The 218,724-nt window shown below is 38.1% G+C and overlaps 41 protein-coding genes, 2 long non-coding RNA genes, 5 other non-coding genes and 1 pseudogene across 77 annotated transcripts in view; 26 read left to right on the top strand and 23 right to left on the bottom strand.

Moving 5' to 3' along the window:
• LOC103320849 (Maf-like protein) overlaps positions 1 to 2,858 on the bottom strand; it is a 3,193-nt gene extending 335 nt beyond the window's left edge. Inside the window, exons 1-9 of one of the 3 annotated variants that reach the window (XM_089045077.1) lie at positions 2,701 to 2,858; positions 2,265 to 2,336; positions 2,106 to 2,180; positions 1,877 to 1,960; positions 1,394 to 1,492; positions 743 to 812; positions 569 to 660; positions 333 to 374; positions 153 to 233 (exon numbers count right to left, since the gene is read on the bottom strand). In XM_089045077.1, coding sequence (XP_088901203.1) covers positions 153 to 233; positions 333 to 374; positions 569 to 660; positions 743 to 812; positions 1,394 to 1,492; positions 1,877 to 1,960; positions 2,106 to 2,180; positions 2,265 to 2,336; positions 2,701 to 2,730 — 645 coding nt within the window. In that variant the 5' untranslated portion in view covers positions 2,731 to 2,858. The remainder of the gene's footprint in view (positions 1 to 152; positions 234 to 332; positions 375 to 568; positions 661 to 742; positions 813 to 1,393; positions 1,493 to 1,876; positions 1,961 to 2,105; positions 2,181 to 2,264; positions 2,337 to 2,700) is intronic. The other 2 variants (XM_089045078.1, XM_089045079.1) reach the window with 2 other exon arrangements.
• Positions 2,859 to 5,374: 2,516 nt separating this feature from the next.
• LOC103320848 (protein RADIALIS-like 3) lies at positions 5,375 to 6,353 on the bottom strand. Its single transcript, XM_008222584.2, has 2 exons — positions 5,981 to 6,353; positions 5,375 to 5,801 (listed from the first exon to the last, which is right to left on the bottom strand). The coding sequence occupies exons 1-2, from the start codon at positions 6,253 to 6,255 to the stop codon at positions 5,777 to 5,779; spliced, it is 300 nt and encodes a 99-aa protein (XP_008220806.2). The 5' UTR covers positions 6,256 to 6,353; the 3' UTR covers positions 5,375 to 5,776.
• A 5,368-nt stretch (positions 6,354 to 11,721) lies between these two features.
• Positions 11,722 to 16,078, top strand: LOC103320847 (putative LRR receptor-like serine/threonine-protein kinase At2g16250). The gene is made up of 5 exons (XM_008222583.3): positions 11,722 to 12,267; positions 12,384 to 14,414; positions 14,815 to 14,940; positions 15,075 to 15,097; positions 15,226 to 16,078. The coding sequence occupies exons 2-5, from the start codon at positions 12,433 to 12,435 to the stop codon at positions 15,810 to 15,812; spliced, it is 2,718 nt and encodes a 905-aa protein (XP_008220805.2). The 5' UTR covers positions 11,722 to 12,267; positions 12,384 to 12,432; the 3' UTR covers positions 15,813 to 16,078.
• Positions 16,079 to 16,544: 466 nt separating this feature from the next.
• On the bottom strand, positions 16,545 to 21,827 carry LOC103320846 (HAD-superfamily hydrolase, subfamily IG, 5'-nucleotidase). 2 transcript variants are annotated; one of them, XM_089044785.1, is made up of 18 exons: positions 21,373 to 21,408; positions 21,027 to 21,111; positions 20,333 to 20,649; positions 20,039 to 20,116; positions 19,675 to 19,895; positions 19,508 to 19,600; positions 19,326 to 19,409; positions 19,090 to 19,206; positions 18,664 to 18,769; positions 18,511 to 18,570; positions 18,264 to 18,317; positions 18,059 to 18,116; positions 17,838 to 17,914; positions 17,668 to 17,738; positions 17,512 to 17,572; positions 17,351 to 17,410; positions 17,160 to 17,222; positions 16,545 to 17,004 (listed from the first exon to the last, which is right to left on the bottom strand). In XM_089044785.1, exons 3-18 carry the CDS (start codon positions 20,624 to 20,626, stop codon positions 16,882 to 16,884), a joined length of 1,620 nt encoding a protein of 539 aa, XP_088900911.1. In that variant the 5' UTR covers positions 20,627 to 20,649; positions 21,027 to 21,111; positions 21,373 to 21,408; the 3' UTR covers positions 16,545 to 16,881. The 2 variants fall into 2 exon arrangements, with proteins under 2 accessions (XP_088900911.1, XP_008220804.1); XM_008222582.2 differs by lacking the exon at positions 21,027 to 21,111 and having other exon boundaries at positions 21,373 to 21,827.
• A 5,775-nt stretch (positions 21,828 to 27,602) lies between these two features.
• On the top strand, positions 27,603 to 29,792 carry LOC103320844 (plasma membrane fusion protein; the record flags this gene model as incomplete). Its single annotated transcript, XM_008222578.3, has 6 exons — positions 27,603 to 27,828; positions 27,911 to 28,018; positions 28,145 to 28,275; positions 28,916 to 29,016; positions 29,322 to 29,381; positions 29,597 to 29,792. Coding segments are annotated over 6 exons (711 nt in total), but the record flags the coding sequence as incomplete, so codon positions are not given.
• Positions 29,793 to 30,221: 429 nt separating this feature from the next.
• Positions 30,222 to 32,630, bottom strand: LOC103320845 (Leucine carboxyl methyltransferase). Its single transcript, XM_008222581.3, has 2 exons — positions 31,634 to 32,630; positions 30,222 to 31,172 (listed from the first exon to the last, which is right to left on the bottom strand). Exons 1-2 carry the CDS (start codon positions 32,094 to 32,096, stop codon positions 30,544 to 30,546), a joined length of 1,092 nt encoding a protein of 363 aa, XP_008220803.1. The 5' UTR covers positions 32,097 to 32,630; the 3' UTR covers positions 30,222 to 30,543.
• Positions 32,631 to 34,789: 2,159 nt separating this feature from the next.
• LOC103320937 (methyltransferase, putative (DUF21)) lies at positions 34,790 to 38,739 on the top strand. 2 transcript variants are annotated; one of them, XM_016792491.2, is made up of 12 exons: positions 34,790 to 35,101; positions 35,607 to 35,683; positions 35,765 to 35,848; positions 35,939 to 36,052; positions 36,185 to 36,271; positions 36,465 to 36,604; positions 36,700 to 36,787; positions 36,913 to 36,986; positions 37,158 to 37,348; positions 37,561 to 37,784; positions 37,956 to 38,002; positions 38,250 to 38,739. In XM_016792491.2, the coding sequence occupies exons 1-12, from the start codon at positions 34,924 to 34,926 to the stop codon at positions 38,476 to 38,478; spliced, it is 1,533 nt and encodes a 510-aa protein (XP_016647977.2). In that variant the 5' UTR covers positions 34,790 to 34,923; the 3' UTR covers positions 38,479 to 38,739. The 2 variants fall into 2 exon arrangements, with proteins under 2 accessions (XP_016647977.2, XP_016647978.2); XM_016792492.2 differs by lacking the exon at positions 35,939 to 36,052 and having other exon boundaries at positions 34,799 to 35,101.
• Positions 38,740 to 40,321: 1,582 nt separating this feature from the next.
• On the top strand, positions 40,322 to 45,155 carry LOC107880270 (S-adenosyl-L-methionine-dependent methyltransferases superfamily protein). The gene is made up of 8 exons (XM_089047223.1): positions 40,322 to 41,894; positions 42,002 to 42,151; positions 42,548 to 42,818; positions 42,930 to 43,022; positions 43,505 to 43,679; positions 43,888 to 44,130; positions 44,233 to 44,427; positions 44,583 to 45,155. Exons 1-8 carry the CDS (start codon positions 41,070 to 41,072, stop codon positions 44,779 to 44,781), a joined length of 2,151 nt encoding a protein of 716 aa, XP_088903349.1. The 5' UTR covers positions 40,322 to 41,069; the 3' UTR covers positions 44,782 to 45,155.
• A 462-nt stretch (positions 45,156 to 45,617) lies between these two features.
• On the top strand, positions 45,618 to 49,727 carry LOC103320843 (flavodoxin family protein / radical SAM domain-containing protein). Its single transcript, XM_008222577.2, has 8 exons — positions 45,618 to 46,724; positions 46,834 to 46,949; positions 47,314 to 47,489; positions 47,895 to 48,085; positions 48,172 to 48,258; positions 48,588 to 48,745; positions 48,828 to 49,038; positions 49,126 to 49,727. The coding sequence occupies exons 1-8, from the start codon at positions 45,873 to 45,875 to the stop codon at positions 49,264 to 49,266; spliced, it is 1,932 nt and encodes a 643-aa protein (XP_008220799.1). The 5' UTR covers positions 45,618 to 45,872; the 3' UTR covers positions 49,267 to 49,727.
• Positions 49,728 to 50,656: 929 nt separating this feature from the next.
• Positions 50,657 to 52,845, bottom strand: LOC103320842 (uncharacterized). 2 transcript variants are annotated; one of them, XM_089046729.1, is made up of 2 exons: positions 51,928 to 52,845; positions 50,657 to 50,881 (listed from the first exon to the last, which is right to left on the bottom strand). In XM_089046729.1, the coding sequence occupies exon 1, from the start codon at positions 52,355 to 52,357 to the stop codon at positions 51,944 to 51,946; it is 414 nt and encodes a 137-aa protein (XP_088902855.1). In that variant the 5' UTR covers positions 52,358 to 52,845; the 3' UTR covers positions 50,657 to 50,881; positions 51,928 to 51,943. The 2 variants fall into 2 exon arrangements, with proteins under 2 accessions (XP_088902855.1, XP_088902854.1); XM_089046728.1 differs by lacking the exon at positions 50,657 to 50,881 and adding an exon at positions 50,890 to 51,480.
• A 2,205-nt stretch (positions 52,846 to 55,050) lies between these two features.
• On the top strand, positions 55,051 to 58,643 carry LOC103320840 (Erythronate-4-phosphate dehydrogenase family protein). Of its 2 annotated transcripts, none has more exons than XM_008222574.2 (3): positions 55,051 to 55,353; positions 56,232 to 57,043; positions 58,080 to 58,643. In XM_008222574.2, exons 2-3 carry the CDS (start codon positions 56,336 to 56,338, stop codon positions 58,311 to 58,313), a joined length of 942 nt encoding a protein of 313 aa, XP_008220796.1. In that variant the 5' UTR covers positions 55,051 to 55,353; positions 56,232 to 56,335; the 3' UTR covers positions 58,314 to 58,643. The 2 variants fall into 2 exon arrangements, with proteins under 2 accessions (XP_008220796.1, XP_008220797.1); XM_008222575.2 differs by lacking the exon at positions 55,051 to 55,353 and adding an exon at positions 55,395 to 55,664.
• A 240-nt stretch (positions 58,644 to 58,883) lies between these two features.
• LOC103320839 (Sec14p-like phosphatidylinositol transfer family protein) lies at positions 58,884 to 62,001 on the bottom strand. Of its 3 annotated transcripts, none has more exons than XM_008222571.3 (6): positions 61,749 to 62,001; positions 60,705 to 60,819; positions 60,429 to 60,605; positions 60,248 to 60,346; positions 59,918 to 60,163; positions 58,884 to 59,478 (listed from the first exon to the last, which is right to left on the bottom strand). In XM_008222571.3, the coding sequence occupies exons 2-6, from the start codon at positions 60,765 to 60,767 to the stop codon at positions 59,179 to 59,181; spliced, it is 885 nt and encodes a 294-aa protein (XP_008220793.1). In that variant the 5' UTR covers positions 60,768 to 60,819; positions 61,749 to 62,001; the 3' UTR covers positions 58,884 to 59,178. The 3 variants fall into 3 exon arrangements, with proteins under 3 accessions (XP_008220793.1, XP_016647681.1, XP_008220794.1); XM_016792195.2 differs by lacking the exon at positions 61,749 to 62,001 and adding an exon at positions 61,152 to 61,310; XM_008222572.3 differs by lacking the exon at positions 61,749 to 62,001 and adding an exon at positions 61,008 to 61,143.
• Positions 62,002 to 63,884: 1,883 nt separating this feature from the next.
• Positions 63,885 to 67,432, bottom strand: LOC103320838 (uncharacterized). Of its 2 annotated transcripts, XR_001677398.2 has the most exons (4): positions 66,898 to 67,432; positions 65,058 to 66,807; positions 64,648 to 64,933; positions 63,885 to 64,085 (listed from the first exon to the last, which is right to left on the bottom strand). It is a non-coding gene; the product is annotated as an uncharacterized LOC103320838 (long non-coding RNA). The 2 variants fall into 2 exon arrangements; XR_513366.3 differs by lacking the exon at positions 63,885 to 64,085 and having other exon boundaries at positions 64,556 to 64,933.
• TRNAL-AAG (transfer RNA leucine (anticodon AAG)) lies at positions 64,204 to 64,280 on the bottom strand. Its single transcript has one exon. It is a non-coding gene; the product is annotated as a tRNA-Leu (tRNA).
• Positions 67,433 to 69,930: 2,498 nt separating the features above from the next.
• On the top strand, positions 69,931 to 74,171 carry LOC103320836 (uncharacterized). The gene is given in 6 exon segments (XM_008222570.3): positions 69,931 to 70,161; positions 70,722 to 70,783; positions 70,891 to 70,935; positions 70,937 to 73,051; positions 73,178 to 73,271; positions 73,356 to 74,171. Coding segments are annotated over 6 exon segments (3,042 nt in total). The 5' UTR covers positions 69,931 to 70,052; the 3' UTR covers positions 73,973 to 74,171.
• A 1,015-nt stretch (positions 74,172 to 75,186) lies between these two features.
• Positions 75,187 to 77,774, top strand: LOC103320835 (Glycosyl hydrolase family 17 protein). Its single transcript, XM_008222567.2, has 5 exons — positions 75,187 to 75,411; positions 75,564 to 76,228; positions 76,329 to 76,652; positions 76,919 to 77,276; positions 77,380 to 77,774. The coding sequence occupies exons 1-5, from the start codon at positions 75,327 to 75,329 to the stop codon at positions 77,415 to 77,417; spliced, it is 1,470 nt and encodes a 489-aa protein (XP_008220789.2). The 5' UTR covers positions 75,187 to 75,326; the 3' UTR covers positions 77,418 to 77,774.
• A 104-nt stretch (positions 77,775 to 77,878) lies between these two features.
• On the top strand, positions 77,879 to 80,216 carry LOC103320834 (protein LIKE COV 3-like). 2 transcript variants are annotated; one of them, XM_008222566.3, is made up of 7 exons: positions 77,879 to 78,173; positions 78,475 to 78,527; positions 78,850 to 78,959; positions 79,178 to 79,345; positions 79,427 to 79,651; positions 79,752 to 79,874; positions 79,980 to 80,216. In XM_008222566.3, exons 1-6 carry the CDS (start codon positions 78,024 to 78,026, stop codon positions 79,856 to 79,858), a joined length of 813 nt encoding a protein of 270 aa, XP_008220788.2. In that variant the 5' UTR covers positions 77,879 to 78,023; the 3' UTR covers positions 79,859 to 79,874; positions 79,980 to 80,216. The 2 variants fall into 2 exon arrangements, with proteins under 2 accessions (XP_008220788.2, XP_016647430.2); XM_016791944.2 differs by having other exon boundaries at positions 77,914 to 78,173; positions 79,983 to 80,216.
• Positions 80,217 to 82,142: 1,926 nt separating this feature from the next.
• TRNAE-UUC (transfer RNA glutamic acid (anticodon UUC)) lies at positions 82,143 to 82,214 on the top strand. The gene has a single exon. It is a non-coding gene; the product is annotated as a tRNA-Glu (tRNA).
• A 134-nt stretch (positions 82,215 to 82,348) lies between these two features.
• On the top strand, positions 82,349 to 90,187 carry LOC103320936 (Sugar isomerase (SIS) family protein). Its single transcript, XM_008222674.2, has 24 exons — positions 82,349 to 82,775; positions 83,528 to 83,606; positions 83,692 to 83,768; positions 83,928 to 84,009; positions 84,103 to 84,150; positions 84,347 to 84,502; positions 84,581 to 84,677; positions 84,826 to 84,868; positions 85,499 to 85,566; positions 85,663 to 85,747; positions 86,066 to 86,114; positions 86,622 to 86,694; positions 86,773 to 86,833; positions 87,335 to 87,401; positions 87,759 to 87,815; positions 87,902 to 87,955; positions 88,034 to 88,162; positions 88,383 to 88,446; positions 88,545 to 88,618; positions 88,889 to 88,942; positions 89,016 to 89,084; positions 89,369 to 89,458; positions 89,612 to 89,719; positions 89,893 to 90,187. The coding sequence occupies exons 2-24, from the start codon at positions 83,556 to 83,558 to the stop codon at positions 89,941 to 89,943; spliced, it is 1,707 nt and encodes a 568-aa protein (XP_008220896.2). The 5' UTR covers positions 82,349 to 82,775; positions 83,528 to 83,555; the 3' UTR covers positions 89,944 to 90,187.
• Positions 90,188 to 94,676: 4,489 nt separating this feature from the next.
• DUT1 (DUTP-PYROPHOSPHATASE-LIKE 1) lies at positions 94,677 to 95,904 on the bottom strand. Its single transcript, XM_008222565.2, has 3 exons — positions 95,540 to 95,904; positions 95,348 to 95,439; positions 94,677 to 95,229 (listed from the first exon to the last, which is right to left on the bottom strand). Exons 1-3 carry the CDS (start codon positions 95,875 to 95,877, stop codon positions 94,985 to 94,987), a joined length of 675 nt encoding a protein of 224 aa, XP_008220787.1. The 5' UTR covers positions 95,878 to 95,904; the 3' UTR covers positions 94,677 to 94,984.
• A 2,610-nt stretch (positions 95,905 to 98,514) lies between these two features.
• On the top strand, positions 98,515 to 106,863 carry LOC103320831 (GYF domain-containing protein). Its single transcript, XM_008222564.3, has 10 exons — positions 98,515 to 98,678; positions 99,683 to 99,771; positions 99,954 to 100,877; positions 100,968 to 101,079; positions 101,173 to 101,364; positions 101,805 to 102,575; positions 102,716 to 105,359; positions 105,568 to 105,761; positions 105,843 to 105,902; positions 106,201 to 106,863. The coding sequence occupies exons 1-10, from the start codon at positions 98,609 to 98,611 to the stop codon at positions 106,569 to 106,571; spliced, it is 5,427 nt and encodes a 1,808-aa protein (XP_008220786.2). The 5' UTR covers positions 98,515 to 98,608; the 3' UTR covers positions 106,572 to 106,863.
• A 1,203-nt stretch (positions 106,864 to 108,066) lies between these two features.
• On the bottom strand, positions 108,067 to 109,559 carry LOC103320830 (uncharacterized). 2 transcript variants are annotated; one of them, XM_008222562.3, is made up of 3 exons: positions 109,112 to 109,559; positions 108,779 to 109,009; positions 108,067 to 108,499 (listed from the first exon to the last, which is right to left on the bottom strand). In XM_008222562.3, the coding sequence occupies exons 1-3, from the start codon at positions 109,397 to 109,399 to the stop codon at positions 108,422 to 108,424; spliced, it is 597 nt and encodes a 198-aa protein (XP_008220784.2). In that variant the 5' UTR covers positions 109,400 to 109,559; the 3' UTR covers positions 108,067 to 108,421. The 2 variants fall into 2 exon arrangements, with proteins under 2 accessions (XP_008220784.2, XP_008220785.2); XM_008222563.3 differs by having other exon boundaries at positions 108,397 to 108,513; positions 109,112 to 109,535.
• Positions 109,560 to 111,256: 1,697 nt separating this feature from the next.
• LOC148919687 (small nucleolar RNA R16) lies at positions 111,257 to 111,338 on the bottom strand. The gene has a single exon (XR_016124839.1). It is a non-coding gene; the product is annotated as a small nucleolar RNA R16 (small nucleolar RNA).
• Positions 111,339 to 111,406: 68 nt separating this feature from the next.
• Positions 111,407 to 111,493, bottom strand: LOC148919686 (small nucleolar RNA R16). Its single transcript, XR_016124837.1, has one exon. It is a non-coding gene; the product is annotated as a small nucleolar RNA R16 (small nucleolar RNA).
• Positions 111,494 to 112,014: 521 nt separating this feature from the next.
• Positions 112,015 to 113,639, bottom strand: LOC103320829 (DUF620 family protein (DUF620)). The gene is made up of 3 exons (XM_008222561.3): positions 113,208 to 113,639; positions 112,774 to 113,118; positions 112,015 to 112,657 (listed from the first exon to the last, which is right to left on the bottom strand). Exons 1-3 carry the CDS (start codon positions 113,505 to 113,507, stop codon positions 112,151 to 112,153), a joined length of 1,152 nt encoding a protein of 383 aa, XP_008220783.2. The 5' UTR covers positions 113,508 to 113,639; the 3' UTR covers positions 112,015 to 112,150.
• A 1,023-nt stretch (positions 113,640 to 114,662) lies between these two features.
• LOC103320934 (uncharacterized) lies at positions 114,663 to 115,937 on the top strand. The gene has a single exon (XM_008222673.2). It carries the CDS (start codon positions 114,809 to 114,811, stop codon positions 115,814 to 115,816), a length of 1,008 nt encoding a protein of 335 aa, XP_008220895.2. The 5' UTR covers positions 114,663 to 114,808; the 3' UTR covers positions 115,817 to 115,937.
• LOC148919685 (uncharacterized) lies at positions 115,868 to 120,623 on the bottom strand. Its single transcript, XM_089046646.1, has 7 exons — positions 120,417 to 120,623; positions 120,146 to 120,211; positions 117,915 to 119,510; positions 117,748 to 117,835; positions 116,499 to 116,872; positions 116,293 to 116,391; positions 115,868 to 116,207 (listed from the first exon to the last, which is right to left on the bottom strand). Exons 3-7 carry the CDS (start codon positions 119,433 to 119,435, stop codon positions 116,034 to 116,036), a joined length of 2,256 nt encoding a protein of 751 aa, XP_088902772.1. The 5' UTR covers positions 119,436 to 119,510; positions 120,146 to 120,211; positions 120,417 to 120,623; the 3' UTR covers positions 115,868 to 116,033.
• Positions 120,624 to 123,064: 2,441 nt separating this feature from the next.
• On the top strand, positions 123,065 to 125,343 carry LOC103320828 (outer envelope pore 24B-like protein). Its single transcript, XM_008222560.3, has 3 exons — positions 123,065 to 123,353; positions 123,440 to 123,799; positions 125,114 to 125,343. The coding sequence occupies exons 1-3, from the start codon at positions 123,156 to 123,158 to the stop codon at positions 125,192 to 125,194; spliced, it is 639 nt and encodes a 212-aa protein (XP_008220782.2). The 5' UTR covers positions 123,065 to 123,155; the 3' UTR covers positions 125,195 to 125,343.
• Positions 125,344 to 125,838: 495 nt separating this feature from the next.
• On the top strand, positions 125,839 to 130,345 carry LOC103320827 (DNA ligase-like protein). Its single transcript, XM_008222559.3, has 12 exons — positions 125,839 to 125,943; positions 126,169 to 126,836; positions 126,925 to 126,979; positions 127,123 to 127,222; positions 127,335 to 127,488; positions 127,773 to 127,826; positions 127,914 to 128,053; positions 128,209 to 128,797; positions 128,983 to 129,094; positions 129,182 to 129,231; positions 129,468 to 129,611; positions 129,868 to 130,345. Exons 1-12 carry the CDS (start codon positions 125,934 to 125,936, stop codon positions 130,219 to 130,221), a joined length of 2,430 nt encoding a protein of 809 aa, XP_008220781.2. The 5' UTR covers positions 125,839 to 125,933; the 3' UTR covers positions 130,222 to 130,345.
• A 347-nt stretch (positions 130,346 to 130,692) lies between these two features.
• On the top strand, positions 130,693 to 133,518 carry LOC103320826 (putative membrane protein At1g75140). Of its 4 annotated transcripts, none has more exons than XM_089044888.1 (2): positions 130,701 to 132,734; positions 133,241 to 133,518. In XM_089044888.1, the coding sequence occupies exons 1-2, from the start codon at positions 130,967 to 130,969 to the stop codon at positions 133,252 to 133,254; spliced, it is 1,782 nt and encodes a 593-aa protein (XP_088901014.1). In that variant the 5' UTR covers positions 130,701 to 130,966; the 3' UTR covers positions 133,255 to 133,518. The 4 variants fall into 4 exon arrangements, with proteins under 4 accessions (XP_016647936.2, XP_088901014.1, XP_008220780.2 ...); XM_008222558.3 differs by having other exon boundaries at positions 133,197 to 133,518; XM_008222557.3 differs by having other exon boundaries at positions 133,194 to 133,333.
• Positions 133,519 to 134,049: 531 nt separating this feature from the next.
• Positions 134,050 to 137,863, bottom strand: COP8 (Proteasome component (PCI) domain protein). The gene is made up of 14 exons (XM_008222555.2): positions 137,580 to 137,863; positions 137,335 to 137,480; positions 136,965 to 137,068; positions 136,809 to 136,869; positions 136,381 to 136,473; positions 136,181 to 136,281; positions 135,769 to 135,877; positions 135,616 to 135,660; positions 135,428 to 135,496; positions 135,247 to 135,338; positions 135,115 to 135,157; positions 134,954 to 135,013; positions 134,543 to 134,602; positions 134,050 to 134,368 (listed from the first exon to the last, which is right to left on the bottom strand). Exons 1-14 carry the CDS (start codon positions 137,707 to 137,709, stop codon positions 134,294 to 134,296), a joined length of 1,188 nt encoding a protein of 395 aa, XP_008220777.1. The 5' UTR covers positions 137,710 to 137,863; the 3' UTR covers positions 134,050 to 134,293.
• Positions 137,864 to 139,569: 1,706 nt separating this feature from the next.
• Positions 139,570 to 142,818, bottom strand: LOC148919684 (uncharacterized). 4 transcript variants are annotated; one of them, XR_016124157.1, is made up of 7 exons: positions 142,599 to 142,818; positions 142,452 to 142,499; positions 142,114 to 142,268; positions 141,954 to 142,028; positions 140,897 to 141,117; positions 140,390 to 140,619; positions 139,570 to 139,803 (listed from the first exon to the last, which is right to left on the bottom strand). It is a non-coding gene; the product is annotated as an uncharacterized LOC148919684 (long non-coding RNA). The 4 variants fall into 4 exon arrangements; XR_016124154.1 differs by having other exon boundaries at positions 139,570 to 140,619; XR_016124155.1 differs by having other exon boundaries at positions 139,570 to 140,619; positions 142,114 to 142,227.
• A 181-nt stretch (positions 142,819 to 142,999) lies between these two features.
• LOC103320824 (alpha-1,6-mannosyl-glycoprotein 2-beta-N-acetylglucosaminyltransferase) lies at positions 143,000 to 148,943 on the top strand. Of its 2 annotated transcripts, XM_008222554.3 has the most exons (16): positions 143,000 to 143,261; positions 143,859 to 144,070; positions 144,396 to 144,532; positions 144,619 to 144,729; positions 144,838 to 144,939; positions 145,115 to 145,223; positions 145,319 to 145,519; positions 145,968 to 146,136; positions 146,312 to 146,393; positions 146,483 to 146,576; positions 146,747 to 146,843; positions 147,037 to 147,130; positions 147,286 to 147,358; positions 147,604 to 147,777; positions 147,872 to 147,994; positions 148,384 to 148,943. In XM_008222554.3, exons 1-16 carry the CDS (start codon positions 143,249 to 143,251, stop codon positions 148,561 to 148,563), a joined length of 1,971 nt encoding a protein of 656 aa, XP_008220776.2. In that variant the 5' UTR covers positions 143,000 to 143,248; the 3' UTR covers positions 148,564 to 148,943. The 2 variants fall into 2 exon arrangements, with proteins under 2 accessions (XP_008220776.2, XP_088902144.1); XM_089046018.1 differs by lacking the exon at positions 143,000 to 143,261 and having other exon boundaries at positions 143,825 to 144,070.
• A 2,964-nt stretch (positions 148,944 to 151,907) lies between these two features.
• LOC103320932 (zinc finger protein GAI-ASSOCIATED FACTOR 1-like) lies at positions 151,908 to 155,399 on the top strand. Its single transcript, XM_089046458.1, has 4 exons — positions 151,908 to 152,399; positions 152,490 to 152,886; positions 153,001 to 153,218; positions 154,135 to 155,399. The coding sequence occupies exons 1-4, from the start codon at positions 152,345 to 152,347 to the stop codon at positions 155,007 to 155,009; spliced, it is 1,545 nt and encodes a 514-aa protein (XP_088902584.1). The 5' UTR covers positions 151,908 to 152,344; the 3' UTR covers positions 155,010 to 155,399.
• A 749-nt stretch (positions 155,400 to 156,148) lies between these two features.
• On the top strand, positions 156,149 to 159,111 carry CYP721A1 (cytochrome P450, family 721, subfamily A, polypeptide 1). Its single transcript, XM_089046459.1, has 5 exons — positions 156,149 to 156,330; positions 156,541 to 157,397; positions 157,580 to 157,824; positions 158,080 to 158,443; positions 158,595 to 159,111. Exons 2-5 carry the CDS (start codon positions 156,912 to 156,914, stop codon positions 159,012 to 159,014), a joined length of 1,515 nt encoding a protein of 504 aa, XP_088902585.1. The 5' UTR covers positions 156,149 to 156,330; positions 156,541 to 156,911; the 3' UTR covers positions 159,015 to 159,111.
• Positions 159,112 to 160,335: 1,224 nt separating this feature from the next.
• On the top strand, positions 160,336 to 163,664 carry LOC103320822 (putative protein phosphatase 2C 55). 3 transcript variants are annotated; one of them, XM_089046640.1, is made up of 5 exons: positions 160,336 to 160,736; positions 160,956 to 161,914; positions 162,059 to 162,383; positions 162,686 to 162,835; positions 163,042 to 163,181. In XM_089046640.1, exons 2-5 carry the CDS (start codon positions 161,160 to 161,162, stop codon positions 163,090 to 163,092), a joined length of 1,281 nt encoding a protein of 426 aa, XP_088902766.1. In that variant the 5' UTR covers positions 160,336 to 160,736; positions 160,956 to 161,159; the 3' UTR covers positions 163,093 to 163,181. The 3 variants fall into 3 exon arrangements, with proteins under 3 accessions (XP_088902766.1, XP_088902767.1, XP_008220774.2); XM_089046641.1 differs by having other exon boundaries at positions 163,045 to 163,171; XM_008222552.3 differs by having other exon boundaries at positions 160,345 to 160,736; positions 163,148 to 163,664.
• A 374-nt stretch (positions 163,665 to 164,038) lies between these two features.
• LOC103320821 (arabinosyltransferase RRA3-like) lies at positions 164,039 to 166,552 on the top strand. Its single transcript, XM_008222551.3, has 2 exons — positions 164,039 to 164,666; positions 165,105 to 166,552. The coding sequence occupies exons 1-2, from the start codon at positions 164,481 to 164,483 to the stop codon at positions 166,218 to 166,220; spliced, it is 1,302 nt and encodes a 433-aa protein (XP_008220773.2). The 5' UTR covers positions 164,039 to 164,480; the 3' UTR covers positions 166,221 to 166,552.
• A 471-nt stretch (positions 166,553 to 167,023) lies between these two features.
• On the top strand, positions 167,024 to 171,000 carry JAC1 (J-domain protein required for chloroplast accumulation response 1). Of its 2 annotated transcripts, none has more exons than XM_016791405.2 (9): positions 167,024 to 167,799; positions 168,088 to 168,908; positions 168,988 to 169,400; positions 169,503 to 169,608; positions 169,799 to 169,854; positions 170,124 to 170,189; positions 170,278 to 170,355; positions 170,512 to 170,688; positions 170,794 to 171,000. In XM_016791405.2, exons 1-9 carry the CDS (start codon positions 167,315 to 167,317, stop codon positions 170,830 to 170,832), a joined length of 2,241 nt encoding a protein of 746 aa, XP_016646891.2. In that variant the 5' UTR covers positions 167,024 to 167,314; the 3' UTR covers positions 170,833 to 171,000. The 2 variants fall into 2 exon arrangements, with proteins under 2 accessions (XP_016646891.2, XP_008220772.2); XM_008222550.3 differs by having other exon boundaries at positions 167,047 to 167,799; positions 168,100 to 168,908.
• Positions 171,001 to 172,715: 1,715 nt separating this feature from the next.
• On the top strand, positions 172,716 to 176,303 carry LOC103320819 (PPPDE putative thiol peptidase family protein). Of its 3 annotated transcripts, XR_513364.3 has the most exons (5): positions 172,752 to 173,133; positions 174,350 to 174,603; positions 174,858 to 175,145; positions 175,694 to 176,066; positions 176,198 to 176,303. XR_513364.3 is itself a non-coding variant. In XM_008222549.3 (4 exons), exons 2-4 carry the CDS (start codon positions 174,393 to 174,395, stop codon positions 175,936 to 175,938), a joined length of 738 nt encoding a protein of 245 aa, XP_008220771.1. In that variant the 5' UTR covers positions 172,716 to 173,133; positions 174,350 to 174,392; the 3' UTR covers positions 175,939 to 176,303. The 3 variants fall into 3 exon arrangements, 2 of the variants coding, with proteins under 2 accessions (XP_008220771.1, XP_008220770.1); XM_008222549.3 differs by having other exon boundaries at positions 172,716 to 173,133; positions 175,700 to 176,303; XM_008222548.3 differs by lacking the exon at positions 176,198 to 176,303 and having other exon boundaries at positions 175,694 to 176,144.
• Positions 176,304 to 176,659: 356 nt separating this feature from the next.
• Positions 176,660 to 180,221, bottom strand: LOC103320818 (Phospholipid/glycerol acyltransferase family protein). 3 transcript variants are annotated; one of them, XM_089046643.1, is made up of 10 exons: positions 180,156 to 180,221; positions 179,396 to 180,089; positions 179,161 to 179,280; positions 178,945 to 178,982; positions 178,722 to 178,786; positions 178,409 to 178,477; positions 177,990 to 178,123; positions 177,417 to 177,557; positions 177,202 to 177,265; positions 176,660 to 176,777 (listed from the first exon to the last, which is right to left on the bottom strand). In XM_089046643.1, exons 2-10 carry the CDS (start codon positions 179,918 to 179,920, stop codon positions 176,758 to 176,760), a joined length of 1,176 nt encoding a protein of 391 aa, XP_088902769.1. In that variant the 5' UTR covers positions 179,921 to 180,089; positions 180,156 to 180,221; the 3' UTR covers positions 176,660 to 176,757. The 3 variants fall into 3 exon arrangements, with proteins under 3 accessions (XP_088902769.1, XP_088902768.1, XP_008220767.2); XM_089046642.1 differs by having other exon boundaries at positions 176,660 to 177,265; XM_008222545.3 differs by lacking the exon at positions 180,156 to 180,221 and having other exon boundaries at positions 176,660 to 177,265; positions 179,396 to 180,134.
• A 783-nt stretch (positions 180,222 to 181,004) lies between these two features.
• PEX11A (peroxin 11A) lies at positions 181,005 to 183,152 on the bottom strand. Of its 4 annotated transcripts, none has more exons than XM_008222541.3 (2): positions 182,265 to 183,152; positions 181,005 to 181,341 (listed from the first exon to the last, which is right to left on the bottom strand). In XM_008222541.3, the coding sequence occupies exon 1, from the start codon at positions 183,072 to 183,074 to the stop codon at positions 182,286 to 182,288; it is 789 nt and encodes a 262-aa protein (XP_008220763.2). In that variant the 5' UTR covers positions 183,075 to 183,152; the 3' UTR covers positions 181,005 to 181,341; positions 182,265 to 182,285. The 4 variants fall into 4 exon arrangements, with proteins under 4 accessions (XP_008220763.2, XP_008220764.2, XP_088902771.1 ...); XM_008222542.3 differs by having other exon boundaries at positions 181,005 to 181,260; XM_089046645.1 differs by having other exon boundaries at positions 181,005 to 181,186.
• Positions 183,153 to 183,537: 385 nt separating this feature from the next.
• LOC103320815 (UDP-glycosyltransferase 72E1 pseudogene) lies at positions 183,538 to 185,454 on the bottom strand (annotated as a pseudogene).
• A 4,089-nt stretch (positions 185,455 to 189,543) lies between these two features.
• On the top strand, positions 189,544 to 192,005 carry LOC103320814 (DNA glycosylase superfamily protein). The gene is made up of 4 exons (XM_089046080.1): positions 189,544 to 190,267; positions 190,802 to 190,943; positions 191,074 to 191,215; positions 191,363 to 192,005. The coding sequence occupies exons 1-4, from the start codon at positions 189,904 to 189,906 to the stop codon at positions 191,702 to 191,704; spliced, it is 990 nt and encodes a 329-aa protein (XP_088902206.1). The 5' UTR covers positions 189,544 to 189,903; the 3' UTR covers positions 191,705 to 192,005.
• Positions 192,006 to 192,228: 223 nt separating this feature from the next.
• Positions 192,229 to 193,729, bottom strand: LOC103320813 (BES1/BZR1 homolog protein 1). The gene is made up of 2 exons (XM_008222538.2): positions 193,307 to 193,729; positions 192,229 to 193,158 (listed from the first exon to the last, which is right to left on the bottom strand). Exons 1-2 carry the CDS (start codon positions 193,547 to 193,549, stop codon positions 192,517 to 192,519), a joined length of 885 nt encoding a protein of 294 aa, XP_008220760.1. The 5' UTR covers positions 193,550 to 193,729; the 3' UTR covers positions 192,229 to 192,516.
• A 577-nt stretch (positions 193,730 to 194,306) lies between these two features.
• LOC103320812 (putative NEDD8-conjugating enzyme Ubc12-like) lies at positions 194,307 to 196,465 on the bottom strand. Of its 2 annotated transcripts, none has more exons than XM_089046082.1 (6): positions 196,228 to 196,465; positions 195,952 to 196,052; positions 195,220 to 195,328; positions 195,038 to 195,116; positions 194,805 to 194,921; positions 194,307 to 194,721 (listed from the first exon to the last, which is right to left on the bottom strand). In XM_089046082.1, exons 1-6 carry the CDS (start codon positions 196,365 to 196,367, stop codon positions 194,581 to 194,583), a joined length of 687 nt encoding a protein of 228 aa, XP_088902208.1. In that variant the 5' UTR covers positions 196,368 to 196,465; the 3' UTR covers positions 194,307 to 194,580. The 2 variants fall into 2 exon arrangements, with proteins under 2 accessions (XP_088902208.1, XP_008220759.2); XM_008222537.3 differs by having other exon boundaries at positions 195,952 to 196,065; positions 196,228 to 196,365.
• Positions 196,466 to 196,612: 147 nt separating this feature from the next.
• Positions 196,613 to 196,684, bottom strand: TRNAD-GUC (transfer RNA aspartic acid (anticodon GUC)). Its single transcript has one exon. It is a non-coding gene; the product is annotated as a tRNA-Asp (tRNA).
• Positions 196,685 to 199,321: 2,637 nt separating this feature from the next.
• LOC103320811 (Methyltransferase MT-A70 family protein) lies at positions 199,322 to 202,519 on the bottom strand. The gene is made up of 9 exons (XM_008222536.3): positions 202,145 to 202,519; positions 201,823 to 202,036; positions 201,458 to 201,597; positions 201,322 to 201,355; positions 200,933 to 201,008; positions 200,257 to 200,434; positions 200,068 to 200,157; positions 199,858 to 199,960; positions 199,322 to 199,612 (listed from the first exon to the last, which is right to left on the bottom strand). The coding sequence occupies exons 1-9, from the start codon at positions 202,424 to 202,426 to the stop codon at positions 199,473 to 199,475; spliced, it is 1,257 nt and encodes a 418-aa protein (XP_008220758.2). The 5' UTR covers positions 202,427 to 202,519; the 3' UTR covers positions 199,322 to 199,472.
• A 1,288-nt stretch (positions 202,520 to 203,807) lies between these two features.
• On the top strand, positions 203,808 to 207,127 carry LOC103320810 (NAC domain-containing protein 96-like). Its single transcript, XM_008222534.3, has 6 exons — positions 203,808 to 203,964; positions 205,018 to 205,233; positions 205,381 to 205,607; positions 205,718 to 205,879; positions 206,080 to 206,404; positions 206,567 to 207,127. Exons 2-6 carry the CDS (start codon positions 205,074 to 205,076, stop codon positions 206,839 to 206,841), a joined length of 1,149 nt encoding a protein of 382 aa, XP_008220756.2. The 5' UTR covers positions 203,808 to 203,964; positions 205,018 to 205,073; the 3' UTR covers positions 206,842 to 207,127.
• Positions 207,128 to 210,887: 3,760 nt separating this feature from the next.
• On the top strand, positions 210,888 to 214,601 carry LOC103320809 (uncharacterized). The gene is made up of 6 exons (XM_008222533.3): positions 210,888 to 211,335; positions 212,802 to 212,928; positions 213,435 to 213,574; positions 213,675 to 213,737; positions 213,818 to 213,886; positions 214,127 to 214,601. Exons 1-6 carry the CDS (start codon positions 211,135 to 211,137, stop codon positions 214,196 to 214,198), a joined length of 672 nt encoding a protein of 223 aa, XP_008220755.1. The 5' UTR covers positions 210,888 to 211,134; the 3' UTR covers positions 214,199 to 214,601.
• The last annotated feature ends 4,123 nt before the right edge of the window (positions 214,602 to 218,724 follow it).

The following is a 218,724-nucleotide window of genomic DNA, read 5'->3' as shown; positions in this document are numbered from 1 at the left end:
AAAGGTTTTGGATGAAAAGACAACACAAAAAACTGTTGAAATGGACACAGGGTACCATAATTATAATTTATAACATGCGCCATTGTGCTTCTCCTGAAAAATGCCTCTATGACTATTATTTACAACTTTGGAACACGGAGTAGAAAACCAACCACTTCTTTAACAAAGGGAAGAATTAGAGGATGTTCTATTATGAGCCCCCCAGCAACTTTGAGCACCGTCCCCTCCTCAATCTGGCGTGGACAAAGAAGAAGCAAAAGGTGCTATTGTCATCATCTCACCAATCAAGGAAATAAGTTAAAGGTCCAAATTGGATACAGAACAACTCTTACCAGCTTCTCAATGATTTCATCTGGTATTTCGTGGAAATAAATCTGCAAGGAATCCCAAATAGATATTATCCCTAGATATGATTGATCTACTTGTAGACATTTTTGGCTAAGCATTGGCATAATGGTGCTAGTAAACTATTCAATTTCATGTTCCAGAAGCTACATGAGAAGAATAAAAACAAATAAAAACACTTTAAATAAAGATAAAAGTTTGATTGAAAAGAAGCAAAACGTACCTCCACTCGATCCCATTCTCCTTTACTGAATCCAGTTTTAAGATTTGTAACATGCACAGATCCCACCGTTGCTGCATGTCCTCCAGAATAGTCTGCAATTCATGTTAGGAAAATTACCCGAGTCAAGAAGTAAAACATCAGGGACATAGAATGTAAATCAACCATTAAGCCCACCTTTCAAAAATTGCTGTGCTTCTTCCTTGCTGGATGGTTTTTCCCTGATCACACCTTCATAGACCACCACCTCCAGATCATTTTACAATAAGAGTAAGAAATAACAGATTTAACATTCACTGCTTCATAAAGGGAAAATTTCTAAATTCCTATTTTAACAAACAAGTCATATCACCAGGGGACCATTTATGTTGAAGGACACAACAAGCCCTGTGGGCACAAAAAATTCATGGTATGGCAAAGGTGATGTTTGGAGGCATCCACAACATAAGATATAATACTACATAAAGAATCAACATGAGGAGCAGAAAGTGAGAGCTTCACACAATTCATGCATAAAAAATCAAAACGAACAAGTAAACATGAGCCAAAAATGAACTTATGCTAAGTGATTAACAGTGTCATGATGTCATGCGTCCTTCTAAGGAAGTTTCTCAGTCCATAGAACCTAAAATAACTGACATCAAAACATTACTTAAATCTATACGTCTTACTTTCTTCCTTACCCTATTCAGGATATTGAGGCAGAGGTAGGTATGGCAAAAGTTCCATATATGCATTTTGGTGTATTCTCCACAAGCTTAAATATGCAAAGCATACATGACAAGGACACCGACACTATAAATATGCTATATAAGATGTGATTTATACTTGATCAGAAGTAATTAATAGCGTTGGTTCGTCATCCTTTATGTAGTCACCAACTGGGAGCCTTTGTGAATTAGCTTCTGCCTGAGAAGTTTCCATCAGCTAAGATAGGTAAGTCAGTTCTATTTCAACCAGAAACCAGGGCTTCATTGAGACAATGCCAATACATTAATAACAGTATGCAGTAAACACAACACGCGCACATGCAGACACTTATACACAAGCAAAACAAACACCTAAACTTACATGGATGAAGTAGTTGAGCATAACAAAATTATAATATTAGGATCAACCAATTAGCATCTTCCTTTATTTTCTCAACCACTATCAAAAACAAAAAAGCCAATGTATCCTCCATAAATGTCACTAGGTGATACCAGTCTTTGATGCGTTCTATTGTTAAACAGGGAGATCATAGCAGATATATAGATGTATATATAATTTAATTATATATATATATAATTTATAAAATAAAAAAAGCCATACTGTGTCTGCTGCAATCACAATAGTCGGTTCAGCATCCTTCTCTTGATTATTGATAGTTTGTAGTTTGGATATAATAGCATCAGCCTGAGATGCAGTTTGCATTCAACCCATAAAAGAGCATCAGTCTGATATCAACTAAAAGAAGAACATTCTAACTTTAGCTGACTAGAATTTTCAGTTTTAGATTCTTAATGGATAAAAAAATAAGGAAAGGAAAAGAAGACCAAACCTTTGCCTGGGCAAGAACCAAAACCAACTCCTCTGGCTTTTCCTTTCTGATGCATTTCTCGTCAATGTCTGCAGTCTAGTAATAAAGGGAGTTTACTTTCTAAATCAGAAGGGAAGATAATTCTGGATCTTTCAGATGGAAAATTAAAATTGGCAGTACCATGACTGTGAATTCGTATCCCATTTCAGCAAATATTTTCCGACGTGCTACCGAAGCTGAACCTAAAATTATCTGAAAAATCGCACACGCACATTAACATCATCTCCGAGCAGCAAAGTTTAGTGGAAACGAGTACAAGTTTCACATTAACGAAACTAATCTCATCTTAAGAGTAACTAATATTTTCAGGTCCATCTGTTCTTCCTAATCATAATACAACACTCTGTTTAGGAGAAGCGTGTTTGGAGCTGAAACCAAACAGTGCCTAATATTCAGCAATGTGACCTCCGTTCAATTTTGTTAACCATTGTTAAAGCTTCGTTATCAACCGCAATTAACTACGAGAAACGCATAGAAACCCTAGCTATATAGTTCGAACTTCAAATTGTGCAACGAGAAGCAAGAAACTGGTACTTTTGCAAGAAGAGTGACGAACCTTGAAAGACGAAGAAGAATTTGCTTCCATGGCAGTCAATCAGTGAGTCACTCCGAGCCTTCGAACTTGGAAGAAGCAGTTGATTTGGGGCTCGGAGACGAGGAAATGCCAAAGCGGGTCTTGGGCTTTTTCACGCCGTTTACTCATTTAGGCGCGTTTTTACGACGCCGTATTGGCATTTTAACCCTAACGCGTCACTGTTGTGCAAAGTACGACGAATACAAATTGGTCGTATTGGCCTTTTCGATTTTTTATTACGTTTTCTTTGGACCGAGCCCAAATCGATTTGAATGGACCGCCTGAAATCGAGTCAATGTGGCCCAATGGATATTGGCGGATCTCAAAAATGTCCGAGCCTTGTCAGCTCAGTTCCGTGGGAGAAAAAGGAAAATCAGGATAACTTTGTAAATAATTTTCTTAATAAGGGTAATTGTTAAATAAAATTTATTGTTTCAGCTAGCTCCTCTTCTTCTAATGGTTCTTCTTCTCTTTTTAATGATTTACTATTTTCAAATACAACTGCTATAAAATAATTGGAAGTCTTGAAATTTTGGGAACTTAGTAAAAATTTGGGTTTAAAATGATATAATTACCTAATCATATAAATTGGATATTTGCTTTGAAAAAAAAAATAGATCTATCACTTAATTATGGAAATCTTGTAAGTCAAGGAGAGAGTGGCTCATCATGTAAGTTTGTATATTCTCTCAAGGATCCCTTACACCACTTTAAAATATAAATCAGTTGTTTAGTTAGCATAGCGAAGAAGCTCCCATTGAGTGTCCATTAATATGAAATAATGAAACAGCTGGCATGGATGAGAAAACTTACCTATACTGGTGTAGAGGTCTTTTTGTTCCAACAGCCTGACGAATAGGCTTGAGCTGCCGTAAGAAGGAAACGAACAAAAATTCCCCAAGTACCTGAGTTCGAGAACCAAGCTCCAAAAAGAGTTTTTGAAGAGTCTAATGAAATTTTAGAAAAACTCTTTTAGGTCATCTTCACTAATAGCCAAAAGACACAACAAATTGATAAATGACTTAGCTTGAGGAGCTTGTGGCATGGGAGCTAAGCTTTCACGAGTTTAACAATTTGAGAGAGAGAAAAGCATGAGTTTTTTTACAGAGGTAGAGGAAAATTAGGAAGATTTTTATCTCAAGAAAAGAAGAAAACAACGGAGGAAGAGGATTGGGTGGCTCGAGTAAATTCCAGGTTGTTTGACAAAGCTTGGTCAAGCTCTGGATGAGTTAGTTTTCTGAATAGCAAAAGCCCTCCTTTATAGGCACAAAGAACCCTAATTTCATCTAACCCTTTTCTCCCTTTCTCGTTGCTTCTTTCCACTTAATCTTTTTTTGTGAAATTCTTCTATCCAAGACGCATGGGTAAGGAACCCTTTGTGGTTCCAAGGGTTTGACACAGCTGGACCTCCCCATGAGGATGAGGCCCTACCTGATTTCCTTCTTCGTTTTCCAAATGAAGCTTGTAATGGAAAAGAAGATGGGTAGAGCTTTTTGTCCAATGGGTATTCTTCCTACCTTCATAGATTTCCTTCGGTCTCTGCCATGGCTCCTTTGTTGACCATCCTTGGAGTTCTAACAGGGGTGGAACTTGGTGCCATATTTTTATAAGTGGTTGGGCTGAGCTTGTATGCAAGGTATTGGATTATTGGCCTATTATTTCCAGCGTTTGATAGGTTTTCGTCAAGCTGCTGGAAATGACTTTATTAATTTTGGACATTCTATTGATGTAGGCTGGTCTAAATGTTATGACAGGCTACTAGGTGTCCTCCTAAGGCATTGGACCATTTTTCCCTTTTTCTTTCATGCTAACACCCATGTATTTGGGCTCTAGGAACATGCTTGAGTTTTAATGCCCCCAAGTGGCTTAAAACTTTTGTTCCTCGAACCCTCAATGGGTCCTGCGATCGCTTGTTCCCATCCATACCACAACCTTCTCAGCAAGCCCCAAGTAATTTTGTGGTTTGGGCCCACTTAGGCTTATAGCGTGGTTGGATGTGACATAACAATTTCTCGTTTGGCGTGGCATGTTGCTTGACATGTTTTTTAATTATGATGCTTGAAGGGATAATTAGCACAGATTTGTAGAACTAACGCGTTTTACAATCTTAATCTCGATTCCTAGCACGATGGATTATTTATTTGGCATAACATGCGAAGTATGATTCGTGCATGGCGAATCTTTGCATGCTCCAAATTGGGTTTTTTCTGAATAATGCTTCATTTTGGGCCATGAATTTATTTGGGCTCATCCATGGATTTTTTGGGTCTCAACAACCGGGGATATCACTGACGTTATCTCAAGTCAATCACTTATTATCATGTATTTTAACTTTATGATATTGTAATGCAACTTTTCAACATGGCATTGTGTGATAAGCTTATATGCCGTCACAGTGCATCTCTATTACATATAAGTTATCGGGACGAAGGGTCAGTAAGTCAAATATTTAACACTAATTTTGTTTGGGGATGACGACCAATATTACAAATTTCCAAGTGCTTTTTCCTTCATGTCACTTCTTTCCGACATTTCAAAAGTGGCCTAGTTTTGATACTTCCACCTTGGACGGCTCTGAATGAACCTCCATGAAAGCAATGATTCTGTACATATTGATGTCATCATGTCAGTAATTAGCGTGAGAAGTTTAAAAACCTAATTCGCACGTTTACGATTTGTGTGAAATAAAAAGAAGGTTTTTCGTACAAACACTCCATTTCCTTCATTGAAACAAAACTAGATATACTTAAGAGACTGCACTCACCACAAGTGAGTAAGGTGACCACCAAAATGACATTTTTCAATTTTCTCAGTACATTTAAAGGAGCTGCAAAGGAAAAATATATATATATATATATATATAAATAATATGACACATTCGACAAGGGAAAATAAACAGCAAGAAATGAAACTAATCACATTTGACTCTTTGTTGTTGTCTTACATAGCCACTACTAGTTGAAGTTCCGCATTTTCTTTTCTGTAAGAAATACGAACTCTGGTTTACTCTCTCCTTCCTTGTAGCATTTTTTTTTTTTTAAAAATGAAAACCTTCATTTCATTGTAGCTTTAGACTCTTCATCCTGCATGGAAAAAAATAGTATTCAGAGTAATGCTACATTTTCCAAAAGTATTTATGATAAAAAAAATAATTAAATAAAACAGAATAAAACCTTAAACAACAAATGCAGACCAAGAAATTAATAGAAAATTGTAATCAAACATTAAAATAATGTTATGAGATTGATATATATATATATACCTTTGTTCTTCAATATCCATGGAGTTAGAGTAGGCTTTGCCGTTCCCAGCAGCAGCACCAGGTTTTCTATAATTGGGCAAGGGCACCTCACCAGCCTCAATCTTGTTGACATCTTCCACAAGCATCTCATAGTGCCTCTTCACTTCCTCCACTGATTTCCCACCCACAGCCCTCGCCAGATTCTGCCAGCGGTCCGGGGTGTCCTTGTCGTAAACAGCTAGGGCATTTTCGAACATCTTGTTCTGCCTCGACGTCCACGATCCCGATGAGGCCATTGCGACAACTGATCCAACACTATATATTATAATGGTTATAATGAGGAGAGGAAATGCGAAATGGGGTTGATTTAGTTTTGAGCAGAAAGAGAATGGCAGCGCTGCTCTTTATATACAGGAGGGAAGAGAGAGAGAGAGAGAGAGAGAGAGAGAGAGTGGGGTCGAGTTGGGTTTTGGTTGCGCAGCTGTTTCTTTCCTTGCAAAACAATGAGGGGCTTTGTAATAACATACGTGGTTTTCTTTTTCACTTTCCAGGTAATATTTATTTCATGGGTTTTCGGATTTTAGGCTTAAACCCCAAGAATATGTAATTCAATGCATGCCATGCCGACTTTCCTTTACACAAGAAAAGTGATGTCCCTCTTTCCATTTCACAATTTCTTCTTGCATATTTCTTCTCGTAAACCTCATATTTTCACCATCCATTACCACATTCTAGTTCAGGAATTTACTAAAGAATATGTAGGTATAATTTCAATGACATTGTTTTGTCATAAAGTATTCTTTTTGTGACCGTTATAGAATGTTAAAATATTAATTTTGAAGATACTCATAATGACAAACTAAGAGTGTGAATAACTGTTTCTCTTATATATAATGTTTGATTAATGTTATGAACTTTCACATCGGTTGATATATCTACCATTAGATTGATGGTCGTTGGATGGCACCTAATCCCAATGTGAATAGGCATGATTTACGTGCAAGAAGAAATGCTTCTCACCCATTATAGGCAAAAATTTCAGTTATTTTGGGGTGTGCCATTTGTAAGTCATTTTCAAATCGGCTATTCAATAAATCTAGCTAATAGATCTACATTCATTACTTGTCAGTTTTTATGATTGGTAGCTTCTCAGTATAGATGTAGCTGCAGCTAGCTAGCAAGAAAAGCACTTCAGTATATATAGATGACCTGGAATGTGTGACTTCAAATTTCCAAAACCAAACTTAAATAGCTTTCAAAGTACTGGTTCTGCAACATTAAGTTTATTATTAATATACTTGCACCTGAAGTTTACCAAGAGGGTACTTTTGCACATGCACCTGCAACTTGATTAATTACTTCAACTGGTATACATTACTATATTAAACAAAATTAAGTACCTCTCTAGACTAGAACAATGCTTGAATCCATTCCTTACAATGTCGGCAAAATGAATACCGCATTAGAGGTGGGTCCAGTCCAGGTAATAAATCCCGCGGCTGTGCTAGTTTTGGCATTCACGGGTTCACCACAACAACACACCATGCGGCCCAGATAGATAATTGATATTCACGAAAGAATGCCATGGAACTGTATGAGGAGGGTACGCAACACACAAAAATCACTCTGCTTTCTATCTTTTCAGGCGTTTTCTGCGTTTGTGGTCAATCTCAACCCAACCCTGCCCTCACTTGTTTAGTCGTTACTTTCTTATCAAACAACCTTCCAAAACATTTCTAGCTGGCTCCTCATGCCACTCTCTCACTCCGTACCTGGATTGCACACCCAAAATAAGCGAAGCATTTTTTTACCATTGATCCTAACTTATCTATAGACCATAGTTTACAGCTTGCATTATCTATATATCATATATATATATATATATATATATGCTTCAATTCAACATTAAAGGATATGATTTCTAAACGTGGCCAAGCACCACATTCAAACTGTTCTGCCCCACACTACAAAAATACCATTGAGAATTTGAGACCATGCTTGAGACACTAATGAGACTAGTTTTTCATTGCCAAGTAAACATGCCCTCTTTATCTTTTACCCTGCAGAACTTGTATCTGAGTGCAGGCAAAATTTCCAATACTAGCTACCAATTCGTACTATTTTCTTACAGACAGTTGGCAATGCTTTTCTTCGGCTTGATTTTCGTAGAATCTGATTGCAATATGTGGCCAGTCTGTTGCTGTTGGTTGACACAGTGCAGCTGTCTTGAAAGCAAATATTTATTCTGTCTTTAGGTTTAAGAGACTCGTTTTAGAAAATGTGATGGATACCAATAAACAATTTGATAAGCTACATATCTGTAACTCAACAAATCTTACTTTCAGTAGTTTATAATGTTTACTTGTATTTTTCTCTTCTTGATTCAATTGCTGTCTCTTACTGCTATAAGGGAAGGAGCACTGAAAGTCATTGGCTTTGGATATGTACTGATATATGCAAAGGCCCTTTGTGGTGACCCTGCCCTGTTGAATACAACAGCTCAGGCAACTTTTTTGAGCAGCACTGATCCCTTGAGTTGAGGTACATATAAATGTTTCTGATGCTATATATTTGGAATCCTTATCATCATCCACGTCACGGTGCAATAAGAATTTATCTCTATAGATATGCCTTTCCTTTGACACTACTGTTTTTCCTTTCCTGGTGGCCCTTGTTGCAAGTTGGAGAGCCTGGTCACCTTTTTGGCTTCCATTCCATGGCCATCATAACTTAGGGAAGATGCGTTTGGATCGATGGATTCTTTCGAAGACTAAGGACTGGATACTGAATAGGTTCTCTTGATCTGACCATAGATGATGGCAATAGCGAATCCATCACCTTTTATTCACAATGTAGACTAGTATGAAAGTAATTTGCCAGTAAGTGCATGCACATGCAATGCAAACACTTGTAGAAAGAATTTAACAGTGCTAATTGCTAATTAAGGTTCTCACTTGTTGATCAAGCTCCTACAATTTTGGCAAAGGAAGTGACATAATATACCCCTACCTGCACAATCCACATGCACAATGTGACCGATCGATGGCAATCTGGAATCCTTATCATTTGGTGCTCATGTTTCCAATGAAAAAGTTGCCTTTATGGGTACCCCTTCTCTGTCCATCAACAGCTTTGCATGAGACCCTTTCTAATTTATTCTCTCTCCATCCATGCGGTCCCTCCTCACAAGTTGGAATTGGCCTAGCTAATAGACTCCTTTGCCAATGTAAGTGCTGATGAGGACTGAGGCAAATGTGTTTGAATGGATTCTTTTGGATTCGACTTGTGATCGATTTTGTTTGTGTCTTTGGATTGTAGAATTGTTCAGAGCCAGGGAAGGCAACCATGAATCTGCATACCTTTTATGAGAAGAGAATAGGGACCTGACCTGATTCAGCTTTGGATAGAAAAGTTTGATAAAAAGGGGGGTAATAATATATATATATATATATATATTATATTCTTGTGCATTTAAAAAGGGAATTTCCAGTTGGTTGGTCCAGTTGCTGAAAAATAATGAGATAGAAAACATCAGAAGCAGCAGCAGGTGAGATGATATCTTGTCACCATGAGCTGTATAAGCAGCAGAAAGGCATAAACTATTCTCCAGTTCACTGATTAGAAACTATACAACTTTCCTCAATCAACTCACATTAACCTGAAACTAGTCTTAAACATTGTTAAACAACCTGTTTTTGGTTCTAATCTCTTAACTGATCAGTCTAGCTTGGGTTTATATCGTAAATCCATTCATGCAATTTTCCCATCCTTGACAAATTGGGCCAACTGAAAATACCCAAATAAAGAGCCCACATAAACATTCAAACGAATAAAAAGCCCATAGAAACATTCAAACGAATAAAAAGCCCACAGGAACAATCGTGTGTTGATTTGATTGAAAAGAACATACAAAGTTGATTGAAGTTCCCTTCATCTCTTCCTTTTTTGGATGACATGTCGTAATTAGCTTGTCATTGCATTCAGATCAGGGAGACTTCAAAGTTGCCAGGCCCCAATTGGTAGAGGTGGCTTCGACGCGGATGACGCGCGGTCCACTTCAGGCTATGAGTCGGAAAGTCCCACGTCGGCCACAATTATTTTTCCGCGGAGTCATTGTCCCTGTAGTGTAGCACTCCCATCATCTTGTAGGTGCCTGTTCTTTCATATTTTGTTTTGACTATAAAATAATGTTGGCCGCCATCAAACTTTTCTACACCCCTTTATGGCCATTGGCCCCAGTCAAATTTATCCCTTTTTGCCTTTATCAAACTCAAATTTGTATTTTCCGTCTGGATGGTTGCCGAGTTTTAATTTTATACGTTGTACATGAATAATCACAAGTCTACTTTGATCCATAATTGCTAAATCAAGTTGAGGACCAATCAAATCAGGGGTTAGTGACAACTCAGGTGTTAAAGTCTTTGTCTCCTCTTTCCTCCCTTGCATACTCTATAATGTTCTGGGTTTGGCGGGAGAAGAACACCTCTACCTATGTATTATGTATACGTGTTATTTTCTCCAACCTGCTAATAATTAACTACAATGAATCTTTTACATTTAATTGAAATATAAGATTTTTATTTTGGGATTCAAAATTTGGGATTTAGTATTATTATACGAAGAGTTAGTTGGTAGTGAAATTTAAACTTATTAATGTATTTGTTTCTCATACAGGGACGGATCTATGCTATGTACAACCTAGGCTATAGCCCAGGTTAGGTTTTTTCTTTTCTTATAGTTAGTGTTAATGTTTAAGCATATACTAGCCTTTTAGCACGCGATTCCGCATCTGCGAGGGGTTTTTTTAAAAAAAATTAAAATTTATTTCATAATTAAAAATAATAATGGGTAGTTGTATTTCATAAAAATATGATCTATTATCTTATTTTTCTTTTAATTTTAATTTTTTTAATATGAAAAAGTGTGAATTTACCATATTATCCTCATTTAATTAATAATTTCAATTCTTAATGTTTGCATTAACCAATGGCATTTTTTGTATTTTGAATGTTTCACCATTATCTGCCTTTTGCTTTATATAGAGAGATGATGAAAAGTTGGTGGCATTGTTAGTATAAAAATAGGCCTTTTAAACAAATAAAATAAAAATGATATGTTCTCAAATTAAATTTATATATATCATGATTAATTCATAAGCCTCCCTTAAGAGTCTAGTTAAGCCTAAAATCTAACAGTCCAGTAGGGTAAATCTAGTCCATCCCATTTTGAAATGTTGGGCCCGTCCCTTTTCTCAGTTGAAATCTGAATAAATCAAACAATTCACCCAATACAAAAATAACATATTAAGTATTATTCATGTATGAAACCAAAAGTCTAAGAATACACAAGAAGAGTACGACCCACACCCTCCTTAACCAAAAAAAATAAAAATAAATTGTTCGACATAATGTCATATCATTCTAATAAAACGACATAAAAGAAAAGTCTCTCTTAAAAGAAAGAAAAGGACTTATCTGACCTTATCTGAATTGGAATTTAGAACAAGGATCATAATTTTCATGCATTACAATTTATACCAGGAACCATTCCTATTATTATTATTTTTATTTGGCCAATAATATTATATGGGAATCTTATGTAACATGAGGCTACTAATGGTGCCAAAATATCAAAATGATATGAGTCCCCCATGGTTTGGCGTTGTCATGCCAATCAATACTTCCACTAGAGAAAAGAGAGAAAAAAAACAAAGAAAAGAAAAATCAAAGCTTATCAAACAGCCTTTGGAAATTGATTTGTCTGATAAAGGTGATAAACATGTCATGCAGAGATAATGATCTGTTGATCTCCCTCCAAACACAGAGTCCCAATCCAAGCACAAAGACCAAAACAGTAATTTGTCAAGTCAACCAAAAACCGTCACAGAAGAAAACGAGAAGAAGCCCAAAATAACCTCATAGTCTTCTTGGTGCAGGCAGATGCTGTTTTCCAAAACCCATTTCAACCACACCTCCATAGCCATAACTATCCCACTGGATATAGCAACCATAGTCATGGCTTCATTAATGGCTCCGGTGAGTCTGAAAATGACTTAGTGCAGGCTCGGCGGTTAGTTGGGCACATGCTGTCATTAAATGTTTTACCTTCTTTTTTGCTTCTCAAAATCTCTACTGCCCGTGCCACTCTCTTTTAGAAACTCCTCTTAAGTTTCTCTCTCTAATCAAAAGCTTATTAGTCATCAAATTCCCATTTTTATTATTATAACGTGGGTTGGGTTTCGGTGAGCAACTTGGGTTTAGGCGCTGGCGTTTCAAGAATGCAGACTCAAAGCTCGTGACTGAAGCTGAGTAAGAATTTTCCCTTTTGTTTTTTGTTCAGTTCCACAGAGCACAAAACAGAAAGAAATTTGCCATTTTGTTTATTGGATAATTCTTGTATTGCTTAAATTTTCATTCTTTGGTAGAAAAAAGAACAATCCCAGAGATGACCAAGAAGAATCTCCATTGACCATCATGAAACTGTTCTCTGTATTGTCACAAACTGAAACAGCAATGGGAGTGACAACCCAAGTTGGCGCCTTTGCAATAGCGCTAATCTTGTTCTTGATTCAGAGCGGTTTTGCCCAGCAAGGTTCTTTAAGCTCCAGCGTACAACGGTCGGCGTTACTAGACCTCCGGTCGTCGTTGGGTCTCAGAAGCAAAGACTGGCCCATAAAGGCTGACCCTTGCTCGTCCTGGACAGGAGTTAAATGCAAGAACGGCAAAGTTATTGGGATCACGGTGTCCGGTTTAAGGCGAACCAGACTTGGCCGGAAGAACCGCCGGTTCGCCGTAGATTCATTGGCCAATTTCACCCTCTTGGCTACTTTCAACGCCTCTGGCTTTGCGCTTCCCGGAACTATACCCGACTGGTTTGGCCAAAGACTTAGTGCTCTCCAAATGCTTGATCTTAGGTCTGCTTCAGTCATTGGTCCTATACCTCAGTCGCTTGGTAATTTGAGCAAGCTTAATACTTTGTATTTATCTGGCAATAATATTACTGGTATTATACCTTCTGCACTGGGAAACATAGCAGAGTTGGTGAATCTTGATCTTTCTCGTAATTCACTTGCTGGGTCAATACCGTCCGGTTTTGCCTCTCTTCGAAATCTTACAAGGCTTGACCTTTCTTCAAATTTCTTATCTGGGCAAATTCCACCAGGTTTAGGTAGCCTTACCAGACTTCAATTCTTGAACCTAGCTGATAATAGTCTCACAGATTCCATTCCAGTTCAGTTTGGTAACCTTTCCCAGTTGCTTGAGCTTGATCTTAGCAAGAATTCGTTGTCTGGGTCATTTCCTGTGGAATTGAGAGGGTTGAGGAGTTTGAGGAAGATGGAGATTGGAGATAATGATCTAGAAGGTCCACTGTCAGAGGGTTTGTTTTCAACTCTTGTTCAGCTACAAGTTCTAGTTCTGAGTCGGAATAAGTTTGATGGTGCTCTTCCTGGTGCATTGTGGTCACTTCCCAGTTTGCGCTTTCTAGATGTCTCCAGCAACGATTTTACAGGAACTCTGCCGAGCCTGGGCCCAAATGCTAGTGTTAGTGGTGCCGTGTTCAACCTCTCTTATAATCTCTTATACGGATATCTGACTTTTCCTCTTGGGAAATTTGGTTCAATCGATTTGTCTACTAACTATTTGCAAGGCAAGGTACTAGAAGATAGTCAAAGCAATGGTACTCTTGCTAGAAATTGCCTTCAGATGGTACCAAATCAAAGGAGTTTGCAGGATTGTAGGCAGTTCTATGAACGGAAGAGATTAATGTTCGATGATTTTGGGGCCCTAGAACCAACTCAGCCACCTTTCCTTCAACCTGACTCGAACAGGAAGCGATTAATATTTATACTGGTTGGGATATTTGGCGGACTTGGCTTCATTGGGATTTTGGTACTAGTTCTGGTAGGGCTCCTGAAAATGTGCAATAAAAACACAAATCAACAAGCAAGTGCAAATGCCGGGCCTGTTCCTGATGGAGATGGCCCTTCAATCCCCAAAGATCTCATCTATGAATCAGGCCGAGGAGATTCATTTACATATGAGCAGATTCTCCAATTCACTAAAGATTTTAGTGAAGCAAATCTTATAGAGCATGGACACTCTGGAGACATATACCTGGGGTCCTTGGTGAGTGGAACACCTGTAGTAATCAAAAGGGTAGATTTGCATTGCGTCAAGAAAGAATCCTATGTGCTAGAAATGGATTTATTCAACAAGGTTTCACATACAAGATTGGTGCCACTTTTGGGGTACTGCTTGGAGCACGAGAGCGAGAAGTTTCTGGTTTACAAATACATGCCAAATCGAGACTTGGCTAGTTCCTTGCACAGAGTTACCAATTCAGAAGATGGCAATTTAAAGTCCCTAGATTGGATTACAAGGTTAAAAATTGCAATTGGAGCAGCTGAAGTCCTAGCTTACCTACATCATGAGTGCAGCCCACCCCTTGTTCACAGGTATTTCTGAACTTGCTTTCAGCTATTCTTGTTCTCTGTTCATTCTATGTCAACCGTTGCTGATTTCCTTTTGATCTGACATCTTATAGTCCTTAATAATAGTGATTTGGAGTCCTTATAGCCAATAAAAATATTTCACCTCAAGTTATTAATAGCTAAATAAAGATTTTGTGATTCTGGTTTATGATTACAACTACAACTATTGCTGAAACTGAAGGCAAATTATGCCTTGTGGTTGATTCTAAGCCATGTTATGCCCCCTCGGTACCCCTCATTCAAGACTTTAGTTCCCATACTTACTATAGCTTGTAGTTCATATTTAATTTTTCTGTATTTGCAAATTTCAGTTTAGTTTATTTAGTTGAATAAGTAATTAAAAAGTTATTTTTGGTGGTTGAAGGGATGTTCAAGCAAGCAGTATACTTCTCGATGATAAATTTGAGGTCCGACTTGGAAGCTTGAGTGAGGTCCGTGTTCAAGGGGATGCTAACCAAAATGTAATCACGAGGTTGTTGCGGAAACAACAGTAAGTGCTCATTCATTTATGAGTTGCCCTGCATTCATACGATCTTTGGCATTTTTCATCAAATTATAGTTCAGTCAGGGATATTTTTATCTGTTTTGTTTCTCATTCCTTTCTGTCTTGTCTGTCTTGTGCAGAACTTCTGAACAAACCCCTTCTGGTATCTACTCGAAACTATTTTCTGCAAGTTTTCATTCCTTTTATTTTATTCCCCCTCCCCATCTGAAGCAAGGCTAGACTGTTCTCTTTTAGTAGATTAACTTGTTTCGTTTCTTTGTTTGTGGACAGCCTCATCATCGGTGGCTTGCGCTTACGATGTCTACTGTTTCGGGAAGGTTTTGCTTGAGCTTGTGACGGGTAAACTTGGCACCAGCAAATCAGATGATGCCTCAACAAGAGAGTGGCTAGATCATACAGTGCGTTACATCAGCATATATGACAAGGAACTGATTAATAAGATTCTTGACCCATCTCTGATAGTAGATGATGATCTACTGGAAGAGGTATGGGCCATGGCAATCGTGGCCAGGTCCTGCCTTAACCCCAAGCCTTCCAAGCGTCCCCTGATGAGATATATCCTTAAAGCATTGGAAAACCCTCTAAAAGTGGTGAGGGAAGATAGTTCGAGTTCTGCAAGGCTGCGGACAACTTCATCTAGAAGATCCTGGAGCGCTGCTTTCTTCGGTAGCTGGCGGCACAGCTCATCGGAGGGTGCCACTGTTCCTGGCCATGCAAACAGAGAGAGCATCAGTAGCTTAAAACAGCCGGGGCTAGCAGGTGGAAATGAGTCTTCCGCTTCCCGTAAAAGGTTATCAAATGAAATTTTCCCTGAGCCGATTGAAATGCAAGATCTCGAGAGGCAAGAAGAACATTAATCGAAAGAGTGCTGAACCCCAGTTTCATTGCTTGGCAACTGGGTTTATGAGGCATCTGGTTTGATGTTTATCTGGCGGAAATGTAAATGTAAAATCAAGTTGATCCATTAAGTTGGGACAGATTCTTATTCATATTAGAGCTTGTTAATTGTAGAAAACAAGCTGCAAAATCTCTGTGATAGATGCTTTTTAAAAAGGTTTATACTCCATTCTAGGATATTTTTTAAAAGGGTTATTATCACAAAATGTCCCTAAGATTTACGAAACTATCAGATTGCATCCTTAATGTTTTTTTGTATCATTCGTGACCCTCAATGTTAGTATATGCGATCACAAATAGTTTTTGCCGTTAGGTTCCGTTAAAAACTCCTTTAGTTTGCTGACATGACATATATATCACAAAACATCCCTGAGGTTTACATACCTATCACAAATGGTCACTACAATTTTTTTTAATTTTTTCATTTAAAATTCATAAAATTTTAGTTTTCTTTTTACGGAACCTAATGACATTGACCATTTATGATCATACATACTAACCTTGAGGACCACGAATGACACAAAAAAACATTAAGAATGCAATCTGATAGTTTCGTAAATCTTAGAGATGTTTTGTGATAATAACCCTTTTAAAAAATATCCCTAGAATGGAGTATAAAATTTGTTAAAGATCTTGGGAAATTATTCTTGGGACAATTTTCCTGACCAGAATTCAAATTTCAGTCGTCAAAATTTGAAGGAAAAAAAAATCATTAATCATTAATCAACGATACATAGTCCGGAAATAATATAAAATATTCCGAGTGAAATTGATATTTAGTTGTAAAACGCAAGAATCTAGGCATCCATAGCAATCACCACCTTAACGGTCGAAAATAGTTTGTACCACTTTCAGGGGCAATGAAAGTGCATTGCTTAAGCACTTGGCTTACAGTTATTCTATTGAAGCAAATCATTTATGGGGGGAAATAAGCTTTGTACAAGCTCTGTTTTGATGCTTCCCAAAGCCGAACAACTAACTATGCTCCTCCCTAAAATGCTTGCCTCTTGTTCTTCTTCTCAAAATGTTTCACAAGGGAATAATATCGAATTCATGGGGCATGTAGTCTTCACTGGGTCTGTAGTATTTGTCTGGGGAGTAGAGGCTTAAGTTGGAAACTTGGCTAGTATAAAGGCAGGCAAATCTCTCGACCTGCATTACAAAAAGCCAAGATTGAGAGCAATATTCCAAAAACGAAATCCAATTGATGAGAAGGGATGAAGGTTAAAAAGAATTTATCTATTTTTAAAAAGTCAATGTTCAACGATTTTTATTTCGCATAATGCTAAGGCAAGGTTACACCTCACCTGATGAGCAAAGCGAGAGTTCTGATAACCAGTCTTCATGAGTTGTCCCCAAATCTTGTGAAACTGCAGTTATAGGCAAGCAAACTAAAAATTCAAAATTCTTGATACCAAATTCAACGGAATTTACATGACACTGGACTAAAGCCCAGGAACTAGGAAGCACGGTTTGTGTTGTACAAGAGAATCACTACCATTTTGTGACATTCTCGTTGTGCATCTTGATGAGTGATCCGAACTCGATCTCTTTCAGACTATAAAATTAAACCATTAAGGAATAATTAATACAAAATCCACAACAGTTAAGCACATATTTGGCTGAAATAAATTTAGCTTCACAGGTTAACAGCCTAACCTCCAAAGCATTGTATTCAGAAGATAGTTTTTGCTTCTCGTCGGCACTGGTATCTTCAAATCTGAACAAAGCAACCTCACTTCTGTGTAAATATTTCCCCCCAAAAGGAAAAAAGGGAAAAAGAAAAGCAATATGGCCATCTAGATAGATACTGACTTCAGAGACCACTTTAAATGATGTATTTTGTCTTCAATGAGATCGCGTTCATTCCTCAACTTTCGAAGTTGCTGTATGAAACCATTGCATGCAAGTTACATTCTACTAACGCTTGTTGGTTATGAAACCTCCCATAATTAAAGCAGTTTAACAAGAAGTTTAAAAAAGACCTTGCGTGTATCTCTCAATTCCCATAGGAGTTCGACCTCCCTCTCTAGCTCCGGAACAACAAGCATTGTTCTCCACCCTGCTCATAAAGACAAAAAAGGAGGACAAAGACAATCACATTAGGAGAAAGAAAATAAAAGAAAGAGAAAATATACCTTGTCTAAAAAGTTGACACATAAGATAACTGAATATCAAAAAGAAGGGAAATTAGAAGATTTAATACCAAGAACCTTTTTGCTGCGCAAAATATCTCCATATATATGATCACCAACATAAAGAACCTACTAAAAATGTGCAAGGTATTAGACCCAAGCATCCAACTTCAAAATGGGACGACACAGCATTGATCTCAATAATCAAAGCAAAAGAAAATGTCAACCAACTATCTAGAATGAAATTCACTACAGCTTCAGGAAAGAATAGTTCACCTGTGAACTTGACTCAATTGAAAGCAGTTTATGAAGATGACCAACACTGCCTCCCTGAAACAAGGCCAAAGGCATTTGTACTCAGATTAAAAAAAACTAAAGTAACATAGTAATTAATCAGCAAAAAAATAAAATAAAATGGAATACTTGTATATAGAAGACAAAGATGGTAGTGAATTCATTTAAAGCAATTCAGATAAGCTCTTAATATGGTTCTATGATGCACTAGATATATTTAGAAGAGTACCTGAAAAACTCTACAAGCCTTAACTCCCTTCAGTGATAATCTAGGTGAAGAACTTCCAACCTTTTTATAAAAATATAAATTAATTATTAAAACTAGATAAAACAAGGGAATACATAATGTGCTAGACATGAACTAACAAACTAGCATACCAACCTGAGCCATAGGAGAACCATTATCAGTATTAAGTAGCATCCCAGACTCATGATCAACCTCAAACAGATTAGCACGATTACCTTCATGGAAGAAGCTTGGCTTTGCACTGTATAGGCAACAGCTTTCAATGGTTAGTATAAAGACAGTAACTATGATACAGATGCTAAACTGTATATAGTAACTTATATCAGTGTGGATGTGAAAAATTAAATGGCCTAGGATAGGACGAAGTGGAGGACCATGATTTAAATGATTATGAACACAAGTATAAACAACATAAATCAAAAAAGCTATAGTATGTCAAAGGGTATGGCAATTGAAATCTACAATAGCATTCTTTCAATTGAAGACTTCATAAATTGAATGGTAATATAGTGCTAAAGAACAATAACAAAGTAAGATTTGAGGAAAAGGAAAAAACATGACCTGCCAGTGATGACAACATCAAAGTATTGAAGCCAGTCGAAATTGCATTTTCTACTACCATCCAATGTGCGTGACCCACAGAGGAAATTCATTACTATGTTTGTGTAGTCCCATAAACTGTAAGAAGTAATTTAAAAAATAAATAAATAAGTGTGATTATCAATTATCAGCAATAATACATGAAATATTTTCAAATTAAATTAAACAAAATTGAAACTTAAAAGAAGCAAAAATACCTGTTTGTCACCAAGAATGTAGCACGGCCAGAATCTCTCAGCATTTTGAGCATGGGAACTATGGTTGTATCTTCATTAATATACCTTGTATCAATAAGCATGCAGACCAAGTAAGATTGTTTTACTTTCCATTATGGATAGATTTGTATTATGTGAAACTAATATACAATGTTTATCCTTACCTTTTAGGGTCTTTTGCTACCATTTGCTTTAAAGTTCCATCACGGTGGCATAAATCAACTGCAGCTCGAACATCCTTATACATAACAGAGTAACTGAAAAGGAAAAGAACAGAATAAATATTGATAAAGCAGAAGTTTATCATCCATATAGCAAGTCGTATTCTTACTCGGCACCCTTTGGAATTTTTTCCAGATTTTTGTCTTTGAAGTCTACCAATTGAGCAAATAGGTAAGCTTCAGCTAAAGAAAAGAGGGTATCAATGAGAGCATAATCAGGCTCGTCAAAGGAATCCCGTATTAATGTATTTCCATAGGTGCCAACTTTATCTTCCTTAGACAACTCTTTGAATCCATGGTAGGCAACTTTCACATACTTATGCCGATCCATCTGCACAACCATAATTACAAGTATTTCACACATAGATTCATGTAAGTAAGAAGGAACAGAAATCCAACCTAACTTGGACTGACAAAAGACAAACATCAAAACACATAATCTGCAAACAAAAAAAATTAAATCAACCGGATTACCTTCAAGATGTTTCCTCTCTTCTTATCCAGAACCAAGCCTCTGACCATATATGTCCAATCAAAGGACCAATCCAGCAACTACATCAGGTAATTATTATTAATCAGCATACTAGGTATTGCTCATTCTACAAAGGTAGTAAAAAATGTTTGCTAAGTGTTTAAAAAAATTGCACATAACAAAGAAAACATTACTGGGTTATTTAAAATATGAAACCAAAATGATTGAATATGTTAAATGTCAGCAACATCAATTTCTCCCTGAAACGGAAGGAACATATAATAAAACAGACAAACCTCACGTGGGTATCCTAAATCATACACCAATTTCCGGATAGTTCCATCATATGCAAGAGACTCAAAGGTTTCTGGCTTGTATTGTGCCAATGTGTAATCCATATCAAACCCTACCGCAAGAATACTCCTCATATTCAACGATCTGTTGCAGAAGATCTGCTTTCTTATGTCAATTTTACATCCTCCTTGGGGAGATGACCATACACATGGCTGTTGACCACCATCACTGGAACCCAAATGTGAAAAACGTGAAGAGTTGTCACGTCCTACAGCAGTCTCGTAGCCTTTTTCCATTGAATAGCTGGCATGCAATTGACCTGACAGAGTTTAGCAGTAGAGCAAAATTTAGAGCTTCTAATGGTGACTGAGAATGATCATATTTGCATTTAACTAAATGAGGTACTACTATATTATAGATTATGACTAAATACTGTACTTATTTAGAAGGCGTCATGCATAAAACATCATAGATATGCAAACACTGTGAATGAAAGGGGCAGTTGCGATATTTCACAAAGCTGATGTGTGTTCAAGAATCAAAGTAAAGGTAAGTCCCCATTACCCCTCGTTCTTTACTTGACCATTTTTGAAAACTTCCCAAACTAGAAGTCGTTTTCTTTCTTACAGAAAATGAAGATAAAGAAGAAAAAGAATAGACCCTATTTCCTATAATCACAGAACCCAGACATGTTACCTGAAGTGCCAAACAAAAGAGCAGCACAGTGCACCAGGCTAAGTTCCAACTCTAAGAATCCTCCAAGCTACGCTCCAAGAGACACCTAAAAATCCAATTTCTCAATTAAAGAAAAGCTCTGTGCTCTCAGTACATACCCCCCACACAACACAACCCAGTACTTATAACCCTATCTACCTACTACTAACTCCCAAAAAGTTTCACGTCGACAACTATGAAGCAAAAAACAACAATCAACCAAGAGCTTAACCACGCCTCAAATTCACACTTATCAGTTACACAACTGGTTCAGCTCAAAACGAAACGAGAAAGAAAAAGGAAAAAGAGGACATGAGCAAACACGAACCTACGGTATGAATGCCTTTTCTTTTTCCGGGAGAGCGGGAGCGATCTGATTTCCTGAGAATGGCGGAAGTGAAGCGAAAGTGGGGAGAGAGAGAGGAAGGGGAAGTGGAGAGGTCAGGTGAAAACAAAGCGAGGCAGAAGGAAGCGGGTTTCTTGGGAATTCGCATGATTGATTTAAATAGGCATTTGGGGAGAGGATGAGGAGGGAGTGAGAGAGAATCGGATTCGGGAATATTAGGGGAGATGCCAATGGTGATGGGATTAGGAAATTGCAGTGGAAGTGTTGGAGCAAGGAACATATGGAAGTTGGGATTATTATTCGCCCACTACATTGGGAAGTGAAGAAGAAAGAAGGGAATTAAATTCCTTGCGACGGGACGACGCTGAGTGAGAGAGCTGATGAGTTGGTTGTTTCCGTTTCAGTGATGTGAAACGGCGGTGGTGGGAGTGGTGGGAAATTGTTCATGGATTAAGATGCTGTGCCACGTAATATTGGGGTGGGGAAATTCTTCTCTATTATTTTAATCTTTTTTATTTATCCAAAATTGTTCCTTTTTGTTGTTTTCCTTTGCGCATATACTGTCAAGTTATTTGGTGACCAAATTCCGTGACTATAAAATTAGAAGGAAAAAATGAGACATAATAGTTTAGGCAATTATGTATTGCCTCTTTTGCCTAAGGAGGGAGTAATAAGGATATATCGGTCCAAGTATATATTAACTCTTTGAAGTCGACTTCTTTGCTCATGATAATCTTCTTATTTTAAGCATCTGAAAATTTATAATTGGGTTTATCGTCATCGTAACTTATAATTTTCCATATTCGAAGTTTAGGATTCATCATATTCTTCGCTTGTTGGGCAGTTGACAATCCACGGTTAGCCAAGCTAGCAAGCAATAATGTCATTCGCATTAGCCTAGAACATGTTTAGAAATCATCACGCTCCTTCAATGCTTCTTTCACATGCCAAACATAATTTATCAATGCCATGTCTTCAGCTGAGTCTAAATACCTAGCAAGTAAAGACCATAACACGTCTTTTGTTGATGATGAAAGACCCCCCTAGACGAAGCCATAGCACCAAAATCAACAAAAGTATCGAGGAAATGCTAAATAATACAAATAAAGAGGTTGGGATGAGAAATTTGGACTAAAATAAGATAGAGGAGAGTGAAGAACATGAAAATTGAGATGTTAAGATGCACACCGTGATATGGTTTGATTTTGTAAATTTGGTGGAGAAAGCGACCACACAAGCAAAAAGGAGAGTAAAATAAGAATTTAGGGTTAGAAGGTGATCTAAGAAATGGATTTAATTTACCATAAATTTAGAAGAAAATAATAAGAGTATTTGTGCCAAGTTAAAATGAAATGAAATGCTATTTTATATATATATATATATATATATATGAATTTTTGTCTTCAATTTAGGCAAGTTATAAAGTCCACAAAACGGTACTTGTGCCGGTTATAAACTAATCACTTAATGAAATTTTATAGTATACTGAGTCAAAATTTCATTCATGTACATCGATGAGAATAATATATAAAAGGATAATTTACATAAATACCACATAAATTTTTAGGCACCATACACGGTTACTACATGAACATTTAATTTATACTATTAACCACCTTAACTTTATAACATGTTGCAATTTACCACATACGTCTAACTCTGTTAACATTTATGTTAAGTCAAGTCACATGTGTACTAGAATTTAAAAACAAACCAACCGAATTATCCAACGACCACTTTCCACCTTTCTCTCCCATTGTCCAACAGCCAGTGACAAACCTATTAAGGCGAAAGGAGGTGCAACTATACCTCATTTCGTCGGAAAAGTCAATATAGGTGTTGCATATTGCACCTCAACTCAACCTGGGAGGTGCACTCTAGGTGTTCGAAGAAAAGCTTAAATGAGGTCTGTTTCTTTGCACTGCGTTGTGTTGTGCATCGCACTTGTTTTTTTTATATATTTAAATCCTTGCCAAAATTGCACATCGGCTGAAAAATTCTAGGTTCGCCAGCCCTTACCCTTTGCATAGATAACTTATATATATATATATATACATATACAGTCCCTTTTTATTGAGGGATCCTTCAAATAATTTTATTTGAGATACACCCTTTTAGGTCCCTTATGGAAGAAAAAAATTCAACAATCCAAACCATCTATTTTTTAAGTCTGTATTCATAGATCATCCTTGCAAAAAATTAGACAAATCATAAACCGTTTCGACATCTAATTATATCCTACAAAATCAATGAACAAAAGTGCTTCAAGAAAGTACTAAAATTTCAATAACTCAATTGAGTGGTCAAATGATATCATATTCAAGTTATTTTTTGTAGAAATTATATTTGAATGATTATATAAAAAATAGACGGTTTAGATTAATAAAATACAATGTAAAGTGGGCCATACAAGAGTGTCCATCAAATAAACTTATTTCAGAGATTTCTCAATGAAAGCTATATATATATATATATATATATCTTCCCAAGAGAGGAAATCATGGTGAATTAAAAATGAATATGAGTTTATGTAATTCTCTGTTTGTGTACAGGTGCAATTTTCCCCATAAATAAACTACGGTTTTTTTTAATCTCCATATTTGGTGTGTTAAATCTACTATAAGATCAAATCATTACCATATTGATGAACAACTTGGCGGCTCTCTCAAGGGATAAATATGTTGGTTGTACAATAATGTTCGGTTGTGATTAATAATCTTACATACTAATTTATTGAAGTCTTTGGGGATATAATAAAATTTTCAAAAAAGAAACTCATGCATGCATAACCATGTTAACATTGAATTCGGTGGAGATATATATATATATATATATATGGAGTATGGAGGGGAGTTATCTATGCATAGGGTGGGGATGAGGTTGCTGGGCAGTAGGGGAGAAAGGTGTTGGAACTTAGAAGGGATTGTGGAAGTCCCTGAATAATTTGTTTTGTTTTGTTTTTTTAATTTATAATTTAGTTATAGTGAATTGATGAAATTACTTTTCAAAAAATATCACATACGACTTGATTTAACAATGCTTATTTGAGCATTTCATTGAATTGTCATTCGTGAACCTATATGAATACATAACAAGGGAAATGGATCAAAGATGTTTTGTTGCCCTCTATTTCCTATTACCGTTTCACTGCTTGTTCTTCCCCTTTGCATGAGAATAATAAATTACATTCGATGGGAGCTTACTAGAAATTTTAACGGAGTTAGACATATGTGGTTAATTGTAACACTTTATAAAGTTCAGATGATTAATAGTTAAAATTAAAAATTCAGGTCGTAACAGTACACATACTTAAAAGTTAAGATGGTATTTATGTAAATTTCCCTATATACAAATGTTGAGGCCCAAAAATTCAAGGGCTAGACCCAGCTTTATTCTTAGCCCAGCAGAAATAATTGATCTCAAAAGAAGCCCAATTGGGACATAAAAGAATTTGTAGGATGCACATGTACGAGCCATAGGCCACGCGTCGCGCCAAGCCAAACGTGCGTGCCTGCCAGGCAAAAGGACCAAAACTCACTGGCTCTATAAATTCACGCTTACTAATCTATTCAACATTACGCGGCCCGATCACAGCTTATAGTAACACGATGAAATTCAAGCATAAGCATGCTAAATAAACACGCAATGCCATGTGAAGGACTGCTATTCTAATACCAAGCCATGCTACAAGCTTAAGTGGGCCTAAATCACGTAATTACCTGAGGCTTGCTGAGAAGGTTGTGATATGTAAGGGAACAAGCGCTTACAGGGCCTATTGAGAGTTCTAGGAATGAAAGTTTTAGGACACTTGAGAGCACTAAAACTCAAGCCCATTCCTCGAGCCCAATCACATGGGTTAGCATGAGAGAGGAAAAAAGTGATCCAATGCCTTAGGAGAACATCTAGTAGTTTGCTGCAATACTTAGACAAACTCACATCAGTGAAGTGCCCAAAATAAAACAAAATGACTATTTCCAGTAGCTTGACAAAAACCCACTGGACTCTGGAAATAGAATACCAATAACCCAATACTGTAAACAAAGCCCAGCCCAGTGCCTTTAAAAATCTAGCATCGTATTTCACCCTTATCAAAACTCCAAAATAGTCAACAAGAAGCCATGGCTTGAACCAAAGGAAATCCACATATGTAAGAAGAGTACCCATTGAACAAACGACTCCACCCATTCTCTTTTCCTTCGTGAGCTCTATTTTGAAAACCAAGGAAGAAAGCAGGTGGCGCCTCACCCCTATGGGGGAGGTCCAGCCACACAAAAACCTTAGAACCCTAAAGAGCATGTGACCTATGTGCTATTGTTAAAGAAATATCACCAGAAAGGGTGAATGGAAAGAAGCAAAGGAAAAGTGGGAATGGATGGTTGATAGAATTAGGGTTCTAAGTGTTTATAAAATGGAACTTCCTCTACCCAGCAAAAATCATCCAGTGTGTGACCAAGCTTTGTCAAGTGACTAGAAATTTACTTAAGACACCTCATCTTCTACCTCCATTGTTTTCTCTCCTATTGAGATAGAAATCTTCTTAATTTGCCTATTCCCCATCTTCAACCTTTTCTCTCTGTAAGAAATTCATGCTTTTGGCTCTCTATCTCTCAAAATTGCTAAACATGCGAAAGCTTAGCTCCCATGCCACAAGTTTCTCAAGCCAAGTCACTTTATCAATTTGTTATGTTCATTTAGTTATTGGTGAAGAGAACATAAAAGTGTTTTATAAAGTTTCAACAAACTTTTCAAAACTCTTTTGAGGAGCCTGGTTCTTAAACTCAGACATTGTGAGAATTTTGTTCTCTTCCTCTTACAATAGCCCGGGATCATTCGTCAGGCTGTTGGAACAAAAAGATCCCTACAACAAATAAGAAATTTGATACCAATAACTATTCGGTCTAGTAACACATAATCCTCTAGTTATTGAAATAAATTATAAATTCAAATATTAAGGGACACAATATTTTAAAAAAATGAATTTGGGTGAATTTTTTAGAGCATCGACAAGACTAGCTAAACCTACGTTTTTAATGACCCAATCTTATTAAAAAAATATTTAAATATTTAAAGTTACTCAACATGATGGATGGGTTTTACTAGAAATCCAGTGGGCATCGCATTAAAAATGCACTCCACATCCACATGCGTCCAAAACTAAAACAATTGATTGATGCGTCAGCTCAGCTGTGGCTCCCATTGCATTCTCTCTCTCTCAATCTCGAGTAATTTTCACAAACAACCTGCACAGCGAGTCCACGTAGGACGACGCGTATCCGCGAAACCATAACAAGGAAAACGTGCACGCCTTCTCCCAAAAAACAAACAAATTCAAGCCCAACAGTGAACGCCTAAAATTATTTTTTATTTATTTATTCTGTTCACTATCACACTCAATGTGCATCAACGAACAGTCGTACTCGTACGTTTGAGACTTATATAAATGTTAAAAAATTTAGGATCTCATTTTATCTATATCTATCAACTCCGATCTCTTGAACCACAGGAATTCAAAAGATTTATGATTACTCACCGTTAAAAAGAGTGCAAGAAGTGGTGAATCGTTGAATTTACATCCAAAGAAATAAATTCCTTGGACCTTGTAGTCCAACAGATCGAAACTGCTATATCTATATATATATAAAGCAAAATGCAGAAAATATTAAAACATTTAAAATATCAAAAAAATATCATTGATTAATGAAAACATTAAAAATTGAAATTATTAATTAAATGATGATAATATGGTAAATTCACACTTTTTTATATAAAAAAATTAAAATTAAAAGAAAAATTAAATAATTGATCATATTTTTATAGAACACAACTACCTATTATCTTTTTTAATTCTAAAATAAATTTAAATTTTGTTAAAAAAACCTCTCGCAGCAGGTGCGGAAGCACTTACGAAGAGACTAGTGAGCGAGAATAATTGAGCTGAAAAAATATTTTTTGTATTTATTTATAAAATTTACATAGGGGACGGAAAGCCCAAGACCAACTAAGCCTAAACGTTTCTAGCCCAGTAAACTTATAAACTCCCCATAAAGCCCATTTACAATACAAATATAGTGGATTACTTTTAATTAATTTGTTCTGGCTAATAGTATCCCGCCACGTCAGAAGTGCAAAACGTCTAGTTGTATAGCGCGCTGACTCACCTCCGCCACACGTCGTCACAAAAGTAAGAAACTGAAACGCAAGAACTATGGTAACTTGCTGGGCACCGCCTTATCTCAAGCTCATCATCAGCTACTGTAACTGCCATTTCATCGTTCCCTCCAAAACCAAAACCCCCAATTTCAAATCACAACTTCTCCTCCAACCATGAAATTCCAAACGTCTTACACAGTCGCAGAGACGTTGCTTTGCTCTCCTTCATCGCTCTAATTCCTTATCTTTCGCGACCCGACCCGGCATTCGGACTCTCCTTCGGCATTTGTGAGCACGCATCATTTTGATTTCTTCATTTACTTTTCTAGTCATTTGCTGTCGAAACCCTAATTTGTCCATCTTTGCGCAGCAGGACCAAAGGATTGGCTCCGAGAACAAAAGAAGAAGGCCTCCAGGTTCCTCTTGGCCCCAATTGATGCCTCTAGAGAAAGCCTCCTCACTGCTCATCGAATACTCAGTCTCTCTCTCTCTCTCTCTCTCTCTCTCTCTCTCTCTATATCAATATATATAAATCTATACACAAATATGTAAGTGTATTTTTTCATATATCCCTCATTGGTGCTAATTTGGTTGTTTTTGACAGCGGCTACCGATTCTAATAGTACAAATGAAGAGATAGAGGAGGTTCAGAGACTATTTAAATCTGCTGCGAGGGATTGCGTTCCAGAAGACAGGAATTCATTTGTTGCATTTCAAGCCAATACAGGGGTTGAGGTTCGGCATTTCGCACCCTTCTCATTGTCTTTTATTTAATCTGAGTGATTACGCCGCTCTTAATTTCTAATTAGTGCATACGGTAAACTGTTTAGCTTGTTACGATAAAAACTGTACTCATGGTGAGGCTTCTAAGGACGTGTTCGAAAAATCGGCCTAGGCGGCGGGTCCTATATTTTATATATATATATTTTTTCCTGACTTTAAAGAAAACCTACCTCACGCTGCCTCTCATTTCAAGTATTTTTCTTTGTAGTACTATTATTTGCTTTATGCTTAACTTTTTCCCTGTGTTTTATATCAATTATGGTACTTTACAATTTATATATCCTTTTATTTTGCATGATTTTGGTATAAATTTATAATTTGTAGTACAAAATATATTTTTTTTAAAGAAAAGCCTAGGCGCCCGCCTAGGCCCTGATTACTCCTCTAGGTGCTAGGCCCCTTCCTGCTGCCGACCGCCTAGCGATTTGTCGAACATTGCTAAGCAGCATATGATGCTAATTTGAAGGAATTTTTAAGACTATTTTGCATGACATTGAAAGCATCTTGTTGTAGGATAATGGAGCTCTTGAACTTTTGCTAATTGACCTCATATTAGCTATAGCTTTATTGTCCAAATTCATTTACTTCACAGGTTTGCACATTCCGTCTGGTTGTAAAGAATGCGGCGTCGTTGCTTGGTGATAAGGATCCTGTAAAATTGGAAGCTGAATCCGTGCTAAATGATCTTATAAGGTAGCCAAGCCAGTGTTCCTTGCCTGTATTCTCCAGGCTGGTGTACATTTTATGTCTGACATATTTTCATGGTCAGGATTACTAAAAAAAAACATGTTTTTTTTTTTGCATATATGTTTGGTTGTTCATACCCTGTTTTTTTTTTTTTTTTTTCCTCTGGCAAAAAGATTATTGGATAAAGCATTCTTCATTTCATCAAATATTATACCCTGGTTATCGAAATTTACTGTTTCTCTATAGAATTGTTGTATTATTTCTAACATTTTCATTTTCTTTTCTGTTTTCCATTGCTTATTGTATTGCAGATCATTCACTTCTCTTAATGTTCTGGTAAATGAGACTGACGTTCAATTTGCCTCTGAAAGGTATGTTTCTTTTGTCAAGATAAACATGGGCAAGGGAGAATTTTCTTGAAAACATGCTCTAGGAATTGCGTGTAGAAGTTTATGTACATTCAGCTTTGTCTCACTCTTTACCCTTAGATGGAATTTTGTGAGTAACCTGTTTGGGCTAATAGGCACCAAGTTGTAGTAGTAACCATTCATTTTTCTATCTGACTAATTTTTTTGTTGGGCTGCAGAAAGAAGGTTGCAGATTCTCTCATGGATACCATATCATCCCTAGACAAATTTGAGCAGGGAATTAAGGACTGCCTTGAAGCTTGACCAATATGTATTTTGTTTTCCTTGCAGAACAAAACTATCTTGTGGATGTCATGTTTGAAATTCTGCAGACGCATGTTTATTCCAGATTCAGAAATCTCCCTTTGCTCTTTCTGTTTGGTGTCTTGATTTTTCCTCTGTCATGTTCTTTGACCTTATTTTGGTGCATTCTTTTTCCTATAAGATAGATCCTTATAATTTAGTATCGTTATTGAAGTAAGTAAATGCTAGTTCTGCTCCAACCGAAAAAAGAAAGTAAATGCTAGTTTTGTTGCGAAGTCTTCGTGTTGCAGTCTCAGTTTCTCATTGTAGAAATATCATTCTGGTCGTTGTTATCAGAATGGGATGCAAGTAGCTCTGTGGAAATGTACATTTCGTCACATCTTAAGTCATTCTAGTCATTCAGTTAATCTAATGGTGAAAACCAATCCACAAACTAACTGTCTGGCTTGAAATGAAGCAAAATGCACACTTATAAATTTTTACTTTGCATACTGAAGGTTACCAATTGTCGGTGAGCATTGTTGATAATTTGCCTAACATAATTGAACAACTGAATATGTATATATTTGTTTGCTAATGAATTTGTCAGACATCTCATTCGAGTTCTCATTCCAATGGAATATATTTTCCTTCGACAGTACTACAAATATTGATGCCTACTCCTATGCTGCTTTAATTTTGAGTTGACACTTGTGGTATCAAATTATAAATGACCTGTTGGTCCCTGTCGAGTGGTCTAATAGGTAATCAGATGTTGCTACACCAACTGGCAGTGAAGTGTTCCATCATCTGGCTGTGTTTGTACTGACCTAGACAAGCTGTGCAGCTAGTTGGAGATATTTATTGAACATCAGCTGGCCATCTATGGAATGGTTTGCTTTGGTGAACCAGAAGCCTCAACCAAATACAAGCGACAACATGGTGTTCCATCATCTGGGTGGGTATATACTGACCTAGGCAAGCTGCGGAGCTTGTTGAACAGATTTAAGGGATCGTGCATGAGCCCAAAATGAGCATCTGGATCACCAATTTGTGAAAGTTTAACATAAGAAAAGCCAAGAGATGGCAGGAGATGATCAGGCCAATCGCTGTAGAAATGGAAGATGGAACTGGAGAGACTGGTTGATGGTTTGTTCATAAAATCTGCCAAGAGCACTGTGTTAGTAAGCGAGCACTTGTCTGCTATGATTTCAAGTACTTGTGTGGCCTCAGAGTGGGATAAGTAGTAGAGGATGCCTTCTAGAACCCACACTGTGTTCTTCTCTGGCACAAACCCTGATATTTGAAGTTTTTCGAGCCAGTCATTGCTTCTGATATCAGCCGCCACTCTGGTTATGGATTTTGCTGTCATCGTTAGATACTGGTGATCGTTTGTAGAATCCATCGCTGCTTGCAGAAGAGTGGCTTTAATTTGCAGGACTTCAGGAAAATCAACTTCGAACACATTGATTTCCTTCAAGCAACTCAATCGGTAAGGCCTTGCATCCATTCCTACAAAAAGAAGTGCATATTTCATTTTAGGCTGAATTTTTACTTTCTATACATGTGAGATTTGAGAAATTTACATTCCATATACATGCTATTAATAATTCAATATTCACTACAATTAGTATCTCGATGGGGCATGGTCCAAAAGTTTGTCCTGGTTTCCTAAAGCTAGCACACATAAATGACCAATAATTCCTGACCTGCATAAGGGGATCAGTTTTGCTAGAAATGGTCAGAGCTCTATAAGGATTCTCCCAGTATATTGTGATAAAGCAATGTAAATGAACAACTAATCCAGTGTTGGGATTATCTAGTACCCAGAACTCATATGCTTTGAAATCTACTTTACAGCAAAAAAGTCCCCAACATCATGCATCGTAGGCACGAAGTTCACCTTGATGCATGCCGCATTGGTTCAATAAATGCTGTTAACAAAAAAAATTTGTGGTAGAGTAGTTACCAACCTGCCCCTAGAAGAACTACTTGTGCTTCTCTGTCATTGAAGGAATGAAGTGCTGCTTCAAGTTTTGAATCAAACCAGAGGGTTCGAACTGCAAGAATGACTCCAGAGATTTCTCGTGCTTTGTTGACACAGTCTTTCTTTATCTTCTCATGAAGATTTTTTAGGTACGTCTCTCCAGCAAGTATGTCTGCCAGGGGGTCATGAATCACATGCTTCCACAAGGCTCTACCAGCTGCAGTTTGGCATGCAGACCGCTGAAGGGGATCCCATTCATTCTCAATTGTTGCATGGACTTGTCGAACAGTGTCCGTAGACAACAAGTCAGGAAGCTTGAACTCCGGCCATGTTGGGTGTTCAGGTGATCCATTTTCTTGACTTGACATGGTCTTTAGATTGCAAGGAAGGGTCTTTAGAGTGCAGGGAAACTGAGAAACTAATAGAAAGGAATGAAGAACATATGGCATGCTATGTGTAGGGATCAAAGGTTGCAGGTGATATAAGGGATAAGAAAAGAGAGCCACACACAAAAACCAAGGGATGAAAAAGGGAGGTACCAATGTAGTCCACGACTACCACAATTCACGTGCCTTCCGTTTGTTTTGCTGTATAGGCTTATTAGTAGTAGGCTAAGTACTTTTTATTGATAATTGACGACTGACGAGGAAGAGCTCCACAGAAAAAGACATTATCTGATGCGAGTGGCTCCCAGGAAACTAATATCCGATGGCTAATAAAGGGAGCCCCAGTACGTGCTCATATAACAAGTACCCGTTTGTTTGTTTGGTTTTTTTGCACACGACGAGAAGTCATCATCTTTGGAGCTTCTGGTGGTACAACTTTTACTTTGCGTTGCAACGAAGGCAAATTGGCGTGAGGCTGTTCGCGGTTCCAAACAAATCCCCGCAATTGATTGGCTAATTGGGTTGCTGCGATTGCAAATTTGCACCACACAAAGATCTTCAGCCGTGCTGGTTAATTTCTCTAGGTTCTTAGAAATAATCCTATTTTAACATGACATGTTATAAATAAAAAAATCGCATATAGAGCTTATTTGGGGAGAAAAATCCAAACTAGAAAATGACAATGACAAGAAGTGGCTAGTTTTGGGTTTTTCTCCAAATACTCTAAGGATTTTTGTATAGTATGTCATGTTAGAATGAACCTATTAATGAAAAGTCATGACCCTCCATTTGGATGAAGGAAAATAACTTGTAATTTAGCTAAAAGTTGGGAATTTAAGGGGAGAACTTTGTTTTGCAACTTAAATGCAGAATTTATTAAATGACGCATCAAAAAAATTGTAGAAATTGGAGTTTCAAATTTTCTAGTTTAATTTCCATCAAAATAGGCATTATTTCACAATTTTCAAAGTAGCATTTATAAAATTATGTTATTTACAGAAGAGATACATAAATCCAAATATTGAAATATTTAATTGCCAGAAATTCAAGTGATAGAAATCTAAATTCTATTATTTTAGAATTTTGTGTAATTTTTATTTTAGTCAGAGTTATTTTATTAGCAAGCCGCTTGGGGACCATACAGTGAAATCGAGAGCCTTATTACATGAGAGCGACGCGAATCTGTTTCACAGTCGGGTAAATCCAACTGTAAAAGTGAAATGCTCAAAGTCAAAGGTCTCAAACTTGTTTTAACAAAATAGAGAACATCTGCGGAAAAAAGAAAATAAAAGAAATGTAGGTTTGGCGCCCTTTTTTTATTTTTAATTTTTTAAGATAAGAGTTTTTAGTATTTTTAATATAATTTGAGATAAAAATGGTTTGGACCAAGGTCTAAAATATTGGTGATATCGGAAATATCGGTAGTCTAAAAATACGGAAATTTCAATGGAAATATCGGGATATTATCGATATCGATAAAAATTGAATAAAAATCACGAAAATTATAAGAAAAACTTGGAAATTTTTATTGAAACTTTGGAGGATGCTTATTTAGTCAATTATTTATTAGTTTATCACAAAAAATTGGAAGGAAATGCATTGCATGATGGATTTAACTAATTTAAGTTGATTATATAGCGAGCTGACAAACACCGTGAGTGTAGAAAATATGTAGTAATTAATGAAAAAAGATTAAACACACCACAATCATTTATATATAATGATTTACTACAATATTTTACATTTTATACATTGCATGGTAAGATACATAAGTGACTTAGTACCACATAGAGTTTCTATGAAAAGTTGAAACTTGAAAAGCAGCTCACAAGTATTATATATACTATATTTCATAGTTTATAATCACAAAGTTATGAGCAGCGTGGTGGTGAAGCGGCTGCAAATTTCAGAGTGGAGAAGGGTTGGAACCCCATTGTGTGCGAGATCGTGAGTGAGTTTAAATTGTTTAATTTTTGAAAGTCTCGCAAGTATTATATATACTAGATTTCATAATTTATAATCACAAAGTTATCAGCAGCGTGGTGGTTAAGTGGCTGTAAAAATTTGAAGTTGAGAAGAGGGGTTCGAACCCCAGTGTGTGCTGAGTTTAAGTTGTTTAATTTTTGAAAGTTCAAGATTTTTGAAAGTCTCGCAAGTATTATATATACTAGATTCCATAGTTTATAATCACAAAGTCATCAGTAGCGTGGTGGTTAAGTGGCTGCAAAAATTCGGAGTTGAGTGGGTTCAAACCCCAGTGTGCGCTGAGTTTAAGTTGTTTAATTTTTGAAAGTTCAAGTTGCGATATTATGACCATTTAAAGCTGCGAATCGAACGAAAATATCTTTCCCGAAATATCTTAGTGGAAACTAAGGTGGACAATCATATCAATTAAAATTATTTAATATATTTTTTTCTTTTATGATTTATTTTTTTAATTGCCTTAATTAAAATACACCTCATTGATTTAATTGATGTAACATATAATATAGTCATACGACATTATGTGATATAAAAATATGGAATAAAAATATATTAAGTGTAACATTACTGATAATGTAATATTATCTGCAACTATACCTAACATATTCGAATCCAGGCTGACGAGGTTATTCTTATTCCCGAATTAAATTATCATCGCTCAAATGACAAATGACAGCGCCGAGTGGATCACACAGCAGCAAGATTTTTTTCATTCTCAGCTAGCGCGCTGGTTAAAAAAATAAAAGTGGTCAAAATGGGTCGTGATAAAATCGAGGGAATGGAACCGGCAAAAAGGTTATCCAAGACAATCATACGGTCCTAAGAGAGACAAAAAACCCACCCGCACCGCTACAAATTTCGGTCTTCCGTCTACGGTCTCCAGCAACCCAACGAGCAAGCGACAGAGATGGCTGTGGAGGTGATCTGTTGTGGGACAAAGTTCTGGCTGTATGTGCTTATCATCATAGGGCTGGTGTGCTTTGCCGGAATGATGGCTGGGCTGACGCTGGGCCTCATGTCTCTCGGCCTCGTCGACCTCGAGGTCCTCATGAAGTCCGGTCGTCCTCAGGATCGCAAGCATGCCGGTAAACTCATACTCACTCTTAATTTCATTGTTTTTACTCTATTGTTTTTTGCTTGCCTTTTCGAGCTCATCTCTCAAGTTTTAAGACGAAGTGACTCATAGAATTTCGCATTTTAATACTTGTTACTTTGGGCCTTCTATGATCATCTGGGTTCTGAGCTAATCGGTGATGACGACTATTTCTCTATAGAATCCATTCAAAGGATAGTTGGTGTTAATATTCGCTGCAATTAGCTCAGTTGGGCTTATTTGTGGTTCTGTGGAGGTTTTAGTTGGAAGGTGTAAATGATCAAGTAACAGATGCAGCTTGTTCAGCCATTTTGCCTGGCTTTAAGAGCGGTTTGTGGATTGAAAATGATATAATTGGTTTTTCAAGATGTCGGACACTAGGCAAAAATAGTAGATGACTGAGTTGATTGTAGACCAAGTCAAACCAATAGATGACTGTATGAATCTGCAAAAACTAGTTTATGTTTAGAGGTCTAAAACTAGTCTGATTTTGGCAGCTAAGATTTATCCAGTGGTAAAGAATCAGCATCTGCTACTTTGTACACTTTTAATTGGCAACGCCTTGGCGATGGAGGTAACTACGTGATTTTGTGTCCTTATATTGGCATTCAGTTCTGTTTTCTTACTAATCAATTAACGGTTCTTCTGATATTAGGCTCTTCCTGTATTCTTAGACAGTCTTGTGCCCCCTTGGGCAGCCATTGTGATATCAGTCACTCTCATCCTCGTGTTTGGGGAGGTGGGTTGTTATAATAGCTTATTATTAATTTGAGAAGGTATATACATACAAAAGATATTCACTTCTATTTCTTTGTACACATTACTTCAGATATTGCCACAAGCAGTCTGTACTCGCTATGGATTGACAGTTGGGGCAACAATGGCCCCATTCGTGCGTGTTCTTCTTATTCTTTTCCTCCCAATTTCTTATCCAATTAGTAAGGTGATCTTAATATGTGAACTCACGTAATGATTACCACAACTAAATGTATGTCAAGTTGTGTTATGCAGCTTAGCTGAATATATGCTAGCCTATCATGTTATTTTCTCTATTCTAAATATGTTCTGTCAGCAGGTTCTGGATTGGATGTTAGGTAAGGGGCATGCCGCCCTTTTAAGGAGAGCAGAGCTAAAGACTTTTGTGGATTTTCATGGTAATGAGGTATATAACTCAACTAAGCTCTGGCTTGTAGCAAGTTCACTTTAGGCACTATATCGTTAGGAACTATACTAGTAGTCTAGTGGCATATGTTAGGAAATTTTATGTTCGGACCTATGTTTTAACTCTCTGAAAGTCCTCCTGTTTCCCATGTTCTCTGATTAAACATCGGATATGCATATGATTTATTATTTAGGCTGGGAAAGGCGGGGATTTAACACATGATGAAACTACCATCATCGCTGGGGCACTTCAATTGACTGAAAAGACTGCAAAAGATGCCATGACTCTCATATCAAGCGCATTTTCCCTTGATCTGGATGCACCTCTTACTTTGTGGGTTTGTGGATTCCAGTTTGTTCTCTATATCATATCTTATGCATTCTTCCATGCTTCTAAACCTTGCTCTCTCTCTCTCTCTCTCTCTCCAGGGAAACACTGAATGCAATAATGACAAAGGGTCATAGTAGAGTTCCCGTTTATGCTGGGAATCCCAAAAATATTATTGGACTTGTTCTGGTAATGTCATTTTGCCTTGATTATATACTTTTGTCAAAGTTGAAGTGACGCTTCATGTCTGACCGAGAAAAAAAAAAAGGTGAGGCTGTGCGAAAACTTATCAGTTCGATCTCATCTACGTTCAGGTTAAGAATCTCTTGATGATTGATCCAGAAGATGCAGTTACTTTGAGAAAAATGATGATAAGAAGAATTCCTCGGTATGATAGTACCACATTATCTTTTTCTCTTTTGTCATCTGATAGAAGACATGAGTCCTGTGATTTTGAGGGGTTCACACACCTGAGATAGTTCATTTCACCATCTGTGTATTATTTCTTGTTGGGCCGGAGCTGGATTATTCTTGACTGAGCTTTTCATTTGTTCCACAGGGTTTCAGAAGACATACCTCTGTATGATATTCTAAATGAATTTCAGAAGGGTCACAGCCACATTGCTGTTGTATATAAGGATCTAAATGGGAGAAAGGAAGCATTAAAGAATGGCAAAGAGGGTGAAACATCTGTGTTTAAGGATGACTGTAAGATGCAAGGAGGCCAATCTGAGGCTTCATTGAAGAAAGGTGTGTGCATACGTTGTATTTTTTTAACCTCAACATCCTCAAGGGGTATTCCTGATATCACTGCAACTTCTTTTACTTGCTTTCTTCCTGAACATCCTCAAGAGATGTGTTCTCCAATGACTTTAATCTGATAATTTATGGCTGCACCACTGCCACTTCTTATTGTGTCTGTCATTTCAACTACGTAATTTGTGTTTTTGGGAAATTACCAGATGGAAAAGTGGGTTCAAACAATGCTCAGATAGCAACGGACAATGGTGACGGAGGTCAACAAAATAAAAAAAGCCCACCAGCTACTCCGGCTTTTAAGAAACGACACAGAGGTTGTTCGCATTGTATTCTGGACATTGAGAATACTCCTATCCCAGTATTCCCAGACAATGAAGAGGTTGTAGGAGTAATAACGATGGAGGATGTCATTGAAGAACTTCTTCAGGTAATGGTGGTGTTTGAACATGTTAGATTTATATATTTATAGGAATAAGTATCTGAATCTGGTTCTGCGGAATTTTAATAAAGTTGCAAGTATTATTATATGGATACTGAATTTTTGTATTCATAATTGTTGCATATGTTGATGCAAATTGTAAATTTTTCCTTATGCCAGGAAGAGATATTGGATGAAACGGATGAGTATGTCAATATCCACAACAGGTAAGATTTAAGTGATTTTCACCTGCACTTATTAGCACCAAGCATTTCCTGTTAAATCATCGGTGCCCTGTCATAGTTTGGGTTTGTCCATCATTCTGCTTAGAGAGCAGGACAGCAAAAGTGCTGAAACTTCCCTGCTTGGCAAATGAAGGAAGAACACATTCTCGTTTGATAATACCTGCTACTTCGGGAAGTTAACACTATCAAAGGTCGGACAGAAAGATGATAATAATTCTTGGACATGCAGGATTAAGGTCAATATGCATGCATCTCAGGAAAAGGATTTTCACTTGAATTCACCTGAACTCCCAGAAGGGTCATCTGCCACACCAACGATAACATCATCAGTGCCTACAGATTCAGGTTCTACTCAACATCAAGACTCTGCTAAGGTGGCTACTATTGGTCCCATGCCAACAAGCTCACATACCCCAACACATCAAGGTTCTGAAGGTGACATGTCGAGGGATCGGTGAGATTTGTCATTGTATTGTTCCTCATATGAGTCAAATTTAGATGCAGAAAAGCCAAATTTTAGTCAGAAGCTCACGTAAAATTAACCAAGACTACATACAAGTATGGTACTCTAATTATGTAGAAAGAGATACTCCACTCCATGTTTGATCAAACCCACGGCTAAGACAGCTCTCTCCGTGTTTTTAAGTTTTTTGAATGTAAATTCTACTTGAAGTGTTACCAAAAGGGAAATTAATGACAGGCGCGGAACATTTTTTTAATCTATGCATTTTGAGAAGTGGATTGGGGTTCTAACAGCAAGCCTGTGATCCAAGAGGCCCTCTCTTACAATAAGAGACCTATAATTGGTGCAAATCGAAGCATGTTTTTTCAAAGATAATAAAACTTCAAAAACATTTTCCCGACAATCGTATTTCATGTTCACGTGTTTGCTTTCTGCAAAAGATAACGGAAAACAGAAGGAAGAAAAACTAGAGGAAGATTGTGAGACCTAGAAAGGAAGAAAAAAATAAGAGATTTTCTATTTAAACCCCACATTTCTCTTAGTTTACCCCATGTTCTAAGTTTATCCCTAACTTTTAATTTAAAATTTCACAATTTCTAAGAAAGCCTCACTATCTTCCCAAACTACCCTTAAATACACCCCAATCTGAAAAAATAAGAAAGAAAATAAATTTTCTATTTAAACCCCACAAGCTACCTTTAGAGGAGGAATGTATACAGCTTTGGGAAGATCATGCTGGAAATTTTAAGCAATGGAAGGTTGATGAATTCAGGAGCAAGCATACAAAGTAAGTCAAAGGAAGTTGTTATGAGAGAAATTTACAATGAGAATGAAGTTGGTACGAACGTTCCGATGCGATAGGAGATAAAACTGGTACTTGAGGTGCTACACTTTGCACTAGGAGTAGGCCATCTGATCAACCATCAATAGAGAATACATTGAAGCTTTTATCAGAGTGGAAAAGAAACAAGAAAAATTACCCAACTATTGAAGTTGCAGCAATAGGATTATGATTTTAGATGCACACTGTAATGCCAGAAGTGATAATAATATTACTGTTCTTAGCAAAAAAAAAAAAAACACAAACAACAAACCCAAATCCGAAATTTAATATTTTCTAGAGAAAGAGAACAACTTTACCAAAACATTAGGTATTTTAAAAAAACAAAAAAACAAAAGCAATCAACAAAGGGAAGATAATAAGATCATTACAACCAAATAATTAACAAGTCTTTCCATTAGCTCCCATGTAGATTTTAAAAAGACATGCTCTTCAATGTTCTACGTTTCTGGCAATACGATGTAGAAGAGTTTGTATTTTTCTAAAACTTAATATGAAGAGTGGTGAGGTGTATGAGGTGTGTGTATAGATGTACTAGGGTTAAGTATTAAGTTGGATGACCTTTTTTGTCTTTTTACACAATAATAAAACTTACAGCTTAATTATTTAAGTATTGAGGTAAACAAAGAGAAGTGTGGGGTTTAAATAGAAAATCTCAAAAATAATTAGTACAAAGCAAAGCATTCCAAAATCTACCGTTAGTTGGTAATGTAAACGATTTTGGTTTTATTTATTTATTTCTAAATTTGATAACTCCTTAAAATATCTTTTGAGAGTTATATCAAGAAGAAAAAGGAAAGCAAACGACTTTTCAAAAATTAAAAGAAGTTAATTTTTCTTTATTTTGCTAAACTTTTAACGACTACTGTATAACAAACAGTCGAGAGCATACCCATTGCTCAAACTCAAAGGAACCATGAATTTGATTGATTGAAGGTCCAACTATGAGTAAACATTGATTTGGCAACTAAAACTTAAAAATACCAACAACAAAAAAGACTTTTTATTTTTATTTTTTGAAGCAATCTTAGAGCACAACGCACGCACCATAGCGAAACTTGACAGAAACCCAAAACTTGTGAAGCTGGTCCTTCCCCTTGATGGCGTTAGCTGCCAAACGCAAATATATCTGAGTTCTTCCACATGTGACATGCTTTCTTTGCTACTCTTGACTTCGAGCCTCCAAACCTTTAGCAGCAATGGCCAGACAATATAATTCTGTCAATCCGACATAAATCTATGATTTTTAAAATTTCAAAAGTTTATTACTTTATACTTGATTATGCTTATTTCCCCAGCTAACTCGTTCTTTCACTTTTCATTTTTCTTTTTGTTTTCTGGGTGACAGATAAATTTCTCCTGCATTCTGTGTTTTGGATAATATACCCAAGTGAAGCTCTTCTTTAATTTCTCGCCTGAAAGAAAAAAGCAAAATGAAGCTAATCTATCCGTGTGCTTCAGATTATAAATTCTTTAAGGGGTGATCTTGATGTGGTTTTTGTTCGGATTTGATCCAGACAGTGACTTTCCCATTTGGGTTCCCTCAGTTTCAGTTTCAGCTTCTCTTGCTTTTCTTTTCTTTTTTTAGAAATACACCATAGATCTATCTTACCTCCTGCTCCAGATTTTTGTCAAGTTTCCGTTTTTAGTAAGTTTTTATACTGCTATCTTCCTTATTTGATATTATATCTCATTTTGGCGGTGTTTTTCATTGGGGGTTCAGATTTCATTGTTTAGTTAGAGTGATGGCCGTAGCTCGGTTTGGCCGCCAAGTAAAACGCCCAGGTGGGTTCTGTATAAAAATGACTGCGGTGGCCATCTTAGGCCTCTGCTTTATATTCGTCTGGTCTATGTTTTCTCCTTCTTCCTCCTCTGTGACTACTCGAATAGAAAGCTTTGACAACATAGGCGCGCCTCCTGGATCAAGGAACACAAGGGTAAACATTCCTGCTGCACAATCTTCTATTAAGGGTGAGGATGAGAAAAAGTTCAATGGGTCTGTGACTTTGTCTGCCCATGAGCATAAATCTGAGAAGAAGGACCAGAAAGAAGTAGCAAATGTGAAAAATGAGAAAGGTAAGAAAAAGTTACCAGAGAAGGTGTCGAAGGAAAAACATGGCTCTGAGGAATCTGAGGGTGAGGATTCAGAGAAGGAAAAAGAAGATGAAGATGAAGAACGAGAAGTAGTGGATGGAAAGGAAGAAGCTTTGAATGATGAAGGTGAAGTAAATGGGGAGGAAACAGGAGGGGAAGGTGCTTTGATTGTGTCACTGGATCAGGAATCTGAGGAGAAGCTGGAAGATGACGGTGGTGAATCGGAAGAAAGGGGGAAGAAGAGATATAAGATTAAGGGTCCGTTGTTTGATCCCAAAGCACATTATCATTGGAAGTTATGTAGCACAAGGAGCAAGCATAATTACATTCCTTGTATTGACATGGAAATTACCACTGGAAGGCTGCAATATAGGCATACAGAGAGGAGTTGCCCGAGAACAGAACCAATGTGTCTTGTACCTCTTCCTCGTGATGGTTATGGTCGCCCAGTCCCCTGGCCTGATAGCAAAATAAAGGTATATGCTTGGGGTTTCGATGTGTTTTTCTCTTGTTCTATTGTAGTGCATTGAGAGTTAAAAATATTTTCTGATATTTTCTTTTTGTAACTTCTCATGTTTTGCAGATATTGTATAAGAATGTGCAACATCCAAAACTTGCTGCATTCATCAAGGAGCATAGTTGGGTGATGGAGTCTGGAGAATATCTTACTTTTCCTCAAAACCAGTCTGAATTAAGGGGTGGAATTCTTCACTATCTTGAGTCCATTGAAGAGGTGAACTTTCCTCGTTGTCATGAATTTGAGTTGTGCTGAATCTTTATGATCCTTCTTTTATTCCAACCTGAAATAAAATGATATAAGTTGGACAGGGTTGTTTGGGTAGATAGACAATTTCTCTTTCAGACATGTGTTTTTATATATGAAATAGCACCTTTGAAAATCTTATATTTCTAGAATAAGGAGTCTAATTGCTTTATGTCTACAATTTTCTTGCATCCTAGTATTGTGAGAGATGGGAATTTTTGAACGCGGCGGCTATTTACAGATAGAAATTAAACTCCACCATACACATATACTGATATGCATATATATGCTTTTTATCTCCTAATAGTAATTTAATGCTGTCAGTCCTGGCATAAATAGCAGTTTGAATTTCATTTCATTTGATAGATGGTACCAGACATTGAATGGGGAAAGAATATCCGTGTAGTGCTGGATATTGGTTGTACAGATTCTGCCTTTGGGGCTTCTCTCCTTGATAAGGATGTCTTAGCATTGGCATTGGGCTTGAAAGATGACCTAGTTGACCTAGCTCAAGTTGCCATTGAGCGTGGTTTTCCTGCTTTAGTTAGCCCTTTTGGAAATAGAAGGCTACCTTTTCCTAGTGGTGTTTTTGATGCTATTCACTGTGGAGGGTGCACCATACCTTGGCATTCAAATGGTTTGAGTTTACCCCTTTTTTTGTCCCTGCCTTTCAATTTTTTTAAAATCTTTTCTTAAATTTTCGTATCCTACTTCAGGTTGCATTCGTGTGGTTTTCTTTCATTTGCAGGGGGTAAGCATCTTCTAGAAATGAATAGGATTTTAAGGCCTGGTGGATACTTTGTCTTGTCAACTAAACATGACAGCTTTGAGGATGAAGAAGGTTTGCCCTATGCTGCTATTTATTTACTTATGCTTGAAAGCTAGAACAGTAGACTGTTTGCTTGGAAAATCTTACTGTTTATACTATTCTTGCGAGGAGTGATTTCCTTAGTTAGTGCATCTAGATCTGTTTGCTTGCCGGTATTCATATATTTTTACCCTGAATGCACCTGTGCTGAAAAATTGAAAGTTTCATTTCTATGGAACTGCAATGTGTTTTATTCCAAGGTTATGGTCCACTTGTACGGATTGACTGGAAGACCTGTCTCTAATTACTCTGAAGTTATATGTAGATCTATGCATTGTATTGTAAGATAGCTCTGAAGCCTTTTTAGACTCAGATCCTCTTTTAATTTGTTTACACTTTTATAGAGTCGTTCATATGAAGTTAACCCGAGACTAGTATTTACACTTGCTGTCTAACAAGGTTTCTGAGGCTCTTTGATTTTGAATAACATGCTGCATTTTTTTTTTCTTTTCCAGTCATGAGTAAATTGGCAGCATCTATCTGTTGGAATATTTTGGCACATAAAACTGACGAAGTCAGTGATGTGGGTGTCAAAATATACCAGAAACCGGACTCAAATGATATATATAAGTTGAGGAGGAAGAAATATCCACCTTTATGCAAGGAAAATGACAACCCAGATGCAGCGTGGTAAGCTTAAACAAACTTGCTTTACAATATTCATTTTCGTGGTTTTAACATAATGTCTGTATTCATTTTGGGTTCGTTAATTTGGTATATGGAATTAATACATTCATTGTTTTTGCATTCAAGACTACTTTTCAATTTATTTGATTTGGAAAGCAATTGTTGTATCTATATATAGAAGGAACACTTGACCTTATGTGCTCCTCAACAGGTATGTTCCTGTGAAGACTTGCTTGCACGCCATTCCATCTGCTATTGAACAGCACGGGACAGAGTGGCCAGAGGAATGGCCCAAGAGGCTCGAAAGGTATCCCGACTGGTTGAGTGATAAAGATAAGTTGGTTGCAGACACCAAGCACTGGAAAGCCATTGTTGAAAAATCCTATCTCACTGGACTGGGTATTGACTGGTCAAATATTCGAAATGTGATGGACATGAAAGCCATCTATGGAGGGTATGTAAAGAAAAACAACTAAATGGTGTCTTTCTCTCTCTTTTCCATAAAAAGTACATCAAACTTTGGTCATTGAATCAAATTGTAATGTTCTGTATGCAGATTTGCTGCAGCCCTCTCGCAACGAAAGGTGTGGGTGATGAATGTGGTCCCTGTCCATACACCTGATACACTTCCTTTCATATTTGAACGCGGGCTTGTTGGCACCTACCATGACTGGTGTGAGTCTTTTGGTACTTATCCCCGATCATATGACCTTTTGCATGTCGATCATCTGTTTTCACGGCTTAAGAACCGGTGAGAGTCAACTTCTCCACTTAGAGTTCTTTCATCTTGCTTATGCCACTAATACATTCCATCATAACAACCAACAAGTTGAATTTGGAAGGTAGCTGCAGCTAGTTTTTCAGATAGGCCTATATCCTTTACTTCTTGAATACTACTATCTGTAGGTGTAAGCAGCCGGTATCGATTGTTGTTGAGATGGATCGCTTGTTACGGCCTGGAGGCTGGACAATTATACGTGAGAAAGTTGAGATACTGGAACCCTTGGAGGGCATATTGAAGAGTTTGCATTGGGAGATCCGGATGACTTATGCTCAGGGAAAGGAGGGCATATTATGCGCACAGAAAACCATGTGGCGGCCTTAAACTGATACTGCAGAGCCTTAGTCATGACACTATGAAAGCCGGCGGCAAAGCCATGCTTACTGCCGGATGCTTCATTTTTCGAGCGAAATATACAACCTGCAACCGGTGGTTATTGTAAACACAGACACTAATTTTGATACACACAACTTGTTAGATTTTATGGGTTCGTGCACTTTGTGTAGAGGATGAGGCTGAGTGTGAATGAGTTCATCAAAAGAGTTGGACATTATTTACGTTTTTGTAACCATTTTCAGTGATTTTTTACTCTGTATAGATTTATATGTTTCCCGTAATGAGATCCTAATCTAATGAATAATTTTCTTTTAGTCAAAAAAATAGGAGAAGCTATACGAAAGAAGACATTTAATTTTAAACTGTTATAAATATATGGGAATGTGGATGACTGCCGTAACACTCATTATTTCTACCTTTTCATGTTTGTAAACTATGCTCTTATTGTTGTATAGTAACTATAATTTGTGGGTAAAATGCCTATAGTTGTATAAGTCTCATAGACGAATGTAACAAGTTTTAGCGAATAATTTTTATACAAATTTATAAATAAACTCAATCCTAGACATGTATTTATAAAAAAATTCAAACACTATTTAAACATAGAAACACACCCAAAATCAACCCCAAAGTCAACTTTTTGGGTGTGTTTATAAATGGATTTTGAGTATGTATAATGATGAGTTTTGAGTGTGTTTATATGTTTAAATAGTGCTTGAATTTTTTTATAATTTCAACCCCCATTTTGGGTGTTTTAGTGAAACTTCCTAATTTTTATTGTCTTCCTCTATTTTTCATTTCAATTTCCCTTCATTATATAACAGGTTATCAGCATAACACGTTATTAGCACGGGGAATAAGGAGAAGAAATAGACCCCCAAAAATTCGAATCATATTTTTGGGCCGAATAAGTTTGCGTACCCAAATTCCGATCGCCGTCTTCTGCTTCCTCTCTCACTCTTCGCGGCTCTGAAATTGAATCACTCTCACGGTCGCGGGCATGACTCTTATTCGCGCCTCCTCCACAACACTCAGGTGAATTTCCTGAAAGGACAAAACCAGAAATTTCATTTCCCGCCATGTCCCTATCCTCAGTCCCAGCACGGCTCACTCTCCTAGCCCTCCTCTCAGCCACCACCTTCTACTGTTTCTACAAATCACGACGCCTCAAGCAACTCAAACTCTCCCTAAACCCTAACCCTAGCTCTTCTCCTCGCAAAGGCAAGCTCTTCTTCATCTCCCAAACGGGTACCTCCAAAGCCCTAGCTCATCGTCTGCTCGATCTTCTCACCTCCAACGGCCTCGGTTTCGACCTCGTCGACCCCAATCACTACGAGCCCGAAGACCTCCCTAAAGAGACCCTCGTCCTAATCATCGCTTCGACCTGGGACGATGGGAAGCCGCCGGCGAACGCCAAGTTCTTCTCCAATTGGCTCGCTGAGAGCGCGGAGGACTTCAGAGTGGGATCACTGTTGCTCTCTAATTGCAAATTCGCGGTCTTCGGCGTCGGAAGCCGAGCCTATGGCGCTACGTTCAATGCGGTGGGAAAGGACGTAGCAAAAAGGATGAGGGCGTTAGGCGCTGCTGAGATATTTTCAATTTGGGAAGGTGATGTGGATGGTGGTGATATAGACGAGGTCTTTGAGGCTTGGAGTGGGAAGGTGCTGAGGTTTTTGAAGGGTGGTGTGGCTGAAAATGGTGGGGTTTTGAGTAATGGTGTTGGTGCTGAATGCGAAGCTGAGAGTTTTGATGGGTCAGACGAGGATGATGAGGAGGAAGATGATTTGGAGTCGGAGGTTGTTGATCTTGAGGATATTGCTGGTAAAGGACCTTCAAGAAGGAGGACAGTGACGGTGACTAAAACTAATGGGACGGTGAATGGTCAAAAAGAGATGGTCACTCCAGTGATTCGGGCAAGCTTAGTAAAACAGGTAAGCTTGTTTAGTCAAACTCTTTCTGGAAGATTTTCAGTTGTGTAATTGCCTTTTAGGATTTGTATCCTGATGTTTGGCTTTGATTTTATTTGTGATAAAAATCCAGGGGTATAAAATTATTGGTTCACATAGCGGCGTCAAAATCTGTAGATGGACAAAGTCACAGCTAAGAGGTAGAGGAGGTTGCTACAAGCACTCATTTTATGGCATAGAAAGTCACAGGTAACTGAAATTGTTCTAGATTTGGAGCAGATTTTGCACCATCCTTTCGCATATGTGCATGTCTGTGTGACTGAATACATGTCTTATGTGCAGATTTTTGCTTATTATTTAACTGTTATATATCAGTTTTCACGAAGTGAAACATAAGGCCCAGCTTACAGTTTTCATAATGTATAGGTTTGTTGTTGTATCTGTATTACATAAGCTTTATGTAATGAGCGTGAATTGCCAGTCTTTTTATAGCTTATAAATTCAAATTGCTTTATATTACATAGTTTCATGTACTTTTATATTGGCAGTCTTTTTATGTGTTTCACATTGCCTCAACTAGCAGTTTAAATTTGTCAACTTTTGAATGGAACAGGTGCATGGAGACAACCCCTAGTTTGGCATGCGCAAACAAATGTGTTTTCTGTTGGAGGCATCACACTAATCCTGTTGGAAAGAGTTGGCAGTGGAAGATGGATGATCCATTAGAGATTGTCAATTCTGCCATAGACCTGCACACAAAAATGATCAAACAAATGAAAGGAGTTCCTGGTAAATCTTTGTGTGTGTTTTTGGGAAGAAATACTTCCTTGGATAATGGACTAGGTGTTTTGAGTTCCACAAGCCTGCCTGACTCAGTGATGAATTAAAGAAATTTTAGGCAGACATGATTTTGTACTGGTGATTTTGTTGGGTTCCCAAACTATTTGGTTATACTATCATCCACTATCCAGTAATTGACTGAAAGCAGTTAACTGTGATTCATAGTTGGTATCATCAACCTCGAATTTCTCCCTAGTAATTCTTTTAAAGTCGTTGATGTCCAACTGCTGAACTAATTAAATCTTGAGTTCTAGATTTGTGATTTCTACTTTGGATCTCTTAATAAATCCTTAGGAAATTTAATACTGTCTAGATCCACTTAAGTTTATTGTTGAGAGATATCTTCTCCTGCAGGTGTTACATTGGAGCGATTAACAGAGGGTCTCTCTCCCAGGCATTGTGCCTTATCACTTGTCGGTGAACCTATCATGTATCCAGAGATTAATGCACTTGTAGATGAGCTGCATCGGAGACGGATTTCTACGTTTCTAGTCACAAATGCTCAGTTTCCTGAAAAGATTAAAATGCTGAAACCCATTACACAGGTTTGTGTGCCCCCGTTTTATTGTCTTACATCACAGTATTTGTGTACTTTTTGGGAATTGTTTGTTGACTTCTTCGATGCATTCAGTTATATGTAAGTGTGGATGCTGCAACTAAAGAGAGTTTGAAGGCAATTGACAGGCCACTTTTTGGGGATTTTTGGGAGCGATTCATTGTAAGTATCTGATCCACTTGAAACTTTGAATTCCCAATTTTTTATGCCTTTCTTAGTTTTTTGTATGCCCTGAAGTACCAAATGTTTTTACCGGGGGTATTTTGGTACATAATATTTTACTAATATAACTGGTTCAGAATTTTGATTCTCATGGAGCTCGTTCTTGGACAAAAAAAAAATATGTTTTGTCAGAGTCTAAATTCTGTATGAGTTTCAATAGTCAATCAATGAAACAGTATCTAAAAATCTTATTGGCACCATTCAGTTTCCTCTGGTATGATTTAGTATTTTCAGTGTTACTTATGTGCATGCTTGAATTTTGTTGCCAGGATTCCTTGAAATCTCTTAAGGAAAAACAGCAACGAACTGTTTATCGCTTAACTCTGGTGAAAGGGTGGAATACAGAAGATATTGATGCTTATTATAACATCTTTAGCATTGGAAATCCTGATTTTGTTGAAATCAAAGGAGTTACATATTGTGGATCGTAAGTTTTCTTTTCTTTGGTTTCTAAGTAGTCTTATCATTTAAAATGGTCGAGTTCTATAATCAGAATGATCTATTGACAGGTCTGCTACATCAAAGTTGACCATGGAGAATGTGCCATGGCATGCTGATGTCAAGGCTTTTTCAGAGGCCTTAGCTTTGAAAAGTAACGGGGAATATGAGGTGGCATGTGAGCATGTCCACTCATGTTGTGTTCTCCTGGCAAAAACGGACAAGTTCAAGATCAATGGCCAGTGGTTCACATGGATAGACTATGAAAAGTTTCATGATCTGGTGTGTGCCTCTAACAATTATATACTCTTAAGAGTGCCTTTTGGATGATAATATTTGTTCATTCATCCGTTCTTATGGAAAATTCAGGTGTCCTCTGGAAGACCTTTTGACAGTAAGGATTACATGGCTGCCACACCTTCATGGGCTGTTTATGGTGCAGAGGAAGGTGGATTTGATCCGTATCAGTCTCGATATAAGAAGGAGCGTCATCACAGATCAAACCAGTGACAACCAGGTTTGGATCAGTATGGAGTTTTAGGAAACAGTTTTGCTTGCAGTTTTACTTCTTTGAAACAGTTTTGCACAACATGAATAGAGTCTACTGATATAGGCACAAGTTATTGTTTAAATGTTGAAATAGTTTATCCTCCTTGTATTCTAGTTATCCTCTGCTTGTTTTTGGGAAAATTTTACTCTCTGATGCTTTATGTGTCAGCTAAGTCTTTAGTTTTTCTATACACCCTTCCAGTCGAGTCGATGAAAATGTTATTCCTGTGCCCCTACCGTGTTGTCAGCTCAGCATCCAATTTGGCTCTATTATCCTTTGAACCTAGTAGTAATATTTGGCGATGTATCCTGCCTCAGTGGCCCTGTATTATTATTGCTGAGTTTTTTTTTACTAATTATGTAATTTTTGTTCGCTGGGTCATTCTATAAATGGAAAATTGTCATCTTCGGACCCCTCCAAATATCGTACACGTCTTTGACAAAAAAAATATCGTACACATCTTGACACATCACCCATCTCGTTTATGATTGCTACAAGGCAAAGGAAATTATGTCATATCAGTGAATTCATTTCACGAGCATGGTACAGTCAATTGTAGAGATTCCCATTCATGAGAATTTTCAGTTCATTTTCTATCGAACAGACCGCCCAAAAATTGAAAGAGAAAAAAAATTATAAAAAACCCTCTTTCAAAAGATTAGCCCGACAAAATGAAAGGCCCATATATTAGTGACGTGATCATTAAACTAAGTGCAATTACCATTCAGATGAAATATATGGTCAATATGGAGGATCACATTTATAATCTATATATGACACATTTTTACACATTCATCATAAAATGACTCGTGTCTTCATCTCTCTCCAGTCCTGTTCTTGTGCGTATAATAATTTTCTTGTACACAATGAAGATGAAAAAAAAAGAGGTTTTAGTAAGTTCAGTAGATCACACGTTTGCCGATTCTGGTTTAAACTGTTGATGCCGATTTTGAAACAGCCATTAATTTTAGATTTAATTATTGTTTTACCCCTTGAAATGAGCACTCAGTCTCACTTTATCTATAAAACTGAAATTTTATCACTTAACTTCCAGATTCTTTAAATATTGACAAAATTTTCTCGCTTTACCACTTCCGTTCATTTAACCCCACAAAACCATTAAATGGTTTTCGACAAAATAAATAAATAAATGGGTTGACGTGACATGTGCATTTAAATAATTTTAGCTATTAAAAGACTTTAATTAAGCCTTGATGAGATGTAAGATCTCCATATGCATAACAATCTGAAATCGGAATGTCTACGGAACTTACCACAAATCTAATCCTATTCAAGCTCTATCATCCTAATATGTTTTTTTTTTTTTTTAAGTTGCTTAAAAATAGATGATGAAAAAAAAAGGCCCACGATGACATTGCGCAATTTAATTTGCTTTTGTAGAAAGTGTCATACAACCCATCGCGCTTCAATCAAACAGTGGCTGGTTTGAGTTTATATTCAGGTGGGCACAACAAGTTGACGAGTGGAAGCAGGAACCATGGACCCCACCCCAAAAAAAAAAAAAACCACGTACAGACGCCCATCCTTCTCCCTCATCTTCCTCGAACAAAGTTTCTGAAACATAAAAGAAAATTACTTTGTATTATAAATTGGACTTTTTTTCTTCTTTTTTTGTTGCCCACAGGAAAATAAGAAGCTGCTTTGTAATTAAACACGTCCTGCTGTAAGCTTATGACCTTTACTTCCACAGTTTCATCCTTCTTTGACTTTGTCCATCATTAAGACTAAATGGACGAGACAGTAAGCTAAGGCACCTAACGCGCCCATGTAACCCCTAACTGCCACGTCCTCCCTATCAAAACCACTTATTGGCTTCCTGAGGCGGCTATAGCTATATTTATAAAAGCAGCTTTTTCTGGTAGCTTGGATTGGAGTGTTTTTCTTTTGCTTCTTAGTATTAGAACGTGAGTATCACGTGCCAGATGCAGCGACTTGGAACTTGGCATCTACTGGGAATGACTCAGAGCTGGCACTGGCAGTAGCAAACTCAGCAAGAATACGATTTCTGTTTCGATCTTCCCCACCTCCAGATTGCAATCTTCTCCTTTCTGAGAAAATCCCAAACGCTTTCTCACTCCACATTCATTGCCCCCTATTCCCTTGTACTTATTTCATTTTCATTTCTATTGTTTTTCTTTCTTTCCCCTTTCAACCTAGAAGTAAAATAACAAACAAACTTCCATTATCCTCCAATCCTCAAATATACACATGTGACAGAAAAAAATAAAATAAAATTTTGATGATAGGAAGCTGAACTAATATATTTTCATCAACCAAACAAGACACAACAAACCCAGTTGCTCAATCTCAATACATGGGCTACTAATCAATATAAAAGTATCAAATCCATGTCTTTTTAATCTTTAACTACTTGGAAAGTTTTTTGCATACAGAAAAGAAGATGATTATGATAAAAGCCAAGTCCACCTCTTTCTCTTCTCACGTGTTGTATTATCAATCAATTATGCAAAAGAGAAAGAAAGTGAAATAATAATCAAACCCAGAAGCTGCAAAACGAAGGGAACATCTCAAAGATCAAAACTTTTTTTTGATGCAGACATAACGTAGAAAGAGGGAAGAACAAGAACAACAAATTTTACCATGAAAGTAACTAATTTAGCTACTCTTTCTGGGTTTGCTTTTCCGCCTAGCTCTACTTCTTGAAGGCTGCCTAGCTTGTCCCTCTTCCTTTTTAGCACCTCCTCTCACAGAAGCCGATGAGGGTTCTTCTTCTTTTATCTTTGGCTGCTCTTGTTCTTCTTCTTGTTGATCTTCATCCTCAGTGGCTTTTGCTTTTTTAGACTGTTCTTCAACATCTTCAGCTGCAGCAGCAGCAGCAGCTTCTTCTGTTTGCGGTGTGGATTGTTCTTCAGTGCTTTCAGTTTTCTCAATGATCTTGCGAGGTCTTCCTCTCTTTCTTGGGGTATGAGGCTGAGGCTGTGATTGCTGCTGCCCTTCATCTCCAGTTGATGGAGCTTCAGCTATAGCTACTGAAAGCTCCTTCGTTTTCTGAGGCTTCTTCTTACCCATAATAGATTTTTTTTCTCTCTATCAAATAAATAATAACAATAAAGCTTTTGATAATTATAATTCCAAGACAAGAACTTTTCCCTTAATCTGAATTCTCAAGAGAAAATTAAACCCCACACCGCCAAAAAAATCCAATCTTGAATAAACCCTTAGCTTCTCTCTGTGTGTGTGTGTGTCTCTCTCTCTCTCCCTGAGGTCTCAATGGGGAGAGCAACTAGACCCGTATCTTTGACCTGCACCTAAATTCTGGAAATCCCATTAAAATAATTTCTTTGAGTCATATCCAAGACCCAATAAAAATCGACCTCCTCCTACTATCTACTGATTAAAATAACCAAATAATCTTTAAAAGCTCAAAGGCCAATGAAATAATTATATTTCCCTTTTTTCCCTTTGTCCATTTTTCTATCTAAATAGAGAAGCTAGAAAAGACAAGGAGGAGGAAATGAGGTCGAAAGGAAGTGAGAGAAAATAAGAGCCTCCATCCATCCATCAGCCTCTTATGAAAATATATGGGGGTGGCTGAGCCTCAGGGTAACCATATATTTACCATGGTTAGCGTCTTCTTTCTTTTTATATTTTATTTTGTTTTTGGGTTCGATTATTAACTAGCTACAGCCTACACAGCTAGGGCTTCAGGGTTGGACCAACGGGCGAATGGGTTGTTTTGTTTTTGTTTTTTTATTATTAATATTAATAATATTATTAGTATTATGGTTATGAAATTTGAAAAGAGGGGGAGGAGGGGGCATGTGCTTTGTATTTTTACGTGGGTAAAGATGGATGCACTTGTACTGTACAATTCAGACTCAGTGTTGCAGTCTGACCACCTGTGTCGCTTCCCCGGGTTTCGCGCCTTTTGAGCTTTGATACCCTACTTCTACTTCTTTAGCTGTACCCTACAGACTACCTCTTGACCTTTGATGTTTGATCTTTCATCTTTGATGGATTGATGGATGGATGGAAATCGATCATCATCATCAATATTCGTTAGAGAGAGAGAGAGAGGGAGAGAGTGCCCCACTTTATCAGCCTTCATCATTGATGCGCGTTTGGCTCCAGTCCCTTTGTTCTTATTTCTATTCCTACGAAATTAATTAATTAAAGGAAGAAAAAGAAACACACAAGATCTACTACAAAATTAATACATGACTATTTGGGCAAGCCTGCTTATCCAATTAGCGAGTTGATTTTTTTACTCTCGTTTTGTTCACTTATACTTTTTTTTATTTAAAGGAGTAAAAAGAGTAGCCGTGACAACGATACTAACAATTCCAACTAATAATATGGTTTGTCACTCATTAATCATGAACCATCATTTGGGTTTTCTTATATGATAAAATCAGAATTTGTTCACACACACAAAAATAAGAAAACCAGAGGGTTTTATTTTTATTTTTTGAAAAAAAAAGGAGGGGGAGGGGAGTTCATGATCTAGCAAAGCTCAAAATGTTTTGTGGGCCTGGCATGCGCGCTATTGATAAAAGAAGGAATTAAATTGAGTTTTCCATACTAGTGAATGGCAACATACCAAAGTACTAATAAACATTTTGCCTCTTTTATGATAATAACAGTACTCAAAAAACATTTCATTTATATCTGTAAGGCCGGGTTGCCGAAAGTTTATGATTTATTTGACCGACCAACAAGGTCAAAGTTCGTAAATAGTCCTCGTAAGTTCGTAACTCGCACGCGACTCGTGGAAAGTTGCGTAGACGCGTCATCCGACTTGTCTCGTAAGCATTTGAGAGCTGCCGACGGCAAATATGTGATGGCCGGTGGGTCCAACGACAGATAAATCAACTTTTACAATTTTAATCCTATAATTTTTCCAAACTGATTTTAATTTATTTTCGTCTAGAAACAAATGGGACTTCACGGATGATTTGTTATCGTGATGTGGCATTATGAAGCTGCCACATGTTGTCAAGGTCAAATGGTCAACGAGAGGTTGAGCGGCTGCCACATTTCTTCTTCCTTAAAGGAGGCTAATCAACAAGATAATAATGTATGACATTCTAATACAACATATGTTATATAAACTAAGCAGGTTGTATTAAACATATGTTACCAAATTCAATCAGGTCAGATTGGGTTTGTTCTTCATCTACACAAACCTGCAATGGGCTATTTCTGGGCCCTATATACGAACGCTTTGAATTTCTTTACAATTTTACTTTAAGCCCAAAGCATTTAGACTAGAAATAGCCATTATGATCCTTAGTTTTTGTGTTATCAGGCTTGTTTAAATTGCACCCACGAAAGAAAAGATAAATACAAAGAGAAGAAGGTGCTTTCATACACCGAATCATTGCAGGCTTAGCCAAGTTGGCTAGAGCGACTGTTCTTCCCATTTTATAGCCAAGTTAGGGTACAATAGCATCCCAATTATTCCTTTTTTATTTTATTTCTTATTTTGGTGCCGTTATTTTTTATTTGTTTATGTACATCATTAGTTTACATTCACTTAAACTAGATTATCGTATATATATACAAAAAGAATACATTGAATCCTTAGTTTTATCCTTCAAAGCCATTAATTTCTTATTTTGGTGGAAATTAAATAAATTTAAAGCCATTAATTTCTCACTAAGCTTTTGGCCATGCCTATCCCTTTCAGAGACAGCAACCTCGTGAGTGCAAATTCTTTGCCTTCCAATCGGATAAGATGATGAAAATGAGTAATGGTCAGAGGAGGCCCATATCACCATCCTCCTACAAAACCCATCACCGCATTTCAGACATTTCTTTGGTGACTTCCAGAATACACACACTTCAACCTATTTTCAACCCAAAAGCAGGAAATAGACTTTGCTTTTTTATTTTGTTTGATTTTTTTGACGACTTGGGTCACTAATATTGGTAGCCACGAATTCTGGGTGAGTATCAAAAGATTCAACCTTGGAGTTAGAGTTGGACACCGGAAAGCGATTTTGTTCTTTTGAGAAGTCAATCTCTTTTGCTGAGATTGTGGATGGAATTGAAACAATTACTTGGTAAGTTTGGTTTATTTCAAATTTCATTTCATAGCCATTTATTTGTTTGTGGCTCTGTATGGTTTGAGAGCGAGAGACATTTGGCTGCTTGCGTGACGTGTGCTTTGATGGCTAATTGCGAGCGGTTTTGCAGCATATATGTTTTGTGTGTTATTTTTCTTTTCAATACTTTGTAATATTTTCTTGAAAATAATTACATAGTTGTATATATTGAGTTTCAGTTCGTTTGCTTTCTTTTGAAACTGCACGAAATTGAATTTGAAGACAGAGATGTGAATTGTTCAGTTCTTGTTTAATTCCAGGAGCTGCTGGTGGGTCTCCCTGTTTCAATCCCCTGAACAAAATATATATATATATATATATATCTTCTTTGCTTTTTTCGTGGAAGATTATGTTAGTGCAGTGTTAAGCTCTAAACTTCAATCTGTAAAACAAGTGTTTTTCCTATTTTCTCAGCTTGTTCAGTCAGTTTTTGTGGATATTTGATTCGAATTGGATTGATTTGCTATATTTTTTGGCTAACTTTCTCTGCTAATCCTATTTCTGTACATATCTTTAGCTTTTATGAAGTTAGATTTCTGTTTATCTTTCACAAGGAGAGTGAGAATGTATATTTTTCTTTTCAGATTCTATTTATGAGCCTGTATAGCTGGATTTTGTGAGTTTGACTTTTTTTTTCCTCATTCCAAGGGTTTCTGTTCCTAAATTTAGATTTCTATTTTTCTTTTTCCCCTTAAAATACGTTTTTGCTTGGAAAGCCAACCTTTTCTTCATTATGTTCTGGTTTCATGGATTGGAGTTGACCATCCGGATTTCTGGGGTTTATTTTTTGGTGTGATTATCTGAACATAGAAAATATTCTTGTCTTTTGTTAACAGGTTTCTTATTTCAGTCTGAGTTCACCTTGTATAGTTCATACTACAATGACATCGCCATTTTAGTCAATATTGAGGGATTTAAGTAAGGATCACCCTCCTTAACAATGGATGGTTTGAATGGAAGAGCGAACAATGGGGAAGTTGAAAATCCTGACCTCCAGATTATTAGATACTCTCCTTACCAGCCTTGCAGTAAATTAGCTTCATCCTGGTTTGATCTGAGAGTCTTCTATGTGAGGGTTAGCAACTTTAAGGTCGATGATTCGACCCCAAAGCATCTTACTCTGAACCACATTCCTCTATTCCCAGATACCCTTTTGGAAATCAATGGTGATAAAAGTAGCATTTTTTCTGAAGGTGTCTCTTCACATCTTAGAAGGGATCGGGTCGATAAGAAATCTGAAGAAGCCACATTTGTGAATACAGACAGCATAAGGCTGACAGGAAGTGCGAAATTTGAAGTGTTTGACAAAGAAGATCTCATCCTGTCTGGGGTGTTAGATATGTCTAATAGCAATGGTTTCACTGGTGAATCAAAAAGCAATGCCAAGCGATGGAGCATGAATTGTGAATCAGAGATTACCGCTGGCACTGGATTTTTGAAGGGGAAACAACTTGGTGGCGCTGAATTACCTGCACCAACCATTGAGGTTTACATCACAGGCTGCTTCTCTGGGACACCAATCATCTTAACCAAGACCCTGCAGCTTAATTTCCGGAAGAAACATAATAGGATGAGCACGCTGGATGCGATCCCCGAGTACGAGACAACTGAATGCCAGAAAGATGTCTCTCCTGGGCTTGATATGGAGGTACATACTGAAATTTGTGTGATAATATGATCTCAGTTTTTTGCCTTAGTTACGTTAATATGGTGTCTTAGGGCAGTGTTGGCATATGCATGATGTAAGGGGCTAGGTTCTGATTCTCCAAAATAGTTTCCTGTGTTCATCTAGTGCTTCAGTCTAGGCTCAGTATTTGTTTGTTATCATGGAGAAATTCGTCTGAAGTTTTGTTCTCCAGTCCTTATAGTCATATGGGTAAATGAGGTTATTGAACAATCTCTTCGTGTGAGAGGCAGGACTCCATGATCTGAAACTATATAGCGATATGGCGAAATTGTTGCTCTTTGTTACCTTTTTGTTGCGGGTCTTAAGACTGCCTGTGCTTCCTGCTCAGAAACATGTTTCTTGTTACTGAAATCCTTGTTATACAAGCAATTGAAAACAGAATATTATCTTAATGGTTTGTCATGGCACATGGGTCTCATGGACAGGGCACAGTTTTCAAGTGATGGGGTTATACTCAATTGCCCATTTTGTTTTCTGTTGCATTGTTTTTCACATCCTTGTTTTTCTGGAGTCAGACATGGATTGGCCTCCTCCAAAGACATGTGCCGATGGCCTGTCGATATGGGGACCACATTCTACTGGGTAGTTGTAGAAAGTGCGCTGAGGTTGGAATGGCTTTTTTTATCTTGGATTGTTCATAAGTTGTGTCCTGTGTCCATTAACAAATCGGACTGAGCTTGTTAACTTTGATCCATAGTTTGTACTCTAACTCTCCCTCTTCTCCCTTTAGATCGGATTGGTAATGAGGGATAGAAGTTAGTAGTTGAGAGCTTTAATTACCCTAGTTAAGATGGCATCCATGAAATTTTTTCAGCTGGTTTCCCTCTTTCTTAAAGAGGGTAAGGAAGGGGTAAATAATTAGACCTTATGTCTTCATTTGTTGGATATCATTCTTTGTAATCCTTATCTGATGCTTTTAACTGTTTCTGTCTCTTTTATTTTCATTATTTATTCTTTGCTTGGGGTGTTGGATTCCCTAATCTTTCTTGAATTACAGGTAGCAGAATACGGAAACTACAAGCCAGAGAATGAGGAAGAGTACAGCAAACTGTACTGGAGGAGGACAGAATATATGGATGGGGAAGATGGCGAGCTCTCATGGTTCAATGCTGGTGTGAGAGTTGGCGTTGGTATTGGACTCGGCGTTTGTCTTGGAATTGGTATCGGGGTCGGTTTGCTGGTCCGTACTTACCAAACGACCACACGAACTTTCAAGAGGCGACTGGTGTGAGTCCTTTAATCTGGGCATACTCAATTCCAAAGGCAGCTAACTTCGTCTATGTCTGACATGCATCTTGATCTACAGATTTTGACTTAGCACTGTTTGTGTAGCTGACAGTTATTTGTTTTTGTATTTTCTCTGTAATTTTCTCCATAAACTCTTGATGAGAGGTTTGTTTAGAAGGGAAGGGTATGATAGATATCTAGTTCCTGTGTAATGGAAAGGGATAACAGTCTTTTATCTGGCCGCCATGGTATATACCTTGCCTAAAGATTGTATTTCATTGTAAATAAGATCTCTTTCTTCAAAGCTAGTAAAGGCAAAGCTATATTGTTTCAATGTTACTTCCGCTTATACTTTCAAGAGATTACATTCACATGAATATCCCGAAGACTTGCTTTAATGTCAAGGAAACTTCATTGGGCAGGGTAGAGATGGCGTAATGGTGGGGGTTCATTACGAAAAATTGATTATGTTGGGATCTGATGAGACATAAAAATGTATTTCAAGATCTGCTTTAATTTCTCAGTTGAAGTCAAATGATCCTATCACTTTGGCATAGGATTTGAGAGGTATATATCAGATAAGGCACAATATCCATATAATATAATAAAATAAAATCTGATTGCTACTTCGTTTTTTAAATGGTAATGTAGTAACTAAACATGTCTAGTTGTATTGTAGTCTCTCTCGCCAAGGCACTCAGATACCTCTCCTGCAAGAGAAAAGGTCCCCAAGGAACTAATAAAATTCCTGCCGGATTGTTGCTTGCAAGGCTCTAAGCTCATGTTAGCTTACCAGCTCACCCAGTTAGTCCAACTCACTTATTCTCATATACTTATGAGCTCCTGCTATGGAGGTTTCCGGTGATGATTCAGCTGGCTACCGGTGCAAGGCACACCGGTTCAGGAGCCACCTCGGCTCCAGAATGCCCATTACCATAATGTGGTAGCTTGTCATCGCGACCCCAAAAGGCAGCTGATCTCACATCATCTTGAGTCATTAATTTCGAGAACTCCTCATGGTCATAGTTTAGTATGGCATGCCCTCCAAACTCAGTAGGGAGATTTTTCTCATCAAAATATTGCTTCATAAGCTCCACGCTGTCTTTATTCTTGGGGTAAACAAACTTGACCTTGTGGAATGTCTTGTTGTCCAAGAAGTACTTGACAATCTGCACCAACAGAATAGGGCAACACAGCAATTATTATAATAGAAAACTCTAATAACATGAACACAAATGCAGAACAAAAGTTACTGGGAAAATAGGAATCTCAGATTCTCAATTGAATTATCTCTCATGAATTTGAATGATTTCAAAATCATAACAGTAATTCAATTTCATATTGTTGACGGAAAAAAACCAAGCGGGAAGCAACTCGTAAAATTTAACTTGGAACAGCTGCTAAAAGATCATAAGTTAATGGAGACATCTGCTTCATATCAACAACAAACACATAGGCCTAGTATTTTGTGTCTTAATTTGTTCTGTCTGGGAGCATGTGAAGGGAAAGACCACAGCGTTAGCATGAACCAAGAAGCATATTGATCCTTGTGGCAGAAGTCATATTAATGAAGCCGTGCGAAGCAACTAGGAAGAATAAAACTCAAACCTTCCAAAATGCTTCAAAAATCCGCGGGGGGTTGTAGAGAAACGCTACAGCTAATCTCTCAGGGTAGTGGTTCTGTAAAATATTGATGGTGTCTCGTGCAGATTTGACAGGCACAGTAGTACTTAGTGTCCACCCGGTGAAGTCTATCAACCACGCCATCTGTTCTTGGCCCTCGGGAAGGTTGAAGACAGCATTCTCTATGAGATAGACAAGATGACGCATTTGATTGTCTATTGATACCGTGTTCTGCGACATTTCTAGCAGCATTAAACTTCAGCCTAATGAAGAAAGCTGAAGGAATTAACTATATGAATTGACAACGCTTAATACCTGCATTCCTGGTCTCAGTATAAGAACAGTCCTCCCGCTACGATCACGAAAACTTGCTCTGTAAACTTTTCCAGTCTCACCCTCATTTGCAACTTCGCGCTGACAATATAACCCATGTAAATAAGTCAGCAGAAATTTAAAGCATGAAACAGAGACCATTGTAATATGGAAAGCCATTTACCCAGCAGATTTCCTCAGGCTTGTAGGTTGATCTCCACTTAAGTGTTTCTTCCAACATTTTCTTGGCTTTGTCTACGTTCCAATTCCTTGCCTCCAAATATCTCCTGAAGCACGCATCAGTGCAGAACTGTAAACTACGCCCAGATAGCGGTCCAATTGCAGCCTTCAGCTCGTTGATCTGCACTTAATTGCAGTATGAAGTCAACTAAGAAAGATTTCTTGGCAAGGTGAAAAGCATTTTCCCTTCAAAACTTCTAAATTTCAAACTTGTCATTACCTTCACTTCATGCTGCAACGGATCATTGTCTTGGTGATGGGAACTGCTCCAGAGGCGAAACATGCTCACAGATTATTTGAAACAAAAATCGTTTGGAAATTGAGTTCAAATTCACCTAGAACATCAAACATCACAGAAGATAAGAAAGTACCATGCGTAATTAAGCAACAGAAAAGATTGAAATCGCATCACAAAGAGAGGCCAGATTGAACATTCAAGTTTGTTAAACAAAACACGAAGCATAACTTCGCTGAAAACCGCAAAATAAAAAGCAGTAATTCTGCATTGAGCAGTGAACCTCACCAGCCAACAAGTAATTTGACGACGAGGTAATACATTGTAGGATGTTTGGTTTCATGTCATCAAAATTACGTAGTTTCCACGGTGAGACTTTGACATCTAAATAGGTTTTAGTAAATAATATAATACTGTAAATCAGAAACTAACCAGAGTGATTCCAGCTTCCAGTATCTCAAGAGGTGCAGATAAAATGATAAATAAATGAAGAGCAATCACGCAAATTGCGCTATACATCAACTAATGAAACGTGATTCAACCAACCCCATCTTCCAAGAAAGAAAAAACAGACAAGACCCAGAAGTCAACAATGAAATAACCCAATGCTCCACAAAAAACTGAACCTGAATGAAAAAATTAATGACCCGAAAGAAAATTAAATGAACAATATTGATTGTTGACCGTTCAGCAGGAGATATTTCCACATATGGGCCCTGGAAACAGGTGGTCTCTGTTTATATGCTTGTCTGCCTATAATAATCAATCCTTGGTAGTCAAAAGGTGAGCGTTCCATTTTCCAAGCTCAATTCTTTTGACTTTTATTAAGGCAATCCGGAAGAATCACAACAAACCCATAAATCAGAATTGCTACCATGCATTATAAAAGACCATCTTATGCATCAAACAATTTTCAAGTGAAATATGCAACAACAAAAACAGAATAAAAGACATGAACAGATTGTTAGAAGGCATACACATGAACAGAAAAACGAGCTCCAAAGAAAGATTTAAACAGAGAAAACTTACCTCTACCTGCAGCTCCAAGGAGAGAGAGAGGGGGGGTTGTTTTGTTCACGACAATGTCATGACTCATACAAGAGGAGAGCCGGTGACCAAAAATGAACAAGAAAAAGGGGGAAGACTGAACCTTTTGGGAGTGGCTTGTGTCCTGTTATGACAGGTCCAGATATTTTGGCCCTCCAGAGTGGGAGAGAGTGGACTCACTCTCGTCTATGCTGCTTGCTGCTTCTCTCTTTTTCTTTCCTTTAGTTGGCGGCCATGTTAAAGGCACTGTCCGGTGTCGTTTCATGCAATGACAGGCGGCCAAAGCCACCCCCACGTGTTATGTGGAACAGCTCAAGACAAGACGCGACAGGCAAGTGGCCAAGTGGTGACCGGTAAGTACGTACGCCTGTCAGTTTTTCAACCTCTTTAGTTGCACGTCTGGACTGTGCGAGAGGAATAACGGTCCTGGTTTGCTGCCATGCAACGTGGCAAAACCTGAGTGGAGGATATAACGATCTTCTTGGAACTCTCTGTTGGGTAAGTTGAAAAAGTGGAGCATATTTACCACAAAAATAAGTGCAGCATGAATTTTTATGAGAACACCGACCCCAAAAAAAAAAAGTTTGTGGTTGTGGAAAACCAAAAAAGATGTGGATTTTTCAAATAAAAATGGATTCTAGAAGGTGTATTATTAATGAAAAGGGGATGACTTTAGAGCATCTCCATTGCAAATGTATAAAGAGAAATGTAAATTTACAACTACAGTGTCGAAAGTTGCTCCAATAATGAGGTGTAAATGAATATAAATATAGTATTTGGCTGAAAAATGTATTAAAAAATTGACATTTACATATGAGTTAAGGCCATCTCCAGTCATAAGGCTAAAAATTTAGCCCTCAAAATATTAATTTTTTAAAGAATGGTGCAGAGCTAAATTTTTCTATCTCCGGTCATGAATGACTTATTTTTAGAGCCTTTCATATTTTATTATTTTGAAAAAAAACAATGGTACAACACTCATATTCCACAATTATGTATTGTTTAATTTAATTAAACTACAATTTAGAGACAATATTTTTTAAATTTATATGTATTTTTTTAAACAAAATGAATTTAAAACATTTTAAAAAGTTTAAAATAAAATAATAAAAAATAACTTTTCAATCAATGGTTCTGACCTCCAAAAACCAATTATATATATATTAAAAACAAAACGAATTTAAAAAGGTTATTAAAAATAAAAATAACAACCTAATGGCCAACTGACGTCATCGATGATGTCAACGCGCCTTTAATATTGACTGTTGGATTTGCAGTTGCACGAGATGTTTCGTGCTCTTGCTCACACGTGATACTCTCTCCTCTTAAAAACACATGCACTAGGCCCACAAAAAATTTGGCATTGGCCAAAATTACATTTTAAAAAGCTAAATGTGGCCTCCAAATTAAATTTTTTTCAATTCGAAATGAGTTTTGCATTATTTAGGACTATATTTGACTTATGGCTCATAACTAGAGATGGCCTTACATCCCCATTTGCTGAGCCCCACAGGCTAAAAATGAGAAGAAATAATGCAAAAGTGGTGGTTCCACCGAACATATAAAAGGAGATAGCTAACAAAATACCAGAAATATCATTTTTCTTCAACTTGATATAAAATCATTTCCATTTCATGTTATTTTTATATCTCCAATTTATATCTATATCATTGGGGGAAAAAACGATATCTACATTTCCCGAATGTGTAAAGGATTGCAATGGAGATGAGTTTTAAGGGTTTCACAATCAGATTCAGAAGGCCGGTCTGTCACGTAGCGGGAGCCCGATTCCCCATTGGTCGTTGGTTAAGATCAAAGGAGAAAAAGTAAAACCTGTGACTCGTCCTTGTTTGTTTGTTTATTTTTTTGGGTCAATGACTCGTCTTTGTTTGTTTGTCTGTGTGGGCGTATTGGATACGTGGTGGATTCTCTGCGTCTTGTTGGCAAGTGACAAGTCAATATCTACCAACTTTAAACTAGAAATATTTTTATTTTCTGTGGTTCATATGTTGTGTTGTGCTGCATAACTTGTTTGAATTTAGGCATCGTACAGCAAGTTAGGTCTGATTTATATTCTGAGGGCGACAAGCAATTTGGTGTTGGCTTTTTGCACCGATGGCAAGAATACGATTCCCATTCCCAACAAAGAAGCCACCGTACTGGAACATAAATCACAAGTAAATAGCAAAGGAATTTTCTTCGCTCTAAAGACTTCCCAGATAGAAAAATACAACCTGTCTGACTCTGCAATGCAATCCCAAGATAGTCCAGGCGCATCAGGTTCTCATTTGCCTGCATGAGGTAAAGGAGGCAAAACCCCTACAAAATAGTGTCATTACCCCGTTACATAAACAGCTGAAATGATTTCATATAGAAAACAAATGAAAAAGTCGCAAGAATTGGTGTCTTAAAAATTGATTTAGTAAGTTGGATATAACGGATCCAGGTGGATTCGAACCACCAACCTCCCAAACCTCTTAGTTTGGGCGCTCTAACCACTGAGCTTATGGATCCACAAAAATAGATAACACCCCTCCACGACCAAGCCACACCCAAATTATATAAGCCCAACAAGGTAATGCCAAGCTTACCACATTTATAATATTAATAATCGCCTCCAATGACTAACAATTTCTTTGGAACAAAAAGCATCAATATAATTACATAATATTTCACAGCCCCCCTCATGGTCACATTAGCGCATTACTTATAGGGAGAGGGTGACGAGGAAGGGCAAAACGAACCTCCAGTCAAGTCAACAATGGTCAACAATGGGCATCCACACAACAGACAACACAATTAGGCTAATTTCAAATAGATGACAAATACGCATGCATAGTGGGTCCCTATGGAGACAATTCCAGAACTCGTTGCAATTTACCTTTGATCCAGACAAACTGAATTTCAATCTCCTTCAATAAAAAAAGACAACACTGCTGGATAATTGACAAGGCGCAAACCAAATTTCAAAAAACAACACGAGTTATGCTGTCTTTGCCTTTTGCTGATCACCAAATACTGAGCACAAAGGAACCGAGCATATCCATTATGTTGTTTTTGCCTCTGATGATCACCAAATTACAAAGGAGCAAGAGCACAGCACAAGAATAGCAGAGATCAACAAATTACATCTCCATCATGTGCTCCATCCATGAATAGCTGAACAGCTACAGACAAAAGCAGATGACATAATATTTAGTTCAGATCAATGACTGGTCAGGAAATTAGTCAGTATAGATGAATGCCGGTCATCAAACAGGAAAATTAAGTAAGGAGTAGCATTTCACTTACCAATTATGTATTCAGCCTCAAAACTGTGTTATTCCAATGCGTCAACCAGCAGGACAGCCTCTGCACTCTTCCACGCGAGAAGTTTGTCGCAAACCCTCAGCTCAGAACTGCATTCTTCCACATCATAGTTCATAAAACTGGCTGGCGCTCTTCCGCATGAGAAGCCCATGGTGGAACATATTGTTTTAGGATTCGTGAAACATACAATTTATATTATGCTTAGAGAGACGACAACATTCCAAGCTGGTAGGAGAGTAAAGTTTTTATAGGTACGTATGTAACAGACTACTCACAGACCATCCCCAATTACAGCACCAAGGATCATGTCTATCACTATCCATCCCCATGCCATTACACAAACAAACCAAACTAATGATACATTTTGCCTTGAATACTGTGATAACATCTCACATTCACAAATTGACAAAATAATCACACTATCAAATATAGCATATGATTCAGGAGAAAATCAAATTAGTAGCACAAAAAACACTCGGCTCCAAGAGATTGAGAATTCTCATAAAAACTTTGATTCAATTTAGTGAGACATTCTCCTGGTTGTCATGTAAAACTCAAATGGGACATAGGTCCACAGTAGAAGTGTTTCTTTATATTGTTATCCACCAGGAAACATGAATACGGTAAATAAATGCGCCCTGAGCATGTAAATTAAACGGAGATCCACACTAGATAATAGTAATTTGAAGGCCTTGCAAAAAATGCTATATCTTCATAATTTATATAATACAATGTTGGAATTTTTTTGTTACAACTATCGTATATGTGCGGGGACAATTTCATTTTGTAGATTATCCCGATTGCTATGATAGACTGAAAAGGAGCTTCCAATAGAGCTTCAGTACCTCATTTCTATCTTTAGCCATTGGGAAACATAAATATGACAAATAAATAGCAAATGCTTTCTTGATGTCAGTGTGCAACTAATTCCTACAGAAGATGAAATACACAGTTTTGGAATGTTTGCTGTTAACCTAACTATATAGTGATAGTGTATGAGAACAGGCGGACCACAAACTGAACCACTGGTGAGAATGTTTCCCCTGATCGTTGTTAAACTAACTATGTTATAATAAGTGTGTGAAACAGGGCGATCATCATCAAATGTACCCTTGTAAGAATGATTTTGTTTTCTGTAGATTTTCTGCACATTGTTTTTGAAATTAAAGAATCAATAAGAGGGTCGAGAGCTATTAATTACCTTCTTTGTGAAGCCAGATTGGTATCCTTGTTGGCCTTATCCGTGCCACCAAATTATGATTGGCGTGCAAATGTAGATATGCAAGCATAGACCAGACAGAATAAACGAGGAGAGAGAGAGGGAGAGGGAGAGGGAGAGAGAGAGCGCGGGCGCACGCAGAAGGGGGAAGAGCCGGGCGGGAAAAGAAAAAAACACCCGTGCCTCTTCCCCCCAAAACCCAAAAAAACAAAATTTATTAGGGCTTTTTTGACCTGCCATGCAAGCGCACCTGCAATGGCAAAGGTCTGAGAACAAACACTCATAATATTAACAGATCATATACCTTAGATCTCACTCTTTCCTAGCTTCCCTCGGTCAGCCTAGATCCATTGTCTTCATGATGAAATTATTATAACAACTTACAAAGAGAGTACAGTTTCATGATTATGTGGATCATCCATCGTCTTCATCACAATCCAAGCAACTTAAGCAGAGAATCGTACGAACAAAATTAAGCAATTGCTCCGTTGACAATTAGCGACGGTTTATCGTCTGAAAAACAATAATAAAAGAATAAAGTATATGAGGAAACAGGCATGCTCAAGAAGCATAAAATTAAATTTAATCGGATCCAATATATACCTTGACGGATTGATGAGGGAGAATATTCCGATCTTTCCCGATCCGAAATGGAAACGAGATTGTTACGTTTCGGTATGAACAGATGCAGAGCCATGACCGGTAAAATTCATGAGGAAGATTTCCGGTCTTTCCCGATCGGATAAGAAATTGAGATTGAGCTGATGTTATGTGAACAAAACAAGAACCAAGATCGGAAACGAAACTGGATTCAGGAGGAACGATTTCCGATTTGCGGATCGGATTATCCGATCCGAAACGAAAACGAGAATCTGAACATGTGACATAGACAATAAATTCATAGCCAATATTGGCCACGAAACTTTAAGCAGGAAAAGAAACGAGTTACCGAAACGATCAAGAAACGGTACGGTCGAAATTTGTATGAGAAAAATCAAGAAGAAAAGATCAACAAGTAAAAAAGAGATGTATGATCAAGGATGCGAGAGGCCGAAAGAAAACAAATGATCTGCCGGCGACTCTATAATACTTGATTAAAAAGACCTGGGGTCGTAAATTTATATTGGAATGTATGCACAATCTAACGGCTGTGGTGATTGGCTTAAAATATCAACCGTCGGATTCACATTGTTATGAAAACACCTGAAAATTTGGCGATTTAAGCCCGTAGATTTGGGCAAGGAATCGACGGCTCTTATGCGAAGAAGGTTCTCGATGGTGAGATATTTTTTTCTAACCGGCACACGTGGTTTGCATGTTGCCTGGTGGTTGGTTTAAAATACGAGACGAACTTGGGTTCGGATTCGGAAAATCAGTCGTGGGCTGGCCTTTCTAGAAAAGACAGCTATCTTGCACAGAAAACTATCTGAGCTGGGCTTTCTCTAAAAGACAACTACCTTCCACAGAGGCCCAACTATAAATTCTTTGTATTTGTTAATTAAGTGCAAGTTTAACATTAATTATTTGGAATAATAAGTGATTTTAAAAAAAAATTGGGAAGCACAGCCCGTTTGGTAAACTATAAGAAAATCACTTATTGTTAAAAATTGTTGTGAGATAAAGCTATAAGAGAAAACGGCTAATGAAGTGCTTTCATTTCTTGATTATATAGGAATCAGTTTCAAAAAGGCACTGAGTTTAATGATTATGTGGCAATCATTTTCTAATTATGTGGGAATTAGTATCAATAACACTTAGAACAAAAAGTTTACCTAAACGCCAAACTATTTTATCTCATATCTAATTTTTCTTACATCAAATCTGATAGCAATTATTTTCACAGCATAGCAATGCCAAACTAGCCCTAAAAGCAAGTTTTTTTGTGTGTGTGCAAATAATAAGGGCCCTTTAATTTGAATGGAAATCAAATTAAGACTATTAATTCCTCAACAGTGGTCTTAATTAAGGGTGAGTATCAATCCGGTTGAACCGATGAAATCAGCCGAATTAAATCGTAATTATTTGTATGGTTTGGTTTTGATTAAAAAAAAAAGAGTCAAACTATTTTAAAACCGAATCAGACTGTATATGGCTTGATTTCGTTTGATTTTAAGTTTTTGTAAACTGGCCTAAACCAAACCGGACCGTTTATGTGTATATTTATTATTTATATTATATTTTACTTGTGTAATACTCTAATTAGGTAATAATCATATATTAGTATTTGAATTGAGCTATATTAATAATTGAAATTTGAAGTTTTATGACATGTTAGGCTTTAGGATGGTTTCGTACTCTATAAAATGATTTAATTATGGAGCAAGTTGTTAATTTTGTTGTTGTAATTGGGCTAACAATATTTTTTTTTAAAAGGCAAAAGAAAAGAGAATTGGGCTTAGGCCCTAACCGGCCAAACCAAACTGAACCAAACTATCTTAAATTGGTTTGGTTTGATCGGTTTTCTTTAGGACTTTTATCAAAATCGAATTGAACCAAACCATTATATTGTAATTTATTTGACCGTGATTTTGAGATGAAACATATCCAATTTGGATTGTGTCCACCCCTAATCCTAATCAACTATCACACACACGTAGGAGTAATGTGATAAAAATTAAGTATGATGAGGAAATATAAGGAATGCGAGATAATTGAGAGTGAATTGGGTTTCTCTTTCAATTAGAAGAGTGTTTGCTTTAAGAGTAAATATTAGTCGGATAATATAAGAAGTAAAATTAGACACTAAATAGGAAGGGTATAAGTTTTTTGTTTTGTTATTATTATAAAGAATCGAATTATAAATTTTTTCAACATTGGAAAGAGAAGGATGGTTAGTCACTTGAGCATGCGAAGGTTATGTGTGAGAGGAGGCAGTCGGATCTGCTGTCTCCATCTTTGCTTTATTTTACTAATGTTATGAGGTTAAATTTGTTTGTTTGTTTGTTTTTTTAAAATTTTAAATTCTATTATTTTAAAATTATTTGTTATAGAAAGCAAAGCATAGAAAACTCGGTGAATGGAGATGACAACACAAACGATGCTTTCCGTGAGTCACGACGGAGAAAAACTAGAAGACACTCAACCAAACGTAGATACCATATTCATTCATGGAATCATGCACTTAATAATAGTCTCAATATTTTTGTTTTTGTCTTTGTTTTTTTGAAAAGTCGTCTCATCCGAACTATCAAGATGTTAATTGCTTATTTAGTTGTCAATTTCAACCCTTCATAATTAATCATCCTTTGTCGTGAGTTATACGTTTCCCATTTTCCACTTTCTTCCGAATCATCATGAAGACTAAAAGTTTCAGAGACTCTTCTCATGGAGAGAGAAGCAGAAGCAGAAGCAGAAGCAGATACTCATACCCATTTTAAGACCAAGCGAAACAGGAAAAAGTTGCTGAAAAAGAAAGCTTGGAAGAGAAGCTTCTTGAAATCTCAGCCATTGCTTAGATTGGAATATAAGTCAGGCACACGAATGTCACACAGATAGAGAGAGAGCTGACGTTCACTCAAACCTTTCTATGCTATTATGATCAAAACAATTTCTATTAATATTAATATTATTTTTATTTTAGCTGGGACTAGACTTCCCACCTAAACCAAACTTTGAAAGGATCCTGCCACCCACAAATTAAAGTAACAGACCATCCCTTCTCATTTCTGTATTTGTAAATGAAATCTACCAATTTGTAGCTGGATGATATTGGAGAGAGCTGAAACAGAGTTGCTGCACTGCAAGTCTGCAAGCACAACATGGCGAAGCGATCGGATTTTGCGCAGAAGCTGTTGGATGATCTGCGCGTCCGGAAGGAAAAAATGGCTGCACCTCAGAGCTCCAACCGTTCTAACTCAATGGCCATAGGTAAAGTATTTATGAATTCCATATTTAATTGTTCATAATTGGCAAAGAGCATGAATTAAGGCTGCAGTTTAAGCTATATTACTTAAAGCAGAAAGAAATACTTCTTGAAGATAAGCTAAAACACAAACACAATTACCTTGTTTGTACTTCGTTTGTGAGAGCTAGAAGTGATCAGGTGATGGGCCAATGAACATCCTTTTACCAGGGCTGCAAGTAATCATAAATTCATTGTTGTTGTAGAAGTAGACATCTTTGGTGTGTTTGTGTTCTCAGATTAAAATAGGTATAAAAAATCAAATATTTAGGCACTGCAACAAATTTGACAAGCTTAGATTTATAAGCAAGCTATAACTCAGTACTTTTGAAATTTGTTAAGGGGTTGGGGGTGAGTTGTATTGGATAGTGATTTTACCAGACAAAGTTTTATCTAAACAAACAGCAAAGCAAAAGAAGGATAAATAGGCAAAAATACTCTGTTTTCCTTTTGCTATTTTCTACTTCTGAGCCAAAGAAGGTGCTTACTCCCATTTCACTCAGTCAACTTTCATGTCTTGATACAGATGCATATGCTTATTCCAAGCAAACTCATAGAGGAAGAGGGGATATGAGGACAAATGGAACAGTAAGAAATCATTACCTGAAATTGTTCTGATCTGATTATTTGTTAAGCAGACAAAATGAACTTCATTTAGTCTAAGTGTTTTTCTTTTTTTTTCCCCACTTATGCAGATTGGCTCAAGAACTGTGAACCCCCAAAACAGTTATAGAGGAAGTGGATAGAACACCTATCATTCAAGAGGCTTCAAATCAGATTGTTGCTTATGGGAGAGATAGGAGCTCAGGACAAGTAGGAGATCTGTCCATGGCCTTGGCTTTTGCACTCGAGAATGGAGGAAAACTCGGCAGAACAGATTCATCTAGCAGAAGTACAATGCTGGGATTTTTGAATCAATTTGGAAGGGGATCCATAGACTTCAGAAAGCTGGAAAGAAAAGGAAGTGTAAATAGTTACTGGGGTTCAACTAACCAGTTTCCAAACCTTTCTAATATCCATATTGAAGAAATATCAAGAGGGGCACAGAAATTAAACCAAATCCTAAGAGCATGCTCTAATGGCATTAATGCTGATAAATTTTCAATAGAAATTGGGAAGAAACTCATGAAAGGAGCCATGGATTTGGAAGAGTCCTTGAGAATGCTTGTAAACCTGCAGGAAGCTTCAGAATACATGGTCAGCTCACAGAGGAAAAATCGGATCACATTACTAGATGAAGATGATGAGGATGATGAAGACAACACTGTCAAACCAGCTGAGCAAATGCAACTGGATCTACCAAGGTTCTCCTTCGACAAGTCCTCAAGACACGCTCATAAAATCCAAGAAGTTGGAAGGACGGGCCTCAAGCAGAAGGTGACCGCAGCTCTCACTTACTCTACTGAAGGTAGTAGCTTCAACCATGAAAAGAAAGGCAAAATAACCTCCACATCAGTTTCTCAGAGGAAATCAGTCAGCTATAGCCCTGGTGTCAAGAACCAATCAATATCTTCAGACCAGAAAGAGTCTAAACAAGAAAAGGAAAGGATTCCTAACGTAATTGCAAAACTAATGGGACTGAATGAGCTTCCAGAAAATGAGAACTTGAAGCACACCGCACAGAAAGTCTCCAGTTCCAAACCAAAAAGAGAAAGCCAGGCGATAGGGCAAACAATACAGGAAACCAGTAAGATTTCTGGAGTCAGGACTAAGGATATTGAGAATTTGGCATCTACGAATAGACAAAAAGTTGTAGAAGGCAATAAGTATCCTTTGTTGCAGAATACTAGTTTTGTTTTGCAAGCAGAAAAAGGCAAGATTGCCAACAATATTAACCTTGAGGTGGTTATTCATGATGGGAAATCACCCTGGAAGGACTTGGAAGGACCAAAACCTGTGAAAGGACCAGGAAAGACATCTGCCAAAACAGATAAGCAGCAGAAATCCCCTCAAATCGTCAAACCAGATAAACCTGTGGGACATAACGGTTTTGAAGCTGAACTTATGATGCAAGAAAAAACAGGGTTCAAGGTTCTCCCAAGCAATCAGCACAAGTCGCAGAACAATCATGAATTTCAGCAGCCATCCATGCTTTGGAGATCGGAGTCACCAGAAGAAAAGCGTATAGGAGAGGTGAAGGAGCAGCAGAGTGCACAACAAAAGATGCAGTCGAGAAAACGAGGAAGTGAAACGATATCCAAGAGTATATCAAAAGGAGCAGGAGATTTGCAAAAAAAGCAGCTACATACAGACCAAGCTAGGGCAAATAAGAAAAGTATGAGAGAAGCCGTTGCTGCAGTGCAATCCAAAGGAGTTCCAAATGGCACCTACAATGGAAATCTGGCCAGAAGAAAAAGTTCTGCTGAGTTGAATTTGAGTATGAAAGATTTTTCTCCAAATGACCAAGGCCCTGAACCAGCAAAAGAAAATTTTGGCATTTCACCAGTTATGGAGGAGAGGCCTGTTCATGTAGCACCCTTACAGAAAGCAAAATCTAGAAGAGTGAATAAAAGCGAAATCCCTGGAAGGATCAACGAAGTAGTGACCAGAAGAAATGGAACGCTGAATAACTTGACAAGGCCACTAAAACGTCAGACTTCCATTTTGCAAGAAGTTGCACACAGAAGCCATGAAAAACTCGGTGGCCATAATGTAGCAGAAAAAGTCAAAACCAGCAGGTTGAAGCAAGCAGAGCCACGGATCATCAAATCCAACAAATCAACATCAAGCATTCAACCATCAGCTTTGGCACAAAACATACAAAAGGAAGCTGAGCAGGCTTCCACTCTGTATGATTTCAATGAACTTGAATGCCGAAGCCTTAAAGAACCACAAAATCTCGTTCCAAATGACATTGTAAGTTCATCTTTACTCCAGCACACATCCAGAATTGCAAATAAAGTGTACTTTTTCATTTACATTACTTCCGCTCAATCCAAAATTGATGGGGAACTCAACTAAGCTTTGTTGGATGCTATGCAGTGTCAAAACACAGTCTTAGTAACTGATAATCAGCAAGATCAAGCACCTGTTTTTGGAGATGACGAGTGCACAACTGGACCAAATACACTTAATGGTAAGTAGAACCTCTGCTTTCAATTCAACTTCCCATCTTAGTATCTTTCAGAATGAAAAATTGTTACTTTCCTGAAAGTTGCAGGAACCCATGAAGACAGCTTAGACATTTCTCATCCAGTGCAATTGGAGCACAAGAAAACTTTCAACTGGAGAAAACAAGAGCCACTCACAGAAAGTGAAAACCGCCTGAAGCAGATAGTGATAAAGAGTCAACTGTTTCTAAACACAGCAGAGGCACTTTTCAAACTTGATATCCCATTTGGCATTCTTCATGACAGTGGTCGTAATTGCAGCCAGGATGAAGATAGCAAGCTCACATTAGACTGTGGCTATGAAGTAATGAAAAGAAAAGGGAGAAGGCAAGAGCTCAATGTTCATCCTAATTGTGTGAAGATATCAATAAGTTTCATCCAGACACAGTCCTTGGATGAGTTGGTTAAACAATTGCATAACGATTTCGAAAAGCTCAAATTATATGGTAGAAATGGGAAACTGGAATGTGAAGCTGAAGAGTATGTGCCGAAAATGCTCGAAAGCGATATGCATAACTTGGAGCCTGACATAAGTTGTATGTGGGACATGGGTTGGGATGAGACCATGTTTGCAATTCTTGAAGTAGATGAAGTTATAAAGGATTTGGAGAGGCTTGTGCTCAGCGGACTTGTAGACGAGCTTACCAGAGACCTCTTATATGCGTGACACTCTTTTCATTGCTGCAACAAGTTGAGAAAAGTTTGTTTCATTATTCAACTGGTTTACTTGGTTTTGTAAGAGATAAATTATAATGCAATCCTTTATTGCAGGATTTCTCGTTCATACGTTGAATTTGTAATGAGTGCACTCTTTTGTTTTGTTACGAGGAATTATTCCAGCAATCAAAATGTTCATCACAGTTTCATATTTGGTTTTTAAATTCCTGAGTACGTTTGCTTCATTGGGTTTAGTTTTTTGCTTCATGCTCTTGTCTGTTTCTTCATTAAGTTCGGGTTTGTTCAGCTTTTTGTTTCATTGGTTCGATTTTCCCTTCAAACCATTCAACTTTTTACTCCATTAAGTTCGACTTTTGGTTTTTTTTCTTGAGAGTTAGGTTTTGGCTTCACATAGTTCATTTTTTGGCATTAGGACTCAAGATCTCACATTGGAAAAATAGCATATCATATAGTTCACGGCCACCCTTCCTTTACAAGCCGAGTTCTACCCATGGTTCTTAACATAAAGTTCGTACTTTTACTGGATTGGACCTTTCAAAGCCGAACAAACCAAACACAATAATGCAAAAAATCGAACTCTATGAAGCGAAAAACCGAACCCAGTAAAGCAGAAATTAAACCCTATTAAAGAAAAAGTCGAACCCTATGAAGAAAAATATCTTAACCCTATGAAGCAAAAACCAAACTCAATAAAACAAAAGACAGAACTTCGTTAAGCAAAAAATCGAACACTCTGAATAAAAAACCAAACACATAAGATTACTTGTGCACCAATTATACCCAACTTCTTAAAGTTGGCTTACCTTTACGTGTTTGTTCCTGAAGTAAGCAATTCATATTCTACTATTATATACGAAGCTTTTTTTTTTCAGTGCTCTTTAATTTGCAAATGCCTTACTTTTCTACGTTGCTCAAAGTTCTTTTAGGCTGGAAATGTCGTCACGTTCTAAAAAGGAAATGCCATTGCTTACTGAGTAAGTAAAATATGGTAGATCATAGATCAACAACAAAAGAGGTTTTTTGCTTTAGATATTGTTGTCTTCTTTTGATTAACATATTGAACTGACTTATAAATCAAATGCTTAACTTGATCCGACAAGTCTTCTTCCTACGTTGGATCCGTACCACATGTCTGATAACCAAAGTGTATTTACGATTTTAGTTAGTTCCACAGTGGAGAGAGACTAGCGGTGGTGCCATTTTTGCTTTTGTAAAGTCGAAGCCCACCGAAAGATCACTTTACGATTTTGCCCCAAGTCCTGTTGCTGCCTGCCATCTATTAATTCCTTTGCACACTGCTTCACTCTGCTTCACCTTCAGAGAAACAGAGCACTCTGTTTACCATGCGAAACAGAGACCTTTCTACAGCCATGGCGATTATGCTTCTTCGTACTCTAGCGTTTTTCACTCTGGCTGTTAACCTCGCAAGTAAGCTCTTAATTCTTGTTCCCATATAATAAAATTCTTTTAAAGAAGAAAAAGTGTATCTTTGTTTGAGGAATTAAACTACAGAAACAAATGCTCTGTTTGGCAGAGCCGCAGAGCTATAAAGTTATGATCCTTTTCCTTTTTAATTGCAGGCTGCCAATCATTTATCGGCGTAAACTACGGCCAAGTCGCCGACAACCTCCCACCACCTTCAGCCACCGCAAAGCTACTACAGTCCACCTCAATCCAAAAGGTCCGGCTGTACGGATCCGACCCGGCCATAATCAAAGCTCTAGCGAACACCGGCGTCGGAATTGTTATCGGAGCGGCGAACGGCGACATCCCGGGTCTTGCATCCGACCAGAATTTCGCCAAGAGCTGGATCGACGCCAACGTGGCCCCGTTCTATCCGGCAAGCAACATCATTCTCATCACCGTCGGCAACGAAGTCTTGACCTCCGGCGACCAGGGCTTGATTTCTCAGTTGGTTCCGGCGATTCAGAATGTCCAAAACGCCCTCGATTCCGCATCTTTGGGCGGGAAGATTAAGGTCTCCACCGTCCATTCCATGGCGGTGCTTAAGCAATCTGAACCGCCGTCTTCTGGAAGCTTCGACCCCGGTTTTGGCGACGTCATGAAGTGGTTGCTCGCGTTTAACTCTGCCACAGGTTCGCCTTTCGCAATCAACCCGTACCCCTACTTCGCTTACCGAAGCGACCCGAGACCGGAGACGCTAGCTTTTTGTCTGTTCCAACCGAACGGGGGCCGGTTCGACTCGAAAACAAATATTAAATACATGAACATGTTCGATGCTCAGGTGAGTGAACCAGGTTTACTCGGTTAAGTAAATTGTCTGGGCCGGTCGGTCCGGTCCAAGACCGTTTAATTGTCAAGTAAAAGTGGCCAATTCTGTGCAGGTGGATGCAATAAGATCTGCATTGGACTCAATGGGAGCCAAGAATGTGGAAATTGTAGTGGCTGAGACTGGTTGGCCCTACAAAGGGGACAGCAATGAGGTGGGGCCCAGTGTTGAGAACGCCAAAGCTTATAACGGTAACTTGATTGCACACCTTCGATCAATGGCTGGGACTCCATTGATGCCAGGGAAGTCAGTTGACACTTACCTCTTTGCACTGTACGATGAGAACTTGAAGCCTGGCCCTGGTTCTGAGAGAGCTTTTGGTCTCTTCAAGCCTGACCTCACCATGACTTATGATGTTGGCCTCTCCAAGACTGGACAGGTGAAAAACTGAAAATCATCATGATCGAGTATCAAATTTTGATCTTCAATGTGTACATTTTAGATATGGTGTAGATTTTTTTGTTAATATCAATTATATCATGTCATTAATGGCGCTTGATAAGAACAATGAATAAGAAAAACTTACCAATCTTAAGGTCCCAATTCATGGATTATGAGCTATTTATATGTTTAAGCAGTTTTTGATCATTGTCATTGGTGTTTTTGTTGTAGCCATTGAATTTAACTTGATTTATTTTGCTTCAGACCCCTTCCACTCCTTCCTCCACGCCGTCAACGCCTTCCACCACGCCTTCCACCACGCCCTCCACGCCCTCTGCAGTACCCAAAACGCCAGTTAATCCATCGGCGCCAAAGCCAAAGAAGGCAGCGTGGTGTTTGCCGAAGGCCGGAGTATCAGATTCCCAGTTGCAGGCCAATATAGATTATGTCTGTGGACATGGTTTTGATTGCAGCCCAATTCAACAAGGCGGGGCTTGTTTTGAACCAAACACAGTACAATCCCATGCTGCTTATGCCATGAATCTCCTCTATCAAACTGCTGGTGGGGATCCTTTGAATTGCGATTTCTCACAAACAGCTACACTCTCATCCAACAATCCCAGTAAGTGTTTCTCTGAATCCCAACTCCTTTTGTGTGTCTTCAAGCATTGATCTTGATCTTCTTTTTTAAAATTTTTAAACTTGTTTTGTTTTCTGTTTTGTAGGCTATGATGGCTGCCACTACCCAGGTGGAAGTACCTAAAGATAAAGAGACGGAGGGGCTTATATGTCACCAGAATTACCAAATAAAGGTTGGCAATGGCATGCAGGTGCTAAACCTGCAGGAACTTAGAAGAATTTTCAGTGTTGTGGCTCTCCTTTTATGTATGCACAGGAATTAGGATTCTTTGTGAAGAAATGTTCTTATATTATTTAGCTCAAGTTAGAAACTTTCCCCCCTTCATGTAAATTATTTGTGATTTTTCTGAGAGCGAGAGTGAGAGTGAGAGCTGCAGAGTTTTATCTTTTATGTTTATAAGACTGAACTCTGTATCTGAATGCTTCCTTGATTGTGATTATAATATTTCTTCCTATATATTATAAGATATGCTATTTGAAACATGGTTTTTCCTATATGCATTGGCTTGGTGTATTTCTATTGACAGACTTTGAGGAAAAAATGAAATTAAAAAATAAATAAATTTATTATAGAACCGGTTCAACCCGGGAGGGATTTATAAGTAACAGGTGAGGAGCTATGATTGGTTAAATTTGATTTTCAGTTATAGTGGTCCTAGTATTTCTGCCAAACTCAAAGGGAGGCAGAAGAGAGAGAGAGAGACAACCCCAACACCCAAACAGCAAAACAATGGCGACAAGAGAGAGAGAAAGGGAGAGGGATCTAGAGCTCCTCATCCCAGTTGCACCAAGTAACGAAAATGCAGATTCCAAATCCTCCTCCCCAGCCAACTCACCACCTCCTACCACATCCCATCCCCACCACACCACTGGCCGCGAGGTGATTCACTTTCTTCCTTTCTTTGCCTTTTCTTCAATTTTAATTTGGATATATTAAATGATCACAAATATGCATGAAATGTATATATATACAGGGCGTAGATTTTATGTTGAATTTGGTTTGATCGATCTTAGCCCTAGCCTGCAATATCGTGATCTCTTTGTCTATGTTCTCGTTACTTGTATTATGATATGTTGGATGAAATGTTTTCTTCTTGACCCAGAAAGAACCAAAAAAAAAAAAAGATTAAATATTTTATTGGGAAAGTTACATGAATTCTATGCTTATTACTTTTGTATAGGCATTTTCAAAAGTCATCCGCAGCTGGGCTTCCAAGAAGTTTATGACAGGATGGTAACTTCTTATCTCTTCTAATTCCAGTTTTGCTTGACTTAACAATGTTTAATTCCTTTCGTGGCATTCTGGAAGAGTTTAGGATGCAAATAAATTGTCCGAAAAATTGATGCGGTATTAACACCGTAATTTCCCATGTTTATGGAGCCATTTCCAGCTACTTGGTACTTGCCATCAAGGCTTAGTTAACTAGTGTTGAACTAAAATTTAATATTTTAAAGCTATTTGGTTCATATTTACCATTGCATTCTCTTGAAATGCATACACTGCAGTCAAAAAATATCGACTTTCCTGATGTTTCCTGATTTTTTTTTCTTTACAGTGTCATTCTTCTTCCAATAGCTACTACATTCTACATCACATGGCATTTCATTAAATTTGTGGATGGTTTCTTCTCCCCAATCTACAATCGCCTAGGGATCAATATTTTTGGTAAGTAGAATTCTTCATTTGTGGGAGGTAGCTTACAAAACAAACACACGCCTGTAGTTGCCAGGAACTTTTCTGTATGGTCGGGGATAGTGGAATAGATTGTTGTTGCATGTTAATGGCTGAATTAATCAACCAGTAACGTGTGATTTAATAGTCTCTTCTTGTCTGAACTCTGAACCATCTTATTGCTTTTTCATGTGACTTGTTTGAATCTGCAGGTCTTGGATTTGCCACCTCCCTCACATTCATCTTTTTCGTCGGTGTTTTCATGCAATCGTGGTTGGGAACGTCTGTTCTAACTCTCTGGGAGTGGTTTATCAAGAAAATGCCACTTATAAGCTATATCTATGCTGCCTCAAAGCAAATTAGTATAGCAATATCACCAGGTATATGCTGCTAACCAACCATATATTGTAGTCTGAGCTTCCGGATTCTGAAATTTTGAGCCATTTGACCTCACTTTACAGATCAGAGCTCTAATGCTTTCAAGGAAGTGGCTATAATAAGGCATCCAAGAGTGGGGGAGTATGCATTAGGATTTATCACTTCAACTGTTGTTCTTGATCAAAGTAGTGTAGGAGAAGAACTCTGTTGTGTTTATGTACCTACCAACCATCTTTATCTCGGAGATATTTTTCTGATTAGTCCCAAGGATATTCTGAGACCCAACCTGTCCGTTCGAGAGGGGATTGGTATTAATTTTTCGTACAGAAAAGATTTGCAAGATAATGTACTATCTGATTACGAATATTGACTTAAACTAGTTTGGCTTCTGCTGTTCATGTGCTGCAGAAATTGTAATCTCTGGAGGTCTGTCAATACCGCAACTGTTAACGACGGTGGATGCACAAGTTCTTACACCAAGAAGAGTTCCTCACTTTGAAGAGCCAAAAGTATGATGATGCTTCGACGATGGTAAGAAATTGAGAATCTACTTCACTGCTTTTTCCTCATAGATTATTTGTCCTTGAGGTTGATGTAATGTAATGATACTTAAACTAGTGTTTCATGTTGCTACAGAAGTTCTCAAACTCAAACAAAGTTTTGCAGACGAAGCTTAGAGGTTTGAATCTAGGCCAGGCCTGGAATGAAGTGAAGAAACCGTAGCAGAATCCTGAAAAGCAGTGAAGCCCCTTTAGAAACAAACTTATATACAGCCACAACTGATGCTAGCTTACATGCTATATTTGTTTACAAGGGAAATACCCCTCTTAAGTACACCATTTTATGAATTTTAATTTGTAAATGTTTTCCTTTTATCCCGTCTGTTTAATTTTGGTCCTAAATATAAGCGATACTGAGAAATGGGAGACTTCGAGTACATAGTAATTCGATTTCATCAAGTCAGCACAGTCACAACTTCACTAAACAATGATTCAAAATGGAAAGTAAGATTGACTAGCAATTGAAATGATAAAATGACCAAATATAAGCATGAAATGGGGGAATTCGTATTACACATGCTACTGTTTTGAATGCATGAAAAGCATGGACAACAATTACAACTTTCTTAGAGCATCTCTACCCACAAGAGCTAAGTCTTGGGAAAGGGCAAGTAAAGGCTGCCACTATTCACGTGAATAGTGTCACCTTATTAATGGTTTCACCCATGAGGGCTAAGTCTATGGCAAATTTAAGGCAAATACTATTCATTGTACTTTATTTCTTATTTTTTTATACTTTAAATCATTAATTTTGATAAGTTTTTTAGATTATATTTTTGGTTGTCACGTGTCACTATTTATTATAAAATTTTCACTTAAAATTTAAGATAAAAATTTTTGGATAAAATTTTGGTTACCACGTGTTCATATTTATTATAAAATTCACATCTCACTCATCATACAATTGAAATACCTACTCACTCATCATACAATTGAAATATTCTTGGTCCTCATAGTCTGACACAATAAAATACAAGGACAACTCCATCATTAGCGGAGGCGGTTCCACTGGATCACGACATGGAGGAGTATTTTCCTTCGGAGGACGTAATAGTGTCATTATTTCTGACACGGAACGCACTATTGGAACTGACTACGGACATTGTTCACTTGAGGAGCCATGTGTAATGGTTTTCCTCTTTTTTGTTTTGCCTTACTAATCTATTAAAAAAAAGAAATTGGAAATGCAAGAAATATATATATATATATATATATATATAAAGACATTACATTGAATAAAAAGGAAATTAATTATTATTTTTACCTCATTGCCAAGATTTAGACCTCTTCGAACATTTGTCCACGACCCTCCGACTTCGATGGAAGATGACATTTATATTTTTGCACAAATGAAATTTTGTAATAGAAAATTTGGTGTGGAAAGTGAAAAATATTGGAAGGAGATGAGTTTGTATGAAGATTTAGTGTGGAAAGTGAATAAAATTGTTATGTATTTATATGGAAAAAATCCAGAATTTTTGGTTTTTTTTTAAAAAAAAAATTGAATTTTTTCTATTTTTTTTGCAATTTTTAAGCCAAAAAATCAAGGCCGTTAGATTTATGGAAAAATTGCATCGGAGCGCCCAGAAGCACCACGTGGCATATTCCCGTTGGGGTTCTGCAAGAATGACGTCATGCCGACGCAAGCTTAAAATCAAATTTTTTTTAGGGAGTTTCACTAAAACACCCAAAATGGGGCTTAAATTATAAAAAAACTCAAGCACTATTTAAACATATAAACACACCCAAAACTCATCATTACACACACTCAAAATCCATTTATAAACACACCCAAAAAGTTGACTTTGGGTTTGATTTTGAGTGTGTTTCTATGTTTAAATAGTGTTTGGGTTTTTCTATAAATACATGTCTAGGATTGGGTTTATTTATAAATTTGTATTTTTTTTACTGTTAGTGTGTGAAATTCACACGCCAACAGAAAAAAATTTGAATTATCAGACAGACATTAGCGTGACGTCCCTCAAGCCAGCATTTAAACTTGCCCGCCTGTGCTTCTTCTCTCACGCTAGAGGGCTCTTGGGCTCGCCGGGAGGCCTTTCCCCCGGTTTGGGTCTGGCGCCGGAGATGCTCTTACATTCACCAATATTATGATGGAAGGGTTAAATAATATTTTTTCATTTAAAAAATAAAAACAATATAGAATGGCAAGGTTACATTCTTGTCTCACATTGTTAACGTAACTATTTAAAAATATTTTATGTTGTCATCATAACATCAATCCGTTGTCGTCCAGCGGTTAGGATATCTGGCTTTCACCCAGGAGACCCGGGTTCGATTCCCGGCAACGGAACTTTTTAGAATTTGCTTTTTTAGTGTGCTGACGTGGCATAAGCATTTTAGTAATTAACTATTAAAAACTTTAACATCAAATTAAATATAAAAAACAGATTTTAAATATTTTACAATACAAAATAATTATAAAAAATCCCTCTTCCCCTTCTTCCCCGTCACCCCACCAGACCCCATCCCCAACCCACTCATCCGTCTGTTCCTCTCTCTCCCCCTTGTACTCATAGAACATCGAAGCCAACCTCAAGCTCCCATCTTCTCTCTCTTTCTGGATCCGTCCTCTCTTGTTCTCTGTTCTCTGTTCTCTCTCCCCTTCTCGAACTCTCTGAAAAGTAATTAAGCCTTAATACAATCGGGTTTGCCACGTGTCAAAACATCTGAAAAGTACCCCCGATTTCACGTGACGACAGACACGTCACCGGGTCACCGAGTCACCGAGTCACCGAAAGTGACAGTTGGAGCCCGAAGCTTCTCTTTTCCCTAGCGTAATTCCAAGGCCTATTTCCATCTACAAATCTATCTTCTTCTACACCAAGGAATTTTGACGTTCTCAAAGTCTCAGGTACACTGACATCGTCTTTATCCTATAGTTTAATCATCTCAATTCTGTTCTCGCAATTTCTTTATTTTCACTCGGATTTGATCTCCTTATTTCCTTCGTTTTCTTGTTTTGCATCGTTTTTTTCACGCCACCTTTTTTTGTCGAAATTTTGGGTATACCATCGAGTACGATGTGCTGTTCTTGTTACGTCTTAGATGATGCGCAGTCAGTAAAAATGTCGATTTTGTCTGTTGTTAGCAAAGAAAGGATCAGCTAAACGAAACAAAAAATGAAGGAGAGAAACATGGCAGCTTGATTATATGTTCTGTTTGGTTCGAGAAACGCTGGGAAAAAAGGATAGAAATATTGTTATATAGCTTAGATTATCCGAGTTTTCTTCGGAAACCAGGGCATTTAAATACAGTTTGATCGGTTTTTCGCATTATTATCAGTCTCTGTCTCAAGAAATAAGTCCAAGCTCTGCTGCTGGCTCCAACTCTAGATTGGACATGAAAAAATTGATTCAGGGAATCAATGCTGATGTGCCCTTTCACTTTGTCACTTTGAGCTTGCTAGAGAGGGAGAGAAAAAGTTGTTCCAAAAATTTAAAGAAAAAAAATCTCTTATTTCTTCCATAGTCACTTTGCTAGATGGCTTAATTGTCTTGAATTTATCTGTTCCAAACAGTGCGTGAGAGTAATTTGCACATATTTGCATTTTGTTACTGTGAAAATGGGGAAATGGTTTATTAGTAATAACGCATTTCAATGCAGGAATTTGGTTGTGAAGTGTTTCAGCATCATGGCTTCATCTGTTCTGATCTCTGATACTGAGCCTTGGAAGGATTTGAAGGTAATTGAGACAGTACCTCTTTGCAATGTGCAGTATGAAAGTTTTCAGATCTCTGTTCTAAATGTGGATAGTTTTCATTGTTCAGGCCCATGTTGCGGACATAAACAAGACCCATTTGCGTGATTTGATGAATGATATTAAGCGGTCCCAGTTAATGACGAAGTAAGTCTTCTGCTGGAACTTTTTGAAAGCTTTAATCTTACTTCATCTCATCCTTGTTTTATATGATACATGAAGTGTATGACATGAATATTGTTGTAGGCTGTATCAACTATTATATGTGAAGTCATGAATAACTTGATAATGTGTATATTCTAATAGTGAGTTTGATGGGATACTATTGGACTACTCACGGCAACGTGCCACACCTGAAACTTTGGAGAAGCTTTTCAAATTAGCAGAGGTGGGGTTGGCCCATTCATAACTAGTCTGTCTTGGGGGGCAAGGGATCGGGTGAATATGTTTTCTAAGTAATGTTGTCTATGCCACAATGCAGGCTGCGTCCCTCAAAGAAAAGATTAACCGAATGTTTGGTGGAGAGCATGTAAGTTCAAGTTTATCTTCCTTTGGTAGCATGCGGATAAATATGGAATTAAAATGCTAATTTGGACACGTTTTATCTGCAATTGTTGAGAAACTTTTTTGTGAGCACAACAATAGACCAGCTTATTTCTGAAACCATCATGTGATTCTTTTGCATTCTATTTATTTTTCCTTTTTCTTCTGGGTGGTGCCTTCAGATAAACAGCACAGAAAATAGATCAGTGCTTCATGTAGCTCTACGTGCTCCAAGGGATGCAGTTATACAAAGTGATGGGAAAAATGTGGTCACAGATGTTTGGGAAGTTCTGGACAAGATCCAAAAGTTCTCTGACAGTATTCGAAGTGGATCTTGGGTAATCAACCACAATTTTTTTAGTATCCATTTTGGGTCCATATTGCCTGAATTCTGAAGTAATTGACAATTGTGGTAGGTTGGAGCCACAGGAAAAGCCCTGAAGGATGTCATTGCTGTTGGTATTGGTGGCAGCTTCTTAGGTCCTCTGTTTGTGCACACAGCTCTTCAAACAGGTTCAGATGATGCATTCCATTTTATCCATTTATAACTCTATTTTGCAGTCTTATTTACTATTTAGTGTGAGTTTCCTTGTGAAAAATGATTAAGCTTGCTTTGGAATAAAGTTTGGGCAGTGTTCATTGGTTTGATTACATCTTACAGATCCCGAGGCTATTGAAACAGCAAGGGGAAGGCAGCTGCATTTGTAAGTACTTACATATTGATTTTTTAATTGATTAATTTCCAGTTCTCTATATCAATGAATTAAAAGCTGGTATGATGCTAATAGTAAGAATCCATGTCTTGAGGCTTTTGAAGTGATTTCCCACTACTGTTGTCAAACATTGTGGATTATCTTTCTTTTAGCTCCTTCTACCTGATTGGTTTGTTTGTGTTCATTAGTTTATTTCTGTGGCATAGTTTTTGAAGGAAGGATGCGTTCATCTGTTAAAGACATGTAGAGAAGCATTTTGTATTTGTTACGGCATATAGGATTTTAGGACATCACATGCTTTTGCTTCTGTTTTCAAACTTTCTTTCGTTTTAATTTTGAAAGCAATCTGTATTCTGTGTGTTTGGTTGTAGTTGTGGTGGTTGAAGAAGCATAGCCCATACTCAGGGACTATGTTAGATGCATTATCTGTGTAAATATTTGGTTGTAGTTTTGGTGGTTGGGTTAAAAGATTAGATGCATTCTGTAAAAGCCAGTAACATGGCCCAGAACGAGTGGCAGTATTCCACTTCTGATAATTATGTGTGGCATAATTTTTTTTATCCAAGGATCGATGCTTCCGGTCTAAGGGTATTCTAATCTTTTGTTTTCCTCTGTGTGCAGTCTTGCAAATGTTGATCCTATTGATGTTGCCAGAAATATTGCAGGGTTAAACCCAGAAACTACCCTCGGTAAGCATAAGTTTACTTATATCACTAAATATTGACTTTTGTAAACTAAGCTCTATGTTGGGTGTCTTATCGTTTGTATTCTTTTGATATTTGCAGTTGTGGTAGTTTCGAAGACTTTTACAACAGCTGAAACTATGTTGAATGCTCGAACCCTTAGGGAATGGATTTCATCTTCTCTCGGGTTAGTGCACTGCTAACACTTCTTCAAGTATATGAACAGTTATTTCAGATTAAGGATTTGCTTCATATTTGATGATTGAATTTAGACTTAGTAAATAATTTTTTTGGGGTGGGTGGAATGAATCATATTTAGAATAGCTTAGTAATGCTATAATTGAATAATTTAGTACTCAAGATAGTAATGATGGAGTGAAGGTTTATTATGTCTTTTTGTAGTTTAATTATTGATTTTGTCAGATAAAATGTGAGTTTTGAAGATCTGCCTGCCCCCCTCTCTCTCTCTCTGTCTCTCTCTCATGATTGAGCGTAACATTTTCAGGCCTGAAGCAGTTGCAAAGCATATCGTAGCAGTCAGCACTAATCTTACAGTATGAGTTTTTCCTTTGCCCTCATGCCTTTAGTTTATTAAACATTCAGTTTATCATTAATTTTAATTAACTATTTTTTATTATTCGTTGGTCATTCTAAATTTCTGTGCTTTTTTTCTTTTGGTTTTTATTCTGATGCTATTTATTGAGTTCATCAGGACTAAGGTTGTTTTTTAAGATGGAAATATTGGCAGATTTAGGTGCTCTATTGAAAACCTGTGAAAAGCGTGCATTCCATCTTCATGTGTTCCTTAATTGTTATATAAATTTGATCTTAGTCCCTCATATAGTTTTATACAAACAGATCTTAGTGCCTTTTATTTGTGATGGATTATCAAAGATTCTCTAATACAAGCCTTTAATTTACAGTGTGCGTATATTTTTTTAAAAGTGGTTATAAAAAAAGATATGATTTTTTTTCCATCTACAATCTTCGTAGACATTGAAGTTTGGTCTATTCGCAAGAAAGCTATCTTTGCGTATTATCTTTGTGTGTTTCTGTTTCAGCTTGTAGAGAAGTTTGGGATTGACCCAAATAATGCTTTTGCATTTTGGGACTGGGTTGGTGGCCGGTATAGTGGTAAGTTATTTGCCCTCTTGTGTATATATTTTCAGCTACCTTGATGTTTAATTATTATTTTTGAATTTCTGGTTGCAGTTTGCAGTGCTGTTGGAGTGTTGCCTTTATCTCTTCAATATGGGTTCTCAGTTGTTGAGAAGTACGCTGCTCATGGTTGTTTCAATTGTATTTGAATCATTTCTGAAGTTTGTGATACATAGATTCGATTTCTACTCCATTAGTCAATGCAGATTAGGTTTAAATTGTTTATCCTGTTTTCTCTATGTAGAAGAAAATAAATTTGTTGCTTTCTCCAGTAAATATATGGACTTGAGAAACAATTTTGAACCTGCCCTTTGCAAAATGACAAACATAGAATGCATCTTTCCAGAAAAAAGAAAAAACTGAAGATAATAATTCAGATAGGGCGCGGCATGATGTTTTAAAGATATTTTATGTTATTTGTTAACAGTAGCTTTGAAAACAATAACTACATAAGCACTGATGCTGATGTAACTCGGTGATCTGATTCCCAAAAGGCAGTTTCCAGTTCTCTGTCAATGCCTTTTTTCCTGAGGAAAAAAGGCTCTTGTTTCGTTTCAATGGTTGGTGAAATGATCTTTGCATATACTAACTAGGATGTTATATTTCCTGCTCAAAGGTTTTTAAAGGGGGCTTCAAGCATTGATCAACACTTCTACTCAACACCATTTGAGAAAAATATCCCTGTAAGTGCCTAAGGTTGTTATCATCATGATTATTGCTAGAGTGATTGTCTTGCATTTCCTACTGGGAATGGCAAGGATGGTACCTGTAACACTGGTGAGTTATAAAAATACCTATAACACCGGTGGGTTACAGAAATATCGGTGCACAATGAATCTCATCAGAGTTTCAGTTCATTCATATAATCATTTTGTTTCACCTTTTAGTGTGATTCTTCTCTAGGTGAGTGACACCTTAGCCACCTCTATATTCAAGTTTGGGGTATATTGTTGTGGTTACCTATTTAGATAGGTAGCTTAGCTGTAAAGCTTTATGAGATAATTATTTTTGTGTTATATACTGTTTCATCCCTGCTTCAGGTTCTCTTGGGTCTGTTGAGCTTATGGAATGTTTCATTCCTTGGATACCCTGCAAGAGTGAGTGTTACTTTATCCTTTCTAGACTTCAAATTTGTAAGTCTCAATCAATTTTGTCTTTTAACTTCTTTCTGCTTATTTTTTAGGCTATCTTACCTTACTCCCAAGCACTGGAGAAGTTTGCTCCGCACATTCAACAGGCAAGTTTATACTAGTCATCTATCTGCATTTTTATATTAAATGCTCTTATACCTTCCTTTTTTTTTTGGGCAATGTAGGTTAGCATGGAAAGTAACGGCAAGGGTGTATCAATTGAGGGTGTAATACTTCCCTTTGAGACTGGAGAAATTGACTTTGGTGAACCTGGAACAAACGGTCAGCACAGCTTTTACCAACTAATTCACCAGGTGACCAACGTTCTATTATTTGTTTAATTCTAACAATTTTCAGTGATCTCATGTATGAAAACTGATTTTACATTCAAAAGTGTTACCAAACCTTCAGCTTTTCAGTCTTATGTGAAGGAACACTGAGCGCATTTCTGAGCTTCAGATAATTATTCTTGGTACTTTGATTTATGTTGTGATGTACATTGATAATTAATTTTTTTCCTTCTTGAATGTTCAGGGCCGTGTTATTCCTTGTGATTTTATTGGTGTTGTGAAGAGTCAACAACCTGTTTACCTGAAAGGTACCTAATTTAAAACTCTTATGTCTTGCTCGAAGTTTTTATTTTGATGTTTGGTTTGTGGGGTATGCAATATAGAATTCCTCACGTGTTTGCTGCAGGTGAAGTGGTGAGCAACCATGATGAGCTCATGTCTAACTTTTTTGCACAGCCAGATGCCCTTGCATATGGGAAGGTATGTTTTATGCTTACTCCTGGACACTGGAAAACTGGGTTTACATTTGAACCAAACACCACCCAAAAAGCTTTATATGTTAAAACAACATCATTTTATACCCTTGCTTTTGAGGTAATTGAGTTTGCACTATGATTCTAGAAACAAAAACAAAAAAAATGATAAAACTAAGATTAGCAAAGAAATTTTGCCATTGCTCTCACTAAGATGAGAGCACATATTACTACCTTGGATTTTTTTCATGTCTAACCAGAATTAAGTTTCTTGTAGCACCCAGAACAGCTGCAGAAAGAGAATGTTCCAAAGCATCTTATTCCGCATAAGGTGAGTTCCTATTGGCTTCAGTCATTGGCTTATAAGTGAATAAGTGGCACTAATTATAAGATATCTCTCACAGACTTTCTCTGGAAACCGGCCCTCTCTCAGCATTCTTTTTCCATCACTGAATGCTTACAATATTGGCCAGGTTTGCTATTTGATTTCATTTTCTACCTTTTGTTATGCGTTTTGGTCATGCCTAATTGTTTGACGTTTCAATTTCAATTGGTTTTTCTGCTTGTGTTAGCATATGCAAAGTCAAACAGTAAATTGCTTGATGAATTGTCATTTACTACATATTTGCTAACTTATCAATTCTAAAACATAACATTCTAGGCCTGCATGTTTAGTCCGAGTGCTTGTTCATGTGCTATGTGAAGTCTTCATTTACTGCTCTTGTATTCTTTCTAATACCTACTTGCCTGTATCCAGTTGTTGGCAATCTACGAACACAGAGTTGCAGTCCAAGGTTTCCTATGGGGGATCAATTCTTTTGACCAGTGGGGAGTAGAATTGGGGAAGGTACAACGGAACCTTATCAGTGTTCTCGCACTAGACCAAAATGAATTTAAGAATTGTATCAACTTTCGTCTGTCCGCTGATCTAATTTGAAGTTTATTTTGTTTTGTCCCCTTCATATATTTTAACATATCCATTTCATGTTTGTTAACGCAGTCATTGGCTACTCAAGTTAGAAAGCAACTCAATGCATCTCGCACAAAAGGGCAACCGATTGAAGGCTTTAATTACAGTACAACAACATTGTTAAAAAAATACTTGGAGGTACGTACAGCCAAAATAAAAAATAAAAATAATGCTTGGGAGGTATCATGGCAAATCACATTTTCATTTGGAAACACACACACACAAATAAAATGCAATTAATTGAAAATACATTTTGATACTTACTACTTATAGGATCTTCCTGACACTAGATTACTGTATCAATTTGGCAGGCAAGTTCAGATATTCCTGCTGATCTTCCTACGCTTCTGCCGCGGATATAGTTACCTTCTTCTGGAAATATTCAACTTTAAAGTCAGTCGAACGAATAAAGTATTAACCTTGTGTATATGAACCCAGTATATAGCGTTCTGGGTCTTGGTTACGCTTGCAGTTTTTCTAATGTTTAACTTTACATTGAGCATCATTATAATTAAATTGAGGCTACTTCAGGGTACGAAGCAATGCTGCCCAAACAACTCAGTGGTAATCCATTTTAGTGACAACTTTCATGTTGCAATTTTTCTACTTTCATGAATCCATTTTGGTCTGTCTGAAAGCATTTTATGAATGTGCAAAACAAAACCAGTTAGCCATTGACTGAAAATATTTGCATTACGTTGAACCAAAAAAATTCACCAAAAAAAAAATGGCGGGTTTAGATAAGCCCCACAACGTTGGGTGGGTGATTCCCACATGACACTTGTTTTCAAAACAAATTTGAAACAACATGCATACAAGATTGTCCCTGTTCTTATCCCTAGAGAAAAGGAAGGGATAAATAAAGGATAATTTGATCAAGTGGGAGAAGGAGTCCAATTTGAACAAGGATTGTTCCATCTCAAAACTCTTTCTGGCAATCACTTTATAAAAGGGGTGGAGGGTTGCAGGGAAAGGGGAGGAGGAGGGCAGCCGGCAGGCTGTGGAGAGATACAAAAATAAAGGGGGAGAGCTGCAGGAACGAAGAGGAAGAGCAAGCACATAAGAGGATTCCTGGCTATGGTGACTTCTATCATCATAAAAAAAAGTTAGGAATCTCTCTATGGCAAGGCTCTGCTCAAAGACTTCCAAGGAAAGCATTCAACATCCAGCACGATTAAACCATGGGGATTCTTGGCTATGATGATTGAAATCATCACATATTAAGTCAAAAATATACTCTAAGGCGTACCTCTTCTCAGATACCTCCAGGACATCCAGCTATGGATTGACAGCTAAGATGATTGAAATCATCGTGAGGTCAAGTCCTGATATGCTCCGAGGTGCAGCTCCACTCAGACGCTTTCAGGATGTGCTCAACATCCAATTCACAAGCATTCCGTAAGGATGGCTTATCATGATGGGCTAACCATCACAAAACCAATTCTGGTGGCTTCGCAAGGAAAGCACGAACTGAGGTTTGTCTCTGACGTGGGTTGTGCCGCAGGGAGATAGCAGACAGAGAAAAGGAAAACATTAACGAAGGCATTCGTTCAAATACCCAGTCATGGTACCGACTGCTTCTTGTCCTCCAATGACAAGAAGACAAGTTAATTGTCTTTTAAATGAAAGCTGCACAAATATCTGAAGTAGGGAAAAAAATTATACAAATTTATAAATAAACTCAATTCTAGACATGTATTTATAAAAAAATCTAATACTATTTAAACATAAAAACACATTCAAAATCAACAATTGTATATTTTTTGGGTGTGTTTATAAATGGGTTTTGAGTGTATGTAATGATGGATTTTGAGTGTGTTTATAAAGTATTTTGGATGTTAAGTTTTTTTATAATTTTAACTCTCATTTTGGGTGTTTTAGTGAAACCCCAAAAAATTATATCTGCTGTTTGCACATCAAAGGTGAGCCCACCACGTGAAAGCTAAAGAAAAAAATCAGCCATGTTGAAGAAGCAAAACAAAATGAAGAGTAAGTGTGGCGGTGAATCCATCACTTGCGAATTCAAAGGAAGAGGACTTCTTCCTCTTTGACTTGAAGCAGAGCAAGAAAAAAAGAAGTCTTGGACTTCGAGGACTTGCATGTCCAAAGTGAATCCAAGATTATGAAAAAGGAATGGGTTGCAACTCTACATGCAGCAAGACATTGAGATTTCTCTCACAGATGCCTTGAGCATCCAAACCCACAGACAAACAGCTAAGGTTGTGCATCGTTAATAAAGTTCCTCCCTGGAAGTCTCTTAGCTTGGGTATGAAACCCACAAACCAAATTATACGGATTATCAATCCATCACGGGTGTGTAACCCTCAATCAAATACTCTGTGATATATCCATTTTGGGCATAAAGCTCATTCACCAAGTTCTCTGGATGACAGATCCAATTTGGGTACAAAACCATGAAAGGGTTTAATCTCACAGCAAATAAAAATCAGCTGTGTGCAGAAAAAAAGAAGGAAACAAAGCTCGAAAGGGGAGACCGCGAGGTGCAGCCCATTCCTTGAATTCCTCATCTGGGGGTTGTTTGCAAACAATCAAAACAAAGGATGGAGGTCTTTAAAGAAGGGAGTAAGGATAGCCACGTTTCTGTTGGCAACTTCTTGCTGTGCAGCAAACCAAAAAACAAAGAAAAGAAGGAAAGATGGACTCACAGCTAGTGGCAATTTCCTCCCGTTTTTTACACGTGGCAGCCAAACAAATTAAAAGTGGCTGGGTGTCAAGAGAACCGTTCAAAACACGTTTATTCAAAGTCGTGTCAACCCGTGTAAATATAGAAATAGAGACACACATATGGAGTTTCGAACCTCCTCCATCCTCATTACTCCAACACCTGGTATCCACCATGCTGGATACAACTTTGTAATTATATACTATGCCTTTTGATATTTATAATGTTTCTTTTTCTTCTTTTGTTTTCTTTTTTTTCCGTCTATCTTCTCCTCTCTCTTTTTTAATTTCTTTTCCTTCTCTCTTTTCTCCTCTCTTTTTTTACTTCTCTTTAGTTTTCTCTCCTCTCTTTTTTATTTTATCTCTCTCTCAATTTTTTTTTGTTTTCCTTCTCTTTTCTCTCCTCTCTCTATTTTTTTTTGTTTTCATTCTCTCTTCTCTCCTCTCTCTATCCTTTTTTTTCTTTCTTTTCCTTATATTTTCTCTCCTCTCTCTGGTTTATTTTATTTAAATTTTTGTTGTGACTTTTGTAACATGCATGTTATTATTTATCAAACTAAAACGATAAAAGGGAACCCGACACGACACGTTTATTAAATGGGTCCACTGGGCTCAGTTGAATATGACACGTTTACAATATAAAAACAAGACCCATTGAGCTTCACACCCGTTTTGTGTGGCAGCCAAACACAAAAGTGGCGTCCAGAAGTGAAAGAAGTCAAAACACTTCAAATTAAAAAGAAAAAGAAAAGGGTAGTGTGAACGCCACCTACTTGGTTTGCTGGATTAAAAGAATATAAATTTATAAAAAACCCAATCCTAGACATGTATTTTGGTAAAAAAACTGCACTATTTAAACATATAAACACACCCAAAATCAACCACAAAGTGTCAACTTTTTGGGTGCTCCTGTTTATAAATGGGTTTTGAGTGTGTGTAATGATGGGTTTTGGGTGTGTTTATATGTTTCAATAGTACTTGAGTTTTTTTATAATTTCAACCATTTTGGGTGTTTTAGTGAAACTCCCGCTATGCAAGTAAAAGCACAAAAGTGTCAGCAAGGGTTCACGAGAACTAAATCAATTGAAGGTCAAGAAGGCTCAATAAAATGCTTATGGCATTCGGCTCTATCTGCTTCAATTTTCAACTGCAAGATGGCTACTAAACATGCCCACAAAATCCCAATATGAAATTACAAGATTTGATGGCCCAAGACATAATGGTCTCATACCCATGGGGCTCGTCTCACATCTCAAGATCAGTCAGTCTCAAGCCGACACTCCAAGTGGTACAAAACCACACCAAATTCCAAATGCAAATGTAAATTGTAGAAAATTAGTGGTTTCATCAAAATTGCTCATTATTTTTTGGGGACATTGACAATAAGAAAAATGGTATCAAACCATCCAATTTTTGCCCATGAGTCATCTACCCATGCAAATTTTATTAAGATTAAATTCAAATCTCTTAAATACAAATTCTCAATTAATGGGTCACACTTACCCATTAATTTCTAATTTTTCTCATGGGTCATCTACCCAGGAAAATTCCAACGGATTAAATTCAAATATCTCAAACACAAATTCTCAATTAATGGGCCACACTTACCCATTAATTTCCAATCTTTCCTATATGTCATATACCTATGAAAATCTCCAAATTGTCCTAAAGATACAAATTCTCAACTAGTGGGCCACACTTACCCATTAATTACCAAATTCTGGAACTACGTCAGTTTGATCCCATCAAGAGTATGTAGGCAATCTAACATTTCAATAGACGCAATCGCAACCAAATTTAAATCTTTGGTTTAACTTAACCAAATTTTGCAAAAACACTTTCCCAAATGCAATTGTCAATTTTTAGGGAAAAAATAATGGGATAATTAAAATTACTTATTATTTTTCTTGGACATTGACAACAACGAAAGTGGTACAAAATCATCCAATTTTTCAGGGGTCATCTACAAATGAAAATTCCAATGAGATTAAATCCAAATCTCTCAAACAGAAATTCTCAATTAGTGGGCCACACTTACCCATTAATTTCCAAATTTTCCCATAGATCATCTACTTATGAAAATCCCCAAAATGTCCTAAAAACATTAATTCTTAATTAGTGGGTCACACTTACCCATTAATTCTCAAATTCCGAACTATATTGGTTTAATCCTTTTGAAAGGGTACGTAAGCAATCTAGAAGTTCAATCTCGATGCAACCATCCCAAACACAATTCCATATTGAATCCCTAGTTTATTAAGCTAAATTCATTCAAACACTCCTCAATCAAATTCATTCAAATTCCTCCAATTGTGTTGAGTCATTTATTTATTGGGAATCTTTGAACTACAAGTGACTTGATTCCCGCAAAGGATACATAAACACCCTAAGATTAGACTTAGGAGCAACCGCAAAACCAAACACACACATTTTATTTCTTTATAATGAAATCAAAGGGTTTTTCCTTGTAACAAAGGATTGTAATTAAGAAACTTGCATCTCGAATGAGTCGAACCTAAAATAATAAAACCCCATTAATTAATTAGTAGTGGTGAAATTATATTGAAAGGTTCATATTTTCCTTCAACACATTACAAGAGCAGACCAGTCACCAACGACTTGCAAGAAAATTAACCCTAACTAGTTTGATTCACCAGTCGCCAATCCCAAAAACACAGTTAAGCCCAGGAAGACATCTCTAGTGGCTGATAAACAGGCGGCCTAGACACCTGTGGATCCGAATCCACCGGCGCCCCTGGCCGTCGAGTCCAGATCCTCAACCTCCACGACATCAGGGGTGATGATCTTCTCAATGATCAGCTGTGCAATCCTATCACCCTCCTTGATTTCAAAATCAACATCAGAATGGTTGAACAATATCACCCCAACTGAGCCCCTGTAGTCAGCATCTATGACTCCCGCTCCCACATCGATCGAGTGCTTCCAGGCCAACCCTGACCGCGGCGCTGCACACCCAAGAGAATGTTAGTGAAACACATTTCTTTAAAAATCTAAAAAAAATCATAGTTTCCTTTTCTTTTCTTTTTTTGAAATTTAACAGGAAATGGGGGATCTGGGTTTTACCAATTCTTGCATAGGTTCCTTCAGGGACAGCAATGCTCAGATCAGTTGGGACCAGGGCTTTTCCTCTGGCCGGTACCGTCGTCTCCGTTGCACTACACAAAATCAAAGAAACAAAGAAAAACCCACATGATATTACAATAAATTTTCTCGTAAAAACCGACCATGGGAAAAAAGGGTGGTTTCTGGGTTTACCTTGAGAGGTCATAGCCTGCAGAGAGAGGTGAGCCTCTCGAGGGCAAGACGGCCTTCTCAGATAGCTTCTTCACCCTGAAAAAAGAGGTGGGGTTTCCCGAAACGTCCCTGTTTTCGTGAAGCTTGGCGATCTTAGGAGTTGGCTCCTTGACTTCGTGGCTTCCGTTCTGCACGTCTTGCTGGCCCATTCTGAGAAGTTGAGAAAGAGTACGACGGTGAAGGGGGTATTTGCAAATACCAGGTTTTAGGGGCAGATAGGAAGACGGGGTTCGCTTAAATATAGAAAGTACCGCCAATAATGGTGTTTCCCGCGTCATGAAACCAAGTTTTCCCGCCATGTAGGTTCAAATTACCCGCGTTGTGCGCAGACATGTAAACGGTCTGTTCTCTCCGCACCTTTCACTCGCACCATTTCCAGCATCATTTCACTTCTTATTTTCGAGGATCTTGGGCTGATATTTAATTGGGCTCCAGTGATAAGCAATGGAGGCCCTCCTACGTTCACAGCTGGACCATAAATTTCAGCCCAATGGTCAAACAAGAAAGATCGAAAGCCCGGTCAAGTTGTATTCACATTCATTTTCAGTCCAACCAAATTTATTTTAAGGTAACGATGCCTTGAAGTTCACGTGGCGATCTTCTAAGGTTCATGTGGATGTGGCTATGAAGTATCAAGTCATTCTATGGTGACGAGGGTTTTATGTGCGACCCTTAAGTGATGTCTTATTTGTTAATTATTCGATCAAATTATTTAATTGTTTGATTAAAGTAGTTGGTCTGATTCAACGGTTAAGAAATAAAATCTCATCTAAAAGCCATATATAAAGCCCTCATTATAAAATTCTTGATGAAAGATGAAACATTTTTTACAAACAAATTTGAATACAATTTCTATATTTTATTGAAGGTTCATGTGACGATATCTTGAAGTCTACCTGACAATTTTCTAATATTCAAGCAATTATTTAACGTTCACACAATTATATATAGGATTCATGCGACATAATATTCATATAACTATGCAAAAATAAAACTAGAGACGAATGATCGATTCTCCACGTAGAATGGAGAGCAAAACTTATCTATGTTATTGTTTTCATTTCATACCACAACGCCACATATTATTATAATTTGCATTTTATTTTATTTTTTGCAAAAGGCCATACAAAGAAATTCAATAAAATCCTTTATTTATGTTCAAAAAATGCATAACCATGTATCTTATTTTCAATTATTTAATTTACAGATCCAAACGGAACAAAGAGAAAAACATAATAATAGGGTTAATCGTTTCATTAGTCCCCCAACTTGGACCGAATTTGCATTTGAGTACCTCAATTTTCAAAATGGTACTTGTGGTCCTTTAACTTTAGTTTTGTTTGGACAACTAGTCTCACCGTTATTTCTGTTAATTTTTGTGTTAAATTTAAGGGTAAATGGGTCTTTTCAGTTGGTTTTATTATCCTCATTGGGTTAATCATTTTATTAGTCCCCTAACTTGGACTGAATTTGTATTTGAGTACCTCAATTTTCAAAATGGTACCTATGGTCCTTTAACTTTAGTTTCGTTTGTTCCCACTATTACTTCTGTCAATTTTTTCATTAAATTTAAGGGTAGATGGATCTTTTTAGTTGGTTTTATTATCCTCATTCTACAACTTGCCTTCCTTCTGAAATAGACATTGGAGGTATACTAATCCCCCATGCCTTAAATATCTGAAGCAACTTCTTACCTTGGCTTGGTCCCACAATCCCCTTACCACCCTCAAGCTCATCTTCAACATCGACTCTATCCGTTTTTGTGACACAAATTTCGATACGACCATACTCTGGCTCCACCAGAACCACCCCAAGACTTCGTTCAACATCTTTCTTGGATCCACGACGACGGCAGATGATCAGGTTATATCCATGGCTGTGTTTCTTGGTGTGGTTCATAAGTTCCCCCGCGTACCAACCTGAAAAGACTCATCTATCCTTAAATTTAACGGAAAAATTGATAGAAGTAACGGTGAGACTAGTTGTCTAAACGAAACTAAAGTTAAAAGACCACAGGTACCATTTTGGAAATTGAGATATTCAAATGCAAATCCGGTCCAAGTTGGGGGACTAATAAAACGATTAACCCAAATCTAAAAGAGTAAAAGTCTTTTTTGTCCCTTAAAACCAACCTGAAAAGACCTATCTACCCTTAAATTTAACAAAAAATTGACAGAAGTAACGGTGAGACTAGTTGTCCAAACGAAACTAAAGTTAAAGGACCACAGTACCATTTTGGAAATTGAGATATTCAAATGCAAATTCGGTCCAAGTTGGGGGACTAATAAAACGATCAACCCCATAATAATAATATTTTTATTTTTTATTGGAGAGAAAAACATAATTTCAAATTTCAAATGAACCTAAAAAAGACACGGTGAAAATCGACCCACCTCCTAAATTGTACAGAAATCCTATTTATATATTTTTATTATAAAAATATTAAATTAATCATGAGTTCGAGTTGGGCATGACCATGTCCCAAATAATTTAGATCGGTCCGCTTACCCCTTCGTTGATGAACCAAGCCGTTGGATCAGCTCCACGTAATGTACAGCAACTCAACTGCAAAACGGTTAGGAACTCAGGTCGTTTAGTCCCCTTCCCCATAACATGCGCGGCTTTTCGGCACAGTACGCACCCCTCATTTGTAAAACCCAAACAAAATGCGAGGGAAAAAACGAAAAAGTCACATGGCATTAGCATTTTGTCACCTTGGTAAACTTCTGCGTAAGCGTGTTTTACACGGCATTATTCAGACGCGTGTGGATAATATCTCATGAAGTAAAAAGCAAAATACGCATTCGTTCAACACCAAAGTAAGGTGAGGTGGGAGACAATAAAACGACGATACGCTAACGTGCGCCTGTAGGTTAATTGTATTAACCTACCCCTCTCACATTTTTTCTTTTTCTATTTTTTTGCCCTTAAACTTATATTCCCACCCTTCGCCTTCTCTCTGTCTCACCTCACTCAAAGCGCAAAAGGGTTTCTTTGCTCGCTCGCTCTCTGCAACTTAACCGATCATCAATGGCCGACCTTACCAACTCCGATTCCCGCCACCACCTCTCCGTCACCACTCCTCCCCAGATCTCCAAAGGTATTTATTCCATTTCCTTCTTCGTTTTTCACATTCGCCTCCATCATCTAATTTTCCACCAAAACCCTAGATTGTCACAGAGACTCTTGCTCTTCTCGCACATTTATAGTTTTCGTTGCCGTTTGTGTTGGTGTTGTTTTTTTAGGTATCTGAGTTTAGGGTTTTGATAAATATTTCGTACTTAGGGTTTTGATAAATATTTTGGGCTCAGGATTTCGATTAATCTTAGTAAATTCAATTACTTTTCTTTGGTTTTTTAAACGCGATTTTATATTTTTCCCGTTTATTGGTTGGGGCAAATAATATTATGCATTTGGTTTTTTAAAATTCTTCTATTATTTTTTCATAGCTTAAGCTGGTTTTTGGTGGAATGTGATAGTGATTGTATCCTATGCCACTGTTCGTATATTCCAATTTTCGATTAAACCCTTCTTCTTTTTTTGTTAATCGCTGCATTTTATGTGGCGTAATTGGGACACAGGGCTTATTTAGTTCTTGTAAAGCTATTTAAGCCATTTTGTGGTAGAATGCCTTTTGCCACTCAATTACAACGGGTATGCTGGAGTTAAATTTTCGCTGAAGGTGTGTCAATGTATGATTGGATTCCTGGGGATTTTAGGGGACATGGTGCTACAATATGTTAAAGGAACCTTGGGTTCATGTAAAGTCTATGAAGAATGTCTTTAGTATTCCCGTAAAAAAAAGTGAGTCTCATTCTAGGAATATTCTTGAATCATAAAATTTATCATAGTTCGAAGTTCTGAAAAAGTATTTTCTCAATTCATATTTTGATTGATTTCGATAAGTAATATTATAACGTTTTTCAGTCAATCATGCTTGGGTGTTTAGGTTTCCCCTCATCTCTGAAATAATGTGTTCTCACCAGATCCACGGTGGTGCTAGTTGGATTTGTTTGATAATTGTTTGGTGGCAGTAATGCAATGTCTTTGCATTATATGTGTATATGACATATTTAATCCAATGCTTATTTCTGATGTACGCAGCTGGATCAGGTTCTGAGAATCCTATTCCACTGTCACCGCAATGGCTTCTACCAAAGCCGGGGGAGAGTAAACCTGGAATGTTAACTGGGGTGTGTTATTGTAACTTTCATGATTTTATATTAATCTGCTTACCTCTGTTGCTGCGTAGTTGCAGAGGAGAAGTTTCTTAAATTGTTTCCAGTTAGCATGTGCTTCTATCTTAGCTCTCATTATTAGTTTAGAATATTGATTCAGAGTTTCTTTGTTATTTATTTCTTAACAAAAAATGCAGGAAAAACCTCCCAGCCCAAATCCATCCTTTGGAAGTCGCTCGGATACCATGAAGGCATCAGGTAATGGTGAGGAGATTCATGATACCCAGAAGAAGAAGGATGTTTTCAGGCCATCATTGATGGATATGGAAACAGGTGGTCGTCGTGAACGCTGGCGCGATGAAGAAAGAGACACCAACTCCTCCGGACGCAAAGATCGGTGGAGGGATGGGGACAAAGAGCTTGGTGACCCTCGCAGGATGGATCGACGAACAGAAAATTCATCTGCAAAACACTTTGGAGAAGCACGCCGTGCTCCACCCGAGCGGTGGACTGACTCTAGTAACAGGGAATCCAATTATGACCAACGGCGAGAGAGCAAATGGAACACACGCTGGGGGCCTGATGACAAAGAGGCGGAAGGTTTGTATGACAAGTGGGCAGAGTCTGGCAGAGATGGCAGCATGCATCTGGATAAAGGTTTGCCTCATGTTGGAAATCATGTAAAGGATGAGAAGGATGGGGATCTCTACCGGCCTTGGAGATCAAACTCCTCCCAAGCCCGAGGAAGGGGAGATCCTTCCCATAATCAGACTCTAGCAGCAAGCAAACATGTTCCTGCGCATTCATCTAGTTGGGGACGTGGGGAAAATACACCACCAACTTTTTCTCTTGGTCGTGGAAGGGCTAGCTCTGGTGGAGGCTTTATGAACAGTAGTCCTACTATTCCTCAGTCTATAGGAACTGTGTTGGACAAAGTTGAAAGTGAACATGGAGAGCCTTCCCCTTTAAGGTATAGTAGGACAAAGCTGCTTGATGTATACAAGAAGGTTGATATGAGATCATATCGGAAATCAGTTGATGGGTTTATAGAAGCGAGTTCTCTTACAATGGATGAGCCGTTGGAGCCTTTGGCGCTTTGTGTACCGAATCCTGAGGAAATGGTAATGCATATTCGTTCATTAAATAATTTTGTGAACATTTCTTATACTTTCATCAGTTCATTTCATTTGAATGGTTTTCTGCTTGAGCAGGCTCTTTTGAAGGGAATTGACAAAGGAGATATAGTAAGTAGTGGTGCTCCTCAAGTCTCTAAAGATGGAAGGAACCCGATAGATTTTACTCAATCAAGAAGACCGAAGCTTGGTAGTTTACTTGTTAAGAATTTTAAAACTATGTATGCATGTTTTTTTTTTCAAGTGGAGATTGACTTGTGTTGGAACTGTTTTGTTTGAGCAGGCAGTAGGGAAGATTTACCCCTTGCACTTAATGATTCTAAAGATGAAAGCACTGGTAGTTCAAAAGGTGGTATTCCAAATTATTTAGAGGGCTCTTCTCATGAAAGGCAAGTTTTCCATCATGGATCCAGCCTAAAAGCAGAAATAATGCAGGATCAGAAGACGTACTCAGAGAACAATTTCAGAGCAGAAGGTATGTTAATTGAAGATGGGAAAAGGATTTTGAAACAACATTTCTTGTGATTGAATTGCGATGTGCATGTTGGTGTTGGTTACTATTGTGTGGGCTGTGGGAAAAATAATATGGATAATATAAATTCTACCATGTTATGTTGATTCAAATGGAATGGGAAAATGGTAACCTCTGGGTCAGTGCTCATGGGGAACTGGTTTATTTGATTCTTAATAAACATTTTTCCTTTTGTTTTCAAATTTTGTATCAAAGTTCCTCTTGCATGTGTTTCTATTTCTATATATGAATCTGGGTGTAAGGATGATGATCTATTTTTCCTTAGATTTTCTTTTAAGAAAAAGAAAGTGAAGAAGACTGGTACTTGAATCGCTACATGCGTTACTAACATGAGATAGCTCTCCCCATTTAAACATTTTACTCAATGTAATTTCTGTTTGCAGCTTTTAGAGAAGACAGTGGTCCTTTTAGAAGGGCCGAGGAGGCACCCGTTAATACAGATTTGACCATGAAGGGAAGTATTACACCCCATTCTGGCACTCCATGGAGATCTCCATCACAGGGAGAGCGTTCGCATGCTGGCTTGCATGATTGGAAAGAGATTCCGGGTGATATCAAGTCAAGAACCCCTGATATGGGCTGGTCACAAAGACAGAAAGATCTTAATAATGAATGGGAAAGTAGAGATGAGGCAAAATGGAAAACCAGTGAGGACCATATAATTAGAAGGCAGCCATCTGGAGTTCTAGATAGGGAACAGGAAGTGAGAAAACCTCAGCAGCTTTCTCCTGAGGATCTACAGCTTTATTATAAAGATCCTCAGGGTATAATTCAAGGCCCTTTTGCTGGGGCTGATATTATTGGCTGGTTTGAGGCTGGATATTTTGGCATAGATTTGCTAGTTCGCGTGGCAAATGCATCAACAGATACACCGTTTTTGGCACTTGGTGATGTTATGCCTCATTTAAGAGCTAAAGCTAGACCACCGCCTGGATTTAGTGCCCCTAAACAAAATGAAGTTACAGATACATCAAGTAGGCCAAACTTTGGTAATGTTGGGAAGATTCATGCTGGTTTAAGTGAGACAGATATAGCAAGAAATGAACCAAGGCATAAACAGGGTTCGACAACAGAAGCTGAGAATAGGTTTTTGGAGTCGCTGATGTCTGCTAATACAAGTGGCTCTCCTCTGCAGAAGTTTCCTTTTTCTGAAGGTTGGTTTTATTAATAAGTCTTTTTTACATTTTGAGTTATAAAATGAGGGAGTTTATCAATAAGCTTATTCATATTATCTTTTTATTTGCACTACTTATCGCATGATGCCTTCTTGTGAATCTGTGTGTTTTATTTTTAGGTTTGCAAGGACTTATTGGAAACAATTCTCATGGTTTGCCTCATTCTGGATTGGATAATCTGTTGGCCAAGAGAATGGCGCTTGAGCGACAGAGGTCTTTTCCTAATCCTTATCAATATTGGCCTGGGAGAGATGCTTCATCTGTAATACCCAAGTCGGAGGTTGTCCCAGATCCAAACCTCCTCTCTTCAGTGGCTGAAAATCAGCCTCCTCAAACCCAAAATGCTGAAATTATGTCCATTCTTCAAGGATTAACTGACCGGTCGTCATCTGGAATTAATAATAGTGCTGCTGGTTGGTCAACTTTTCCTGTCCAAGGTGGGTCAGACCCAACCCAGAGTAAGATGGACTTGTATGATCAGAATTTTCCTCCCCAGGCTCCACTTGGATTCCAAAAGCAGAGGCTGCAACCTCAGAATCAACCGTCTTTTCCAAATCTACTTTCTCAAGCGATTGATAGTTCTAGTATTGCAACACAAGAGAAATTACTCTCTTCTGGTTTATTACAAGATCCGCAACTGATGAATATGTTGCAACAGCAGTATTTATTGCAGTTGCATTCCCAGGCGCCTGTTCCAGCGCAACAAATGTCATTGTTGGATAAGATCATGTTACTCAAGCAGCAACAGAAACAGGAGGAGCAGCAAATGCTGATAAGGCAACAACAGCAGCTGCTTTCGCAGGTTCTGTCAGAGCATCAATCTCGCCAGCATTTTACTGAGCCATCTTTTGGACAGATGCAGGCGTCTGCAATTCCGAAAGGGAATGCATCTATAGATCCTCCCCGGCTTCAGCCATCACAAGAAATGTTTCCAAGTGGTACAAACGTTCCAGTTCCTAATATGCAAAATGAACTTGCTAATAACTTCATGACTTTGCCTCCACAAGGTACCCAAGATATCTCTCAAAATGTAAGTGAGGGAGCTGCCTCGTTACCTTTACTGCATCAAATGTTTGGGAATATTACCCATCAAAGAACTCGGGATGTTACTCCTGTGGTACCCATTGCTATCCATCAGGAGTCGTTGCCAGCGTCGACAAATGTTGAGAGCTCAACTTTGCTTGATGTGATGACCAAATCTAGAAAAGAGCCCCTTGTGCAGAAATCCATACCTGATTCTGACTTTCATGCTTCTAAAACTATGGAGCAGGCATCTGAAAACACTTTCAGAGCTAATGAATCTGGTTTGGTTGCAATCTCTGAGGGTGTTGCAGATTCTATTCCACCTGTAGGTGCTTTTGAGGGAGATATGCCTGAGCATGTCAATGATGTGAAAGTTCAATCAGATAGTCAGGTTGAAGAACAGCAGATTCAAGGGGAAAAGTGCAATGATGAGGTTCCTGCAGTATCTGACGTGAAGAATGTTGAAGCACGTGGGCAAAGAAAGACTTCTGAGAAGAAGTCCAAGAAGCAAAAATCTTCCAAGGCACAGTCCTTGAGTGACCAACCAAAAGGAGTATCCAAATCTCTCTTTTCACAGCAAATAAAGCAGTCTGAAACTGAGAAGCCTGTTGTTGGTGACACAAAATTGGAGACAAGAGGTAACCGAGGCAGTAAATCTGAAATTGTTACTGTAGAGGTTTCAGAGTCACGACAAGCTGAAAGATTAGAGCCACTTTCTGGAGGTGATACTGAACCTTTTGAAGTGAAGGGTGATTCTAAGCTTGTTGAGTCTGGGCAAAGTTCCCAAATACAGATTGGGCAGAGAGCTTGGAAACCTGCTCCTGGTTTTAAGGCCAAATCTTTACTAGAAATTCAGCAGGAAGAACAGAGGAAGGCACAAACAGAAGTGATAGTACCTGAGGTTATCAGTTCTGTCAATTCCTCAAGTCTGCCAACTCCTTGGGCTGGGGTTGTAGCCAATTCAGAACCAAAAGTATCGAGAGAAACTCCAAATGATGCAGGTATTAATGAGTTAAATGTTGGGAAACCCAAAATTTCCCAAAATTCAAAGAGCAATAAGAGCCCATTACATGATCTATTAGCAGAGGAGGTTTTGGCCAAGTCTAGTGAAAAAGATGTTGAGATTCCTAATGGTGTATCAACTCAGCCTTCTCCACAAGTTATGCCCACCCATTCAGAATCTGTAGATGACGATAACTTCATTGAGGCAAAAGACACCAAAAAGAGTCGCAAAAAGTCAGCAAAATCAAAGGGTACTGGAGCTAAGGTCTCAGTGTCAGTTACCCCAGTAGATGTGCCTATTAGTTCAAGCCCCACTGAGAAAGTCAAAAGCTTCCGTTCTGTACAGCAAGAAAAGGAAGTGTTGCCCGCAATCCCGTCAGGGCCTTCATTGGGAGATTTTGTTCTTTGGAAAGGAGAAACGCCTAATCCGGCTCCTTCTCCAGCATGGTCTACTGACTCTGGGAAGCTTCTTAAACCCACATCTTTAAGAGACATCCAAAAGGAGCAGGAGAAGAGGGTTTCTTCTGCTCAGCACCAAAATCAGATTCCAACACCTCAGAAATCCCAGCCAACTCCAGCCACCCACAATAATGTTCCTTCATGGTCACTTTCGGCATCATCTCCGTCTAAGACTGCGTCTCCCATCATGATTAATTCCCATGCTTCTCAGTCGAAACACAAAGTAGAAGATGACTTATTCTGGGGCCCAATTGACCAATCAAAGCAAGCAAATAAGCAGTAAGATATTTACTCTTTTCCTCTATTTGATATTAATTCATTGAGTTAGGTTGTGTAGGCTGCATATCGCTCTGAGATAGAAACCTTAATTTGCCTCTCATAATTGTATTGTGGGATGCATGTGGGAGTTTGCTCACATCTTTTATGTTGGTAGGGGACTAATTTGAGCTGAGCTTGTCTTTTTGTTTGTTTATTTCTCTGTGAGCAGGGCAGATTTTCCTCATCTTGCAAGCCAGGGCAGTTGGGGAGTGAAAAATACTCCTGTAAAAGGAACTTCAGCTGGTTCATCGAACCGGCAGAAATCAGTGGGTGGCAAACCAACTGAGCGATTACTTTCATCCTCACCTGCCTCTTCTCAGTCATCTGTAAGAGTTAAAAGAGATGCCATGACCAAGCAATCAGGTGTGCTATCATGATACTGTTAATTCTTCTCTCAAAGATATTAATTGATGCCTATTTACCCCGTCATATTTTTCTTTGCAGAAGCCATGGACTTCCGAGATTGGTGCAAGAGCGAGTGCGTTAGGCTTATTGGGACAAAAGGTATGTTGACCTTCTGGCCTGCTTAATAATTTATATGCAAGTGCCTTAATTAAATTATGCGTGAAATCCATAGCATAAGGTTGGTATTAGGAGTTGATTTTCCTTGTAGCTTAAAAAGTGAATTTATAGTAATCTTTGCACCCCAAGAAATGAAAACCGGCACACAGCACACACAATTGAGGCATGTGGCTTCCTTGATCAGAGGTGTAATACTAATATAGGCTTCTTTTTTTGTTGGTCCAAATGCATTCTTCTTGCGATATTAATTGTATCACTGATTTTTGTTAAAATTTGCTAGATACGAGTGTCCTTGAGTTTTGCTTGAAGCAATCCAGATCAGAGGCTGAGTCGCTTCTAATAGAGAACCTTGGGTCGTACGATCCTGATCATGAGTTCATCGACAAGTTTCTCAACTACAAGGAGTTGCTATCGGCTGATGTCCTTGAAATTGCGTTTCAAAGTCGGAATGATCAAAAGCTCACCGGGTTTGGTGGTGGAGATGTGAATTCGTACGGTGCAGACGCTGGGGATGTTGACCAAGATGGGTCCTCCAAGGGGGGTGGCAAGAAGAAGGGAAAGAAAGGGAAGAAGGTTAGCCCTGCTGTTTTGGGATTTAATGTGGTGAGTAACCGCATCATGATGGGTGAGATCCAGACACTGGAGGATTAGGGAGAGTGGTTTTAAGAGGCAGGCAGGCAGGCAGGCAGTTGTAAATAGATTTTGGCTTTTGGACTGTATATGGCTTTTTTACCTTTTCGCCCTTAGAATTTTTTGTTTTTCCCTTTTGTAGTGCCACAGCAGCAGTGCTAATTTTATCTGCTCGAGCGATTTTGTGTAATGTTCCTTCCAGTGGTAAGAGTACTTTTGTTATTTTTATTCGCTTTACTTTAGTTGAGAGATCATCCTGCGGGAGACGTTGAATCTTCTTCAATCGAGGTACCCTTTCCCTTTGTTTCATTCATTTGCTTGCTTCCCATCTTTCTGTCATCTGCTATCTTTTATGTTGCAGTTTAGTGATCGATTTGAGTTTTAACTCTCTTTTTATTTTCATCATGCTATCGTGGATTTTACTGCAAAAAATAAAAAATAAATGTTATTTCAAGTGCAGTACTTATATATCACCAAGTATAGAGGTTTTTTGTTTTTTTTGGTTTTTGTTTTTGGGGTCAAATTTTATTTATATTGGACCAGTCAAAAAATATTTAAATAAATTCAAAATTGTCATTAAAAATCAACATTGATCTTTTTTATTACTGCTTCGTTTACCATGAAAAGGAAATTAAATACGGGGTTTTTTCTGATCCAATGGACCAATACTGAAGTTGCGTAACGTCGCGCGGATTTAGTGGTCATTTCCTCTCACTGTTACTTCTGCAGTGGCGTGGGGGCAGTGGCATCGTCTGAAGTTTACGTGGAGTGGGACCCACTGGAAGACAACTTTTGACTGACATTTCTCTTCTCTATTATTTGAAGCTCAGACTTTTCTTTCTTTCTTATATACTAGCCTCGCATGTACTTCGAGAGGATTTTAATTTTTAATTTTTAATTTTTAATTTTTAATTTATTTTAAAATTTAAAAAAGGTTTTTTAGGTTTTAGACATAAAAAAAATTTACTTTTGGAAAAAGACAAAAAAAAAACCACTCAACTTTCAAATTAAAGACATGCAAATGTATTGGATTCCTTAGAAATCTAAAAATAAATAAGGGCATTTTTGTCCATTTTGCTTCTTTTTAAATTTTTCTTTCTCCTTTTGCTTTTTCAAAATGTCCCGGGTAAAATTATCATATTATTCTCAGTTAATTAATAATTTTAATTCTTAATATTTATATTAATTAAGAACAATTTTTTTGTATTTTGAATGTTTCTAGCATTTTTTACCCTTCGCTTTATATATGTAGTCACGCTCGAAACAGACTTCTTTTTTTTTTTTTGATTGAATTGGGGGGAAACCCCCAAGCAACACAACTGTATAAAATCAACACAAACAAGATAGGGACAAGACATCCCAATCAAGTCGTCAATAACTAAAGAACTTATCCAACTTAACTTATCCAAATTAGCTAATCCATCCAGACATCTTTTGATACAGTGCAAAATTTAAAGAAAATAAATATTAATCCTGTGATGCAGGATCGGTTTCACGCTTCCTCTCTTTCTAGCAGTTCAACGCCTAATTTAGTTTATTTTATTTTATTTTAGCAGAATCATACCACAACTTGATTGGGGAATTCAAATAAAACAAAAAATACTTGGTACGTACATGTCTGACTATTTTGTAAAACTCTCCGATGACACTAAAATATAAACAAACAGTTGAATTCACCGCAATCCTCCTTGATATAAAACTTGGTGCATGCATGGGTTAAGATAATAATACAGATCAGATGGGTCTTCGTCTTCCTCTGATGGGTAAAATTATGTTTGTGTATAGTCCAGGTGGACGGACATCTTCTTCCTCCAAATTTTGAGCAGGAGTTGAATGAGTAAGTAGCAAAATGGAAGGCAGGCTTCTAGTTTTCAGCTACTTGCTACTGCTGTAGCTACCTTGTTGCTTTCCTCTTCTTTCTTGGATCTCTTTTTCAATTCTCTATTGCTCTGGAAATAAATAACTAAACAACATAGGTCAAAATTGGAACACTAGTGAATTTTTATAAGGGACTGAAACTTGCTATGACCGTTGAATTTTCTTTATGATTATTATGAAATGCCTATTCTGATTCTAGGATCAAACAGAAGACAACAAAACAAAACAAAAGCAGAGGACCCCTTGACTTGATGTATCAAAAAGCAGAGAGTAAAGTTTTGAGAGATCACACCACCAAATTTATCTAAAATTTAACTTGATGTACATGAACTTGAGGAAGATGGACTGACCGCTGAATGAAGTTGAAGGGGTAAGGGGTCGAGTACGATGGAGCGGATGGACATCTTGGCAATCTCCAACACGGCAGCGTCTCGATCAGGGGCAACATCACTGCTCAAATGCTCGTAAGCTGCTTCAAAAGCCTCCTGCCAAAACCGAGGCAATCGATTGCTGCTACTTCTGCTGCTCTGGGTGTACAAATCCCACATGTGCCGCACCACCTTCTCTCTCTCCTCCACCTCCTGTGTTTATATACACAGATTAATTTCTACTACAGAGTACAGTAATTTAATTTGATTTGATTCAACCATGAAATTGAACAACATATGCAAATTTATTAGTACCAGAATATCGAGATCGTCAAAGGATGGAAGGTCCCAGTCGTCGGAGAGGCGGGTTAAGTTGCCGGCGGACCACCTGAGGGTAACGGATCCGGTGAACATGGACCAGAAAGCCAGCAGGAGAATCGCAGCTAAAACCCAGAACTTGTAGCGAGTCTTGTCCAAAAAGCTTCTGCCTTTGGATGATGGAGAAGAAGAAGAAGAAGAAGGTGAGGCGTCCTTCCTGAAGACCGTTGGTGTGGCTGTGGTTGATGGGATTGTTATGAGTGTCGGTGGATCGTTCTCTTTCATTTTAGAAGATGGAGGAGTTAATAATCTTCAACAGTGCAGGCTAAAGGCTGAAGAGCGGAGGAGACAGAGAGAGAGAGACTGAGGAGAGAAACTATTTTTTGGTCTGGGAGGTTCTGTGGACTTTTTGGTACACTAGTGTGGGTGTGGTGTGGCCCTGCCTGTGGACTTGTTGGGTGGGGGTGAGTAAATGTTTGGGTGTGGAATAGTAAATTAATTAATGGGTGGCATGGAATGGGGTGGGTGGGGTGAGCCATCAATGTATCAAATTCGATCGTCATGCATGGCATTATTAATCACACTGACGAAACGGCCGTGGAAGATGGATGAGCATGGAGTGTATGCAGTGTTTGGCCATCTACCATGCCCAATTTTGCCAGTGGAATTTGTTTTGTTTCTGCTGAATAATGGAGATGTGGGGTCCAGTTAGGCGCGGGCGGGAGGGAGGGAGCATATAGCACTTGCCGACTAGCTTTGACTCTTTGGTTTAAACTAACGTCACCTTCCTCTCACCGTCACGACCCACTCTGGTTTCCAGCATTTCCTCCTTTAGAAATTTGTGCTGCTAAATTAGAATTACTCAGCGAAGTAGCTCTCGTACTAGAAATTGACAAATCTTAAAGCCTCTCATTTTCCCACCGTCCCATCATCATCAATATTTAAAACCTCAAATCAATCCGAAAGCAGCAGGATGGAGGATAGAGGATGGAGGATGGATGGTGGTGATTGTGTTTAATCAGACAACCAAAACACTCTAAAATATGATGGACAAAACGCAACGGCTAGGCAACTTTCGGAGGCCCAATGGGCTTCTCCGGCCTCCGCAACGTTAGAACATACTCAAGCCCTAACACTGTTCTTCCCATTTCTGATTCGCAATTCTTCAACACATCGACCTAACCCACACTTTATTATAAAAGCTAAACCAAGTTCGTTAAAGTGGATACACTCCCCCTCAACTTCAATGTAGTTTAAATTAGGGTTAATTTGTGATTTATCTCCTGAATTTGTACATAGCTTTTGATGTGACCTCATCCAATTTGTCGTTAAATATGAAGGCTAATTGATCATTTTCATGGTAAAATAAAATAAAATAATTTGAACTTCGAAATAATAATCAATAATGATAGAAATAAAGTTTTTATTTAAAAAAAACCAGAGTATAGAGAATATCATCCCTCAGACCAACCCCACTTCTATAAGCTTCAGACCAACCCCATTCCCCAAAATGGAACACAACACATCCCATACAACACCACCAAAACCAGGGGAACTCAAACAAGTAATAGAAGAGAGGAGAGGGCATCTTCTGGTCTTGGTTCCTTTCCGACGTGCAGGCTAGGTTACAAAATTGTTGTATTTCAAATACATTTGAGACACGATTAAAATACAAATGAAACAAGCTTATGAATCCCCCTCAAGAAACAACCGTGTGTAGCAAAGAGATTCTGTCCTTGGGCAAATTCACTGCAACTGAATTCAGCTCAAGTATAATATAATTATTTATTCAACAAAAGAATCATATCATAAATTGAGATGAATTACCAATGCAACCTCAACCAACTTAAAATGACAACACAAAAGTATATGGCGCTCAGAAAGGGTGCATATCATATCATGGATTATCTCATATGTCCAGACATAAATTAGAGCAACCTCATCATAGCAGCCACATTCCACAAGAAACAAGGCAAACAGGTAGAATTATACAAAATTCAAAGATCCTCAGAGCCATTCCACAAGTGGAAGTTGCAGACAATCTACATAGCATCAGATTCTGTCCGCCCGTCTGCTTTTCCTCATCATTGAACATTTTTCTTAACAACTCAAAATCAACGCCAACAGAAAAGAAAAACAGGGCAATGCTTCAGATAATAAGCGGAGTAATTTTGTCCACATTTATTTCGGTGTGTAGTATAAGTGAATGTTGTTTTTAGCATCATATGCGTTGCCTAGAAATCAAATAAACAGATAGTAATTTACAAATAAATAAATAAATAAAATTTTGAAAATGGCATCAGATAATAAGCGGAGTTTATGTCAACACAAACAATCAGTATATCAATAAGCGGAAAAGATTATTCATCACTTGCCATTTGACTCCACCAACATAAACACAAAATCGAAAATCGAAAATCAAAAATCAATCTGCAAAGAAGAAGAAAGTGAGTTTCGGTAGGTCCATTTGACCCCAAAGCAATCCTATATATGCAATGGGCTGGTAAGCCAACCTCTCGCTCTCCGCATCCGTTATAGCTCCTCCAGCATTGATTTTTCGCATGGAAGGAGCGGGTAAACAGATGCACACACAATCAAAACCTAACTACCAAAACAGATGCTCAATATCTAGATCCAGTAAGAACCAAGGCAGCCAAGCAGAAACCAAGCAACGAAATTTGATTCGGATTCGTATTGAAAGCAGGAGAGTGATTGAGAACTGAGAGGAATGAGAGGCGTCAAGCAGAGCTTAAATAGGGGTTTGTGTGAATTAGGGTTTTTTCCCTTTTGGGCTTTGAAATCTGAGCATTTGCATGGGCTTTTACATGGAAAGCCCAAGCCCAAGCCCGGCTTTCAGGCCTGGTTAGTAAACAGAGACACACACCAACAACAAAAAATTAATTTCTCATTGGAGGAGACCAAAATTAGATTAATCTTGACCGATTGCGTTTTACCTATATGTACATGCAGTTCTTTCTTTCTATTTTTTACTTTGCTTCTATAAAATAAATTGAACAAAACGCAATGCCGTACATTCTAGCTCACTCCCACTTCTTGTTGATCCCCAGCGTCTTCTCTCTTAAGATCCGCAGGAGGCAGAAAGCACTCCATGGACAACCCACAAATATTGAAATCAACCTCTTCAATCTTCCACGTCTCCTCAATCCTTCTCTTCTGGTTAAATGCATGCCCGTACCTGAACAGCAAGGCAGACGTCTTGCCGCCGTGTGCTATGTTGATCCCGTCCACGTATCTATAGTCTCCGATCACCGTCTCCATCGTCGTTTCCCAAAACACATTGTCGTATCTTGACTTCATCTTGACCAACTTGGTGTCGTCGAATTGGATGAGCAGCCCCGTCCGTTGGCTGAAGTAGCCCCATATTGTGTGGTGAACAATTTCCGTCTGGGGTGTGCTTTGGGATTGTAGGATCTCTGTGGGGGTCTCAAGCTTGAGTATGAAAGATTCCTCTTTGTTAATGGTTTTCTCCCCTATGCATACTGCGTCTAGGAACAGGTTTGCTATGCTCCGAGGGTCCAATCCCTAAGAATTTAATCATTAGTTATCTTTATGTAGATAATGCTAGAAACATAACATAATATATGTAACATGTTCAATGTGAGCCAAATATGTTAATATTATTCATATGTGATCAATACCTGAAAGAAGCGACGGAGGGGTCTTGGGGGGCCTTTATTGGCATGGCAAGGTTGAGAGCCGGATTGATTCCATGCAACCTTGCCGTCGCTTCCGGCGCTGACCTTGAAGCCGGAAACAACCAATTCCAAGTACCACAAGTCGGGATTCTTTTGCCATAGAACAAACCCTCCAACCTCACTATTGCCTTTGGTTTGCACATGCACAGAGTCATCACCTTGACGCATTTCCGATCCCACCATCTTCATCTCGCCCACGGCGTACATACTATTCACCGAGTTCAATACCGCCAGTCCCCCAGTCGCCGCTACATATTGCTGCACTATATATTTTGCCGTAGAAGCCTCCTGCATGCATGCAAATTTCAATTATATTTCCGTAATAATAATGAGAAATGCACATAAATTGATATTGTTAATGTAATTAGGTTACGTACGATGGAGCAATCTTTAATGGGGCGGGTAAGGGCATTGTCGCAGTGAACCTGGAGGGGAATGAGAGGAGAGCCCACAAGCTTAAGCAAGGCCATGAACTCATTGTTCGATCGTGATGAGAAATGGGATTTACCATTTGAAGACCTGTCGACGTGGGACTGAGCTTTCATGAAAGAACGTAGGTTTGCCCAACGCAACATGGCGTTGCTGCCCATGCTGTTGAACATTTCCTCAGGAATTGGCACCTCGAGGACGGTGTCGAGGCCATCTTCTTTGTCAAGGTTAGGGCACAGCTTCCTCATAGAAATTAGGTTATTAATTAATTAAGGATTGTGGAAACAAGTTAATTAGTAATTTATTGAGAAACATATGCATGTAGGAGGGGTAGAGGAGGAGGAGAGATTAAGTTAGAGAGAAAGAGGAAAAGGGAAACTTTCCCCTTTCTCACCCTAAAGGGGCTTTAGGGTGTTTGAAACTTTGAATGGATAACAGGGTGTTCCTATTTTCTGTCAAAATTTTCAATTTTTAATTAGTAGGAGATTAAGTGGGTATTTGGAAATGAGAAGGGAGAGAGGAAGGGAGGGAGGTTTGCTTTGTTGCCTAGGGTGGTGCTTGCGCGTAGGTGTCGCATATGGCTTTGGTATGATAATTTTAAGGGCACATATATAGTAACCTTATTTTAGGAACCCGCCACCCCTACCGCAACTAAATTCAACAATATGCATAGCAGGACGTCAAGATTATGTTATGTTGACTTTAACTTATGTGCATCGAATTCATTGAGATTACGTATACAAATTCATTATATTCATGTGTAAATTTATTTTATCTACCAACTTACAAATATAAAGTTGTAAGCATGCACATGTGATTTCACTGCTTAAGCTTTGAACAAGTCCTGCATCAAAAAAGAATTTGAAGAGAGAAAACAGAAGGGTAACGAAAGCGAACTCATTCTTTATGCTTTTGTCGCCTCCTCCGGCTCGATCCATAGTGCAAAGTCAAGAAGTCAAACGCGTGTGAATAGTAGTAAAAATTTATTTATTTTGTAAGCATGATTTTGTTTCTACACGTGTCACAAAATTGTATCTTTCTGGCTGTCTGGTCCTCAACCATATAGTACAGGTTGTCCTTGTTTTCTTTTATTTTTTTCCGTGGGAAGTATAGGTTGTCTTTTAATATAATATATGAAGATGTAAGAATGAAATGGTTGGGCCATGACCGTGACTCCATGAGTGATCGAGTCTTTGATGTGTGCTGCATGGAATTCGTCAAGCCTATCACTGGATACAACCACATCCTCTACCTCCTGAAGGGGAAATGAAATTCCTTAATTTGATACGTAGCCTTCAACCCTCATTTGATTATTATAAACCCAGCCATGTATCTAACACACATTTTCGAACCAAACAATCACTAATTAAACTCCATGCATCCTTAATCTCTCTTAATTAACCATCCGATCACTTGGATTTAGCATGATAATCCTACTTTCTGTGATTCTATGGCCGGCCTCAACATACTGTATATATAGAAACCCCAAATCATCATTCTACCATCGCAATTCACAATTCCCAAGCTCAGCTTAATTTAAAGGTAATTAATGGCTAAACACTACTTCAAGCTCAAATTCCCTCGGGTTATTCCTCTGATCCAATTCTGTCGTCCCAAACACCATGCCACTTTACCGGCAATTTACCGGCTGTCTCCCGTCAACTCCAAAGCCTTGGACATCGGCTACCCCAACCTCCTCCCCGCCCCACCACCGTCCACACCCGAACACCCCTCCATCAAGCGCCGCGAGTCAACCAAGACGACGACCAAATCCTCCCGCACCGGCTGCGGATCATGCAGGTCCAGGTCATGCACGCGATATATCTCTGACTGCAACGTCGAGATCAAATCATCTGCAGATTACGAGCGCAACAACAATTATATGTCCCCGATTTCGGAGACCGAGAAGTACTACAAAAAGAAACGCAAGGAGAAGAAGAAGAGAGCCAAAGCGAAAGCCGAGCTTCCTTTTATAACTACTTCTTCGGGAAACTACGGTAACTGGTTCAGCGGCGAATTCGAAGGAGACGAAGAAAACAACGAAGAAAGCGCAACCCCACTTTACTCTTCCAGAAGCTTCTCGAACGAATTCTCACTAGTGTTAGAGAGTATAGCAGAGAAAATGTCAGACAAACAGAACAGCCTGCAAAAGAACAACAAGAAAACTAATAATGTTGATTATAATAACAGCAAAACAAAGAAGGTTCGGAGAGCCAATTCAGATTCGGATTTGAAGAAATTGACGAGTGGTGAGATTGGGAGGATAAAGACGGTGTTGCGGCCGATGAGGGCGTGCAGGGGAAAAGCAGGGAAGGTGAGAGAGAGCATGGCGGTGGTGAAGAAGTCGGAGGATCCGTACGAGGACTTTAAGAGATCGATGATGGAGATGATCATGGAGAAGCAGATTTTCGAGGCTAAAGAGTTGGAGGAGCTTCTTCACTGTTTCTTGACTTTGAACTCCCGCCACTACCAGGGGGTTATTGTGGAGGCCTTTTCTGAGATTTGGGAGCTCTTGTTTTCTGATCCTTCAGACCAATTGGGAAAGTTGAAGAACTGAATATAAATATATATAAGATGCTATATGTTATGAACTTATGATGCTATATCAGAAATCAGAATCATCCATTTTCAATTTATACAAAGTAATGAATGTTCCACGGTAACAGAATTGAGATGAACCTTGCCGGAACTGCAAGCACTCTATAATATTAAATTGTGCAGCCTCAATCATGCAGAAAATAAAATATACATGTACAACAAGCAAGCTTTTCAAGTTATTTAAGCAGAAATTCCTGCTCTTGATCGCCATCAATTCCCGGAAATGATGCCATGTCATTCTCAAAAAATTTGACATGACAGAGCTTTTCCCCAGCTTCATCAGCAAAAGTAATCTTCTTTTCCTTGTTTGCAACGTTCTCAGAAGCATTAGAACCATTGTCAGCCAATTTCTGCAATTGAGGAACGGAAATGATCAAAATGATGCCACGGACCAAGGAAAAATTATACAAAAATAAATCAGGATGAGGAGCAAACCATGATTTTACAAAACCGGTTACAGTCCCTCGACATCATGGAAAGCAATCTTCTAGCAGATGCTTCAACTCTTGTTACATTCTTAATTGCCATCCTCGCCTGCCACCATTCAAAACTCATAGATGAGCATAAAGAATTCATGCGCATTTGCATACTAAAAGGGTGCAGCAGCAAACGTATGTGAAGAAAAAAGAATATTGGTGTACCTCATTTGCATTGTATCTCAAGGATGTGGCAGGATAGGCTTCACGCTGTAATCTTTCTTCCGCAATTTCCTTCATGGTCTTTAACTCATTTGACAGTTTTGTTGCAAGACATTCAATGTCATGCATCTGGCGTTGTGAGAATGCAATGGCACTCTCTGAACAGGCTCGGATAGAAGTGCATCCTGTGCTAAAACGCGGTGCTGCAGCAGAAACATTAGAACCTTTAGGGATGCCTTTAGGATGGGAATGAATCTTCTCATTTTTGGGATTCCTATTGTTTTGCGTTTTGATAGCTCTCCTGATCTGATCAAGGCCTCCAGCTCCACCAATTGTATTCTCGGCTTGTTTTCCAAAACATAGATTCCCCTTGCAAGCTGAAATAATCGGAAACACATGAAAGTCAAATACATGGAGAATGAAAGAGAAATAACAGCAAGAGGAGGGATTTGATATACATTTCAAACCATCTGATAAATGGAGTAATGATCAGAAAACCAAATAAAATTTCAAAGTACCCAAAAAATTTATCGGCATCTCAAAATGAATTTATTCAGAAAGGAAAAAAGAATTGAAAGGAAGTTTAAACATTAAGAGGCTTTAATAAAATTGTGTTTCTTTAAAAAAAATAACAGAAATGAGTAGAAACGGAATCTACGCAAAGTTGTAGAGGACAAGGTGTCGTTTAACAAACCAAACCTAACAGCTACCGAAGAAGGCATATAAGTTGCACTGCAATTAACAGCCATGAGCATGTATGAATTGCAACACAAAAAACAGCTTTTAAATAACAAACTTTAATCCCTGCACCTTCTTCCCCAATGTTATCAAAAGTCCCATTCCTTTCCAGCCACAATATCAGAAACATAGCAAGCTAACCACATCTCCCTGAATCAAATTGAAAAGAAAAAATACACAGCCCCCAATCTGGACACCAAAACTTTTTTTAATTTAATTAAAACGGATGGAAAGAATTCTGGACGATCATAGAATACACCCTGTTGTCTACTTGGCCACACGTCAACAGACTACAAAACCACAGGTGGAGATCCCAATCAAACCATCAACTAGCTTTCTTCTAACCAAAAAATATATATATTCCATGCTAAAGCCTCAATTTTGTTAATAAAGTCAAATATTTAATATACTTTTAAAATTAAACTTCAACTTTACTGTATACTTGTAGCATCCAAGCTCACAGAGTATGTTATGATTGTAAGCATTCGATAGGCACAACATGCTTTGTACTTACTGCGATGTATCTTTGAGATATCTTCGTCCTGTAACTCAATTGACTTCATAGCCTTACACAATTTTTCTTGGGAAGCTGGTGAAATGATCTGAACATGAAAACATTTCATAAGAAACAACCTCCACACTACAATAAAGCTATATAAACAGCCAATAGATATTATGTACCTTTCTGGTCTGAAAGAGCCTTTGAGGAGGACGTTGCTGCTTTAAATTAGGACTCCCACCATTCACCAGTGTTGTAAGCTCGTCATTAGCATCAGAAGAAAAGATCCCCGGAGACAAGTTTCTTTCTGCAACAGCACAGGGAAACGTTTGGGATTGCTTCTCCTCCTCAGCCATGGGAGAATCAACAGCAGCAGAAACCAAACAGCTACCAGAGCCCAAGCCAGAGTCACTAATGGAGCTAGCTCTGGCTTCAACATTAGACGTTACATCAGCTCTGTTCTCAGCCTTAGGCAGGCATCCATCAGTTCCATTAATAGGTCCCCTGCACTGAAAGGAATCATCAACAGCCATATTGGACATTTGGACCTGGGTCTCGCTGTTAGTCTGGTATAACCTTTCATCCTCGGAGGAAAGAGTGTCATGTGTATCAAAATTATGATCTTGCGATGAAGATATTGCTTCAATGAAGATGTCAGGGTGAACCGAATCCGTGATATATCCTTCTATGTTATATTCTAATAAAGGAAAATCGAAGCACTGGTAACTGGTTATCTCTGGATCATCCGCCTTGATAATATCCCAACCTGAGGTAGTTAGAATCTGAATTGGCGTGGGATTATCATACTCCATATCTTCGTACCAGTCATCATCAACACCACAAATCTGACTTTCTTTTGTTATTGAAATTGGTAACTCAGTCCTGGAAACACAATCAGCAGCTGTCTCAGGTAATTCATTAGGCACCACTTCACAAGAACCCACCTGATTGTCACAAGCCAAAGAGGTATTACCAAGAAAACAGGTTGTGTTTTGGAAATCTGAAGAATCAGTTTCAGGAACCTCTACTTTAAGAACAGGTGTAGGCACATCTCGACTGAATTGGAGTGTCTCCGGCTCACTTGGGATGTGTTCCAATTTGGTAGTCAATATGGCACTTTGAGACATAGTGGAGACACAATTTTTCACACGCTTGCTCTTAGTCTTGGCATTTGCCTTCTTTGAGAGTTTAACTTTCCAATTACTAAGAGGCTCTATGAGATCACAATCCTCTTCATCAGTTTGCAACTCAGAATACTCTTGCTTTATAGGGCAGCACATTTCAAGTTTTTTGTTCAAATAAACAGATTTTGAACGTTTTCTTTTCTTGCTCTTGCATGTCTCTTTGATCTGCTTCAGTGTCATATTACCAAAGCCATCCAAATAATCTCTTCCATCATTGTTGTCGCTACTATTAAAACCAGAATCTTCACGTTCAGTTTTGATTGTTATATTTCGCACAGTACAGTTCCTTGTACTTTCGCCCATGACCCAATCCCTGTCCATAAACAAGCCCCTGAACTCATCTTTTGGTGGAATTGCTGCAAAAGAATCACCATTTTTGGCATCTAATGTTTCACATATGTCTATCAACTTCTTGAATTTGAGAACTGGCCTTCCACGAGCCACATTCAGAGTTTTTACCGGTAAACCACCTTTCAGAGCTTGGATGAAATGCAAATGAGTGCAACTTCTTAACTCCATCAGAGTTTTTACCGGTAAAACTCAATTCTTCTTGTTAGTACTGGAATGATCGTTACAGCGCATGAGACACTTTTCCTGCAACAAAGGCCAACTTTACTCAATATAATGATAGTTTCAATAATGGTAACCATCGATTTCATCACATACAAGGTAATGCAATGTAACGCCCAAAGAAAAATAAACAATAAACGATATGAACATGCAGTGAAATTCATATTTACACATATAGTATACAAATAGTATACTGTTCTCAGAGATAAAACAAACTTTGCAGAATTTGATTACATAAGTGGGTCATTATGGGTAATTACAAATTGATCAAGTACGCTTTACATTTTTCAACTAATTCTTAGTTCTCAAACCAGTACTGCAAAATGCACAACAGCCTGAAAACACAGATACCCACTAAGTGGAAAAGCAAAACAAATCTAATTTCAGGAAAGAAGATCATGTGTCAAGCTTAGAAGCAAGGCCCATACCTTAAAAACTTCATATACAGTCCACACACCAAATCACACCAGTGATAAAAAAAAATTCCGAGTATTGAATATTCCAAAACGATTAAATCAAACTATTATATCAACACAAAAAAACATAAAAGTGACCAGTAACTATTCTTATTTAGCAGCACGTAACAGTAATTTAACGAAAATCAAACCCTAAGCCCCAAAAAGATGATGATTAAAAAAACTGAAAGACAAAAAATTTACCAGATTCCTCCACGAGGAGCACCACTGCTGCTAGGTCTTTGCTCCAGCCAATTGAATCGGAGACGCCTGTAGGGAAACAAACACTTTCAGAAGACCCCCATATTCCACAGACGAATTTAACTTTAAATAAATCGGAGATCCAGAATATTAAAAATGAAAACCTTAATTGAAGCCCTAATCAATTAGTGGGCTTCAACTGTTAACAAATCAAAATCAAAACTTCAAAGTGGAAATTAAAATTAGAAACTTAGGTTGGCTAGAGAGAGATTACCTTCTATAAGATCCCTCTGTTTGGGGATTCCACACCAGCGAAGAACGGCAATAAGAATAAGGGATAGAAAGAGGTAGGTGAGAGGGAAATGGCACAAACGGAACCACAGAGAGAGAAGCTGATGAGCTGAATAGGCTGGGCTGCTTTGGAGTTCCAGTGAGAGCGAAAGGAGCAGAAAGTTGAGATCCGAGAGGTAGGGGGCCTGCAAGGGCTTTAGCTCGGGGAAAGAGGTATTTAGACAAAAGAAAGCGCGCCAAATTCTGTTTGGCGGGAACTCAAACGTTCTCTCCATTTAATATTCGGGTGGGAAAGGGGATAATAGGGTACAAAATCAAGTATAGGATTGATGATACGCTGTTCATATCTAGCCGTTGATCTGTCTCTCTCTCTCTTTTTCGTTCTCTTTCTGTTCATATCTAGCCGTTGATCTGTCTCTGTCTCTCTTTTTCGTTCTCTTCTGTTCATATATAGCCGTTGATCTCTCTGTCTCTCTGTCTCTCTCTCCTTCTTTCTAAACAAAAATTCGTATTTTGCAAATACTAGTGGGTAGGGGCAGGATGGGAAATGGAAACATACTTTTTTAAGAAACAAAATCACCTTTTCTACTTACGATATGTTAAATGTTAAATCATTAAAATAAAATTAAAATTTAGTAAGTGTATTAACAAACGAATATGATAAAATTTGAAACAAAACATCATAGCATTTACAATGGTGAAAGTCATTTTAATTTTATTTTAATAAAATTGAATTTTTAACTTGTAGTTGTAAAGTTTAATTAATTTTTAAGATTAATATTTCATTTCAGATATCAATAGTTCATTTCAAATGTCAATAAAATGAACTCTGAAATCAAATTGATTTCAATAAGCTAGCCCACCATAATAACTTTACACCTCTTCTCTTTTTTATTTTTTGGTAAATACCATGAGATGTCCCCACACCCGAAGGGTAGGATTAATCTCCTCCTGGAGTTTGGCCACAAAGTGCTTCCAACGAGTTTTGAACTTCTATCATTGAAGTACTAGGTAGCTCGCCAGTTGGAGGTGGCAATACATGGTAGCCATGCCATTACAACCTCTCTCTTATTAATACATAGATAACATTACTTTTTACTTTTTCTATTACATTTAATTTGTGTAAACTAGCCGTTACTTTTTTTTTTTCAAAGCAACTAGCCGTTTCTGATTTATTTCACTATTAAAAGAAACAAACATCTAGTTAATATATATACTAGCCATTACTAATTTGTTTCACTTTTCAAAAAAAGAATAGCTAATTATATATACTAGTCATTGGTAATTTATTTCACTTTCCAAAACACAAATGGCTAGTTCCCTTTTCAAACATATTTACCCATAAATACATATGTATAAAACAACTCTCCCACAACTTCCTACACCCACAAAAAATTATTTATGTTGAAATTTTATTTTCAATAAAAAAATTGTTTATGTTTAAATTTTATTTGTCAATAGAAAATTTTGTTTAATATATATATATATATATATATTCAACATTGATATCTTTTTAAAGATCTCTTTGAAACCATTTTTATTTTATAATTCTTATCGTAATTAAATTTATTTATTTTATTTATTCAATCATTTTAGCATAAAGCCTACAAATACTAGTTGATTTGAAGATATATCAAATTTTTAATTAAACATTATCACTAACTACCAAATAGTATATTGAGATACATTTATCACTTAGTTGGAATATATTTCTAGAAAAGAAAAATAAAATGATTATGAGAGCATTCGAAATGGTTACTCAACTAAACACTACAAGTAATTAACCCTAATAAGGTGCATGCCTTAATCCTCTTTCATTTTATTGTTTTTAACTAATTTTACAATTATTTATGAGATTTAATTGCAAATCTTAAATTTTCATATATATACAATTCATTCATTTATTTCATAGTTGTCGTTCATCTTTCGTCATCATTATTATTCGTCGTTCATTATGGCTATAATATTTTATTTTAAATGTTTACATAACATATATACGAAAATTTAGTTAGTCATTGTAGAAATGTGACTGTCACCGTACATTACATGTGTATTGTCTCTTTGATAGAGTAGATACAGTGTTGTTGACCATTTCTTTTTTGTTTTTTGTTTCATATTGTTTTTTATCAAAAGTTTTTTTTTTTCATGAGTTATAATTATTTGGTTTTCAATTAGGAGCATAAAAGCTCGCCCACACATTCCTTGAACCTCTCACACCCCAAGTCAATGCAAAATAAATCTCCGACAAAACAAGACTCAAAGTTTCAACACTACATTTATTACAATTCTTAAGTAATAAAATTAGGCTGTAATAAATTTGGGACAATAATTAGGTTACAAATTAATTACAGCCTAATTTTATTGCTAAGGAATTGCAACAAATATAGTGCTGAAACTTTGAGTCTTGATTTTATCGAAGATTTATTTTGAGCCGCAATAGAAAGTAAGGAGGAGTTTCTCTTTATGGGTAGAAAGGGAAGTATGGTCATTAAATTTGACTTCTTTTTATCGTCTTGTTTATTATCGAAAATTATAGATAAATAGGAATGAAAGTTTATAGGTGAAAAACCCGAAAAGGACACGAAAGAGGCGCCACCAACCAAAAATGACATGCCCAAAGTTAATCGGGAAAAACACCAAATAAAACAAACATTTGCGTTCACAAAAAAAACCAATTGAAACCCTCAACAACATCCGTCCTCACCTTCCCACCTTGTTAACGATGAAGGCATCTCTGAAGGGCAAGTACGAGACAGACAAGAGCAGCGCGGCTGCAAACATCTCCGTTTTCGCCAGCGATGTCAAGTTCCGAGCTTCACTTACCGATGCCACCTTCGCCGCCGGACCCAGCTTAAACGGCTTGGTTCTGGCCGTAGAAAAACCGGGCTCCTTCATCGTCGATTACAACGTTCCCAAAAAGGTAAACAGATTTTGACAACTGGGTAGTGTAGGAATTGGGTGCACTTAGTGATTTTAACTGTGACTGTGGTGTCTTTGGGTGTGCAGGACTTTAGGTTTCAGTTCTTGAACTCAGTTAGGGTTGCTGGTAAGCCGTTGAATTTGAATTACATTCACAGCAGAGGTGACAATAGAACTATTTTGGACGGAACCCTGGTGCTCGATTCGGCCAACAAGGTCTCGGCTAATCACGTGCTTGGCTCGAGGAATGGCAAGTTCAAGTACTCTTATCTTCACGGCGGCGTGACCACGTTTGAGCCCTCCTACGATTTGGCTAAGAACTCGTGGGATTTTGCGGTTTCTCGGAGGGTTTATGGTGATGATGTGTTCAGGGCTTCGTACCAGACGTCGAGCAAGCTGTTGGGGTTGGAATGGTCGAGGAATTCAAAAATTAATGGCTCTTTCAGGGTAATTGACTTTTGTTGTTGAGATTTCTTGGTTCTTTGTTTGGTTTTTTCTGTGCTTTATCTACTTGCGTTAGAAATTTGAATTATCAACCAAGCATGCGCTTTGAATTTTGGATTATCAATTTATTGAGGGCTGTCTGTTGCGTGTTGCTTGCTTTCTGATTCTGGTATGAGCTTTCGTTCTGTAATTTAGTGTGTAATAGCTAAATTGTGCTTCAATCTCTGAACGTATATATCTATGTATGTATTTTGTCATGTGGTAAAATTGTTTCCATTGAAGGCTTCCCTGAGTTTTCACTTGAGATCCCATGAGACAGGGAGGTAATGGGGAATAGGATATGCTTTTATCACTTCGAACAGTTAGTTGATGGCGTGTAGTGTGCATGTTTTCGAATTGTTGAGGTTCATTTCTAGTATACATTCAACTTGATTATACCCTCACCTACTGAGGTGACAGGCTAGTTTCGAGGGAAATCTAAATCTGTCAAGGAATTGAGCTAACCTTAATTTGGGGACACTAGGTGACCTTGTCCTTTCCTGATGAGGGTGCTAGAGGAGTTGATGATTGTGAAATTGGGAGTGATTTGTGACACTGGAAAGGGCGCTGTTGAAAGGGCTGCAGTTTGGAACATGAAGGTGAAGTTTTGGGGATTTTATATCCTTTGGTATGTCGGTCAGCCCAAGTACATAGTATAGGCATATAGATTTCTTGTAACAGTATATCCCGTGAATTTACGAGGAATTAGGATCAACAGGTCTCAACTCAAGTCTGTTGTAGAGGCAAGGGATCCAAATTTATTCTCTCTGTTGCCACCTATTATGAATTCTTTTAATCTTGTATATTGCCAACGGGGGTTAGAGGTGTTGAGGTTGTGGTAGTGACGAGGGCGATGTTAGTGGTTTTTCTTTTACTAGTGGTGAGTTGGATTTAGTTGTTGGCGGTGGCAGCATCAAAGGTGAAAGCCACTTGTCCAAAATGGGAGTAGTAGTCTTTGCGTGGCGGAGACGACTGCAATGATCGATAGTGTCTATAGTGTCATTGCAGTGGAGGAGTTCAATTGTTTTAAGTCTAAATATGCGGCCATCCAATTATTGGGAATGTTAAGAAATGCTGTTAACTGGGACAAACCGGCTTGTGATTTTTCTTATGATGGGACTGTATTGAGAATTCAACATGTATGTTTGTGCTTAACTTGTAGCTGTGTGGACTCTGGTGTGAAACTATTTTTAGGTTTTAACTTTTTGCTTTTTATTGTTTTTGAACGATACTGGACTCAAGCTTTTGCTAATAATGGTGTGCTTGCATTTTTTCCAGGTTTTAGCAACCGTCAATTTGGCTGAGGAACAAAAAATCCCAAAATTAACTGCAGAGAGTACCTGGGATTTCGAGATGTGATTGTTATAGTAATTATCTTGTTTCATTTGTCATTAAAATTTCGTAGTCTGATAAACTGCTTACTATTGTCGCCTGATGGCTGTAAACATCATTTTGTCATTGATTAGCGTGTTTTCATCATTGGGCTGATTCACCTGATATCTCCAAAATATGAATTGTGGATCTCTCATGTTGTGAGTAACCATAAATCTTCATTCGATCTCTGAAATAATTCTCTCTTGGAGGAACCGCAGGTTATTTACACCTTTTTATACTGAAATTATACATCTTTATTGGCTTGAGAATGGTCTTCAGAACTTTTCTAAGGAAGTTAATATTGTGATTCAAAATCCCTAAATAAGACAAATTGGATTATCTCCGCCGAGAGACTCGAATGAGGGGTTATAATGAGGGGTCCTTAATAGCCGTTCAACCTAGTGCAAAGTTATTATTGAACTGTTAAATTGAACTCCATCATTGTAACCCCTCAACATAACCTCTCCTTATGGAAGCTTCCATCTTCATTTGGTTAAAAAATAAAAATAAAAATAAAAATAAAAATGCTATTTTTCTATAGCAATGAACTGCTCCGGCCAAACCTGTGGACCGCTAATCTAAAGTGGCCCTTAAAACCCATTATCTGCTTAAGTGGAGCCCAAAATCAAACCTATCATACTTCGGTATCATAGGGCACGATCTCGCCCTTTAATCACAACCGTTTACCAAAACCTAAAGAATATGACGGTCCAGATGTTTCGTCATGAAAACAGGTAATTTTGGCGGTACTAGCTTCACGAAAAGAATTTTGAACCATTTGGCGCTTAAATTAAATCCGAGAAATTCCTACAACCACTAGGCTTACAACCGGACAATAGAAAGAAATCACACTGCGTTTATTTTTCTCAGGAATTAGAGTAGATCCGCCTTAAAGTTCCATTGTCTGATAAACCCTAATTTTTTTTCCTTCAACTATTACGCTGAGAAATTCATTGCAGAGATGGACAGCGACGAAGATTTTGAGCTCTTTTCCGGGGAGGCTGCCCCTCCAGTCCGTGAAACGAAGCTGAAGCGCTTAAAGAAAGCAATTAGGAGGGTTTCCATTTCTGAAGAGCCTCTCCTCGATAAATCTGAAAGTGACCGAGTGAATTCCTCCGAATTTGAAGCCCTCAGTTTGGAGGAATCGAATGAGCCATCGGGGTCAAGGATTGGATCGGAGAGTCTGCGTGGTGAGAGTGAAATAAATCCCGATTTCGATGGTTTTGGTGGCGAAGCTGAAACGAATTCCGGTTTTGATGGTTTGGTCGGCGAAGGTGAATCTAATTCTGGTTTAGATGGTTTGGGCGGTGAAGGTGAAGCTAATTCTGGCTCTGATGGTTTGGGCTGTGAAGGTGAAATGAATTCGAGTTTCGATGGATTGGGTGGTGGGGAAGATGGATCAGGAGCTAAGAGGGTCTTGGATTTTGGGTCTGTAGTTGAGGAATTCCCCGAAGAGGGTGAAGATCGAAACCAAGAGATGCCAGAAGAAAGTGGGGATATGAGGATGAATGAACCGGATAAGAAACGGCGTAGTTCTGATTGCTTCGAGGAAAACAAAGACAAGAAGAAGAGTAAGAGGGCCAAGAGTGAAATCACCGCAGCCAAGGGCAAGAGGAGAACCGAAAAGGTATTCAGTTTTTTCACATTGTATCCATAAATTGCATTGCAATTAGTTTATCTTCTTCTGATTATTTCGTATTGTTCTGATCTTATAGGAAAGACGAGATCATCTAAAGCAACTCCATGCTGAATCTCAGAGACTTTTGCGAGGTATAAACCTTGTCTGGAGCTTATTTTATATAAATTAATACATGTGTATCTTCAAGTAATGCCAATTATATTAGTACTCATTTATAAATTATTGCAGTTATTTGTGTCTATCTACTCACTTTGCACATCTTCCTCCTTGTTAGAAACCAGAGATGCGGCATTTAAACCTATACCACTTGTTCAGAAGCCGATATCTTCAGTTCTGGAGAAGATTCGGAAAAGAAAACTGGAGGTTTTGCAAAAGTTAGTATTTTACTAATGCATCTAGAAATGATCTTAGGCTTGCTGTTTATTCAAATAATAAATATCACAGTAATATGTTATTGAATATATTATTTTTTTGGGCGTGTTGCAGATGCAGTGGTACAGTAATGGGCAGCCAATTGCATGCCATTGAGGAGCCAATTGCATCCCGGACTGAAATGGGTAGTATTGCAAATGGGGTGAGCATGGATCGGTCTAATGATGATGAAGAGCAGTCAAGCAGTGAAAATGTTTCTTCCCAGATGGTAATTGAAGACATGTTTCTTGATCAATTTTGTTTTTGCATATCTAAGAGTACACTAATTGGGTGTTTCTTCTAACCACAAATAGGGGATTTGAGAGAATGTTGCAGTTTTACGAATGAGCTATGCTTATGTGACACCTGAATTATGCTTCTAATATTATGTTCATTGCTGTCAAAATGTTTCATGGAATCCTTTTGATACTTCTTATTATTATGGGAGAGTTTTCTGCATTAGGTTGAGACAGATTTTCCCTTCATTAAATGGTTGTATTTGATGAACTGCAGGATGTTGACAAGGATTCCAAGCAAGCATTTCGAGCACCTATTGATGACACTCAGGTTCTTTTCACATTACAACCAGTGTTATCAGTCTTCCAACAGATTGTGTATTTAAACATGACTGTTTCACCTTTTGCACTGTTGTAGGAGCTGTTTTCGGATTCCCAGACTACTGATTCCAAAGATGATCTGCCAAATGATGCTCCCCGCAGCCCTCTGGAAGAGGTTTTTGCACCGTCCATACTTGCAATGAACTTAAAGCTTGACTCTGCGCCTCCTTATGATGTGTAAGTGTTATTAATATGTCTTCATATCTTGTAAAGGGGAAGCACTCAATTAGTTTGTTTCGTTTTGCATTCCAAATTATCTCTATAATGAAATAAGTTGGATCACTTCTTTGAGTTTTTCTGATGAATGGGCAATGACACTGTTCTCTTTATAGTTCTTCTGACGAGGAGGACGACAATGACAAAGAGAATATTAATCCCCATCCTACTGGAGTGTCTGACTTGCCTTCATCTCCAATTGGCGACCCTGTCAAAGCTTTTGTGGATGATGAAGCCGAGGAAGAAGATGACAGTGATCATGACCTGTTTCGGTTCCAAGATAGTGAAGAAGATGAGGAGGATGGTGATGCTGCAGAGCTTAATGATATGATAGCAACTGGATATGAAGAAAGGCCGATGGATAGTGAAAAGCGGAATGAACTCCATCAAAAGTGGCTTGAGCAACAGGATGCTTCTGGAACAGAAAAAATTATGCAGAAACTGAAGTTTGGTTCTAATCTAAAAGAAACAACGTTACTTGAAGAGAAGGATGCAGATGGAGAGAAAGATGCAGACAGAGAGGAGGATGCAGATGGAGAGGAAGATGAATATGGAGAGGAAGATACAAATGCTGTGCAAATGAGCTTAAGACAAATTAAGCAAATGATTCCTCTAATGTTTACCGATAATGATGATGCGTACTTGTCATCTGATGATGATGAAACAGAAAAGAGACTAGCTAAACAGTGCCTGTCTGAGAAAGCTGTGAGTCCTTAGCGGTTTATTGGATGCAACTTTTAAAATTTAGGTCCATTATACCATATGACGGTGGAAATTCTTTTTACTGTTTCAATCATGGATCCACTCCATTATATTTGTATAACTGCATTTCATGCTATTTTTTCTGGAAATATTATTTTAATTTACAAGAATATTTTGATTCGAAACAGGAAGAGCAGGCTACTTTCTTGTCACCAGCAGAGGATGAAAGTTGTAGGGAAGCTTTTGGTTTTATAAAGAAGCTGAATGTTGTGTCTGATACTAAGAAGGCCAAAACACCTTGTAAGATCTGTCATTTGTCATATAATTTATGGGTGTGTAAAATTTTGCTTTGTACTCTGCTGATTTCGTTGTTTTCCTATTTTGCAGCCTTTTCTAGTGTGCCGCTCATGGGAGGAGACAGGGACATATCATCAAAGGTAACTTGTGGTTCTGGATGTTGAATGCACATATATTCTCTGCATGTAGTCTCCCTTTTGTGTTCAAACAAGCTTGAACCTTGGACACCTTATGCATACAATCATTTCAGTCATTTTCATTCCAATCTTTATATAGAAATTTATGGAACATCAAGGATGATAAATCATGGCTGATTTTAGCAAGGTTTTTGTACGATGATATTGATCATAAGCTCTGCCATTGGTAAATGTTGCAGTCATCCTTCTTAGGCTGGGGATCTAATCATTCTCTGCCCTCATCCCGAAAGCATGGGTTGGGCACAGTTCGCTCTATAATTTTTGGACGAGGTGGCAGCAATAGTAGGAGCACAAGTTCAGTGTTAGAGGATTCTTCAGATACGGTAGGGTCTATATCCGGAATTGAAGTGCATCTAGTTCTTAGTTCTTTCCATATGGTTTTTCTGAAAGTTGCACTAGGTTCTTTAGCAATTTAATTTTCTTCTGGTTGTCAAATCATCAATGGCAAATGGAAATAGGAATTGAAGTGCATCTAGTTATGCCTTGACTCTTCAGTCAGTACTCAGTATTAGATAGAAACCAAAACCATAAATTTTTACCAAATGCTGAAAATGTCTATTGGTTATGGGATGAATGCAGATTCAGAGGGAGAATCCACCAACCAGGACTACTTCAGCCAGGCTTAGCAATTCCAAAGTAATGACTAGTTCTCAGAAATCGTCACCTGAAGCTGTTGTGCAGACAGACTCGTCAGCTGAAGCTGTTCCCAAGGCAAACGCATCTGCTGAAGCTGTTGCGCAGACAGACGCATCAGCTGAAGCTGGTGGGAAGAATACAGGCACATCACCTTCGTTACTCAAAATATTAAGGCAGTCTTCCTTGCATGCAAAGCGCTGCACTGCGGAGACAATGATTGGCCAAACCCAAATTGAATCCGTCTTAGCTTCGTTCAAGGTGGGCAGGAAACCAGTGCAGACAACGAGAAGAACTTGATTGTCAAACATTCTTGAATGATGGTGACGTGGACAAACTTTTTAATTGTAGCTCTTTGTAATCCTTGCCCCCTTGATCCGTTAAAAAATGCATTAATTAAAGCATAGCTGACATTTTACCGTAAGTTGTATACCAAAGTCCCATAAGAGGTGACGAGTTACACCACCTGCCGGTATTACGATACCACACTGTAATTACTGGTGAGGAGGCCATTGCGTTTCGAAGGGACAATTTGTTATTGTTTTGGGGTTTTGGAAAAGGGAAAGAAAATGATGTGAATCCATAATTCCATGCGAGGAGCGAGGGCCAAACTTGTACCCGTGGCCCAAAGCAAAAAGCTTAGGAACCATTTGCGTGTCACCTTGTTAGAGGTCAATGAGCTGGTAACATCTGGTATACGGATAAGTCTGTTGCCACCGAATCTTTCCTATCCATTACATAATAATTACGCCGAAAACTGAAATTGTTGCCCTAAAATCGAAAATCTAAAATCCAGAGTCTGAAATCCAATCTAGCTCCGTACTAAAAAGAGACCCAAGTCAAAAGCTCATAGGTCCCTCAGCTGACCCGCACACGACCGCACCGCAGATTCCTCGAAATCTAACACAAAACTTGATCCAAATCCTTCAAATCGCAGATCCAAACACGTCGCAGATCCGCAGCTCAAGCTCTGCTCCAATGGCGGAACTCAAACACTAGCGAAGCAAAATGATTTCCGAGCTGTAATATAGCTTCTTCTGCTCCAATGGCGATTAGTTCCATCAAAGGCAAGCTCATTTTGCTCTACTTCCTTTTCATTTTTTCTTCTCCCTCCTCTGTTTCTAAGCTTTTCGTGAAATCTAACTCCCACGATCAAGATCCTTACCATGAACCCGAACCCGAACCTGATCCCAATCAACAACAGCTCGTATTGCAAAGGCTCGAAGAAGTGGTGAAAAACCTGACCGAAATAGTTGCTAGATTAGAACATAAATTATCGGACCCTCCGAAAAGCTTAGCAACTGCCGATGAGGGTTTGACTTTGGCTCTTCAAAAGAAGGAAAGATACGATGGTCACAAATTGATCAAGCAAGTTCCAGAAGAGGGCTCTGATCAGCGTAAAATTGGAGAGAGGGCGAGGTCAGTTTCGGTAACCAAGTACAGTCCTTTCTGGTCGGACAGGTTTCAGTTTGTTTCGGCTGTGAAATTGGATTCGCAGGCGACTTGTATTCATGTCCTGCCGTTTCGGGATTTCGAGGGGGTTACTAAGTACGTTGCGGTTGGAGATGAGAGAGGGAGGATTTATGTGTTTCTCAGAAACGGGGACGTTTTGGTTGAGTTTGATACGTTGTTGGGGTCACCCATCATGGCCATGGCTTCCTTCTTGTCTGTTTACAAGAACGAGAGTTTTGTGGTGACAGGGCATAAGAATGGTGCAATTTTGATGCACAGAGTGTGGGAGGGAGTGAGTGGAGAAGAGTGGAGCTCGCTTGTAATGGAAACTGTGAGCAAGTTTGATACTGGGGAAGATGGATTGACCATTGCTATTTTGGATGTGCACCATGTTGGGAGGGTGAGTTATATATTGGCCAGTGATGTTAGTGGGAAAATTACAGTGTTTCGAGAAAATGGTTCGGTTCATGGTTCCACCATGCCCTCCAGTAGGCCACTTGCCTTCTTGAAGCAGCGCCTTTTGTTTTTGACGGAGACCGGTGCAGGGTCTTTAGACCTGAGGAACATGAAAGTCAGGGAGTCTGAATGTGAAGGGTTGAACCGTTCCCTTTCTCGGTACTATGTTTTTGATGCAACAGAGCGGTCTAAAGCATACGGATTTACATCAGAAGGTGATCTGATTCATGTGTTGTTGTTAGGGGATATAATGAACTTCAAATGCAGGGTTAGGTCTAAGAGAAAGTTTGAGATTGACGGGCCTCTTGCTTTTCAAGCAATAAAGGGGTGTTTGCTTATTGTAAGTGGGGAGAAAGTTTTCGTGTATAATGTTTCTACCCAGCATTATGTTAGGGTAGGTGCCCCTCGGATTATTTTCTCCGCCGGTCTTGATGAGATTAGGTCATCTTTTCTTAATTATCAGACCGTGGATGTTGATGCTGAGAAAAGAAATGTGATGCCCTTAATAGCCAGTGACCGGGAAAAGTTTGTTGTTCTTGGTCTTGGTGGAGGGTACGTGGGAATGTATCGTTCCAACCTTCCGGTATTTAAGGGTGAATTTAACACAATGCTATGGACCAGTCCTGTATTCTTCTTTGTGCTTTTTCTGTTTGGAGCATGGCAATTTTTTGCTAAGAAGAAGGAAGCACTCACTTCATGGGGACCAGATGATCCTTTTAGCTCAACCTCGGCTACAACAGGAGCTCCATTGGGGGAAAGCAGCACTGGAGATAGGTCTTTTGTGGACTCCTCATCGAGAAATAGTGACATGATGGAGCGTAGAGTTAGTGGTCTCAGAGGTCCATCAAGGAGGTATGCCTCTCCCCCACGGTATACAGGGGCAGCAACCAGTTCATTTAGGCCAGGTACTGCCGATCATAACCCTAGACCATCGTCTGTTGATCCTAATTTTAGAACAGCTTCAGAACTAAAATTTAGAGGTTCCGGGTTAGATTCTTCGGGTTTTCCAAAAAGGAGAGAGAGTTTGTTTGTAAACACCCAAGTGATGGATGATAGCAGTTAGACCTTTATAATAAATTTCATCAACTTTAACTTCAGAGTTTGTTCAAGGCTTAGTTCCTAGACCATTCATTTGGCAAGTCAGGGCCATTTGAACTTGCACTAGCAGTATTTTGTAACACTACTACAAAGTTTTCAATCAAAAATAAAATTATAGAACACTAAATATATTTATAATTAAGAATGTTGTCACTGTATGTTATGCTTTCGCTCTTCCAATAAATGGCATTTGGTACTGCTGAATTATGTTTGGGTTTTTGTTTTATTTATTTAAATATATTTAATGTATTCAACTGTTTGTTCAGCAGCATGATTCTCTCTCTTTGCACCCTCTTGCATCTTTGGTCTCTAGTTGTTGGCAGTTAATGCAGCAGCTTGAGAATTGCAGCCTGCATCATATTTTTAGGGAGAAAAACAGTGTTGCAGATCGACTAGCTGCTTGGAGTTATAACTTAGATCTTGGTATCTGCGTTTTTGATGAGGCTCCAAGTTGGATTGGGACTTCTTTGGTGGATGATTTGTTAGGGGTGTCTAGACCCCGCTTGATTTGTGTTGGTTAGTTTTGTTTGTTTGGGGTTTTCCCCCCTAGTTCACCAAAAAAAAAAAAAAGTTGCAATCTGCGGCAATAAACAGTGTCCTTATCAACAATTTAATTTAAATTCTGTCTTAAATGCACTCGCGAAATACCAAATTAAAAAGCAATGATAAATTTCATTTCAAGTTGCCTTGCAAAGTAAATAGGTGTAGGAAGTTATGCATAATGGTCACTAGGAAATCTATCTAAAGATCTCCAGGTCCGATTATCAGGAGGGATCTGGTCAGGCGCTTTCCGTTCAACTATTAAAGCGACCATAGCTATATGTCAGCAAAACCAAGTGTTTGAGAAACCTATACTTTCACATAAAAGCCCTGATTTTCTTGACGAAGAGTTCAGGACCAGATAGATAAACTAGATTTGGAGGTCGGAAGAAAGCAGCAATGGGTTCGACGTTGCTTAGCCGTTGGACATTCGAAGCTTCATTTATGGCCGTTAAATTTTGCGCATCAACCACACAACGGAGCGAAATAACTAAGCCATAAAGTTACAACTATATTTAATATGCTCTACTTGAAATGACGGGGCTATGTGACCTCCCTCTTATGGGGGCTGCAAAACAGTGCTTGCCATTAACAGCCATAAACAAGTTATGCACAAATCACCTTCAAGGAGATATTTACGTCTTTTTCACAATATATGGAATTTCAAATTTACGTCTGAAGCTAATCTAAACAATTAATTCTCATAACAAGTAATTCTCAAGAAATTGGAATCGCTACAATATGTAATGGGAAAGGGACAGCTATCAAAATGTATAGAGGTGAAAACAAATTCACTGTTCAATTTCTGAATCAACGTCAAGAAAGATCAGACAGGAATTGGCAAGCCCTTCTTTGCCATGCTGTCCAAGACGTCATTAAGCGCTTGACACAGGCCAACAATCTGCAAATATAGCCCGCAAATAAGAAGAAAATTTGAGCATTTAGATGATACATGTGGTGCTTAAAAACTACCTTACAAAAATGACAAGGCAGACACATTGGCATCAGCATCAGTTTGTGAAATTTGAAATTGGACACTACCATATCTGATGCAAATTAACGCAGACAAATTTACCTGCTGATCCCATTGTTGCAGCTCTTCAGTGTCGTCCTCAAAATGTATGACAGCTTCCACCTGTTATAAACTTATCAGATACATTGCTAAGATGTGCGCTAGAATAAAAGACTGTCAAAAAAGCCACATATTTAGAATGGATTACAAAATCAAACATTAATCTGAATCTCATCCCAATAAAAAATTTCCCTTGCATCAAATATTGGAGTTTTAAGTTCCTTATAGTGGAAGCAGCATTCATGAAAACAAAATGAAACTCAGGGTCATACAGTGGATTGATGAACACTTAACATTCTTCCATATAATGAAACTGGAAGAGGTTCTCACAACTAAGGAGGCCTGATTTCTATGTGACAAGCACTGATGATTTAATGTCCTCGGTTGGCATACACAACAATTTGTAATTCATACCTGATCAATAGATCCCCTCATTCTGTCCTCATAGATCATTTTTGATGCAATCTTCTCAGCCTGCAAGCCAGATATATAATCCATTTGAGAAACATGAATGGTAATATAGGGAGAGACAGAGAGGGCAGCAAAGTTCCCAATTCGACAGAAGAAAACTCTACCTTATGAGGTTCAATTCCCAGCAAAGTGCCCAACTCATCAAAACTGCCACATAACTCGGGATAATTAGACCAAGTTGTCCCCCTAGAATAACATAAATTGAAAAGAAAAATCAACAGCAACATATCTCCAACCTTATATTTGTGTAAAGTTTGCTGGCACTGAGAAGATTATGTTCAATCATTGCACGATCTAAAACCGTAAAGTTGTCCGGCAGAAGTGCTTTCTGTTCAGATAAATAAGACAACTGTTATGACCAGCGAAAAGTAGTTTGCAGATACAATATCTGAAATAGAGGAGAAGAGAGTTTATAACCTGATGCGGCTTTAACTCTTCAGAAAATGCATCAATTTCTGGTTTCCTCAAAATTCTCTCCAAATACACCTAAATATATATCCGTTAAAGCAACAGTTAAAGTGTAATATACCGTCAGAAGAAAAAAAGAAGAAAAAAGTAAAAGATAAAATATATATATATATATATATGAACCAGAGAGCGAGCACCTTTTGTAGTATTGGATAAATTTTTAATTTTGAGCATCTCTCATCCTGAACCAAAACCCCAAGGTATCAGAATAATGTGAAATGAAGAACCGCATTCATCTCTCTCTCTCTCTCTCTCTCTCTCTCTCTCTCTCTCCAGGTAAAGAAATTTACTTTGTACAAAGTGGCAAGAACACGAGAACGTTGGGGTCCTGCTGCGGCCAAAATTGTACACGTAACTGCAGCAGACAGAGCTTGCTCCAGTGCTTCCTCATCAATCTCCCTGAAACAAAATGAATGAACTTCTATGATCCGTCATTCAAATGTTACAGCCAACAAGAATGAAAAAGTGGGGAGGATAATGGGAAGGGGAAAAGCAAACCACAACTATTAACGAGTCTACCAGATAAATTATTCATACACAATATGCTCAATTTGCACTAGTCTAGATCAGTTTAACTTGGCATACTCATGTCCTAATGGCCTCTTTCAGAAACCACAACTATCAAATCAACCAGACAAATTATACTCACATACAAATCAAAAGAAAATTTTGCACAAGACTAATCAATTCAACTTCACATACTCATCTCCTATTTGCCTCTTTTCAATCTGAGAAAATTCATAATAACGTAATGCTGCCTCCAAGAACCTCCTCTTTAAATCTAAAATCCTCGCATAACAAACCTGATAAGAGGGAAACAGGGGGGAAAAGCAATTAAAAAGTGCTTGTAGCATGTAGACTTTGATGCAAATGTTTTCACTAACTACCCAACAATGTCAAACCTTATACTGTAAATTCAAAACTTCATGCTGAATAGTGGTAATCAAGAATGAAGCTTTATGAATAAAAGCTTCTGCATTGACGGCATCATCATCCTGCAAAACAAACATACAAAAACTTCAATTGCAATTACACTATCACCTATATTATTAGCATCCTATAGACAAATCTTTTGATTCCAACATCAATAGCAGAAAATGTGCATAAAAAAAATAGTCATAGTGGATACTGTGGCATATTTCTCCAATGAGAAGGCAACCATCTGGATAAAACAACTCTTAACAATCAGAACATGGGAATGTTACAGTCATCAAATTGTCTCAAGGTTCTATATGCAGACACTCATAGTCCAGTCTGGTATCTTATCAATTGAGGATCACAACAACCACCATTCCAACATTTGTATCAATGAAGAAAAATAAGCCAATACCTCAAGATATAGGCGAGCAATTTGGACACACTTTGATAACTTGAATGTATCATCAACCACTCTGAAGGAATACCACGAAAACATATAGATTGTTAATTCCAGAGTCCATTATGAGAAAAAATACACACTAAAAGCAAAACTATCTTACTATCAGACCTCATTCCAGAGTCTAGATTAATGCCACTGAGCATCTGAGCTGCTTTTGACCATTGTTGCTCAGACTCGTACAATTCCGCGAGTTTCTCTCTTATGATTAGCACCTGCAACACATGAAACCATATGGTACTTTCTAAATCAAAATAACCCCAAAGTTCTAAAATTAAAATAAGAAATATTTCCTTAAATGAATGGATTGGTCACCACCAGCAATCCCTATATTCTATACATGGGAGAATGACATCTACATCATTCCTAACAATGCGGGTAATGTGAAATCCAATCTCAAAGAATTTGAAGAAAATAAATACAAAGAACTGATTCTCGATATTAATATATAGATGGGGACTCATAGAAGTTCCAAACGAACCTGCTCTTCAAATGAAACGGCTCGAATCTGAGAAAGGGCATAATGGGCAATCTCCTTCTGGGTCTCCGGCTCCCACCGCCCTAACTCTTGAGCAAAATTCTGCAAAAGTTGCCGCGAAACCACCAAAGGAACATCCTCCGACAACACTGGAGAGTAGAGCAAGATATAAGGCTCAACAAGCTGCTAAAAGGAAAAAACAAAGTCTGCAAAAGTTAAGAGAGAGAGTGAGAGTGAAGGAATATAACTGTGATCGATGAAATTCTTGGCCTGAACGACGTCGCTTGAGGAAATCACGGTGGAGAGAATGTGCTTGTACTGCTCGATCTTTTGCCTCTGGTCAGAGATCGCAGAGGCGCTCGCGAAGGCACTCTTCATGGTTCTTCGGCTTTGGCTTCGTCACTTGGGGTTTGGTTATGGTGCAAACCCTAAACCCTTTGAGAAAATTATCGTTCGGTCCACTTCTTCTACAAGGCTACGGTGGCGTTGGTTCCGTAACCTCTTTTGACGGTAAGTTTCAGGGGCTCATTGTAGAACAAGGAGCAGTAGTTGGGCTATTTGCATCCAAGTGCAGTATTGTGTTATTTTCCAGCTAATCCAGAAACGACACGCCATGAGTACAAAGGGTAATTTTGTCACTAGATTATTTGTCCATTGTATCGGGCCCGGCCCGGCCCGGCCCTTTTGGGTGGAATATTCCTATTTTTGATTATTTTAGAGGAGTGCCATAATAATTTTCAGATAAAAAACCATAATGGTTAACTAGCCCCTTAGCACACGCTTAAATATGTGCTAATTGGTTTTATTTTTTATTTTATTTTTTGAATTAAGAAAAGATAATATGGGTAGTTATGTTCTATAAAAGTATGAGTTATTATCTGATTTTGTTTTTAATTTTAATTTTTTTAATATGAAAAAATGTGAATTTATCATATTATCCTCCTTTAATTAATAATTTTAATTCTTAATGTTTGAATTAATCAAGCGCATTTTCTAGTATTTTTAATGTTTTACAATTTTCTGCATTTTGCTTTATATATATAAATTAGTACTAGCCTCCTTGCACGCGCTTTCGAGCGTGCGAGAGGCTTTTTTTTAATCGCTACGCACGACTTTCAAAGTTTCGTAAATATTTTTTCACAATTGTATTTATATAGATGTCCATTTCAACAGTTTCACATTTTAATCGAGCGAGTGTGATAAATCGTCGTCTTTAAAATTTTCCTTTATCGCCCATATTTTTCTAAACGTCTATCTTAAAAGAAAAAAAATAAACTGCTAAGATAGATGTCTAGAAAGATATGAGCGATAAAGGAAAATTTTTAAGATGACGATTTATCACACACGCTTGATTAAAAATGTGAAACTGTTGAAACGGACATCTATATAAATACAATTGCGAAAAATATTTACAAAACTTTAAAAGTCGTCGCGCGTGATTAAAAACTCTAACACGCGCGGAAGCACGTGCAGGGAGGCTAGTATAACACTGTAATATATTGAATCTATGGATATAAATGAAAATTTTATTAAATATTTTGACTAAAGTATGGATTACCTAAATTTTTGTCTTCAATAATGCATTGTGCAAACGATAAATTGAGTGAAATGCGTAACAATTGTCTAACATCGATGATATGTTTTGTCATCAATCCGCAAGTGCAAGAAGCTTTTATTTAATCACACGCGTTACACACGACTTACAAAGTTTCGTAAATATTTTTTTCGCAACTATATTTATGTAAATGTCCATTTCAACAGTTTTATATTTTAATTGTGCGCTTGTGATAAATCATCATCTTAAAAGTTTTCCTTTATCACCTGTATTTTTCTAGATGTCCATTTTATGTTTTGCAATTGTATCTTACTTGATGTCCGTCTCAACAATTTATACACGTGATTAAAATAAAGAAATTGTTGAAACGGACATCTAGCAAGATACAATTGCAACAAAAATAAAAATAATACAAATAAAAAATTTGTAAGTCGCCCATAGTGTGTGTGATTAAGAAAAAGCCTCTCACACGCGTTTCCGCGCATGCAGAGAGGCTAGTCTAAAGAATTTTAGGAATTAAGGCGATTTAACTGGTTATTGTTTTAGAGGATGAATTGGAGTTGTTGCTTTAACTTTGAACAATTGATTAAAACAAAAGTAAATTTGAAGTGGATATGATGAAAGTGACATCAATAGTATCCAAAATTAATAGGAACATCTCCAATGGAGGTAAGAAAAGAAGAAGAAGAAAAACGTGTAGCCAATTTTGAAATGCAAAGAATTAATAAACATCCAACTCCAATGGAGTTGTGGCAAACAATTTGACATACCAAACTAAATAAAAACAAAATACTACAAACTCTCGCCCTTTATCAATGATTGATATCCTAAGTAGAAAAATTAGTATCTCCGCCATCCACTCTACTCTCTTTGGATACTCTGCAATGGCATCACAACTTGCCAACTTTGTGCATCCTCTTAGATAAAACCAAAGACAAAAAACATTAACAAAACCAATCATTCTAAAAAGTCAGAAAAATAAAAGAGAACGATGAAACTTTACCTATTATATATGTGCATGGCAATGATGTTGAGTATCAACATATAAATTGGTTGAAGCATGCCACATTTAAAGTGAGTATCCAACAACAATTTTGGTAACCAAGATAAACTAAACTATGGAAAATAGGTTTGTACAAATATGCTAAGAGAAATCACTTACTCTAGGCATTCTCTCTTGCAATATATACACATACTCAAATAAAAAAAATCATAGAAATGTTCCACATAATAGCATCAAATTCACTTTAAAAGAAAATTAAAAAGTTGTCATAGAAAGAGACTGAATAGAAATGTCAAGAGATAAGGGCCAGAAGACTCACAACTCAATTAACAATATTTCATATAGTAGTTTAACTATGAGCTTATATATTCAAGGAGAATAAATCAACAAAAGTGTGTGAAGCACATAAACTAATAATGGACAAAAAGAAGGAAAAAAAACTCTTGAGGGCATTGTTTAACAATTCAATTAATAGGAAAATGCTTAAACCACATATATACCTGTAAGCCATCATTGTTAAGCATTCTAATGGGGACCGCGATTGGATCACTCTTGGCACCAGCAAGGCTTCATTGAACCTTTATAAACATTCATTCCCAAATCCACCTTCTCCAATTTTAAGCAGTCTACTAATATTGTTGGTTGCATGCCTGAGCTCTAGGAGTAAATACACGCAAAAATTATGAGCCTTATCTTCATGCTGTACTGTAATAAATGTGATCTTCCTTTGCTGTCATATGAATGAATATAAGAAAGTATCAACATCCTTATATAAACATAGTTTAAATTCCGAAATGAAACATAAGAAAATCATAAAGAAAATGTTTACTTGACAAAATGAAACGTAAGAATGAAAGAGACAGAGAGAAACCAAGACAAAATTAGCCAAAATATAGAAGATTAAAATTCGGAAATCAAACACCCAAATTCAGAAATCCTAACAAACAATTTAAAACTTGGAAGAGCACGTGTGATGACAAAAAAGAGATAGGATTTGAAATAATAACCTGGTAAATAGCTTGAACATTATCCCTCCTATACGAATTTAAATATTCTCTCTTTCTGAGTTTGAACACTACCTCCTTTATTTGAGCACAAACGGTTTTTAGTTATACCAGCACCAAGAAAAAACACATCATAAGAAGAGCAACAAAAATTGGATGAGACTATATTGAAGTCCAAGCACATGATCCTCATGAAGCTTTTAATTCCTCTACCAAAAGTATTCCTTGAGAAAAGAGGAAAAGAAACAAAAAATCAAAACATAATCTGATTCCTAACATAAAAGAAATGCAAAAAAAGACGTCAATCTTTTACTGAAAGATGCAACAACAAAAAATAGAAAAATAAGAGAAACTAATACAGATAATAAATAAACAGACATGTAAAAGAAAAAACAAATAAGAACTATAGGCAGAGAATCTGGCGAAGTGTGCTTGTGTGCTATGTAGACTTAACACTGGTCTAAGCATCAGAATTTAACATGCATCAACGTTATAGTTCTTGGCAACTAAACACCCAAATGTCACAGAAATGTAAAAACCAAATAATATGCAAAAACCAAAATTCTGCATTATGAACCAACAATATGCAGAAAAACAAATTTCTTGATATGCATTGCACCTATCTATTGGCTAACTATGCAGAAAGTACAACTATAGTAATATGAACATAAAAAATAAGCACACCACCCCTAAATATCATCAAAAACCAATATGTAAACAAAGAGAAAAATTCATAGTAGTTAATTGTTATTAGGGATTTCAACATAAATAAAAACCAACACACATTCCAGTCAGAAACACCACAAAAGTAATAAGGGGAATTACGAAAGGGTGTTTTGTGGAGAGCAATCTTAAAAATTAAATGTCAAAGCCCTCTTCTACGATTTTGTTTTTTTTCCTTTGTCATCTGCGTCCTCCAGAAAGACAGAAATAGAAAGAGGAAATTATTGACCTAAAATTGTATTCTCACATACACCTAGTGTCAAACACAATCAGGATCCTGATGTAAAAAAGAGAGGGTGGTATTTGAATACACTAATTGAACAACCCAATACTTAACCCTTGAAATTGGTAGTTGAACAACGCACTGCCTCATTCTTGAATTTCTTTCTTTGGTCCTTGATATTGTTTGAAGCTGTCATACAATAAATTTGTAAGGATAAGCATTCAGTATGCGAACAATGAAAAAATACAAATATGATTCAGAAGTAGTGATTGACCTATTTTGTGTGAAACTCAGGGCACTGTACATCTATACAGAGCCAAAGCAGAATTGAAATAGAAATGGTTATTGAACCACCTAAGCGCAGATACAGAAAAGATTGTCCAATAATCTACAAATTCATCAACCAAGAAAAGTAAACCGAACGAGGACCTAAACAAATTAAGAGAAAAAACAGGAATGAAGAATCGCAAATTTCAACAAATTTCAACCACACAAAGAAGAACAAAATTCAATCCTCAATTCACTGAATACAAACCACTATGAAATCAAATATGAAACACATAAAGTGCACACACAAAAACCAACTAAGAAAGAAAGATATGTTAGGCTTACCACAGAGCAAGAGAGCATTTGTTGATAGCTAGTGAGGGGAAAGTGGAACTGAAAATTTGAAATAGGAAACAGGAATGAGATCCAAGATATCAATTTTGTTTTTGTATGCTGAGTGAGTAGTTGTAATTGAAGACAAAATATACATACATTGCACGCATGGGCTACCGGTTTTCAGTCGCACGATGGGTTTTTCCCTCTTTGCAGGCGTGGGTTCTCAACTCCCAGCACGTCGTCTTCATTTTTCTATTTTTTTCCTTTTTCAATTTTGTTAATTGGGTGTTGCTTTACCATTTTATCTAGATTCAATATAAATAATGTGCTTTAGTATTTTAGTTAACCAAAAGTATATTCGGAGTTTTCAATTGTTTCACCGTTTCCTGCATTTTGTTTTATATATGGATATGTAAATAAAAAAGACTACAAAATAAGAAAAATATAAAACTTCATCTGTTTCGACTTTCGGTGCTATTTTATTTTTTTGTGCAACAACTCCTCACAGGGGAAAAAAATAAATAAATGAAGAGGCGCAAACCGCCATCAATTATTTGTTTAATTTCTTTTTAGATACAAGAAGTGCATTTAAGAAAGAAAAAAAACACTGGAATACTTGCAGAAACAAAAAGAAACGGAAAATTCTGGTATAGTTGTATCATTTGGCTTTCTGCAACGGGATCGTTTCTCTCAGGCTCAGGCTCAGGCTCAGGCGACCCTTTGCTTCTTTACCTGAAACGTGAAAACGGAGAACGGAGGAAGAGACATCTCGAGCTTCTGTGAATTGCAAATTGTAATTGCCGGAAATGGATGACTCAGGTTAGTGCCGGTGATTGTTTTACCTTTCTCTCTTCGCTTTCTAGAGTTAGTTTAATATTTCCTTCAAGTCGGTGCTGTTTAATTTTTACCGTTATCTTGACGAATTATTCTGTTTCTCGATTCCTCAATGCACTGTTTGGTTCCTGAGAAAAATGACGGAATGAATTAGAAATTATAAGAAATTAAACTTGAAATCTTACGATCAACGGTTATAGTTCGACATCAAATGACGTTTAAAACATTTATTTATTTCACTTGTAATCACCAGGAAATTGAAATTTTTTTCTTCTTTCTTCTTTTGAATTTTTTGGTTTTTGCTTCTAATCGTGTAGGGCCTTTTGCATTTGCGTTACTGTTTTACTTTTAGCTTAGACGATCGACAATGGTTATTTACTTGAAAGCTGTTAGAAACTTCCAATTTTGTTTTGTAGGGTTTACGATTTGATTTTTCTGATTGGATAGAGATTACAGAGTGCCTTTACTTTAAGTTGAATTTACCTTCAAATTGAGTAAATACTTTTGAATGTAGAGATGCTTATGTAATTATTTCATATGAACTGATTTGCTTTATTCTTTGAATGTTGATACACCTACCAGGGAATCCTCAGGACGTCAGTGTGCCACCAGTTGAAGGTGTTGCTGGAGGAGGGACGGCATATGGATGGACGGATGGCGGCTTACAAGGTTCAAATCCACACAAGGGATCAGTTGACCCTACAGAGGTTCCAACTGCTGATTTAGTGCATGTGTGGTGCATGCCAAGTACAGCAAATGTTGGGCCACAAGAAATGCCTAGGAATTTGGAGCCAGTATGTATCGTTCCATGATTTAAATGGTGTCTTGCTAACTAATGTAATTTGGATTACAATCCTTCAGCAAATGGTGTCTTGCTGATTTATTGTATCAATTTGCATTTGCACATCAACATTTTCTTTCCTGGCTCTATGCATATTCACTTGAGACTTACTTTTGTTTGTTCCATTTAGTTTCTGTTAAAATATTTAGGAGATATCGTACATTGTAAACACCGACATATTGGTTACTTATTTACTTACTAGAAAAGGGTAAAGCACATGTCCTTCTGTTTTTTGAGGTATTCTAGTCTTCTGGCTTCTAAGGTGGGCTTATTTGAAGGTTAATCTTCTGGCTGCTAGAAACGAGAGAGAAAGTATTCAAATTGCAGTACGTCCAAAAGTTTCCTGGGGTGGTCCTGGAAATGCAGGGGTTGTGCAGGTCCAGTGTAGTGACTTATGCTCCACATCTGGTGATCGGTTAGTTTTTTAAAGTCATATTTTTCTTGCTTCAGGTTTACAATTAATTTTCCGATTCCTTATTTTTTTATATTGGCTGCATGTAGGTTGGTTGTCGGACAATCAATAAAGTTGCGGCGTGTGGTGCCCATATTGGGTGTCCCAGATGCTCTTGTGCCTCTTGATCTTCCAGTTAGTCAAATAAGCCTATTACCAGGGTACTGACCACATTAGTAAGCTTTATATTTGGCGTGAAATAACGCTATAAGACAAGTTATTGCAAGAGACTGACACAATCTGTTTTGTCTCTGCACTGGTGCCTCCAGAGAGACAACTGCAGTTTGGGTTTCCATTGATGTTCCTAGTGCGCAACCCACAGGACAGTATGAGGGGGAGATCATCATTACTGCTACAAAGGCAGATGCAGAGTGAGTCTATTCACATTTTTTATTTCTGTTGTTTTGAGTGCTGTGCTTTTGTTTTTACTCAATAAGTTATTACTCTCTTAGCTCCCTAGCCATTTAGTAGTATTGAATTCCTTTCCATATACGTTGATAAATGAACACGGAATTTTCTACAATTATTGATCCTGACTTGGACCAGGATCCCTTCACAATGTTTGGGCAAATCCGAGAAGCATCAGATTTATAGGGATCTTCGAAGCTGTCTTGAAATGGTGGAGCCCATTGACGGAAAACCGGTGGATGAAGTGGTTGGTTTCCGAATTGAACTTTGTACATAATTGTATTATTCTATTTAATTTTGGCGGTGTTATTAACTGTTCATTTTACCATTTTTCCTTTTTAGGTAGAAAGACTGAAATCTGCAACAACATCTTTAAGAAGAGTTCTTTTGTCGCCATTATTTTCAGATTTTGTTTCATATAATGGGCCAGTTGATATGATGGAGGAAGATGCTATTTCGAGCCTTTCAGTACGCGTGAAGATTCATATGACAGTTTGGGACTTCATTCTTCCTGAAACTCCATCACTTCCTGCTGTATTTGGCGTATCCTGTGTCTTAATTAATTTTTTTCTTCTTTCTAAAGTTGGAGATTTGTTATTTAACTTCTGACGTATTTAGTGGTAGTTTGCTCATACAAGCAGAGGTCTAGTCAATATGGAATTTAAAGGAAATAGAGGCAAATGTGCACTAGTTGTTTTAGTATAGGCGCACTAGATTTGTAATCTATACGTGACATGAGCTTAAGAGGGAAGTTCTGAACTATATACTATATTAATTCAAGTAACTGGGAAGCATAAAAACTTATTAGTAAGTGTAGAATTTAGAAGTGGAAACTTGAGAATTTCTGTCTGCAAGATAATACCCACATGTGAAGATGTAGATGTGCTATTCTTATGACAAAGGCCAAAGCTCTTTAGAAAATAATATAATGTTCCATGTTCTACCAATGTATGATCCTAATCATGTAATTGCATCTTTAACCATATGTTAGATATCTGATACTGTAATTGAGGATCGTTTTGGTGTTGAACATGGGAGTGATGAGTGGTATGAGGCATTGGATCAGCATTTTAAGTGGCTTCTTCAATACAGAATCAGTCCATACTTTTGCAGATGGGGTGATAGTATGCGTGTCTTGACATATACCTGCCCTTGGCCAGGTACTTATGAGCAAGCCATAAGTTACTCTTCTATTATCAATTACTTATGCTGTTAGCTCTGATTGCTTAAACTTTCTCATTTTGTTGTCTTTAATAAATGCCTCCTAAGAAAGATGCATTAATTGCTTTACTGAATCTGATGTATTTTGGATCTCTTTATTTCTTTCTGTTGTAGCTGATCATCCAAAATCAGATGAATATTTTTCAAATCCACGATTAGCAGCCTATGCTTTGCCATATAGTCGATCTGTCTCTGGGTATACAGCTAGTCATCCAAGTTCACTTCTATCTGGTATATGTGTGATGAAAACTGATGAGGTTGTACCCATTTGCTGATGTGCCACAGCGGTGATGCAGCAAAGGATTACATGCAGAAACAAATTGAGATATTGAGGACAAAGTCTCACTGGAAGAAAGCATATTTTTACTTGTGGGATGAGGTATGAACACTATTTTGCAAACTGATAGGAAAGTGAGCTTTTTTGGATTATGTCGATGATTCCCCCATTTCCCTTAATTCTGCTTAAGTTTTTCAATTTAGAATTATTACTTTTTCCAAATGGACAATTAATTTATAGTAAGTTAATGTGCATGCAATAATATATGCCAGCCACTGAATTTGGAGCAATACGAGTCCCTTCGCAGCATAGCCAGTGAGATCCATGCCTACGCTCCTGATGCTCGTGTTTTAACTACTTACTACTGTGGTATGAATTCATCCGTTCCTTATAATTGAATGTTTTTAATTATTGTATAAAGTTCCATGGGTGGTAGTATGACTCTGACTGTTTGTTTTGTTATGGTGAATGCGGTGTATATTTTACTATATTTTGGCCCCTTCTACTTGGCTAGTCTTTTATATTTGAAGATGTTCTTATCTTGCTCTTTTCTGCCATGTAGGACCAAGCGATGCACCTCTTGCACCCACTGCGTTTGAGGCTTTTGTAAAAGTTCCAAAGTTTTTACGCCCACATACTCAAATTTATTGTACAAGGTAGTGTTTTCCATTTGTTTTGTATGTGTTCAATAAGGAACCTTTTGTATATGAAAATTTGAAATTAAAATATCTGTTGTATTTGACTTCTGTTGCTTTCTAATTTTTGTCAATGCCAATGTCTGAATAAATACAATTTGGTTTGAAATTTGCAGTGAATGGGTGCTTGGTAATCGAGAAGATTTGGTCAAGGATATTATTGCTGAAATACAACCAGAAAATGGCGAGGTGATATGACATAAATTTTGCTTGACTCATCTAATTTCTCTGGGGAACTTTCTTAAATTCTGGGCTCCCTTTATTTTATGATTGTGGTCTTTGTTTTTGTGGTTTGAATTTGTTCTTCCTTAATTATTGCAATTAGGAAAACATGGTCACTGTACATTGTCTAAGAATTATGTTTTGATGCCTAGTTATAATCCTTGCATCTCATTTGTTACCCACTGAAGAATGTGAACTTGTCAATGTTGTAGGAATGGTGGACTTATGTGTGCATGGGACCGTCTGACCCCCATCCCAATTGGCACCTTGGGATGCGAGGTACTCAGCACCGGGCTGTAATGTGGCGTGTATGGAAAGAAGGTGGAACAGGTTTCCTATATTGGGGTGCCAATTGCTATGAGAAGGCAAATGTTCCAAGTGCAGAGGTACTTTCCTGGCATCCAGATGATTTATGACATTAATTAACAATTATAAAAAGCTACTTCCTTACAATTTGCTGATAAATGTGCCTTTGAGCAGATAAGATTTAGGCGTGGTCTTCCCCCTGGAGATGGGGTTTTGTTCTACCCTGGCAAAGTGTTCTCATCATCAAATGAACCAGTGGCTTCAGTCAGACTTGAGCGCATTCTCAGTGGCCTGCAAGTAAGTGAAGCTTAATGTGATAATTAGTTTATCCCAAACCGGTTTGTTTTATTCTTCCTTTTCTTCTTCTTTAACGCATATAAAACAGTCTTGCACAGCAATCCATGCATAGTTCCTTGAAAATGTTGTTTGGTAATATATTTAAATCATTGATCAGAATTACTGAAACTTTTACCCAAGAAAATTCATGCTTTTAACCATCAAATTCATTTTCATTATAATTAACCATTAAATTAGTCTTCCTTAAAATTTTACCCAACGTTTATGGATCTGGAACTCTAAATCCTGATTCTTTTCCTGCTCCAAAAGTTTTGAATTTTAAACTAGTGTGGTGTTTCTTTCGGATAATTCCTGTTTCATACTGATTAGATATTTGTGTGGGTTATCAGGACATTGAATACCTCAGACTTTACTCTTCAAGGTATGGTAGAGACGAAGGGTTGGCTCTCCTTGAAAAGACTGGTCTGTACCAGGGTCCGGAGCGCTACACGCTTGAGCATATGCCAATTGATGCGATGCGGGGTGAGATATTCAATGCATGCCGGTCTGAGAAAATGCTGTATGCATAAGGGATGTGGTACAGTTGTTCAGGTCAGGCAAGATTAGGTCTTGATGCTCGGCACACTTCCAGACATGCCTAGACTTGAGATCAACATTTTTGCAGCCAAGCCTGCACACGATCATAGATGTTTTTGTCTTCCACAACTACCAGTTTTGCATTTTCCTAACTTTCACAATCATTTCATGTTAATGTACAGAGATCATCTAGTGGGATCCTTTTTTTCACTCCTAAATTTGATTGATTGACTGTATAGATGAGAAACATGAAAAAAGAAAAAATGTTTAGAATCTAGAATCTTCTTGCTACATTTTTTTGGGTACACCCCCTTTTGAAAAATATTATGCAAGCTTTCGTCCATAAATATGAGACGGCCTATTTTCTGCCAAACATCATCTCACTGATAGATCTTGCTGGTTCTATGCATTTAGCAAAAACCCAGAAAACAAGAGAGATATGGGATCTTGATCCCGTAAGGGTCAAATAATTCAAAAGGTCGACATATTCTCAAATCACAAATCACAAATCACCCACCCTCCCTCCATAAGCCTTTTTTTAACCTTCAAGAATTAGTAGGCCATTGACTCATGCATTCACAAAGCAGAGTATTGTGGACCCCACACACAGTGCAACAGACCATTATATAACGAAGGGGAAAAAAGGCAAGGGAAGGGAAGGGGGCCACGTAAAAATCAAGATTCAAGGTGGACCTTTTGTAGCATATTGGAATCAGAAAGGGGAGGAAAAGCAACAAGAAGATAATCAAACTGGTGATGATTGCCTCTGGCTGTGTGTAACTGTGCAATCTCATTTAATCTTTTTGATATAATGCGAAGCCTCACAACCTTACAGCTGTGCATTTGCACAATCATTTTTATCTCACTAGTCAAGAATCAATGCATACATAATAAAGGAAAATGTTAAGGAGGCTAACTTTATATACGAACTTGTGTATAATCTTTCTAATAGAGCGTGAAATCCATTTGATTGGTGAGCTCCACTTACATTAAAAAGATAGTACATAAGTTGGTATCTGAAGTTGATATCCCTAGCATGACCCGGAAAGTCTCTCATCTATTAATAAGAGATGCTCAGCCTTTCCTTCCTTTCACCTTGATAAAACTTGTCAATAAAATAAAAGATTGCTTTGAATTTGAACAACATGTTTTAAAATTTCAGCTTTCTATTTGCTTTGAGCCCATAATCATTTCGAATTTTAAACCAAGTCTTTGTTGCAGCACCCTTTGTAGACTCTTGTTTCCTGTCACATCTTGGTGTTTATTATGAATTTAGCCTATGAAGAAATTTGAAACTCCTATCCAACCACTCTTTCCCTTCCCAAAGTGAAAGTTCCACGTCCCCGGTCTTGGATTGGCTGAACCTTAAGAAATGTACTTATCTGAATATGCGTAATAGGATAGGACATAATTAAAACAGATGCGTAGCCGCAGTGGCCTTTTTATAGGAAATGTTTCTCTTTCCAAGTCAAATTTACAAGGATAAGTAGTAAGTTTTCTTTGAACATAATCATTCCAATTTTGATCCCATTGGGTATTGAATTATGATCTGAGCAGAAATTAATTCGTTTAAAATCATGACATTGATTAACATTTTTCTTTATTTGGTAAGCTTTCATCAATCCCACTTGTCTTTTTCTCCATGGATTATATATATGTTTTTATAATTAATTCATTATAAAAACAGCGGAAAGCTCTGCTCGTTTTTGAGGTCAGAAGTCTCCCAACACTATGAAACAAAAAGAAAGAACAAAACGAAACAAAAATAAAATATAAACATCAATGTTTCGGCTGTGAGCCAAAAGCCCCCAAAACAAAACAAAGCAAGCAAACCAACTTTGTTTTGACTCATTCAGTTTGGGAACAAGTTTGCTTTTGCACTACCCTGGTTGTGGCTGCACTGTTTTCTTCCTAAATTGGCAGAGCATAAATGATGAGCTTTAATGTTAGGTGGGATATAAAATATAAAATATAAAAAACAGAGGTTCATAATTTTAATTAAATAATTATTTGGGGCTAACTTGCTTTAGATTATGTTAGATTAGATGGAAATCTGTGTAGTGTGTTCATACTAAGTACAAACAAATAGCAGATCAGATGCAACTTTCTTCACTTGCTTTTCTTTGCTTTACTTGCTTTTATTCATAAAAATAATGTCCATGGTTCTAATTATTTGAGTATAATGACCATCAGGAGATAAAACAATAGCATAAAGTACCTGTCAACGATTTTAAACAAATACTAGGGCTGTGTTCGCTGAATGCATCTGGGCCGTCCATCTCAGCGTTTGTGGGCCCCAAGTTCAACCGACCGTCGACGGCCTGCAACCAGTCCACTGTGTCTATTTCTGATTAGTATATACTGTGCAGCAAAAAGTCCAAATTGCCACTGGGGCTTGGTCTCATGATCAGACTTTTGAAAAAGATGGTGGCCTTTGCGTAGCTGTCCATTTCGGGATTTAGGATCTACTCGGAAAGACAAAAGGGTATTTGCCTTTTTAGGAAACAGTATATTTTTCCATGCATCGCATTACCATCTTCGCTTTGCATCTGCCCCATCAAACGTCCACAACACCAGCAAGTCCATTTTATTACAATGGGCTTTGAAGCAGGGGATTAAACCTCTTTAGTGGCAGACTCAAGCATGTGCTAATGACTCACGAGGGCTTCAGTGACATTTGACCTCCATTTGGTACTGTAGCGTACTGTTTGACTCTGAAGCACAGGTAAGCCCAAACCCCCAAAGGCAGTAATTTTGATGAGGAATATGCCCTATAAAAAATAAAAACAAAAGCAACAAGAATTCAGACAAGGTTTTCAAGAGAATCACAAGAAAGCCACTGAGGTTCGGAGTGTGGGCAAAACGTTTAAATTGTCTTGTCCACATTTCACTTGCTCGTCCTTATCTGCTCAGTGGCATTACTGGTAATTCAAGCATAACGCAACTCACTGGAAAGACCGAAACATCCTGTGTTGCAGAAGCAAGACGGTCGGTTCAGTAGGGTTGTAAATGTCTTTTTAAGGCAATGTGAATTAGGCCAAGTTTATGTCTTTATATAAAAAAGGTTTAGTAATAGGATAGAAAAATAGTTGGGTTTAGCCTTTTGTGCTAAAAGACAAGCACCGCCTAGTCCGACTTCCTCCGACAAATGACATCTGCCAGCTTATTGTGACACGTGGACGGCCAGATCGAAACTATCAGCGACGGGATCAGACTTGGTTCATTGGGCTCAGGTATATTCTCTAACCACGGTTAAAAATGCACTGCTTCAAACCTTAACCATGGTTAACTGCCGCCGCTTCAACCCATTTTTCAATATATTTAATTTTTTTCCACTCCGTTCAAATCTCTCTCTCTCTCTCTCTCTCTCTCTCTCTGTCAGCTTCCTTCATTTAAATTCCAGCTATGGAGCCGCCGCCTAATGGGACTTTGGTTCTCCGTCCATGACCTCGATGACTGAGTTGAATCGGTGTTTCCGTTGGTTTTCGTTGAACGAGCAAAGAGTCCAGTAATTCAGCTCGAGCAATTTGGTCGGTTTTTCTCGGGAATAAATTTATCTTTTCCCGGGAAACAATCAGAAAGTTTTAAGTGTTTGCTTACTTTAAACAATCAGAACTAAAACCCTAAGTAGTTAGCTTGTTCTCGAGGCTTTGAGCTCAGAGATTGAAGTGAAGGGAACAAAAATTGGGGGACCTGGACAATTCCTCATCCCCGTTACTGACAGTTTCAACAGCTTCAGGGGAAGCTAGTTTATCTTCCTCTGCTCACGAAACCATGACTCTTCCAGAGCCACCTCTGAAGAAAAAGCGAAACCTTCCCGGAATGCCAGGTATACAAGATCGGAATTCGATGAGCCTTTAATTTTTGCTAATTGACGCTAAAATAACATCTAATATTTTGTTAATTTCAAAATTTTCAGATCCCGAAGCGGAGGTGATCGCTCTGTCGCCGACAACGCTTCTCGCGACGAACCGTTTCGTGTGCGAGATCTGCAACAAAGGGTTCCAGCGTGATCAGAACTTGCAGCTCCATCGGCGAGGCCACAACTTGCCGTGGAAGCTGAGGCAAAGAACAACCAAAGAAGTCCGGAAGCGGGTCTATGTGTGCCCTGAGACCTCCTGCGTGCACCACAACCCGACCCGAGCCCTCGGCGATTTGACGGGAATAAAAAAGCACTTCTGTAGAAAGCACGGCGAGAAGAAGTGGAAGTGCGAGCGGTGCTCCAAGAAATACGCCGTACAGTCCGATTGGAAGGCGCACATGAAGACCTGTGGTACCCGAGAGTACAGATGCGATTGCGGAACTTTATTCTCTAGGTGTGTGTTTGGTTCCCGATAAACTAAACGAAAAAAATTTCCTCTTTTTTCTAGTATTATTTTCTCGGTAACCGCCGATTATTAAGATGTTGTCGTTTTGTTTGGGTTTTGAAGGAGGGATAGCTTTATAACGCATAGGGCTTTCTGCGATGCGTTGGCGGAGGAGAGCGCAAAGGCTCAAACCCTAGCGATTGACGGCTCAGATGGAAATCAGAATCTCAATAATCACAGTCCGAATCCGAATGCGAAGGGTGTGGTGGCTTCGCCGCCTCCACCGCCTCTGACGCCGTCAAACACTGTGGTGTCTCCGGCTTTGTCCATTCAGAGCTCAGGTAACAATAAATAAAGTAAATAATTATGGTCCATATGATCAAATGCCACATCGCCGCCTTTAATATCGTATATACGTCAATGCTCTTGGTAGTACGTAAAATGAGTTTTGGGTGCATTAATTTTTTTCAACCACATTCTTAGTGTGACTTAATTTGAGGAGTAATTAGTTCTTGAACATGACCAGATTAATTATGAACGTTGAAGTTTCAGTTCAGATCATGTTTTGAAATGCTTTGCCTAGTGATTCAATTCAAGTTTCAACTGCGGCATTTTTAAGCCACTTTATTATATCTTGTATGTGGCTCGTTTTCAAAGAAAAACAATTATTATAGTTTAAGAAATAATGAAGGCCGAGCTTGTATTTTATGGCTGTGTTTTGTCTCTTCTTTGATGTCGTTCTCGCGTGGCTGAGTAGGCTTGGAAAAATGCAACTTTCACATTAGGCATGGATGTGGGGAGAGAGAGAGAGAGAGAGAGAGAGAGAGAGAGAGAGAGAGAGTAGTTGTCCCACGGCGACAGGCAATGGATGGATGCACGATTGATAAGGGAGCTCTAGAATCGAGGGTTTAAAACATAAAAAAAAGAGAAAAAAGTTGAGGGAAAGGACGCCATTATTGCCTGAGCCTCTCCTTTCTTCTTTCTCCTTTTGCGCTTATAAAGCAGGGAGTTTCAGCTTTCAAGTTTTAAGTTGTTTCCAATGAGGACTAGGCAAAAAATTTAAATGAATTATGCGGCCCTATTCATGTCTGCGCCTTGCTTTCACTTTGCTTTTTATATTTGGATTGCAACATTGCCCGTGTATCTTTCAATGCCTGCTTTTGTGCAATTAAGTTTTGTTTAGTTCTTCTTCATTATATATATATATATTTGTATTTTATATTCATAATTATTTAATTATCTTCTGTTTGTTGACAGAATTGCCGGAAAACCCAATAGGCCTCTCGCCGCCAACGCCAGCCACAACGTGCTTAACCACCACAGCAATTAGCACCACCACCACCACCACCACCACCACCACCACCTCAACAGGAAACTGCAACAACGGCAGCAGTGTATTTGCAAGCATATTTGCACCTTCCACAGCTTCAGCATTGATCTCACAGCCACCGCAAACATCATCACCATCCTCATTCTCTAATCAAGTCTCCACCTTGGGACGCCCCGATGGCTCCACCACAATCCCAACCGTTTCCTCCATTAACGAACCCACATCCCTCTCTCTCTCCACCTCTCTTTACCTCTCCAGCAACGGCTCCTCCCTCTTCCCAACACCTGAACCACAAGACCATCGCCACTACGCTCAACCCGCTGTCATGTCCGCCACCGCATTGCTCCAAAAGGCAGCCCAAATGGGCGCTGCCGCATCAAACGCGTCATTGCTTCGTGGGTTTGGCTTGGCCACGTCATCCTCGTCCCCATCTCAAGAAAATAGCACGGCGCTGCAGTGGAACAAGCCAGAGAGTGGCGGTGGTACTACCCAGATGGCAGCTGGGGTTGGGCTCGAACTTCTCTCAACTGCAAGTGCTGCCCATTTGACTGATTTAATGATGGGCCCACCTTCCCAATTTGGGGGCCAGCCCATGACGCGTGACCTTCTTGGGCTCAGCATAGGTGTTGGCAGCAGCGGCGGCGGTGCTTCCACAGGCGGGCTTTCTGCGTTGCTAAATTCCTTTGGTGGTGGGGGCAGTGGCTTCGACGTTGCAGCTGCAGCAGCTACTGCGTATGGAGGAGGAGGAGGAGGGGCTGGGAGTTCTCAGAGAGAGTCATGGGAAGGTGCACAAGATAGATAGTCCAATGGGCCTGCCTTGCTCTAGAACAGCTCATTTTCCTTCCTGTGATTGATTTTGTTGGCATAGGTAAAGAGAGCGACTCTGGGCAACTCGCTGGCGCTCCTGCTTTTGAAGATTCTCCAAGCGAAGTGGCCTTGTGTGTTTTGTGCTGCTGATTATAAATATATTGCTTAAATTTTGTCTTTTGAATCTCTTAGCTGTTTTGAGTATTTAGCTCATTTAAGTTGTAGTCTGTAGGGATGTGAAGGGGAAAAAAAGCAGTGTACAGGAGCTTAATTTTCTAGTTACTAGCTAGCGTAGCAAAGTGCACAGCACAAAATTAAGGGAAAACATGTAATGTGCGTCCAAGTCTGTACTACGTGAAAAGTGAGTGATTCAGTTGTCTTTAAAGTTCCTTCTTGTGCGATTGTTGGAATAGTTTTGTGGGTGTGTTTTAGTTCAACTTACACCGTCAGATTCATCTTATTGCATCTAGAAATCTAAAACAACAAACTTGTGCCGCTTCCGGAATTAAAGATCCATATGGACTGTGGATGGCGGTGTACACGTACGGTGGTCAAATCCGAGAGCTTAGGGTTGGACCAGATATTAATTTGACAGAGAGAGAATGATGTGAAGATGAAGATGTATTTAATTCGTGAGCTGGCGGATGCATTTGTTTCCTCCCGCCTGACTGCTCTGAATGAATCTGATCAAGAGTGGGTCCGCTGGGTTTGATGGTGTGGTGGGGTTAACTCCTGCCGGGTGGTCTCTGTTTGCTAGCTGCATTTGCTAATGCCACCCAGTTGCCTGTACAGTGTATGGCACGTGCTATTCTTCCCGTCAAAACTGTCACGGCGGATAAACTACTAGATTAGTAGATTAAAGACAAACTTAATCTCGACTCTCGAGTGTGTGTGAGTTTTATCTTATGATTAAGAATAAGATAACCCCATTAATGATAGACATATCTTTACAAAACCTCCACGTGTAACTGAGAAGATCCAAGAAATACGTAAATAACATAATCAAGGGTCAGGAGTCAAGAATGAAGACCAAACAAAAAGGTAATCTCTGTTAGATTTTCCAATTGATTTCTTGTCAGTAATGCTATATAATAGGATATTCCAAGACTTTCCATTACTTCAAAACCAGTGGGAAATCAAAGAAAATGTTTCATTCACAACAACAACACGGGGACACTTGCACGGCATAATCCGAGGAAATGAACGAGATCAAAGATTGACATTTAATTAAGTCTCTGGATTTGGTTTGTGTATGATACCAAACCAGGGAAGAAATTGGTTTCGTGGTTGCAGAGAATTTGAATGAGCTTAAGATTGTAAGTTCAGTATTTCAGTTTCTTCCTATGCAAGTATTTCAATGAGTTAAATATACAGTCACTTTTGTCTAATTTGACGTTAATCGCGAGTCTTATCGCTTAATCTAGACGGAAATAACCAAAATCGTTAACAAAATAAAACACAAGGAGCAAAAATAGGTATTTAACCTTATTTGAATTATCGGTGCTCACATGTTTTTGATTGAACAGGTAAACATGTTTTTCGTTGCAACTCAACCATCCGGTCCGGCTATGTTTCTATTAAAGCAAAACATCAGAGAAGGTTAAGCTTGGGAGCCTTGACATCCTTGCTGGCACAATAGGATCTATTTGGCATTTGTAGGTTGTCCGTCACTTAAATTGAGAAATACAAGAAAACTTGGCAAATCTTGTAGAATTGCTTAATATTATTTTGAATTTTCTAATCTTTTGTGTTTTCAAAGATACTTTTGTCTACGTCATGCATGATGTATATGCAGCGTTTAGGAAGTGTAGGCTCACTCTCTCACTAAAAGTAATAATTCTTACCTTCTTCTCAAATCTCCATTTCCTTCACTCTCTTCTGTCTCTGCGATTTCAAGATGCATCTTGTTCTTCTTGTTTTGCTTGTCCCTCCTCTTATCCTCCTCTTCAAATTTGTGTGCTCAACCATATGGGTCCCACTGAGGACACAGAGGCACTTCCAAAAGCAAGGCATAAGGGGCCCGGCCTACCGTCCGATTTTCGGGAACTCGGCCGAGATCCGCCGTCTGTTTGCAGAAGCTCAGTCAAAGCGAGGCGCATTTGACCACGACATCCTTCAACGCGCGTCTCCATTTTACCACCGCTGGTCCCGCATGTACGGAAAGAATTTCCTGTACTGGTTTGGGCCGAAGCCCAGGCTGGCAATAGTAGACCCCGAGATGATCAAAGAAGTGCTTATGAATACGAGCGGGTCGTTTCAAAAGATACCCTTTACCCCATTAACCAAGATTCTATTTGGAGAGGGCCTTGTTGGGCTCGAAGGCGACCAATGGGCTTTTCACAGAAGGGTTGTGAATCAGGCCTTCAAAATGGAGAAAGTCAAGGTAACCTCAAACTCAAATACCCTTCGTTCTCTTCGTAAATTAAATTAATTTAGAGTAGCGACTATCGTATCTAATAGTGTAAGTTGTACTAGGTGTAATATAGTCAAATTTAATAAGTTGTACATCCCAAGTGGTTTCTATTTGATGTTGTTGTTGGGTTATTTTTCTTTTCTTTAATGCAGAGTTGGGTGCCAGAGATTGTGGCTAGTACCATGAAGATGTTGGAGAAATGGGAGGATGTGAGAGGAGGGAGAGATGAGTTTGAGATGGATGTGCACAAGGAACTTCATGAGCTCTCAGCAGATGTTATATCCAGGACAGCTTTTGGAAGCAGTTTCGAGGAGGGAAAGCGAGTTTTCAACTTACAAGAACAACAAATGCATCTTTTCTCCAAGGCAGTCCGGAGCATCTACATCCCTGGCTTCAGGTGACTTTACTTCTCAAATTTAAAGGCAAACTATGACTGGTTTAGGCCTCATATATATGTAAGGCTGACTGAACTATGAAGCATGCTTTCTTTGTTGTTATACTTTTGAACTGCTATGATGTATTTTAATGTGGTAAATGACATGAAATTTAGAGTGTTGGGTTGTTACTTTGAATGTCAGGTGGTTTTCTTTCAATAATTGAAAAAGGGATTCAATATCCATCGTGTTTTCTCATCAAATTCATTTACAAACAGGTTTTTGCCTACCAAGAATAACAGAGAGAGATGGAGACTAGATAAGGAAACTCGCGAATCAATACGGATGTTGATTGTGAATAACCGCAAAACAAGAGAAGATTCAAGAAATCTGCTTAGTCTGTTAATGTCTGCTTACAAGAATCAGGATGGTGAAGAGGAGAAATTAGAGATACAAGAAGTTATTGATGAATGCAAGACCTTCTACTTTGCAGGAAAGGAAACAACTGCTAATCTTTTGACTTGGGCACTTCTCCTTCTTGCGCTGCATCCGGAATGGCAAAGCAAGGCTCGAGAAGAAGTCAATTGCGCTTGTGGAAGCAATAAGCTTCCGGTTGCAGAGAATTTGAATGACCTTAAGATTGTAAGTTCAGTATCTCAGTTTCTTATAAGTTCCAAGACATTGGCAGGGAAATAAGTTATTTTTGTGCTTTGAATTAAAAGTAGTACTTAAATTATACAAATTTGTTGCTGCTTCCCGCACATGTTGTTTATTGATGTCCCCTTTTGAACAGGTAAGTATGATAGTTAACGAAACACTTAGACTCTACCCTCCGGCTGTGATGCTAATGAGGCAAACATCAAACGAGGTTAAGCTTGGGAGCCTGGACATTCCTGCTAACACACAACTTTACTTGGCCTTGACTGCTGTCCATCACGACACTGAGATATGGGGAGAAGATGCCAATGAATTCAACCCGATGAGGTTTTCGGAGTCTCGAAGGCATTTAGCATCATATTTTCCGTTTGGTCTGGGGCCTAGAATCTGTGCAGGTCAAAATTTAGCTTTGGTTGAAGCAAAACTGGTCTTAGCAATCATCGTCCGGCACTATTCTGTCACGGTGTCACCTACATATGTTCATGCTCCAATGTTGTTTATAAGTTTACAGCCCCAGTATGGCGCTCAAATCCTCTTCAGGAAGATTCCAAACTGAAATTTTGTTGGGGTTTATATGTCTTGTTGTACATTAAAGCTCCTTGGATGAAATTATGGAAAGAGAAATAATTGAAAGAACGTTTGTTTATTATGTACATTATCTTAAGGCTCGCAACTTTAGCTAGTAATTCCAACAATACGAACGCTAAATGGGCTCTTCACATGTGGATTGCCAACCAGGCCTTCACTATGGGAGCAAGTCCATAGCCACCGTAATCATATTTTCTTATTGATTTCCTAATTTCAAGCAAATCCACAAAACTCTCCGACTTTTAGTTGGAATAGGCACAAGCATCTTCAAGAAAGACGAAGGCACCATCTTCATTCTGCCAAAATGTGTAAAGGAGAAGAAACAAGAAAATACAAAAGGAACTATCAGAATCCACTTCAATTCTTTTGCGTAGTTTTAACAATATATTGAAATCCAATTATAATTGATAGGCATATATGCCGATTTAACTAAATAAAAATATATAAAAAATTCATCAACATCCCACTTCCAACTATTTTATACTTTTATTCTCATTTTGCTTATGATATATCTTACATTATCTCATTCTGTTTTAATTCTCATTGTACTACACGTGTAAGATCATTATGGGTTTTTTTGGGGGTAAAGTGGAGGGCAAACGCCCAGTAAGAACACCAAGGAACAATTGGTATAAGTAAAGAAACTCTACACAAATCATTCAAAATTAATTTGTTCTCAGCTGGTGGGGCGACATCCCAAATTTGAAGACCCAAAGGCTTGGTGACTCCTATACTAATAGCAAGCATATCAGCAACATAATTACTTTCTCTAAAAACATGTTGAATTTAACACACACCACCAGTCGTTATAACTTTATAACTATAAATACGGTTGAATAAATGATGAAAAGAGTTACAACAAGGCGCATTCACAAACTCCATAGCTAACTGAGAGTTGAACTCCACAATCAAAGGAAAACAGTTAAGTTAGTTAGCAAGATGCAAGGCATAGCCGAAAAACCACCAATCCAGTCCCATTGACCATTATGGTTGATTTTATCTTAAACTGTTTTGTTTTATAAAATGATCACTATAGTTAAAAGATTAAATTTGATTAAGGTCTGGGGTTATTTTGTCATAAGGGTAAAGTACGGGGTTGGTTTGTAAGCATATGGAGGTCATTTTGTAAATATAAGTAAAATCCGACGGCGGATGTATTTTCCCAAAACATAAAGTATATTCGCAGCGCACCAAAGCGAACGAAGACCACCAGCTTATCTTCCTACTATATTGGACAAAATCATGAAAATATGGTAAAGGCTTATGATAAAAAAGTCTTCACGTACCGGTCCAATCTGGTTGTTTAGTTGTCCACATAATTACCAAACCCCCCTCGTTTCAGATCAGAAACGAGCAGACGTGTTCCGTAAATATCAGTACGACCAGTGGTGAAATAGTCACAAAACAATCTGAAGTAAAAACCCTAGCATAAAACCCGTACCATAAGAAACTTCTGGACTCTTACCCTTTTTTAACCGTTGAAGGCGATCGTGAAATTTGTTGGAGTTTGAAGGGGAGGAGAGTTGGATATGGGGGCTCGTGGTGCCACCTAACTCCAAGATTGACATCTAGCCCGAGCTCTGTTTCGTATAATATAAGTGGAGATTTGGGATTCGAAGAACTCGTAGTGGTTTTTGGGTATGCTTCTTGCTTTTTAGGGCCGGAGTTTCGATTCCGATCGATAAGCTTGGTGAGATTTCCATTTTTTTAATTTTTCGGCTATTTTCCATTATTTTAACTATGGCTTTTGGGTTTTTTGATTAATTGTATTTTCATTTTACTGTTTTCCGGGAATTTTGTTATATCTTGATGTTGATAGATACTTGTTAGCTTGCTACTGTATTTTTTTCTTTTCAAGTTTTCTGATTTGTGTGTGTGATTATATATATTTGTCTGTGGCTATGTGCAGATACGAATTGTGCACCATCTTTGTTTATTTCTGAGGTTTCTGAATTGTTGTGATATATTGGTGGGAGAAGGGGGATCACGTATTGAATTAATTTAAGAATAGATGTGCAGATAGTTATGAGATTTAATTTTGCGCACAGTGGAAACCTTTGTGTTCTCTGCGCTAGAGGGGTTGAAGCTAAGCTCTTTTGTTTAAGAGGGTAAGATGCCATCTTCTCATTTGTCAAAGCTTAGGACTGCATTACAGAGATCGATTGTAGGGCAGGAAGGTGGGCTTCAGGACTCACTAGATGGGCTAATTGGGCAAGGAAAATTGTTGTTTGGCAATTCTAAGTTGTTCCAATCCAGACCATTTTCAACTATCTCAGATCTCCATGCGTTTCTTTCACCAGGCACCGTTTTCGCTGCAAGGTCGGATTCGCAGTTAGTTAACCAAAGAAAGAACATATCTGTTGTTGGAGAGATTTCGCGTATTATTTCAACCCCATCTGTGTCGGGGCCTTCACTTCAGGTTTGTGGCTATCATATTGATTGTGCGCTTTCTGAGCCCTGTCAGTTTACAACCAGAAGCAAGTTTCAGAATAAACCTATGGCTGCCTGTGGTTCTAGAACTGTAGTTGGGGGATATTACCCTGATAATTTTACTTCAAGGCGTGGGCTTCTTTCAATGGTACCCGAAAGTTCATGTACATTTTATAACAACAGGAAAGGTTCTGACTGTTTTCAAGCAGCTAGCATGAGTTTGAAAAAAAGAGGTCTATCCAACACTAACGCAATTTATGGATATTTCATATATGAAGTTGGAAAGAGATGGTCTAATTCCTCCCCAACTAAAGGATCAGGGTCAAGAGAATTTCATAGTTCGTCTACATGCTTATCTGCAGGGACTGCCCATGACGTGTCTTTTGATAATTCTGCTCCTGAGGAGCAACTTTCAAGTTCTGCAGATTCATCTGATCAGTGAGTGGCATTCTCTGTTTTTCCATCTTTGTTTCTTAGATTTTATTTATTTGTTGTTTTATGTAGTTGTACTGGCATTTAAGTTTGTATTGAAGTAGTGCGATGAGTCTCAGCATTTGTTAAAGCATGTTACAATGATTACAGGAAGATTACAGATGGAAAGTCCCTAAAACTAACTTCAGGATCATATTACCTGCCCCATCCTGATAAAGAGGAAACTGGCGGGGAGGATGCTCACTTCATTTGTGTGAATGAACAAGCAATAGGGGTGGCAGATGGTGTTGGTGGCTGGGCAGATCTTGGTGTTAATTCTGGATTGTATTCCAGAGAACTGATGTCTAATTCTGTAGCTGCTGTTCAGGAGGAGCCCAAGGGTTCAGTTGACCCTGCTAGGGTATTGGAGAAAGCTCACTCAAGCACAAAGGCCAAGGGTTCCTCAACAGCATGTATCATAGCACTCACAGAACAGGTATGGAACTTCCCTTTATTTTAACCATGTCTGTCAAAGTGATACCCTTGCTTCTTGCTAGTCAAGGGAACACATATCCTTTTTTTCTGAGGCCATTTAATAAATGGCTTATGTTGAACTAATTAACTCTTTATGTAGCGGGATGTAGTAAAACTAACTTCGGAAGTCTAAACTCTTCATTGTTTTCTTTTAAGAGCAGTTTGTGTTGATATTTATTGTATATTCAAGAATCTTGAAATATTGCTATCTTATCATACTGACTATTTAGAAACTTAAATTAACTGTTTGCGATTTCACTGCAGGGTATTCATGCAATTAATTTAGGTGATAGTGGGTTCATAGTGGTTCGAGATGGGTGCACCGTCTTTAGATCCCCTGTGCAACAGCATGATTTTAACTTTACCTATCAACTGGAGAGTGGAAGCAACGGTGATCTACCTAGCTCTGGCCAGGTCAGCAACATATTTTCTTTAGGACTCTTACCTAATGGCTTACGTATTATTCTTCATTACATTCTTGGTTTGTAATGTATCTTCTACTTGTGAGTTTCATTCTTGATTTATTTGCAAATCTTGCTGTCCGATATCTGGTTTTTGTTTCTCAAACTTTTTTACGATGGTTGATTAGTATCTTGAAATAGATCTTTTTGAGTTTGTAGCAGAAACAAGGAGAATGTGATTTCATGATTTTTCAGCAATGTGTCAAATGAGACCTGGAATGATTGCAGTACATATCACAAGCTAAGTTTCCTTTGTTTGATTCAGGTTTTTACAGTTCCTGTTGCACCTGGGGATGTTATAATTGCCGGAACTGATGGCCTGTTTGACAACTTGTATAACAATGAGATTACTGCAGTGGTAGTTCATGCCATAAGAGCTGGCTTGGGGCCTCAGGTGACAGCACAAAAGATAGCAGCATTGGCACGCCAACGAGCTCAGGATAGAGACCGGCAGACACCTTTCTCGACTGCTGCTCAAGATGCTGGGTTCCGTTATTATGGTGGCAAGCTCGATGATATAACTGTTGTAGTTTCATATGTAACCAGTTCGAGTGATGCATGACACAAAATTGGACTCTCTCTCTCTCTCTCTCTCTCTCTCTCTCTCATTTGTATATGCTACATTTCACTCTTTTTTTGTAAATTGTTTTTGTTTAGTTTCATTTCTCTCATGTGTGGATAAAATCCATACGCACTCTTCTTGGTTCTGAGTCCCATTGACTTCCTGTGCGAATGGTATCAAATGAATGTAGAGACATATGGGAGTCCTCTCTTTGGGAATATATCTGGGTCTGTCCTTGTCTTATCTCCCATATACACGGTTTTTTATTTCTTTCAGAAAATGTAGATGAGACAAGTAGGGAATATTCCCTTCCAAGTTGAAAGCCTTGCCACTACCGCATTTCCTTGTGCATTTTTCCTTTTTCGGTAAAGCATTTCCTTTTGCTTTTTTCTTTTGGCGTAACATTTAACTTTTTCTTTATCATATTCTTCTTTTTAGTTTTTATTTATTTGCTAACCGTTTGAAAGGTAAAAGAGTATAATGCTAAGCATTTAGACGGTTTGACCCCCAAAAAAAAAAAAAGAAAAAAAAAAGCCATTTAGACGGTAATTGGAAAATTGAAAAACACCACTTTCGCTTCAAGCACCGAATTGAAAATTTGCGCTGGGCCTGGGCCCTTCTGCATTACTCCCCTCCGTCTGTCGATTTTTTTTTTTTTTTTCTTTATTTTCTGGGTTGTCGGATGTCAAAGTCTACAACAGCATAAAAAAAACACCGAATCTTGGCCGATATGCCAAAAAACGAGAGCAATGATGGTCCTTTAGTTCCTTGTATGCAAAACACCGTATCCTTGCCCGGTCGATCCAGCTCGTCTCTCTGTCAGACTCTCTTGGAGAGGAGAGAGTAAGCAACGAAAATGCCTTCCTCGTAGCTCCGCTTGCATTTTCGATAATTCATAAAAGGAGAGAGAGCAGCTCCACCTTCGCTTCCCTGACTTTCCATTCAAGCAGCAGCACTAGAACCCTAATCAGCGACTGTGATATTCCATCTCTCTCAAGAACGACTGTGTACGGCTCGAGGGAAAGGGAAGGAGGGCATGGCGGGTCGTAGAGACGGGTCGTTGATGCGGGATAAGACCCAGTCATTTCGTGGATCTCGAATAGTGACAGCCATTGTCGTCGGAGTCCTTCTTGGCTCGGTCTGCGCCTTCTTCTTTCCGCGCGGATTCTTCAGCTTGGATCCGCCTATCCAAGGCCGTCGATTCGGGAAATTGGATCTCCAGGTTCGGATCTCGGTTCCAAATTGACTGACTTTTTGCTCCTTTAATTTTAATTTTAATTTAATTTCTTTAACTTTGAATTTGGCGCTTATACAATCTTAATCGCATCAGTGAGTGATTTGGTTATGCCAGTTTGCATTTGCTGGGATTTCTTTTCTTTACTTAGATGTTGTGATTGGCTTTCAATCTTCAACGGCATTAAGCTGACGGTTGAACTTTTATATGTAGAGTTAAACTTATATATACAGCTTACGTTGTGAGCATTTGGGTTTAATTCAACGATCAATTCTAGTCCGTAAAACAATAAGGAACTGCATTATATTTACAGGCTTGTTTCATGATTGGTGTTTTAAAAAGACAGTATTATAAAGCTGATCTCTTTAACTTTCGATATATTATAGTTTATGTTATGGGGCCTTACTTGCCCACCTGCATTTGCAGACTAGCTCATCCCAATGTGAATCAACAGAACGGATAAACATGCTGAGGTCTGACATTGGATCGCTGTCGGACAAGAATGACGAGCTGAAGAAACAGGTTCAAGATCTAACTGAAAAGCTACGGCTAGCTGAACAAGGAAAGGATCATGCACGTGAGCAGTTTTCAGTATTAGGTAAACCGCATAAGGCTGGCCCTCTTGGTACTGTCAAGGGCTTGAGAACTAACCCGACTGTCATTCCCGATGATTCTGTGAATCCGAGGTTGGCAAAGATCTTGGAGGATGTTACAGTTCAGAAAGAGCTTATAGTTGCACTTGCAAATTCAAATGTGAAAGCCATGTTGGAGATATGGTTTACTAGCATCAAGAGGGTTGGTATAACCAATTATCTAGTTGTAGGATTAGATGACGAGATTGAAGAATTTTGCATAGCTAATGATGTTCCTGTATACAAGAGAGATCCAGATGAGGGTATTGATTCAATTGCAAAGACAGGAGGTAACCATGCTGTCTCTGGGTTGAAATTTCGTATCTTGAGGGAGTTTCTGCAACTAGGTTACAGTGTTCTTCTCTCAGATGTTGATATAGTATATTTGCAGAACCCCTTCAATCATCTTTATCGGGATTCTGATGTAGAGTCTATGAGTGATGGTCACAATAACATGACCGCTTATGGATTTAATGATGTGTTTGATGAACCTTCTATGGGTTGGGCTCGCTATGCTCATACAATGAGGATATGGGTATATAACTCTGGGTTCTTTTACATAAGACCTACACTTCCTTCAATTGAGCTTTTAGATCGTGTGGCTGGACGGCTCTCTAAGGAAAAAGCATGGGACCAAGCAGTGTTCAATGAGGAACTCTTTTTCCCTTCACATCCGGGGTACGATGGGCTTCATGCTTCCAAGAGAACTATGGATTTCTATCTCTTTATGAACAGCAAGGTCCTCTTCAAGACAGTCAGGAAAGATGGTAATTTGAAAAAATTGAAACCAGTAATCCTTCATGTAAATTACCACCCAGATAAACTTCCAAGGATGAAGGCAATTATGGAGTTCTATGTTAACGGCAAGCAAGATGCGCTGGAACCTTTCCCCGAGGGTTCTCAATGGTAGTGATAGTTCTACAGACCCATGGATGGGCTAAACAGTACACACGCTCTGTAATTCAACTGATACAGGTAGAGGCGAAATCGATTGCATCTTCTGAGGCCATTTCAAAGTCTCTTTTTTTCTTCTTCTTCTTTTTCCCCCTGAGTTTCCTTTCAAATTTTTGTTTTGTATGGATAGTAACTTTCTGAGTTTCACTAGAGTATCTCCTGAGATGACATTTATTCTGTATCATATATATACACCAAGAAATGTCAGATAAGGGTTTGCCATCTTTGGTGATTGACAATTTGAAAGCTTTGTCATCTGTATATTTACTTGATTGAATTTCTTCTAAAGTGGATTTTGTGTATACAACCTCGTTGGGTTGGAATTATCATCGTAACAGTGAATTTGCTCATGATCAACTTGCATGATTCATGAAGAGACTTTGCTAATGACGTTTCAGAGTAATCAATTTAATCAACACAATACAACACTTGAGCATGAAGCCCGTATAATTCACACCATTTCTTACCTTTTCAAGAACTTTTATCCTATTTTTGATCACCACAAAAGATATCACCAAGAGATCTGGTCTCTTTGTAATCAAGATTTCTCAGCATATGTAGGCAATCATCGCAATTGCTGACCGTGCGTGAATGGGATAACCAAGTTCGTTAAGAGTCACCAAAAAAAAAAAAAAAATCTGAATAATGGTCACCATGAGATGCACAGCAATTAACAGATTTTCCGGTGCATACCAAAACAAAATCCTAAAATCCTAATTGCCCAATAAGGCAATACCTTCCTCTCTAGTCTTTTGGACTCTTCCACTTATCCAAAAAAACTCATATCCACTGTCTTTGTGTTGTGTGGCTTCAAATCCCACTAAAACATTCTTAACCTTAAAGCCCACTCTGTCTCCATCTGAATTTTCCGACACAATATCCTCTGCAACTGTTTCAAGAACTTTCACGGCCGAACCCATTAATTGCCATTCTTCACTTCAGCAGAGAAATTTCAAGAACAGCTGCCCGCCAAATTTTCTCGTTCAAATTGTCCTCTGGTTGCATGCTTTGTTTCAGTGAACAGCTAGTGGGTACTGGGTAGGGACCAAGATGGAGAGATTTTCACAAAGAGAGGGCCTTCTTCTGGGCTACAGTCCTCAAAGTTCCTTCATGAACTCTGCTTCTTCTTCGCCCAGTACTTCCAACAAAAACTCAGATGTTGATTTTCATGACGTGTTTGGCGGGCCACCTAGGAGGTCATCCATTCACGAAAAGAGGTACAGCTTCAGCATAGTTACAGATAACAATGCATTGAAAAGGGTTGTTGATGATGACGACGACGAAGACGATGAAGCTTGGTCTGGTTCCACTGAGAAGCCAGTGTTTGGGGATGAGGCTATGAACAGAAGGAGGACCCAGAGCGAAAACTTCTTTGATGACATATTTAGAGGCAATAGCTCGGTCAGCTCCAGTCCCAGGAGGCTTCAGCGGGATCCTTTTTCTTCAGCACCAGGTTCCAGGGTTTTAAGCCCTGCCCGGCCCCTGCCCCCTGAAGTCGAGCCCTCTGAGGCTGCTTTACTGCCCAGACAATTCAGGTACCATAGAATCTTGAGGGAGAAGAGATACAATATGTTTGAGTGGCAGCTAGTAATTGGTTTAATCTTTTGTTTCAGGTCCTTTTTTCTTTAACTGATTCTTGTGGCTGCAATTTTTGTTCATTGTAATTTGGTATACTTGGCTACTTCACATCACTCTTCTACCAAATCTGTTCTGGCTATGAACACACTTCCATGTTTTGTGTTCTGATTTGCACATGATGTTTTTATGTTTTTTGGGCGTTGTACATGATGTTTTGATTACCTCAATGGCTCTAAATTTCTCAGCCTGCCTACCAGATTAACCAAAGGGGTGGACCTGCCAACATTTGGTTCCACTAGTCGTACTACTTCCCTTTCTAGATTTTCAAGCCAATCAATCCAGAGTCCTGAGGATTTGAAAAATGATATCCGATCCCGGGAGTTTTCTGGTAGTGGTGAGGGGTGCTCAGACTTGGCCACATCTGATAAAGCCGACACAGGAGGCAATTTGGAGCAGGATTCAAAGAGTAAAGAAAGTCCAACCTCTAGCAGTCCGTTTCAATTTCATTTCTCAATATACAAGTGGGCAAGCAAAGGAGTGCCAATTGCGATGCCTCTTAGGCGACGGACTGGCTCAAGAGGGCAGAAAAGGACTAATAATGAGGAACACTCAAATACTAATGAATGCGCTGCTAATGTGAGTATGGCAAGGCAATCACCCAAATCCACTCTGCCTAATATTGATTTTCCCTCCGATGACCATCCACTCGCGGATGCGGATGCGGATGCAGATGCTAGGTCTCCCACCTTGGAACCAAACAAACAAGAAAATGACTTGCTTCTTGATGAAAGCGGTCCTGCTAAAGTAGAACCATGCCAATTTTTTGAGGAAGCAATTCTTCCAGTAGTTGAATCAGAACCCTTCAGCAGGCTTCATAAAACTATTGAAGATGTTTCTGGTAATACGGTCTCATGCCGTAGAAGTGAAGATATAGAGCCTTATCCTTTACTTGAAACAGCTTCTGGCAAAGCCCCACAAAAAGAAAGTCCTGTGCTTTTGGAACAAGTTAGCGAGCCTGATCTAAAACCTAGTAGTTCTTTGTTTTTTGATGATGATTTTCAACAAGGTATGTTGTCTTATGTATTTACTGTTACGGGGTTCATGATACACTGCCTCTAACACCACATTTGTATTTTCTTATGCAGGCAATGATGGGATATTTAAAGTGGGTGGTAGAAAGGAAAGTGTGGTCAAAGGCACCAAAAAATCATCTCTAGATGTTGGCTGTAACAAAATTGCAAAAAATCAGAATGGAAAAAGGAGTTCCTTGACGAATGTTGATGTTGATAAAGCTAGTTTCCAAGGTTCACCAAGGGACTCAAGAGATAATCTTGGAAGAAGCAAAGTTACGGGTAAAGTCAAGGACTTTGTTAAAATGTTCAACCAAGAAGTTTTGTGCAAACCCGCATATGATGGTGATCTTGGAAGTCTGAGATATAAAACGAAGGAGAAAGGAGCTTTCAGAGCAGAGAATGTAGCGAGTATTAGCGCAGCAAGAATGTCCGAGGACTTGCAAAAGTCCAATGTGAAAAGCCCATTTCCAAATGCTTCCATCATGGTAATCAAGTTAGAATGGTTTGAGTTCACATACCTAAAAACTAACAATATGTTTTCTTCAACATTTTGCTAAGTATCTTATTCTGTTTTCTACTCTTTTCAGATGAATGAAGATCTCAAACAGTTAGAGAAAGAATATTGTGAAGCAAAGACTGCTAGCTATGTACTTAGTAATGCTCCTGGGCAGGACGTCTCAGCATCAAGTACTGGTTAGTTCTCTTAATCCTATATAAGTAATGTGGCTTAGCTAAACACTTGAGTAGTGGAAGAAGTGGTAGACAACAACATTAGAAATCTTTAGTCATTATGGGGATATTTTTGAGCTAAGCCTGAACAGATTGCTGGCCTATGCAAACAAAACAACATACATCTTATTCATTAAGTGCTGACACCTGACAGGATCAGTTCCTCACGACCCCGTGGCTATTACTGGAGATGCAGATGAGTGCTTCCTGGTATGCGGTTCTTCTGTAAAACAACTGTTTTCATCTTTTCTTGTATTCTTATAACGTGCACTCATTTGCCATGAACGAAGTTTCGTTCAGTCCATTCTGTATTTTGATTGAAGTAAACAAACTCGGAATTCCCATGCCAATTATGTTTATGCATACTATGCCTAACAATAATATTAAGGAACTAAAATTTGAATTTGCGCAATGTTATACTTTTTGTGAAAGTCATAGTACCTACCAGGTTTTCTGATAAGCTATTACATTGTTGGCAGGTCAAAGAATTGACTCAAGATGAGAAGAAACAGCCACAAGCTGGCGAAAATCATGAAGAAATCCAGGTAAAATACAAAGCAAACAAACACAGCATGCTGCTACAATTCTGTCTTTTATCCTGCTAGCAGTAATGTACTAGTTCATAAAATGCAGGCAATTGATGCGAAAATACGACAGTGGTCAAGAGGAAAGGAAGGAAACATACGCTCGTTATTGACTACCATGCAATATGTGAGAGCATTGATTTGTCAAACTCTCGTATTGTCATTTTTCTGTTTTCTTTGATCAGCCTCTAATACTGCATAATAATAGTATGCTTCAAGGCAAAAAAACTTGGTTGCCACTCAAAGAATGGAACTGACTAAATATTTATCTTATGCATGGCAGGTTCTTTGGCCTGAGAGCGGGTGGAAGACTGTACCGCTTGTTGATGTAATTGAAGGAAACTCTGTGAAAAGAGCATACCAAAGGGCTCTGCTCTGTTTACACCCAGATAAGCTGCAGCAGAAAGGTGCTGCTTCACATCAGAAATACATTGCAGCCAAAGTTTTTGATATCTTGCAGGTACCTAATTTACTAAGAATCACATCATAAACACTCGTGGGGCATTGCCAAATCATACTTTTTTCTTTTGTTTCTCATTTAATTTCTGTGTTTTTGGGCATACAGGAAGCCTGGAATCATTTCAATTCACTTGGCGCACTTTGACAATTTGAAGTTGAATCCGCCCGTCAGAAAATACACTGGTTCAGTTCTTGTTAATTTGAAGTGCACATATCATTTTGATTGCAGATAAGCTATAGCTATATATGATGGGCCGCATGCTGAGCCCATTAACAATTTGAAGAAAGAAAAAAATTGCCTAAATTACCACCACCACACCACTATTGGATTAAAACGACAGTACACTGTGCCCAAAAATGGAAAATTATAAAAGAAAGACAGCAGTCGACACTCTGACCGACTGGGTCCCATCCTAATTTTAAAGGTGATTTGGCTTACCAGCTGTACCACTCGACTCGACTCGACTCGACAGCTTTATTCACATGATGAATACAATACGCTTGTCGTTTCTAGCGTTTCATTTTTTAACTACATTTGTCGTCTCGCGCTAAAACGACACTGCAGTCTGGTGAATACACAATACTAACACCTCACTGTTTAGATGATCGACACGATACGATTGATTGATGCCGCCAACTGTCGCGGGACCCACATACTCATAATCAAAGTTTTTACATGTAATAATTTCTATTAAATTTTATTTTTGACAATAACGATGATTATAATTCTAATGTGCGGAGACTCGAGAGAAATGTAACAGACACGCTAACTCCATCAACTAACATAACTCACATTTGTAATTTAATAATAGATTACTTCTGTCCATTTGTTAGGGATTTCATTTTCAATTTTCCCCTAAAAAGCTATGAAGAATCTGGTGGTGGATCATATTATAAATGAAAAGGATTGTTCAGAGTCTTCAAACAATGGAATTGGGACATATATATTTCACTTGACTCATAATTTAGCGATCGCTGTCTAAGTGTCTACTAATTAATTAATTAAATTATTATTATAGATATTTTTCAGGGCTGGCTGATATTAAATGAGTGGTGTTGAATGTTCGTAGGAGGAGGAAATTAGAAAGTGGACGAAGGCAAGCAGCAAGAACAAGATGTCCGTGGAGGCCTTAATTGATCATCAGCTGCCAATACTGTTGCTCACCCACACATTTGTCAATACTCACTCTCTTGCTATAATCCAAAGACATAAAAGTAGGAAAATTGTTTGAATCGGTAATAATCGTTTTCTTTGCTATTAATGTTTAGGTTCGAGTCTTATTGCAGACAATTTCTCTTTGCGGGTAATTTGTAAAAACTTAAAAATGAGCTAAGACTCTATTTATAAGTTCTCAAAGAGGTCTTAGTATGCTCTGATCCTGGAATGGGTAGCCTCCCCTCCCCTTAAATTTCTTTTCAATTAAAAAAAAAGACATACTAGTGGTAATAATTCAAATTTTAATTCCAAAAATATATGGTTTATTATTATTAAGCAATTATTGAATTATAGAAATGGGTTTTAAAGTCATTAATGATCTACTTATTGCTAGCTTAAAACCATTAGTCTTTTCACAAAAAGAAGCATCTGCTTTTGAAAAGAACACTATGATTTTTCTAATCACGTTCAAGTATAAACTTCATGGCAATTCCTGTTTTCACATGTGTTTAAATCTGTAAATTGTCCTTGTGCTGCTGTTTCTTTTCTACTTCGGTTTCCTTTGAAATTTATTACCCACAAGTCAAATTGACTAATTGTCTCACCGTCTGGCTGCAGAAAAAACTATTATAAAGCCCCCACAATAATTATGGGCACATGTGGATGTGACACCTCAGCAATTGTTTACGTAAAAAAAGAAAGAAAATATCATTAAGTTGTTTATTTAAATTTCTTTTTTCTTTTGATCATTCATATCCCAGAAGAAATACAAACAGAAAACGACGACGCACCAATCCGTTGAGAAAGGGAAGTTACTTTACTCGAGTCTGCTTCTTCAGGTCACGGAGATATATTATCCATTAACACCAATTCAATTTTCCCTGATTATTGTTTTAGTTGGTGATGAGCTTAAATTGAAAAAAAGTTTAAAAATAAAATAAAATGTAGACTTGATTAAGTAGACAGTGATATTTGCGACTGTAATAATAATAATAGAGATGACTGCTTTCTTACACTCTAATAATGATATTCCTCTTGCCATCAGAATCAGATTTTCCAAAACATTGTGATTTAACAGAAACACAGCACATTAGCACACTAGCACACTAGCAGAGAGAGAGAGAGAGAGAGAGAGAGAGTTGGCAGCAGGATACAAAGGCCTTTCATTTCATAGCAGTTGGTTGGTGGCATTCTGGCTCTGAAAAAATACTGAACTGAAACACAGCTGTTTTACTGTTCAGAGAAGTTGGGTTTTGCTCCTCTCTAATGACTACTGCCCTCTCTGAATCTGTGAGTCCCACGATTCTCCATGTTTTCTTAGAATATTTCTTTCCTTTTTTCTTTAAATTACTTTCGCTTTATTACTTCCTCTATCTGCTTGGTGTTGATTTTCTTTTGGGTCCTCCTGTTTGGAATCTGAGAAATCTCGGGAAAACGAACAATTAAGTGGGAATTTTAATGGACTGAGTTTCGAAAAGGCTGTTAAATTCAATGTTTTTTCCTTCTTTAGTTTTTCCCAGAAACCACAAGTCTGCAATTTTCTTTTTCTGGATGAATGACTCTGCTTTTTTCCCTTTGTTTTTGTTTTTGTTTTAGCGTAAGATTAGTGGCTACAATGTTTGTTCTTGGCTGCCTGTTAAGTTGTAATGAAAAAAGCAGGCTCATTTATTTGTTATCTTTCGTTACGTATTTCTCTGCTTCATCACTCGTCAAACTAGATCTGATGTAGATCTCTGTATACTGTGAGATCTGCAATGGAGAGCCTGTTATCTTGATTATCCATCTAAATTGTTCATTTTCTTTGTTGGCTTGAAGATAATGCTGCAACTCTGGTCAAAGCAGCACTTAAAATTCACGTTTAGGGTTATATTTATTGGATTAAGTTTTCTCTTTCTCGATAATAGTTTAGTTAGACAGCAGGAAACTTTCTTTCTTTCTTTCTTTCTTTCTTTAAAAAATAAAAATACAAATTACAACGAATTGTATGATATTGATAATCTGCAATGACTGGAAGGTTGTTCAGAAAACTCTGTTGAGTTTGATTTCTGTTGCATGCAAATGAGCCAAATTTGTGTTGAGCTTTTGGTGTTAATACCACTACATTTCATCCTTGGGTTGTAATACTAATGTAGGGTCATCAACACTACGTATTTGATGCATTTGGGTGATTTCAATTTCAAATGTTCTTGTTTGCCAACTGTAATTAGTTGGATTACTCATTCTTAAGATTTTTGAGTTGACTAAAAAGCCATCCTCTCTCTGCCAACCTCATATGTATTCAAACTAACTAACTAACTAATTTTCAAAAGAAATTAGAATTAAAGTCAACCTGTGCGGTGCTGTGATGGTTTCTGACATGTTAACAAGTCTGTATATGGAGAATAATTGGCTCTGTTAAAATCTCTTCTTCTTTCTTTCTTTCTTGCCGTTTCCTTTATCATCCTCCGGATTTAGTTGGAGTTCTTTGAAACATAACTAATGCCTTTATGTCCACCCATATGCACAGGCTGGAAGCATTGACTGAATTCTGGCTATACTATCAAAGAAACATGAAATTTGAATTGAAGAAAAGATGGAGAGCCATTGCCCCACATCAATTGAAAAACAAATCAGCTGGCCGTTTTTGTTTATTTCCCAAATCAAAGTCAGATCGCTCTGATCCGAGAAAAGCACCAGTTTATCTCAATGTATATGATTTGACACCCATGAATGGCTACGTCTATTGGGCAGGCCTTGGAATTTTTCACTCTGGTGTTGAAGGTAAGCTTATGTTTGGTTTATATTACCTGCCTAATGTACGTTGTGTTCAATCCGAGCCATGCCTCTTTTTGTTCCTGGGTTTGTGGGGGTTTTGAGTCTTATGTTTCTTCTTGTTTTACTGAATACTATATAGGTTTGGTGCTTCTGAAATTCCAAAGGAATAAAGTACCAAATTACTATTGTTATTCTTCTTTTTATGCTGCTTCAATTCAATGTAATTTCAGAGTTTCTAATAGTTCACTTGCATTGTGCAGTTCATGGTGTAGAATATGCATTTGGAGCACACGACTACCCTACCAGTGGTGTTTTTGAGGTTGAACCTCGCCAATGCCCAGGATTCAAGTTCAGGAAGTCTATATTTATTGGGACCACATCCTTGGACCCTACTCAGGTTAGGGAGTTTATGGAGCGCCAGTCTTTGAGCTACAATGGTGATACATATCACCTGATTGTCAAGAACTGCAACCATTTCTGCAGGGATATCTGTCACAAGTTAACCGGAAAATCGATTCCCAAATGGGTAAATCGACTGGCAAAAATAGGTATTCTTTCATCACCCACTCTTTTCAGAGTTGTATGAAATTTGATTTGGTGAATTGTTTACACACAAAAATTTCCATCAAGAATTGTTCTTAGCCATTTTGGGTTTAAGCACTCATTTGACTATACTCGAATCATTGCTAGCTATTTAATCCCTTATTTGTTGTCTACCTCCCCATAAGTTCAGTGAGAGAGATTTTCCATTACCTTTCTTTTAAAGCTGCGTATAAGCCTGCCTGCCATGTCAGCCAGAAAATTCCTGCCATGTCAGCCAGAAAATTTCAGAGTGAAATTTTTAGCAACCTTAAAACATGTTCCGGATGAATTACTAATTAACCCGGTTCTTTACTTCAATAGTTGTTGATTGCTAATTGTATCGATTGATTTTACCTTAAAACATGGAATTCTGATTGTCGTTTGCTAAGATCTTTCTTTGTGTGTATGCTTACAAATTGTGTTTCATCTGGTCCTCTTTGTATATTTTGGAGGAGTGCGTGGAATATCCAAATTAAAATTAACTTTATTCCATGTGATTATTATTATGTGGTAGGTTCAGTATGCAACTGCGTACTTCCTGAAGCCCTAAAGATTTCTTCTGTGCAACACGACCCGAACTGCCAGCCATACGACAGCGAGAAGAGGAGTTTGAGAAGTACGTTCAGTTGCCTGTCTTCTATTTCAATGCGGCAGAAGCAATTGTCATCGTCATCGTTATTTCTACAGTCACCCCTAAAAGGCTGCTTACCGCCATGGGAATTGAGAAGGTCGAACAATGGTTCCTTGAAGGAAAGGTGAGAGAAACTGTTCTACAGTATGATGACTGGCATGGCGTCCATAACCTTTAATGAGGGGAATTTGTTGCTAAGTTTTTGTGCGTCAGCAATTGAAAGCTGCCATCACTCAGATTGTTTTTATTCTCCCAGGTTTGTGGACCGATGTTTGTGATTGTTGTAACTCTAGTTATTCATGAAGAAATTGCTAATCAGTTCTCTTTATCTCCAGTTTTCTTGTTTCTTTTCTTTTTTTAATGCTTGTATTTCCTTTTCTTCCGTAGGTTAGACGTGACAAAACTCCTCCATGTGTAAATTGTGCTGTTAGCGTAGCTTGTAACATCGTTGTCTTGGCAAATGAATGCATCAACGTGCAGAAACTTTGATTCCCATCTCAAGTAAGGCTTAGGAGGCGGGAATGGGATTCACGTTTGATAAAATGTGCACGAAGCAGTAGAAAGGATGAGATTGAGATGGATCATAAAAACAATCACAACTGTTAATGGATATGAGTAATGCAATACAATATAGACCAGCTCGGCAATTACCGGCATAAAGCAACTTCCTCCATCCCATTCCCACCATCAACCGATAGAAGAACATAAAGCAACTTCCCCTATCCCATTCCCACCATCAACCGATAGAAGAACATACAACAGTCAGAAACGAGAAAGTGCCTGCTTTAAGAATGCCATGCCACCATCAATCCACAGCAACGCATCAGATAAATACAAAATCATCTCATCTGACCAAACAAAAATTACTCTTCTGCATTCCATATCCATTTTAATTTTTCCCTATAACAAATAGAATCATACAACGAATATACAGATGGCGATCCGAATTAGCATTGGGAAAACAAACCTGCAGGAACATGAAAGAGATGCTTCAGATTTACAGGTGCAAAGTTTCGACTAAGGCGGTTGCAATGCGTTAAACATGTTGAATATACAAATACCACACGCTATACTCTCTCAGATTATTGGATGCTTTTAGCGTTAAAGATCCACCAGCACATTAAGACCCCGTATCTTTCTTATAAGGGCCACAGTTTCCATCAGCTTGGAATTACAAGTCAATAATGGCACACCATGGGCTTAGCTCAGTAATGGCATATCATTACATGTTAATAATGATAATAACCACCCCCTCACTGTGGCTGTGCAATCATGATCGAATACCAACGAAAACTATGAAACTCAACTGCCACTAGATATCATTTGGGAGCGAGGCGATGAAATTTATCAATCGTCTTTCTGATGCAAAACACTAGGACGGCTATTATTACCATTAAGAGCAGCATGATATACACGCTTCTCAGCAAGTCCAATATCTGATTGAGTCATTTTACCCTGTAAACAAAACAGAAACACAGACGGAATCGAGTTACAAACACCATAAGCTCCCATGATTAATATCTACCTAGTTGATCATCACAATCTCAAGCGAGAAACGGAAGATGTGATCTTATTTTCATAATATACTTTCAAGGGGAACATATACCTCACTGGCCATCAACCTTCTGACATTGGTCGCATAGAGTTTTGGGTCATCCTTTTCTTGCTGTGAGGGGTAATAAACAGGTAACCTTGTGACCTCTATGTGATTCACAAATTGACAGAAAAGAAATATCACATGGCGCACCTGAAAACAAAGTAAATCCAGAAAAGTGTGATAGGAAGTATATATAATGCATTTGACTGGGAACTAAAAAGTAAACACAGTATAATTCATTTGGCTGGATTTTAACGGCCCAAGTAAAACAGAGTATATGCCTCTATAATGAAATAGTTTGCAAGCCTGAGAGTTCTATCAGCAGCACTGACTGCAAGCTCCAGTGCCTAGCCAGTTCTGTATTAAGTAACAACTCAAAATAAAAATAAACAAACCACCAGCTCTCCCAAGATTTTACTGAACTAAAGACCAGACAGTGGTTCAGTAGGAGGACATTGAGAGACACATTCAGTAACTTTCCCAAACCCAAAATTCCTATTATTTGTATTATGTATAAATTATTGTACATTATATATGTATTTCTTTATAGGTAATCATGGAAAATGCTTAAGAAACACTCACCCCAGATATTGAGTCCCATGCAGGACTAAATCTCTGGTAAGGATACCTAAGAATAACTGGAAGCACTGGAGCTTTTGCTAGAAATGCTCCTGTCTTGAATGGCAGAAGAAAGTCTCCATTTGTAGTAGTGCCCTCTGTAGAAAAGATTAAAGATAAAAAGTTAACATCATAGTAGCACACAGACAACAGAAATGCTGCCAGGATAGCTTAGTCATAGTTACATGATAATTCATAGCTTGGTAAATGATGATTAAGACATACAAGAATAAGAACAACACAAAACTCATTATATTAGGAAATCTCTTCTACTGTCATGGTTTGGTTATAACATAATCTTGCAAAGTCGCCCCCAATCCGCCAAATAATCAGTCATGCAAAACGGGAAAAATAGAATGGCAATGGATTTTTAAAATTATAACCTGGGAAAAGCATCATTGGTGGGGCAGAATTACTCTGATGTGCCTCTTTAACTCTTTCAGTCACAACGCCTGCAAATGATACACAAACATTAATCAAACAACATCATCACATAAGTAATATAACATCAGAAAGCAACAGATTTGTTTCAGCAAGAATTTCATGACTTCAATATGTCTGGCATGCTTGTGTCCAGGTCCACTATAGTTATCAAGTACAAGGAACCTTCCAAAAAGAATAGGAGCATCCGCAATGTTCCACAAATTTTGAGAACAAATATTACAAAGAGCACGGAAATATCCACAATTTAAGTACCTGAAACACCCTTGAAGTCAGATGACTTTGACTCCCGCTGAACATAGACACAACCGAGGCACTTGCTGTAAAAAATAAGGATCCGAAACTGAATTGCATTCCATCCCGTAAAATTTATGGTAAACTAATACTATACTAGAAGAAGAGAAATTAGAGAAATTCACAAAGACAAAATGGTGCTCTTATGATGAAATTGAAGGAAGGTAAAACGAATTTGACGAACCTGATGAGGCCAACTAGAGGAAGTTTAGCCACCGATCTCTGCACCAATAAAATCCAGACCCAAACAGAAATGCGTTAGCGACTAGATCAGAATTATTACATATATACATAAGTAAATAGATAAGAGTGGATTCTGTCTGAAAATTTTGATAACGGAGTGATAAATTTTAATTATTATTATTTTTTAAAGAAAAAAAATTTGAAGAAAGCAACAGACCTTAGCAACGAAGCTCGGAAAGGAAGAAGACATGTGATAGAGGATATCCAAATACGAAACGTGATTGGATATAATAGCCCCAGGCCTTTCAGTCCCTTCTTCTTCGCTCTCATCTTTGCACTAATCCAATCAACAACAAAAATGTCATAAATTTAAAAATAAAAATAAAAATCATTACTCAAATTTCACAGATAAATTTTATTTGTGTGTGTGTGGTGTGGAAGAAAGAGAGTACGTCGGTGGTGGGATTGGGTTGAGCATCTGACGGTATCCGATAGGTCTCGTTGATCCAATAGAAGCCGAGGATGAAGAGCATAAGTCTGGATAAGGAGCGGCCGCACTGGACAATTACGGCCCTCCTCCAACCGCCCATGTGCGCGTAATCCTCCTGCTCCTCGTCGCGATTCGGGACGGAGAAGAGCGTGCAAATCCGACAAATCAAGTAATAGATTACCAAGATGGTCATGGCCAGCACCACGCGTATCGGGACCAGAGTCACCAGGGCAAGCCCCAGCAACACCTTCTCCTTCACCGTCAACTCGCCTCGTCCCATGGTGCCGTACGCATCGCGCCGTACGTACGCAGCGCATTTCTTCTCCAGCTCCTGGAGCTCCTCGCTGGAGACTTGTGGGGCCGGGTCAGGTTTAAGGAGCGGGCGATCATCCTTGCCTGAGGCATCGTCGTGGGCCGGCTTGCCGGAGCCGTCGTCGGCGACGGGCTTTGCTGGTTTGGAATTGAGGTCTTTGAGTTCGGACTCCATTGGAAAGTAACTGGGGAGTCTCGGAGGTTTCTAGTGAAGGGCCATCGAAACGATGACGTTTACGAAGTGTTTAGATCTGGAAAGAGGAGTGTCTCTGTCTCTCTCTTTTTTGATATCGTGAAGAAGGTTGTGTTGTGCCGGGGACCGGGGCTGGCTTGCGGGTTGCTTGCTGCACATCAAAACTCGTATTAAAAATTTAATTATAGGCCTTTAAAATAAGATAAAATAAAATTACCACCAGGGAAGATATGAGGAGTCCATATACGAGAATACGAACGAAAATTAGAATTCGAACAGGAACGAAATGGTGGCGAATTATAGCGTACCATGTAAGCCGCTGATGCCCGCGAACTGGAGATTGTGGGTCCCAGTTTCCTTGTCCCATTCCGATCCCAACTGTAAAAACAAAAAAGTATTTTTATATTTATTTCTATTAAAATGCTTGGTCGTCAATGGGTCAGGTTGAGGGGCCTGGCCCATATTGGGTTGGTCATGGTCAACTATAAAGAAAACGCTGCTGATGGATCAATTCAAAGGTTGGGCCTGGACCAAAGGTGAACTATTAAATTTGGGTTGGGTTGAATCAAAAGACAAAGTCAAAAACCAAAATCATCTGTATTAGGGAGGTGTCTTGATTGACCCCAAAAAAAAAGAAGTAAAAACAGAGAGGGTGTCTTGCATATTATACAGTTGTAGTTGTGGCATTTGTACTGTTGTTGCCATTAAAGATGAACATATGTTTTCGGCTTTCTCCGATTCTGGACTCTCAACAAGTCTGCTGGAGATCAGAATCTCCTGATTTTCTTGAATGTTTTGTTGAATTTTAGGTTTAAAGTTTGCGTTTTTTATTTATGTATGCAACACTATGAAAAAGGGATTTATTTTATTTTATTTTATTTCTGGTATGTGATATCTAGTAGAATTCTACAAGGAGAACCAAGGGGCGTTCGGATTCAAGTGAATCGGGAGGGTCAAACGAGAGAAAAAGAATTGTAAAGCCATAGCAAAATTTAAATAGCAGAGGGGCACTTGTTAAATATTTATTCTCTTCTTTTGTACCTTGCAGATAACGGCTTCAAAATGCTAAGCTTAAAGGCAAAATGCTGCATTCTGGATATATTCATCATAATCCAAATAAACAAACAGTCACCAAAGGATCAAAATCAGCTTTTGCCTCTTCAGTCTTCATCATCCGTTTCCCAGTCCAGTTAGAAGAACAAGTGAGTTGCTTGCTGCCTTTGCTGATGAGTTTATGCCTCCACTCTGCTATTACCAAAATAATACAAGTGAGTTGCTTCTGCTCTTGTTCTTGTAGCACACCCGTACTTCAAATTTGTGCACTTGTTAACAACATGAATACGAAAGTATAAGTTGATGCCGAATAATACCAGTCAAGCTGAAACGTTAATGGAAGACCGACCCTAACACATTCAACAGAGTTAGACATGAAAAGATACCAGCACCATTGACTGTGGATGCCAACATTAAGTCGGCTGGCAACTTACACAAATCCACTCTGTTAGTTTGACTGATTAGTTAAACCAATTTTGAAATTTCTTTAAGCACTGTGTTGTTCATGTTCTTGAAAATTAATGATTACACAACACTGCATCAAATCATATGTCAAAGAAAAGTCAAGTCCAGAAAGAACAAAACCTATTGAAAATTATATGAGTACTGTAATTGGTGATCAATAGGAAGGAACTGTGGCAACTGAATGGTAAGAGATTATAGATTTCAGATAAACAGGGTAGGAAGGAACAAGAGGCGTTTCAAGAATGAGTAAAGGTTTCAGTTGCACTTTATCCTCATATTCTTCCACAAGTGTAAAAAGGGAATATTGTTCCTAACTGGTCAAGCCAAGTACGACGACAACGAAGATGCATAAGACAACTAAACATGAAAATCACAAGCTTCATAGCCCATTATTGGTTTTAAATCCCAAACTAGGAGCTTTTGATCAGTTGGTATGAATGTTGTGAGCTTCACAGTCACACATCTCTATTAAAATCTATCCAAAGAAGTTCCTTTCAGTCTCAATTATCTAAAACATTGACATACTAATAAGTTCATGTACCAACTCTTGATTACATACATCCCAATTCCCAATTCCCAATTCCCAATTCCTACAAAGAAACATTTAAAACATAAAAGAAGAATAGCAATATGCACAAATATAAATCCTTATTGAACCACTGCCTTTTACAGCCCCCTGTATGTAGTTTTATTCATGAGAAATGTAACAACCAGAAAAACGAGGACCTCTTCCTTACAATTTGCAGTTTCAAGCTCTAAACTGATCATTCAATAAGCAAATTAAGGAACAAGTTTCCAGCAACCATACCTCGTAAGAAGGACATGAAACTCAGCAAGACACCCAATTTTTGTGAGTGCTAATTAGTGCCGATAGCATTCCGGCTAACGAGATCGAAAGCGGCCCCAAAAAGGGCCCATCGCCGTCACGAATATCAGCTAATGCCATTAACGCGTCGGCCGCATCTTGAACAACAGAAAGCCTCTTCATCAATTTCTTTTCACACAATTTACTTAATCTCTCCTTTTCTTCCTGGCACTTATTTCCCCTCGTAATTGCGATCTCAATGCTCGATTTCAGGCACTTTTCATCTTCGGAAATTCGATTCAAATCCCTAAATTTCAACGAAATGCTACCGACGTACCCAATGAACTCGGCCCAAGCGCTGATTTTTTGCAAACTGCGCGAGTGTTTGCTATCGATCAAACCAGATTTGGCCAACCAAATGAATTGCTCGACGAAGAAATACAAGCCCTCGCCTCCATAGGCGATGAGGGAGAGGACGAGGTCTTCATTCGAATCGAAATTCGAGTTTCTCAGAGCGTTCACGTCCTGGACGAACTTGCCTAGCCTAAAGGCTTTGCGGCTCACCCCTACACTTGACTCGAAGCTCTTGAGGCGGTGAGTTAAGGTTAGGGTTTCGGGGAGGGCAGATGAGGCGAGTATGATCTTGGTGGCGTACCTGGATATCTTGAGGAGCTTGTCCACGCCATCTCTCTTTGCGAGGTACGCTTCGACGTGGTTCAGGAAGTCTCTTTCCTTCTTGGGATTTGATGGAAGATTATTAGGTTTTTCCCGATTCAGTAGAGGAGTGGCAGTTGTTGAAGCTTTGGAATCCATGTGAGTTGCAGAGAGCGAGCGAGAGAGAACCAGACTATTGCTTGGTCAATTGTTCGTTAGGAACTTAGGAGAAAATGAATCACCTACAACCAAACGACACCGTTATGGCTCCTAAAATAATAAATTAAATTTCACGTTTTTGAAGCCCTACGGCGCCGTTCGGCGCGAAAACCGTTCTCCTTCCTTTATTGGGCCGCGTGCCACCTGTTGTTCTATCTTTTCGTTTATTTATTTATTTATTTTCTTTTGTTCGAACATTCTTTAATGGGCCTTTTTTCCGGGAATTGGGCTAACTAAGAGATCGCATTAGTTAGTTCCGAATCAAATTGTTTACAACTTGCGCAAATTACACTTACCCCAACTTGAGCCCGAATTGGACTTTTTGGCAAGTTGGGCCAAGTGTAATTTGATCAGAGATGGACCAACTCCCTTGAAACAAAACAAAGGTTGACATCATTTAAGATTGATCAAATCAGAGATTGACGAACTCCCTTGAAATCTCAAACAACGAACGGATTTACAATATTTTATTCAACCAAGAAAAAGTTGGCAATATTTTCAAGTAGATGTAAAACAGAAAATTCGTAATGGTGTCATCAGTTTATTGCTAATGACAACCTTTAGAATTTGGGCACAACACACACACCTGCATGGCGAGATCAGTTGGACTTGTAATTTTAGGATTTGCTATGTCACCTACGGATTCGAGTCCTTATATTTAGAGGTGGTGCATTTATTCGGCATCCGTTACATATATAACAAATCAAGGTGAGCCTCCCGCTCTCCATTCGTCTGCCAGGCCTGCCAGCGACGCATTAGACGACCCGCCTAAACCCAAAGCTTTGAGTGCAGTACCTTGAAGCTCTATCACCTTCTGCCTCATCGCCTTTCCTTGTTCACCTTCCATAACAGACCTCACCACCCTCTCAACCTCACCTCGCCCCACCACCGCTCTGTCCCCAGCCGGCTTCGGCCACACAGCCACTCCCATATCCACCAGCATCCTCGCGTTCATGCTCTGCTCAGCGTACAGAGGCCACGCAATCATCCCTACCCCTTGAGCTATGCTCTCCAACACAGAATTCCACCCGCAGTGCGTCACAAACCCAGCAACGGACCCATGACTCAGCACCGCCACTTGCGGGGCCCACGAGGATATCACCAGGCCCCTCTCCCTCGTCCTGTCCAGAAACCCATCTGGCAAATACGACGCCGCACCCTCCGCATCATAACCGGCTTCGAAAAAGCTCCCCGACGCACTGACTTCACTCGGGGGTCGCGCCAACCAAACAAACCGTGTTTGGCTCAGTTCCAGTCCCCAAGCCAACTCGCTCATCTGTTCACCAGACAGCGTCCCTCCGCTCCCAAACGACACGTATACAACCGAATCGGGTGGCTGCTTGTCCAGCCACGTCAGCATCTTCTTCGGTTCCAGTGTTGACGTCAGCGGTTCATCTTCATTGCCCTTGGTCATGGGTCCGATGGGATAAATCGGAGGCGCTGGTAGACCAAGAAAGAAAGGATTCTTCCTAACAGCGCCAAGGGTGACCGGCTCAAGTTCTTCCCATGTATTTATGAAAACGCCCTTGACCAACGGAATCTGGTTGCATAGAGGCAGGACTTCTGGCATCAAAACCCCAGGGATAAGATCGTCAAGCAACAAGGGGTTGCAACCGGGGACAACAACCTTCTCGGCGATCTTAGAATAATCTCCGTCAACCTGTGCATGAAGCGTGGGGAAGTACATGGTCAACGCCGTAAACGAAGCGGAAGTCGTCAAGAAAAGGTACGTGGGGATGGAGAAGGCGGCGGCGTATTCGACGGCTCCCACGCAAAATGGATCGACGATGAGAGATTGGATGTGCGGTTGCATATTTGTTAGGACTGATGGTAGATAGCTGAGGGTCTGCCGGACGATGAGAACGATGCGAACGGAGACGCCCGTGGAGGGGGTGAGTAGATTTGACACGTCAACATGAGGGAGGTGGATGACGTGGAGGTCGGGAAGGAGGGTGGAACTGTTGAGGAGCTGAATCTGGGCTGGTGGTGCGTCGGTGGAGATGGCAAGAAAGGTGACCTGGAAGCCGTGGTCAACGACAAGTCGTTTGCCTAGCTCAAGGAGAGGGATGACGTGTCCCACGCCTGGGCTTGCTAGGACAGCTACATGGGGCTTCTTCTGGGTCGTCTCTCTGGCCACCATGTTTGTAAAATCGCAGCTCTAGACTTTTTAATGTGAATTAGAAAAGGCAAAGCAAAGAAGTTGGTTTATGAATCGAGTGATAAGCAAAAGCTTTCTCCACATGATGTTTCTAACTCCAACTCACCATTGTCCACTCTTTTGAGCTGATAACATTATCTTATTGTATTCATGTGCATACTCAGTTGTAAATCATCCAATTAAATAGAATACTACAACCTTTGTTCATTATTGACCACCAAAAAAAAAAAAAAAAAAAAGCATGAAAAGTCAAACAGATTGTAAAAAACACCAAGAGCCTGTCGGTTTGTTTTTGTTTTCGTTAGATTCTTGAAGTAAGTACCTCGCGGAGGAGTTATATTATACGAAAACAAAACCTCATCAACAACTATACATAAAAAACAATGTCCCTCCCCAGATCTGGGATATGCTCGTTTCATGCTGCGCATGTTCATGCCCAATATTATTATTGGATTAACAAAATGTACCAACAGACAGCAGTTCTAAAAGGACACAGAGGTGAGATGTGTATGCTAGCAATAAAATATGCTCATCAGTAGTTTGATGGTGTGCGCCTTACCTGCCTATCTGCATATGTGACGCAAGACCGTGTGACTTGCCAAATATCTCATGTGGACACCCAAATGCAGACTAATATTATTTACGGACCACACTTTTTGTCAATCAAAAATAATTCAGTACCAATTATTTGGCACCTAATAGTTTTAATATTTGTCTTGTTTCAATTTTTACACGCTCACTTTCCCCTCTCCCACTCTTGTATTTTTTTTCTTTCTCACTTATTCTTTAGTTGTAAACCCAATGAGAAAGACGAACTCAGTTTTTGAGCCCAACTCAAGTAAGAACTTGAAGTAAAGTAGTATTCTCTGAGACGAGTCAGATTCAATCATATGAAAAAGTTGACTAGTCTTGAACAATCTGCCATAGGATTGTAGACCCTCTAGCTAGCTAAACATATTGAGAATCAGCAAATCTCTTTAGTCATGTTTAAGTCAAGCCATAATTGTAGAATCTGCTCTTATACAATCTTTTCATTATTCTGATTGTAATCAGTTGCAAGACTTTAGGGGCACAAGTTTAGTTAACTTTACTTGTACAGCTTTTCCTTTCTTGTATTTAAGATTTGTATCTGCTTGCTAAAATATCAACAAAACCACGAGAAATTTATCTGCAAGTTCTTCTCTTTTACCAATTTTAAAAAAATAAGCCACAAACAAGAATTCAAATAAATGGATCAAATGCAGCGGGAGGGAGGTCGATGACATGGAGTCCGGACAAGAGGGTTGGTGAGCGGAGGAGGTCAGTTTGGGCAGCGGAGACTTCAGTGGTGATGTTGAGGAAGCTGACATGGTGGAGGACGAGGCGCTTGGAATTCTATTAGCGACTGGTCTCGAGATGTACGTATATATAGAGAAGAGAAGAAATGAAAGAAAATGTATGATCAGCTAGCGTAGGATGTTGCTTGCATTAGTTGCATCTGGTGTCCATGCAAACCTTGTATCCTTTGGAAGTGCGTCTCTTTTTGTTTCTTTCTTTGTTGCTTTAATGGTACATGGGCTTGAATTAGACAATAAGCCCCCGTTTGTTACATATGATTAATTGTTAAGACAGGAATATTCAGCTATTTATCACTATTGATTTGATTTGTCGCACTCCTTCAGTACTAATTCCCCAATAAATAATTGATGGGGGAAACCGAACCGCATTTGCGGTATGAAGAATCAAATCGTATTTGCAGTATGAAGAACCGAACTGCATTTGCGGTTGCGGTATTTGATTTTCAAAACTTGCGGTTACCGCAAACCGCGACTATATTTATAAATAAATAAAAAATTACATTTTGTAGATAGCATTGGTGCTCAAACAATACAACGGGATCCTTCAAATCCACTCACCATCACCAACACTTGAGTTTGTAACTTTAATTTGTAACATTGGTGTAAGACCCGTGTCTTGGGGAATCAAGAACGGTGAGCAATCCCACATCGCTCGGGGAGGGAAATGTGAAGTGCTTAAATGTGTGGGCACTTCTCTTCCTAACACGAGGCCTTTTGGGAGCTCACCGGCTTGATTCTTAGGAACTCCAGTTTAGCAAGTTGGGGGCTAGAGCAATCCCAAGATGGGTGACCCACTGGGAAGTTGCTCGTGAGCTCCTAGAAACAAAACCGTGAAGGCAGAGAGGGGGGCCCAAAGCGGACAATATCGTGTTAGGGAGTCGGGTCGTGACAAATGGTATCGAGCCCGACCCGATCGGAAGTGTGCCCGAGGACTGGGCCCCAAGGGGGCGGATTGTAAGACCCGTGTCTTGGGGAATCAAGAACGATGAGTAATCCCACATCGCTCGGGGAGGGAAAGGTGAAGTGCTTAAATGTGTGGGCACTTCTCTTCCTAGCACGAGGCTTTTGGGAGCTCACCGCTTCGGATTCTTAGGAACTCCGGTTAAGCGAGTTGGGGCTAAAGCAATCCCAGGATGAGTGACCCACTGGGAAGTTACTCGTGAGCTCCCAGAAACAAAACCGTGAAGGCAGAGAGGGGGGCCCAAAGCGGACAATATCGTGCTAGGGGAGTCAGGTCATAACAATTGGTGCATTGCATTTTCCTTTTAGTTTGTAACTTTAATTAACTTTGAATTGGATTTTTCCTTTGGGTTGTAACTTTAATTCATTTTGCATTGCATTTTTCTTTTGGTTTGTAACTTTAAAGGATTTGGAATTGGAATACTTGAGAAGTTGAGATTGTGAATGCTTGAGAAGTTTAACTTTAATTGGAATGCTTGGAATTGTAACTTTAATTTTCTCTAGGTTGTGAATACTTGAGAAATTGAGGAGGTTGTGAATTTATACATGCTTGAGAAGTTGAGGTTGTGAATTTATTTATTTATGTTATGAATTTATATTTTTGGGTTAAAGTATGTTTGAAATCAAAAGGCTTTAAAAGAAGCATCAAAATTAGGCCTAAAATGTGGAAGATTGGATTTTTATGACACAAAAAGAACTTGCGGTTTTAAACTGCTAATTCACGATAACCGACCGCTTTTTGCAGTCGGTTTGCAGTTTCAAAAATTACCATACTGCAAATAATCCGTTGATTTGCGGTTTGGACAAAAATTTATAGTTACTGAACCGCAATCACCCCTAATAGAATGAGTCACAATAGCAATGGAAGCTACTCACGCCTCCACTCTCCTCTCCTCTGCGAGGACCAAGATAGAAAGGCCCAGCCCAATCAATGTTTAGCATACCGAGTCGGATACATAAATAGCCGTTGTATGCCCACTATTGTTTTCTTATCTTTTTGTTCAACTTTGGATTCTTTTACTCAACGGTAAGGAAGCGACCTTCCCACCAAGACCAAGCTTGTGTATATCATCTTTCATTCTCATCTTATCTTATAAGTTATATGCAATGTAACAAACAAGTAACACGTAACCCATTTTGCAATTTACATCATCCCCCAAACGTTACCAACTGACTGCGACTCATAGCCTAAAACCACCGGTTGTTCCTCCAACCGCCACTTCCGCCTTCTATGGTTTCTGATGGTGATTCACTTTGAATACCTGAAATACCATCAATACCCCTTCAATCAACTCATAACATGATTCACTTTGTATGTTACGCATGTTTATGGGTGTAGACTAATGAATTTGATCGATTGTCAAAAGAGAGGCAGCTTAATTAATTAAGCTTTGACACAAACAATTTAAACTACTTTAAATTAATATAATTTAAAGAAAATTCAAACTTATGAATGGTCGGAAAAAATTAATTAAATTCAAATTCGCATGTAACCAACCTTAAAACCAACAACAAAGGAATTATTTTATCATAATCAAGTAATTTTGGTTCACTTGTCATTTTCGTGGCCCCATTTATTGTTCTTGTTATTGTACTTTTTCTTTTATTTTTTACGACAAATTTAAATACAATTTCAACAAAATTGATACACTAACTATGATTCATTAAGCATATTTTGTGTACATGATATCGCTTTTTTATTGAATTAAGGAAAAAAAAATCAAATATCTCTTTCAAAAATTGTAAATTTAGAATATTAGAAAGTTTTTTTTTTTTTTTTTTTTTTGGGTGAAAAGAATATTAGAAAGTTATTTGGTACCATGTCCTAATTTTGAAGCAACTCACAGTTAATGCAATTCAGGGAACCGCGTATGGGCAATTCGGGTATTTCGGGAAAACTTTGCCCATACCATCGCTTTCAAAACCAAAACGGTTCAATGTCTGTCACCGACACGCAAGCACTATTTACCGGGTGTTACCGGTGCCTTACCCATTCCGGCGATGCGTTTTAAATTCGCAGAAAACAGTCGTTTTGTCGTCACTTTGCGCCCCTCTGCTTTCTCCACTCCACGCTCACGCTCCTCACACCTCACCTGCTCTGTTTCTGCTCTCAGCTTCACTCAACCTTTTTTCTTACCGTTTTACCCTCCGCTGACGCCCTAATATCCTCTCTAACCACCACCACAACCCCCAAGCAAACACACGCAACAGAAGCATAACCTTTCTTCTTCACGAGAAAATTCAGCTGAAGCGTCGTCGTTTTTGAGCTCAAAAGCAAACCCAGCTGGGCTCTCTTTTGAAAATATCTACAGCAATGTCTGTGGCTACAAAGCTTCAATCTTCGATTTGTGAGCCCCGAGCTGTACTCGGTCCCGGCGGGAACAGAGTTAGGGTTTCAGAGGCCCCGAAACGCAAGAACGAGGGCTTGAAGAAGCCACCGCAGAGGCCGACAAAACCTGTATCGGAAATTCCAGAAGCGGTTGTACGGAACAACTTTTCGGTGGACAGCACCTGCTCTTCTGATACCTCGTCGAGTTGTTCATCTGCCAAAACGGTGAGTCCTAGAAGGACTGTAAGGCACAAGAGCTTGAGGCCAGCGAAGCTTGTTTCGGACGATATGGAGGTCGTCAAGCCCGCGGGTCCACCTAAACGGTGTGAATGGATTACACCGAACTCTGGTAAATTAGCCGTGATTTTGTTCATTTTCCTCTTATATATGTTTGCCTGCTGCGAAATTGACGAGAAAGATATGAAAATTTGGAATTTTGAGTGTAAAATGCTTTCCTTAATTTATACATGCAAGAAATATGAACTGTTTTTTTTTTTTTTCTCATTTCATGAAAAGATTATGAAGTTTCTTTTATAATTATATTGCTTTGTATTGATCATTAGGTGGACCTCTTTACTGTGCAGAATTGTTTGATTGAGGATAGGGTAGAGTGTTTGAGAATTGAGAATGTTATTTAGTTTGAGTGACATAATTTTATTACCAAGATGGTGCAAATGTGTTTCTTGAAGAAACCAAAAACTCAATTAGGAATTAACACAATTCTATGCCTGAAAAGTTGCAACATTTCTTTACAAGGGCGTTGGCTTCCACCGGAATATGATCCTTAACATTTTTTTGACTTCCATTGATTAGCCGCCTTAATCGAAACATTGCTTTCTGGCCTAATGAAATTTCTTGCTTGCTACTTTAACCTGAACAACAGACCCAGTTTATACTTGTTTCCACGATGAAGAATGGGGGGTTCCAGTTTATGATGATAAGAAGCTGTTTGAGTTGCTCGTCCTTTCACAAGCTCTAGCCGAACTCAGTTGGCCAGAAATTCTACACAAGAGAGACATGTTCCGGTATGCTTGTTTCCATTTATCATAATCCATATTGCATCTATAGTTTAGCGAGCTTTGTGAAGAAAGATATGCCTGTAGACTGTATGCTTATAGTTTTATACTTGTTTTGTCCCCCTTGGCCCCCCTGCAGGATACTTTTTGACAACTTTGATCCGTCATCCATAGCAAAATTTGAAGAGAAGAAGCTACAGTCTCTCAAAGTAAATGGCATTCCATTGCTATCTGAACAAAAGCTTCGTGCAGTTGTGGAGAATGCTATGCAAATGCTCAAGGTAATCAATATGCATTGCATGATTCATTGCTTAAGCACGCATTCATAATGTGCTTTCCCTAGTTTCCAAAATAAAAAAATGATTCCTTTATTGAAATCCTTCTAAAATAATAGGTTTCCATGTGATTCACACATTTGTTCCTTGCAGGTTCAGCAGGAGTTTGGTTCCTTCAGTAACTACTGCTGGAGCTTTGTGAACCACAAGCCAATAAGAAACGGATTTCGTTATGGACGCCAAGTACCGGTGAAGTCGCCAAAAGCTGAAGTCATAAGCAAAGATTTGATGAAGAGAGGCTTCCGTTGTGTTGGTCCTACTGTCATTTACTCGTTTATGCAAGTGGCAGGGATTGTGAACGATCATCTCCTAACATGCTTCAGATACAAGGAGTGCGATGCAAATGACAAAAAATTAGACCTGAAACTTAAGATGGAAGAGAAGACGGAGGTGCTAAAACTAAGTGAAGCTATGGAGATTGGAGAGCACAAATGACAGACAGACTTTGTTACTAATTACACAAATCCACATAATTAGAAATTACTGTAAGAAGGTAAAAAGTAGATGTTTTCCATTTTTACTTTGTAGTCGTTGCGTGCTTTTCTCATGCCACTGTCTGTGTCTGTGTCATTAAACTAACCAACCAGAAAAGCATTGTCTTAGACTCTTACCTCTATGTAAGAAGCTGATGCTTTGTAGAGATCAGTGTGAGTTGTCAAATTTGCTGCCTTATCGTTATTTTGGTGTCTTGTAATAAATATTCACATTATCATAGAAAAGCACGTGTTTGTGATCATTAACGCTTGTTTGGTGCATTGTGTTTAAAATTTTCTTCAACGTTTGCGATTGAATACAACGTTAAAATAAGGTTTAATACGATGGATTATTATTACTATTAGGCATGAAGAACGAAACCCCTCTATATATATAAGCACGCGGACGCATAAACCGCAAAATAAAACTTTCCCATTTTGCTGTGGGTTTTCTGAGTCTACAAATTTAATTATAAAAATAAATAATAATACACAAAAAGAACGGTTAATTTGAACAAGAAACGGTACACAATATTCTGAAGCTGAGAACATCCCAAACAAAGTCGAATTGAGAAAGAAGGAATAAAATAAACTTAAAACGCAAACGAAATCTAATTTCTAGCAAGCAATATAACCAAGTATGGTTCGAGATATGCAGTTTGAACCAGAAAGGGTTGTGGCAGATGAACAAGTACAACCTCTTTTCTTTCTCTTCCTTCATAACTCAGCAACTCACACTCTGAATCCAAACACCCCCCCACCCAATTGCTGGGCTTAACTTCGAGGCTTACCACTTCCAAGTGTGAGCTCCAAATCATCCAATCCCACCTCATGAATCTTCTCTCCAATCCACGGCTTTACCTCTGGGATCTCACTGTCAGGCAAGTTTTGGTGAGCAACAACAGGCTTCACAAGATTGAAAGTGGGAGAGGCTGGCATTGCTGACAGAGAAGGAGCAAATCTCCGGAAGCAAACCCATTGCCCAGAATCAACAGTGGAAGTATCAGACTCGTCACATTCGGGAATGGTAGCAGCTGGAAAATGGAGCTGGTGACGGGTCGGGCTAGCCGGAGCAGAGACAGCATAAAACGGGTAATCGAAAGAGGCCATGGACTGTTTAGCAATGGAGTCCCAGTTTGGAATTGGGTTGGGGTTTCTGGAGGTTGGGGATGAGAGAGGTGGGGTTACAGGGGCACTATTGGAAATTCGCAGAGGAGGGAGAGACGAAGGAATTGCAGAGCGCAGATAGTGACTGGGATTGGATGAATTAGTGCTGGGATCGAAACGGCTTGGGCTTGGATAGGAAGACGACGAAGGACTGGCTTGGTAGGATGGGATTGGACTAGGATTTAGAGAAGAGTAAGGGCTGATCATGGTTGATGTGCCTGGTGTATCAATTTGGGTTGGCTTCAATCCCTGTACAACACCACCACCATCATATTATTAGAATTCATCAGTAAATTAATTTTCAGGTGGATTTTTCCTTTGGATCTGAGCTATGACAATTATGTGAAAATAATTAGAAATTAAAAAAAGACATTAAAGAAGAGAACGGAAGAGGGACCTTGCGATAGGTGGTGCCGTCGTCTTCGACGGTCCAGCCAGCCTGGAGGCAGAGAGCTTTCAACACCTCGTTGTTGTCGCAGTGCTTGGGCAAATTGAAGTTGCCCTGAGCTCGGAGCCCTGCGAATATCTTCGCAGCTATGGCTCTCCTCCTCCTCTCTCTCCTCCGGTTGTTCTCTCTCTCCCTCCACGACGGCTTCCTTCGCGCCACCGTCGCCGCAGACGTGGCTCCATCCGACGTCATTCTCCAATCAATTATCTTCCCTCTCTTTTCCCTCTCAGTATCAGGCGCTGTGCAATGCCAAGCTCCGCGTAAGTTGCGTCGCAGGCGATTTAAGCTCGGCAGAATCAGAGATGGAGATGCGTGTGTTCACGAGGAATGCGCTTTTGCTTTTTCGCTGGTTTGTGTAGAAGAATCTCTCTCTCAGTGTTTACAAAAATAAAGCCTGACTCGGCCATGTTGAAATGTGGCGCGTGTGCACTCAAAGACCTTGACGGCGTCGTTTATTACCTGTCGTTGTAGCCATACTCGTTTACTAGTCATTAATTTAAGGTCGTTAGATTACGATCAGGGCATATGGAGGGCTAGTAATTGAGGACCGACCTCATGCAACAATAACAGAATGGTGTTCTGGGGTGCACGCAAGTCCATTCTGATGCGAGTGAGAGAGAGAGAAAAAAGCGTTGCCGCGTGGAGTTTTATTATGTAACTGTTTTTTTCCTTTCGCCGATGACCTAATAATTCTCTTGCGGGCCCGGCCGTTGCAGTGGGACCCACTTCTGAAAACTGAGGGTTTTTCTGTTTGCATGGGGATTTGGGTTCGCAACAGAAGAGAAGAAAAAAAACAGTTTTCGAATGAATAATGGGCTTTTGAGTGCTGACATTTAATCGACAGGCCCAACCCAAATTTTCCAGGTCCGCACCAAAAAAGACTACAAAACTGATTGCATTGGAATAAAGGAGGAACAAAAAAAAAAGCTCTCAGGTTGCTTCATGCATGTTTAAATAAAATGGTGATCATTTTGTTCAAGTCAATGTGAAAAACCAAAAACCAAGTCTTGACATGACGCCTTGTTTATTAATGGGAAGAGAATTTGAATTACACTAGCACACAAATGGCCTCCTACTACAACAAGTATCGGCTGAAAATTGTGACACAAAACAATCTCCCTGCTCACCTGAAATGTAGAAACACTCCAGGAAAGACAACCTTCACCCCTATACAGCCTTGGACCTTGAACAAGCAACCCTAGATAACCGGATTGAAAATCTTCTCAATTGCACCCGGGGAAATAGTCCGTTCCCACCCATTGACGACCATCAATTGCTTTTCTCACATTTGATTGAAACAACTCTGGATCATCCCTCAAAACATCAGCTGCCTCATGGTTCAAGGGATCCTCATAATTGGGTTGCTGCATAAGTAGATACTCAAGATTTGAGTACGCAACAGGGGAACATACAAATAAAACTTAGCAGAAAAAAGAATCGGAGATACCGTGAATAGGTGAGACAATCCATAAATAACAGTGTTTATGTTGAGGACAGGTTTCCAATCTTCTCGAAGAATGTTAAGACAAACATTCCCTTCCAAGTCAATGTTGGGATGATAGATCTGCAAATGGTATACAACATCAGAAATTGTAGTGGTGAATAAAATGGTTTGCCGCATTAATACCAATAGACTGGAAAATAAATTTGGCCCAAAATGGGGCGCCTATGTTTCTTTACCTTTGTTTCACACTTGACCTTTGGAGCTTCATGAGGGTAGATAATGGGAACATGAAATGAGAAGACAAACCTGCCACCACTGTCACAGGAGGTAGAAAAGGGAGGGCATTTAACTAGATGACATCAAATTTGCAATTCGAAACAATTTCCAGATTTAAGTGTCCTGATCAAAGATAACTTACATATAATATCCCTCGTCCGGTTCAATGGTGACCTCAAAGTTCATCAGATCGTTCTTTCCATTAGGGAAAGATATTTCACATGCTTTTGGTAGGTTCAACTCACTTATGTCTACAAGAAACAAAAAGGTAAAAATCATAATCTGGTCTCAAGATAGATATGTGAACAGATAATACAATTCAAGGACTACTTGAAGGAATTAAATATATACCAAATTGTTGCTTATTCAAAGTTTCATTTAAAAACATATTCAGGAAGCTGATAGGATGGTATTGGCAGAGCTGACACTTCATAAGTTGAATACCACATTGCAAGAATTTGATAGTTTGATCGTAAAACGGGGCAAGGAATGAGTTCGATGAGATAATGGGAGCAACAAAATAATCATAACAGAGTCGTATAAAAATCTGATTTATGTAAAATGAATGTTACAGGGGAGACTGATGGAAATTATGTGTGCAAGTATATGCTCCTGAACTACAAATACGAATAATTACAACATGTAAGTAAGCTGTTTATGAGGATGCACCAAATCATCATTGGACATGATGATATCACTTGCTGCTATCCAGATTATTCCACGCAGACAGAAAAGAAAGATGTCAATTATATCACATATCTGCATTCTAAATTACTGATGAATAGGCAGGGATTGCATGGGTTATGTACATTGTTGCGAACATGCATGGAAAATAATGGTCACCAACATATACTCAAAAATGAAAGGTAAAAACCTCTATGAAGACGTAATTCCCCTGCACTTGGCTTCTTGACTAGGCCCTTCTCCTTTGTATTTGCTTCGATTTCCTTTTGCTTTTCTTTAACTTTAAATAGCCTGATCATTGTTTCTGGCAATTTATATATATAAAAAAGAAGATATATGAACAAATTAATTCAGGGGAATTAACATGCGCATAAACTATAACGTCAAAGAAAATACAAAGACTGCAAATTGTTCATCATGCGCATTGGACAAGGCAACTGACCAAGACAAAGAAAATGAAGCTAACCTGCTCGATGAAAGGCCGCAGAAAAGCAAAAGGAAATAAGTTGTTAAGCAAGCAAAGATGGAGAGAAACAAAGACGGACAAGGATGTACAATTTGAATGGGGAGAATCAGAAGGGAGGAGGCTTCGCTTGTCGTCCTCATTTCTCCTATTTACAGTCCTACTAAATACTCTCTCTCTTTTTTTTCTCGTCTGCTACTTGTTCGCGGGCACTATTTTTATTTGTTGGTTTGCTTTGATTTGTCTTTTTTATGGTCACCTTGAGCCTTCCATTTTCTGTTTAAATCCGAAAACGCAGGGTCCACGGGCTCCTCCTCTGATTATTAACGACATGTCGTATGCTGTATTCAAGTGTGAAAAATAAAACCATCCTCTAGTAAAAAGTAAACGCCGTTGCCGGGGATCGAACCCGGGTCACCCGCGTGACAGGCGGGAATACTTACCACTATACTACAACGACCTTGTTGAGCATGTTTTATGTTTTCTTCTATGTATCCTAAAGAGCCGCCGCCAGATTGAAGCCATGCTTACTTTCTTACATTACGTGCAAAACAGAAGGCAAGAAAATGGACGTAACGAATTTCATTTTCTTGCAGCTGAGCAGGCCGAACTTATCAGTAACCGTTTTTAGCGTGAAAAATGGAAGGAGATAATGGATCCAATATTACGCACAATTGGGTGTCATTCCCGACATTTGTATAAATAAATAAAAGCCCATTAAAAAGAAAAAGGAAAAAATTAAGGAAGAGAAGAGGCCATGGTGTTGTAAGAAGCTCGCATTGCATATATATATATGACATAGGTGTGACGTAATATTACCCAAATATTCTTTCAATTATCTCGAGTAAAAACTCATGAGCAACAGTTACGGCCAGTTCATGCCCATGCACGATACAATATTGCAAAGGATCCAAACGTAGCAAATTCATGTCATGAAATGAAAGAATTACCAGAAAATTAAAGGAAAGATATGATAACGATAGAATCAAACAGAAGATCATCATATCTACTAGCTAGTACAACTAATTTTCCGATGTAATTTCCTTCTGTGCTTCTCCAACTGTTGAAGATGACGCCACGTCACTATGTTGATTAGTTGCTAACAGCGGCTCCTTTTCTGCTTCTTTTCCTTTTGCTCCTCCTGCTTGTGCAAAATCTTGTAATTCCCCCTCCCCAGAAAAAAAAGAAAAGAAAAAGAAAGTTCTATAATTAATTAGTTAATTAGTTCACTCATTTTAGCTTAACATGCATATAATGATGTGAGCAGTATCAGTATGGAACTCGAGCCTCTTCATTTTGGTACGTGCATTTCAAGTAATCATGGCCATTATAATCAAATCCAAGAGCTAGAAATGACTCCATGTCAGCATTAGTTAATTTCCCAAGAGTCACCGTTATTACTTAACGTCTTCCACATTCCTCATCACATCTCAGCATCAAGTCCATATCTTTCTATTCATTTGTTTTTGTTTCATTGCTGATTTTATATGCTAAGAAGATGGAGTGATGCCTAGACTTTGGAGCAATATTCAAAACGTTGACGATTCGTTGAGTGTAAAATGGAGTGCATGCAGTCAATTGATCCGGTGAAGTATGTAACAAAATTTCATTCATTGCAGTTCCAGTTGAAGTATCCATACTCATCACTCAGTAACTGTTTTCGGTTGAAAGCTGGCCCAAGCAATGCATCGTGAAAAATTGAAGGAGACAGTACTTTTCTATTTTTAGGCCGATGATTAATACTGACACAACTAATTATTCCATAATTTTGGTTAAACGTTGATCAATGCCCTCCGGAAATCACATGTTTTGTGGCTCCATAGGGAACTTTTGAATAATATTGGGGGTTAAATAAAATGAGTGAGAGTAAGGCCCTTAATTTTGGTTAAACGTTGATCAATGCCCTTAATTATAATGCAAACTTGATATTTTGACGAAATATTATGCCACCATTTTTGTTTATCTCGTTATAGCTTGTACTATATTGAATTTTTACGAGTCAATGTACACCTATTACGGATTATACCAGCACAATGACGCTAGTCACAATTAATTAAGTGTCAAACTCATCACAAATATAAGCAAAAGCAAAATAGATGCAGTTTCTTTTGAGCCTCTTACCATGACAATGGTTAATGGTACCATTACCATTACCATAATCGGCGGTGAAACTAGAGTAATTATTAGGGGCGATGATCTGATAACATATATCGTGCGGACCGGGAACATAAGTTACCTCACGAAGAATCATAAACAACTCCATTGATGTAGAATCTTGTGCTGGGTAGATTACTTTGTCCGTTCTTTGTCCTACAATAAGGGGAAGGAGGTGGCCAGGGATGAAGCAAAACCAACTTTTCAACCGTGTAGTCGTTGTACAATCAATTGCATGATATCTTCTGGGACTAGTTTCCACCACGGGCTGCTGCTGCTGCTGTTGTTTGCAACAACTTGAGCCAATTTCTTCCTTGTTGTCTCCCTATCATAATCTTGCAATAACATCATGTGAAATACCAAGAAGCAGTAAAGAATTATATCCATCGTCCTTGCCTGCAATCTGCTGCACATATAAGAATAACAAAGAATCATTTCATCAATTCAATTCCTTAAGCCATTCATGATACTTAATTTCCACAACAAAGCTATATCAAATATTGTCTCATACAAAGTGTGTGCGGTTACCTGGTGCCCTTGGATTCCCTTCCCATCAATAATTCTGATGTATTCATCAATTCGATTACCTGGCTGCTTGATTTGGGATATTGTTAGTTCTCCATCGTCATTGTTTTTTATCTTTCGCCATTTTGTTTCTTTCTTGTGATTGGGTGCTACTTTCAATGAAAATTGTAGGGTTTAGTTGCAAAAAGAAGATTCATGAGGATTGGTGCTGCTCTGTGAAGCAGAATTTCTGAACAAATTGTGCGGCCGATGTCCTGACTGCAAAGAGTTATGATTTTGGTCCTGGCCTCCTTGTGTTTTTGGAGGCTCCGGCTTTTCTTAGTACTAGGTTAGCTGCTGTTCTTTTTGGTATGGGGCTTTAGCCCCCCTCTGTACCCACTGAAAAAAAAGATAAAAAAACAGCCCACCACACTGACAATTTCTTATCACAATACCGATGAATATAACTGAACCCTCTGGGGGGCGGGAATTGCAAAATCCCTACTGGCAGTAAACGAAAACTTATATAGGCGTCTGCTCTGCAACAATAACGAGGCCTTCGCGGGAAGTAAAATAAAATGAATGTATAACTATGTCTTCATAAAATTTCTGGACTCCTGAAAATGAAGGGGTTCATTCCCCCAAGAAATCCATCCGGCAGTCATCTCTCTAGCAAAAAGTTCAATACATCGACCACGTTGGAGCCTCGGAGCATACTCATGTAACAATCCTGAAAGAAAAACAGAAAGAAAAAGATCCTATATTGGTAAACGTAGTCTGTATTGCCTATTTGAAAACCGGATACATGAATTGCAAACATGTATCCAACAAATGATTAGTAGTACGTACGTAACTACTACAAACGAAAGAGTTGTTTTTTTTTTTTAATACGAACGAAAGAGTTGTATGTTGTTGGTTAGAAGACTAAAGCTTTAATAAAGGACTACATATCAAATAATATAATCAGTATATCACCTGCAATTGGGGGTTTCCTTGAGTAATCTCCCGGTATGCTTAACATGATTTGATTATCCGGTAGTATAGGTTTGGTATTTGATAGCTGTTTTGAATCTGTAACCTGTGAAGTACCAACATCACAATCAGTAAACAGATTACTAATTCAAAGAAGAAGAAAAAATTGAACCCTTGCAAAGAACCCATGATGCAGCAATGGTGGTAACTAACCTTCCCATGAACGAGGCCCAATAGAAGGCACTCGTATGGCCTGTGATGAAAGAGGTCCAAATCAGAAATCAACGAACCATCTGCTTTGACCTGCATCAGTTCAATAGAACCAGACCTTAGCAAAATGAATTTGCAAAATCGCACTCAATAGAATTCACTATATAAACACACACAACACCGAGAGAGAACCTTCAACCAGAAAAAAGTAGCAACATATTTGACTCCCCATGCAGGAAATAGCTCTTTCTCAACAAAACCACGCAACTTCTCCCTATTTGTCACCCATAAAGCAACAAGTGCTCCATCCGTATGACAAATTTGCTTGACGGGAAGGGATAAGAAATATCGGTTAGGCAAAGTTGAGTACCTATAAGAATGAAAAAACCACCCCATCCAAAATGAAAGTATTATGAATAACATCACCGTATTAAAATCTGTTGTATAATATTAGTTTCAAGCAATGCTATAAAATCACATGGTTATTCAAGAAAACAACATCAGGCATGTAGCCCATCAGAACAACGGGGCCAAACCACACTATATATTAAATTCGCATCAATCACTCATCTACCACTCCAATTTGTTTCAATGGACTTGGCTACCAAAATTCTTAACAGAAATTTAGAAAAAATTTCTTGGTTGCTCTAATACAATTTGTTTTAACGAGAGTCAGTTGGGTAAGCATCCCTTTAGAGTCAATTATCTCTAGGGTGTGCCCCTTATTATATACCTTTAAAGAATAGACATACCTTTAAGTCAAATAAAATGTTCAAAATACAGGAGATGCAAAGATATGGTAATGGTATTAGCAAACAGGATTGCAGGTTCTTTTAAGCTAGAAAATACAATTGGGTAAAATGCCTACCTCTGCTTTTGACGAGCACTTCCATTTTCCCATGGCGGATCAATAACAATAAGATTGAAGCCGCAATCAGACTCAGCTACATTAAAAAATTAAAAAAATTAAAAAAGTTTAAACTACAATCAGAATGCTACTAATAATGTAAATCAGATTTGTACCAACTTCCATAAGAACATAAAAGTAAGAGCATATTGAGAATAAAAAACAACACGAAATGGTTGTGAAAACTTAATAAAGTACTTCAGGTATCAATAACCTTGGAGATAACATCAAATACCGTTGAATGCATAATGACATTTCCACCATTAAGCATCTAGTTTGGGCAATTTACTCCTACAGACATTCAGAACCAGATTCTGCAGATAAATATGGGTTTGAAATGCAGGAATTACCAGGAATTAGATTGTGAATCTGCCCCAGATCAGACTTCCACATGATAGAAAATAAATCATATAAGAAACATGGTAAAGTAGCTTGCGTTGTTTATCTCAGTTTTTAAAAAGAAAAATAGTCAGTAAGTCGGCATACCATGTAGAAGGAACTCTCTGGAGGTAAGATATATCGACTATTCAAAAGTTCAGCCTCCACATCTTCACTGGTCTCATTAACGACTAAGTTGTTAAACACAGGGAATGCACGTTGTTCACAGTATTGAATAGTAGGGGCACCTAAGAAAACAGAGTAGGAGTCATTTTCAATTTCAGAAATTTGCAAAACCACTCGATATGAGAATGATAAAGAGCATGGACTTCAAATAATTAACCAACCTCCATTATCGAGCAATCAAGCAACCTGATAAGCCAATAGTCTTGATAAAACAACAAATGACCAACATTTCAATTTACCCAAAAAAGAAAGAATTAAAGGCAAAAAATTTAAATAATAAAACCAACCTCCATCTTCCCTTGCGCTGTCATTTGGATGGAAATTCAGAGTAATCTCGTAGAGCGGTGCCTGCCAGACCCGCCCGAGTTCAACAAGTGACTGTTCAGCTCCAGGAGACGATGTTGAAGGACCCAAATTCCCCTTCAAATTGCTCACAACCTCTAAAAGCTCAGTTGCTCTAACTAAAGATTCATGCGCCTTCAGCAAAAAAGGTCTCACTTCCTGCAATAATCAACATCAAATCGAACACTAAGGCTCCGCTTGGAAAATCTCAAAAACATTCAAGTTTAAAACTTGCAATCGCACTAAGGGTAGTGACTGTGTAATTACCTGATGGCGTTGATCGGCGGCTCGTTCTCTGTCGTTGAGAGGCTGAGGTTTCTTCTCCTTCCGCTTTCGCTTTCTGAAATTTGAAGAAACCCTAGCCTCTTGACCAGCGTGTTTGGAGTCGAAAGAGCGAGAGTAGTAGGCGGAAGGAGAGACCCTAAACCTGGTGTAGGAGCGGTTGAGGACGCGAACCGGGTCGATGAAAACGGCGTTCGAATCTTCTAACCGGTAAACGCCGGATTCCAAAAACTCCGATAGCTTATTGCTGGTTTTCGAGTCCTCCATTATCAGGACTGGCCAGTCCCGCTAGGTTTCGCCGTCCAGCTTTCGCTGTGAGAAATCTCCCGCCGCATCAAATGGGCCTACAATCCAAAGGGCTCAAATGGTCTGACGCCAAGTTCAATAAATAAGCTGGCCCAGCCCAATTAAGGCCCATGTACATTTGAACCCAACAATTTTATTTTTATTTTTTTATAATATTTACTTAAATATTTTGCCGGTGATAATGGGATCACTCTGTCTTACTTCAAAGTATTTTTCGTATGATATATATATTTCCTTTTTATATGAAGCAAACAAATAATAGTATTAATGGTTGGACACTTGAATCGGGCAATTGCCGTTTGACCCTACCAAACCTATGGAAAATTTTGACCATATGTGATTATCAAATTATCAAGAGATATTTAGTCATATACTTATTTTTAGCACTTAATTTCTATAAACAAACCCAAAAAATGACAGCTGATCATATTAAATTTAATTTTGATTATTAAATTACTTTGATATACTATTGAGTGTTTTGAGCTTTTTTATAAGATTTTTGGGTTAGGTTTGTTAAGAAATCAATGACAGTTTTGTAATTTAAAATAAGTTAAAAGTATTTTTGTTATGTTGTAAATGAACTTTAAGTGTATTTATAAAATCCATGTCATGTATGATTTTTTTAATAATTTGAACTTCTATATTTGGTATAATAATAAATCTCTCAATTATTAAAGTGGCAATTCAATTCGATATGGTTGAGGGAGAGAGGGGTGCTTTGCCTACGTCTCCCCCTGGCGTCTGTTCTAGATGACCGCACGCATGACAATAAAAGTCATGTCGTCACAACTTGATATTTTGACTTAATATTAGCCACCACTTTTGTTTATCTTGTTATATTTCGCACCATTAAAAGGTGACATGGTCATTTTCATTAACGTGCCAATACTAAGGCTACACCACATCATATTAAATGTGACATGGTATTTTATAGATCAATACATCTGCAACTAATTAAGTATCGAGTTTTGATAAATCAAAAAAGGAGGTATTGAGCTTTTATAAATAAATGAAAATATTAAATATCGAACTCATCACAAATATATCATCATTTATATTCATATGAGTTAAATATGAGACATCCTCTAATTAAGTATAGGCAAGTCGGTAAGAAAGAAGATAGTAATTGATAGAAATCAAAGGCTGACAATGTTAAAGAATATCGTTAATATATCGCGAGTTGTGTTGAGCATGGAATTTTCCAGGAAAGCGCGGCAAAGTAATAGGAGGAGGGCATGAGTGGGGTGCAAAAGATTAACGGGATTGCGTGACTGGGCCAATGACGAAGCAACACGTAGTGGTTTCTTATTTCTCAGTGGCCAAAAGTAGAAACAACGATGAAATGGGTAACTCGGGTTAACTCACCCTGGGCTTCGTTCACTGACGCAGCAGCCCTATAAATAGCCGGTGACCCCAACCCAACTTTAATTGTTTAGAGTGGAAATTAAGGAGCGAGCAGGAGAAGGCAGTGGCTCTCTGGTCGTCTCAAAACCCCAAAGGTTAGAGCTTGATCAACTTCTCACTATTGTTGGGTTAATTAATTATGTTACTATTATATCAGATTATTTATATGATAAGTAATTAAAGTGTATGTACAATAGTTTTTAATTTGAAGATGGGGAACTCTCCTGGGATATTCTTCTGCTGTTCGTGGCACGCTTTCTCATTTCTTTTATCTCTTTCTGATGTTCTTCATAGTTTTGAATCATATATCAAACTGATTTCTTGTTAATGAGGAAATGAAAGGTTGAGTAAAGAGAAAGATGAAACTTTTGTTTTCATGTTAGCATGAGTCAGTCGTCGTCAATGGGTATGTTCGGTCCTGTTGACTCCAAGTCTTGGTTCCTCTGAGAGGCTGAGACCCAAAGTTTAAGATTTTAGAATTTTGAAAACTAATTTTCTTGTTGTTCTGATACTTTCCCAACTTGATCATTGGCTTTTTGACTGTTTAACGCAGATGGGTTGCTTCTGTTTGTTGTAGTAATGTAATTTGGTTTATGGATAGTTTGTGTTTTTTGGATGACACCCCTTTCGATTCGCCTGTGAATTATTTGAATTTTATTGGATTTGTGTGATGGATTCGTTTCAGACTTGAAAATAACAAAAATTTCAAATGTTGTTGGTCAAGTTTTTACCCTGCAATCCGACTGGATTCGAAGAGACTCAAAACATAAGCCTTATCATATCAGTGATGTAATTTAATGTTTGGTTTATTATTCTTAGATCGCTGTTGTAACATCTCGAATATTAGTTGATGATGTTGTACTAGTCTAAGGTGCTGCTTGATTGTATTAGCGATTTTAAGATTTGATCTAGATTTGATCCAAGATTTTCTTGCTCCTCTTTATTTTGTTGGTGAACTCTTCTTCAGTAAGTTTTGTCATTAATTCAATATTAGTTTGACTAATTGGACATATAAGCAGCTTGAATCTTGATATTTGACTAATTCAATATTATTTTTCTCAAACATTTAGGTTACAAATAGCTGCTTCAATCTTGATACTTGGTTGACTTTTTCAATTGGTTCTTTGTGTTTAACCTTCCTTTTGCAGACTACTGATCAGGGACTAAATTCATCAGAATTTTTTTCCCTTTTGATTCAGTCGTCATGCGCCCACAATCTGCTGCCCTGCCTGCTGATATTGGTTTTCAGTGTACCGATGAGGAGCTCTGTATTTCTCTAGGGAAAATAATTAGTGGATCCCCTCTTCCAGGCAATGTGATTGAAGATGCAAATCCTTACCAACTAGTGCCCTCAAATTTACCTGGTACTTTTCAGATCTTAGAAGCTATAAACCCTTCAATGTGGTGTGGGGAATACTCTTATTTTGATTTAATCAAGTTGATTAGTTGAGTTATATGCAGATGTTATTTGGTACTTCATTCACTCTAATGACAGGACCGTTTATATGCAGATGGTTTTTGGTACTTCATTCACTCTAATGAGAACAAACCTACAAATTTTGGATATTGGAGAACCAAAGGGGAGGCCTGCAGAATATTCTCAAACTCTTCCATCACTGGTTGGAGAGCTACTCTTGAGTTCTATCAAGGCCATGCCCCTCATGAAAGTAAAACCAATTGGGTGATGCAAGAATACTGGCTAACTCAGAAGAAGTTGTCTGAAGACAGCAAGGCAAAGGTAATTGATTGAGGCTTCCAATCCTGTATTTCTTTACCTGATTCGTTCTATTTGTTTTGTTCTCTACCCAACCTGCCAGTCAATTGCCAGTTTGGTTGGATAATGTGCAGGAACCCAGGTCACTTTGCAGAGTCTTTTGTAGCAATGAACAAAAATCGAACTGCAAAAATCTTCAGAAGATGGTTAGTTCTGATAGTGCTAGTTACTCAACACATTCAGCTGTTCCACGTGCCAAGAATTGTACTAGTCACAGTTCCACAAGCAAGCCTCAGGTTGGTTAATTAGGATCCTATGGGTCATTAAATCTAGCAGCTTGAAATATATATTTTGCAGTGACAGCAGCTGATTTCTTGTGCAGAATTTAATTTCTTTTAAACAACATTTTTTATTTCTAGCTTTTGTGCGGATGGAACCATGATGCTTCCTTTTGATCATTCCTCTTATGGATGTGATGGCTTGCTATATCTTGTAGGTGATCAAGGATAATGAAAGGGGAACATTAATAGTTACAGAAAGAGGTCCAGATCATAATGTACAAATTATGCCTGAAATCGATTACGTTTCCAGAGGTGACTACTTGGAACTGCTGGATCTTGATACACCAGCATCCTTTTCTTTTAGTTCAGATTCAAGTTGCTTGACTATGTCATCGGATGAATGCTTCGATTCTCTGGCATTGTTAGAAGAACTAGAGCCTAAAAACAGCCAAGACTTGGTAAACAAGAATGCAGGTTGCAAGTTCAGTATCTCTGCACCTCCAAGATCAGATGAGTTGGTCATGTTTGCAGCCTCTTCAGGTACATAAAAATACTTCTTATGTTTGGTGTAGATGACACACTCTGTCAGTTCCTTTTTTGTTCTTTTCTCTGTTGTAATAATTTCCTGAAAAGATTAAAGTGCTTCTTATGCTTGTTGTTTTGAAGAAGCCTAAAAATACCCAATTTGTTTTTGGTTAATAGGATCTTTCAGCAAGTCTCCAAGTGAAGAAAGAGTCAAAACTCATTCTCCAATTCCTGGTTCAGCTGTTTGTGGCAAGATCTCAGGAAAGACTTCAAACAATATGAGCAGAATTCAGAAACCAGATAATAGGAATGAAGGAGGCCCATCAACTTCTCATAATATTGATGTGTCACCCAGCAGCAATACTGCATCCCAAGAAGGAAAAAGGAGGGCTAGAACTATTGGCAGAACCGAAAAGCTTAAGAAGAAGTATTTCTGCTTCATGCCATTTTAGGTCCTCTCTCCATTCTACACGTGTATTTATTATGTATATTAGTGATTTGTATTAGCAAATAATTAGTACATTTACAGTACTTAGAGGTGGTTCAAAGTTGGGAAGGGGGTAGGTCACTAGTGTTCAGGAAGAAAGGAAAAGGGTAGGAGAATTGATTAAGCTGTTCTTTGTTGAAAAATACATTTTTCGACATTCTTTTGTAGAACGTAAACTTAATTCTGCTATTTGTGTGTGCTTGATTAATATATATATACAAAACCAAAAGAGATGTTACTCTTTTAACTCATTTTTCTGTTATTTGTTTGCCTTTTCTTTTTATTGTCTCGTTTTTTATTTAACTCATCAGAAGCAATTGGGTTCACCCCACCCGAAAAAAATAAAAAAAAAGTAGAATAATCCCAAGTCCTAACTAACACAGCACCCACCCAGCTTAAAGAAATATATAAAACTAGATGCAAGGATTGACCATTGACCTAATCTATACTCTCTGTTACATGTGTTTGCTTACCTTTAGCTGTGGAAGTCAAAGTTACATGTCAGGGGGCATCTATACATGCTTTTGAATGTGACGGCATGCCATTTTAAACCCCTTTCCCCTCACACTCCATTACTCCCATCTGTACTGTGCAGTCACTTATTCACATTTAGCAATCTCCAATCGTTGATCAATACATGTAGTGCACCAACGGTTGGAAGACCGCACGAACACAACCAAATGCAAATAATACAAGCAATTAATGTACTATGATCTTCTGGATATGGGTATCATCCGACGCCACTAAGAATGAGCAGCAAACGATGGTCCACAAGATGAAAAATGCATGCTGGTCTTCTTGTGGTTTTCCCCACATATGATCATTTTTGCAAATGTTATTTCGATGAGGAGGAAGGGGTGTGAATTTCGATCGATTTTTAGGACAGATAAAATGTTAGGGGGTCATTTGGTAACGTTTTCGAAGCCTTTTTTCTTCTTCTTTTTTTAATCAAAAACGCGTTAAGCATGTCGTTTTCATTTTCACTTAAATTCGTTTTCTGAAAACAAATTCACACTCATGTACAAAAACTGAAAACACCAAATTATCGTTTTCATTTGATACCCAATGTATTGGTCTGATTGTTTGTTTTTTTTTTTTTTTTGTTGAACTTATTTTTCTTTTTAAATTTTTTTATCTAGGTTTTTCTAATATTAGAATTTTTGTATTATTTTAATTATATTATTATTCTCACATTATACATTTTTCATTGTTTGTAATAATTTTAGCCTTTAAAATATCAGAAATTTTAAAATAAAATAAAAATTAGGACAGAAATTAGCAAAAAATATACTTGAAAAATAATTCACATATTATTATTCTCAAAGTGTCCTACTAGACACGTTTTCACTATTTTTATTTTTTGAATATGTTTTTCAATTAATTTAATATGTTTTTCAATTAATTTACCAGACGTACTTTCGAATCCTGAAAATACAAATTTGTTTTCTCATTTTTATTCTCATAAAATATTCTCAAAAAAATTATCTGAAAAGATTGCCGAACGGGTTAGTGTGTGTATGCATACACTCCTAACTTGTTTTATTGAACTTTCGTCACCAGTACCAGTGCCCTTTTTTTTTTTTTTTGGTTGGGTCTGAACCAGTACCAGTGCCCTAATTGTTCTGTTTTGTGTTCTTTCCCTTTCAAACGAGGAGCAACATGGAATGTACGGAAGAAAAAATAAACTAGTTAGACAGTGGAGCCCAATGTCTTGTCTGCTCCAGCAATCACTCCTCCAAGCTGGGCCTCCTCCTACTTTACAACTTACAACCAGGCCTCATTCACAACGCAAACTTCCAATTTTATTTCTTTCTTTTTTTGGGTCTTGTATTTCTGTGTTTTTTTAAATAAAAAAATAAAAAAAATTCTTAATTTGGTATATTTAATTTAAATATCATTAAACAAAAAAATCATAATTCATAACACCCTTATAAAATAAAATTTTAAGAAGGTGGCTGTCACATAAAATTCATAAAAAATAATATATATAAAAATTGTTAGTTGGTTCCTTCCTTCCTTCCACTGAGAACCCTTTTGCAAACTTCTGGAAGCTTTTCAATGGATCGGTAACGTAACCGATAAGAATCGCATTGTAGTCATACTACCTCTTTCACTAGTCGCCACATAAGGACAAATAAAAGTATAACCAAAAATAGGAAAAAAAAAACCCGTAATTAACACTAAGAGCATCTCAAAGATAGTATGCAAATAAAATAGGCAAAATTGTATTATAACAACTTCAGTGGTATGTTGCCTACCCATTTTTCTCGTAAAAATTAGCCACTTCAAGGTACTATGCAATACAAGTCTACAAACCACTATTATATTTATTTTTATCTTTTACATTTACTATTATATTTTATAAAGAGGAGGTGAGAGAGTAGAGATGATATTTTATATTATATAAAAACTCAATTTACCTTTTTCAATTTACCTTTTTAAATATGTAATATTGCCTTGTTTGGGAGAGTATATATATTTTGCCTACTCATTTACCTATTTCGTTGGAGCATAAAAATGCTGATGTGGCAAAACAAATGAAATTTACCTACTCATTTGCCTCTTCCCTTATAGATGCTCTAAACACTACTTTTGTTTTGTATTTAGCTTTGGGATCCCTCAGCTTTTGTAAATTTACTAATACCACCCACTTGAATCGGTGGTGCGCTGCTCTATCAAGTCTGATGGCTGAGATCCAACGGTGGTGGTGGGTCATTACAAAAAAGAAAAGAAAACAACAAGTTTGAAATTTCCATGTTTTGATTTGTCCCTTTCGTTTAGCTTTTATGCCGAGGTGTCCGAAAGGTCCACCGCTCTTTCAACTTTGTGATCATTACACATGCTATAGGAGCATGTCTGCTTTTCTAAATACTATCCAATCCAATCAAACGGCTGGACTAAAACTCCCAACCATCCAACGGTAACCACCGCTGCCCTCCCAAATCCACGGCTTCTAATGCTTGGTTCTGGCGGGAAATTGTACCCCCTAAAAGAGGCAAGAGATATAGATAAGTTAACTTATTTATTTTAATCTAATTAATTGGTTTTTGTTTGGGTAAAATATTGTGTTGTTTAAAACTGTGTGTGAGTGAGGGACAGATGTACAAGTCCCATGTTGGATAAGACAACACCGACGGCAGGTAGAGCCTTCCCTCCTCAGCGCCCAGTGGGCCCTACCTCCTCCCAACGATGAATTTCGGATTTCCGTTACGTTTCCAATCCCCGTAACGTTTCTCCCGCTTTTTTGAGAAATTACTAACCGCCCCTTTTTCTTTTTAATTTATTTACCAATCAGCATCACAACAACTATTTGAACGTAACACTAATTTCTTAATAACTTTTAAAAATTAAAGTAACAAATATCCGCAAGTTGATTTAGTTCAAGTGGCTAAAAGTAATTATACATACACTAAAATCATATGTTCTGATTTTTCCTCCTTTAATTAATAGCACTTGTATAAAAAGAAAAAAGAAAACTGACAAGTATTCTATTATGCGATTTTAGTAGATAGAGACATTACTATACAAAAACAATATTAGCATCATTACTTAATAATCATATGGGTTAAATTAGATAAACACAGTCTAAATCAGTCTATCTCCTTAAAATTTTCCAGCTTGAGTCTTGACCATAGAACTTCTATTTTCGTGGACACATTTATTGAGTGAGTTCAAAATTCAAACCCCCCATGACATTTATAGTACGGAACCACATAGCATAGCAGCTCCAATAATTCTAGACATTGGGAAAAAAAAACCTCTGTAAATGGAATGTATAAGGGTATTTTCGTCATTTGGACCAAGACCCACTACCTCATTATCTCATTCCCCTCCAGTCAAACGGTCAACACCCAGTAACTCTGCTTCAAAAATCCAAACCGCTAGTGGTATTGCATCATGCCGCGACCTCGGCTTACTGTGTGAAACGCATAATTAAGGAGAACTACAGCCGGACGTGGCACTCTCCGATTCGTCAGTTGCGAGTCTTCGGGATTCATAGCAACACACCAATAAAGAATACCAGTCACTCTCATCCCTCCTCTCTCTCCCTCCCTCTCTCTTGTTCCCTCTCCCTCTCTCTGTGTCTCTGTGTTTTTTATCTGCTAAAACTCCCAATTTTGGCTCCAATTTCCCTCCTTTCTGTCCCCAAAACTCCCAAATACGTATAGAGCAATGCATGATCTTTCGTTTAAATGCAATTTTGAGTCCTAATACTAACGTTTTCACCGACTAATTCAATCACTGAGTTCAAGCGGAAATGCTTGAGGCAATGGAGAGTTCCGTCCATGGCGGTTTCTCTCACTTGCAGAGTTGTGGTGACAGTAGTGAAGAGGAGCTCTCTGTGCTTCCTCGCCACACCAAGGTGGTGGTGACTGGGAATAACAGGACCAAGTCTGTCCTTGTTGGTCTCCAGGGCGTGGTCAAGAAGGCTGTGGGGCTTGGCGGGTGGCATTGGCTGGTAATTCCCTTCGTCTATTTAGGTTTTTGGGAAAAATAGATTTTTGGATATCGCGGTCCATCTGTGCCTTCAATTTTTTTCTTAAATTTCTTTTGTTTGCATTTTGGAAATTTGAGTTTAATTGGAACTTTTTAAATCTAATTGACATTGTTTAAGCAATGCGGACCAATTTTTGTTCTTACTGGGTTTGGTGTTTAATCTACTGTGCTATTGTCTTCCCAATAACTTTGTTTGGTCATTCTGTTCATCAGTTTCAACGCCTCTTTGGTTATTGACACTTTTATCTTTGATTTTTTTTTTCTGATTTATTTATTGCAAATTCCAGCAAGCTTGCTTTTCTTTTTGGGGGGAAATTTCCATATTTTTGTGCTACATGCGTAAATTATCATGAATTCAGATTTCTGTGGAAGTTTCAAGAAGTTATGAATATTGAGTTCTCATTGCATGTTGCATTTTTTAACGGGATCTGAGGATTTAATAGATTTCTATTTAAAGTGGGATTGAAAATTGGGATTTCAATACGGTTTTGTTCATTCCTTTCCGATTGCTTGTGTTAACACCAATAGTTATTTTCTTTTGATTTATTTGGTTGTATGAATTTGAGATTATCTTCCGGAGTATAAAAATTCGAATTTTGTATGTCTTTTGTGGTAAATTTGCAGTATCTATGATTTGGTTTAAAGGAGGATCACCCTTGCGTTTATTTTGGATTTTGGATTTTAGCTTTTCATATCTTTTATTCCTCGCATATTGCAAACTTCGATGGCGTGGTAAATTACAGTTTGGGTACAGATATTCCAACTTTATCATGTAGTTCTTGCATGTTTGGATTGTTGCTAGTTCTCGCATCTGCAAGCCTTGTGTTGAAGTTTTTTAACAGTTTATGGATAATATTTATAACATTCTAGAACTGTCTTGTTTTCTAGGTGATTTATAAAATTTACAAATTTCGTATCAATCTGCTTTGTGATCGTTTACTTTTCTATTCCCTCCAACCCCAATTATAGGGATTAAGTCATTTTGACTCTATTACAAACAGTTTATCCCTTGGTTTTAATGAACTGCTGTTCTCTTTGAAAATGGGAAGCTAGTATGTTTTTTTGATGGTGTGATTGAGTAAGTTCCTTTTGAGCAGTGGAAGATGGGTGGGTGTGCAGGATTACTGATTTTCATTCTTCTCTTGACCTTTGAAAACTACTCTGGGAACTTCTGTAAGCGTTTAAGCCAGGAAATTGAGTATCCTTATCTGGATTTGTCTCTAATTTAGAAAATTGGATTTAATATGGATATATTTTGTTCCTAAACATTTCATTTGGTTTACTTAGAACAGGATTTGTGCTTCTCCTTTTTTTTCTTGCCGATGTCTTGAAAGTTGTGTGTGAATCTGTTCACTTTTTGGGTATTTCTTTAGGCATCTGTACCATGCATGAGAATGGCACCTAACATCCCAATCAATGAATCTACAGGTTCTTACAAATGGCATAGAAGTTAAGCTTCAGAGGAATGCCCTTAGTGTGATTGAAGCTCCTACTGGTAATGAGGAAGATGATGACCTTGATTTTGATAATGTCCAGTGGAATGGATCAGATATGGGTGAGTTTGGTTATGGACCTTAAACATTTTACCTGAAATTATGTTATGACTCTTCTCGACCAGTTGGAACTATGATGCTTTTGGCATAGTGGGTTTTGCGAACCACCAAACTCTCTCATTATTTGTATGTCTTGATTTGCTTTTCAAAGCATGATTGTCAAAAGCAGTCTGAATAATGACTGATATGAGTTTTGTGCTTGACTAGAGTACTATTAGTTGTGTGACTGCATCTGTGCATGCCCTTTGGACTTCGTTAGGGGGTCCCCAGTGCTTTCATATTTTAATTAACTGTTCTCCGGAACTTCTATGAATGTGAACTTGGAACAGTATTTTTATAGAGAAAAGTAGTCGAGGTTGGTACATAGGATCCATTGTGTCTTTACCTTTTACTTTTCCTATCTCTAAATTAAAGCTTTATTGCCTCACTTCTTTATCTTTTTTCTTTGGTTGGTCCCACAATGCTTTCTGATTGTGCTTTTTTCTTAAAATTTATTTTGTATTCCCAGCGTCTGATGACACTCAAAAGTCCCACAGATCAAGGCAAAGAGTGCATAAATCATCTGGATCATCTCACAGGACTATGTGTAGAACTTTCTCTTGTGACTCTCAATCTAAGGGTTCTATTTCTACTCCACGAGGGTCCACGGTAAGTACAGTTGCCCTGTTGACTTTATACTACTTTCATAGTCTGGAAATAGAGGTTGAAATGCCTAGGTGATTTGTAATTTAAAATATCTCCTATTCAGAAAATTGACCTTGGCAAGCTGGAGATGGCTGCTTTATGGAGATATTGGCGACACTTCAATCTTGTGAGTACTTATACCAGCCAAGATCAAATGATTGCTCCGTATTTACATTTCATTTATTTGTGTACTGTGAATTTTTCTAGGTGGATGCCATTCCCAACCCATCGAAAGAGGAACTAATAGATGTTGTTCAGAGGCATTTCATGTCACAGGTACTCACACAATTGCTTGCCTTGTGCTTCATTTTTCTGGTTCAGTGTACTTTAGCTATCTTGCAACATTGAGCACAAGTTGAATGAAAGAAGCCAAATTTATTGACAACATTATAAAGCTTCCATGTTTTTAAATAGCTAGTTATGTTGTCAAGTCCAGCAATGCCCTGTAATCTGATAAGTTTCCAATGTTATTGACAACATTATTAACCATTCAAAACTTTTGTTCATCTGCTGTAGCCAATCGACGAGTTGCAGGTCATTGTGGGGTTTGTTCAGGCTGCGAAGAGACTAAAGACCGTCTGCAAATGACATGGGGGGAGAGAGAGAGAGAGAGAGAGAGATGTTTGAGTGAGGTAGTCGATGCTAACAGATACCTGAACCCCCAATGGCCACTTCCCGTTGGTGATATTCTGTAACATATATGTATCCAGGCTTGTGTATGTTTACATGTTGGTTAGTGGGTTAGTAGTATTACTCTGCTTCTTCTGAGTTATATAGAGGCTCTTACCTTTTTGGTAGCGTAGCTTATGTAGATATTGTAAACTGGTGGGAAGACTTCTCAGAAGAAGACCCTGTGGCTTTCCTTCTAAAAGCTTGGATTAATGTATTGCTGACTGGGGAAGTAGGTTTTTTTCCTTTCTAAAATGTAAATATTCTTAGTTCTCAACTATCATCTTTTATTGGCAACCCTTTGCTGTCTTTCGTTGACCAAGTTCTGATTGCTTTTTTACTGATGTTTTTATCACTTGGTGCGTTTTATAAAACATTGTCTTTTGGTTTTTGATTTTTGGCCAGTGCTGCAAATCCATTGCATTGCATCAAAGGAAGGTCAAAAAGAAAAAGGGGAACTTGTAATTTGATTCAATAATTAAGAGATAGGGATGATTAAGGGATAGGATCTCATCTAAATATCATATATAAAGTCCTCACTGTAGAATTCTTGTACTATTGTGAGTCTACTACTGGCATAAGCATCTGTCGTGTGCATAAGCATCTGTCGAGTCACGCACGTGATTTGGAAAATTATAATCGGGGGAGGAAGCAAGCAGTAGTAACAAATGAAAGGGAAACGTAAATTTATGAATTTCCATTTATCTTTGTTTATACGTCCTCCTATACGACAAAATCAGGAGATTTGAATATCAAAACGGGTCCCATGACTCCCATTGATATTTCTGTCCTATCCATGTCAACCCCTGCCAGCCTCAGACAGAGAGGCCCTCAAAGCTCAAAGAGCTCCAAGTGTCCAAATGTAGGGTCAATGTTTCCCACAACCTCACTATTCAAAATGCAAACTGGAGGACATTTTAAGGCCGGTATAGTAATATTTTAAGGGGTTGTTTTCATTTTCAAATAATAAAAAAGAGATAAAAATATATTTGGTATCCCAAAATAGAAAACACTGAGAATGTTTTTATAAAATGAAAATAAGTTCATGTGTACTTGTAGAAAATAGAAAAAAATTGTTTTCATTCTCATGGGAAATGTTTTCATAAAAATAACTCATATATTATTATTTCAAATTATACTACCAGACACGTTTTCATTGTTTTTGCTTTCTAAAGATATTTTCTAATTAATCTACCAGACGCATTTTCATTTCCTGAAAATATAAATTCATTTTCTTGTTTTCATTCTCTGAAAATATTCTAAGAAAATATTCTCCGAAAACGTTACCAAACAGGCCCTAATGATATGATATGTTTACTAGTACGTAATCATAAGAAGCAAGAACTGAATTAAAGAGTTGGATTGAGAAATTAGAATCCGGGTTAATGCTGCTTAAACTATTATTATTGTTCATGATTTTGCATTAAAAAAAAGGCAATTGAAATTTGGTGGGCCGGGCTTAATTTCCTTGAGATTGAGATACATAAATCTAACTTTAAAGAAATGTCGACGACTTGAGTTATGAGACCTAATTGTCATGCCCTCCTATTATTAAAGGTTGCTTGGAATTAAAGCCTGTCTTTATCTCTACTTTGGAAGAATTCAAACCCAAACCAAACCCCACTCACTCAGTCACTCAGTCACTCTGTCTTGTGTAGTGTTCCACTACGTACGGTACCATCTAGATAACAACGATCTCTAGTGTGTTAGGGAACATTAATCTGGTTTTCTGCACCTCTCGTATACTAAATAATTAAAGAGATATCTGCTGCAAGTGTCAACCAAGTCCTTGTTACTCAACAGTTGAAATAAATTCCCGCCGGAGTTTAAGGAAAGAAATTTATCACGCCAAAAAAGTTTGTTGGAAGGTTGGTGGCTTTGGTCCCTATCAAATCTTACATTTACATTTATTTATATCCATGACCATGTGGATATAAATAACTATAAATTCCTTCTATGCTAACAATGTAACCAGTAACCAACACCAAGGCGGCCTTCCTCCAAATCCAACTTCCAAGCCAAGGAAAATGAGCTGCTTTATTACAAAAATAGGGGCTTTGTTACTTTGGCTACTACTGTTCTTCAATGCATTTGCACTTCATTTCTCGTATCATATTCCTCGCCATGGTAGCCACTATCGAAGAATGTGTCCTCCACGGCGAAGGCCACAGCCACCGCCACCGCCACCGCCACCTCCAGCTTGGTTTTACTTCTACTCTCCTCCTCCTCCAAGTCCCCCCCACTCTCCTCACCATCCTTCCTCACCACCACCCAGGCCTCCAAATCCTTGAAGTCCAACTAGTACATGTCTCCGTAACAAAACAATGAGGTCAAGAAGAAACCATTGTGGAAGAGCTGTGTTCTAAACTTGAAGTAATGCTAATTAATCATGTTTTATTGTTCTTTGCTTTTGCCAACCCAAGTGTGTGATGTTGTTGTAGTTGGTTTGTTTAATTCACTACTTGCATTGCACGATCCAAATGAATGAGTTTTATGATTCTTACTTAAACATGCGGAAATGCTATAATGAGGGTTTAAAGTGAGGAGGTTATTTGAGGAGGTCAAATCTCACCATCAACAAATATAAAGAAATCATGGGACTTAAAAATTTTAAATGTTTTGACGGTCGGATCGGTCTCCTCAAATAACCTCCTCACTTTAACTCCTCATTGTAGAATCTCCCTTAAACATGTGCCACATATGGCGTTTCTAATCTTTTGATTGAGGCCCGTTCTCGTTGTTGTGGGCCGGCTAAAAGCCCCTTCGACTTGATTAAAATTACAAAAACCCAGCCGGAAGAAAACAGCAACGTTTCATGAGTTGGGCCAGGCCCAATACAACAAATAAGCCGGGCAGTTTTCTAGCTCAGTCTTATGTCATTGCCACTACATTCAGCTCAAAATTCTTAAATATTAAAATACATTTTTAAATATTATTATAATTTCTTTATTAAATTTCCCACTAATGTCGTTTGTCCATATATAATATACCTTTTAGGAAAATTTATGAGTTTGTATTGGAGAGATGGTATAAAGTGAAGTGATTCCAATGAGAAGAGAGCCTTTGGGTCAAAGATTCAATTTAGATCCCACAATGCGGGGACGTCTTTATGTTCAATCAATTTGCCACTAGACCTTATGATCATATCAGCTTTTGCCCAGCCAACCTAATGGTCAACACAAACCCATCTTCTTTACCCCATTAATTTGAAGGAGTTGATTTTTTCACTTTTCTTTTCTTTACTTACACTCTTTTTGCTTTTTAATATTTCGAATCGATTTTTTTCTTTTTTATTCTTTCTCTTTCTTATTCTACCATTGCCATACATTAATTTTTTTTATTTCACTTTTATATTATTTCTTTAGCTTTAATGTCAAAATGGTCCTTGTATTTTATCACCTTGGCCAATTTAGTCTATATGTTTTTAATATTTCGGCCAATTTGATCCCAGTGTTTAAGACCATTAATCAATTTGGTATGTTCCGTTAAAGTTGCCATTAAATGAACATGATAATCTTTTTTTCATTTTATTTTGAAAACCTATAAAGCTTTTTGAAGTTAATAAAAAGTTGTATTAATTTTAAAATACATTAAAAGTTCAATTAAGCTAAAATATATAATTCGAAAAAATAAATAAATAACTTAAAAGAGAAAGAAAAAAGGGTATAGTCTAGTCAGGAATGGGAGGAACTACTGGTGAAGTGGGAAGGATCATTGCGGAGTGCTAAGGCTACATGAGCTTTTATTATATATATTAGAGGTTGGGGTGCATTGGAGTTGGGGAGGTAAGTGTGGCTTGGAGAGTTGGGCCCCTTGGTTGTCGGTGGGGAAAATGGTTGGGGATAGAGATTGACATGGTTGTTGGGTTGCTCCCACTTCTACAATCGATGTGCAGCTCATCCCCTCCCCGACTATGCCCTTCTTTTCTTTTTTCTAATGCTTAATTCAAATTTTTATTAACTTCATTCAGCATTATAGGTCTTCTAAAAATAAAATAAAAATATTATCATGTTCATTTAATGGTATAAAGAAAATAAGCGTATAAAGAAAAAGAAAATAGAATGCAAGTTGGAAAATTAAGTATAAAGAAAAAGAAATAATATAAAAGTGAAGTAAAAGGAAATTAATATAGGATAAGGGTAGAATATGAAAGAAAAAAAATAAATTAATTAAACAATATTAAAAATACAAAAGGAAATGTAAGTGAAGAAAAGGGACTCCACTTAATCAATGTTCTTCTTTTATATATGTTTTGTTTTAGGCTTTTAGCTCCGTTGCCACCTTTATACTGTAAATATTATTTATTTATTTTGTAGTTCTCTGTTTTGAGTCAAAATGCCAATAACGCAAAAGCACAATTCGACAAACACAAAAAGCAGCCATTGTAATTTGTTTAACTTATGCGTGAACGCATTCTCAAGTTCCCGTAAACCTTTTTGCTGCAA

The sequence above is a fragment of the Prunus mume genome, linkage group LG2 (assembly GCF_029339155.1).
Source record: "Prunus mume cultivar Tortuosa linkage group LG2, ASM2933915v1, whole genome shotgun sequence".
Lineage (NCBI taxonomy): Eukaryota > Viridiplantae > Streptophyta > Magnoliopsida > Rosales > Rosaceae > Prunus > Prunus mume.
This window is presented reverse-complemented; position numbering and strand designations above follow the sequence as displayed.

Excerpts from the sequence above, each read along its gene's own strand:
- LOC103320937 (XM_016792491.2), top strand. The coding sequence starts at position 34,924 with ATGGCTGTGGAGGTGATCTGTTGTGGGACAAAGTTCTGGCTGTATGTG. Across the intron at positions 35,849-35,938 it reads TCATCCTCGTGTTTGGGGAG|ATATTGCCACAAGCAGTCTG; the intron begins GTGGGTTGTTAT and ends ACATTACTTCAG. Across the intron at positions 36,788-36,912 it reads ATATTATTGGACTTGTTCTG|GTTAAGAATCTCTTGATGAT; the intron begins GTAATGTCATTT and ends ATCTACGTTCAG.
- COP8 (XM_008222555.2), bottom strand. The coding sequence starts at position 137,709 with ATGAAGAGTGCCTTCGCGAGCGCCTCTGCGATCTCTGACCAGAGGCAA. Across the intron at positions 135,014-135,114 it reads TGGGAATTGAACCTCATAAG|GCTGAGAAGATTGCATCAAA; the intron begins GTAGAGTTTTCT and ends TCTGGCTTGCAG. Across the intron at positions 134,369-134,542 it reads TGCAACAATGGGATCAGCAG|ATTGTTGGCCTGTGTCAAGC; the intron begins GTAAATTTGTCT and ends CTATATTTGCAG.
- LOC103320831 (XM_008222564.3), top strand. The coding sequence starts at position 98,609 with ATGGCCGACCTTACCAACTCCGATTCCCGCCACCACCTCTCCGTCACC. Across the intron at positions 102,576-102,715 it reads GAAGTTTCCTTTTTCTGAAG|GTTTGCAAGGACTTATTGGA; the intron begins GTTGGTTTTATT and ends TTTTATTTTTAG. Across the intron at positions 105,903-106,200 it reads TAGGCTTATTGGGACAAAAG|ATACGAGTGTCCTTGAGTTT; the intron begins GTATGTTGACCT and ends AAAATTTGCTAG.
- CYP721A1 (XM_089046459.1), top strand. The coding sequence starts at position 156,912 with ATGCATCTTGTTCTTCTTGTTTTGCTTGTCCCTCCTCTTATCCTCCTC. Across the intron at positions 157,398-157,579 it reads TCAAAATGGAGAAAGTCAAG|AGTTGGGTGCCAGAGATTGT; the intron begins GTAACCTCAAAC and ends TCTTTAATGCAG. Across the intron at positions 157,825-158,079 it reads ATCTACATCCCTGGCTTCAG|GTTTTTGCCTACCAAGAATA; the intron begins GTGACTTTACTT and ends ATTTACAAACAG.
- LOC103320812 (XM_089046082.1), bottom strand. The coding sequence starts at position 196,367 with ATGAGGACGACAAGCGAAGCCTCCTCCCTTCTGATTCTCCCCATTCAA. Across the intron at positions 195,117-195,219 it reads CCGGACGAGGGATATTATAT|TGGTGGCAGGTTTGTCTTCT; the intron begins GTAAGTTATCTT and ends CTCCTGTGACAG. Across the intron at positions 194,722-194,804 it reads GATTGTCTCACCTATTCACG|CAACCCAATTATGAGGATCC; the intron begins GTATCTCCGATT and ends CTACTTATGCAG.
- LOC103320839 (XM_008222571.3), bottom strand. The coding sequence starts at position 60,767 with ATGTTTCGCCTCTGGAGCAGTTCCCATCACCAAGACAATGATCCGTTG. Across the intron at positions 60,347-60,428 it reads AGCCTGAGGAAATCTGCTGG|CGCGAAGTTGCAAATGAGGG; the intron begins GTAAATGGCTTT and ends TTATATTGTCAG. Across the intron at positions 59,479-59,917 it reads TTTTTGAAGCATTTTGGAAG|ATTGTCAAGTACTTCTTGGA; the intron begins GTTTGAGTTTTA and ends CTGTTGGTGCAG.
- LOC103320845 (XM_008222581.3), bottom strand. The coding sequence starts at position 32,096 with ATGCCATATGTTCTTCATTCCTTTCTATTAGTTTCTCAGTTTCCCTGC. Across the intron at positions 31,173-31,633 it reads AGTAGTTCTTCTAGGGGCAG|GAATGGATGCAAGGCCTTAC; the intron begins GTTGGTAACTAC and ends TTCTTTTTGTAG.
- LOC103320846 (XM_008222582.2), bottom strand. The coding sequence starts at position 21,670 with ATGTTCCTTGCTCCAACACTTCCACTGCAATTTCCTAATCCCATCACC. Across the intron at positions 18,318-18,510 it reads AGGCTTGTAGAGTTTTTCAG|GGAGGCAGTGTTGGTCATCT; the intron begins GTACTCTTCTAA and ends GCCTTGTTTCAG. Across the intron at positions 17,915-18,058 it reads GCGCAGCAAAAAGGTTCTTG|GGTGGAGAACAATGCTTGTT; the intron begins GTATTAAATCTT and ends CTTTATGAGCAG.
- LOC103320843 (XM_008222577.2), top strand. The coding sequence starts at position 45,873 with ATGTCCCTATCCTCAGTCCCAGCACGGCTCACTCTCCTAGCCCTCCTC. Across the intron at positions 46,950-47,313 it reads TATGGCATAGAAAGTCACAG|GTGCATGGAGACAACCCCTA; the intron begins GTAACTGAAATT and ends TGAATGGAACAG. Across the intron at positions 47,490-47,894 it reads ACAAATGAAAGGAGTTCCTG|GTGTTACATTGGAGCGATTA; the intron begins GTAAATCTTTGT and ends CTTCTCCTGCAG.
- PEX11A (XM_008222541.3), bottom strand. The coding sequence starts at position 183,074 with ATGGATTCCAAAGCTTCAACAACTGCCACTCCTCTACTGAATCGGGAA.
- LOC103320834 (XM_008222566.3), top strand. The coding sequence starts at position 78,024 with ATGGCGACAAGAGAGAGAGAAAGGGAGAGGGATCTAGAGCTCCTCATC. Across the intron at positions 78,174-78,474 it reads ACCACACCACTGGCCGCGAG|GCATTTTCAAAAGTCATCCG; the intron begins GTGATTCACTTT and ends ACTTTTGTATAG. Across the intron at positions 78,528-78,849 it reads AAGAAGTTTATGACAGGATG|TGTCATTCTTCTTCCAATAG; the intron begins GTAACTTCTTAT and ends TTTTCTTTACAG.
- LOC103320828 (XM_008222560.3), top strand. The coding sequence starts at position 123,156 with ATGAAGGCATCTCTGAAGGGCAAGTACGAGACAGACAAGAGCAGCGCG. Across the intron at positions 123,354-123,439 it reads ATTACAACGTTCCCAAAAAG|GACTTTAGGTTTCAGTTCTT; the intron begins GTAAACAGATTT and ends TTGGGTGTGCAG. Across the intron at positions 123,800-125,113 it reads AAATTAATGGCTCTTTCAGG|GTTTTAGCAACCGTCAATTT; the intron begins GTAATTGACTTT and ends CATTTTTTCCAG.
- LOC103320809 (XM_008222533.3), top strand. The coding sequence starts at position 211,135 with ATGCTTGAGGCAATGGAGAGTTCCGTCCATGGCGGTTTCTCTCACTTG. Across the intron at positions 211,336-212,801 it reads TTGGCGGGTGGCATTGGCTG|GTTCTTACAAATGGCATAGA; the intron begins GTAATTCCCTTC and ends ATGAATCTACAG. Across the intron at positions 213,575-213,674 it reads CTACTCCACGAGGGTCCACG|AAAATTGACCTTGGCAAGCT; the intron begins GTAAGTACAGTT and ends TCTCCTATTCAG.
- LOC103320818 (XM_089046642.1), bottom strand. The coding sequence starts at position 179,920 with ATGGAGTCCGAACTCAAAGACCTCAATTCCAAACCAGCAAAGCCCGTC. Across the intron at positions 179,281-179,395 it reads AACCCAATCCCACCACCGAC|TGCAAAGATGAGAGCGAAGA; the intron begins GTACTCTCTTTC and ends TGATTGGATTAG. Across the intron at positions 178,124-178,408 it reads ACCAATGATGCTTTTCCCAG|AGGGCACTACTACAAATGGA; the intron begins GTTATAATTTTA and ends TCTTTTCTACAG.
- LOC103320826 (XM_016792450.2), top strand. The coding sequence starts at position 130,967 with ATGGCGATTAGTTCCATCAAAGGCAAGCTCATTTTGCTCTACTTCCTT.
- LOC103320830 (XM_008222562.3), bottom strand. The coding sequence starts at position 109,399 with ATGAAAGAGAACGATCCACCGACACTCATAACAATCCCATCAACCACA. Across the intron at positions 109,010-109,111 it reads TTGACGATCTCGATATTCTG|GAGGTGGAGGAGAGAGAGAA; the intron begins GTACTAATAAAT and ends ATATAAACACAG. Across the intron at positions 108,500-108,778 it reads CCCTTCAACTTCATTCAGCG|AGCAATAGAGAATTGAAAAA; the intron begins GTCAGTCCATCT and ends ATTTATTTCCAG.
- LOC103320932 (XM_089046458.1), top strand. The coding sequence starts at position 152,345 with ATGACTCTTCCAGAGCCACCTCTGAAGAAAAAGCGAAACCTTCCCGGA. Across the intron at positions 152,400-152,489 it reads AAACCTTCCCGGAATGCCAG|ATCCCGAAGCGGAGGTGATC; the intron begins GTATACAAGATC and ends CAAAATTTTCAG. Across the intron at positions 152,887-153,000 it reads TGCGGAACTTTATTCTCTAG|GAGGGATAGCTTTATAACGC; the intron begins GTGTGTGTTTGG and ends TGGGTTTTGAAG.
- LOC103320811 (XM_008222536.3), bottom strand. The coding sequence starts at position 202,426 with ATGGAGGACTCGAAAACCAGCAATAAGCTATCGGAGTTTTTGGAATCC. Across the intron at positions 201,009-201,321 it reads GATTCACAATCTAATTCCTG|CTGAGTCTGATTGCGGCTTC; the intron begins GTAATTCCTGCA and ends TTTTTAATGTAG. Across the intron at positions 200,158-200,256 it reads CTACTTTTTTCTGGTTGAAG|GTCAAAGCAGATGGTTCGTT; the intron begins GTTCTCTCTCGG and ends GAACTGATGCAG.
- LOC103320840 (XM_008222574.2), top strand. The coding sequence starts at position 56,336 with ATGGATGGTTTGAATGGAAGAGCGAACAATGGGGAAGTTGAAAATCCT. Across the intron at positions 57,044-58,079 it reads CTCCTGGGCTTGATATGGAG|GTAGCAGAATACGGAAACTA; the intron begins GTACATACTGAA and ends CTTGAATTACAG.
- LOC103320810 (XM_008222534.3), top strand. The coding sequence starts at position 205,074 with ATGCGCCCACAATCTGCTGCCCTGCCTGCTGATATTGGTTTTCAGTGT. Across the intron at positions 205,234-205,380 it reads AGTGCCCTCAAATTTACCTG|ATGGTTTTTGGTACTTCATT; the intron begins GTACTTTTCAGA and ends GTTTATATGCAG. Across the intron at positions 206,405-206,566 it reads CATGTTTGCAGCCTCTTCAG|GATCTTTCAGCAAGTCTCCA; the intron begins GTACATAAAAAT and ends TTTGGTTAATAG.
- LOC107880270 (XM_089047223.1), top strand. The coding sequence starts at position 41,070 with ATGGCCGTAGCTCGGTTTGGCCGCCAAGTAAAACGCCCAGGTGGGTTC. Across the intron at positions 43,680-43,887 it reads GACAACCCAGATGCAGCGTG|GTATGTTCCTGTGAAGACTT; the intron begins GTAAGCTTAAAC and ends GCTCCTCAACAG. Across the intron at positions 44,428-44,582 it reads TTTTCACGGCTTAAGAACCG|GTGTAAGCAGCCGGTATCGA; the intron begins GTGAGAGTCAAC and ends TACTATCTGTAG.
- LOC148919685 (XM_089046646.1), bottom strand. The coding sequence starts at position 119,435 with ATGGAGTTAAGAAGTTGCACTCATTTGCATTTCATCCAAGCTCTGAAA. Across the intron at positions 116,392-116,498 it reads TGAGATACAATGCAAATGAG|GCGAGGATGGCAATTAAGAA; the intron begins GTACACCAATAT and ends GAATGGTGGCAG. Across the intron at positions 116,208-116,292 it reads ACCGGTTTTGTAAAATCATG|AAATTGGCTGACAATGGTTC; the intron begins GTTTGCTCCTCA and ends CCTCAATTGCAG.
- LOC103320813 (XM_008222538.2), bottom strand. The coding sequence starts at position 193,549 with ATGACGTCGGATGGAGCCACGTCTGCGGCGACGGTGGCGCGAAGGAAG. Across the intron at positions 193,159-193,306 it reads ACGGCACCACCTATCGCAAG|GGATTGAAGCCAACCCAAAT; the intron begins GTCCCTCTTCCG and ends GGTGTTGTACAG.
- LOC103320936 (XM_008222674.2), top strand. The coding sequence starts at position 83,556 with ATGGCTTCATCTGTTCTGATCTCTGATACTGAGCCTTGGAAGGATTTG. Across the intron at positions 86,115-86,621 it reads CAGTCAGCACTAATCTTACA|CTTGTAGAGAAGTTTGGGAT; the intron begins GTATGAGTTTTT and ends TTTCTGTTTCAG. Across the intron at positions 88,163-88,382 it reads TTTACCAACTAATTCACCAG|GGCCGTGTTATTCCTTGTGA; the intron begins GTGACCAACGTT and ends TTGAATGTTCAG.
- LOC103320835 (XM_008222567.2), top strand. The coding sequence starts at position 75,327 with ATGCGAAACAGAGACCTTTCTACAGCCATGGCGATTATGCTTCTTCGT. Across the intron at positions 75,412-75,563 it reads TCTGGCTGTTAACCTCGCAA|GCTGCCAATCATTTATCGGC; the intron begins GTAAGCTCTTAA and ends TTTTAATTGCAG. Across the intron at positions 77,277-77,379 it reads ACTCTCATCCAACAATCCCA|GCTATGATGGCTGCCACTAC; the intron begins GTAAGTGTTTCT and ends TCTGTTTTGTAG.
- LOC103320847 (XM_008222583.3), top strand. The coding sequence starts at position 12,433 with ATGAAACTGTTCTCTGTATTGTCACAAACTGAAACAGCAATGGGAGTG. Across the intron at positions 14,415-14,814 it reads AGCCCACCCCTTGTTCACAG|GGATGTTCAAGCAAGCAGTA; the intron begins GTATTTCTGAAC and ends TGGTGGTTGAAG. Across the intron at positions 15,098-15,225 it reads TTCTGAACAAACCCCTTCTG|CCTCATCATCGGTGGCTTGC; the intron begins GTATCTACTCGA and ends GTTTGTGGACAG.
- LOC103320827 (XM_008222559.3), top strand. Across the intron at positions 128,054-128,208 it reads TCTGCGCCTCCTTATGATGT|TTCTTCTGACGAGGAGGACG; the intron begins GTAAGTGTTATT and ends TTCTCTTTATAG. Across the intron at positions 129,232-129,467 it reads ACAGGGACATATCATCAAAG|TCATCCTTCTTAGGCTGGGG; the intron begins GTAACTTGTGGT and ends TAAATGTTGCAG.
- LOC103320842 (XM_089046729.1), bottom strand. The coding sequence starts at position 52,357 with ATGGGTAAGAAGAAGCCTCAGAAAACGAAGGAGCTTTCAGTAGCTATA.
- LOC103320814 (XM_089046080.1), top strand. The coding sequence starts at position 189,904 with ATGTCTGTGGCTACAAAGCTTCAATCTTCGATTTGTGAGCCCCGAGCT. Across the intron at positions 190,268-190,801 it reads ATGGATTACACCGAACTCTG|ACCCAGTTTATACTTGTTTC; the intron begins GTAAATTAGCCG and ends CCTGAACAACAG. Across the intron at positions 190,944-191,073 it reads CACAAGAGAGACATGTTCCG|GATACTTTTTGACAACTTTG; the intron begins GTATGCTTGTTT and ends GCCCCCCTGCAG.
- LOC103320822 (XM_008222552.3), top strand. The coding sequence starts at position 161,160 with ATGCCATCTTCTCATTTGTCAAAGCTTAGGACTGCATTACAGAGATCG. Across the intron at positions 162,384-162,685 it reads TCATAGCACTCACAGAACAG|GGTATTCATGCAATTAATTT; the intron begins GTATGGAACTTC and ends ATTTCACTGCAG. Across the intron at positions 162,836-163,147 it reads ATCTACCTAGCTCTGGCCAG|GTTTTTACAGTTCCTGTTGC; the intron begins GTCAGCAACATA and ends TGTTTGATTCAG.
- LOC103320819 (XM_008222548.3), top strand. The coding sequence starts at position 174,393 with ATGAAATTTGAATTGAAGAAAAGATGGAGAGCCATTGCCCCACATCAA. Across the intron at positions 174,604-174,857 it reads TTTTCACTCTGGTGTTGAAG|TTCATGGTGTAGAATATGCA; the intron begins GTAAGCTTATGT and ends TGCATTGTGCAG. Across the intron at positions 175,146-175,693 it reads AAATCGACTGGCAAAAATAG|GTTCAGTATGCAACTGCGTA; the intron begins GTATTCTTTCAT and ends ATTATGTGGTAG.
- LOC103320821 (XM_008222551.3), top strand. The coding sequence starts at position 164,481 with ATGGCGGGTCGTAGAGACGGGTCGTTGATGCGGGATAAGACCCAGTCA. Across the intron at positions 164,667-165,104 it reads TCGGGAAATTGGATCTCCAG|ACTAGCTCATCCCAATGTGA; the intron begins GTTCGGATCTCG and ends CTGCATTTGCAG.
- LOC103320829 (XM_008222561.3), bottom strand. The coding sequence starts at position 113,507 with ATGAGGAAGCTGTGCCCTAACCTTGACAAAGAAGATGGCCTCGACACC. Across the intron at positions 113,119-113,207 it reads CCATTAAAGATTGCTCCATC|GAGGCTTCTACGGCAAAATA; the intron begins GTACGTAACCTA and ends GCATGCATGCAG. Across the intron at positions 112,658-112,773 it reads CCCTCCGTCGCTTCTTTCAG|GGATTGGACCCTCGGAGCAT; the intron begins GTATTGATCACA and ends TTAAATTCTTAG.
- LOC103320824 (XM_089046018.1), top strand. The coding sequence starts at position 143,840 with ATGTTGATACACCTACCAGGGAATCCTCAGGACGTCAGTGTGCCACCA. Across the intron at positions 147,131-147,285 it reads ACTCAAATTTATTGTACAAG|TGAATGGGTGCTTGGTAATC; the intron begins GTAGTGTTTTCC and ends TGAAATTTGCAG. Across the intron at positions 147,778-147,871 it reads CAAATGTTCCAAGTGCAGAG|ATAAGATTTAGGCGTGGTCT; the intron begins GTACTTTCCTGG and ends GCCTTTGAGCAG.
- JAC1 (XM_016791405.2), top strand. The coding sequence starts at position 167,315 with ATGGAGAGATTTTCACAAAGAGAGGGCCTTCTTCTGGGCTACAGTCCT. Across the intron at positions 168,909-168,987 it reads TGATGATGATTTTCAACAAG|GCAATGATGGGATATTTAAA; the intron begins GTATGTTGTCTT and ends TTTCTTATGCAG. Across the intron at positions 170,190-170,277 it reads AAAATCATGAAGAAATCCAG|GCAATTGATGCGAAAATACG; the intron begins GTAAAATACAAA and ends CATAAAATGCAG.
- LOC103320934 (XM_008222673.2), top strand. The coding sequence starts at position 114,809 with ATGGCTAAACACTACTTCAAGCTCAAATTCCCTCGGGTTATTCCTCTG.
- DUT1 (XM_008222565.2), bottom strand. The coding sequence starts at position 95,877 with ATGGCGGGAAAACTTGGTTTCATGACGCGGGAAACACCATTATTGGCG. Across the intron at positions 95,440-95,539 it reads GCAGGCTATGACCTCTCAAG|TGCAACGGAGACGACGGTAC; the intron begins GTAAACCCAGAA and ends GATTTTGTGTAG. Across the intron at positions 95,230-95,347 it reads AGGAACCTATGCAAGAATTG|CGCCGCGGTCAGGGTTGGCC; the intron begins GTAAAACCCAGA and ends TTGGGTGTGCAG.
- LOC103320848 (XM_008222584.2), bottom strand. The coding sequence starts at position 6,255 with ATGGCCTCATCGGGATCGTGGACGTCGAGGCAGAACAAGATGTTCGAA. Across the intron at positions 5,802-5,980 it reads ATGGATATTGAAGAACAAAG|GATGAAGAGTCTAAAGCTAC; the intron begins GTATATATATAT and ends TTTTCCATGCAG.